At 45.2% G+C, this 288,358-nt stretch overlaps 6 protein-coding genes and 1 long non-coding RNA gene across 50 annotated transcripts in view; 2 read left to right on the plus strand and 5 right to left on the minus strand.

The window, feature by feature from the left end:
• Positions 1-207: 207 nt before the first annotated feature.
• On the minus strand, positions 208-39,790 carry LOC119453280 (uncharacterized). 4 transcript variants are annotated; one of them, XR_007467042.1, is made up of 10 exons: positions 39,504-39,790; positions 32,161-32,448; positions 31,799-31,953; positions 27,847-28,009; positions 25,600-25,684; positions 24,722-24,939; positions 13,096-13,217; positions 11,032-11,261; positions 6,871-7,607; positions 208-6,409 (listed from the first exon to the last, which is right to left on the minus strand). XR_007467042.1 is itself a non-coding variant. In XM_037715309.2 (9 exons), the coding sequence occupies exons 1-9, from the start codon at positions 39,610-39,612 to the stop codon at positions 7,605-7,607; spliced, it is 1,338 nt and encodes a 445-aa protein (XP_037571237.1). In that variant the 5' UTR covers positions 39,613-39,790; the 3' UTR covers positions 208-7,604. The 4 variants fall into 4 exon arrangements, 3 of the variants coding, with proteins under 3 accessions (XP_037571237.1, XP_037571236.1, XP_037571235.1); XM_037715309.2 differs by having other exon boundaries at positions 208-7,607; positions 11,067-11,261; XM_037715308.2 differs by having other exon boundaries at positions 208-7,607.
• Positions 39,791-44,681: 4,891 nt separating this feature from the next.
• Positions 44,682-46,184, minus strand: LOC125945339 (uncharacterized). Its single transcript, XM_049667103.1, has one exon. It carries the CDS (start codon positions 46,003-46,005, stop codon positions 44,707-44,709), a length of 1,299 nt encoding a protein of 432 aa, XP_049523060.1. The 5' UTR covers positions 46,006-46,184; the 3' UTR covers positions 44,682-44,706.
• Positions 46,185-71,732: 25,548 nt separating this feature from the next.
• LOC125945605 (uncharacterized) lies at positions 71,733-207,386 on the minus strand. 30 transcript variants are annotated; one of them, XR_007467046.1, is made up of 33 exons: positions 207,285-207,386; positions 202,514-202,642; positions 199,929-200,046; positions 198,334-198,444; positions 197,262-197,379; positions 196,009-196,138; positions 193,932-194,113; positions 191,716-191,777; positions 189,435-189,545; positions 169,510-169,637; positions 163,860-163,964; positions 162,684-162,801; positions 158,817-159,008; positions 156,512-156,667; positions 154,495-154,619; positions 152,540-152,661; positions 152,119-152,184; positions 150,980-151,041; positions 150,714-150,775; positions 149,497-149,558; positions 147,894-147,979; positions 146,572-146,706; positions 142,058-142,202; positions 109,898-110,018; positions 108,471-108,600; positions 106,281-106,445; positions 82,071-82,134; positions 79,520-79,586; positions 78,880-78,947; positions 77,082-77,186; positions 75,446-75,567; positions 73,993-74,108; positions 71,733-71,865 (listed from the first exon to the last, which is right to left on the minus strand). XR_007467046.1 is itself a non-coding variant. In XM_049667694.1 (15 exons), exons 9-15 carry the CDS (start codon positions 149,513-149,515, stop codon positions 83,005-83,007), a joined length of 618 nt encoding a protein of 205 aa, XP_049523651.1. In that variant the 5' UTR covers positions 149,516-149,558; positions 150,714-150,775; positions 150,980-151,041; positions 152,119-152,184; positions 152,540-152,661; positions 154,495-154,619; positions 156,512-156,667; positions 158,817-158,954; positions 161,195-161,319; the 3' UTR covers positions 82,925-83,004. The 30 variants fall into 30 exon arrangements, 4 of the variants coding, with proteins under 4 accessions (XP_049523651.1, XP_049523652.1, XP_049523653.1 ...); XR_007467048.1 differs by having other exon boundaries at positions 162,684-162,796; positions 193,932-194,118; XR_007467044.1 differs by lacking the exons at positions 142,058-142,202; positions 146,572-146,706 and adding exons at positions 111,612-111,756; positions 122,202-122,330 and having other exon boundaries at positions 193,932-194,118.
• A 1,577-nt stretch (positions 207,387-208,963) lies between these two features.
• LOC125945340 (uncharacterized) lies at positions 208,964-214,850 on the minus strand. The gene is made up of 4 exons (XR_007466829.1): positions 214,763-214,850; positions 211,899-212,025; positions 210,263-210,391; positions 208,964-209,083 (listed from the first exon to the last, which is right to left on the minus strand). It is a non-coding gene; the product is annotated as an uncharacterized LOC125945340 (long non-coding RNA).
• A 1,299-nt stretch (positions 214,851-216,149) lies between these two features.
• On the minus strand, positions 216,150-231,260 carry LOC125945606 (uncharacterized). 10 transcript variants are annotated; one of them, XR_007467071.1, is made up of 8 exons: positions 230,971-231,260; positions 227,816-227,869; positions 226,251-226,419; positions 224,835-224,991; positions 223,498-223,608; positions 221,278-221,407; positions 219,046-219,177; positions 216,150-216,270 (listed from the first exon to the last, which is right to left on the minus strand). XR_007467071.1 is itself a non-coding variant. In XM_049667702.1 (6 exons), exons 3-6 carry the CDS (start codon positions 224,882-224,884, stop codon positions 216,232-216,234), a joined length of 351 nt encoding a protein of 116 aa, XP_049523659.1. In that variant the 5' UTR covers positions 224,885-224,991; positions 227,816-227,869; positions 230,971-231,260; the 3' UTR covers positions 216,150-216,231. The 10 variants fall into 10 exon arrangements, 4 of the variants coding, with proteins under 4 accessions (XP_049523659.1, XP_049523656.1, XP_049523657.1 ...); XR_007467070.1 differs by lacking the exon at positions 227,816-227,869 and adding an exon at positions 229,368-229,421; XR_007467069.1 differs by lacking the exon at positions 227,816-227,869 and adding an exon at positions 229,368-229,536 and having other exon boundaries at positions 230,917-231,260.
• A 23,822-nt stretch (positions 231,261-255,082) lies between these two features.
• Positions 255,083-266,618, plus strand: LOC119452351 (uncharacterized). The gene is made up of 5 exons (XM_037714560.2): positions 255,083-255,211; positions 259,494-260,467; positions 261,771-262,716; positions 264,191-264,560; positions 266,506-266,618. The coding sequence occupies exons 2-5, from the start codon at positions 259,569-259,571 to the stop codon at positions 266,616-266,618; spliced, it is 2,328 nt and encodes a 775-aa protein (XP_037570488.2). The 5' UTR covers positions 255,083-255,211; positions 259,494-259,568.
• Positions 266,619-287,879: 21,261 nt separating this feature from the next.
• LOC119452352 (multiple inositol polyphosphate phosphatase 1) overlaps positions 287,880-288,358 on the plus strand; it is a 9,635-nt gene continuing 9,156 nt past the window's right edge. The window contains exon 1 of one of the 3 annotated variants that reach the window (XM_037714561.2): positions 287,880-287,947. The gene's annotated coding sequence lies outside the window, so the exon portion shown is untranslated. Of the gene's footprint in view, positions 287,948-287,978; positions 288,104-288,358 lie in introns of those variants that run through there. The other 2 variants (XM_049667105.1, XM_049667104.1) reach the window with 2 other exon arrangements.

Below are 288,358 nucleotides of genomic sequence, written 5' to 3' on the forward strand. Positions count from 1 at the left end.
TTCCAGAAGCACAATTTACTAATACAGGTTTCACAGAAAATTTTTTTCTAATGCCGGCCTTCTACTACTATGGAAATAGTAGGCAACTTAGCCACACCTATATCTGCGATGACGCATTGAGCAGGAGGTCTAAAATGTTCAAACATCCGTCTTCCTGAGGATGCTTACAAGTACTTCCAACTAAATCAAGGCGTCATTACAACAGTCTTATAGAGAAGTGGCCAAACATTTATTTACATCTCATAAAAGCAACAGGTTAGTGAAAAGTCAATACTATTCTCTTCAACAAAAATGTCTGCACTATAAGTGAACCACACAGTAGTCGTACGGTTACTGGAACCATAATGTAACATACAACACAAATATTCCATTCAAGATATTCCTACCCCTCTCAAAACATTTACACAAGCACAAACATGGAAGCAAAACCATCGCTTCCAGCAGGACGCACAAGTTGTGCAGTAGTAGGAACATGTAAGCTATGGTTTGTCATGGGCTGAGCATAACCACACCTGGCACCATGGTGCTTCAGAGGCAAGACAAAATGAGGTGCTCTAGATAAATAAAATACCACATGAACCAGTAAGTGTACCCCATCAGATGTGGTATCCTTGAAAAGGGTTGATAAGTGTTGCTGAAGGTGTTAGCAAGATCAGCGTGAAGTGAGTCAAATCTGTGAGTGATGTGTTTTACACACTCACAGCAGGAGTGGTCAGACTTAGAACGCAAACACTTTGGCTACTAGCTTAACTTATTCCCAATGTAGGGCAAGCACAGACAAAACTAAGCATAAATTTTGGGGGAGGGGCGTCCTTGCTTGGCACAGTATATATTGGCGAAAAAGCAAGAGATACATGGCAATTTTTGGTAAATATAACGCCCAAACTTCAGCCACAAAATTAATTCTTCACAGCAAGACATTTTTAATAAACACATACGCTACTTCGTGATTCGCATGCTCTAATATTACAATAGCCTAGAAACACGTTAACTATTAAACCAATTTGAAATCGCACTAAAAATTTTAAACTTGCATTGTACATATAGAGCACCGTATAGAGGGAAATAATATAAATGCATCACAATACAATTCATATATACAATGTCCTGCAATATGTGAAAGTTTCCCGCAATAGACAACATCCTTGAACAACAATGAAAGGCCATATATATAAAATTCAAATAGCAAGACAGGAGTACACACTTTAATATCACTGAAATTAAAGCAAAATAAATGCATAACACCACATAGTCTGTATATAAAATAGTGATACACAACATGGAAGATTGCATTAGAGATTTCACTTTGACATAAACACAGTCAGCGGCTGTGGTCAAATCTCTGCAGTGCACAAAGATTCAAGATTATCCTCAGCAGCTCTCAAACTACGATGAGCATGTGTAAATAAGTGCTGCTTGCATTGCTAGATGCTCTTTTTAAAAGACTCTGCCAGCAAAACAGTCAACAAAAAAGGAAGAGCGCAGAGGAATTATAACAATATGCTTTCGCACAACAGAAATAGATTCAAAAAGGTGTAACATTTCATCAGGTGTCTTTGGGAAGACTGTATTCATGCCTCGTGCCACATTTTAAATTACGTATGACTGGAAGTTCTGGGCACACACAATATACATAAAGCAACCACAACTACACTTCTATAGGTTCACAACTACATTGAGTAGGTTAAAACATCCAACTTGAAATACAGTAGGAAGGGGTGCTGACACAGCATGTAACAAGGCCATAGCCAGACATCCAAGTGCAAGAGAGCAAAAATATTATCCATGTTTTAAAAAGCAGTGCAGAAGATGCAGACAAAGAATCAGAAGACTATGTCGTCGTCTGAATATCTGTCAGCATCTTTTGTGCTGCTTCTTCAAAACACGGATGCACACCAGCGAACCTAGATTTCAGCATAGAAAACTTTTTTCTTTACAGTTGGACAAGGCACACTCTTCCAGGCATTGCATGTCAACAGACAGAAAAATCAGATCTGCTGCTATTACCTAAAGCGATGGAATGGGATATAACTAGCAATGCAACACAATTTCAACAAAAATTGTGCCCTGTAATATTTTATCTATTAGGAGCTCATTTTCACTTAATAAGGCCACACTCACACGAGTCGACATCAAGAGTCGGGTAGGCCTGATTTCAGGGATCATCATTTCAACTTAGCTAAGCGTGAAGCCACTGCACACTTCAAGGGACATGATGTCAAACTATAGGTCATCATAATCAATTTGATGCGACGCTAAATTTAAACAGTATTGCTTTTGAACTCAATTTTGTGTCACTCCAATTCTTTCCTGTAATTAAAGGTTAAGAATTTAATTCCATCACAGAACTCCACATACTTAGAATTAGGGGTGTAAAAATATTTGAAATTTCAAATACAAATTCAATAGTCTTTGCTGTTCGATTTGTATTAAATTCAATAATTCACTACCTGAAGTTGCTCATGTTCAAATATAAGGAATAACAGCAGTTATTGGAGACTACAGAGATAAACACAGATGCAAGTGGTGAATGTTCCAAATGATCCTATTGCAGGGCAACTATCATTTCAGCACAAATGCACTGGTTGCTGAGAGAACGCATGATTTAGCTGACTTCTCCTGAATTACTTCCAGTCATTCAATAAGGATGTCTTGTCTTAAGCAGCCCAGAAAATTTTCTCAATTTAGACAACAAAACTTCTAATTTTCAGAATCTTGTCATTCCTGTATTGCTTTAAAACAAAGCGAAGTGATATCGTATTACAATTTACTCTTTCAACGACCACAACACTCTACACGCCGGTGGTGACGGGCTGTTCCCTTGTTTCATACAGATATGATTGTCATTCAGTCGTTTTTCACTTAAATGTTGCTTAGCTGACTGCACGTCCAGTTCTGAGCAACTTTACATTTATCAAATGATGCAACAAATATTTTTTTTATCCCCAGATGGACTTCACACAATCTTTAAAGTTCACTTTATTTAGAAATGAAAATACCTTGAATTTGACATTCAAAAGTAATTCAATTCAATTAGGAAGTTTCCCTATTTGAACACCCCTATTTAAGATAGTTTTATCAGCAAGTAGACACTCAACACCGTGACACCTACGTGCCAACAAAATGCAACAATCACAAATGCGATAATCAAGTGTCCCAATTAATCTTCACACAAACTTCTGTGCGATGTATTTACAATGGATTGGCACAAACTAATCTCTACGGGAGACCTCATATTCAGCCTGCCACTATTCTGCACATAACTCTCGGCAGCCATAATACAAGTTTTTCAAAAGTCAATGATATGAGACACGCCACCCCACACACTAGAGGTATTTGCAAGGCCATTGATTGCAAGCAAAAGGCACACATTAATCGGGAAGTGAGCTCACAAACTTGATACAAGTTTGGAACAAACATCCTTTGACAGAAATGATACTAGCGTTGTGAACAACCAACCACACGCAAATTCCAAAAAAGCGTAATGCCAGCGAAGCACATACAATGGCTGCCCAGCCGACTGGCTTATTTTGATCACAGGTTCAGACTAGTGAGCTTAGCTTTGCTGCCTAAGTGGAGTAGCACAACAAAAACAGTGACGATCCACCCATAGCGACTATGGATTGCAAGTTTCCTGGAACTGAGTTCCACTTACCCAACAACCTCAAGGATGAAATCATGGCACTTTAAATGAGCACCAGCACCAACAGATGTACCTGCCCCTCCTCTAATTATTTATATAACCTGCTACATAAACAGCTACAGCAGGGAATACCAAAACACAATTTTGCAAGCTCGGTTACACATTACTCACCAAGGTTTTGATTACTTTATGAAGGCCATGAACAACCAACAACTTAAATGCATGCACAACACCCCATCCCAATCTCTTTTATTCCCTGCTGCAATGTTACCAGTTCAGTAGCGCAACCAGGATCTCTGCCAGTGGGGGGTTGACAATTTGCCAATACCATCAAAAAAGCACTAATTTCAATTTCTTCACAGGAAATTGTCAAAAAATGCGCTTTTTGCGAGTGTGCAGACGATTGCGCGTCTTGCATCTTAGTTGCAGTACTCAAATGCGCAATGAAAGAAAAGGGGTTAAACAAAAGAAGGGGGTTAGGTCGGCCTCAGGGGGGGGGGTTACAACCCCCGAACCCCCCCCCCCCGTCGGTGCGCCACTGTACCAGTTGCTACACGTCCACCATGCAACGATGCAGCAATGAATATGCTGCTTCCTTCTACAAACAGGCAGTCTATTCACTGTGCGAAAAAACAACAACAAAAATAACTACTGAAGCCACTTGGAAGCAGCAAACAACTTGACTTTGGTATAGAGCCTCACGGAGTTGCACATTGACTTTCGATTCAAACAAAAGCAGATTCATCCCTCACATTTGCATACATTAGCATACGTATTGTTTAGACTCTTACTTCCGTGCAGTGGAAATGTTTAACTGGTTGTGAATGCTTAATACAGTTCTTATTTTACGATATGTGCTGTTACATACTCCTTACTTCAGCTGTGGAAGGTATGCAAGACCCTCACAGTAGTATTCCCACTCTTTCAAAGGGTAGTGGGGTTTCTCGAGACTAAGGAGGCTTCCCTGCTGCATAGGTCCCTATACTCTTCCAGCACATCAATATCAACCACTGCAAAGTGTTACACATGCTCTGATCACAAATGTGGCACTCTGGGAAGTTGTCGGTACAAACAGCCCAGTCCTGACAGAGGTACCAATTGGATACAACCTCTAAATGCAGCTGCTCACAATGCATCCCAAGTAGCTGCGAAATGAACGTGTTTGCACGTTGCAATCAAACAGCCGGTAGCGAGTTCAGTTGAACCTCGTTATAGTGAATTTGTATCCAACAAGAAAATGGCTTCGTTATATCCACTATTCATTATAAAGATATATATGTTGCACTGTAACAGCGGTGACTTTCAACCACGGACCTAACGCACAATTAGCCGCAGACATCTGACTACTTCACCATCACGCAACCGACAAGGGGCACAACATCACCTACCAGTGGACCAGGTCACTCCGGAATTTCGGGAAATCACAGTGCGGATGACGCTGCCCGATCGGCCCACAATGGTGCCCCTATTATATCAATACCACTGTCGAGAACAGACGCAGCCACAAAGCTTCATTCCCTCACACGTGAGCTTACGCAGACTCTGTGGAACACCAGTGATTTCAGCAACGCACGCCCCCACAGATTGGATCCACGTCTGCAACTCCGTTTTCCACCATGGTTACCACAAGTGGAAGCAACACTTCTGTGCCGCCTGTGGCTCGGCGTGGCATTCATGAACGCCTATTCCTTCCGCATTGGAATGGCCGACAGCCCTGCTTTCGACAACTGTGGCTGCAAGGAGACAATCAAGCACCTCCTCTGTGACTGTCCCCTGCTACAATATGGCAAGAAAAGGGCTCGCCACTGCACTTGAAAAACTGGACAATCGCCCCTTCAATGAGGAAAAAGTTTTAGGACACTGGTCAAGACGGGCTTCGACACTCAAGGCCTTAAGGGCTCTGCTGAAGTTCTTAAGGGCTTGTGGATTGTGCGACCGGCTTTGAACGCTGTAGCGCATAGGATTGTGTTATTGCGCTAATTTTTCTTACTTCAATTTTTTTATTTTTTTATTTGTTTCTTCTATTACCTTTTATTCCCTTTACCCCTTCCCCAGTACAGGGTAGCCAGCTGGTATTTACACTGGCTAACCTCCTTGTCTTTCTTTCCCTTTCTTACTCTTTTGTTATATATGTGGTCGTTATATTGAGGTCTGACTGTGGATCCGAGGAACTGTTACTGATGAATCACATTGGCCAGCGACGACCGTAAAGTTACTGTCAGCAAGGGCTATGGTGTCAATAACAAAACACAAAATGTGACAAATATGTCTACTTCAAGAGTGTATTTTAGATGTTCCAAGGCACTTCAAATGGCAACTGCAGTGCTGGCTAGTTTAAAACAGGTGCTTCTAAAAAAAAAAGCAATTGCCAGGGGGCACAGCAACTATTTCAGCATACTACCAAGAGTTGTCGATGTCATACGCTGGATGTTCATTTCGTTACGTGAATGAAGCACCGATAACACAGAAGACAGTAGACTATGTAGTATTTACACAACGAATCGCAAAGCTGCCCAGTCTAGCTAACAGCTAGCACTGCGAGTCTTTTCTTCGTCAGTCATTGTCTTTGCCGGAATGACTGTGTTCCGACCTTCTTCAATCGACGTACGTATCAATATGAAATCATACAGCACCCGAAAAGAAATTTAACTGCCGTTTCGTTGCCCATCTTGGCAAGCCAATGTGATGGCTAAATGAATACAGCATTCTGCTGTTTAGCACGAGTTCAAGAGTTTGATTTTCAGCCACAGCAGCTACATTTTAACCCTTTAACTGCCACTACTGAGATAACTTGTGAAACCACCCACGCGCACCCCCTGCTACTCCCGAGTATACTCGTGCTGCTTTTTAAACTCACTCCCTGCCCCTCCCGAGACAACTCGTGCAAAAAAAAAAAAAATTGTGTTCATGTCCCTTCATCTATGGAGAGGTCACCTAAACACATAGAACTTGTAAATTAAATTTTAGACAACAGATAGAGCGCACGTGTTTACACCCGCGTCACTTTGTCTCGGCAGAGCACAGCAGCCATGGCGAGTCAGCGCGCCACATGCGTCCGCGCTTTGACGGACGAAGAAATTCAAGAACTGCTGATGAATATCTTTACATGTCCTGTGGAGTATCATGGTGCATTACTAGCATGAAATTTCCACTGAACCAACATGAAAAAAATACCCAGCAGGGGGTGAGGAGCAGTCAGAAAAAAACCCGGCAGTGAAAGGGTTAACAGGAGCAAAATACCAAAACACTCGTGCACCCAGTCTTGAATGCATGTTAAAGAACTCAGGTGGTCAAAATTAATCTGCAGCCCTCTACTGTGGTATCTCTCATAGCCTCTGTGTTGCTTTTAGACATTATTTCCTATCTATAAATTATTCTCATCTCACAGTATGCAGCCTTGCCAAACCATTCAAGGCACAGGCAGCACTTGTTCGAAGGTGCTTCAAAAAACACGGTAAATCTGATGCCGAAATATATACCTCAAGTAAGTGTACGAATACATTCGATTTTTCTATAAAACACTTCTTAATTTATAGCGCTGGGTTGAAATCTGCAAACATCAGGTAGATATCAGAAAGAGACAAGTCATAACATCGATTGTTTCTTTCCTTTTCAAACGTCACTTTTTGTTTCAGTGTCCTTATCACACTGGTGCACTGGCTACTAGATTAGTACATCCCTCATTATCAGGAGCAAGTTGAGCAGAGCGTAACAGTCACTATGCCCATCTGTGACTTAAGTTGTCCAGTACTTCCCCCAGATAACCTCCATGCACACTGCATGGACCGCACACTCCAGGACCCCTCAACAGGCCTGGATCCTGTCTCCTCTCCTTTCTCCGAGAGCTGCTCCGAACCCTCTTGACTCATTGGTCAGCACAGGCGCTATGGTGCTCTGTCGTTGGCCTGAGGCGACTCCTCCACGGGGCCTGATGCATGTAGAACTGTCGTGGATTGTTGGTTCACTGCATGGTAGAGCAAGAAAATAAAATGCCACAATGATGTTCGACTTAAAATATGTGTTCGCCACAAGGCCCACAGAAGATAGGCAGGCGTAGATGTGAGGATACCGTATTTTCGCGCGTATAACCCGCACCAAAAATTTTTAGAATGTTGGCCGTAAAGTTGGGGTGCGGGTTACACGCAAATTTTACTTCGAGGTGTGGCTTCACAGCAGCGCGGCGCGCGCTTCCGTGTAGCCACACCTCGAGGCAAAGTTCTCTGCCATTTAGTTTCGTTACCTCCTAGGGAATCCTACCCTCTACCCACCACGGCGTGTTGAAGATCCCTTCTCCCCTCCATCATGGTCGTCCATTCCCCTCCTTCTTACAGGTCGGCATTTTGCGTATAGCGAATAATGCACGCGGCGCCGGCGAACTCGTACGTCACCCGTTCCCGCGGCGCTCCCTCGGTTCAGGCGAAGCGCTTCGCAATACAGCTGATAGCTAAGTCGCTGTTGCCCACGCGACTGCTGTTCCGGCCGCACTGTCATCCTCTGTCACGTGAATGCTAGCTGCGCCTGCAAACTGATCCGATTTGCGTCAGATGTCACGTGACTGATTTGTCCGCGATGGCGTCTGTCGTGTGAAACGCGATTTATCAGCATCGCCGAAGCGGGACAGCCGCTGGCCGATGATACGATGTTGTGGACGAGTCGTGTATCCGTGAATGGACTGTTTTTGCAACTATTTGAGCGTTGTTTCATGCAGTTATTACCGCGGGTTATACGCGTAGATATTTTTTTTATTTCCCGGCTGTTTTAATTGGGGGTGCGGGTTATACGCGGTGGCGGGTTATATGCGGAAAAATACAGTAAGTGCCAAGTGTGCGTGTGTTCATGTGTGCATGCCAGTGTGTGCGGGTTTGAGAGCACAGAGAAAAACTTGTCTGTTTCATTTGCCAACACATTCTGAACTAGTTAAAATTATGGGGTTTTACATGCTAAAACCACGATCTGATAATGAGGCACGCCGCAGTGGGGGACTCCGGAATAATTTGAAACCCCTGGGGTTTTTTAACGTTCACCTAAATCTAAGTACATGGGTGTCTTCGCATTTCGCCTCCATCGAAATGCGGCCGCCGTGGCCGGGATTTGATCCCGCGACCTCGTGCATAGCAGACACCACAGCCACTAGGCAACCACGGTGGGTGTTTTGAACTAGTTAAGAATAAGCTGCACTTAGCTGATCATTTCACACGAGTTCATTTCGCACTACCGAGAACAACAGTATAGGCTTCCTGCAGGAGACACTAGGCTTCTGTGATAGCACAAAAATCATGCGACCTGCTTCGTGCAAAGAACAAGAAAGGGAACCAAGGGGCCCGATTTTTATTATCATATCATAAGAAGCCAACAACAAGCTTCGTGCAAAGACCAATGTAGATTCAGCAAGTGGACTGAGCAGGTATCATCATCATCATCAGCCTACATTTATGTCCACTGCAGGACGAAGGCGATCTCCAATTACCCCTGTCTTGTGCTAGCTGATTCCGACCTTGTGCCTGCAAATTTCCTAACTTCATCACCCCACCTAGTTTACTGCAGTCCTCGACTACGCTTCCATTTTCTTGGTATCCAATCTGTAACTCTAATGGTCCACCGGTTATCCATCCTACGCATTACATGGCCTGCCCAGCTCCATTTTTTCCTCTTAATGTCAACTAGATTATCAGCTATCCCCGTTTGCTCTCTGATCCACACCGCTCTCTTCCTGTCTCTTAACATTAGGCCTAACATGTTTCGTTCCGTCGCTCTTTGTCCTTAACGTCGCGGTCCTTAACTTGTTCTCGAGCTTCTTTATTAACCTCCAAGTTTCTGCCCCATATGTTAGCACCGGTAAAATGCAATGATTGTACACTTTTCTTTTCAACGACAGTGGTAAGCTCCCAGTCAGGATTTGGTAATGCCTGCCGTATGCACTCCAACCCAATTTTATTCTTCTGTAAATTTCTTTCTCATGATCAGGGTCCCCTGTGAGTAACTGACTTCGATAAATGTACTCCTTTACAGACTCTATAGGATGTCTGGCGATCCTGAACTCTTGTTCCCTTGCCAGGATACTGAACATTATCTTTGTCTTCTGCATATTAATCTTCAACCCCACTCTTACACATTCTCGGTTAAGGTCCTCAATCATTTGTTGTAATTCGTCCCCATAGCTGCTGAATAGGACGATGTCATCTGCTAGTATCAACTAGTATCAACTAAGGAGCTAAAGTTACAAGAATGCCCCACTTGAAGCATTCGTCACGTCACTTTTCCACCAGAGCTTTGTACACCCTATCCTGACATCCAGGTAACTACATAACCCTCGCAGGCTAACCCTCTCCCCCCTCCTCCATTCTTTTCAAGGGGTTGAGTAACCTGGGGCAGTAATCTTGGTCGTCCACTTCTCGGAATGCAATAACTTTTGTGAGATTTCACATGACTATCACCACAGGCATTGGCATTTATGGACAACAGCATTACTCATAGTGTGTTAAGACCTCCAGCGTGCTTGGCACTTCAATAAGGTAACAACTTGGGTCAGTTGGTGTAGCATAGTTCAGATTTTGTGGGACCAGCACTTAGATGAAGCACTATGAAAAGCACAAAGTAAAGGACAGTGCACAGTGTGTGCTGTTTCATCTACTGGCTGACAGGAGGCCCCCTTACTATCTTGCGCTCTGGGACCTCGTTCTATATATTAATTTATGTATTACACATTAATAATCCAGTAAAGCCGTGATTCTGATTCTGAAGCGCTGTTGCTACAAAATCTAACTGGGCTTGGCACCATGGCAGGAGAATGCTGTCACTCGTCAATACTGAAGCGTCCAATGATAGTAGTGCAAAATCTCACTAAAGTGACTGAATCCCAGAAAGTTAACTACCCTGAGTAACATCGCTGTATACGTCCCACTAAGGGTGACCACTGTGGCCTTGAGAGAGAAAAGCCCTTCTGTTGAAATGTTGGTGATGGGCCTCTTTGCTCTCATACCGCATTTATTTGATTATAAGGCGGTCACGATTATAAAGAAGAAGACCCAAGAAAAAAAAATATTGCCTTAGAGTGTGGCTTCACGGCATCGCCACGTGCACTGCCGTAAAGCCACACTATATAAGGCAAAAGTCACGCTGCCGTGAAGCCACAATACACGGCGAAATTCACGCATTTGGCGGGGGGTGACTATGAGGCTAAAGATTCTGGGGAAAAAAGAAAACTCGCCTTATATTCGAATAAATATGATTCCTTTCATACAAGTTTCTATCCCGAGATGGTGCCCAGCCACCCTGATGCTCCATTAACTGAAAGGCTGTCTGGATCTGCCATTCATCTGAGATCTCTCTCTCTCTCTCAATGGTCAGGCAAGCTCTGTCTCACCCACCATTCACCTGTACGCCTGTACCTGAGTCACGCGATAGTGCCGTAAGATCTCCTGACCAGATGCAGTTCCTCTCGGCTGGCAGCGACGGGGTGGCGAATGTTGGAAGCTGTCGGTGACACGTTAGACTCGGCCTCCGCGTCGTCGTCGGTGGCACCCAGTAGGGCTTGCAAAAGGGCGCTGCGGAGGCGGTCTGCAAATGTCTTCTCCACCAGGTCGTCCGTAGGTGGTTCGTTGAAATCGAAGTCGGCAACCTAGATGTAGACAACAGAAATATCGGAGGGGCAAATATGGAGCATCAAGATTTCTAAAGCAAGAACAAAAGCTGTAACTAAACGTTCTTTCAGAACTGGCTTAGTCATTGCTCAACGGCAGAAAAACAGATTTCATTAGCAGATGAAATCGCAGCTGAGAGGCTGAATTTTTCGGTCCCAGTGTGTCTACTTGCCAAACTCGCACCAATGGCATGACTGCTTGATATCCCATATTTGAAGCATACTTTCATATCCCTAACACATGCAAAGTGTATGCTATACATGTGAACTAAGCTGAACGTTTACATAGTCCCTTAATGTGAATAGTTTATTGTCATTTTTCCTTTTTAGCTCATTTCATTTCTATCTATGCTCCATTTATCACACTATCTCTCATCGCCTCTTCAACCTACTGGTTGCTGTTCGGGTAGCCAGCTTAATATCTACACAGTTTTCAGTGAGTGGCATCAAGCAGGCTGCTCCTTTTCTTATTCGTTTTGTAAACAAACCAGTTATTTACTACATGCTACAACTAGGACTACTATGTTCGTTACACGGGTTCATTTACAGCATTGAATGCCTACAAGAGTAATGACAAAGCAAACCATATATTCACACACAGCCAGCCTGCAAGTCCAGTCAGTTTCTTATACTGCCAGACCTACACCTCGTATGACGAAGCCCACAGGTAGACAATAACATGCCCCTGTGTGTTGAAGTACATACAAGTGTCTACTGTCTCTGCAGACAGTCACTGTGGTAGACTGATTTATCTTAAGTTGCAATGTTACTCAATTTCTAGTGACTAATGGCTTACTAGGCCCAGCCATATGCCAGTTTCCACATGGCCACAAGAACCTATGCCAGATGAACCTAGATATACCAAAACACCAACACAATACCAAATCAATACAGGATTCTAGGAGAAAACTGTTTAACAAACTCCTGGACTACTGTCTTTTTGTCTTTTTAATAGATGGTTTCTACAGAAAATTTTTGTCAGCTTTCGTGTGTTTGTAAGATTAGGTCAGCTTTCGTGTGTTTGTAAGATTAGGAACAAAAGCTTATGGGCCGAGAAGACAAAGTGCCCAGTCTTCTCACAAAATTGGGCACTTCAATGTGCTCCACTGCAATATGCTCCCTATCTTAGCTTCGGCACGTGGTTCACACAGATTCTTACAGTTCTTTTTCAGACCTTCTATTCCAGAAACATTTGTTGCCCCTACGAGGTGGCTCACACACAACATGATCACAATGCAAGAAGTCTTGGTATTATAGTGACATAGACAAGGCATTGCATGAATTAGGTTAATTTGGCATAAATGTCCGTTGACCGATGGAACATCATCCAACTTTTCGTTACACTGTCGCAATTGCAAATGTACTCCAAAATTTGCAGACAATGTAGTTCTGCTCAGACATAAGAACAAAGTGTGCCTTATACTTGAGGCATTTATTATCATTAACAGCGGTAACATGTGCGTACCGCTATACATCAGCCTTTGATTATCTTGCCCAAAGAGGAAGTGTCTTGCATAAACAGTTATCTTTCATGACACGTGTCAATGACTGACACATTGGCACTGCCTTCCCTTGAGCATGTGCAGCTAAGTTTTGTGCGTTCCTTCTTTTCCGCCACTGTGCAACCTTTCAGTTGATAGTCGGCGTTTGTGTTGCTCTTATCGTTCCTACTTGTGCATGTGTTTCCAGACCTGCCTTTCCGTATGAATCACTACGAAACTACCCAAATTTCTTTCCTTCTAAGCGATAGCAAAAGTTACTCCTAAGTCAGTGCTGTGCCATTTACAACAGTCGAAAAATTCTGCACACTCACCTCAATGCGCAGCTGGTTCCTTGTGTGCATGTGGTAGGCGATGCCCAAGGCCACGATGACCAGGGCAAACACAGAGCACACGATGGGCACCACAATGGTAGACAGCTGCTGCTGCTGGGACACTGCGTCGCATGCGCCCGGAAGATCAAGTCACGACGACTAAGCGCACAAGATGGCTCATACGTTGGATGCACTAAAAGTTGTCATTGCTGTAGACAAAGCCCAGAACATGATTGGAACTAAGCCCGACATAGTGCCGCAGGTCTTTCTGTTTCGTGCATCTGCTGTCAGAAAGTTATTAATCTACAAAGTGTACAGGATAGCAAAAAAAAGGCACTGCAGGTGTTAGCACGCCTGCAATAAATCTTTTTGATAAATAAGTCAAACTTTTAGATGTTTGCCCACATTCACAGCTGAGTAAGTGGCTCTTCATATGAAATCATATGCAACCACCTTGTCCACATTTCCTTCTCCCTTGCGTTTCCATTTTTCTAGTGTATTTATATGCTGTGGCACAGCACGTAAGAAATGTCAATTGACGGTCAGAACTTTGTCGTCGTGTTCTTGCTTTTTCCCGTTCTTTAACGCTGTTTTGGCTCTAATATGTACCATCAAGCCTCTATCATCGATCTCACTGCTATCAGAGTTAAGCTGTTGCACAAGTTGTACACACGACAGTATGCATCTCATACATACCAAGCATTGCAGTCTTTTCTAGAAACACCAGTCAGTCATATCTGAATGTCAAAGCACAGACAGTTTGCGGCATGTTCAGGAATTTGTGTGGTCATCACGAGTGCATATGGAAGAGTCGACAATGCATGCACAAAAAGCGGTCAGATGCAAGGGCCGCCGTTCAATTAAATAACCACTTACTGCCCTTGTTGCTGTTGTTGCTGCCGAGCTGTACTGTATCTTGGTTTCAAGGGCCCAAGTTTGCCCAAAGAATTGTTTACAGGTAAGTCCCAGTTTCTGCCTGCTTGACCGCTTCCCTGCCCTTCCGAGCACCGTCAAACCCACTTTAACTATAGTTTCATCACCCCACCCCCTCTTCTGATTGTGCAGGGTTGCAAGGAAGATCCCTAATCATAAGCAAATTATATGTCAGCAGTTGAGTACACATATTACTAGATATTTTTAAAGTGGCACCGCCAACTGCACCAAACAATGTGCCACCAGATGTTATCCAAGGTTTTTTGATGCGAAATCCTTCTTGAACAAGCTCCGCAAGCCAGGCTGGTACGAGGATTACTGAAATGCAGCACATATAGTGTCAAGGTATTTATTGACAGGATTGAGAGGTCGAACTAGGTGTGGCAGTCAGAACCCTGCAAGCAGTCAGGATAAGCCCCGTGCGTAAAAGCGCTGGTGATGCGCCTGACTGACCGGCACTACTTCTTCGTCGCCTTGCCGTCCAAGACCTTCACTGTGTCTGAATCAATGCTGAATAAATAAATAAATAAAAGGTCCATGACATCTTGGGAGCAGCTTAGAAGAAAGGCCGGGAGCTAAAGGTGGAACCCAAAGCCAAACCAATTAATCGGAAGGGAAGCTTGGGGTAACAGAGCCACCACGACAAAGCTTCTGTTGTCTGATCTACGGTGGTATGACAAAGGGCAAGTTGCCTGCATTCTTCAGCATGCTGCGCAGCTTGAGATACAGGAACACATTCCGATGAATCAGGCTGGTAGGGTAAAATGGTATCGATGGTGCAGCAAGGTTCACGGCCGTACAGTAAGAAAAACGGAGAAAAACCAGTGGTCGCTTGAGTGGCAGTATTATAGGCGAACGTGACGAACAGAAGCACAGTGTCTGGCTAACCGGCACTTCTTCTTCGTTACAATAGTACAAACAGAAAGACAATACAGTGGTAGTACAGCAGTAGTGCATTGGAACATCCGCCGAAGAGAGATGCAAGAAAATCGCAAAAGCAGCAAATAGAGAACCGACGGCGTCGGCTATATCCGTGGCTTCCAGGATGATGATGATGATGATGGTGTGTTTTAGATTTCAGTTTCAGTTTTACTGCTCGGGCAGTCTCAACAGAAGAAGGTTTTCATTATTATTCATTATTATTATTTCTTCAGGTAGCACAATTCTATGCAACAATTTTGTTTGCAGCAAGCTGGCGCAAAGGGCTTCTCTTGGCACAATTTCGCACAATGGGCTCGACTGTTACATGATTGTGACCACTTAAGACTGCGGTTGCAAAGACAACAGTGTCCAACTCCTAGAGGATTTGTATAGATGCGCTAGAAAATTACAAATTACGTCTGCTCACTTCCGTGACGTCACATGGAAGTGAGCTTCTTTCACTATCAGCATCCCTCAGAAACCTGGGTGTGGAGCTCCAAGGCCCGCAGTTCAGGGTGCGATTATGTAGCCGGAGCTTATACCGAATGTTTAGGTTGTCGCCTAGTATAGTAGGCGGGCTTTAAAGTTTAACACTTATGGCACCTCTGAAACATTCAGTACAGAACAAAGACAGTGCAAACAACTGTTCATCACCTAGGTATGCTTTATTGGCTGAGAATGCAAAACCGCTCTCCAGTAAGACTAGGCCTCTTAAATAATAAGGAACAACAAAGGCCCTGTGAGCAATGCTGGGAGATTATGCAAACATTCGAAAGGACAATGGGAACCGAAGAAAGGAATATATATTAGAAATGTAGGCACACGCACGCACACAGTACACTTTGTCGTCGAGATGATATCACATGCGCTCCTAAGAACACCCCCTGCGTAGGACTGCATCGAAACATTCGCACACAGTGTACCCTACTACAGTCTCATTTGCTGGTTCAGCTGATCGCTTCACTCGTTTCTAAAAAGCCCTTCCTTGCAAAGGCCTAGGAACATCACACAACTCATAATGGTCACACAGAAAGTCTAAAACAGGTTGTAGTCTCAAAGTTCATTTCAGCCCAACAAGTAGCAGGCCTCTCATAGTAATAGAGTGCGGGGCTTCAGGCTGAGGTCCGTGCACATTAAATGAAAGAACTTTAAGGTTAACTCCATTTAAGTAAAATCTTCCAGAGGGCTCCCAAGATCTTGTTATCATAAAACACGGTGGAGTAATCAATGCACTTAAAACACTGCTCTGAAAATGACAAGCATTCAACCTGTTGGAAATAACAAAGAAATCTGCGAGAACATTTGTTTTAACCATGTTACACAACCACACATGATGGCCTCAGTTCTGTGGCTATGCAGAGACAACAAAGCTTCCAATTTTCTGGCAAGTTGATCATCAGTGCTTAGATAGTAGAACAATGAAGAGTTTAACCTGTCTGTAAATGCAATACAGCAGCGCTAGAACACAAGACACACCGATAGCAGTAACAATGTTGCTAGTGCCATATTCTGACACTTTCTTCAACCACAATGCATTAGAAACGTGTTTGTGTTGCATCACTGTTTTTGCAGGAGGAGAAGGAAGAAAAATAAATCCACTATACACCAATGCGTGTTCCAGCCAACACCTTTTCCACCAGCAGATAGGTAGAACACGATCATTGCCATTATAGTTCAGTGTGCCCTAGTTGACATCAGCGTCACAAGAGGGCCCCACCAGCGCTGTTTTTGCAGACATGGGAAATATTGCAAGGTAAAGCAGAGAAAGCTAGAATGATCGCTTTCAATGTGGTAATACCTAAGTAGCTTTCACTGGCTAGGTGATTAGTTGTCGCCACCTACATTCAAAGGGGATGCCAGTAATGATCAGCATCATCACAAACATCTGAGTCTCCTGTTTCCAGTATTCCATAAATTGCAATATTACTGATTGAAGAAGGGGATAAGACATTTTTCTGACCTGTTCTGTTCAAAGTGATAACTATTGATCAAAGAAGGACATCTTTTCCAATGCACCTCGTATAAGACAGTTATTAGCAGCATACGGGTGTTATTATTTACCGTCAAAATTTTCATTAGCCAATTCTGAGCTCAGTAGCAACAACTGGCAAACGGTTAGCCTGTTTAACATGGATCACTGACCACAGATAGAGGAAATTGGTGTACACTGCTAAAAACTGCAAATGACGATGCAGAAATGTGCTGTTAATAATGCAGAGGTTCCTATTATCAACCAGGTACCTGACTATATGTGTCCCGCTTGGCAACCTTGTTCAAACCAGGCAGTGTTCTGGAACTGCGAAAATCGAGAAAACCACCTAAAGCCTTTCACGACCACACATTGCAAGTGTGGGAATGTGTTTCTAGACAGTGGCAAAAGAACAAGCATGAATGCACTGAAACCACATGATGCCATCTTCGCTTTCACTTGTGATGTTTCAAGCAAGACGCTCAGTACAGAGAGCTCTTTAAGCACGAAAAAAATTTTTGCACTGCATGAATTACGCAAACACCAATCTCGGGGCTATCATATTTCGGTAGTGCAGCCCTTCACCAGGTTGTTGCTTGCAGCCATCGAAGTTTTCAGCTATGAGGGCGATTCAGAAAGTAATGCCTTCAAGCCCACTACTTTGCCAATAGTACTGCTAACAGTTTGATCTCTTAATCATTAATGCACTGATGTTTAAGCTATAGAATGTCACTTGCCTCACCTTCCTATCTCTTCTTGTTCCAGAGCAATCGAGCAATTCATGGCATCCAGTGTTGAGGTCCGGTTGAAACAGCGGGCTGTAATTGAATTTCTGACTGCTGAAGGTTGTGCACCCATCAACATTCATCGCCGTCTGAGTGCAGTTTACAGGGATGCCTGCGTTGACGTCAGCATTGTGCAGAGGTGGACAAGGATTGTGAAAAGCCAAAATAAATGTTAATGGGCGCACAACCTTCCGTAGTCAGAAATTCAATTACAGCCCACTGTTTCAACCAGACGTCACCACTGGATGCCATAGACTGCTCGATTACTCTAGGAACGAGAAGAGATATGAAAGTGAGGCAAGTGACATTCTATTGCTTAAACACCAGTTCATTGATGATAAAGAGTTCAAATTGTTTGCAGTACTACGGGCAAAGTAGTGGGCTTGGAGGCATTACTTTCTGAATCACCCTCATAGTATAGACAGGTTCACGTGAAGCCGTAGACTGCATTTCCCAAGGTCATGTCAGTGACAAAAGCTTGAAAGTCAGCTTGAAAACGCAAGCAAGGTTTTTGTATAGCAGTGTTTTCCACTTTTAGCAGGCCTGTTCATTCCTCACTTATGTATGTGCCGCTGGCCAAAGAATTTAATATTGGAACCAGCCATCTTCACTAATGAGCACAAGACTGTCAACGCACTAAGTCTTGTGGCAACTTCATACTCCGTACGTCGATGTGAAATACAACCCCTTGCCAAGTTGTTTCTTCTGCACTGAAGTCCTACACTGCTTCCTAACAGTGATTTCTTAGATGCTTAATTCATGTTAAGTGCCACAGCACCTCCCAAGATATCATGCAGAAAATTATGCAAAAAAACAAAACGCACTGTCACCAGGTTGGGCTATCACACGAATGTGTACCATCACCAGAATGCATGAGCTAAAACGGAGCTTGGTAAATACGACGGGAGAGTGCAACACTCGGCAGTCAAACGGTGCCAGTGCTGTCACCAAATATATAGGTTGGTAGTGATGCGCTGTGACAAGTTTAAATGGTGCGGAGCATCAAGATGTTCAGCTGTGATGTCCGGCATAATTTCCAGGACTTTTCTCTCCTTTCGAAATCACTGCTCAAGCTGCCTCCAGAAGGTACTACCAGCACGCTAGTTGGAACAGAAGACCAGAGAGATTCCATAGCACTTGCGTACAGCACTGCCTTACCTGATGCGTCGCTATGGTACAAATGAAAGCAACGAGATTCCCTGGAATCACCACTGCTTCCAATCATCCTCCAAAAACAAGCGCGCTGTCACCAAATGTACTCGAAGACCGATGCACCACTACAGTGGAGACAGAAAGCGACAAGCTATAAAATTTCCAGCAATGGCTCCCACATCACGCTAGCACAATCACTGCAACCCTGTTTTGGACCTTCTATACCATTGCAGTCATCTTAGAGGATGTCAACTGTGCCCTACACAGTACACAGATTACACAAAATTTTAGTGAGCACATGCAAGAATCGTCACTCTCCATTACATACTGCATTACAAGAGACTGATTCCATGTGATCTCATCTGCGGGAACCTGCAGTGCTTGGGATCATCTATTTGGTAATAACACACGAACAGCTGAGTACCAAGCAACTTACACTTGATCAACAATGCCACGCTATACTGTTGGCACAACAATAAGGCTGAAGCTAGAACCAAGCATTTTCGCAGTCTGTAAGGTTAGCTGAAGTGAAAAGGCTGGAGTGGCAACTGTTTACAATCTATCATTCTCTTGGGTAAAGAAGGGTAAAAGGGTTCTCCAAAAATAAAGCTTACAAATAATGATACTGAATTGTCGCTTGAAATCCATTCCTTTAAAGGGTGCTTCGATAATAAACATAATTACTCCATACTGCCTGACAAGAAACAACAAGCCACGGAACTATTGTTTGCAGTCAGGAACTGCTTCTGTAATCAGCCCATGACGACGTACTACAAGACATCATCTTCCACACAAGGCCTGACAAACTGTAGGCACATTCTAAGCCCAAAACAAATTTAACTCGGCTTCTACTCACAGTGATTTGTAACTGATTAAACTTCTACAATCATTATTTAGTTACTGCCATCGCGTCGCCAATGGCACACCGAGATCAGGTATGTGAAATGAAGAACGCTTCTGGACTGTGACCTAGCAAGAGCCAGGTTTGTGACAGACGAGGTGGGTCTCTTATCAGATCCACATTGCATTTGGTTAATCTCAATATCTACTCCACGCTACTGCACCGCTTCTCCGCACTGAAGGCATCGGTGGTCTTTGAACTGCACAGCAAACCACGACAGACACAAAAGCTATAGCAACTGTCGTCAGTGGACAGCTGTGCTTCTACACTTTCGCTTCCTTAAGGCATTCGGTAATTCCAGAAAACCCTAACTTAGCAGCCGGTTACCAGCACTGACAGCACGAGGCTGTCCCTTTCCTCTCACAGCCAACGTGTAAAAACAAGTCACTAAAACTGCCCGCTGATGTCCACAAACACACCGACCATCCATCCATTTGTAGCAAGGAAACCTGCTGCCCACAGAGACAGCGGCAATACCGACACAACCGTCGCAAACACACTGCACTTGTCTTCTGCAGCTAAGCACCGCCGCACTCATTATCTCTCCACTCTGCCCGCCGTCCAATTGGAACTGTCCGCGACACTCTTCTCGGCGGACGTAGGGGGCGCCGCAGTGTCCGTTCCGTTGCTGGGACTTCTCGGCAGTGAGGTTTCGGGCGACTTCTTCCTGTCGTCGGCATAGCGGCGCTCGTTCTCGGACGTCGCCAGACTGTCTCTCTCGCCGGTGCTGTCGACGTCCCGGGGCTGCTTGCTCCAGGACGGGAATGCGTCCCTCCATGCGCCCAGCAGGTGCTCCCAGAAGGTTTTCTCGGTGAGTTCCAAGTCGGGCCGCTGAAAGTCAAAGTCGGCGACTTCTACATGTAGCCGGTTGCGCGTGTGGATGTGGTATGCTAAGCCCGTGACCAGGATGACGAACGCCAGGAGTGAGCACACGATTGGCAGGATGATGGTGGACAGCAGGCTGGTCCGAGGGACTGCGACAGTGCGAGAGAAAGGGCGAGAGGCGGACTGGGTCGAGCCAACCGATGGTTCTCTCCGCAGGCGCTTCCACCGCTGCGACTCCGCAACAGAGGGCAGACGGCGAGAAAGGAGCACGGAGAGCAAAAAAAAAAACGAGAGGCAAGTTGACGTGAAGAAGGCGTGAGGAAGTGTTGTAAGGAACCATCACCAATGCCGACCACTGCAAGTGGCGAGCAACAACGTTCACAGCCGACAGAAAGAGGCAGCAGACGACGTGAGGGGATGCAAGCATGCTCACAGGTTCTGTCATTATCAAGCCAAGACAGAAGCCAGTTTCAAAGTAGATAACCAGAGTGGATTGAAACTTACCCATGCGGCTCAGTAGATGCAGTAGACTGACAATGAACAAGCGCAATGATCAAGCAGAGCCAAGTTGCTACTTCTATCTTGTTCAAGCAGACAGAGAAGCCAGTTCCGGGCAAAAGAAAATGGCAAAATGAAGCCTATAGCATGGCTAATTGAATCAGCTGTTAAGTCAATTAGAACTCAAAGAGATGAAGGCGCTATTTTGGATAATCCAGGAGGCTGACAAGATAGAAGAAAGGACTTACCCAATATCCTTCAGGTAAGACATTGCACAGAGTGACTGGTCACCAATGAGTAATGAACTACTTCAATGCGGAGAAAGCAAGCACCAACACCAAACACTACAAACATTGAAAGGCAATCGCTCAGGATGGAAAGCAACAGCCACAAAGTACATTTACAAAGGGAAGAAATCAACAGTACCGAGCAAAGCCAGAACTGCTTCGGCCAAACCAGAACTGAACCAGAGAAACGAAAGCCACCAGCCACCAAACGGAGCAAAGCAGAACCAATCAAGAATGCTTCAACAAGCAGGCATGCATAGATGCAAAGTCAATATCAAAAGCCTGTGGTCAGCAGTGCTACGAGTATTACGATTCAGTAAGGCCAGCCCCTACGAAGCGTGTTCACTGGGAGGTCACAAAACCGTGCCGTTAATAAAAGCACACACAAACATTCGGGTTTCAAGCAAGGTCCAAAAGCCACAAGGCAGGTATATGTAGCAGCAGTTCACAAACTTAAAACCGGGTCAAGAGCAGACCTAAGCATACAAAATGTTACATGAAGGAACCAATCCCCTTTGATCTCTACTTACTGCATGCAATCTATGTTATGCCTACTTTGCTGTAATCAGATGAGACTTCTATCATTCACATCACTGCATATGCACACGTGTACACACAAATGAAACTGAAATGGGATGTGACAAATTTCTAGCAGGGATGTTCGCGTAGTGAAATTTCCTAATTGAATACAAATGTTTTGAGAAAAATTTGTGAATCAAACCTGAAATATTTTTTTTTTCCTTCCTAGAGAAAACGAAACAAAGTTTGTGTGGTGTGCTTCTGGCAAAAAAAATTGAACTCATTAACGTTACTTCATAAATGGATGCAATGACACTGCAACTGAACACCCAGTTGACTGAGAAGCTTGTAAATGAGGAACAGGTGCCATCAGTGATCATTGATTTAGTTACCATATGAAACGTAGGAAGAACATGTCACCACATACATGTAAGAGTGTTGCATTCATTGAAGGAGACAGGTGTGAAACCACAGCAGCACACACTGTTTAAAGAGATGAAAATATGGTGAAACTGGTTAAGTGATAAAAATGCTTTGCTGCAATAAAGACAACCAATTCGTATATAGACTGCTTAAAAGCGAGGAATTCTTACTTAATGACTGGACTCTTATTTAGAAAAAGCTTTCTGCCCCATGCGTTCCTCTCAGGAACTAGTGCCTCTCACAACCACCTCAGCTTTCCTGCAGCAAAATAATTCAGAACAGGCTTAACTTGCATTGAGCTCTTTCCCTGGAGTCTCCAATAAGTGTTGTCTTCCCTCGTGTTCAGACAGAAACGAATGTTCGAGAAATTCGAATAGTAAATTATTGAATCGAATACGAATCAAATACCAGAGATAACCGTATATACTCGCATAATGAACGCACTTTTTTTCCCAAAAAATCTAAGCAAAAATGGGGAGTGCATTTATAATGCGGGCTAAATTTTATGGGGACTTTTTCAAAACCACAAAAATTGCAACCTAAGATGGTAATTATTTGAGAAATGCATTAAATAACTTATCATTGCAGTAAAAATAGACGTAAGCTATTTGCAAACCGTAACAGAATTTTTTTTTTGCACTTCACCACGGATCGAAACCACGAGACCTGTCGTCCAGGTCGCTGGCCGCTTCATCCACATTGTGGTGTCTCAACAATTAGTCCTCACAGCCGCTTCCGGCCGTCTGCTGTTATCGCAAGCATCACATTGAAGCGCTGCTTTTTGGCAACTGTTTTGACAAGCACGCTGTGTGCATCTCTTTGCTCGACCGTACTGCTCATCGGCACGTCAAACTTTATTGGTATCTGATCGGCGTTTCCGTTTTGTGAGTAGATAAACTCCCTGTCCTACACCAGGCGTATATACCTCGACTTTGGACCCATCGCACACAGCGTAACCAAAGACAGGCAGAAAAGCCAGCAACAGACGACGCCGACCATGTGCCGGCCACCCCTCTTTCACTTGGACTCTCCCAAGCGCCACAACTAGCAGTGCAATGCATGCGCGCTCTCTCCTTTAAGTTAGAGTAGAGTCTGTAAATTGCATTAAGTACTGTTGCAGAGAGCCAGTTGCAGTTTTTCTTTCTTTCGAGCCTGTGCAATGCCTTTGCGGCGGCACTGGCGGCAAGCATGCGGTAAGAGCAGGCCGAACGTTATCATGGTCGCTGCTTCCGTCAGGTCCAAAGCGACGTATGCGCAGCCTGTTCTTACCGCATGCTTCCCGCCAGTGTTCCCTGCGAGAGTAAAAGATCCTAGTCTCTCCGAAAAACATAGCACGGCCATTCGATCGTGGGACCGCACAGTAGCAAAGTTGGGGGTGCATTCATTACGTAAGGGAAAAAAAAAACTGATTTCTCGCGACCAATTTGGGGGTGCATTCATTACGCGAGTAAATACGGTATATTCGCCTTGTATTTGTAATTTTGAATATTTGCGCATCCCTACTTTCTAGTTCCGTATGTCCCCAGCAAAGAAAATTTGGCACTGAAGCAGGTTGAAGCTGAAACCATTGTGATCTCAGCTGAGACAATGGCTACACACTTGCGGCAGCAAAATTAATTGCATTATTTCTTTTTCTTATGAGAGATGTTAGTGTTGAATGACAAAAAATAATTAAACATAAAGTTCTGCTACAATGAAGACCTCATACATCTCCATTGATCGCAACTTGTTGCTCCCCCCCTCCCCCACCTTTCCAATAACTTTCTTTCATGTAATTCCAGCAGACAATTGCAAATTACAATGTGTTACCAATCTCCAAGAGTGCTCCTTATCGTGGTTACTTCTAAGTTCTTCTAATTTTACTTCTACTTCTAAGTTACTTCTAAGTTATTTCTACATCGTTTTCTGATGCAGACAGCTCAGCACTTCATAATCTGCATCGGACGATACACTATGATATGTTGTCTGTCGTCCATTTTACAACTCAATCCTCGGTCAGGAGGCTCTCAGTAAGGCTCTTGGAATTGCACTAATCACCTGAGGATGACAAGTGGGTCCTGTTCCCGTTTCATTGTAACAGGGGCAATAAGTTTTACAAAGCTCTGGACACTATGCTGACAGAATCGTCTCTGAAGTTGCATGTCTGCATCCACCAAATCGTGCGTGACAAGTTTACAGAGGCTTCACTGCAGACATTGATAGCGACTCCCACTAACAATGTCGTTCAAAACTATTATAACTGTACTGACACAAGACGAGTGCTTTTCTTCGTGGGTGGCGTGTTGGGCAGTTGCACAAAGCCATGTTCAAGCTCAGCAACACTGAGGCTCGCTTTTGCTTTTAAGCCTTTGTAAAGTGGAATGAACAAAAAATTAAACGAGACAAACTGCAATTGCACAGCCCATGAGCTCACCGTCGTAGATGTGCACCTCGATGTTCTTGATGTACGGCTTCGCCTGGACAATGTTGCTCACGAGGATGGCGATGAAGTGCGAGCCATCCTGAGGGAAGTAGTGCACCAGCGGGAACTGGCACTGGTTGGTCGAAATCGGCTCATCGCAGGTCAGGTTTGCTGTCGAGTTGCTGGTCGCATTGCCCGGCAGGTACTTCCAGCAGTAGTTGTAGGGGGCACTGCCGAAAGATTTCCAAGGCTTTGAAGTTAGGCGGAGTCGCTAAAGCGTAGGTAATGGTACAAATATAGTGATGGAGGTTTTAAATGGTAAAGTTAAGGTTGAGATCACAGGCAAAAGGCAAGATAGCGATAGATGTAGTAAAACATGATTAAATCAACCAGGCTAGGTGGCTATTTGCCTTCATCCCCTTTCAAAGGGGATGCCAATAAACATCATCATCATCAAGGCAGTTGTGCAACATCATGGGATGTGCATAGCGTGTAGAATGGCAAAGAAACCATTGAACATACTTAGTTGAAATGCCATACAATTAATGCGGAGTTAAGTGCCATCTTAGCTAGCCTGTCCTAGCACTTATTTAACGACTCTGTTACTACAAACTCCTGATCCTAAGAAGAGTGAGACTCGGCAGAAAGATAAATATAACGAGCTTGGTAGCAGCCTCCACAACATTTCTTCACGGGCTGTTCTTGTAACGTTCATCAATCCACCCAATGGTCGCATGATGCTTGTGAGCCAATGTTTTGCAACTGGCTCAGATGTTTACGGTCCTGAGAAATGCAGTAGTTTCCCAAGCAAACAGAACGAGCACATTCGAAAGCAATGCAAAAAAAGCAACAAAAAAACTGAAGCACGGAGACAAGATTCAATCGCATACCTGCCGTTGCACGACACCTGGAGCGAGACGACATCACCACGGCGAAGCCAGACGTTCCCTTGGACGCTGACACCTGTTATGGGGTCTGGCCGGCAGAATGGGAACAGAAGGGAATCGGTTGCCTTCTCATTATCTGCTTCCACAGCAAATACAAGTCAAACACCCAATGCTTTCTTGAGCACAATTAACTTAAAACAAAGATTGCCTGATGGAGAATACTAGTACATTCCAACCTCATTATAACCAAGTCATATCCGACGCAAAAGTAGCTTCCTTACATCCAATATTCATTATAAGAATATACAGTTATACCTCAATATAACTATGTCAGTAGAATCGGCCCTTTGTTACATGAAAACTTCGTTAATGTGGAATTCGATATTTTATGAAAACAAGTGGAGTCGCTGCTGGATTTTTCTTACATGGAAGGGGTCACAGAAGTCTCCAAATTATCAGGCAATCAGAAAAAAAAGAAAAAAAAGACAAATTTCAATAGCAAACAAATTTCAATTTGTTGCATTTGAGAGTCGGCGACCAAAGATGTGGTTTTATGCCATGCTGACAGTACCTTAATATTGACGGGATGGAGCTAAGCCTACGAAGCTTTCGCATCAACTCCGCTGCTGTGACTGATAGTGTCGCCCACAGTCGGACGAGACTATCAGCGGACCACTTTCCACACAGCCTGTCCAATGCAGTGTCAAAACCAGTCGGACACGGCAAAGAAAGCTTCGCTCTAAAATTGCATGAAAGGGAGGCTACGGTTGACAACCAGTTATACGCGGCCGCCATGTTTGCTGTAAATTTGTGATTATTGCACATGTGTGTCCATGTCAGAGAAATCAAGAAAAATCCGGCAAGGCATACGGAATTTCGGTAGCCATAATGCGTTGTTCCTAGTATAGGTCCTACAAGGAAAAAAGTTGCATTTTCCCTCAAAAGGCGAAGCACTGATAGCAACAGCAAGGTAATAGACTACTACCTTTACTAGGTGTAATAACATACAGTAACTACCAGCTTTAAGCCTAAACTGCATGAGAGCGATTTTGTGCGCGACAGCAACAAGCGACGGCTTCGAGCGACGAAACGGGCCGTCGCGCGAACAGATAGCTCGTTTTTGTCGCTCAATTCCGGAAATCTAGAACTCGTCACTCGTCGCCCGGAAGTGCTATGAGCGACTAGCCAATAGCGCGAAGCCGGAGCTGGATGTACATCAGTCAAGTACGACCGATTGTCGTACGGAACAAGCAAACGACAAGATTTTGATATGTGCAAGGATAATAACGTAGTGCAAGACCTTTAGAAATGTTTATGCTGCTCTTTACACTAAAACACATCAATTTAAATTAATAAAGCACGTGTCACACCAGTTTCGGCGAGTATTTGCTGCCCTCATACCGACAAAACTGGGGAGATGTCGCTCAAGTCGTCGCTTGTCTCGTCGCTCGCATGCGGTACGACTTGTAGGTGACGAGCGAACGCGACAGCAATCTCCATCGCATCGCTGTCGCGTGGAAGATCGCGTGCAAGATCGCATGTATTCGGTTTATACTTTGCAAGGTGTAATAACATACAGTAAAACCACGTTCATATGTTTTGGAAAAATAGACACGAGAAGAAACGTACTAAGCGGGGAAACGTACGATCTGAAGTTACTAAAAAATATGGCAGACTCAATATCAGCTGAAATCTATGTAACGTGAAGCGCTGCATGAATCGTTACAGCATGAGATGCTGACACACGCCGAACCGCCGAGGCCCTAGCGGCCAGAGACACGCACTGTCATTTTTACAGCGTCCGCAAGCTAACGTTTGCGTTCCTCGAATTCGGCCTGGATCAGAAGCTCCTTCAGACGGGGCGGGTATTTTGGCAAGTTATGACGTGTCCATTCACCGAGAATCGTCCCAGCACGAGGCACATGTTGCAGCACTTAATTTTTCCGTTTAGTCAACAACAACAAAGGCTAGTCAGTCTCCTTTATAGTGCTATCGAATTAAAAAAATGCCGGCGAATGTGCTATTTCATTGCTATTGCATTTTAAAGATGCTGGTAAGTGTCTTGAATAATGCTATCACATCAAATTAAACTGCTGGTATATGCCCGTGCCGCCGCTCATTTACCATTTCTTTCTATTCTCGCTACTTGCATTGTGTGCAATCTAACAGATTCCATTCATGTTTATTCTCAACGACTTCTAATGCACATAAGCCAAGGCTCTGTCACAAAGGTGCATGGCAGAGGCCTACCTTTGGGAGCAATGTTACGTGAGAAGGAACCGAGCTTGACTTGCGGAGACGTGGAGTTTGGCCTGGTTACAAGGGCCACCATGATAAGGTTCACGGTATGAACGTTCGTGTCGGTGAAGTTTATGGTGTAGTACGGAGCGTAATGAGACAGGCCGTAGTCCAGCTGGAACAATGAATGAGAACTACGTGAAACAGGCGACAACATCAAGATGTGTTGTCAAGCAAGGAAACCATGGATTCAACTTATGCTACAACTTGTTGGCAACACTGACTTCTTTTTTTTTTCCAGTTTTTTTTTTCTTTTTTAACCAAAACTCGAACTGTACAAAATTAAGCACCGTTTTTCAGAACATCAACAGATATGCACAGGAAGGCCAGTACTGTACTCTGCCTTTCACGAAAACCAAGCATAAAATGCAAAGCCCACAAAGTTTTCAGGAAAAGAACTGTCTCTCTGCACTTGCCAAGTTTCTAGGGTGTCCTTCTACGGCTAATTGTGGTGGCAACACAAAACTTTCAGAACAATATTTTCCATGTGAGCTGTGTTTCAAGTACAGCGCTCCATGAATATCTTCTTTAGCCACCCTTGGATGCAGAGGCAACATTTTTCGGGGCAGCGCTTTATGAGTAAACAAAGTTTGGTTTATATCAAGTCCCCCTTGAATAATGCGACATTAAAACGCACTATGAACAAGGTCAGAATGACGCAATAAAAATTTTGAGATGTGTTTCAATAACTGCGCTTTAGCTGTACAAGTACAGTAAAACCTCGTTAATTCGAATTTCAAGGCACTGAGAAAAAACGTTAGAATTAACCGAACGTCGAATTATCGGGGGTACCAAGAGAACAATATACAAATGCTTAGTACATCAACGCTATTTTATTTACCGAATGAACAAGCAAATCCTGTTTCTACTTTGCACAAAAGCGGTTCGGAAGTCAAAAACGAAAACTGCTGTTTACCACATCCGCTGCGGACGAAACCGTAGTCGCTATCGACGAAACGATCACGAATGCTGACAACGCAGTTCCGAAGGCACGTAGCCAACGCGCTCTCAATCAAAACGAAACTACTGCTTGCCACAACCGCTGCGAACGAAACCACTGTCGCGCGATCACGGATGGTGACTACTCAGTTCTAAGGTTACGCGCCCAACGCGATGTCACGCGTTGCGGCATAGGCAAGAATAAGAGCTTTAAAGTCAAATAAACAAGAAACGTTCCGGCATTTCTATCGTTTTCCGCTGATCAACGACGATGTGGACTCTTCCGCTTGGTTTCAGTTTGACGCTAACGTAGCTTTTGCTCTTTTACGTCACGCATTTGCGGCGCTCCGATGTTTGTCCGAATTAACCGGCGTGTGGCCAAATACGTAAGAATTACCGAGAGTTTAAGGACATTAAACACTGCATATGCCTGCCGGGACCAGAGGAGGAGTCCGAGTTATACCATTTTACAATTTAACGGGGTCGAATTAACAAGGTTGTACTGTAGTACTATCACACACGACGTTTACAAAGGAATGCCTGATTTTAAACTATCAGATGTATATGGCTATCGGCTTACTTGTCGCATACAAAGCAGATTGCAAGGGTGTTAGTTTTTCTTTCTCCTTGCAATGAGCATGCACACAAAAGAAAGCGACGAATACTTAAGAGAACTGAAGCAGGGACATGCACCTCAATGGTTAGTGAATACAAATAACTTTAATACGTAGGAAATGAGACGATATTGAATCACTTTGATGGAAACAAGCACGCTTGTATCCCATAAACAAAGGAATAGTACATATTTAATTTGGCTCTGAAAGTGGTACAAAAATGTAATGTGGTGTCTCTTGACGGTGAAACCAGTAAACCAATTTGAGTGCCGCTATTTAGCCATAAAGCCGCCCAGAGAAAGTTATTTTGCTTGGATACATAATTGCATTACGTGAAATTGCATTTTACGTACTTCTGCAAACCTTTCTGCAAATTTTTCCTTGCATCAGTAAGTAATTTCTGTCTTATTTCCAGTTAGAGCATGTTGAAAGGTGGCACTGCCTACATACAGACAAATGGAGTAGTCCATTGATGAGTCCTTAAAGAGACACTAAAGCAAAGCAATAAATCAACTTAGACTGATAAAGTATTCTTCGAAAACTCTGCTGTCATTAATTACACTGCAATAGGTCAATTATAAAAGAGAAAATGAAGCTCAAAGTTTAATTTTCTTGAATTTCGCGCGGAAACCGCAATGTCAGGACTTCAGTGTGACGTCACCACTACTAAAGTAATTTTTCGTATTTGGCCCACATTGGCTCAGTAAAGGTTCACGAAACTTGCTGCATTCTGTCTTGGGCTCCTTTAGAATACAATGTAGTGAATCTTTACCACTAAAGAGTTAAGTGATACCTAGAAGACGCTGTCAAAATCCATGACGTCACGGTGAGCTGGTGTGGCAACTTCAAGGTGGCGTCACCACTCGCATGCTGTGTTTTTCGTTTTTTTCTGGCTTACCAAGCGGCTTCTAGCGGTAAGAGTGGTGTTTTTGGTATCGTGGAAGGGTAATCTACTGATACAGAAGAAATCATTTTTCCCTTTAAGTATGCCTTTTTGACATGGTGACGCACATCGGTGTGAGCAGCGTTTTTTTTTTCTTTTTTTCCGAATGTCCAAAAGGCATTGCACTTTTAAAAGGGGCCCTGACACACTTTTTATTGAAGTCAGAAAATGCATTTGAAGGTAAAATAGACTCAGAAATACTTTGCAGCAACAACTACTTCATTTTGTTAGGCACAAGTGCAGTTATTAGCAATCAAAGATTGCCTTTGATCCCCATCGCAGTGCACCTGCTCCTTCTTCCGTGCCCTGCATTGCGAAGGCTACAGCGCAGCGGGGTGTGTCCACAACGTTCCGTGTACTGAATGTCACCGTGGGGCACAGCTCAAATTTGGTTTTGGATGCTCACGTAGACACCACTACTTGAGATTTTGGCACCTAGGATGCGTCAAACTTGAAGGCTATCCCTGACCTTACGGTTGAGTACGGTGTCGCATTCCTTTGCTGTCCTACAGTTTACCAGACAGCCGCGTGCGCCTGTGTTTTCTTGCACTGGTTGGCATGAGTAGCACATTACCTTCCACACTTATCTCAACGGCAATCACAACAATTTCCGAGGGTCGAACGAAACGTCCTTACATTGACTCGTGCGAGCACGTCGACAGCGCCCAAATCGCATAAGCGATGAATTTACAGACACTCAATTGACTTCAGATAGATTGTGACCACCTGAGGTTCTTTAACATGACCTAAATTTAAAGGGACACTAAAGAGGAAATGACAAACTTGTATTACTAAATTACCCATCTCAACGCCAAAAAAAGCCACTCTCATCACGAGCAGAGTCTTGGTAAGCCAGAAAAGATGCAAAACACGAAAGATGAGCGGCAACACCGCCTTGAAGTTCCCGCACCAGCTTGCTGTGACATCCTTGATTTTTGACGGTTTCTGCCAGGGCCCAGATAATTGTTTATAAAACTGTAAAAATGGGCTATATTGTATTCTAAATGTGATAAAGATTGACCTTGGTGAATTTCACTAGCTTTTACTAAGCCGACGCCCCAATGCAACAAAATACTTTCAAATTCGTGGCATGACTTGAGTTCCAACGCGAAATTTTAGAAAACTGAACTTTGACCTTCATTTTCTTTTGCGATAATCTATTGTCGCGGAATTAACAAAAATAGAGTTTTCAAGGATTACTTTATTAGTCTCAACTGATTTACCGTTACTCTTTAGTGTTCCTTTAACTGCACGAGTGCTTTTTGCATTCTGGTTCCGCTTGAATTGGCTGCCGCAGTTGGGGAATCGAACCCACGACCTACAGCACTACCACTGATTAACTGCAAGGGTGTGAATCACCAGACTCAAATAGGTATCCGTCTTTTTCTGCCCCACAAGGGGTGCTCACCTTCCAAGACAAGCTGTTGGACGAGTTGGTGAAATAGCCACTGGGATCGTGCAGCTCGAACGTGAAGTTTGTCGTTCGGTTTGTGGACACGATGGTCTGGTCATCTGGCAGGACGTGGCCGTCCTGGGAGGCCACAATTTTGCCCACAATGTCCCCTACGACAGAAGGATTAAATGACCAAAGGGTTGGATCTGCCGACAGTCGTATGTCCCGATCCCAGGAAACTAATAGAAGACGCACAGAAGTTCATGTACCGCATGCATAGCTAAAAAAACACAAATTTTTTGCAAAACTGAACAGAAATAACATCAGGCAGCAGCAGCGCAATGCTGAGAAGACAAATGCCTCGCAGCTATACTCACGGGTAAGCAGGAACTTGCAGGACCCCTCAGCAATCTTGTGCTTCGAGAAGAAGTACTCCTTCAGCACAGAGACAGTCATGAGGTACTCCCCCGGCGGGTGCCTGTAGGCAAGGAAGGTAATCGGCAGCACAGCCTCCGTTCCGTTGGTAATCATCTCTGGCTCCTCTGCCGATGGCACGTTGTGGCGGAAGACATAGTAGAGAGTGGGGTACTCGCCGCCGACCAACTGCGCCCGGAAGGTGATCGTCGAGTCCAGGATGGCGGGTCCATCGTTGGTGACATTCACATCTGCAATGAAAACAGCAGCAGCGAGATCCATCTCACAACAGTGCACCAATGTGTGTGGGGGCTTGAAATGCACAGACGCTTTGATGAGCTTGCACCATAGCAGATACGACATCAATCTCCCAAATCGGGAGTTCTGGCGACTAGATTGCCAATGTGGTGTGAAATTTGCTATGTTACCCGACAAAACTAGCAAGGTCAGTGAAAAGTAGCAATACAATGCAGTCAGAGCTTGGCTAGAAATTGTAATGTGCCACCTATGTGCATTTTATGCTCAAAATTTATTTCCAAGCATCTTACTTTTTGCCAGAGGCCCACTGCGCACCACTGTAGTGACAGCACGTGTATGATTTGCACTGCATGATTTGCACTTTCTGCTCCCTACATTTTGTCTGTCGAACTTGTGTAATGCACATAGCTGAAGCCTATAAACTGCTTTAATTGCCCTTAAGGCAAAACAGTTATAGCATGGCTACATCCTTTAAATGCACACGCTTTATTCAGTGCACAACAGGGAAAAAGAAAGGAAGCATGGAACCAAATAAAGTCTCTCTGTCCCTTCTCAATGCTTCCATAGCACCTGCCAAGCAATTCAAGTAGCACTGTGAAATATAAACCAGAAAATGTAGGCCCCCATCACTTCATTTCTTGTTTTTCACTGATTGTAGTCATACTGAGAGTCGTAAGTTCTCCAACACTGCCATTAAAGGTAATCAACTTGCATGAGAACAGAAAGAGAAGCATGCAGAGTGGCCTAGCACAGGACAATGGCAAACAGCAGAGTTCATCTCGTTTGGTCACAAATTATGACCAAATGTCGTTAAGTCTTTTACAATAAATGTATGGTACTGGTCCACTCTTAGAGATATCAGCAAGCTGGTAATAAAGGCAACATAACTGAACCACTTGTACTTTACTGATAAAAAAAAAAGGCTGCTAGGAAGCACTGAGCCAACGTGTATGTATTAAAATATAGTCTGCATGCCTACGTGTCGTAATTCGGCTGTAATTGGTAGCCAAATACTTAATAGGTGCTCCCTTTAACAGTGGTCTGTATATGATACCACAGAAAGCATTCATACACACGTACACACAACAAGTAACTACTAATACTCCAGTCACACGAAGCACTTTCAAACACAATCGAGCTTGATCGAGATCAAGTTTCATGAGTAAGACTGACTTCCTTCTGCCACCTGTGCAATGAAGCCAATTGCGATCGAGGAATTCCATCTCATTTGGGATTGATAGTGATCAAATGTGCACCCCGCGACACTCATAACTACGCCCCATATTGCATTGTCATAGATTATTCCCTTTTTCATGATCCGAACGGAAACATTGGTTACAGGTATGTCAGTTAAGAGTTTTGAGGACCTCCTAATACAAGTAAAGAAGCTAATAAGCATTGATACAAAGCAACACTTTGAACTATCTGTCAAATGTGATAACGTCTCCTTGATGCCAAGAATGTTACCAAGAGTGCTTGGTAACTATCTGTGCAATAAAATGACACACAATATTGCTTTTTGGTAGCAAAGAATGACTCTTGCACTTAAAGCTGTCAGAGTTTTCGTCTTGTAACCACTGCCTGAAGCAAGCAAAAATGTGTAGACACCACGAATGAAGAGGTTATTGGCGCCTATACATTTAACGATGCTTCCACACAGGAGCATCACACACATACTTCCTCCTTACTAACAAAACATGAATAACTGAATGAAGCAACAGCTAGGCCTGTGAAACAGAGAGTGAGTTAGGTGAGAGGAATGGCTAAAGCGATTATGTGGAGTTGAATTCATCCTCTGCAGATGAACAGAGGCAATAACTACAATCACATTTACAAGATAACACAGCTTCACTAAGCATCACTACTTACGAAACACTGCTTCACCTAACACATTTTTGTTCAAATAGCAATCTTCAATTTTTCCACTTTCATCTGCACATCATCAACCGTGCCCTGGGTTGGTATAACAATTGCTTTCCAATTATAATATTTTCGGTGTCATCAACTCGCACCTTCTTCATGCTGCCGTCATCACAGGAATCAGCCATATAGTGTGACAAATGATACGAAATAAAACTGTACGTAGATAACCTGCATCATCTAAGTCCTGTTCTTTTCCTCGGACAAAGCAATTTCCTAGCAGCTTTGGCACTAAGCCTTGAAATTCTTCCACACAGTACAACAGAAGCAACACACACTTGGAGCATACTTAAACAAAGCATGAATGACTGTATTTGATAACAGCTAAGCAAACAAAGCGGAAAATGAAACTGCGAAAAAGAGCCTTAACCTTTTTACAAGCTGCCATTACTCACTGTAAACGTCATCCACGCTCTCTCCGTCATCGCCGTCTTGAGACAATGGGAAAAGAAGGCACGTACTCCCTTCCCCCCATTTTCTTTCCTTTGCTACTCGTGCCGCAGCAATATATCTTTTTGCTTGACATATTATTTCCAGCATTCTACGCCAAGGCTGCGATGAAGCTGAGTGGTGCCTTGCACAAAGGCAAAAGAAGAGAATGCCATGCGGAGGCAACGGCGGGCGTCTCCGCAAACAGCTGTCGCCCTCGGCCGACAGAACACAGGGGAGTTTTAGATTTCTTTAAGACTGGAGAAACTTGTAGTTCTATCTACCAAGCATTCATGGAAGCTAGGCGGAGGTGAAGCCACATGACCTGTGCTGAAGGCGAACGTGAAATCAAGTCATATATTCCAAGAGAAGAAAAAAATAAATTACCGGATGTGGTGATTAATCCTTTCTGGTCCTATGATTCCTGTAGGGATCACTTTGTTCTACAGAAAATATCTGACATTAAAAAATATACATTTTTTGGAGACGCGAGTGTCAGCAATGCCAAACACAAAATTTGTCGACATTGTGTGGCAGAAAAATATGGCTTTTCGTGAAATTTCACAAATGTCCATCTATCGCATCGTACGTAGGTTAAACCTCTGCCTAATTTTTGGAGCTTGCTGCCTAATTAACGTAACCTGCTTTGGGTGGCCACGAAAAAATGGTATCCAAGTAATCTGTGGCCATATTTCATGCCATTATGGCAAACCACATGCTGTGTACAACACATTCTAGTTTTTTGGAAGTTCTTGAGAAAAACACTCATTTCATGGCCAAAATTACAGCAGGAACTATTTCTTTATTTTCCCCTGACTTTTGTCATTCAGATGCATGTAATACAAAATTTTCACTTTATTTTAAGAAAATTCGTACCAGAATTTGTCAGAAGTGTCATTTATGTCACAAGGCAAGAAAGTGCAGACCACTAAGCAAAATTTTATCTGTAGGCTTTAACGTCCATAAAGTGCACAATTGGTTATGAGGGGCACCGTGGTGAAGGCATCCCTAATGGAGACGTATTGATGTTGACCATGAGAGGGACACTAAAGTAAAATATCAAGGCAAGTCAGATGAATATATGACTGGATATATGAGCCAATATATGACTGTAGTGCAGAAAACTGCTACCAAGCGTCCTGCTGTGGCTCCTCTATTTATATTGCCCGCACCAAAATGTACATGTTGACATAATCGCTACGTGACCTCCCTCTCTGTCACTCTTTGCGAGTGCTGATGTCACACGACAGGTACCATAATCCAAAATAGGCCGCGCCACATCGGTTGTCCACTTTTTCACTTGCAAAAGCTTTGCGCTCACTACGAATGACAAATTCGTTACCAGAAGCCAAACTTTTCTATCTAGCTCAACCTAACATTTTCTTTCAATCTCCCTTTAATGTGCAACCAACGCACAGCACACAAGCATTTTCGCATTCTGCCACTATCAGAATGATGCCGCCGTGGTCGGAAATTGAACGCTCGACGTCCTGCCCTACAACGCAACATCGCAGCCATTCCGCCACCGAGGCAGGTATGACTAAGCATTTGGCCACGCAGAAGTAACGGATGGCCACTTCAATGGGCACTTCCCACTTCAATGGGAGAAGAAAAGGACATCTTGAAGCATGTGCAGGACCATGGCAAAAATAGGAGACAGACATAGCTGTTACAGTGTAAAGAAAGCCATTGATTCAAGTGGGTGCTACCAGGCCTACAGGGCGATTCGGGCTCGCATGTCTGGTGCACGGCCCCACATTTCCTCATTGCCCCGCGGCTGCAACCATGATCCTAGCATAAAACCAGCATAGTTCCGAAGAAGCTTTCATAATATGTGTTGCTTCTTGAAGTTAACTGTAGTCAGTGAGAAGTCAAGAACGCAAGAGGGGCTCCTCTCCAACAAAAGCGTTGCCACTTACCTCTCCCTAGTGCGTAGCTGGTGCTGGTTATAAATCATGCTTCCTTTCCGTGGCTGTTGTTGCTTATATTATTTTGGTGGGCTTGCATTTGAAGTTTTTTTTTTTTCTTTGCTTCCAAAGTAAGGGTAAAGCTTAGAATCGAGGCCGGCCTAGATCAAGTAAATATGGTTGTGTGGTGCAGACAGGTTTAGCTTGATTAAGTTTCATGATAAGAGGAATGCCTAGAGTGATTATGCAGAGCTGAATACATTCTCTGCAGATGAACTAAGGTAATAGTGACACACTTACACAATCGCATTCTGTCCACTAAGGTGACACATATTCACACATTGCACACATATTCACATACTATATCCATGCCATTTGATCTGTTCCCATCACAGGGAAGGATAACTACCAATTCTCTTATAATTTCACTATTTTCATCATTTGGCACAGGCTCACACATCACATAAGACGCTGTTGTCAAACGGGTCGGACATGCGACACAATGGACAATAAAATCACAGGGAGAGAATTTGCATCATCAAGTACCCAGTCTCTTTTTCAGTCGAAGTGACTACTAAGCATTTATCACACTTCAATCGACTAATTCATCTGCCACTGAACTAGTGCCAGATGTATATAGCCCTTGCACAATATACTTTCCTAAGCATCAAAATGTAATCTATTTTTCCTTATACTGACGTGTGCCTATCCATCATCTATTACAGCTGCCGCAGCCAATGAGAAAATCTCTCAAGTTGGTTCTGACAATGACAGCCTTGGAGCTTTGGTCCAGAGACCTGGGCCTGGGAGTTTTGTGCAAAAAGCAGAAAACATTTTTATTTCTGAAAGACTGATAATGTGAAAATAACAATGTATCAACGACTGACTGATCACATTTCGGGTGTAAAGCTTCACATACTGAACGTCACATGCAATCTGCATTACGTACATGTGATGCTGAAGCAGTGAAATGAACAGATATGCTTACAAATATCTTGCAGAAGAGGTAGTGTTTGCAATGTTGACGACTAGCATGAATTGGCTACCCCCTTTGCAGCAAGGGGCTAGACACTACCATCCAAAACCTTAGGATTACTACTGCGCAGCCATTTGCAACTTGGCATGAAAAGTAAAGGTGGCAAAGTGCCAAGAAAATGCTGCAAACGCAGCAACCATTCCTAATTGCAACCAATATGCACAGCGCATTAAAAATTTAGCTGATTATAGGTCACAGAGAAAGCGCTTCATTTTCTAAAGCTGCCTCATTGGCCCGTCCTGCTTCATCCGCATTTGTTTTGACTGTTGCAGGTATCCAACACACAAACTAAACAGATAACTATCATGGTTCGTGTAACACCAATGCCTACCACAACTTTTCGCATCTCTTATCATATGAGCCACACAGATACCTATGTTTACAAAAGCACAAAAGCTAGTTCACAGAAGCTGTGACAAGCTGATAAAGAGCTTGCATTGAGCACGCAGTTTCAAAAAGGCAATCTTTGTTTTATCAGTCTTTTGTGTTTGACAAGTGATCTCAGCTGCACAAGTCAATACACGGATAAGAGTAAGAAGAGTCGGTAGTATGAAGCCCTGCTGAATGATGTGGTCAATTTGATGTGCCATGCTGTTCATAAATGGCAAGCTTTTCAGAAAAGCACGCCTTGCAGACAAAGATTTTCAATTTCGACATGATGAGGTTCATGCAGGCCAGCCCTGTATGTGGGCACATTCTCAAACCACAGTTACCACAGCAGCTGAAATGGCATGACAGCTAAACCAACATCGGTAGCTCAACATGAATATTTGCAGGAATTGAAGTGAAATTTGCAACTTGTAAAGGACAGTGACAACGGGACTGAGACTGTTCAGAGGGAACGGACAGGGGCTGGTGTCTTACGAAGGCAGGAAGTAATCTGGCAGTTGGCCCGCAACTCGAACTTCGCTTCACAGTTGCATGTCGAAACGCTGCTGAGACTCACAGGAGTCAACGCGGCAATTCATCTGGAAGCCCTCGCACGCTCCAATTTATCAGTATATCTTCTATGCCAGACAACCGTATCAGAGGACGATGCGCCTTTCTCTCGACTCAAATCAGCTAGACGCCTCCTAGTACGCCTGTTGTCAGCTGTCACGCAAGGTGCGTGCAAGTATGCTGCCCTGCTGCTTAGAAAGTGTGCGCCCGATGCCGTCGTAGTATCACGGAGACGCATTGCAAGCCCGAAAGCAATTTGCATTCCGCACTGCATGCATTCACTGCGCTGAGTCAACCGCTCAGCCGGTAGACCTCGAGAAACTTTTTATAGTAATATCGGCGGGCGAGAACCACGACACAAAACACAAAAATAGCGTGACGGGGGCTGGGAACAGTGCGTCGCTCGTGCTTACGTGCCCGAATCGCACAACACAATCGTGCTACATAACATCTGCTGGTTCCACTACAGCTCGCAGCTTGTTACCACAGGGGCACGAGCGTCATAAACAAAGCGAGCAGAAAACAAGCGGACGCTAGCTTGTCCGTCGAGCTTAGAGCTAAAAGGCAACGAGATGAAAGCCTACGAAGCGAACGTGACAAAGGTGAAAAGTCTAGCGCGAAGCACAGGGGGGAAACAATTCAGAAACAACCCGGGAGCACCCTGTTTACGTGGGTTGTTGACTCCTCTGACGGCATACATACACGTTGCGGAAAAGAACGGGATCGCGCGGCGCGCCCGAGCCACAGTGACGTCGGAGCGCATTCGGGCACTGCCGGGAGATGTAATTAAAGAAAGATGCAGGCGGAGTTGGCTCACCAAGTGCTTCCGCAGCCGCTGACAACACCCACAGAAAAGTCGCAGTTGACAACAGTAGCCGCCGCCGTTGGAGCAACGGCGGCCGCACAGACTCTCCGGAGTCGCTCATTTCACGGAGACACGCCAACCTGCACGCGTTCCGAGTTTGCCGCGCAGCTCGCCCAGCTTCCTTTGGCTAACATGGGCACTTTGTCGTTGTTAAACTACGCCGCGGTAGCATGTTTCGATAAATATCCGCACTTTCGTCCCCGAAGCAGTCATTCGTGTCGTGTCCACCTCTGCGTGCTTGCGCCCACTGTTAGTAGACTGCAGCGCGCGTTGCGGTTGCGGGCGGTTAGAAGCTTCGTACTTCCTTCTGAACATGGCTTCCGAGATTTCCGTCGCTGCGTTGTCTGCGATCTTCGGAGGCTGTGAGTTGAGCCGTTGAGTGAGTGAAGCCTCTGAGACTTCGCAGCAACAAGGAGACGGCGCTGGCATCGTGAGCGTGCAGCGGCGTTTGCGGGCCCTGCTTGAGCGTAGCCAAGGCCCGTGACTATTTCCCAATTACGATGAGCCCGCTAAGATTAAAAGTTTAAAAGTTAATTACTGGGTTTTTGTCAATTAGTGAATACTCACCAAGTATCACCCGTCACCCCCTAGTTGCCACTTCTGATGGCATGTCTCCCACGGAACCATCCTTTTATTTCAAAACGCCTATTTTTTAATATTACTAAAGGTCTTCTAGTACCACCTTGCATATATATAGGGTGCTCTTTTTTTCTTGTTTTTCCCCTTTTTTAGCTGCACGAACTTTTAAAAAATTGCCTGTGGCACATAGCGCAATTTTAAACCGGGAACTAAATTACTCGATTAGGTAATTACTTGCGCCATTACTGTACAAGAAATCAAGATGTCTAATTGAATAATTAACATAATACTCCGCTCTTCCCCGTGCCGTCAGGTTTTGGAGTTCTCTCCCGGATAGCATGGCATGCCTGTCCAACTATGATTCATTCCGTGACGCCTTGACCGATTATATGACTAATAAAATATTATTTATTTATTTATTTATTTATTTATTTAATTAAAAATACCTTACAGGCCTCAATTGAGGCATTGGGTAAGGGGGGCAGTACATAGAAAACACACAGAAAATACATGGAATAAAGGTCTTCGATAAACACTACCGACGATATGTGAGGTTTTACGCTTGTCGTACCATGCATTCTTGTATTTCCACCATGCTTCGCACTTTATTGTCAAGTTAGTACCGTTATGTCGCTATGTTTATTGTTATCTCGCTATGTCGCGTTAGAACCTCAATTGTGGTTCCGGTTATGTAAATGCTACTGTTTTATGTATGTCAGGCGAGGGAGGAAGGAGGTGGGGCGTTCTACTCCGGATGCTGCTGCTTACGGCGCGCCGCGCGGTCGCCGCCATCTTGAAAGCGACTGCGACGTGGACAAAGTGCGCGCCAGCGCGGGCCTCATCTTCAAAGTGAACTGCGAAGTTGGCAAAGTGCGCCGAGTGCCGGTAGCTTCGTATGCGCTGTACTTTCGACGTTTAGTTAGCGTTGAAGCGAGACAGCAGGAAGGTCAGTTCGCTCACTGCCGCCGCGCTTCCTCACTCCAGCCTTTTGACAGCGAGTTTCCGTGGTCATCGAGCGAGATGTGTTCATATTCACTTGTACGCGCGTGACAACGTGCTTGTTAATTTAGTTAGTAAGCGAATGTTTGCAACTTTATACGGCCGATAAAACTAATATCCGTACTTCGTAGAGCTGTCTACTAATTTGCTATCGCAATCGATGCTTCGCTTTTGGGCGAAACTGTGACATTTTTCTTATTCTTGCATGAGTAACGAGTGTGAGATTTTGGAGTAGCCTTGTGTAACGAAGGCTACATTCCCACTTTTTCTAAATCTAAAATAACAATAAAAAATAGAATGAACCAGGCTAGCAATTGTCTTCTGACAGGGACGTCACGCCCACCCGATCGAAGAGAGAGAAAGGAGGGAGAAATAAGAGTAAGGCACGTCGCAATAAATTACTCGCATTAATCCAATTTTAACGTTGTTCACGGAGCTCACGTCGCCCCACCCACAGATGAACGCCCAAGGTAAGGGGCCTATAGAACACTGGTTTGCATTTCGTTATTGCGAAACATCCACTTCTATGACCTAGCACTTGAACAGTAATGAGGTGTTGCCCCTAGCACGGGGAGACCGGCTATTTTTGAAGCGCGTGTAGGTGACTACATCGCCTACGGAGGCTCCTTGATGCTTGTGGCGTTTTGTTACTCCTGAGCACGTGACGGCGGGTTCGACTACCTAGCCGCGGAGGCCTTAGTTTGATTAGGGTGTGAAAAAAAAAAAGAAAAACCTGTGGTTCCCCCGCGCTGTGGCCATCGGTTCAAGCGAAGTTTTCAATGGTGTTTGAAGAACGGTGATCCATGCTTAGCGACCATTTGCGAGTAGAGAGTATACACGGCCCAGTTGGACACATTTTCACTGGGAACCGCCTCGGTCAACATAAACTTGTTGCGCTCGATCATGCACATGTCGTACGTGACGATGAAGGAAGGACGACGACGGAATGACGACCCCGGAATCGCTTAACAAAATGACGACGCCGGAACGACCACAAAGGCATGACGACGACTGCATGACGATGATGGAGTGGCGATGACGTTGTTACGACCGTGGCGGGACGACCACATGATTTCGGTGCGGGAATTACGTCAATGGTATGACGACGGCATGAAGAAGAGAATTACGGAGTTGAAATGACGTCGATGGCGACTGCGATGACGAAAATGGCATGATGACGACGGAATGATGACGACGATATGAGAACGAAGTGACAACGACATAGTGAAAATGGTGAAAGGATGACGATACCATCGACAACTAAGAAGTGATCACAATGGCACGACGGTGATGAAACGACGACGACGTTGGTTAGACAACGACGGCGTGTCGGAGATCACGTCCGCGCTTACACATATCACCTGCCGCTGCGGGCCACCTCAATTCGCCCTACATCCGGTGCTTGTTTGCGCTGTATGTCCGGTACTGGCCAATCATGCAAGGCTGTAACAAGGAATGATAGTGAATACGGACAGCAGGGACGGCTGTACTACGAGGGCCTGCGGCGATGGCCTAGAGAAAAACAAGGAAATAACTAGGTGCCATGGAGGAAGAAAAATATAGGAGGGAGCATTACGTCATGCAGCCAGCCTTGGCATGCGAACGATTCGTGTAGTCAGCAGTGGTGGCCCAACACGTGACCTCTTGCGTCGAGATCACGGAGAATCGAGATTTGCCGAGACGTTTGGTTACCGGTAGTTTTTATTCGGTACGCGCTCGGCCGGCAGCTGCTCACATGCAGGAAGGAAAAAGATTGTTGCTTGTTTTGTTTTTCCCCCTTGGTTTTGTTTTGTTTATTTCAAGAGTTTCAAATGGTTTCGAATGGGCATTGAAAAAAAAAAATCAACCGGGAGTACTAAAACATACCGCGCGCTCTGACGTATCCTCCGTGTTGTGACGTTTTTATCATGTGTTAGGCCACCACAATCGGCGACAATCGCGTTGCAGTATGCTCCCTCCTATATTTTCCTTTCTCAATGCTAGGTGCATTCTGCGGAAAGAAAAAGGGAGGTGTGGAGGGAGGATGTCAATGAGTGGAAGTTCGCAATGGCGGAATGAGAGAATCAGACAGTATGGTATACAAGAAAAATAATATAAGATTAAAAATAAGAAAATCACCAGCCCTTCCCCTGTCGAGAAAATGCGGTTAGCGAAGCTTGTGTGTGTACCTGACCTACTACTGTTCCGTCCCTTTCGTACTACTTTTCCTTCCCTTTCGTACTACTTGTCCTTCCCTTTCGTGCTACTTTTCCTTCCGTTGTGTTGTAAGATTTTCTGCTCGTCGCTGTTGTCGCTTGCGTTTGATGTCTCGAGTTTGCTCGGCGGCGTGGTTAGCAGCATTCGCCCGCCATTGCCGTATGCAATTCTTCGAAATTAAATTGCTTAAAAAAATAAATCTGTCCGTCAAGTAAGAAAATGAATGGCTCATACCCCCTTAAAAATGGCTCATACCCCGTAAACGCGGCCTTCCTATTACGACGACAGAAGAGAAGTGAAATTCTACGCTGTAATGATAAGCGGCAACGGAGCCAGCTGTGGAAGAAGACGACGACGAACGCGGGAGCAGTGGCACGAGCGCGTGCCAGGCGCGAGCACGAGCGCAACCCGAGAGGCGCCAACGAGCCAGCTGCGGAAGAAGACGACGATGCTCGAGCGAATGCTGATGATGATAGTTTTCCGCGTACACCGACCCGAAACAAGCGAGCCATTACAAGCTTCGCTTGAATAGCCATACATTATAGTTGCTCTGGGGGCAATTGGTTGGGGAAGCTGGAAATCGAAATGAAGTGTTCCATTTCAGAGCGCCCAGTAAGGCGACCGCGCAAAAGTACTCACGAATCAAAAGGTGCACAAGAATGTTTCGAGATTCACGAAAAGTGCCGAACAATATAACAAGGCAGAAACTGAGGCATGGCAGCAAGCGGCAGCAGGGAAAGCAATCTTCACAACCGCTTGCGTACAGGACAGTATACTTAGGATCTAATAACTTCTTCACAACCGCTTGCGTACAGGACAGTATACTGAGGATCTAATAACTTCTACCATGAAAGCGAGGTGCTGTAAGCTTCGCATACTCGCGTTCATACGATATTGTAGCTGACAGCAGGTGATTCACATAGACACGCACAATATATTTTATTGCACAGATATCAGACAATCGACCGTATCGGGCGTACGTGTTACTATCAGAATATGTTTCCTAGAGGTTTTCCATATACTTGCGGATGCAATAGAATTACGTCATCACCTGACATGGCGGTGTAAATCGTGAATGCAAAAACAAAAGTGCCTTCACAACATTCGTGGTACCTATAGACTCTCTTTACTTGCAGATTAAGAGGTGCAGTTATGCGAATGGGGTCTATAAGAAGATTAACAAGATGGACATTCGCGCTGAGACAACGCGTGCTGTGGACTGTGCCACAGAACGGGCAGAAAAGAGAATACCATGTAGTAACCGGGTTGCTATGACATCGCCACTGCACCTGACAAGTGCCAGCAGCTGGAGGACTAATTTACCTAGGTAAGACAGAAATATCAGCGTGGCTCAAAAACTGCGAACGCAAAATATATTTTTCTATTCAAGCACGGATCGCTCGTTCACTCGAAGCAGTAGCTTGTCCAGCTCGTCGTGTAGGTCGAGCAGCTCCGTCCAACGCTTCCACTCGCGTTCCGTGGCGAGTGCCACCTTGCGGTCGGCGTTTGCGAAGAGCGCATCGCACGAGACGCCGAACGGCAGGTCACACAGGACGACGGCGTCCCAGCAATAGCGCCTCAGCGTCGGCATGTCGGTCGTCGTCGCCACCAGAACCACCACCCATGCCAAGGCGACCTCGTCGGGCTCTTCGATGACCGTCACGGAGCCCTCCTCGCGAAGCCACTTATCCAGGTCGCGCATCGAGGACGCCGTGTTCGTCAGGGCTAGCGTTCTGCCCTGAACGTAGTTGAGGACGGCGTAGCCCTTGAGGGGCGTCAGGACCATCCGGCTCAGTCTCAGAAATTCTCGCAGCTCGCTTCTTGGCGTGACCGCGAACGTCTTGATGGCCTCGCCGTACGCCACGGAGATGCCCCACTCGTTCAGGGCCGTCCCGACGTCCCGGACTTCGGGATACTCCGAGCAGGTCACGACGTCCATGGCCCATTTCCAGTCGTCGTCGCCCGATTGCCAGTCAACCTCGAGGGGACACAGTTCTACCGCGACCTCCTTGGTGTAGGGCACCGCGGGAGTGCCGAGGTGACAGGTCAGCCTCAGTGGCGTCCTCAGGCACCGCAGATCCGATTCGAGACCTCCGAGACTGCCGACGTACAGACCGTCAGCGAGCGCTAGAAGTCGTGTCGAAGAGGCGGCCGCGGGCTGCTGGAAACGAGACAGGACTTTCCGGTAGGCGTGGTCCGCGTCTAGGTAGCGCTCGAAGTCTCTGAGAACCAGGGCGTCGACGTCGGATGACCCGAGGGCGCCGTCCTTCAGCAGAGTCCAGAGGACGTCGGGTTCCACGATGAGATAGGCGTCCCGGAAGTCCTCCCTGGACCAGGCCATGGCTGAAGACACCACGCGGACTTGGACAGGCAGGAAGAGTCGCAGGTAGTCGAGAAAGTCTCCGTCCTCGCAAATCTTCTCGCCGACGATGGCGGCGCGAGACGCCTTCAGGGACAAGAGGAAGGTGACGCAGAGCTGGCTTCGCATTTCCGGAGTGCCGAGCGCCACGACGCAGTCTTGGACGCAGACGCGACTCGCCAGGTCCACCTGACGTGGGCTGGGCTCGATGAGGTCGTTCTCGTCTAGCGTGGGCTGACGGCGTACCGGCTCGAGATATCTGAGGAGCTTCGGGAAGACGTCGGCCGCTGTCGCCTGGGGACTGTCGCCCATTCCGGTCATGTTTACAGGTCCCCCACCTCTTCGGCTGCGTTCACGTCGGAGAAAGGTGTTGATCGTTGAGGTAGAAAGGAATGCTATATTGTTTGCGCGACGCGTTCGATCGGCGCAAGCGCGTGGCGGGGAGAAAAAAATGTCTGCGCTGAACGCTCCACGAGCTGCGAGTGACACGTGGAACACGTGGAAAGGGTGGTGGCGTTGGGATTAATTGGTAATTAAAAAATAAAAAGGAAATTTACTCTACAACCTGCGAACCCAAATGCGCTATTCCTGTGAAATTTTTAACAGCACGTTATGAATTTATGAACTTTGCAATATATATTTGGCGTTTCCCGGTAATGGACAAGTGCCACATTTAGGTCCTACAATGAGCGGACTGTTGAGACTACAGACATGGTCTTTCTGTTTTTTACGCATTCGAGACATGTACTTCAGGCACCAGCTTTCAACTCGGATGTTGATGCAATTCATCTCGGCGATTAATTCCGAAAATAGTTACGGAAATGGTGAGCATAGGGTGAGCACTGCTACTGACGTAGATTGGGATTATTTTCTGCAGCGTAAATTATTACCGAAAGTTATAGTCGAACGTTCTAGTCCCAAGTAAGAAAGGACCTAATAAAGAAACGACAAAGCATGAAAACGTCAGACTCAAGAGATCAGATAGAATTCGCTGAACTGTCAAAACTGATCACGAAGAAAGTAACGGATATTCGAAATTAAAACGTGGAAAAGATTGAGGAAGCAGTAAAATATGGACGCAGCATGAAATCAGTGAGATGAAACCTTGGCATAGGACAAGGCAAGATGTATGCACTGAAAGATAAGCAGGGCAATATCATCAGCAATTTCGATGACATAATAAAAACAGCGGAAGAATTCTATACTGACCTGTACAGTTCCCAGAGCCGCCAAGCTACGTTCATTCGAAGTAGCGATGAACAGGATACAGAGGCTCCTTCAATAACTAGCGATGAAGTTAGAAGGGCCTTGAAAGACATGACCAGGGGAAAAGCTGCTGGAGAAGATGGAATAACAGTCGATTTAATCAAGGATGAACGAGATATCATACTTGAAAAGCTTGCGGCCCTTTGTACGCAATGCCTCACGACTTCAAGTGTACCAGATAGCTGGAAGAACGCCAACATTATACTCATCCATAAGAAGGGAGACGTTAAAGAATTGAAGAATTACAGACCAATTAGCTTGCTTTCAGTATGGTATAAAATATTCACCAAAATAATTTCCGATAGAATAAGAGAAACACTTGACTTCAGCCAACCAAGAGAACAGGCTGCCTTCAGGAAGGGATATTGTACGATGGATCCCATCCATGTCATGAATCAGGTAATCGAGAAATCTGCGGAGTACAATCAACGTCTCTATATGGCTTTCATAGATTATGAAAAGGCATTTGATTCAGTAGAGATTCCAGCAGTCATAGAGGCATTGCGTAATCAAGCAGTCCAGTAGGCATAGGTGAAAATCTTGGCAAATATCTACAAAGATTCCACAGTATATATACTGTGGAATCTTTGATGACCGTCACGGAGCCCTCCTCGCGAAGCCACTTATCCAGGTCGCGCATCGAGGACGCCGTGTTCGTCAGGGCTAGCGTTCTGCCCTGAACGTAGTTGAGGACGGCGTAGCCAAGGTATACCTTGGTTAGCCAAGGTATACCAAGGTATACCTTGGAACCAAGGTATATCTTGGTTCTCCACAAGAAAAGTAGAAAGTTACCAATCAAGCAAGGGGTCAGGCAAGGAGACAAAATCTCTCCAATGCTATTCACTGCATGCTTAGGAGAAGTATTCAAGCTCGTAGACTGGGAAGGCTTAGGAGTTAGGATCAACGGCGAATATCTCAGCAACCTTCGGTTTGCAGATGACTTTGTCTAATTCAGCAACAATGGGGACGAATTACAAGTAATTATTGAGGACCTTAACCGAGAAAGTGTAAGAGTGGGGTTGAAGATTAATATGCAGAAGACAAATATAATGTTCAATAGCCTGGCAAGAACAAGAATTCAGGATCGCCAGTCAGTGTATAGAGTCTGTAAAGGAGTACGTTTATCTAGGTCAATTACTCACAGGGGACCCGGATCATAAGAAGGAAATGTACAGAAGAATAAAATTGCGTTGGAGTGCATACGGCAGGCATTTCCAAATCCTGACTGGAAGCTCAAATGACCATGGGTAGGAAACTCCTTGGCAGACTCGGGTATCACGAGCTCCTAGAGAAACACAACCAAGCTAAACCTATTCGCACAAGAATCCTAAATAGCATCAAAGTGGCGCCCAAGCCCAGAAATATGGACCCGACTCTGCATGCAGGCAGAAGAGAAGCCAGAATTGCACACATTGAAAAAACGCATGGCGACAAACCAAACTCCCGCCTCGTGGATGTGGCAAGATACCCAGGCAGGCAGAAAAGAACGGCAGCTGCTGTCACTGACTACTTGGGCAGAGAAATCACTAGTGCCTCCACTCACAACACCACTATCGTGGAAGCAGAAGAAATCGCAATAGCTCTTGCTATCAAAGCGACGGAACCCAACCAACAACAAATAACCATCCTGTCGGACTCTCAAGCGGCATGCACAAGCTACCTCAGGGGACGAGTATGCACCGCAGCCTATAGGATTATACGAGATATAAAACGTCGAAACCGATTTCACCTTTTATGGGTACCCAGTCATGAGGGAATCAGGCGAAACAAAGAGGATGACAGTGTAGCTCGTGCGCATGCTACACACCACGGATGCTCACAGGACGCCTATGACGACCTGATCCCGACTGACCAGAACTACTCTGCAATTTCAAACTATCACAGAGAGAATAGAATGAAACTATCATCGTCACATAAGAGTATCGGTAAGGAAGAACAGGTTATATGGAGAGAGCTGCAAACCTATACATATAACAACCTGCACAACTCCATAAAATTCATCCCGAAAGATATACGGACACATGTCCATGGTGCGGGGCCACGCCAACCTAGAGCACATTTCAAGGGCATGCACGGCATATACACAAAATACAAACACAGAAGTTACGGAGCACACACAATGGGAGGCGGCGCGGTCCAGTTCACAGGAAGAGGTCCAAGGAGCCATTATCCGACAAGCAAGACGGCGCGCAGGAGCCAGTGAGGCCCTTTTCTAGGGGCTCCATCCAGTGAGCGCAGTAAAGTAAATTCATCAGTAAAGTTGTTGTTCTTCACACCTTCGATTATTTCCCCCCGTTTTTTGGCATATTACCACCCCGTTCGTGGCCTATCCCCCGCAGTGTGTAATTGTGTCACTAAATGAGGAATCATCGTCATCATCATCAAGTTTCTGTATGTCACCATTATGCTCTTTGGCTAATCCCTGTAGTGGGTAACCGTCAGAGCTTTGGAACAAGAAGATCACGTCTCCTGATCGCGGCAGAAGAAGAAGAAATCTGATTTATCACACGTCTCGGTCAGCGATCCTCCTTAACCCGACGACATCCAAGAGGGATCCTGACACTGGCAACGGTTCGCGTATCGGCGCTGAAACAACAATGGAACCTCGCAACATGGGTAAGCCCGCGTTTTTTCATGCCTGGTAAGTGTGCACGCGGGGAAAGGACAGCTTCAGCATGACCCTGCTGCCATCCTGGCAGCCTTGGAAAGAATGTGAAAGAAGTCACGCGGGTGTTCTGTCTCACACGCACACGTGCAATAATTGAGCTTTCTGTGGTGAAGTGACGCTGACTTCGAAGCCTGTAGATCGATAAGTGATAAGGAATTGCGGTTACTGGAGGGCGTGTGTACATAGTGCTTCACAAGAGCACCTTTGCTCTCTGGGTATCGTACCACGTGATTGCACAATTTCCGTTGTTCTTTTTACTGGGCTGTTCTTTTCACGCAACTGCCAAAATTAATGAAACGAACAAACATGTGGCGCACATGTTTGTCCGTTTCATTTATTTTGTCTTCTGTCTGAAAAGTACAGTGCAATTAACAGAACGATGTCAAACCAAGTAACCCCAGTCAAAGCATTATGGACAATTTCCATGCATATCATTAGCAGCCTTCATGAGCCTCGAGAATATTGTGTTTACATCGTGTCCTCTTTTGTTCAAGTTTTGAAAAGGCAGTGCATAAAATTGTACCCGGTTAGATGGGCCGAATACCATTGTGATCACAGCAATCTCAGTTGCGTAGCCTAATCGACTCGTTGAACAAACACACGCTTATTTTACCGTTTTGCGACCGTCGACGTGTTTGTACGGGTACCTAGCCTGGAACAGACCGTGTCATGAATCTCCCCCTAACTCAGGCAAAGGCGCAGCGAGCGCATTAAAGTTTTGCTTGATCGTCACTTCTTGCAATGCCTTTAGTTCATCCAAATCAGAATCTCGAACTTCTTCAGTAGGGCGTGACAGCGTTCTGGAGACGAAGTGAATCGGTGTACCAAAACAGCGGAAGGCCTAACAAATACGGTGGATGAAAACTTAACCACAGAAATAGCTGTCTCCCCAATTGCTCTGCCGAAGTGTCGACTAACCCTTGGTTGGGGCTGTAACTAACTTCTTGGTAAAGGCTCCGACGAAGCCCTCATATGTTCACTTTCAGGAAACTGACGCAATGGCATCTGCAAAATTCGTTTCTTTCTTTCATGCTTTCATAAACTATTAGTCGGTGCACGCGTTCCTTCACATGCTGTTCTGATGGAGTTCATCCCCATGTCACCATGGCAACTATATCGTAATTTTGAATTGAACTGCGAAGATTGATGGAAGTAAGGCGCCACGCAAAACCAGAAGAGCAATGCCCAACGATAAAGTGGAACGTATGGTGAAAAGGGAGAGGCCTTCGTCCTGCAGTGGACATAAAATATAGGCTGATGATGATGATGATGATGATGATGATGAAATTTACATAGCGTTAATTACCATCCCTCTGAATTTTAGTAAACCACACGCTAGACCTTATTGGTTAAATAAGATTCCCGTGGAGCTAGCGACTAACCATGGAAATCCCTGACAACCCAGACTGGTGTACGTTACAATAATGTGGTGGAACTATGATTTCAGCAAGATGGTAAAATGGGCTATAGTTGATTGACATTCATCTTGCGAACTTGTTTGAAGGGCAACGAAAATACAAAAGACAGAGAAACGATGTGGAGCGTTGCTCCACATGCGTGATCACTTTTTTTTGTATATTGTTTGTGAAGCCTGTTCAATAAATCTTTCAATTGCGAGTAAGCGACTTGTCCTGTCGTTTCGCTTCAAAAAGTTCTCAAGGATGAACTATGATTTCATCCTGACATAGAAGGACTGGCAAAGACTGTCTTGAAATGCGACAGAAATTTTGGTTCTGAAGCTGTAGTCCTTGCACGGCAACAGTTCCGGTAGTCACGACACCACTCTTATTTTTGTAAGGAAAATACAGTATAGATCTTGTTAGATTTTATGACAAAGGCAGCAATACAGAAGCTTTATCGTGACAAAATTTTCAAACGGCCCCTCCTCCCTAAGAAAATGTATGTATGTATGTATGTATGTATGTATGTATGTATGTATGTATGTATGTATGTATGTATGTATGTATGTATGTATGTATGTATGTATGTATGTATGTATGTACGTACGTACGTACGTATGTATGTATGTATGTATGTATGTATGTATGTATGTATGTATGTATGTATGTATGTATGTATGTATGTATGTATGTATGTATGTATGTATGTATGTATGTATGTATGTATGTATGTATGTATGTATGTATGTATTAAGACGTCCTCTGTTGGCACGGCGTTTATTCGGCCCGAGTACTCGGGAGCGAACCAGCAAAGGCACACACCCGATGATGATGATCACACATAACTGAAGATGAGGATCGAGCAACGTAGAATGATGATGATAATATACAGATGAAGAAGACGTGCATAATAAACGCCCACAGTATGTATGTATGTATGTATGTATGTATGTATGTATGTATGTATGTATGTATGTATGTATGTATGTATGTATGTATGTATGTATGTATGTATGTATGTATGTATGTATGTATGTATGTATGTATGTATGTATGTATGTATGTATGTATGTAATTAAAGCATTGGAGCGCGAACATCCACATACAGACAGGACAAGCGTTCGTCCTGCGTTGGTCTCTGTGTTCTGGTGTGCTTTTTCAATGCCTTGAATAAACACGGTAAACCTATTCATGGTAACGTCTCAACTTTCTTTTGCAGACGAGGAGTCAAGTTTAACTCGCCAAGGTAATTATGATCCTTCCTTTCTTAAAACGCTGAAGCACATCGTGCTTCATTCACATCATACACTCCCGTACCTCGAATTCTTTTGCTATTGAAATTTGAAACCTAATTCACGCATCTTTATTTTTTTAAAGGCGTAAACCACGGACGTGTAATATGCACTTATTCATATGCGAAAATGTCCGATGGACATTTTTATCCGAGGTATTTGCTCTTTCATATATATAGAGATAGGACGGCGACATTTGCATTTCTGTTGACCGTTTGTCGTAAATAAAGTTCTGGGTAGTTTTTCGATATTCGGGCACTGAAAAAAAAAAAGGCCTTCACAACAGCTTAACTCACTCATAAAAACAACATCACGATTCTGTAAACAGCACCTACGCGCATGTTGGGATGTATAAGACAGCCAAAAGCCGTATATGTATAACACATCGCCTCAAATGCACAGCTCATTTGTTACCATGGCCGGTATTTTGTAGCGATGCCTTTAATGTCATAATGCCTTTTCGCGCTTATCACGCTTGTCAGTGGTCAGAGCGACGGTCCGCTCGCATTATCAACGTTGATATCGTGAGCGGACCGTCGCTCTGACCACTGACAAAGCGCGATAAGCGCGAAAAGGCATTATTACTTTAAAGGCATCGCCACAAAATAGCGGCCCATGACTTTCGCAGGGCCCCCCAAAACAATTTATCGCTTCTGCGTAAGCTTTAGAAACTAATAATCTTAGTTTCAAGAACTGCCACATTAGTTTTTGGTGCATAGGTAGTTGATATACAGCGGTGCAGTTCGTTCATCAGTTTCTTTTCCTAATTTATTGGCTTCCACAATTCTTGTAAAACATTTGAGACTAAGAAGCTATATGCTGTCAACCGCAGGTTATACTTGCAACACTATGTACATTTCAGCTTTCCCAATTAAGAGGAACCATTATTTGGGGGCCAACTTAAGTGTTTCCTATTCACGTGCACTTAAAACGCAGAAGTGGTCTTTCATAGGCAACCACTCAATCGATTTGAATAGTTTGTTGCGTTTAAGAGACAAAATTAATTTCTACTAACCCTGACCAGCAAAACTTTATTTACGGTGTCGAACTTTACGAAAATTGTCAGAAATCAGTAATTTAACGAAAATTTAACCGCGAAGTTTACAAATTCATAACTCTGCGCCAAAGACAGATAGCGCAGTTACGTAAACTGCATCTGTTAGATTAACTGAAGTGGATAAATGTAATGCATCAGGTTACAATTTAGGTTACGATTATTTATTATTATTACATTATACATTAAGACATTATTACATTATTACAATGCTCACGGGGGTTTTTTAAAGTCATACTTGCACATTACACTGGTGGCCTTCAAGGTGGTGTGTATTACATCAATTTCGTCCGCTTTGAATTTATAAATAGTGAGAGTTTACAGAATCGTGACATTTGTCTTTATTGCTGTGTTATCGAGTTGTGAACTTGATATTTGAGAGTTGTGATTTTTTTGTAATTTTAGAAAAATTTTCTTAAAGCAATTCGATGGCCTCAAATAAAAATGTACTTGCCACAGTCGGTAGGCCTTAACATTTTCTCTTAAGTGCAATATATTTTATCAAATCTGGCGCACTGGAAGGCAGGCAAAACGTCTTCTGAAATTCCATGAATTTACATAGGAGCGTCTGAAGAAGACCTTCCTCTTAAATGCAGCAAATTTCGTTCAGATCGCTTCGACAGCTGTCGCGTTAGAGCACTTCTACCTTTCGCAGGTATTTTAATGAGGAATTCGAAATCGATGATTGAACCTTAAATTCATTCTAAAACAAATGCGGTAAAGTTTATTTTATATTCTGTACTCTATCCCTACAGAATCGCATCGTGGACCACCGGACGCTGACTGTAAGCTAGGGCTTACCACGGCTTCATTGTGACATTAGTTGGCGCTGCATTTCCTTAACTAATGCTTTTACTATTTTTTTTTTACAGTGGATAGACCCAGGCGGTAAGTAGGCATTGACATTTGCTTTCGAAAATAACATCAATGACTGCCTTTGTTACCTATAGGCTGTCTAGTAAGTGCACAATCTAAAAAAAAAGGAACTTATGCTGAAGCATGACAATTTCATTTGGAAACTTCACTAGCAAATCTAAACAAAATAATTGACTTCCACCAGCAAGCAGGCAGCTGATGGTGGATCGTGTACGTTTGGCTTAGGGGGCCAGGGTGACGTCATACACACTCATATAGAGCGATAGCGGCGCGTCTTCAAGAATACAATAGGCGTATCGATTAGTGCGGGAAACTCAACTCGATCTTCGAAACTTAGAACAACAAGACCGCGCATCAGCAGTTAAAAGAAAACAAAGCACGGGGTAAAGCAAAGAAATTGCGCTGCGCTATGAAAGCAGAGAAGCTAAAATAAGCGCCACAGGTGCAAACTAAAGCGTTTGGGTGGTATTCTAGGAAATGCGACAAGCAACTGGTTTGAAATACAAGCACGGGTTTCGAATCTGTGCTGGTGGATGGATGGATGGATGGATGGATGCTAGGAGCGTCCCCTTTGGAACGGAACGGAACGGTTGGTTGCGCTACCAAGCTTTGGAACGCCGCGGTGTGTTTGGTTCGCGGTAGGTTTTAATCGATGCGCGCTTGTTCGGGCGCTTTGTCATGATGCAGTCAAAGGCGCGGGCACCACCTGGTGTACTACACCGTCGTCGCTATGGTTCTCCTGTGCTGCATAGTACTCGCCTTGGCCCTATTCAACATAGGTAAGAAATTCGGAACGTTAGTATTCAGTGCCACGGAAGCTGTAAATGAACTAGGAGAGATAAATACGTCCCGCGGACAACCTTTGCAGGCCAAGTCCACGCGTGAAACCGTCGCCCTTCGCGTTCTTTCTCCGAATAGTAGGTGCAACACGTGACCTTCCGCTCAGCAGACTCGCCGCGGTGTGTTTGGTTCGCGGGAGGTTTTAATCGATGCGCACTTGTCCGGGCGCTTTGCTAACCACTCTGTGCACATTTTCTTGCGTGAAACTTGCGCACTTTCAGTATTTCTTTTTCAATGCACACACCGATTTTTCGTTACAACGTATACGAGTGTGGACAACTGCAAGTTGCTGTCTTACTCATTGCCTTTTTCTGAAGAGCGCGTGCTGAGATGGCCGAGCGGCGGAAAACGCTAAAACCTACCGTGACAAGATCGCGCGTAGGGCCGACTTTTCTTTTTTCTGACTTCAATTGCACCGACGTCCCGGTCCTTCCTAGCTTTTCATCCCTCTATTTTCTCCGCGCATAATGTCACGTGGTGCATTCCTTCCCCTTAACCAAAGCGTCTACAGATCAGGTAGCGGAAGCAATCGCTAAAATAGTGCAGAGAGACTTGCGCAAGTTGGTGTACATTCACACTCGACAAACAACAGCGCTAACGCCGACAAGGACGATGACATGAGGCAGGCTCGCAACACGGAAGCACTCGTGTTGTGGGCCTATATCTGATGTCTTCGTCCTTGTTTGTGTTTGCGCTGTCGTTTGTCGAATGGAAAGCAGTCACGTGACATCACTCATGGGCATCTGCTATAGAGCGTGACAGCTGCGCTGTTGTTGATCCTTTGCCAACACTACTGTGAAAAAGCACGAATGATTTGCGTATTCACGCGGAGAAACAATGACTGATCAGACTATTTTTTTTTCAGGTGGCAAGAAAATAGCCATGCCTAGACCAGATCGTCTCAGCACACCGCACGACGACCACCACACTATTGGATGCTGCGTGCGGCCGTCTGACCATGCACTGTCGTCCACAGACGCCGCAATAATGACGGATATAATGACGACGATGACGGCGACTACTACCGACTCAGAATCCAGAAGCTTTTAAACAAATCCCCACGAGTTTCAGGGTTCTTTAGTGCGCTCCAGCATGGCTTTGTGTGTTGAGGAAGTACGCGCGGTTTTCTATACTTCTCTTTAATAAAACAAGCATAAAATGTATATATTCTCTATAAAATTCATGTGGAATGTGTTGCCTCATTATACAGACCTTGTTTTGGTTATGTATTCTATGGAAAGGAGATTTGTAATTCACCTGACTGCAGCACGCACTAAGAAAACCGTAACGGGTTTTCAGGAAGGAAAGCCTTGCAGTTGAAGTGAACATTCGTGCAGGCATTGGACCCACGACCAACGCCTTTTAGAGGCGTTGTTCATGTGTTTTTACATCTGATCTAGCAACGAGGCTAGCATTTTGCAGAACAAGGCCGAAATCAACCACTCTAAGCACGGGCACACTGACCATGACAAATAAGTTTAAATGAGGTTTCTTTAAATGCGAGAAATTTTTAGAAGGCCGCATGGGCTTCCTGTGTAGCTTCCTGCTGCGGTCATGTGGATGTGAATTTTCCTTTCATTAACCTGCTTCTACCTTGCGAACTTCCGCAGTGCTGATGCAACGTCTACGCGTATAAGATGGGGACTCGCAAATGACATGCAAAGTTCATTTAATTCATTCGGTCTAATATAACCTGTGGACTTCCAAGCAGGTTGCGAGTAGGAAGTTCGTAGTCATTGATCGGTAAAACGTGCCAATTATTCGCTGATCGTGCTGTCAATCGACATTCTCTGAAGCTCATCGAAAAAATGAAGGCCCTCGGTCAATATACTACGCGGAGTGCCTAAATAAGTTTTGTGGAGAACCTTCCTTCCCGCCTATGGTTCTTCTGCGCATAAGGTCAAATAAGGTAGTGCTGGCAATGCAATTGATCTTCCACTACGTTTGGTGGATTGTTGACTAGTGAGAGAAAGAAATATGTACACATTTTTTATGGCATAACATATTTCTTCACCTTATTTCGAGCGAAGCTTTCTAAGCTGATGTTTGGGGAATTAAATAATTCTTTTTTATTTTGCGTATCAACTAAAAAAGCGACTGTGCCGACCCTTCAAGGTGGGTGGTAAAGCGTATTTTGTCTCTGCCCTTCTTCAGGTTTGATTCCGCTTCAGCATCTGATAAATTAAGGGATTTTTTCGTAGTTGTAGAGCGGCACGTCCCCACTGGTACATACCTAGTTATCAAAGTTGGCGTCAAATACGTTAATTGAACAGCAGCACACATCTAATGGCACATACCCGGTGACACAAATAGGCCTCACTGATGTTCACTAAAGGCCAGCACGGACTGAGTGGCCCATACCCAGTTCTCCAAGGCGGAGTTGAAAGAGTTTGGTCGAGCAGCGGTGCCTACGGAGTCCCGCAACTACGTGACGTCGACGTGGAAGAAGTTCGTTGAAGAGTGGCCCGTACGAACACTGGCACATAAGCAGTGGCCCAAGTTTGTCCGATGGTTGGTTTCGAGCCCTGGTTACCTCAGCACAGTATCCCGAAGCGCTAACCATTCGACAACGGGCTATCCAGCGCTTAGGTAGGCGAAAAAAAAAACGGTTAGGTACAAGCATAGACACAGACATGCACGTACAGATAGCCCCCGGAATGTACGTGAAGTATCGTAAGAATGCTAACGCATTTTTACGATACTTCACGATACTTACGATAAGGTTATGACGATGCTGAATTGATCAATTAGGAAATATCGTCATCATCATCACTAATGTATATTTAGGCTCACTTCTGGACGAAGGCCTCTCCCAGGGAATACCGATTACCCCTGTCTTGTGCTAGCTGATTCCAACTTGCGCATGGAAATTTTCTAATTTGGTCACACAACCATAATTTCCTGCCTTCCTCGACTGCGCTTCTCTTCCCTTGACACCCATTGCGTAACTCTAATGATCCACCAGTTATCAGCCTTGCGCATTACTTGCGCAAGGCTGATAAATCCCGCTTAATTTTTTTTCTCCTAATGTCAACTACAATATCGGCTCTCCACATTTGCTCTTTGACCCACACCACTCTCTTTCTGTCCCTTAACGTTACGCTTGACATTTTAGTTCCATCGCTCTTTGCGTGGTCTTTAACTTGTTCGCGAGCTTCGTTGTTAACCTCCAAGTTTCTTCCCCATATGTTAGCAGCGATAGCTCTCAGTCAGGATTCCTTCTCATGATCAGGGCCCCTGTGAGTTATTGAGATTGACAAACGTACTCCACCACAGACTCCAGATGCTGAATGAACCCCATGAATACTTGTTCCCTTGCCAGGCTATTCTATATTACCTTTGTCTTCTGCATGATAATATTCAACCTTACTCTTACACTTTCTCGGTTAAGGCCCCCAATCATTTGTTGCAGTTCATCTCCAGTGTTGATGAAGAGGACAATATGTCATCTACAAAATAACGGTTGCTGAGATATTCGCCGTTGATCTTCACTACTTAGCCGTCCCAGTTTAATAGCTTGAATACTTCTAATCATGTAATGAATAGCATTGGAGAGATTATGTCTCTTTGATTGACCCCTTTCTTGATGGGTAACTTTCTACTTATCTTGTGGAGAACCAATGTAGCTGTGGAAGCTTTGTAGATATTTCCCAAGATATTCACGTATGCCTTCTGTACTCCTTGATTACGCAATGCCTCTATGACTGCTGGTATCTCTACTGAATCAAATACCTTTTCATAATCTATGAAAGCCATATAGAGAGGTTTATTGTAATCCGTAGATTTCTCGATTGCCCGATTGATGATATGGAGGTGATCCATCGTAGAATATCCCCTCCTGAAGCCAGCTTGCTCTCTTGATTGATTGAAGTCGTGTTGTCCTGATTTTGTTTCAAACTATCTTGGTGAATATTTTATGCAGTACTGAAACCAAGCTAATGGGCCTATAATTTTTCAATCGTTTAGCGTTTCCGTTTTCCCGAATTAGTATAATATTGGCAGTCTTCCACCTCTCTGGCACATTTGAAGTCTTGAGGCATTGCCGCAACCTTTTCAAGCGTAATATCTCCTCCAACTCCGATTAATTCGACTGTTTTTCCACTTTCGGCCGCTTTTCCCTGGGACATGTCTTGCAAGGCCTTTTTGTTACTTTTCTGCTTCAATGCACAAAACGATGTTTTGTTAAGAAAGTAACTGGAACGTCAATGCGTTTCTGCGCAAATTTCGGGAATTAATCCGTCATCCTGAAAATTCGAAAACTTTAATGCTATTATGTGTCTGTTATTAACATTGCTCGACCATATTCTAGACACTGGATTTATCCCAGAAGAAATGAAAAAGGTCCTAGTGATACCGCTGTTCAAGGGAGCTGCACGAAACAAGCATGAAAATTACCGTCCTATCTCCATTTTACCTTGCATCTCTCAAATACTGGAAAAACATATCTTGCAAGCTATGTTCACGTACCTTGATGCTAATAACTTTATATCAAATGCGCAATATGGTTTTATACCAGGTAAAGGCACACAGGACCTCCTAGAGGATATTGCAGACCTTATAAATTCTGCTTTCGAAACCAACCAGGTTGTATGTGCTCTATTCGTGGATGTTAGCAAAGCTTTTGATAGTGTGTGTCATAGTTTATTATTAACAAAACTCTCATTGATCGGATTTCGTGGGCCTTTTTTAAAATTACTTGCTAATTTTTTAGACAATAGAACAAAGTATCCATAGGACAGTACCGCACCAATATAACCTCTATAAAAGCCGGAGTGCCCCAGGGATCAATATTAAGTCCACTTCTTTTCAACTTATATGTCAATGATCTCGCCGCGGCTGTATCTACTTGCATATTTCAATACGCTGACGACACTGTCAGTTTGTCTCGGCATTCCCGTTTCCCAGAAGCAGTTTTCCTTCTGCAAGATTCTACGATAAATTTGATGAACTGGTTCGCCAATAATGTGATTAATGTAAACGTCTCTAAAACACAGCTCATTTGTTTCCATAATCCACTAAAAAAAGTTAGTTTAAGCGTCCCATTGCTGGCTCACTGTTCATCTTGTTCTCCGTGTTCTTGTACACCTGTTCCATATGTTTCATCTGTTAAATATCTTGGTGTACTTCTTGACAGTGACTTCACCTGGAATTCTCACCTGGCATATGTTTGTTCAAGGCTCCGGGCAGTGTCTCGTACATTATACACTATCAGATACTATACGCCACTATCAGTTCGCAAAATGATACTGCAAGCCTTAGGTTATAGTGTTCTTCGGTATGGTTACGACGTTCGGTCACTGCGCGAATCGTTGGAAAAATAGAATAAACTCTATCCTTCTCTCTATTTTGAAAGTGATTAGTTATTATTTAAGACTGCCCTCAGGCACAGACCTTTTTAAATCATTACGATGCTCTAACTTTGATGCCCTTCTGACTGAGACGGCTGTCCTGAGGCATTTTTGGTCTAACAAGTATAAAGTTCCTTACGTCCCTACACGCTGCCTTCGACCTAAAAACCGTTTTCGGGTGATTCGCTGCTCCACCAGATATGGTCAGCGCACTCGTAGCTACTTTATACCGTCTTGCTTTAATCAACTACCCCCGAGTGTCTTTCGTGCAAAAACAAAATTCAAGCTGAAGCAACTGCTTCGTCGCATTCATCTCTAACTCTTCCGTGATATCTGTACTTTTCCTTCGTTAAATGCCGCTGCGGTATCAAAAACCTTAAGGTAACCATGTATTTCAGGCTGCGCATAGCTGTTGATGTATTAAAGGCATTGGAAATTTTTTCTTTTCCTCGAAAATATGATGGTGATCTATTATTGTATTTTTGCCATTGCATGTACGAATGGTCAACTCATGTAAGGCTGGGTGACGTTATATGTATTATCATCAGTTTTTTTTCTTCTTCATGCACTGCTGTACACGCGCGTCTAGTGTTTGCATGTATGCGCGAAAGGAAAAAAAATGTATCTGCACTAGAGTGGTCCTATATAAATGAATTCCTGTTGTCTGCTGTCTGTCGGCTCTGCCCTTCAAGCCCAATGAGGCTTTGGCAGGCCAATTTTGTATTTGTTTCTGTACCAAATGTCAATAAAGTATTATTATTATTATTATTATTATTATTATTATTATTATTATTATTATTATTATTATAAGTGGATCCGCCTTTCTAACTCCTCGGGTAGAATTTGTAAATGACAATATGAGACATAAGGTAATTAGCTAAAAACCTAATTAGTATATTTTATAATTAGTCGACTGTAGATTTCAATTTTTGTACAGGTAATGTCCACCTCTTCGAGTAGACCAGCTCATAAACTACAATTGTGCTTTCTGCCACAGGCAACCTTTAAAAAGTTTTGAAAGTGTTCGCTGAAACACCCTGTATATCTTCTATGTAGATTTATTACGACGATTGCTACCAGTCCATTATTGATTTAGAGTTCATTAATGTTGCCCGCTATGTCATTATGAATTGGAAGTCCTACCTCGTATTCACTCTTATCTGGAAGAGCTCTGTAGGAGACGACGTGGCTGTTAAAACAATATGTGTTTCACCACTTCTAATCTCACATGCCAATAATAAGCGGGCCAATGCCTAATAATTCCTCAAACAGCCCTACTAAGCTAGCCTCACTCGAGAGGGTTCGCGTGTGAAACCTTGCCAGGTTCTGTTTGAGTGGCTGCCTGTCCGGATGCAGAGATTCTTAGCACCCCCTGCCACGTCACAGGTCTGACCGCCACCTTGGTCAGGTGCTCTGAAGCGGATAGGAACTGAGGGCCACGGGTTAATTGCATGAGTCGTGAAGGAGGTAGCGGCTGAATACAGCACCAGCGAGGTCAATTCCTGTAGTGGTGAGGGAGTGTATTTGTCGCGCTTAGTGGGCCTCCATAACTTGGTTGCACCTGGATTAGCATAGCCCTACTGGCTTCCGGCCTTTTTTGTTTTTTGCTGCTGCCAGGCGCCACTCCAAGCCTGACAAATGTGGTGGACTAGACTAGAATTCAAACTTACGACCTTTACATTAGACGCGCGGTGTTCTGCATCTGCTTCACACCACCACGATAAATAGAATGAGTATCCGTAAGTAACGAAATACCTGGTAACGATGAAATTAACGTGGCAGTCTCTTTTTGTTTCACTTACAAAATTAAATATGGTATCACATACGTTCCTATTGCAGTGTCCTAGTGCCGACTGCCCCCAGAGACAGTATGACAGGAAGTGCAATGACTAATCCAAGTTTGCGAAGGGCACCTTCTAGAAGTCGTTTTCTGTGCACGTGGAACCTACGACACTCTATAAAGAAATGTTTCATAGTTTCATGTTCATTGCAGTAAAAACAATGATGGAAAGGTGCCAAAACCAGACCTATGGGAACAAAAATTAAGCATTAGTATTAAGCAGTGCCATTCGCGTAAATGAAACTTCAAATTTTCTTGTTGAACACCATCTGCTGTGCCAAGGAAATCTAAGGTGCTGAAGATCTGTCTTATTTAATACATATGATTTAGCATGTTCTTCTTGGACAGAAAAGTTTTTAAATCTTGCAGAAGTGATGGATGCCGAAGTTCTTAGGATCCTCAGTACCGGGCCTTTAAGAGATACCACTAATAGTGCGCGTCTGCTGACTCATTTAAAGTGAGTCCAATATGTCCTAAGCCGCACGCAGTGGAGGTCGATCATCGTAAGCGAGGTATTTCCAAAAGTGCTTCGAAGAAGCTTTGCTACGTTATTCGTTCTTTCTCTTTAAGTACTATATGTGCTAGCCCCACAGCTTATTTATCGTTTTTAAAATCTAAAAAAAATTCATACTTCAATACTTTTAAGTTTAAATTATAGTTCAAAAGAGATAGCGATGAAAGCGGGAAAAAGAGGCAGGGAGTTCGAATTTGTGACATACATTTTCCCACACGTCTTTGCTACCCGTTAATTTTTACACATTTCATGTTACTTCTTCGTTTGCAAGGCTCACTACTACATTACGCATTCCTTCATTTCACTCGATGATGGTTTATTCGTTTTCATTTATGTTGTTCTTCTCGAAATACTACCCTAACCTCTGCCTATCCCCCACAGTGGGTTTGTGCCATTTTCGGAGCAAATCATTGTCATCATCACCAGCATCAAGAACAAGCAAGGCAGCAACCAAAAACGCCTTCAAAACATTACACAGTGTTGGTCTCTGTCAGCCATCCTCCTCCTACACGACGACCCATCAAACAAGGATCCATCCGAACAGTGGCATGGATTAGCGTCTCGCCACAGAGCAGCCTCTCAACATGGGTAAGCCGGCTACATTGTGCATGATCAAAACATACATTTAGTGTCGTAGTTAACATAGGCTCATTCCGGTGTCAACGTTCCGCGTTCATGGTACGCTGTTCCAAAGTGCGTGCATTCATCGTGCATCTCACCATGCCAACAAAAGCAAGGTGTTAGTCGAAGTTTACGAAGAAATGTCGCATAAAACAAGGCACCATTGAAACCCAAACCAGTGGCAACTTCACTAAATTCGGCATAAATTAGCACTGCAATAAAATTACCGAGAAGACAAACAGCGGCTGTATTAAGATGGCGCTAAAGAGTAACAATAAATCAGTTTAGAGTGATAAGGTATTCCATCAAATATTACTTCCGTTATTATTGCGTTAATATGTAGCTTACCGGGAAAGATAAAAGAAAGGACAAAGTTTCACTTTTTTTTTAGTTCTGCACCGAGACCACAGAGCCGGTACGTCACTGACGTACGTCACAGCGAACTTATTAACGAACTATTACTGTATTTCAAAATATAGTTTTTTTTCGTATTTGGGTCACAGTGGCTCAGTAAAGGTTCTAGAAACCTGCTATGTTCAGTCTTTTAAAGTTTTAGAATACAATGTAGTCCGTCTTTACCGATAAGAAATTCACTAGGCTGGAGCAGATTGCTATCAAAATAAATGGCGTCATGGCGAGTTGGTACGGAACTTCAAGGTGGTGTCGCCCCCTGTATCTCGTTTTTTGCATCTTTTCTGGCTCATCATGCCTCGTTTCAGAGTAAGAGTGGCTTCATTGGTATTGCAGAAGGGTAATATGCTAATACAGCTAAGATAATGCTTCCCTTTAGTATATCTAGACAAGCGTCTCGATTGTGCAAGCAGCTATACAGCTGAGCACATATATGTATATAGTGCTGCGAAGACCGGCATTCGATACGACGACTTGGCGAAGCTCGCCAGGCAAGAAACTTTACAGAATTTTTCATATTTCAATCTCTCATCGACAACAAATTTTTGCTGTCGTATCGATGGAAACATCTCTCGTGAACCTGACTTGCTTTTGTTGGACTTGCTTTTGGCTCAAACTCCGAGACAATCTTTTATCGAGAGGCTCGGTTCGGACAGTGTTGAGGGCTCACCAATGGAGTGCTTTGCCACTTCCGCTCACTTCCGCTCTTGTGCATAAGTATGAAATAAACAGCAGCTGCGGATCTGTGTGATCAACTGCAGCCATCTTGGACATCAGACTTGATATTGCGCTTTAAATTAATTGTTTTCCGGTAATTTAATTTAGGCACACTTTCTTTGCAGCTAATCATTTATTTGTAAATTATGACGTCAATATTTTTGGCGACTTCTTTGCCCAGGGTAGTAGTCCGCGAAGGAACCTAGAAAAAGAAAGTCAATAATGAGTCAGTACAATGAAGAGTAGAACTAGTGTATGTGCTGTCCCTGAACTTACGACATTGTGTGTACTACTACCGCAAGCAATTACATAGGTTGTTCCCGTCCTTATGATAAGATTATAACATGCTATGAATAAACACTGCACTGTGTGGGCTCAGACCTAGCTGACTTGGAACATATGCTCTGGCGGTGCCCCGCGTTACGTGACGGCGTCACGTCATCCAAATGGGAGGCTGCCCTCAGCCCTTATCTTGAAGCACAGCTATGGGCTGTCCATCGGGCCCACGACGCAGCAGAGAGGCTCGGCCTTTCTGTACCGACGTGGGAGCGGCCCGCTACGTGCTGACGCGCGTTCCGAGGGACCGTAATAAAGTTTTATCATACCATACTGTGTGGGCTGCGCTGTGAAACGAACGAAGTTCAACCTTCAAGCCTGCCGCTTGACCCGCAAATGTGACGCAAAGTTGTGGCAGTGCGGTTGATCAGCTGGCGCCATGCCATTACCATCGGCCGTCAGCACACAACTTATACGTTGGCATCGTTGCAGTACGCGATGAAGGGTCCAAGCTTATTTCCTCAACATCCGGCTATGGAATGCGTGCTTGCTACGAACCTGTCGAGGAGCACAAGGTGGAAACATGGCGAAATAAACGAGTGGGAGGACTACACAAGCAGCAACTGGCAAGTGAAAGGTTCATTCTGTACTCGGCAAAATTCAGTGTGATAGAGACAGAGAGCACCCAAAAAAAACTCGAGGCAATCCAACAAACGACACAACTGACACAAACCAACAAACGCACAACAGTCGAAAACGGCGGCATTGCGAGACATTGCGTGGGCGCTCGAGCGATTGGACGGCGCGAGCGCTGAATAGGAAACTGAGGGGTTTATTTCGCATTTGGTAAAACATTCAGCGCTCGCGCCGTCCAATCGCTCGAGCGCCCACGTCCTTTGAACTGCAATTCAACTTTACTGAATGTCGTAACATTGTGAACATGTTTTGGCACAGAACACCACTCGGCAAATTCTCGAAATAGAGCTCACCTATCAACAATGGCAAGCACCCATAAACACGAATCCTGCTGATGCATAGGGGGCTTACTCTTATACAGGCGCGGATCCAGGGGGGATGTCCGGATGTCCTGACCCCCCCCCCCCCCCCCCTCAGATTTCTGCATCGCCCCCTCGCTGACAGGGGGATGGCCCTGTCGCAAAAAAAAAAAAAATATGGCCACCAGCATTCTTCATAAAATTTTTTTCGCGAGTACCAGTGGTATCATGCAGCCATGTAGAAGTAAAGCTAGCTCGCTCACAAGCTTAGTTGTATTCCGTAGGAGTGTGGTGTCGCGAGGTTGCCGTAGTTATTTTTTCTCATGAACACCTTGGACCTCCTGGCGCCTGCCATGCCTTACTCGTCCCGTCGGTGGCGTCGAATGAACGAGGGGACGTCCCTTTTGCCAAACACGCCGAGGTCTGCTCGAGCGCCTTCGCGCCTGATTAACTTAGTTTCCCCTTGGGGTGTCAACGGTTGCCTCATTGGCTGTCATCGGTTCTGCGACCAACCTGCTTAATGAAAGAGATCTCTTGCTGAAGTGTTCATATATAGATAATAACAACTAACATCTAAACTAAGAACTACGCATAGGCAACATTTTTTTAACTGTAGCACTCATTGTGATCACAGTTAGACGTTGACAATATCCAGTACGAGCACAGTACCGTTCGTACGCTACAAGTTTTTCTATGTAACTTCGCAGTTTTATTGTCGTACATTAAGCATAGGAGGCTCAAGCCCACCGGATCCGTTTATCTGAGTGGGCGTTCTCGCGGAGCGGGGCGAAGCCTCGAGCCGCGGCTGCGAAATGGGGGAGCGTGACGTCAGCGGCCAACGCCAGCGCGCGGGCCTAGGATGGCGTCGCGTGGTTAGAGAAACGGGAGCAGATGCGCGCCTTGTGTAAAAGGATGACGTCGCGTGGGAAACAAAACATGAAGACGCTGGCTCGCGCTCTCGCCTACTACGCCACATCGTTATTCTTGTAGGTGGCGTCGTGAGACTTCATACGCGGTGATTCGCATATCGTAAACAACCAGCGTAATGGTTGCTGCGTTGGAGCGGACCGTTACGCCCGTTTTCAAGAACGTTCCTCTAGTCAACACACCACCACGACTCAAGAGAGAAGATGGCACGGCCATCCCTCCACAGAAGTGGTCACTGAGCTTCATGATCATTGACGGGAATTCATGAGAACTGTCGCGTCTTTATTCTCGATTATTCTGCGCAGTACGACAATTGAAATTTGGAGTCTGATATCTCGGAGCACGGACACGCTAGAACAATTCTTCCGACTGATACTGTGTAGAAACTCGACTGTCTCTAAGTTTTCAATACAAACATACCCACTTACTGCAGTCAACAAAAAATAATTGTTCAATTTTAGTTAATTGGGCTGCTCACAGCGATAATTATCATCTCACTTTGTGCCCCCTTAGCCACATAACTTATTTTCACAGGTGGTCTTCGCATGCCTCCCAGTGCCTAACTTTAAGAAAACCATAAAGCTTAGTTTTTAACACCCTGTATTATCAGGCGCAGCCGCCAAGCACATGGCTGTATTGGGTAACGTCCTTTTCCTATAAGCTCGGAGAAACCGATACCTGACTTCGCTACAGGTCTTCTTCCTCTTTCTGGGGTTTTACGTGCCAAAACCAGTTCTGATTATGAGGCACGCCGTAGTGGAAGGCTCCGCATTAATTTTGACCACCTGGGGTTCTTTAACCTGCACTACAACGCAAGAACACGGGCGTTTTTGCATTTCGCCTCCATCGAAATGCGGCCGCCGCGGCCGGTATTTGATCAAGCGATCTCGTGCTCAACGCCTGAGCTGACTGAGCCACCACGGAGGGCTACAGGTGTTGCTTTAGCCGTATAAAACGCGGGTTTATCGTGAGGAAAAACGGTAAATTTCGGTAAACAAGAAAGGCTACCATCATCATCATCATCATCATCATTGACTGAAGCTGACTCCCCCCCCCCCCCTCCCCCCTCAGAAAAAACCTGGATCCGCCCCTGCTTATATCCGCACTGCCCTCACATGCTCTGGCAATGCACGGCGCTGCGCGATGGCGAGCCTCTCGGCGCAGAGGACGCCTGGAGGAACTCTCTGTGGAATTTGTTATCACTTGTTTTTGTTAGCCGTAAGCTTTGCTCAGGCTCATACAGGAAGTGGATACAGATAATGTTTGGGCAATGCAGGAAATGGCAATACACGGAGTTGCCGACGTGGGTACAATCTGTGGAGGCGTACGTTGCTGAATTCACTGTTGTTCCACAGAGAGTGCGTAAGAAGTGTCTGAAGCTATGTAGAACCTATGTGTGCGAACTATCTAGTTTGTCGTCAACGGTACGACGGATCGGCTCTCCGGCAACCGCATTTCGCAAAGCTTCATCCTAACTTCACAGTACAGTGGTTAGAAAACGTGCAGAGCTGCTAATCATACAGGCATACCTTCCCGTCAATAAATGTAGGCCGAACCCTGCACAAACAAGCGGGAGAACCTACGTCCTGCAGCTTACTTCGACGGCAGTCAGTGATGAAAGAGGCGTTTAGAAGTGGCTTTAGGCGTTAAATGGTGTTCTCGCTTGAGTACGCTCGAGAGCAGCCTCGTTTTGGACGTGCACATCAAGTACTCGCGAGTGCTGTTCCAACGGTGCAAGTTACCTCGGTGAATCGTTGTTGCCGCACCCTTTTCGTTGTTCGTGTCGCTGTGATGAACTGCCTTCGCAGGCTATGAAAGAAGAGACGTTGCGCAGTCCCAGGATGCTCGATCGGTAGTGACGACCTTGCCTCTTAGTAATTAGCGCCAGGGAAGCTCATTACTTAGTGACCTTCCCTTCAACGGTGTAAACAAAACTGCGTGGTGTGGCTTCACCTGGTCTGTCACCACTACAACGGCGCCGCCATCGGCACCAGACATCAGTGAACATAGAACGAGCAACCAAGAAATGGCGACTTCCGCTACGTAGCCGCTTCAAGCTCTTGCCATTGACAGCGAGAGGTTACGCCAGTAGGCGAGAGAAAGGGGGACATAACTTTTTTTTTAACAGCGGAGCTGTTCTAGGTCCAAGTCTAGGTCGAGGCTGCGCCGTCCATCCGTCCGCCGGTGTCACGCCGGGCCGGGGCAGGTTCCAGACCCACCGCTAGGGACGCTGCGTTCTATCAAAGGCTGAAGTCACTGGAACCTGGAAAGTACCGCAACCCTTTTCTCTTCGCCGCCGCACCGCCGATTGGTCAGTTGCAGTCAGGTGATCACTTTCCGCCATAGATGGTCCACGCCGCGCTGGAGCGGGCAAGCAGACAAAGGCATCGCTCCCACACGCCGTGCCGCGACGAGGTCGGATTTTGCATTTTGTAATTTAGGGCATATGCAACTTTCCTCTTTTCACGATACCAATTAAGCAGAAAGAGCAACAACAAGCGCCGTGCTATCTGGCTGCACCGAACAAAGCGCGATAAATTCAGTCCTACTAGGTGAACTTGATATCCCAAAGTTGAGAACCTTTGTGGTATCATCAAACTACCTAAATGGCATGATCGAGAAGCTTGTTCAATGCATTTGCTTTGAATATACGAGAAAACAATGCTGCTACGGGGAAACACAAACCCCTTTTCAAGCATTTCTACTATACATACAGCGGCGCGTAAGGGTAGGTTACTTGAATAAATACCACCCAGATGGCGCTCGCCTCCTCGGCAGCATAAAACGGCAGAGGCGAAATTGAAGAAAAAAGAAAGCTGCAGTTGCCGGGAAGACTGACAAGCATTCAGGGATCTTCGAATGCTATCGCGTTCCAGTCTTAAAGGTGAAGCTTAAGCGTCCTCTTCCATCTTCGATCCATCTTCGATGCATGTTCTTGCCACTGATTTACTCTAAAACACTTTTCTTCAAATTGTCCCAAACAAGTTCACCAACTTTTCTCATCAACTTTTCTGTGCCATTTTTACCCAGACGCGGTACGTTTTTTTAGTAATGCATAGATTTTCTCCAACGAATCACCCATTATGTCAGTTGCATCGAGGCTGCAGAGGCGTAGGCCTCGCTTTCTTTGCTTTCTTTAAAATTTAGAAGGCAATGATATATTTCCTGTGTATGGAGTGCGTAGTTCTTGCACTAGATAAATTTCCAACAATGCGTTGGCAGGCTAGTTGGTGCGAATCCATAATTACTTTGCTTAGCTGTGGCTCCTTGTCCTCTCGTCTATCTTGTGTCCGTTGTTTTGTGCTAAACAAAGTAATTATGATAAATTTCCCGTTGTCCCTCTCTTTTTTGTTGACAAGATATGCTTCCAAGCAAGGGTTCAGGATGCCCAATAGACGTCAAGTACGTGTCATGGGGTTTCCAAGTGAAGGAAGTGTTGTCGTCCTGGACAACATGGTAATTATGGTCCTGGTAATTATGACACATTTCCCGTTGTCCCTCTCTTTTTTGTTGACAAGATATGCTTCCAAGCAAGGGTTCAGGATGCCCAATATAGACGTCAAGGACGTGACATGGGGTTTCCAAGTGAAGGAAGTGTTGTCGTCCTGGACAACATTCCTGAATACTTCTGAAATTTCCCACAAAAAGTGACCACCTTCCCATTATTTAGGAGTGATCTTATTCTTAATTGAAATACATCCGCAGATTTGCCGATCCACTGAGATATCCCGCCCACGGCGGCCGCATTTCGATGGGGGCGAAATGCGAAAACACCCGTGTACTTAGATTTAGGTGCACGTTAAAGAACCCCAGGTGGTCCAATTTTCCGGAGTCCCCCACTACGGCGTGCCTCATAATCAGATCATGGTTTTGGCACGCAAAACCCCATAATTTTTTTCCAGCACTTGGGAGTCAAGGCTTTCCAATATCCGCATACTTGGCGAAAGCATGGATGTCTTGAGGCATGAGTTAATGCAGGCATATTACATCAGCAAAAATTGTATATTTTCCATCAGCGATACGTCGGCCGGGAGTTTGCAGTGATCATACTGTTGGCTTGAGAGTTCGTAGGTCCACTAGTAGGACGGCAAGACCTCTATGTAAAACTGTCGCAACATAATTCTCTGGTAAATTGACCTTGGTAAAGGGAAAATTGATCCCTTGAATACCACGATACGCAATAGTTTTGGAAGGCCAGAACATAATGCGTGGTAGCATCAGAATTCATGGTTTATTTGGTATTTGCCCGGGGTTCGTTAACGTGCACTACAACGCAAGCGCACGGGCGTTCTTGCATTTCGCCTCCATCGAAATGCGGCCGCCGCGGCCGGGATTCAATCTCGTGCTCAGCAGCACAACACCTCAGCTGACTGAGCAACCGCGGTTGGTAGTTTCTTCTCAAATCCAAACCGAACATTTTCTAGTAAGGGAGTAAGGGAAAAGCGCAGAGCGCGTTATAGGAGCTGCACATCCTTGGCGAAACCCAACAGTGAGTCCAGAATGGCCCTGTAGGAACCCGCTCATCTACTTGCCTGCTTAATCCACTCTCGCGGAGCAGCTAACTGCTCCGCGAAAAGGGTCAATACACACAGTGGCACGTAAGGGTAGGTTACTTGCATAAATACCATCCAGATGACACTCGCGCCACCCTCATGCGACGGTTCCGCTGCTTAGCGTAGCGCTGGAACTCCCAAAACAGATGGGACTCCCCAAACAGACGGCCGCGTGGCCACGCCGCAGTCGGGGTACCTGTGCGGCTCCTGGGGTGCTTCTTGGTCCTCGGAAGCATTTGAGGGGCCAGGTTGCTGCGGTGGAAGGGAGTCGGGAGACGGGAAAGGAAGGCTTCTCTCCCGGCCATTTGTATGTACCAGCTACCGGCCATTGTAACTTTTATGTTAATCACTAACAATTCCGTTCCAATTCCGTTTTTCTCAATGGGACCTCCTGTATATCTGAATCTGTAAAAGCGTTTTGTATAACAATAAAAACATTTATTGATTGATTGATTCTCCTCTATCGATATTCTTTGTTGAAGCCTGGTGTACTACGCCTTGAGGGTGGCCCGAAGACCTTGTTGGACTGACTGCTGCAGCGGCCTCCCCGTGCATCGGAGTCACGCCCTGGAAGTTGGTTGTCCTGCATCGTAGGCAAAAAACTAAGGATTATGCCTGCGTATACATCCTAAGAGATAATTCCGACTACGAGAAACGGTCGATAACATTCACACGCGAAATATTATACGCGATGTCCCGAATATCGTTCATATTTCTTGGGAAAAATAATCAAGGGAAAACGTTTATTCACCTCAGACTATGGTTCAAGAAAAAAAACCATACAGTTACCTTTCTCCTTTTAGTTTTGGATAATGTCATGAGCCCTTTTCAAGTGGTGCCTGTGCTATGTTTATCAAAATGAGTAATACCGATGCCCATTTTCACTTCTGAAATACCTGTCCCTCTTCTTGCGTACTTCGTACAAGTGTTCAGCTAAGTGTTCTACAAAGTGGAACGTATGTGCAAGGACGTTCCTCTCACTAATTATACAAGTGCGGAACGAATGTCCCTTAGCGTCGGGACTACCTTCGATGAATGTTCTTGCCACTGATTTACTCGAACACTTTTCTTCAAATTGTCCCAAACAAGTTCACCAAGTGCAACATCTCAGTAGAAATGTTGCACTTGTTGCGTGGAAAATTGCGTACAAGTTGCACTTGTTGCAAATGTTGCGTGGAAGTTGCACTTGTTGCAAATGTTGCGTGGAAGTTGCACTTGTTGCAAATGTTGCGTGGAAGTTGCACTTGTTGCAAATGTTGCGTGGAAGTTGCACTGTTGCAAATGTTGCGTGGAAGTTGCACTGTTTCAAATGTTGCATGGAAGTTGCATTGTTTCAAATGTTGCATGGAAGTTGCATTGTTTCAAATGTTGCGTAGAAGTTGCATTGTTGCAAATGTTGCGTAGAAGTTGCATTGTTGCAAATGTTGCGTGAAAATTGCACTTGTTGCAAATGTTGCATGGAAAGATCACAAGCATGCGCATATTTTCGGATTTTCCTGCGCTGCAGGTGCCGTATACACGAAGAACTTGCGACGTTGATTGTTCTTAAGTGACTTGCTGTTGGCCAAGAATAGCATCAGGATTGTCTAGAATGTGTTTTTTACGAAAGTATAGCGTAAGAAATTTTAAACGAGGCTTTCTTTGCGAACTCATGGTGGCTGTCACAATGCTGCTGCTAACTTGCCCAATACTGACACAATGATGAGTGCTACCATTTTACTATTTTCCAAACAACGCGGGCTTCGTTTTCTACAGAATTACTCATTCATAAAACAAATGACAGATTAAATAAAAAGTAACCTTTCTACCTTTGCTATGCTTAATTGCGTAACAATTAGGCCACAATCGCGCGTTTGCTTCTCTTGTGCCAACGTCAATGCATGCTTTGTTTCCAGTTACGCGGTGAAAGCCTACATGGCAGCTTGTGATTTTTGATTGTAGTTCATTTGCATACTGTCATTGCAGTCGGCCATTTGCAGCCTGCCATTTAGAGTTTTTGGAAAGCTAGCCATACAGTAGCCCTTCATTATTGGAATGCTTGTTTGACTCTGCGTGGCTATTCCATATGTGATTCGATACTTTCTATTCGTATTCGACTCGTATTTCGACAGGAAGAGATGCGTCTGCGCCCGCTTTCTTTGCGCCAAATACGCAGGAATGTAATAGAAAAATTTCTAGCATTTGCTTAACCGTTTAACGAAAGCTTCACTTCACACAGCTTCAAAGATGTGCGTTAGATTTAACAGTTTTTAAATTAATGTCCCAGATGTAGAAGTGCCACAGTTCGTGACGACATCGGCTCAGTCATTTCTGTGGAAACGTGCAGGGGTATTTCTTTTAAACTTACTTTCTTTCTTTCAGTTTCATGCTTCACAAAAAACCGTCAGTTCATCGTCACTGCACTGCCAGTCTAATGCCCGAAAGTGGTGAGGGGCATTTTAAATCTAAGACACTTATCTTCCAAATACGACACATTTCATGATTGGAACAGTTTGCGACGGAAGTCGCTCCTCATGGAATAAGAGGTGGAGATTCAAAATACATTAGGTTTAGGACATGTTTTTTTAAAGAATGGCCCAAATTGCCAGCCACTGATTCTGCAGGCATAGTTGTGAGCCTTCACGTTCGTACATTGTCGGCATATAACGTTACGTACAGTCTTAAGTGAACCAAGACAGCACTGCTCGGCGTATTATATACGTATACTCACCCATGAGGGCCTTTCGTGATGTTGTCGCTGATGAGGAGATGTCACGTTCATGTGGCATGTAGCACACCACCGATTGTCACAGCAGAATAAGTAAGACTCGACGACAACTGCACCATCTGCGCAAACACGGTAACATTGAGGTCACTGGCGCACAGAATACTGTAACATTTCACATACCATTAACACCACAGCTAAACTCCAGTTATATGGCTGCATTGGTGCGCCGAGGGTATACGGCTGTTCATTCAGCATCGTAATGATGAGCGCTGCAGGGATTTTTATAGATCTCTACCCAACCGGCATCAAAAGCCCGTGTGGATTCGTACGTTAACGTGACATATTATTGCGGTATACGTTAACGTGACGTACGTTATTGAAATTTTGTTGTACCGCAAAGTAAAGAAACACATGAAGGCCGATCCCCACATGCAGTGTTTTCACCAGCGTATTCTGGTGCGCTTCGTCAACCGGCGTCACTCGGCGCCGGTCGGCGTCGACGCTGAGGGAGGCGACATGTCGAAGCGCCGAGGTCTCGACAAGCCAGTAATATTACTCTGGACACTGTCAAACTCCACCATGTAGTTGAATCTTGTAATGGTGGCATTTTGAGCCACTCGGAGGCTGCCGTAAGCCTCCGACTTGACTCAAAATGCCGCCATTACCAATTTCGACAACATGTCGGAATTAGACAATGTCAAGAATAATGCTCCAGATCTCGGCGCCACCGCCGGAAGCGGCTCGATGAGCGGATACTAATCTAACCAGCTCGATTCCTTCCCGACCGCCCCATAAAATGAGCGCCAGTTCCAATCATCTTTAGCTGGTCCGCCCATGTGCAAACACTTATATAACACTTATATAAAACATTCGCAATGCATTGTATAGCACAAAACGGTCTTGATTTTCTGGCGGCTTAATCATAATTATGCCAACAAACACGACGCTGAAATGGATTGTTAGGCTTGGATTAAATGGCCAAGGCATGTGCGGTTCCCACTGAACACGCACCCTGCAAAACTTGCATAGCGTTTCTACGAAACGTCAAATAGAGCTGGTAAATGCGTTATGCAGGAGTAAACGTGCCATCTCCCTTTGGGCCACTATTCAGCTCGCAGGAGCAGATAGCGCGAGCTTTGAACTTTCATTGCTACGAGCCTCAGGAAGTTGTGCTGCCGACGCGCGGCAGAACACAGCCTACGATAGTTCATTAACAGTTTTAGTGAAGCAGACGGGCTCCTGTGCTTTTCCGTGGCACCCTCACCGTGCAAACGATTTTGGACACATACTTTACAGTATGTGTACTTTACAGTACAGTTAACAGTATCTTCAACAGTCATCTTTTGAAACTTTGAAGATGACAAAGCTAAAGCAAACTGTACGACCCTAAAGGCATAATTAGTGAAGTATGCGTTAGGCGTGCATGACTTAAACAACGTTCCCGCAATGTTCTCACAATGGGCATTGATCTCCTCGGTCGGTTTCTCTGGAGTCATCTCCGCCTTTGTCAATGCTTCTGTCGTCGGCTACAAGAAATGAAAGCGTCCATAGCGACGCTGGATGCCGCAGTAGGCCGCGCTGCGATGAAGAAACAGAGTGTAAACACTACAGCACTGACATCAACGTTCAAGCACTGCATTCCGCTGAACCTGTGAGAATGCTGGTACAGAGTACAGAGACTGCGTAGGAATATAATTTTTCACGCTATCTTACGGGCGTGTTTTCGTTCAGCGAATTTTGTAAAACTCTGCGAAGGTGTTCTCAGAACGCTCCTGTTGATGCAAAACTCAGTACATATTATATATATATGTATATATATATAACATGTGTATGTACATGTATATGTTATATGTTATAACATATATATATATATGTTATATATATATACATATATTATAGGTAACTTCAACAATGGACCATTTTCCTTGTAAAGTCTCCAGCGATGGATATAGTAGTATGCTTAGTGGCTGCATTAGGCGGTTGCCTGTATAGTCTGTGCGACAACACAGTGCCACAAACACGTGAGCGTTTGTGTGGACGACCTGTACACCACGCAAGAGAGGACGCGCACTATTCTGGCCATTGTGTCACCGCACTACGCTTTTCTTCTCACGCCATCGCCATACCCTCTCCTCCGCTTTCGTCTCATAGTTCAGCTGCACCTTCCTCTCCGCTTTCCTCCTCGCACCTTTCATCTCCCGTGGCTATCCTTGTTCGCTCTTTTTGTCCTTCGCTCATTCGCTTGTTTACGGCACGGAACAACGCCGGTGCTCTAAAACGAGGTTAGGATGGTGTAGCGATTGCTCTTATATTAGAACACAAACGAGCGACCTTTCCTTTCCTCTAGAGCGAAAAGAAAAGTATGAATGACGCACTAAGGACTCACTTTTTCGCGTTCCTGCTGACGCTTTTTTTAACACGTCCCTTACACATCGCCGGCAGAAACACCAAAGCCAATAAGAAGGCTGACAGGGGATGTCACCATGGCAGTCAATATGAAAGCACAAACCAACGCCGTAGCGATAACGAAGTTATCACCTTTGCTTCATGTTTTCACACCCAAAAGCGTGGTTGAAACTTAGGTGATTGCATCTAATTCGTAAAAGAAGCTAGTGCTAAATTTTATATGTCTAGACTCGCACAAACAGCGCTAAAAACAAACAACAGCGGTCACTCAGTGCGTGTACCTTTGCGCTGCAAGATGATAACTCGTATCATATTCTCGAGCAATAACCAGCCTTGTTTCGCGAACTGAACTGCCCTGATATGAACTTGATAAATGTGCCAACAGACATACTGCGCACATTCAGAAAATTTGTTTGTCGCAAACGTAAATAGAAACAGTTGAGTATGTAGTGCCATGCTGTGGCCCTACACATACTCAGCTTTACGTTTGCGGTAACGCTGTATTCTGCAAAACAACACAGTTACGGACTCCCCAAATAAGCACACTTCCTCGCCAACATTTGTGACGCCAGTTTTTTTCTTAACCTATTCCTCTTGTTCGCAGTGGCAACATTAGTAAGACTGTCAGCATGTAAGATCTGTGCGTCACAGTCGACATTCGTGTAACTCATGCAATATTTACTTACCAAAGGTGGCTGCAACGACGACTGCGACGCTGACGAATACATGACGGCGACACACGTGACTGACTCCCGCAGGGTATCCAAGTGCGCTTCCACTGGTGTTTTCACCTGCACAAATACGGCCAAGTATAATGAACGTTGATTAGCGCAGACTGTGCACAATATTAGGACTGTTTAATGCCAAGAATACTAGAGGGAAATTTGCAGCTGCTAGGCTGTTGTACTGCGAGAACTGGTTACATGTGCATCTAGTCACTTCCATGTGAACACCTCCAAATTACAAACCAAAATACGTGTACAGTAATTTCGAAAAAAAAATTTGCGACAGAACAATTTCACTAAGTAGGTATTCCTTTCTACGCCATGGAAGACGACAAATATATGTCAATGTTAAATAGTAACGAGATCTCCAGAAACATCAAGCTAAACTGTGACAGTCACTAAGCCACTGGAAACATCCAATTATGGGAAGTTTTCGATTACATTTCGAGCGCAGCGTTACATCAGAAGAATCTAAATGCTGTGCTGTCAACTTTATTATGCAGGATTGAACACTTCCAAGATAAGTACCTGGAAATTCCACGATCTAGAATATGCACTTGCTTCATAAATCAGGCTACATTTTCAATTGTGCCGCCTGACAAATTCTACAATTTAAGCTTTCCAATCGTAACGGTCTCTTTCACCTGCCACTGCTACGTTCAGGCTAATTAGGTTGGCATTGGTTCTTTTAACAATACAAAAGGTCAACTCCACCTGGACAGTAGATTAAAGTGGTTCATAAACAATATTCAATTACTAGCTTAAAGGCCTACTGCTGCGAAACCAGTCTTTGCAAAGCCGCAGCACTCTTAAATTTGTTTAAATCCTTTAACAGCACAAAAGCAGACGATGCGTACACCTGGTAGTGTTGCTCGGAAGTCAGCCAGGCTTCTTACACGGTCCCAAATTTTGTTGCACTTGACATTAGAGGTGAACAGGATGACAGAAAACAAGCTAACTTCGTTAGGATCGGTTCGTGCGAATTAGTGTGGTTAACATGCACTTGTAATGGAAGGTCAGTAGAATTGAATGTGGTGTAGTGCAAACAGTACAAAACGAGCTGTAACTTTTACAGAATAAAGTAGTGTATTTGCCATCTTAAAATAGTAGTATATAGCAAACACTAAGCCATTAGTTTAGCGGATTAATGTCTCTGTTATGCTCTCATTGCATACAAGTGTACCGCAAGTAGAACAAGAACACGACAGGAGTTATGTAAGGTTCATGGAATAATATGGTTCATACGCCATGTGCTACTAATACTAGTGTAGTGCAAACGCAATGACAAGAGATTGGTCCCGCGGAAAATAAACACGCCAGAAGAACAGCGTGAATATAAATTCGTTGTGAAGTAATAAAGGGTGTGGTTAAGTACATTAAGTAAAGACGCCAGAAGAACAGCGTGAATAGAGAGTCGTTATGAAGTAATAAAGGGTGTGGTTAAGTACATGGTTTCACTCTTTGTAGAGTCACTCTTGTGTGAATTCCAAGTGACGTCACAATGGGTAATCATTGTGGGTGTCGTTTACAGCTTCGCTGTCCAACCACCTTCACAGCGTGGATTGGAGCCACAGTTTTTTTAATAAACGCCAATACATTGGCAATTATGCCAGAGTTCCGACCAGAACAACATCTACGCGGTTCTAATTCCTCAGTTAAAATCCCCGTCGACACGCTAGACAGTGTCTGGATGAGAACTCCCCGTAAAATAGGGGTGTCGCAACGTGCAAATCGACGTACACTGTAGTAGACCACTAACCAGTGGTGACAGCAGGGAACCAGCGACGAGTGCGCGACCGCTAGGATCCAGCATGTCCACTTCGGGTGCTGTAGAGTCCACACAAACATGTCAGCGTTTATGTGGGTGAACTGGCTTAACGCAAACAGCAAACCGCTCGAAAATGTCAGACGAAGAGAGACGGGGTGATGCTTTTCGGATTAAGGTTGCACTGCCTTCCTTCCAATAGACACACCGTTGTGATTACTGATTATCTATCGATTTCACAGTCCCTGCGGCGTTTATTGAAGCTGACTATGGGTTTGCAGAACCGTTCATCATTCGACTAGTTCATTCGATTAGTTTCAAACTAGTACTAATACTATACCATACAAATAATATAACGCTAATAACCATACTAATAATACTAATAATCACACTAATAGCGAGGCATTTGTTACAGCCAAATTTTACCTTCGCTTGACTATAAGCAGGGGCTTCTAGTGAAAGTCTCCTGCAAATACGGTTGATGACACCTGAATAAGCACCACGTTGCTACTAAGAATTCTGGAGTTCGGGACTTGTGCTCCCTAATGAACATTATGATAAAGCAGCACGTCATTTGAATATGCAAACGACAGCGTAAGCCCAGGATGAAGAATGCCACACAGGGAGTTCTTACCACAGCTATGGCTACGTTGCCACGAAGGTGTCCCGAAGCTGCCACAAATCCTCCGCTGATGCATATTCTGCGCAAAAGATCAATACTAAGTTCAAGTCAGCGGCCTGTACTAAGTATTCAGCGAAAGTTTCACCTGCAAAACAGGGTAGCCTACCGGGCTCAGCCTGGTTAACCTCCCTGCCTTTCCCTTTTCACTCTCTCTCTCTACAGCAAAATACGCTTCTGGTTGCCTTTCTGCAGAAGCATGAAGCATGGCTTCTTATCAGCCACCACTTGGAAGGCTAATGTTTAATTATGATCACACTTACGGGCGTTCTTGTACTGGTCATTATTGGGAACTCCAGCATCTTTGACCTCGTCAAGCTAATGACATTCTCAGTATCCCGAGGCCTCCCTGTGAGACGTTGGATTCTAAAATTGTTCCGCCAATTAAAAAAAGTGCGAAAACAAAGTCGAAACCGAAAACATCTTGTGACGTCGCGAGCGGCACACCAGCGGGAAAGGCGCGCAAGGCATGCCACTCCTGCCAGCGCAGAGAACGAAAGCGGTGAAGAGCAGGCCCTCGACTCTTCGGGGCTGTCAAGCAGCGACAGATACGATTATGATAAATTAAATGGCCATGAATAGCCGTTCACATTCGACTGGCCATAACAAGAGCTAGCACACTGCGACATGATCAAAGGTAGCTCTCGTTTAGTTCGGAACAGAACGTGCACGTCATATACAAGACATAGTATGGTATGCGCACTGTGGGTGAGTGAGGGCAGCAGGGCTGAAAAATCTTGAACCAGGCTTCGTTAGGACAGGTTAGCGAATGAATGTGGTTCATACGCATTTATAGTGGAATGTTAGTAGAATGGAATGCAGTGTAGTGCAGACATTACCAGACGAGTTGTAACTTTTGCAGATTAAAGTAGTTCATGCGCCATCTTAGAATACTAGAATTTAGCGAACACACGCACGCGCCCACGCACGCGCACACACACACAAACGCACACGCGAGCCATCGCTGCTCGCTTTTAACAGCGAAGCTTCTCGCTTTTAACAGCGAAGCCGGTGGTTAGTCCGGGGATTGACAAAAATTATGGGGTTTTACGTGCCGAAACCACGATCTGATTATGTGGCACGCCGTAGTGGGGGACTCCGGAAATTTGGACCACCTATGGTTCTTTAACGTGCACCTAAATCTAAGTACACGGGTGTTTTCGCATTTCGCCCCCATCGAAATGCGGTCGCCGTGGCCGGGATTCGATCCCGCGACCTCGTGTTGTGCACAGGAAAACCTCGCCGAGCGATGACGTCACTGCGTCGCCTAGCAACGCCAAGCCTCGGAAACAGCTGCGTAGGTGGAGCTAAGCCGTAACGTCATCGCGCGCGCCATCGCTTTGCCATGACGTCATCACGCCGAGCTCCCGCGTAGCCGCGACGCCGCTGCGGCGACAGAATGCCCGACGTCTCCGCGCCGACTACATCGCCGTGAGAACGAGGCGACCGAAGAAGTCCGTTACTCCCGAAAACGAGGAAGCACGGCGCGAAAACCGTCGTGCCGCTACTCGAAAGCGGAAGAGACGACTTCAGACCAACCCCGACTATCGCGCCGGTGAAGCGGCGGCGAAACGTCGGCGACTGGCAGAATATTCGGAGTTACGAGCTTGCGTTATCGAGCAAAAGCGTGTGTGCGGACAGAAGCGTCGACAAAACGATCTGGGCCTGCTACTTAGCCGATCCGAGATAAAGCTACGTGGGATCAACAGCTTTGCTGTTAGCACACTCTTCGTAGTGTGATGCTGCCCCCATTTATTTTGTTTTGTGCACGGTACGAAATGATTACCAGTTCTTTTTCAAATACTGTATGGTCAAACCTGCACTATAAAAGCAATTTTCTTCATCTTAATGGCTTAATTATCTTAAGGAACGTCAGAGATCCGCTGGTTAGTAGACGCATTAACTCGGCAGCTGATCAGCCTAACGTCGGCTGAGCGTGTCTACATCGCCTCAAACTATGTGTGCGGGTGGCGAGGACTGAAATTCCTGTAGCCAACACAATTCCACGTGACATCCATCACTTGCCCGTACACAGAAACTGCTACTGCCAAACACTACCCCACGATCGCCGGCTCTTTAACGCTGTCATCTGCCATTCATTGCCAGCATGTGCTCTGCGTATGCAGTCTTTTACGTCATAACGTATAGTTATGAGAGAAAATAATGAGAGAATTAACAAAATTCATTAGGGAAAAAATATGAGCAACTCTGAAACCTGAAATTTTTTTGAAGAATACTAGAACACATAATAATAGAAGTATGTAGAGGAACGTTTGCAGCGATATTCATTGACATCCGCTGACATCGAAAAATCGCCGGAGTTTGCAGGCTTCTGCTTTTCACTGTAGTGCTTCTAGCTTAAAATGTTGCAATATAACCTTAATTTATTAATAAATTGGAATGAGAGACACGAGGTTCAACACAATGTACGTAGACGTGATCACTTTCCGCACGTGAATTCCATATCGGCGAAAGGAAAATTAACATCAAAAGGCTGCTGTCTTACCCTCAAAGTTCACGAATGGAACACGATGTTGTAGTTTTGACATCCAAAACCACACAGCGAATTCCTGCAAAGAAAGAGTTCTTTAGAATTCAGCGAGTACAGCCACATGACCTGCTTTAATCTCGGTATATCACAGGCGTTCACGCTGGAAATGCAATCTCACAGAAGTGTCCACACGTTTTTTGATGTTCGTTTAACATTTCTCCATCTAAACGGATGATGGTATACAATGAGCGGTATTCGCAGCTGAATAGCAAGGCATTTAGCCTTGTATACTGAAGTAGGCACCGATTAGTAATCATGGTTTTAGGGGACGTAAGGAAACACGGTCGTACACTGCAATGCGAAAGTTTAAATTCGGTTCGAAGCTGTATGCGCACTGCTATGTTGCTACACAGTCACGGTTAGGCTGGCTATTAAGTTTGTTGGCGGAAACAGCCACTGTGTTTAGCGGTATAGGACGTGCATCTGCAAGTTAATGGACCTAAAAACGATCAAACAGTTTGCCTCTCAAATGCAAACTGATGATTTTCTCCTAATGTTAAGAGGAAGCTTGAGCTCGGGGCCTCCAAGTTTCACGATATTTGTTGCATTCAAAAGAAAAAGCTAAAATCTAATGACTGTTGGTTGCGAATTTTCGATTTAGGTAATCAATTTTTTAATAAAAATTGGCGAAAATCAAATTACATGTATTTGACTAGGTGGCATCGCAGTTGGGCCCGAACTAAATAAAGCTTCTTCTCAAGCCTATAATTACACGTACTGTGCTCAGTGTGCTAACCTCAGCATCACCAGGGATGCGCCGTTGACTGCAACCTTCCAAGCAAATGACGGCGGAACTTCGCAGCGGGTGAACTGACTGCCACAGCGGGTGAACGCCGTCCGCTTGCACCGACGTATACAATCCGTACAAAGGCAGCAACGTCAGTGTCCCTCAGGTGCGCCGCCTGTGAACAAATAATTCAGCAAACAAAAGGGAAAGATTGGCATCCACCCCAAGTGTAGCATGAAGCTGCATGGTATTTACACTACAAAGCTTATCACAAAGAATGCCACAAAGTTTCACACCTTGAGCACTACTGAGAAATCGAGCACTGTGCAGCTGCCTTGCTAAGCCTAAAGTATGGCCGTTCAAAGCTGATCGAAAATATGAGCACTGCTAGTGTTTCCATAGACATTGTCCTTGCTTTTCGAAATTTCTTTGTACTGCAAGAACATTAATAAACGCATAGAAGCACTAGTGATTCATACGCATGAAAACACCTTACTACATGGGTGGTATGATCGTGGCATTAGAATTTTCCACATATTTGAGACGCGTATTGTGCGCTCAGCAGAACATGTAAAGGAGGAGGGGACGCAAAAAAAACGTTTTGAATAGCATAGAAAACTTTGGTTTTCTGACGATGCAATTAACTGACATAGTGCAAAGTAATGACATACATCAAATTCCATGCTATATTCACTTGACGTATTTTATCAAGGCATGGGACTTAATTCTCACGCACAAAACATTGCTAAAATTTACGTCCCGAAACCATGATCTGATGAGGCATCCGGAGTGGCGTACTCCGGAATAAAGTGGTCATCTTGGGGTTCTTTAACGTGCACCTAAATCTAAGTACACGGGTGTTTTCGCATTTCGCCCCCCTCAAAATGTGGCAGCCGTGGCCGGGATATGGCACCGGATTTCATTCTCGAGCGCAACACATGCCTAACGTTTTTGAAAAAAAAAAAAACTGCAATCGATAGGAGGAAGCGAGGCAGCTCTCCTGCACAGAGGTATTTCCAGTAGATTCAAAATCATAAGTTTTACCACTAGTCGCAATAAGACGCAATTTTTTTCACTGAATATCTGACCAGCAAAGAATGATGAGGCAGACTGCAAATGTGATTTTAAGGTTGTCCATAATTCAAGAGAGCCGTATTTTGCGAAAATGCAACGTCTTAATTTTTATTTACTTAGCGAGAAAGATTACTGGTGTAGCAAATCTAATTAAAGTTTCTTAACGAAATCACCACATTCGTCAGCCGCACTCAATTTTTATGTGAAGTCTCAAAATTTGTTTTTATTTTCAGATGATTACACAATTAAAAATGTCGGGAATTATACGTAAACCCGAGCGTTAGCTTCAATCTCGTGGTATTATTTGCACGAGCAGCTAGCACGGAAAGTTCACATTGGCATTTCTAAAATTCTGAAAAGTGATTTAACGATCAAGATTTCGATAAGTCAATTGCATTATCACGCTAAAGAACACATCACAACATGCTAATATTATTGCTTGCATAATAACTGTAGCCAAAATGACGTAGCCATGTCTGCGATTAGATCTATGAAGGCGATTCATTGATCGAATATACAGTCAGCTATAATCTTAGAAGGTCTGACAATACAGCTAGTGTAGCCAGCATATTCTCCAACTTCACCATTTCCTGTAATTTCATGCTTATTCGGCAAACAAGATACTGAGTGAACTTGTGGATACTTAAGCAAACGTAACTGATTCTACGCACATAATTCCTGTTTGCATGCAGCGTGTTTACGTGATTAGTATTCGTCACGTTAGAAAAACCGTCGGCCCTTAACAATACCGCCGCAGTGGTGGCCATTCCCTTCTTTTCGAATGACATAAGTGCGGCAACATCACAATCGATGCTCGACATTATACTCACTCCTGGACCGCGGAGAACGGGCCGATGCCTGCGGCGTCTTAGTGAGCAGAGAAGGCGACTCCGCGCACGACACTTATTGTCACTGCGGTTGTCACTGCGGACACACTTGGTCCTTCTCTGTCTGTGGAATGGTATGCGCAATACGGTAACTTGGAAATTCGAGAGAGCTCGCAGCAGCTCTTTTCGGGAATTATAGAGGTTTTCGAGGCCTTTTTTTCTACGAACAAACAAGAATGCAAGGTGCTCGCTAAGCCTTTTTTTTTACATAAACCATCCATGGTAAGTACAAACATGTTTCAATTTAGACCAACAATTTTATGAAACCTGAGCGAAACTATGCAACAGTATCATATGCAGCTCATAAATAGGCTCATGCACCGCCCCAAAGCATGGCAGCACCATGCAGCAGTACCTTACAGGTGAGATATAGATAGGTCTTACGATGACCGTTACCGGTACCCGCTGCCGCGACGTTGCATCCGCGGAGTTTACTGGGGTCCGGTAAAGTGTGCCAGAAAAGCTCCCGCATTATAGCGTGTCTGCATAACAAAATGGCAATAGCCGCCTTTACACGAATTCGACAGAATGCAACAGTAGCGCATCGCATTTCCTAGCACACCGGGTGTAATGCGATGCACCAGAGTTTACAAGTAGCACACTACCCCTGGTGCGATGGTGGCGGCATACGGTGTCGCACATGCAAGGAAAAGCAGTGCTTCCGGTGCTACACCGGCTCAAGCCAGTTCGCCGTTCGGCGAGCGCAGCAGATCCGCAGCAAATTCCGATCCCGTAATTCCTAATGCGATGCGAAGTCGACTTACTCCTCTCAATCCACTTCTGCCTGGTGCAATGTGACGTGCTTTTCTAGCGCATTTGCCCCGTATACATGGATGCGATGCGCTAGAAAGTTGATCTGATGCGATGTGCTGCGCCAGTTGTCGCATTCATGTAAACGCGGCAATTGTTCAAGCTGACGGCTGCAATCCTTATGCACAAGTGTTTTTTGTTCTCGGTCACCATCAAAAATAATGGCAAAATTAGTGATCGCTTATACTCTCATCTCACGCTTAGGAAAGATGCAAACACTGCTTGCCGTAATTTTAGATAGGTTGTTTGATTTAACGTTGCTAAGCCTAGAAAGACTGCATGCTAAGAGGCACAAAACTTGATTTTCACAGAAGAGTACATTAATTTGGGGCAGGTGGCGCGACATACTGCGAATTTAAATAAACGAGGACGCAAGAACACATCTATAAAACAAGCACATATATACAAACACACATACATACATCAACACATAGATACAGCGCTGGTCCTGTGTAGTATGTGTCTAGAGTCAGCAATTATTTTCGCTGGTTAAATTTGCATTGTAGTTCAGTAATGTGGAAAGTTCGGCGAGTTGGTGTAAGTCATCATACCGGATTAGTGAAGCAGCGCACCGACCTCGACGTAGTCGAGAGACAAGAATTCACGAGTATCGTCTATTCTTATGTCTCTCCACGTTGTCCTGGTCAGTGCACTGCTTGACCAATGCGGTATTGCAGTGTGTCCATTTTCACGTAAGAGACGGCACCCGCTTTATACCATGTTTGCCATGTTTCAGTGACCATGTTTCAGTGACCTTGAAAGTCTCATCACCTCACAAACGATGCTCCTCCGTTCAATGGTGGTGACAACCGGGATGCAGAAACCCCACTGAGTGACCACGTGACCACGGCGCACGCGAACCGATTGCCACAGCCGAGTGCTGTGTCCATCTCCGTAGGTGGATTAATCTGCGCAAAAAACGACGTGTAAGTGTGCGGCCTTTTCACACCATGCAGGTGTGTTTCATGCCGTGAAAATTACAGGTAGATTTGGAAGCTGTTCATTCATTTGGACGAATTGCGCGTATCAGTGTTCAGCCACTAGGGGAGTGATGGACGCTGCGCGAGTTTGTGTGAACTTGAATAAATACTAGCACATTCGCGTACACCAATGGCCTACACTATTGCAAGCTAGGGCATTCACATACACAAGCATGAGTTCACACAAGTACTAGAGAACTCGCCATTCCGTATGCTAGATCCGTAAATGAACATCAGCAGTTTTTAGCGGCAGCCGCCTCAAAGTTTGCCTTTTAATACAACGTAGTGCTACCGTTAAATGGGAAGTACTGCACCTTCATAAAGCTTTCCATGTTTAGAAGACACGGAGTTCGCTCTCTACATACATACATACACATCCACTCATATACAGCTAAGAATATCGGAACTCTTGAGCACCATGAAAGTGTTCTGTTCCTTTCTCAGCAAATGGCTGGGATGCAATCTAGAATAACCTGCTTGACATTGTGTGAAAGTGCATGTTCACGGAGCACTGAAATTATGATTTAGACTATTTGTAATGCTCGAAAAATTCTTATACCTCAAAACCTTAGAAAAAAAGATGACAAGCCTCAGAGCGCCATAAATAATTTAATAGAATAGCTTTTAAGAGCAAGTTTTCGTTTTGTTTCTCAGGAGATGACTACATCGTTGCCTAATGGCACACAACGTAGTCACGTGGGAGCAGTGAGTTCAACGTAAACATACGAAGCGAGCGGCGGAACCCGACCTTCGAGAACGGGAAGCCGCGTTGGTTCGTGAACGTCGAGCAGCAGAACCTGAGGTTCGGTACCATGAAGTTCAACGCAAACGTACGAGGCAAGCGGCGGAACCCGACCTTCCTGAACGTGAAGACGTGCCCATGGTCACTCATTCGTCTGCTATGCAGGCACATCTGGTGTCAACGAGCGACAGCATAGGAGGTATCTGAGCCAACTGGAATGAGTGCCAAGACGTCGAATAAACCGGTAACCTCACCACTTTCTGTGTTACTACGTCATTACAGAGTCATCTCGTTGGAATCAGAAACCAACGTTTTTTGCATAACAGCTAATATAATAAATCATTGCGCGTGCTTTGACGCGTGTCAGTACATTTTCTAGGGTTTAGAGGTACTGCACCTTCGTTATTCTGCCACAATCGTGTAAAGGCGGCTATTGCCATTTTGTTATGCAGACACGCTATAAAGCGGGAGCGTTTCTGGCAAACTTTACTGGCGCATTAAGAGTCACGTAAAACATGCATTCCTTGACTTTTTTTTTTTTGCAATCGCTGTCCGTCAGTATTGACCAAGAACAAGAAATGTCATGGCAGCATTCATTTAGGAAAAGTTTGGATACGACACAACGTTCTGCTAAAGTGACTCCGAAATTAAGTGAATCGCTGGTTGCCCACTCAGGACTTTACCTTGTTGTCGCAGTTTCACCTGAAAGGCGAAGCATCAATTGCGATAGCAAATTTGTAGAGAGCTATACGGAGTAATGATAATAGCTTTATCAGGTGCATAAACTTGGACATGCAGCAGCACTGGCAACACGCACAACTGTTGTCGACGCCGTCGGCGTTTTGCCCGCGTTCGCTCAAAATGCGTGCGGCGTTGGTGACTGTTGCCGGAGCCTCTGATATAAATAGGCACTTGGTGCCGCAGCTAAACGTCGCCTCCCTTCCCTCCTCCTCCCCCCTCCTCCCCCACGGCCTCTCGCGCGTCGAAGAAGGCGCGTTTGCTCTACATATATGGTGATTGTAAAGGAGGAAAGAGACGCCTACTTCTGCAGCCCTTAAGCGAGCACGGCGCAGAACTCCGCCGTGAGTTCACTCCCCGTGAAAGCGCGCGCCCCTCGCGCCTTTCACTCGCACATCCAGCGTTCGGCGCGCGGCGACGATTTCATCTTCATTGACGTCATACGAACCTCACGGCGACGCCGACGGCAGAAATCTGCTTTTGAGTGTCCATATAATTGCTATCGCAATAAAAAATGTCTCACAAACCCATCACTTTGTAGGTGAGATCATACGCACACATTGCAACACACGTTCAACGCATGCCTTGTCAGTGAAGCAACCCCGTTGTTTATTTACTCTTCCGGCCATACACACGTTTCAATACAAGTTTCATAACGCCACCGATGGAGCCATGACACCATTAGTACTTCTTCACCGGCTGCCTCAACATTAAGTTGAACTCAAGTACAGCGACAAAGTAGCGACAGCTATACCAGCGTCATAGCAATGACAGCGTCGATGCGCCGACACTTGGTGAGATTATTTTATTTCATTCATACCTTATGCCCTTTCTATGCTTGTACTGTTTTACGTACGTTATTTATATGCGGATGGATCAGGTTTATTCGCAGCGTAACGACCCGATAGTCTTATTCTCACAGTCGAAGCTTTCATGCTAACAGTTACTTCTGCATTAAAACACGTAAATCGTGACTCACGAGCAGCATACCAGGGAAGACATCTGTGCTCTCTAAAGGTATTCTAGTTAACGGTATAAAATACTTAAAGGGACATTAATGAAGTGGGCTAATAATTCATAACTAGCACTTAATAGCCTAATAATAAAACAGTAGCTGGGAATAGCTGTTTGCTATTCGCCGCAGAAAAACCAGCGCCAATACGTCAGCGTCATTCCACGACTTCCGAAGTATTTTACTGCACCTGGGCTTTTTTTGCGGCGCATTAAGAGTCACGTAAAACATACATTCCTTGACTTTTTTTTTAAATCGCTGCCGTCAGTATTGACCAATAAACAATTAACCGGACACTAGCAGACGCTGTCAAATTCACTGACGTCATGGCAAGTTGTGCGGAAACTTCAAGGGAGCGTCACCACCCCTGTTTCGTATTTTGCGACTTCCTTGTTTATCATGCTTTATCTTAAAGTAAGAGTGGCTCTTGTTTGTTTGCAGAAAGGTAATTCACTAATACAGCTGAACTTAGTACTTTTTTTAGTGTCCCTTTAACCTTTAACTAAACAAGGCTGGCCTCCAACCAACGTTTCTAGTCTGACACCAGCTCTTCTCAGCTACTTCATGATTGCCACATATTAACAATTTGTAAACTTGTATGAATCACTTAATGACCTCATACAATGCAACGTATTCAGTGGAGTTGAGCTTGTTAACAATAACACGAAAATATTTCCTTGATATTGTAATTCACTTTTACCTTTATTACGAATTAGTTATCGCAAACTTTTTTCAAGCATATCATGTTGGAATTATCTCCCGACTTAAACCGTCCTTGTCACTACCTATTTCTAAACCGGAAGTGTTCTAGTTTTTAATAGTTCTTTTTTAGATATAGCACATTGATTTTTTTCTCACCCAAAATATACCTGCTCGATTGCACATCGTGATATCGTACATCGCAGTAGTTACTCACATTTTTAAACTTTCTTGCCGAGTTTTTGTATTCTTTTTTCCTTCATCAAAATTATGTAGTACGATTCAGTATTAAATCTATTATTGTTTCCTATTTCTTGCGAGGTTTTCGAGGACTGTCACTTAAACTTCTTCAATCAATTCAGTTCAATTTGGTTTTTCCTACTACCTGACAGGAGGTAACCTTACAGCGTTGTGCTCTGGGCTCCCTTCTGTATCGTCATTTATGTATTACACTTGATAGCTCTATAAAACATGATAATGATTCTGATTAATGACGGGTAGAGCACCATGACTTATTATCAGGGCAGAGTTTCAGCCTGGAACGCTTCTGTGCGATTCGAAGACCATGCATAAAAACTACACTGTCAGCACGCAAAGATCGTCTCGAATCGAGAATAGACAATTTTTGAAAGACCAATGTTGAAATGTCACGATCCATGCTAAACGCAGCGATAGCCTACGCACCCCTCGTGACAGCAGGCAGGTTGTGACAACTGCGTTCCCGATGAGGGCGTGAACCTTGCTGCACGCGACTGATTGCCACTGCGGATGGACAGAGGCCGTCGCAACATTATGAGGTCAAAAACCTGTACACAGTATTTAGCGGAATATTGTGCAAAGCATATCGAAGCACAATCTAGCAAGTTGGCATACTACTAATTATTTAGTTGGACTAATTATTTAGTTGGACAATTAAGTAGCATACACTGTTGCTAGTTTGCACTCGGTGTTTTCTATATCGTCCCTGTTCCTTCGGGCCATTGTCTCTTGAGTATGGAATACGAAAACGCCCAACATTCAGTACTTGTTAATGTTGAGGCGAATTTGTAATTTCAGTCCTTGAAATGTTTAGAAATATTGTTGAAAACTGCATAGTGCTTAAAAAACGAAGCTGTCAAGTTTACAAATCTATATCTCGGCAATGAAAAACGATAGGGCAACTGACCTATCGCTTCGTAAGTAGACAAAGTTATTTATTAACGCGATAGCGTTCAGGGCTCCGTGTAGCAGAAAATTTGGCGTCGGGAACCGGCGTGCGATGCGTGGCGGAGAAAATCCCCAACCACCCTGACCGCGCAGGCCCTCCACCTGGTGCAAGGTTTTGCACCACCAGGTGGAGGTCCTACTGAACTAGTGCTCGAAAGAAAATTGAATTTCTCATAATTTAATCCGTGAGGAAAAAGGTAAAGTGCGACTTTACCATTCGGCGTCGGATTCGCCGTACCAATCGGCGTCGGATTGTCATTTGAATGTACGAGAAAACCTAATTCTGCTGCGAGGAAACTCAACACAAACCCCTTTTCCAGCATTTCTACCAGACCTACAGCCGCGCGTTGCGATGCGAACGGGTCCCCATAACGCTATAGCGTTTTTAATTTTATTTGCGTGGTGTATATGCGAGTTATATTGCCAGACCGTTCTATCACAGAAGTTGCTCATACCGTGTCTTACATTATTGACAAAGTTATGCCTCGGAATTTTGAGAGTGACAACCCCCAAACAAATTTTATGAAAAAAAAAAAAACGCCGACAGCGCGTGCATTTTATGTTAAATGTTTTCAGGATGAAATATTCAGGGAAACAATAACAGAAACCCGGAAAGGATGCAATTAATTTGGCGCGGTTTTGCACATCCTCCGGGATCGGCCCACGCAAGAGGCCGCGCGTTTCTACCAGAAAGCTCGCCTTCGTGCACAGCGCTCGCCGCCACTGTTTCCCGGTAAACATTACGGTTGTACAAGCTGCAGTTGCCGGGAAGCGTGAGAAGCAGTCAGGGATCTTTGAATGCTATCGCGTTCCACGCGACGCTTAAGCGTCCTCGAAATTTTATGCATCCATGTGAAATATATTACTAATTGGAGCATAACTCTAACAAACCGCTGTAAGCTGTAAATTATCAGAGCAAATTTGTCAGCTTTAGATGCTCTCACGGATCCAGTTTACGGAAAATCGAGATCTATTTTCTTCATACTTACCAATTTTCGGCAATATTAAAAAAAGTTCTAAATTCAAATTCCGCTTCCCGCAGTAGGTACCAAGATTTATCTAAGCTAAACGTTTCTCCATTTTACTTGCATTTGAATAGGTGACATTAGAGTTGCGTCCGAGCTAAAGCTTCACCTTAAGCCTATTATTTTTCTTTCCATTATCAATGTAGTAGATACTAACCGTCAGTGTCCCAAAGGATACAGCGATGGGAATGACCACCGCTGACGAGTCGGTAACGGCGCTGCACGCGACTGATTCCCACAATGGGTGGACACTGGGCGCTTCCACCGACATGCACGGCAACGAAGCAACGATGTGGGTCCATCTGTGCGCAGGATTCAGGCAAGGGAAAAATTTGTCAGTCAGCCAAGTGGAGCACGCAGCTATAAAGAAATTCGGACACCAAGGAAAATCAACACTACGGAAAAATGCAGCGCTATATTTGCCTTGGTAAGCCGAAATTGTATACGGCAGTTCAGCCAGCATCGGAAGAGCATTGTAAGAATTTCCGAAAAAATCATCCTTTGCATATTTTTTTCTAGCAATTTCGTCGTTCTGCGAAATAAACAGAAAAACACGATCCGATTATGAGGCTCGCCGTAGTGTGAGACTCCCGAATAATTCGGACCACCTGGGTTTCCTTAAAGCCGCACCTAACTCTAAGTACACGGGTTTTTTCGCATTTCGCCCCCTTCGAAATGCAGCCGCAGTGGCGGGGATTTGATCCCGCGACCAACACCGTAGCCACTATGCACCCACGGCGTGTATGTGAAATATATTCTACATAAATTCATGATAAACAAATTATAGAAGCATAGCCTGCTTGAATTCTTCGGAGGAGTTACCTGTAAAACACGTTTTACCACAAGTTTCAAGAATAAAAAAAAATCGGGCAAGCCTACTATTGACACCAAGGCAATTTAAAAAAATGAATACGGGTATGCATACGGCGCTGTGTTTGACAGTGAAGAATGATGCTATTGAACATTTTAACTTCAGCGCTTTTTATAAAAAAAATCCCGTTATACCGTAACGTTATGCTCACGTCCCTCAACTCCGACTTGCCCTTATTTTTCCTTCCCCTCTTTCACCCTCCTGCCCACGCACCACACAAGAAACAATGTTCCAGGTTCTAATCATGAAATGTCCCTTATCATGCCTAATGCAGAAGGGGCGATTGTATCTTATAATCTTAGGAATGTGCGTCAGCCATTCTTAGCAGTGAACAGTGCTACACTTCTGCTGCCCGACATTTATTGACATACGAATATTAAGATGCAGATAACTACCGGAAAGCTCCCAGCTGTGCTCGAAAACGTTGATAAAACCAGGACTCTTTTCTCACTGTTTCCAAAGAGCCCACAATTCTCCGAAAAGTTCCCTTTGGAGAGCGAAAATCAGCCTATACCAGTGACTATACACATGGCTACACATCAGAAAAAACCAACTATTAGACGCTCCGAGGTAGGCTCCACAGCAGAATAAATTTAATGCTTACACACATGAGTAAATATTCAGCCACTATAGAAAGAAATGCTAATGGAGGAGGCCATTTGCACTTAACGTAAGGGTAGCGTACAAAAGATCAAGATGACAGTGCCAAAATTGCACGAAGGAAGCAGCTGAACAATATGAAAGGTGAACCTAATGATATCAGTACCCCCCATTATTTTTTTCAGGCAGCAACCATCTTGTTGCTCTGGAAATTCATGACAGGAGGATCGAGCACTTCTAGTGACCGAAAATCTATTGAACCTTGTCTCCATAAAGGTTATATGTTCTCTACACTATAAGCTTTTGCATTAATTAATAGCTGCACTGTGTTTACCAATCATGCTTCCAGTATGCCGCCATAAAAATGCAATTATGATCGCATACTTCTCTTACAGAGCTTAGTACTACTGTATCAAAATTATCCACAGCATTTTGTCAATAAACATGTGCAGTATCTCATTTCCTAGTGGGGATGTGGTATTGAAGTAAACATAATTGTCATACCGCATTGGTGAATTGTCATTGTCCCTAAAAAATGCACTTGACACACGGTAATGCAAATAAAAAGTCACGCGCAATGCGTGACTAATGCTTTTGAAAAAAAAAAAACCAAGAGATGTAACAAGGCATCTCTCCTGCGCAGAGATGGATGACCAGCGAAGCTGTTTAGCACACGACACAGAGGTGACACTGAACTTTGAACAAAGGTACGAACATATTGTCCTATAAGTACGCATATTCGCGCATCACTTCTGTTATTAAATCTTCCCGTCACGTAGGACAGACATACCCCCTTAAGCAATGGATCATACCCCCGTAAACGTGGTCTCCCCTTACGACGACGAAATAAAACTTTTCTAATTCTAAGCTGGAATGATCAGTGGCAACGGAGCCAGCTGTGGAAGACGACGACGACGACGAGCTTGATCGCGCTGTTGCGCCAAGGGGCGCCATCAACCTTTCCCCTTGGTTTCCTTATCAGGTACACACTACGTCACTCACTACGTCATACATTCACAGACACACATCGTTTTAGACACAGGTGGTCTTTAAACCAAGCTCCGACGTGAGCGGCGATATGCGTTTGCTTTTGTTTTTGGCTCTTTCTCACGTTTTAGGAGAGAGTTTTCTTTTTCCGCGCGAACGCCATAAAATTCCGGATTCAAGCTATAGGCAGCTTTGCTGTAATAAAATTATTACGTGTTTGAGGTTATAAAGGCGCAAAGAAAGTAGAAGGCGGAAGAGGGGGAAATGACAAGGGTTCTTTATGAAAGCGACAAGCGAAGGGTCTTCAATCCATCCGACAGGTTGGAATAAGCTGCATACGTAGATTAGGACACGTAAGGTTACCCATCTGCTCGTAATGAAGATACGCCGATTAAGGCAAACTGTTGGGCACGCGACGGTGCATGAATTCGACTCGTGTAGCAGTTCAAGGTGTCCATAACCAAGCAACATGCCAGTGGTCGTATGCACGCTGGCAAAAGTATCTGCTTTGAAATAAAAGAGCCATATCTAGAGCAGGACACATAAATAACACCGTTCTGCAAGTAAAACACTATCGAGACACACCGTGAACACACACTCTGACAGTTCACTGGTGCAATGTCACAAATACCAGCACAAAGTAGTCGTTATTACCATAATCATCATCATCACGGCGTATTTACACATAATGCAGGACCATGGCATCTCACAGCAATTTCAGTTACCCTTCGCTTGTGCCAGCTGCCCTTACCTTACGGATGTTAATTTCCTAACTTCACCGCACCCCCTAGTTCACTGCAGTCTCAGACTACGCTTCTTTTCTCTTTACACCCTATCTCTCACTGTAATACATCACCGGTTATCCCATGTGAAATAGAGGATTTTTTTTCCGCAAGGATGCCACAAAATTCCAGATCCAAGCCATAGACAGCTTTGCTGTAATAAAATTATTACGTGATTGAGTGTTATAAAGGCGCGAAGACAGTAGGAGGGCGAAGAGTGGGAAATGACAAGGGCTATGGGCACGGTAGTCCATAGATGGTGCGATCATGCTGTTAGGATTTACCCCACATTTCAGACGCCTATTGTGCGCTCAGCAGAAAATGAACTGAAGGAGGGAAGCGAGGGATCGTTTGGGATAACAAAGAAAATAAGAGCTTAAGGACACGCAGGTGCAGTTGAAGATGCAATTAACTGACGCAGTGCAAGCTAATGAGAAACATCAAATGTCATGCTATATCTTAGCTTGACGTATGGTATTGTGACATGAGACTTCATTGTCGCGCGGAATGCATGACTAACGCTTTTGAAAAAAAAACTGAAGAGATGTAACAAGGCATCTCTCCTGCGCAGAGGTGTTTCCAGTACATACGAAATTTGAAGTTGCACCACCAGTGGCAATAATACGTGAGGTTCAAGCTCCCCCGGGATGTGGCCCGCCATAGAATGTCAACCTCATTTGCATGGGTAAATCGGGCTGCATCCGAGAGCTTGATATTTGCTCGTCGATCTTGCTCGCTGACACTTTATTGTTCATGATGTTTCAAATTCTTAATTAAATTTTCCCTGAATAACTGCCCAGCTAAGTCGAACGAGCCAGTGTGCGAATGTGATTTTATGATTATCGCCATTGCAAAAGAGCAGTTCTTTTGCGAAAGCACGAAGACCTAATTGTTATTTCCTTAGCAAGACATTAGTTACTGGTGTAGGAATGCATAATTAAAGTTGCTAGCACGGAAACTTCACAGTGGTCTATAGTTTCTATCATTCGTCAAGTCTTGTTTGTTGTGGTATAGTAATACAGGAATCGCTAAAATTCTTAAAACTTACCGATCACGATTACAATACATTTTAACTTATTTGCAGTACCACGCAAAAAAAAAGAAATCACAGCATAGTGACCACTTCCTGAAATTTGATGCGTATTCGGCAAACAAGGCATTGGCCAAGCGTCTCAACGCGCTCGCTTGCCCGCGAGAAGTAACTCGAAGGACCGCACAGCGGTGTTGGACATTAATGCTTTCGCATTCACAATTCACAACTCGTAAGTAGTGCTTAGGTGTCCTAAGCACTTCTTGCTTGAATAGTTAGATAAATATTAGGTATAGTTATATTTTGTTATATTAGTGAACATAAATTTAAACAATCATTTTGACCTACCTTTGCCTATCGGAATGCTTCGCAGCTGCGGCGGGGTACACTGCAAACTAAATTACACCCTTCGAGGTGCATTGGGGTGTAAATAAGTTCGGAGACGGGAAAAAAATTGACCCCTTGTACACCATTAAGGGTGTAATTTAGATAACAGTGTAGCGAACCGGCTCTAAAGCAGCAAAACGCCATAGCATAAACGAGTTGCTGCTGGTCAGCGCTCTAGGGAAGAAAAAATCTCAGTACAAATTTAAAAGTCTGTACTGGCATAGACAATGCGCTTATGGGTCGTAGATCACGTTTACTCGTCGAATGTGGGAGACGAACTCACCCATCCGACCTGAACACGCACTGAGCAGCGCTGAGAAAAAGCCATTCTTGCCCGATGCAGGGAAGATACCATCGATGTATCACGTACAGAACAGCATACAATCCCCGAGATGAACGGTTAGCAGCGGCCCTTGAGAAAAAAATGAAAACGACACTTTATTGTTCGGGATGTTTCAAATGGGACTGCTCAACAAGGATTGCAATATGGGCAATACATAGCTTACGTATATATATATATATATATATATATATATATATATATATATATATATAAGCATCCGAAAGGGTTGCGATCAATCAGAATAAGTGCGCTGAAATACCCAACCGCACTCGCTTATTATACTCTACATACTTGAGCCGTCACAGACAATACCGGGAGTTTCTGGCGCCAGTCGCCTTCGATTCAAACAAGCTTGTTATGAATACTACCTAACAGCACGCTGCGTATTTTGAATTTTAAGTGCGCCTCACTGACGTGATGAGGTGCTTACCGAAATGATTTCGATAAGCACACCAATGCGTGTGCCTACAAGATGAAAAGTACAAGATGAAAGGTTTCTAGTGTGTCGACAGAAACCCGCAATACACTGCGCTAGAAGAACGTGTCAAATCAGCCGCCGGATAAATAAATAACTCGGAAGGGTTCAAGTGCGAGCTAGTTGGCAAATAAATAACGTCTCGTTCTTCAGTTGGGATATTGGCGCGATATTGATGATTTTGCACGCCAGATCAATTCTTAGGCTCCAGTCAGAACACAGTTTCTGCTATGCATACTTTTTCAAGTGAGCAAGTCAGTGGTCAATTCAGCTTCTTGCATGCTAAGTTTACCAAGCCTGTCATGCTTTTTGGATGGACGCTATTATCATTTGACTAACAATTCCGTGATGCTTCCGAATTGGCGTGTGTCGACTGACTGACAAACCAGCCTACAATGCACGTGAGAGAAGATGCGAAATTATATTCTGGGGTGTTACATGCCAAAACAACTATATGTGATTATGAGGTACGCGGTAGTGGGGGGGGGTCTTGAACTGTGCATTCAAGGCACAGTACACGGGCCTTCTTGCACTTCACGCCCGCATCACAACCCGGCCGCCACAGCCGGATTTGATCCCATGCCTTTGAGATTAGCGGCACAATGCCTAAGCCACTACGCAACGACTTCTATATTAAGCCATAGACGTTAACGTTACTGCCATCACTAGGCAACGATGAGTTAAAATTCCGATACAAGCCATTTCATTTATCTCAGACAACAATGCCTTATACCCAGCAATCTATTTTTTAAATATTCCTTCTTCCGTCATTACTATCACTGAGTGTAAAAAGTTACTAACATCGTTGGGAAAAAAGGCGTAAGGAAAACGGCTTCCTCGATTATTTTTTTCTGTGGCAAATTTTTTTTTCTGCTTTCATGTCGTGTACCACCCTGCAATGATATCGCACTGATAGCGTAGTGTAAATAAAGTTTTCCGTAATAAATAAATAAAATACATATATATAAATGAACTTCATGTACATTTTTTTACCCTGAATAACCAATCAAGGGCATTACATAACCGAGATACGAGAGAATAAACTGCAACAGCACAAACACAATTGTGAAAATAATCAAGACAAGCAAGACAGTGAAAGTAAAAAAGAATTAAAAATAACAAAGTGGCCGCAGAACTCAAGGTAGAACTGAAAGGTTGGTTCACGTGAAAGTGCAACGGTAATGCAGCGGAATAATCGTCAACAATGATATTAATCGATTTTTTTTCTTAAAAAAGAAGGTTTCGTAAAACGTGAAGTAAGAAACTTGAGTGCTTCATACATCACTGCTTTCCTAATAGATTGTGCGTTGAATATTAAAAATTCTCATGTAAAATTTAACACAAGCTTTAGTTATTAGGCGAGCTTCTTAACACAGATGCAAACTGCTACGTAAGTTGCTACAATCTTTCCCTTCAAAACATTCGCATATTTCAAAGTGCTCACGTTAGAGTACACTGTTGCCACGTAAAAACACTGTCTCGTTAGGACTAGAACGTACTAGGAAACTGACAATGACAGTGTCCGGTCACAATCGATGCTAAGGTTCGTTACATACCACTGCATACAGCAGGAACCAAGGGCCCACACGACTGCGATGCACGCGACCGATTGCCACAGCCGGAGTACCAAGTCAATCTCCGTTAGGGGACAGCCTGCATAAAGACGTCGACTTTGGAGTATGCATCCTTTACATAACGTTCAAGAGTGCTTCTTGCACCTAACTGGATTAGCAGAGATAAACTCAGTGCTGACGACCTGCATGCATCGCCAGTATCTTTACCCAGCCGCCATGTAATTGACAGACATTGCATAAGTTCGTAAAAACAACTAGTTTCGAACATCTTCATTTTGGTGCTAACGTTCAGCTGGACCAAAGAGTCATCGTCATAAGGTTGTACGGAAAAGTTGTTACATTACGCATCTAAAGGCTGTGCCATTAGGAGAAAACCTGTTTCTAACACTTGTGAAATATTGGCGTTAAGCGATGCGCAATAGTGATGTACGACGAAAGAAAAATCTCAGAAAAAGCCCGAGTAGGCGATTACGGTACGCTTGCACATTAACAGCCCTCTACTTGTACATTGCTATTTGCCCCCACTTTCGTATACCACTAAGACAAACTAATTTTCATTACAAACCCAAAGCTGGGCAAACCCAACACGTGTAGGGAGCCTTAGGAATACCAATGCAAGAGCGACGCCCCACTTAACCCGCCACTGAGCACAAGAAATGCTTCGCCGCGGCAGCGGGGTACACTGCAATCTAAATTACACCCTTAGAGGTGCATTCGGGTGTAAGTAAGCTCGAGGACGTGAAAAAAAAACTATTTACCCCTTGTACACCGTTAAGGGTGTAATTTAGATAACAGTGTAGCGAACCGGCCCAAAAGCAGCAAAACGCAAACAAGGCTTTTATAAAAAACCATTTGAAAGCATGTTTTTTTTACTCGAACGATATTATGTTTGGTAAAAACAGTGTTCCACTGTTCAGCATAAAGAAATTGCTCTTCATAACGTTTGCGTGTTAACACATTGATTTCACATGCACACGGTGTTCTTATTTCCATAGGAATTTTGAGGCAGCTGCCTCAAAATCCTAGCTTTTAACGTTACGTAGGGGACAATATTGTGACGTAGATAGTAGTAAAAAATTATATTTACAAAATATATACAGAGAAGTCACAGCCATCTTGGCTGTAAAATGGTGTTTCTTAACAGATCACGCATGTTTTGCTCGCAGGGAGTCCTAGCTTCCGATTTCGACTTCGCGATTCCCGAACCAGACCTTTGCCGTTACTTGTAAGTAAAATATAACATTCGCCAGCATGACCGTATCGTCCCATCAGTTGTTTTTAATAGCGCGCTACCGTTCTATGTGAAGAACACCACGTTTGTAAAGCTTTGTGCACAGAGTACACATGGACCTTTCATACAGATACACATTCACATACAGCAAACAAAGTCTCAATTCTTGCATCGTACACGGGAATCCATAGTATTACTGCAATAGACACCATAAACATGTTCAGTCATGGCCAAGCAATGGACTGGCAGGGGCTCTCCAAGTACTTGTTAGTGAATGAGGCATGAAGGTGTGTGTTAACGGATTACTGACAATTATTTCGAGTATGCAATTCGCATAATTGTCGTAAACATCCTAACCTTAGAAAAAGGAAGGAGGTTGCGGTTTCATTTCTCATGAAGCCTTGTTCACTTTGAACAAGGCTTCATGGACGGCGAAACGTCTACTCCCAAACTAAGAATGAACTGAAAGAAGGAACTGAAATACCATACAAATAATAATAACGCTAATTAACAATACTAATAATACTAATAATCATACTAATAGCGAGGCATTCGTTACAGCCAAATTTTACCTTCGCTTGACTATAGCAGGGGCTTCTAGTGAATGTCTCCTGCAAATACGGTTGATGACACCTGAATAAGCACCACATTGCTACTGAGAATTCTGGAGTTCGGGACTTGTGCTCTCTAATGAACATTATGATAAAGCAGCACATCATTTGAATATGCAAACGACAGTGTAAGCCCAGGATGAAGAATGTCATACAGGGGGTTCTTGCCACAGCTATGGCTACGTTGCCACGAAGGTGCCCCGAAGCTGCCACAAATCCTCCGCTGATGCATATTCTGCGCAAAAGATCAATACTAAGTTCAGGTCAGCAGCCTGTACTAAGTATTCAGCGAAAGTTTCACCTGCAAAACACTAGAGCAAAATACGCTTCTGGTTGCCTTTCTGCAGAAGCATGGCTTATTATCAGCCACCACTCGGAAGGCTAATGTTTAATTATGATCACACTTACGGGCGTTCTTGTACTGGTCATTATTGGGAACTCCGGCATCTTTGACCTCGTCAAGCTCATGACAGGCCTCCCTGTGAGGCGTCGGATTCTAAAATTCTTCCGCCAATTCGAAAGTATTAAATAGACAAAAAAAGTGCGAAAACAAAACCGAAACAGAAAACATCTTGTGACGTCGCGAGCGGCACACCAGCGGGAAAGGCGCGCAAGGCATGCCACTCCTGCCAGCGCAGAGAACGAAAGCGGTGAAGCGCAGGCCCTCGGCTCTTCGGGGCTGTCAAGCAGTGACAGATACGATTATGATGAATTAAATGGCCATGAATAGCCGTTCGCATTCGACTGGCCATAACAAGAGCCAGCACGCTGTGACATGATCAAAGGTAGCTCTACGTTAGTTCGGAACAGAACGTGCGCGTCATATACAAGACATAGTATGGTACGCGCACTTTTGATGAGTGAGGGTCGGATTCTAAAATTCTTCCTTTTGCAACTTTTGCAGATTAAAGTAGTCCATGTGCCATCTTAGAATACTAGAATTTCGCGAACACACGCACGCGCCCATGCACGCACACAAATACACACGCGCGCACACGCGAGCCATCGCTTCTGGCTTTTAATAGCGAAGCTTCTCGCTTTTAACAGCGAAGCTTCTCGCTTTTAACAGCGAAGCTTCTCGCTTTTAACAGCGAAGCTTCTCGCTTTTAACAGCGAAGCTTCTCGCTTTTAACAGCGAAGCCGGTGGTTAGTCCGGGGATTTAAAAAAAATTATGGGGTTTTACGTGCCGAAACCACGATCTGATTATGTGTCACGCCGTAGTGGGGGACTCCTGAAATTTGGACCACCTGGGGTTCTTTAACGCGCACCTAAATCTAAGTACACAAGTGTTTTCGCATTTCGCCCCATCGAAATGCGGTCGCCGTGGCCGGGATTCGATCCCACGACCTCGTGTTGTGCGCAGGAAAACCTCGCCGAGCGATGACGTCACTCTGCGTCGCCTAGCAACGCCAAGCCTCGGAAACAGCTGCGTAGGTGGAGCTAAGCCGTGACGTCATTGCGCGCGCCATCGCTTTGCCATGACGTCATCACTCCGAGCTCCCGCGTAGCCGCGACGCCGCTGCGGCGACAGAATGCCCGACGTCTCCGCGCCGACTACATCGCCGTGAGAACGGGGCGACCGAAAAAGTCCGTTACTCCCGAAAACGAGGAAGCACAGCGAAAAAACCGTCGTGCCGCTACTCGAAAGCGGAAGAAACGACTTCGGACCAACCCCGACTATCGTGCCGGTGAAGCGGCGGCGAAACGTCGGCGACTGGCAGAATAGTCGGAGTTACGAGCTCGCGTTATCGAGCAAAAGCGTGTGTGTGGACAGAAGCGTCGACAAAACGATCTGGGCCTGCTACTTAGCCGATCCGAGATAAAGCTACGTGGGATCAACAGTTTCGCTGTTAGCACAGTCTTCGTAGAGTGATGCTGCCCCCATTTTTTTTTTGTGCACGGTACGAAATGATTACCAGTTCTTTTTCAAATCCGTATGGTCAAACCTGCACTATAAAAGCAATTTTCTCCATCTTAATGGCTTAATTATCTTAAGGAACGTCACCGAGATCCGCTGGTTAGTAGACGCATTAACTCGGCGGCTGATCAGCCTAACGTCGGCTGAGCGTGGTCTACATCGCCTCAAACTATGTCTGCGGGTGGCGAGGACTGAAATTCCTGTAGCCAACACAACACCACTTGACATCCATCACTTGCCCGTCCACACTCAACGTAACTTCTCGCGACAGAAACTGCTACTGCCAAACACTACCCCACGATCGCCGGCTCCTCAACGCTGTCATCTGCCATTCATTGCCAGCATGTGCTCTGCGTGTGCAGTCTTACGTCATAACGTATAGTTATTAGAGAAAATAATGAGAGAATTAACAAAATTCATTAGGGAAAAAATGTGAGCAACTCTGAAACCTGAATTTTTTTGAAGAAATGACTGACGTATGTAGAGGAACGTTTGCAGCGATATTCACTGACATCCGCTGACACCGAAAAATCGCCGGAGCTTGCAGGCTTCTGCTTTCACTGTAGTGCTTCTAGCTTAAAATGTTGCAATATAACCTAATTTATTCATAAATTGGAATGAGAGACACGAGGTTCAACACAATGTACGTAGACGTGATCACTTTCCGCACGTGAATTCTATATCGGCGAAAGGAAAATGAACATCAAAAGGCTGCTGTCGTACCCTCAAAGTTCACGAATGGAACACAAATGTTGTAGTTTCGACATCCAAAACCATACAGCGAATTCCTGCAAAGAAAGAGTTCTTTAGAATTCAGTGAGTACAGCCACATGACCTGCTTTAATCTCGGTATATCAGAGGCGTTCACGCTGGAAACGCAATCTCACAGAAGTGTCCACACGTTTTTTGATGTTCGTCTCCATCTAAACGGATGATGGTATACAATGAGCGGTATTCGCAGCTGAATTGCAAGGCATTTAGCCTTGTATACTGAAGTAGGCACCGATGAGCAACACATTATATAGCCCCAATTCCTAGTAATCATAGTTTTAGGGGACGTAAGGAAACACGGTCGTACACTGCAATGCGAAAGTTTATAAATTTAAATTCGGTTGAAGCTGTATGCGCACTGCTATGTTGCTACACAGTCATGGTTAGGCTGGCTATTACGTTTGTTGGCGGAAACAGCCACTGTGTTTAGCGGTATTCGCGACCCCAGCAATTCATGCGACACCTAGCGGCGAGCGCCGGAAACCTCACACGGAGGTCGGAGCGCTGGAGCAGACGCTCCGTCCGTAGCTTTCGTTCTGCGATCGGGTGCGCTTCTAATACGATACGATGGAGCCACCATCTACGAAACTCCGCACGGCCGTGGAATTATGCTGCGTTTTTTAGTTTTGCGGCGCCGAAGAGCCACATGGATTACGAATCTTATCATAAGCTGCAACAACGGCAATAGTTGTGTTCTGAACATCTTGCTCGAGAAAGTTTTCTTTTTTTCTTTTTTTTTTAGGCGAGGGTTGGTTTGTTGCTTGTGTGAAGAGAACGCGATCCTTTTACTGGTACTACGTTTGCAGTAAATCGTTACAGCGAACTTCAGGAAGTTTGCGTTGAGGTTGTTACTGCCATTGTGATAACGTTCAGCGTGTGCGTGCATCAACATGCAGTTTCATGTGATAGCCGGCGTGGTAATGCAGTTTATGATGCGAATGTCGCCGCGGTACTCAAGCTTTTTTTGATTAAAGCTTTTATATCGGATACAGCGGCGCACAATCGGTACATCGGAGTTTTAGGTACTCCCGGGTAACGTCAGTAAATCGTTCTATGTAAGCACAACATGTACGCGCCAGCGTGCAAAATAACTATGGGGTGGTATAGCGGTACACCTTCATTGCGACGTGGACATGCTACCCGTGTAACTAGTGCAAATTAGTACGCGCTTATCTGAAAGTGCGTAATTATCAAAGCAATTGTATCCCTTATCAGTGTATGAAGGAAACTGGCAGTTCAGAGGCGAACACAGTTTTTGCCACTTAAAGTGCAGGATACGTCAATTATAGAATAACGTGGAAAATTAGATTCATAATGCAGTAGCTTAGTTAACATTAATTTACACAGAAACATTTGTTTTATCTAATTAGTTTACACAGCAGCCATAAGCGACATGTTCATAGAAAGCGGGGATGAGTAATCATGGTCAGGCCATGCAGCACAAGCCATACCTGTACATGGTGTGCAAATGTGTTTTTATTGTAGTAAGCAGATCTTTCGGTTATTTATCACTTTGTTCTCTACGAGAGAAACAATGCGCCAACTACTGCAATAACTACAGCTAAGCGAAGCAGCAGTCACGTTGCGCAAATCTTGAATGTAAAATAGATAACAGGAACGCAAAAGTAGCGGAAAATGTTCGAGACAGATTCATAGTGCATGCTCGCGAGAAAAGTGCAAAGCTTGATTTTAGGTTCGCTTGCTCTCTGGACTGAAAAAAGCGTGCAGAGTTTGCGCCTTCGCCGAACGAACAACAATGAGAAAGTGCATGCGCGACGGCTGCGCATTTATCCGCATGTACAGCGGCAACAGCTGATCGATCTGCTGTGGGCCATGTTAAACGTGCCAACCTGAGCAGATTGTAAGATTTCGGCAATCCTGGCGAGGCCAGCGTGACGTATCAAACTTCGCCGGCCGCTGTCTCGCACGCTCAAAACGCCGGACTATCTATCCGCGCCTTCACAGTGAATCACAGCAGCAGAAACGTGCTTGTACTTTTCCGACAATCCGACAGTGCACGAGTACTTCGGTTCCACGACCAGTGGGTTCAAGAATACATCGGTGATTTTCATCAGAATCTCGTGCGGGTCCGCTGTCACGCCAGATGTTTTCACACACCGTGCGACCATTTCAGCCTCATTACCCACTGTGCCTCTCTCAGATCGGCTAAAATGATTTGGTCGGCGTAAGCTACTCGCTTGCATCACACTGCACGAAAATCATCTAACTACAGCGTACTGTACATCCAACAGTGGTTGCGGCGACGGGGGGACCTCCGTATAGCCGCCATGTTGCACAGTGTAGCCAGACGCGGCCAGTTTTCGCAGCGCCCCCTGCAGTTCATTTGAGTTGCGAATAGGACGTGCATCTGCAAGTTAATGGACCTGAAAACGATAAAACAGTTTGGCTCTCAAATGCAAGCCCATAATTTTCTCCTAATGTTAAGAGGAAGCTTGAGCTCGGGGCCTCCAAGTTTCACGATATTTGTTGCATTCAAAAGAAAAAGCTAAAATCTAATGACTGTTGGTTGCGAATTTTCGATTTAGGTAATCAATTTTTTTAAATAAAAATTGACGAAAATCAAAATTACATGTATTTGACTAGGCGGCATCGCAGTTGGGCCCGAACTAAATAAAGCTTCCTCTCAAGCCTATAATTACACGTATTGTGCTCAGTGTGCTAACCTCAGCGTCACCAGGGATGCGCCGTTGACTGCAACCTTCCAAGCAAATGACGGCGGAACTTCGCAGCACGCGACTGACTGCCACAGCGGGTGAACGCCGTCCGCTTGCACCGACGTATACAATCCGTACAAAGGCAGCAACGTCAGTGTCCCTCAGGTGCGCCGCCTGTGAACAAGTAATTCAGCAAACAAGAGGGAAAGATAGGCATCCACCCCAAGTGTAGCATGAAGCTGCATGGTATTTACACTACAAAGCTTATCACAAAGAATGCAACAAAGTTTCACACCTTGAGCACCACTGAGAAATCGGGCACTGTGCAGTTGCCTTGCTAAGCCTAAAGTATGGCCGTTCAAACCTGATCGAAAATATGAGCACTGCTAGTGTTTCTATAGACATTGTCCTTTCTTTTCGAAATTTCTTTGTACTGCAAGAACATTAATGAGCGCATAGAAACACCAGAAGCACTAGTGATTCATACGCATGAAAACACCTTACTACATGGGTGGTATGATCGTGGCATTAGAATTTTCCACACATTTGAGACGCGTATTGTGCGCTCAGCAGAACATGTAAAGGAGGAGGGGGCGCAAAAAAAACTTTTTAGATAGCATAGAAAACTTCGGTGTTCTGACGATGCAATTAACTGACGCAGCGCAAACTAATTACATACGTCAAATTCCATGCTATATTCGCTTGACGTATATTATCGAGGCATGGTGCACCTAAATCTAAGTACACGGGTGTTTTCGCCATGTTTTGCGTGTAAGAATTAAGTACCATGCCTCGATAATATAAGTCAGCATGGAATTTGACGTATGTCAGTTTGCGCTGCGTCAGTTAATTGCATCGTCACAACACCAAAGTTTTCTATGCTGTTCAAACGTTTTTAATGCCCCCATCGAAATGCGGCAGCCGTGGCCGGGATACGGCATCGGATTTCATTCTCGAGCGAAACACATGCCTAACGAGGCAGCTCTTCTGCGCAGATGTGTTTCCACTAGATTTAAAATCATAAGTTTACCACAAGTCGCAATAAGACGTATGTTTTTAACTGAATAACCACCCAGCAAATACTGACGAGGCAGTTTGCGAATGTGATTTTAAGGTTGTCCATAATTCAAGAAAGCTGTATTTTGCGAAAATGCAAGGTCTTAATTTTTATTTACTTAGTGAGAAAGATTACAGGTGTAGCAAATCTAATTAAATTTTTAATGAAATCTCCACATTCATCAGCCGCACTCATAATTTCATAATTCATCAGCCGCACTCACACCGGCTCAAGCCAGTTCGCCGTTCGGCGAGCGCAGCAGATCCGCAGCAAATTCCGTTCCCGTAATTCCTAATGCGATGCGAAGTCGACTTACTCCTCTCAATCCACTTCTGCCTGGTGCAATATTGTGACGTGCTTTGCTAACGCATTAGCCCCGTTTATATGGATGCGATGCGCTAGAAAGTTTATCGAATGCGATGCGCTGCGCCAGTTGTTGTATTCATGTAAACGCGGCAATTGCTCAAGCTGACGGCTGCAATCCTTATGCACAAGTGCTTCTTGTTCTTGGTCACCAGCAAAAAATAATGGCAAAATTAGTGATCGCTTACTCTCATCTCATGCTTAGGAAAGGTGCAAACACTGTTTGCCGCAATTTTAGATAGGTTGTTTGTTTTAACGCTGCTAAGCCTAGAAAGACTGCATGCTAAGCCTAGAAAGACGAAAAGAGGCACAAAACTTCATTTTCACAGAAGAGTATATTAATTTGGTTGGGGAAGCTGGGGCGACATACTGCGAATTTAAATAAACGAGGACGCAAGAATACATCTATAAAACAAGCACATACATACAAACACGCATACATACATCAACACATATATAAAGCACTGGTCCTGTGTCTTGAGTCAGCAATTAATTTCGCTGGTTAAATTTGCAGTGTAGTTCAGTAATGTGGAAAGTTCGGCGAGTTGGTGATAAGTCATCATACCGGATTGGTGAAGCAGCGCACCGACCTCGACGAAGTCGAGAGACAAGAATTCACGAGTATTGTCTATTCTTATGTCTCTCCACGTTGTCCTGGTCGGTGCGCTGCTTGACCAATACGGTATGATGATTTGCAATGTGTCCATTTTCACGTAAGAGACTGCGCCCGCTTTATACCGTGTCTGCCAGTCTGCCAGTGACCGTGAAAGTCTCGTCACCTCGCAAACGATGATCCGTTCAATGGTGGTGACAACCGGGATGCAGAAACCCCACTGACCACGTGACGGCGGCGCACGCGACCGATTGCCACAGCCGGAGTGCTGTGTCCATCTCCGTACGTGGATTAATCTGCGTAAAAACGACGATTTGTAAGTGTGTGGCCTTTTCACACCATGCAGGTGTGTTTCATGCCGTGAAAATTGCACGTAGATTTGGAGCTGTTCATTTGGACGAATTGCCCGTATCATTGTTCAGGCACAAGGGGAGTGATGGACGCTGCGTGAGTTTGTCTGAACTTGAATAAATACTAGCACATTCGCGTACACTAGTATGGCATACACTATTGCAAGCTAGGGCATTCACATACACAAGTATGAGTTCGCACAAGTACTAGAGAACTCGCCATTCTGTACACTAGATCCGTAAATGAACATCAGCAGTTTTTAGCGGCAGCCGCATCAAAGTTTGCCTTTTAATACAACGTAGTGCTACCGTGGTTCTTGTTTGTTTGCAGAAAGGTAATTCACTAATACAGCTGGGGGAACGTTGGTTGGAGGCTGGCCTCCAACCAACGTTTCTAGTCTGCCACCAGCTCTTCTCAGCTACTTCATGATGGCCACATATTAACAATTTGTAAACTTTTATTAATCACTTAATGACCTCATACCATGCAACGTATTCAGTGGAGTTGAGCTTGTTAACAATAACACGAAAATATTTCCTTGATATTGTAATTCGCTTTTACCTTTATTACGAATTAGTTATGGCAGACTTTTTTTTCAAGCATATCATGTTGGAATTATCTCTCGACTTAAACTGTCCTTGTCACTACATATTTCTAAACCGGAAGTGTTCTAGTTTTTAATAGTTCTTTTTTTAGTATAGCACATTGATTTTTTCTCACCCAAAATATACCTGCTCGATTGCACATCGTGATATCATACATCGCAGTAGTTACATTGTTTAAACTTTCTTGCTGAGTTTTTGTATTCTTTTTTTCTTCATAAAAATTATGTAGTACGATTCAGTATTAAATCTATTATTGTATCCTATTTCTTGCGACGTTTTCGAGGACTTTGTCACTTCAACTTCTTATTTTCAGTTCAATTTGGTTTTTCCTACTACCTGACAGGAGGCAAACCTTACAGCATTGTGCTCTGGGCTCCCTTCTGTATCGTCATTTATGTATTACACTTGATAGCTCTATAAAACATGATAATGATTGATTAATGACGGGTAGAGCACCATGATTTATTATCAGGGCAGAGTTTCAGCCTGGAAAGCTTCTGTGCGATTCGAAGCCCACGCGTAATTACTACACTGTCAGCGCGCAAAGATCGTCTCGATGAAGCGAGAATGGACAATTTTTGAAACATCAACGTTGAAATGTCCTGATCCGTGCTAAACGCAGCGACAGCCTACGCACCCCTCGTGACAGCAGGCAGGCCGTGATGACTGCGTTCACAGATGAGGGCGTGAACCTTGCTGCACGCGACTGATTGCCACTGCGGATGGACAGAGGCCGTCGCAACATCGAGGTCGGCAACCTGTACACAGTATTTAGCGGAATATTGTGCTAAGCACATCGAAGCACAATCTAGCAAGTTGGCATACTATTAATTATTTAGTTGGACAAGTAGCATACACTGTTGCTAGTTTTCACTCGGTGTTTTCTATATCGTCCCTGTTCCTTCAGGCCATTGTTTCTTGAGTATGGAATACGAAAACGCCCAACATTCAGTACTTCTTGTTAATGTTGAGGCGAATTTGTAATTTCAGTCCTTAAAATGTTTTGAAAACTGCATAGTGCTTAAAAAACGAAGCTGTCAAGTTTACAAATCTATATCTCGGCAATGAAAAACGATAAGGCAACTGACCTATCTCTTCTAAAGTAGACGAAGTTCATTTATTAAGGCGATAGCGTTAAGAGCTCCGTGTAGCAGAAAATTTGGCGTCGGGAACCGGCGTGCGATGCGTGGCGGAGAAAATCCCCAACCACCCTGACCGCGCAGGCCCTCCACCTGGTGCAAGGTTTTGCACCACCAGGTGGAGGTCCTACTGAACTAGTGCTCGAAAGAAAATTGAATTTCTCATATAGTTTAATCCGTGAGGAAAAAGGTAAAGTGCGACTTTATCATTCGGCGTCGGATTCGCCGTACCAATCGGCGTCGGATTGTCATTTGAATGTACGAGAAAACCTAATTCTGCTGCGAGGAAACTCAACACAAACCCCTTTTCCAGCATTTCTACCAGACCTACAGCCGCGCGTTGCGATGCGAACGGGTCCCCATAACGCTATAGCGTTTTTAATTTTATTTGCGTGGTGTATATGCGAGTTATATTGCCAGACCGTTCTATCACAGAAGTTGCTCATACCTTGTCTTACATTATTGACAAAGTTATGCCTCGGAATTTTGAGAGTGACAGCCCCCAAACAAATTTCATGAAAAAAAAAACACCGACAGCGCATGCATGTTATGTTTAATATTTTCAGGATGAAATATTCCGGGAAACAATAACAAAAACCTGTAGAGGATGTAATTTGGCGCGGCTTTGCACATCCTCCGGGATCGACCCACGCAAGAGGCCGCGCGTTTCTACCAGAAAGCTCGCCTTCGTGCACAGCGCTCGCCGCCACTGTTTCCCGGTAAACAATAACGGTTATACAAGCTGCAGTTGCCGGGAAGCGTGAGAAGCAGTCAGGGATCTTTTAATGCTATCGCGTTCCACGCGACGCTTAAGCGTCCTCGAAATTTTATGTATCCATGTGAAATATATTACTAATTGGAGCATAACTAACAAACCGCTGTAAGCTGTAAATTATCAGAGCAAATTTGTGAGCTTTAGATGCTCTCACGGATCCAGTTTACGGAAAAGCGAGATCTATTTTCTTCATACTTACCAATTTTCGGCAATATTAAAAAAAAGTTCTAAATTCAAATTCCGCTTCCGCAGTAGGTACCAGGATTTATCTAAGCTAAACGTTTCTCCATTTTACATGCATTTGAATAGGTGACATTAGAGTTGCCCGAGACAGAGAGATGACATTAGACAGAGAGGCGACATTATAGGCGCCCGAGCTAAAGCTTCACCTTAAGCCTATTATTTTTCTTTCCATTATCATTGCAGTAGATACTAACCGTCAGTGTCCTAAAGGATATAGCGATGGGAATGACCACCGCTGACGAGTCGGTAACGGCGCTGCACGCGACTGACTGCCACAACGGGTGGACACCGGGCGCTTCCACTGACATACATGGCAACGAGGCAACGATGTGGATCCTTCTGTGCACAGGATTCAGGCAAGGGAAAAATTTGTCAGTCAGCCAAGTGGAGCACGCAGCTATAAAGAAATTCGGACACCACGGAAAATCAAGAACACTACGGAAAAATGCAGCGCTATAGTTGCCTTGGTAAGCCGAAATTGTATACGGCAGTTCAGCCAGCATCGGAAGAGCATTGTAAGTATTTCCGTAAAAGTCATCCTGCGCATATTTTTTTCTAGCAATTTCGTCGTTCTGCGAAATAAACAGAAAAACACGATCCGATTATGAGGCGCGCCGTAGTGTGAGACTCCCGAATAATTCGGACCACCTGGGTTTCCTTAAAGCGCACCTAACTCTAAGTACACGGGTTTTTTCGCATTTCGCCCCCTTCGAAATGCGGCCGCAGTGGCGGGGATTTGATCCCGCGACCAACACCGTAGCCCCTATGCACCCACGGCGTGTATGTGAAATATATTCTACATAAATTCATGATAAACAAATTATAGAAGCATAGCCTGCTTCAATTCTTCGGAGGAGTTACCTGTAAAGCACGTATTACCATAAGTTTCATGAATAAAAAAAAAATCGGGCAAGCCTACTACTGACACCAAGGCAATTAAAAAAAATTGAATAAGGGTATGCATACGGCGCTGTGTTTGACAGTGAAGAATGATGCTATCGAACATTTTCACTTCAGCGCTTTTTATAAAAAAATCCCGTTATACCGTATCATTATGCTCACGTCCCTCAACTCCGACTTGTCTGTATTTTTCCTTCCCCTCTTTCACCCTCCTCCCAACGCACCACACAAGAAACAATGTTCCAGGTTCTAATCATGAAATGTCCCTTCTCATGCCTAATGCAGAAGGGGCGTTTGTATCTTATAATTTTAGGAAGGTGAATCAGCCATTCTTAGCAGTGAACAATGCTACACTTCTGCTGCGCGACATTTATTGACATACGAATATTAAGGTGCTGATAACTACCGGAAAGCTCCCAGCTGTGCTCGAAAAAGTATAAAACCAGGACTCTTCTCACTGTTTCCAAAGAGCCCACAATTCTCGGAAAAGTTCCCTCTGGAGAGCGAAAATCAGCCTATACCAGTGACTGTATACACATGGCTACACATCAGAAAAAACAAACTATTAGACGCTCCGAGGTAAGCTCCACAGCAGAATTTAATGCTTACTCACATGAGTAAATATTCAGCCACTATAGAAAGAAATGCTAATGGAGGAGGCCATTTGCACTTAATGTAAGGGTAGCGTACAAAAGATCAAGATGACAGTGCCAAAATTGCACGAAGGAAGCAGCTGAACAATGTGAAAGGTGAATCTAATGATATCAGTACCCCCCATTATTTTTTCAGGGAGCAACCATCTTGTTGCTCTGGAAATTCATGACAAGAGGATCGAGCACTTCTAGTGACCAAAATCTATTGAACCTTGTCTCCCTAAAGGTTATATGTTCTCTACACTATAAGCTTTTGCATTAATTAATAGCTGCACTGTGTTTACGAATCATGCTTTCAGTACGCCAGCATAAAAATGCAATTATGATCGCATACTGCTCTTTCAGAGCTTAGTAATATTGTATCAAAATTATCCACAGAATTTTGTCAATAAACATGTGCAGTATCTCATTTCTTAGTGGGGATGTGGTATTGAAGTAAATATAATTGTCATACCGCATTGTTGAATTGTCATTGTCCCTAAAAAATGCACTTGACACACAGTAATGCAAATAAAAAGTCACGCGCAATGCGTGACTAATGCTTTTGAAAAAAAAAACTCAAGAGATGTAACAAGGCATCTCTCCTGCGCAGAGATGGATGACCAGCGAAGCTGTTTAGCACACGACACAGAGGTGACACTGAACTTTGAACAAAGTACGAACATATTGTCCTATAAGTACGCATATTCGCGTATCACTTCTGTTATTAAATCGTCCCGTCACGTAGGACATACCCCCTTAAGCAATGGATCATACCCGCTTAAGGATCCCTTAAGGATCATACCCCCTTAAGGACATACCCCCTTAAGCAATGGATCATACCCCCGTAAACGTGGTCTCCCCTTACGACGACGAAATAAAACTGAAATTCTAAGCTGGAATGATCAGTGGCAACGGAGCCAGCTGTGGAAGACGACGACACGAACGCGGGAGCAGTGGCACGAGCACGATCGCGCTGTTGCGCCAAGGGACGCCATCAACCTTTCCCCTTGGTTGCCTTATCAGGTACACACTACGTCACGCACTACGTCATACATTCAGAGAGACACATCGTTTTAGACACAGGTGGCCTTTAAAGCGAGCTCCAACGCGAGCGGCGATATGCGTTAGCTTTTGTTTTTGGCTCTTTCTCAGTTTTAGGAGAGAGTTTTTTTTTTCTGCGCGGAGGCCATAAAATTCCGGATTCAAGCTATAGACAGCTTTGCTGTAATAAAATTATTACGTGTGAGGTTATAAAGGCGCAAAGAAAGTAGAAGGCGGAAGAGGGGGAAATGACAAGGGCTTCTTTATGAAAGCGACAAGCGAAGGGTTTCAATCCATCCGACTGGTTGGGATAAGCTGCATACATAGACTAGGACACGTAAGGTTACCCATCTGCTGGTAATGAAGATACGCCGATTAAGTCAAACTGTTGGGCACGCGACGGTGCATAATTCCGATTCGTGTAGCAGTTCAAGGTGTCTATAACCAAGCAACATGCCAGCGGTCGTATCCACGCTGGCAAAAGTATCTGCTTTGAAATAAAAGAGCCATATCTAGAGCAGGGCACATAAATAACACTGTTCTGCAAGTAAAACACTATCGAGACTCACCGTGAACACACACTCTGACAGTTCACTGGTGCAATGTCACATATACCAGCACAGAGTCGTCATTATTACCATAATCATCATCATCACAGTGTATTTACACATAATGCAGGACCAAGGCATCTCACAGCAATCTCAGTTACCCTTGGCTTGTGCCAGCTGACCCTACCTTACGCATGTCAATTTCCTAGCTTCACCGCACCCCCTAGTTCACTGCAGTCTCAGACTACGCTTCCTTTCTCTTTACACCTCATCTCTCACTGTAATACATCACCGGTTATCAAGCGGTGATGCATCCATGTGAAGTAGGGGATTTTTTTCCGCGCGGACGCCACAAAATTCTGGATCCAAGCCATAGACAGCTTTTCTGTAATAAAATAATTACGTGATTGAGGTTATAAAAGCGCAAAGAAAATAGGAGGGCAAAGAGTGGGAAATTACAAGGGCTATGGGCACGGTAGTCCATAGATGGTGCGATCATGCCGTTAGGATTTACCCCACATTTCAGACGCCTATTGTGCGCTCAGCAGAAAATGAACTGAAGGAGCGGAGCGAGAGATCGTTTGGGATAACAAAGAAAATAAGAGCTTAAGGACACGCAGGTGCAATTGACGATGCAATTAACTGACGCAGTGCAAGCTAATGAGAAACATCAAATGTCATGCTATATCTTAGCTTGACGTATGGTATTATGACATGAGACTTCATTCTCGCGCGGAATGCATGACTAACGCTTTTGAAAACAAAAATGGAAGAGATGTAACAAGGCATCTCTCCTGCGCAGAGGTGTTTCCAGTACATACGAAATTTGAAGTTGCACCACCAGTGGCAATCAAGACGTAATTTTTCCCTGAATAACTGCCCAGCTAAGTAGAACGAGCCAGAGTGCGAATGTGATTTTATGATTATCGCCATTGCAAGAGAGCAGTTCTTTTGCGAAAACACGAAGACCTAATTGTTATTTCCTTAGCAAGACATTTAGTTACTGGTGTAGGAATGCATAATTAAAGTGGCAAGCATGAAAACTTCACAGTGGTCTATAGTTTCTATCGTTCGTCAAGTCTTGTTTGTTGTGGTATAGTAATACAGGAATCGCTAAAATTCTTAAAACTTACCGATCACGATTACAATACATTTTAAGTTATTTGCAGTACCACGCAAAAAAAAAAGAAATCACAGCATAGTGACCACTTCCTGAAATTTGATGCGTATTCGGCAAACAAGGCATTGGCCAAGCGTCTCAACGCGCTCGCTTGCCCGCGAGAAGTAACTCGAAGGACCGCACAGCGGTGTTGGACATTAATGCTTTCGCATTCACAATTCACAACTCGTAAGTAGTGCTTAGGTGTCCTAAGCACTTCTTGCTTGAATAGTTAGATAAATATTAGGTATAGTTATATTGCCGCCAGCATACTGAGAACGAAAAGACGCCCGCCGCATCATAGCTGTGTCTCAAAAGAACCGCCACAACATAAGCGTCAGGCAGGGCACCGCAAGGCAACGCTGCGCCGCACGTACCCACACCACGTGCTGACCGACCGGTGGCTCGTGCTCGAGGTTCGGATGAATGGCACGCGACAGGAGGTGAAAAAGAAGAGAACAACGTTCGAAGGAGTGAAGAACAAGGGACGCTTTTGTTTTGAGTCTACAACCTTTAGTTGACGGGCACAAGTTCGCCCAGAATAAATTAGTTTTTGTAGAAACGGCTGTCGTAACTGTTGGTTACATATCTGGTGGAGGTGCTGGGTATGATTCCAAGCCCCACACGCGCCAGGGAAGGTAACCCGGATCCCCGAAGTTTGGAGCCAGCGGAATTAACGCCTGTCCACCAACGGACAAGTCGCCGCATACGAGGTGAGGCCCCCGAGTTTGGTCCTCTCGTCGATTCAGCAAGGGCAGCGGCAGCAGTCAGCCTAGGAGCCAGTGCGATGGCTACTCAAGAGATCCCTCCTCACATCGTCGTTGACTCACCCCTGACGCCAGAATCCTTTCACGGAGACACATTCGAGGATGCCGAGGACTGGCTCGAAAAGTTTGAGCGTGTCGCCAGATGTAACGGTTGGGACGAAACAAAGAAACTCCGGTATGTGTACTTCGCGCTGGAGGAATCTGCACGCATATGGTTTCAAAACCACGAAGCGTCGTTATCATCGTGGAACGACTTCCGACGAGAGCTGCTTGCAACGTACCCGAGCACGGACCGCAGAGAGAGGGCAGAAGCCGCTCTTCAGGCGAGGAACCAGCGGAACAATGAAAGTGTGACCATGTACATTGAAGACATGTCCCACCTCTTCCGCCGAGCCGACCCAAACATGGCTGAGGACAAGAAATTACGGCACCTAATGCGCGGTGTTAAACAGGAGCTGTTTGCAGGCCTGGTACGTAATCCGCCCCGCACTGTAGCCGAATTCCGATCAGAAGCGACGACGATGGAGAAGACGCTGCAGCAGCGTGCAAGACAGTACAATAGAGACGCAAGCGTCGCATTATTTGAAGTTGGGACAGGAGCCCTCCCCAGCAACATCGACGCCCTACGTGAAATGGTGAGGTCTATCGTTAGGGAAGAGCTGCAGAAATTGAAGCTGGTTCAAAGCCCTCCTACGGTGTCATCACTCGCTGATGTCGTACGTGAAGAAGTACGACAAGTAATTTGTGAACCAGAGCCTCAGGTACGGCCCCTAGCACAACCGGAGCGTCAGCCGCGGATATCATACGCCCAAGCTTTACGGCAGGACATTGGACGCGCTGACTCTGCCCGAACTACCGCGACACCCCAGATGCTTCCTCGCAGTATGCCGCCCATGCCGGAAGGAAGACAACGTAAAAGCGATGTATGGCGTACTCCAGACCGGCGTCCCCTCTGCTACCACTGTGGCGAGGCTGGTCACCTGTATCGGGAATGCCAGTATCGCCGAGTGGGACTTCGTGGCTTCTCCGTGAATGCGCCTTGCCCTCGAAACGGTGAGCGCCCTTACGAGATAGAAGCATTTTTATCTACACGCCGAAACATTCCGTACCCCCAGCAACATGAGCCTCGATCGGCAGCGCCTATGCGTTATTGGTCGCCGAGTCCGCGTCCATCCTCCATGTCACCGAGGCGTCGCTCACTAAGTCCTCGACGGGAAAACTAGAGCCAGCGACCTGTGGAGGCAAGGCCGCTGACGCCCAGGAAACCGAAGGCCCTCCATCGCTAACCCGACGATACGACGGCAGTGACACCGCGACGAACAAATGCAGTGATGGCGACGCAACTTCTGAGTTGCGTGTCATCATCGACGACTTCGAAGTGACTGCGTTGATAGACACTGGTGCTGACTATTCAGTCATTAGTAGTGTACTCGCCAGAAAATTGAAAAAGGTATTGACCCATTGGACCGGATCTCCTATACGTACAGCCGGGGGACACTTAGTCGAGCCTGTAGGAATGTGCACAGCAAGGATCGGAATTAGTGGCTTTATGTACGTCAGCAGCTTTATTGTTCTACCCGAGTGTTCCCGTGATCTGATCCTGGGCATGGACTTTTTGCAAGCAAACGGCGCAATAATCGACTTGCAAGAATCTCGTGTGTTGTTTACTACGGAAAATGCTGTCACCTTTTCTGATGTGGAACAGCCACATGTTGCCTCTCTGCGTATTGTGGATGAACACGTGACGGTGCCGGCAAGGTGTAGTGTGACTGTCATTGTAAGGAGCGACGCATTTCGAGACTATGAGGGACTTGTAGACGGAAATATTGGGCTGCTACTGGAAAAGCAAATATGTGTGGCAAGGGGCCTTGTTCACCTGCGTAACGGATGTGCGGCTGTCCTCTTGACTAACTTTGGCAATGAGGCACAACACGTGGCGAAGGGAACAGCCATAGCATCTCTTCATGGCTATGAACAAGTTACGGATATATCGACTCTCGATACAGCATCACCAGCATCTGGGACTTTAGACAGTGTGCTCGCATCTATCGATATTGACCAAGAGCTGTCATCACCACAAAGACATACGATTGTGAGCTTGGTCAAAGAGTTCGCCGAATGCTTTTCTACTTCATCGAAAGTCCATCGCACTCCCGTTGCAAAGCACCGCATTATAGTCGAAGAACCCGTAAGACCAGTGCACCAACACCCGTACCGAGTGGCTCCAAAAGAAAGGGAAGCGATAAGAAGTCAAGTACAGGAAATGCTCAAGGACGACGTCATACAGCCATCCAATAGCCCGTGGGCATCTCCGGTAGTTCTGGTCAAAAAGAAGGATAACACCCTACGTTTTTGTGTAGACTACAGGAAACTCAACCTCGTCACGAAGCGGGATGTTTATCCACTCCCACGCATCGACGACACCTTGGACAAACTACGCGATGCTCACTTCTTCTCTTCTTTGGATCTTAAAAGCGGGTACTGGCAAATAGAAGTGGACGAGCGAGATCGCGAAAAAACGGCATTTGTGACACCGGATGGTTTATATGAGTTTAAGGTGCTTCCATTTGGTCTGTGTTCTGCGCCCGCCACTTTCCAGCGGATGATGGACACTGTTCGTTCCGGACTGAAATGGCAGTCCTGCCTCGTTTACCTTGATGATGTGGTGGTCTTCTCCACTACATTCGAGCAGCACGTGCAGCGGCTGAGGGCAGTTCTGGATGCCATTCGCACGGCGGGATTGACCATAAAACCTGAAAAATGTCACTTCCGTTTTCGCGAACTCCGCTTTCTCGGACACATTGTCAGTGCTCAAGGCGTCCGCCCTGATCCTGAGAAGATCACGGCAGTAGAAAAGTTTCCGAAGCCAAGAGATAAGAAAGCTATCAGGCGTTTCCTGGGACTGTGTGCCTACTACAGGCGTTTCGTAGAAAACTTTTCTAAAATTGCCGAACCACTCACGCGGCTTACAAAAGAAGATGTCCCTTTCATGTGGCAGAAAGAACAAGAAGACGCCTTCTCTGAGCTACGACGACGTCTGCAGAGTCCTCCCATACTTGCCCATTTTGATGAAGATGCCGAAACAGACATCCACACCGACGCGAGTAACGTTGGTCTCGGCGCCATACTTATTCAGTGGCAGAATGGAGAAGAAAAAGTCATTGCGTACGCAAGCCGTACTCTATCGAAAGCTGAAACAAATTACTCAGCTACAGAAAAGGAATGCCTGGCGGTTATATGGGCCATCAGCAAGTTCCGGCCATACTTGTACGGCAGACCGTTCCGAGCCATCAGCGACCACCATTCATTGTGCTGGCTGGCGAACCTCAAGGACCCTTCTGGAAGACTCGCTAGGTGGAGCTTGCGTTTACAGGAATATGACATCACGGTTGTTTACAAGTCCGGTCTCAAGCACAATGATGCTGATTGCTTATCACGTGCACCGATCGAATCTACTGCTGCTGAATACGAGCAAGATTTCCCGTTTCTTGGGGCTGTGAACACGTCGGAAATGGCTCATCATCAGCGTTCTGACCCGGAATTACTCCTGCTCATCCAGCACCTGGAGGGTCGGCAAGTAAAAGTTCCACGAGTTTTTGTCCGCGGATTGTGTTCGTATGTCCTCAAGAACAACGTCCTCTACAAAAGAAACTTCGAGCCCAGTGGCGAGACGTTTCTACTTCTCGTACCATCATCGCTACGACCTGAGATCTTAGAAGCTTGCCATGATGACCCTTCAGCTGGTCACTTGGGCGTTAGTAGGACTGTGGCAAGAATCCGCCAAAAATATTACTGGCCGAATTTGATGAATTCAGTGCAGCACTATGTAAAATCGTGCCGAGATTGTCAAAGGCGCAAAACACCGCCACTCAAACCAGCAGGCCTTCTGCAACCAATACAGCCACCAGCAGTACCATTTGAACAGATCGGAGTAGATTTACTTGGGCCATTTCCCGTTTCGTCCTCAGGAAAGCGATGGATTGTGGTAGCGACCGATTACCTCACCCGGTATGCCGAGACTTCTTCTATCACAACAGCAACCGCCATTGAAGTGGCTCAGTTTTTCGTCACACACATCGTATTGCGACACGGCGCGCCTAAGGTTGTCATAACAGACAAGGGAACAGCTTTTATGGCCCGTTTGATGCAGTCTGTTATGAAACTAACGCATACTGATCATAGGAAAACCACAGCATACCATCCGCAAACAAATGGCCTGACTGAACGGCTCAATAGAACGCTCGCTGACATGATCTCGATGTACGTGGACATAGAGCATCGAACATGGGACAGTATTCTACCATACGCTACCTTTGCGTATAATACTGCAGTACAAGAGACGACACAGTTTACGCCATTTGAACTTGTTTACGGCCGGACCGTAACAACGACACTGGACGCGATGTTACCTGTGAATAACAGCAGCGAAGACGACCCTGACGTTAGTCAATACATAGAAAGGGCTGAAGAGGCACGACAGTTGGCGAGGCACCGCATCGTCCAACAGCAGCACGTCGACGCAAACCGATACAACCTAAGGCGAAGAGAGGTGCAGTACTACCCTGGAGACAAAGTGTGGGTATGGACGCCTATACGTACACCCGGTCTTTCGGAAAAGTTACTGCGCCGTTATTTTGGCCCCTATAAAGTACTTCGCCGGCTAAGTCCCTTAAACTACGAGGTAACTCCCGAAGGTCAAGTGCGCTCCACACGACGCAGGACTCGTCCAGAGGTCGTACACGTAGTACGAATGAAGCCTTACTACGAAAGGCATTGAATAACAGAATTTGCAGATGTGCCCAAGAATACCACCGGCCGTCCCTCAGCTTTGTTCTTTTAAAACTGTCGGCCTGTCTAGGCCTTTTCTACGCATCGGGACGATGCTTCTTCGGAGGGGGACTAATGCCGCCAGCATACTGAGAACGAAAAGACGCCCGCCGCATCATAGCTGTGTCTCAAAAGAACCGCCACAACATAAGCGTCAGGCAGGGCACCGCAAGGCAACGCTGCGCCGCACGTACCCACACCACGTGCTGACCGACCGGTGGCTCGTGCTCAAAAAATTAAATTATGGGGTTTTACGTGCCAAAACCAGTTCTGATTATGAGGCACGCCGTAGTGGGGGACTCCGGAAATTTAGACCACCTGGGGTTCTTTAACGCGGTGGCTCGTGCTCGAGGTTCGGCTCGAGGTTCGGATGAATGGCACGCGACAGGAGGTGAAAAAGAAGAGAACAACGTTCGAAGGAGTGAAGAACAAGGGACGCTTTTGTTTTGAGTCTACAACCTTTAGTTGACGGGCACAAGTTCGCCCAGAATAAATTAGTTTTTGTAGAAACGGCTGTCGTAACTGTTGGTTACAATATTTTGTTATATTAGTGAACATAAATTTAAACAATCATTTTGACCTACCTTTGCCTATCGGAATGCTTCGCAGCTGCGGCGGGGTACACTGCAAACTAAATTACACCCTTCGAGGTGCATTGGGGTGTAATTAAGTTCGGAGACGGGAAAAAAATTGACCCCTTGTACACCATTAAGGGTGTAATTTAGATAACAGTGGAGCGAACCGGCTCTAAAGCAGCAAAATGTCATAGCAGTTGCTGCTGGTCAGCGCTCTAGGGAAGAAAAAATCTCAGGACAAATTTAAAAGTCTGTACTGGCATAGACAATGCGCTTATGGGTCGTAGATCACGTTTACTCGTCGAATGTGGGAGACGTTTTTGTGAACTCACCCATCCGGCCTGAACACGCACTGAGCAGCGCCGAGAAAAAGCCATTCTTTCCCGATGCAGGGAAGATACCATCGATGTATCACGTACAGAACAGCGTACAATCCCCGAGATGAACGGTTAGCAGCGGCCCTTGAGAAAAAAATGAAAACGACACTTTATTGTTCGGGATGTTTCAAATGGGACTGCTCAACAAGGATTGCAATATGGGCAATACATAGCTTACGTGTATATATATATAAGCATCCGAAAGGGTTGCTATCAATCAGAATAAGTGCGCTGAAATACCCAACCGCACTCGCTTATTATACTCTACATACTTGAGCCGTCACAGACAATACCGGGAGTTTCTGGAGCCAGTCGCCTTCGATCAAACAAGCTTTGTTATGAATACTACCTAACAGCACGCTGCGTATTTTGAATTTTAAGTGCGCCTCATTGACGTGATGAGGTGCTTACCGAAATGATTTCGATAAGCACACCAATGCGTGTGCCTACAAGATGAAAAGTACCAGGTTTCTAGTGTGTCGACAGAAACCCGCAATACACTGCGCTAGAAGAACGTGTCAAATCAGCCGCCGAATAAATAAATAACTCGGAAGGGTTCAGGTGCGAGCTAGTTGGCAAATAAATAACGTCTCGTTCCTCAGTTGGGATATTGGCGCGATATTGATGGTTTTGCACGCCAGATCAATTCTTAGGCTCCAGTCAGAACATAGTTTCTGCTACGCACACTTTTTCAAGTGAGCAAGTCAGTGGTCAATTCAGCTTCTTGCATGCTAAGTTTCCCAAGCCTGTCATGCTTTTTGGATGGACGCTATTATCATTTGACTAACAATTCCGTGATGCTTCCGAATTGGCGTGTGTCGACTGACTGACAAACCTGCCTACAATGCACGTGAGAGAAGATGCGAAATTATATTCTGGGGTGTTACATGCCCAAACAACTATATGATTATGAGGTACGCGGTAGTGGGGGGGTTCTTGAACTGTGCATTCAAGGCACAGTACACGGGCCTTCTTGCACTTCACGCCCCCATCGGCCGCCACAGCCGGATTTGATCCCATGCCTTTGAGATTAGCGGCACAATGCCTAAGCCACTACGCAACGACTTCTATATTAAGCCATAGACGTTAACGTTACTGCCATCACTAGGCAACGATGAGTTAAAATTCCGATAGAAGCCATTTCATTTATCTCAGACAACAATGCCTTATACCCAGCAATCTATTTTTTAAATATTCCTTCTTCCGTCATTACTATCACTTTACTAACATCGTTGGGAAAAAAGGCGTAAGGAAAATGGCTTCCTCGATTATTTTTTTCTGTGGCAAATTTTTTTTTGCTTTCATGTCGTGTACCACCCTGCAATGATATCGCACTGATAGCGTAGTGTAAATAAAGTTTTCCGTAATAAATAAATAAAATACATATATATAAATGAACTTCATGTACATTTTTTTACCCTGAATAACCAATAAAGGGCATTACATAACCGAGATACGAGAGAATAAACTGCAACAGCACAAACACAATTGTGAAAATAATCAAGACACGCAAGACAGTGAAAGCAAAAAAGAATTAAAAATAACAAAGTGGCCGCAGAACTCAAGGTAGAACTGAAAGGTTGGTTCACGTGAAAGTGCAACGGTAATGCAGCGGAATAATCGTCGACAATGATATTAATCGAATTTTTTTCTTAAAAAAGAAGGTTTCGTAAAACGTGAAGTAAGAAACTTGAGTGCTTCATACATCACTGCTTTCCTAATAGATTGTGCGTTGAATATTAAAAATTCTCATGTAAAATTTAACACAAGCTTTAGTTATTAGGCGAGCTTCTTAACACAGATGCAAACTGCTACGTAAGTTGCTACAATCTTTCCCTTCAAAACATTCGCATATTTCAAAGTTCTCACGTTAGAGTACACTGTTGCCACGTAAAAACACTGTCTCGTTAGGACTAGAACGTACTAGGAAACTGACAATGACAGTGTCCGGTCACAATCGATGCTAAGGTTCATTACATACCACTGCATACAGCAGGAACCAAGGGCCCACACGACTGCGATGCACGCGACCGATTGCCACAGCCGGAGTACCAAGTCAATCACCGTTAGGGGACAGCCTGCATAAAGACGTCGACTTTGGAGTATGCATCCTTTACATAACGTTCAAAAGTGCTTCTTGCACCTAACTGGATTAGCAGAGATAAACTCAGTGCTGACGACCTGCATGCATCGCCAGTATCTTTACCCAGCCGCCATGTAATTGACAGACGTTGCATTCGCAAAAACAACTAGTTTCGAACGATCTTCATTTTGGTGCTAACGTTCAGCTGGACCAAAGAGTCATCGTCATAAGGTTGTACGGAAAAGTTGTTACATTACGCATCTAAAGGCTGTGCCATTAGGAGAAAACCTGTTTCTAACACTTGTGCATATTCAGTGCTACTAGAAATATTGGCGTTAAGCGATGCGCAATAGTGATGTACGACGAAAGAAAAATCTCAGAAAAAGCCCGAGTAGGCGATTACGGTACGCTTGCACATAAACAGCCCTCTACTTGTACATTGCTATTTGCCCCCACTTTCGTATACCACTAAGACAAACCAATTTTCATTACAAAGCCAAAGCTGGGCAAACCCAACACGTGTAGGGAGCCTTAGGAATACCAATGCAAGAGCGACGCCCCACTTAACCCGCCACTGAGCACAAGAAATGCTTCGCCGCGGCCATGCGGGGTACACTGCAATCTAAATTACACCCTTAGAGGTGCATTCGGGTGTAAGTAAGCTCGAGGACGTGAAAAAAAAAACTATTTACCCCTTGTACACCGTTAAGGGTGTAATTTAGATAACGGTGTAGCGAACCGGCCCAAAAGCAGCAAAACGCAAACAAGGCTTTTATAAAAAACCACTTGAAAGCATGTTTTTTTTACTCGAACGATATTATGTTTGGTAAAAACAGTGTTCCACTGTTCAGCATAAAGAAATTGCTCTTCATAACGTTTGCGTGTTAACACATTGATTTCACATGCACACGGTGTTCTTATTTCCATAGGAATTTTGAGGCAGCTGCCTCAAAATCCTAGCTTTTAACGTTACGTAGGGGACAATATTGTGACGTAGATAGTAGTAAAAAATTATATATACAAAATATATACAGAGAAGTCACAGCCATCTTGGCTGTAAGATTGTCTTAACAGATCACGCATGTTTTGCTCGTAGGGAATCCTAGCTTCCGATTTCAGCTTCGCGATTCCCGAACCAGACCTGTGCCGTTCCTTGTTAGTAAAATATAACATTCGCCAGCATGACTGTATCGTCCTATCGGTTGTTTTTAATCGCACGCTACCGTTCTATGTGAAGAACACCACGTTTGTAAAGCTTTGTGCACAGAGTACACATGGACCTTTCATACAGATACACATTCACATACAGCAAACAAAGTCTCAATTCTTGCATCGTACACGGGAATCCATAGTATTACTGCAATAGACACCATAAACATGTTCAGTCATGGCCAAGCAATGGACTGGCAGGGGCTCTCCAAGTACTTGTTAGTGAATGAGGCATGAAGGTGTGTGTTAACGGATTACTGACAATTATTTCGAGTATGCAATTCGCATAATTGTCGTAAACATCCTAACCTTAGAAAAAGGAAGGAGGTTGCGGTTTCATTTCTCATGAAGCCTTGTTCACTTTGAACAAGGCTTCATGGACGGCGAAACGTCTACTCCCAAACTAAGAATGAACTGAAAGAAGGAACTCAAATACCATACAAATAATAATAACGCTAATTAACAATACTAATAATACTAATAATCATACTAATAGCGAGGCATTTGTTACAGCCAAATTTTACCTTCGCTTGACTATAGCAGGGGCTTCTAGTGAATGTCTCCTGCAAATACGGTTGATGACACCTGAATAAGCACCACGTTGCTACTGAGAATTCTGGAGTTCGGGACTTGTGCTCTCTAATGAACATTATGACAAAGCAGCACATCATTTGAATATGCAAACGACAGTGTAAGCCCAGGATGAAGAATGTCATACAGGGGGTTCTTGCCACAGCTATGGCTACGTTGCCACGAAGGTGCCCCGAAGCTGCCACAAATCCTCCGCTGATGCATATTCTGCGCAAAAGATCAATACTAAGTTCAGGTCAGCAGCCTGTACTAAGTATTCAGCGAAAGTTTCACCTGCAAAACACTAGAGCAAAATACGCTTCTGGTTGCCTTTCTGCAGAAGCATGGCTTATTATCAGCCACCACTTGGAAGGCTAATGTTTAATTATGATCACACTTACGGGCATTCTTGTACTGGTCATTATTGGGAACTCCGGCATCTTTGACCTCGTCAAGCTCATGACAGGCCTCCATGTGAGGCGTCGGATTCTAAAATTCTTCCGCCAATTCGAAAGTATTAAATAGACAAAAAAAGTGCGAAAACAAAACCGAAACAGAAAACATCTTGTGACGTCGCGAGCGGCACACCAGCGGGAAAGGCGCGCAAGGCATGCCACTCCTGCCAGCGCAGAGAACGAAAGCGGTGAAGCGCAGGCCCTCGGCTCTTCGGGGCTGTCAAGCAGTGACAGATACGATTATGATGAATTAAATGGCCATGAATAGCCGTTCGCATTCGACTGGCCATAACAAGAGCCAGCACGCTGTGACATGATCAAAGGTAGCTCTACGTTAGTTCGGAACAGAACGTGCGCGTCATATACAAGACATAGTATGGTACGCACACTTTTGATGAGTGAGGGTCGGATTCTAAAATTCTTCCTTTTGCAACTTTTGCAGATTAAAGTAGTCCATGTGCCATCTTAGAATACTAGAATTTCGCGAACACACGCACGCGCCCATGCACGCACACAAATACACACGCGCGCACACGTGAGCCATCGCTTCTGGCTTTTAATAGCGAAGCTTCTCGCTTTTAACAGCGAAGCTTCTCGCTTTTAACAGCGAAGCTTCTCGCTTTTAACAGCGAAGCCGGTGGTTAGTCCGGGGATTTCAAAAAATTATGGGGTTTTACGTGCCGAAACCACGATCTGATTATGTGGCACGCCGTAGTGGGGGACTCCTGAAATTTGGACCACCTGGGGTTCTTTAACGCGCACCTAAATCTAAGTACACGGGTGTTTTCGCATTTCGCCCCATCGAAATGCGGTCGCCGTGGCCGGTATTCGATCCCACGACCTCGTGTTGTGCGCAGGAAAACCTCGCCGAGCGATGACGTCACTCTGCGTCGCCTAGCAACGCCAAGCCTCGGAAACAGCTGCGTAGGTGGAGCTAAGCCGTGACGTCATTGCGCGCGCCATCGCTTTGCCATGACGTCATCACGCCGAGCTCCCGCGTAGCCGCGACGCCGCTGCGGCGACAGAATGCCCGACGTCTCCGCGCCGACTACATCGCCGTGAGAACGGGGCGACCGAAAAAGTCCGTTACTCCCGAAAACGAGGAAGCACAGCGAAAAAACCGTCGTGCCGCTACTCGAAAGCGGAAGAAACGACTTCGGACCAACCCCGACTATCGTGCCGGTGAAGCGGCGGCGAAACGTCGGCGACTGGCAGAATAGTCGGAGTTACGAGCTCGCGTTATCGAGCAAAAGCGTGTGTGCGGACAGAAGCGTCGACAAAACGATCTGGGCCTGCTACTTAGCCGATCCGAGATAAAGCTACGTGGGATCAACAGTTTCGCTGTTAGCACAGTCTTCGTAGTGTGATGCTGCCCCCATTTTTTTTTTTTTTGTGCACGGTACGAAATGATTACCAGTTCTTTTTCAAATCCGTATGGTCAAACCTGCACTATAAAAGCAATTTTCTCCATCTTAATGGCTTAATTATCTTAAGGAACGTCACCGAGATCCGCTGGTTAGTAGACGCATTAACTCGGCGGCTGATCAGCCTAACGTCGGCTGAGCGTGGTCTACATCGCCTCAAACTATGTCTGCGGGTGGCGAGGACTGAAATTCCTGTAGCCAACACAACACAGCTTGACATCCATCACTTGCCCGTCCACACTCAACGTAACTTCTCGCGACAGAAACTGCTACTGCCAAACACTACCCCACGATCGCCGGCTCCTCAACGCTGTCATCTGCCATTCATTGCCAGCATGTGCTCTGCGTGTGCAGTCTTACGTCATAACGTATAGTTATGAGAGAAAATAATGAGAGAATTAACAAAATTCATTAGGGAAAAAATGTGAGCAACTCTGAAACCTGAATTTTTTTGAAGAAATGACTGACGTATGTAGAGGAACGTTTGCAGCGATATTCACTGACATCCGCTGACACCGAAAAATCGCCGGAGCTTGCAGGCTTCTGCTTTCACTGTAGTGCTTCTAGCTTAAAATGTTGCAATATAACCTAATTTATTCATAAATTGGAATGAGAGACACGAGGTTCAACACAATGTACGTAGACGTGATCACTTTCCGCACGTGAATTCTATATCGGCGAAAGGAAAATGAACATCAAAAGGCTGCTGTCGTACCCTCAAAGTTCACGAATGGAACACGAATGTTGTAGTTTTGACATCCAAAACCATACAGCGAATTCCTGCAAAGAAAGAGTTCTTTAGAATTCAGTGAGTACAGCCACATGACCTGCTTTAATCTCGGTATATCAGAGGCGTTCACGCTGGAAACGCAATCTCACAGAAGTGTCCACACGCTTTTTGATGTTCGTCTGATGGTATACAATGAGCGGTATTCGCAGCTGAATTGCAAGGCATTTAGCCTTGTATACTGAAGTAGGCACCGATGAGCAACACATTATATAGCCCCAATTCCTAGTAATCATAGTTTTAGGGGACGTAAGGAAACACGGTCGTACACTGCAATGCGAAAGTTTATAAATTTAAATTCGGTTGAAGCTGTATGCGCACTGCTATGTTGCTACACAGTCATGGTTAGGCTGGCTATTACGTTTGTTGGCGGAAACAGCCACTGTGTTTAGCGGTATTCGCGACTCCAGCAATTCATGCGACACCTAGCGGCGAGCGCCGGAAACCTCACACGGAGGTCGGAGCGCTGGAGCAGACGCTCCGTCCGTAGCTTTCGTTCTGCGATCGGGTGCGCTTCTAATACGATACGATGGAGCCACCATCTACGAAACTCCGCACGGCCGTGGAATTATGCTGCGTTTTTTAGTTTTGCGGCGCCGAAGAGCCACATGGATTACGAATCTTATCATAAGCTGCAACAACGGCAATAGTTGTGTTCTCAACATCTTGCTCGAGAAAGTTTTCTTTTTTTCTTTTTTTTTAGGCGAGGGTTGGTTTGTTGCTTGTGTGAAGAGAACGCGATCCTTTTACTGGTACTACGTTTGCAGTAAATCGTTACAGCGAACTTCAGGAAGTTTGCGTTGAGGTTGTTACTGCCATTGTGATAACGTTCAGCGTGTGCGTGCTTCAACATGCAGTTTCATGTGATAGCCGGCGTGGTAAAGCAGTTTATGATGCGAATGTCGCCGCGGTACTCAAGCTTTTTTTGATTAAAGCTTTTATATCGGATACAGCGGCGCACAATCGGTACATCGGAGTTTTAGGTACTCCCGGGTAACGTCAGTAAATCGTTCTATGTAAGCACAACATGTACGCGCCAGCGTGCAAAATAACTATGGGGTGGTATAGCGGTACACCTTCATTGCGACGTGGACATGCTACCCGTGTAACTAGTGCAAATTAGTACGTGCTTATCTGAAAGTGCGTAATTATCAAAGCAATTGTATCCCTTATCAGTGTATGAAGGAAACTGGCAGTTCAGAGGCGAACACAGTTTTGCCACTTAAAGTGCAGGATACGTCAATTATAGAATAACGTGGAAAATTAGATTCATAATGCAGTAGCTTAGTTAACATTAATTTACACAGAAACATTTGTTTTATCTAATTAGTTTACACAGCAGCCATAAGCGACATGTTCATAGAAAGCGGGGATGAGTAATCATTCATGGTCAGGCCATGCAGCACAAGCCATACCTGTACATGGTGTGCAAATGTTTTTGTTGTAGTAAGCAGATCTTTCGGTTATTTATCACTTTGTTCTCTACGAGAGAAACAATGCGCCAACTACTGCAATAACTACAGCTAAGCGAAGCAGCAGTCACGTTGCGCAAATCTTGAATGTAAAATAGATAACAGGAACGCAAAAGTAGCGGAAAATGTTCGAGACAGATTCATAGTGCATGCTCGCGAGAAAGTGCAAAGCTTGATTTTAGGTTCGCTTGCTCTCTGGACTGAAAAAAGCGTGCAGAGTTTGCGCCTTCGCCGAACGAACAACAATGAGAAAGTGCATGCGCGACGGCTGCGCATTTATCCGCATGTACAGCGGCAACAGCTGATCGAGCTGCTGTGGGCCATGTTAAACGTGCCAACCTGAGCAGATTGCAAGATTTCGGCAATCCTGGCGAGGCCAGCGTGACGTATCAAACTTCGCCGGCCGCTGTCTCGCACGCTCAAAACGCCGGACTATCTATCCGCGCCTTCACAGTGAATCACAGCAGCAGAAACGTGCTTGTACTTTTCCGACAATCCGACAGTGCACGAGTACTTCGGTTCCACGACCAGTGGGTTCAAGAATACATCGGTGATTTTCATCAGAATCTCGTGCGGGTCCGCTGTCACGCCAGATGTTTTCACACACCGTGCGACCATTTCAGCCTCATTACCCACTGTGCCTCTCTCAGATCGGCTAAAATGATTTGGTCGGCGTAAGCTACTCGCTTGCATCACACTGCACGAAAATCATCTAACTACAGCGTACTGTACATCCAACAGTGGTTGCGGCGACGGGGGGACCTCCGTATAGCCGCCATGTTGCACAGTGTAGCCAGACGCGGCCAGTTTTCGCAGCGCCCCCTGCAGTTCATTTGAGTTGCGAATAGGACGTGCATCTGCAAGTTAATGGACCTAAAAACGATAAAACAGTATGGCTCTCAAATGCAAACCGATGATTTTCTCCTAATGTTAAGAGGAAGCTTGAGCTCGGGGCCTCCAAGTTTCACGATATTTGTTGCATTCAAAAGAAAAAGCTAAAATCTAATGACTGTTGGTTGCGAACTTTCGATTTAGGTAATCAATTTTTTAAATAAAAATTGGCGAAAATCAAATTACATGTATTTGACTAGGCGACATCGCAGTTGGGCCCGAACTAAATAAAGCTTCTTCTCAAGCCTATAATTACACGTATTGTGCTCAGTGTGCTAACCTCAGCGTCACCAGGGAGGCGCCGTTGACTGCAACCTTCCAAGCAAATGACGGCGGAACTTCGCAGCACGCAACTGACTGCCACAGCGGGTGAACGCCATCCGCTTGCACCGACGTATACAATCCGTACAACGGCAGCAACGTCAGTGTCCCTCAGGTGCGCCGCCTGTGAACAAATAATTCAGCAAACAAAAGGGAAAGATTGGCATCCACCCCAAGTGTAGCATGAAGCTGCATGGTATTTACACTACAAAGCTTATCACAAAGAATGCATCAAAGTTTCACACCTTGAGCACTACTCAGAAATCGGGCACTGTGCAGTTAGTTGCCTTGCTAAGCCTAAAAGTATGGCCGTTCAAACCTGATCGAAAATATGAGCACTGCTAGTGTTTCCATAGACATTGTCCTTGCTTTTCGAAATTTCTTTGTACTATAAGAAGGCATATAGAAACACCAGAAGCACTAGTGATTCATACGCATGAAAACACCTTACTACATGGGTGGTATGATTGTGGCATTAGAATTTTCCACATATTTGAGACGTGTATTGTGCACTCAGCAGAACATGTAAAGGAGGAGGGGACGCAAAAAAAAAAAACGTTTTGAATAGCATAGAAAACTGAGGTTTTCTGACGATGCAATTAACTGACACAGTGCAAAGTAATGACATACATCAAATTCCATGCTATATTCACTTGACGTATTTTATAAAGGCATGGGACTTAATTCTCACGCGCAAAACATTGCTAAAATTTACGTCCCGAAACCATGATCTGATGAGGCATCCGGAGTAGCGTACTCCGGAATAAAGTGGTCATCTTGGGGTTCTTTAACGTGCACCTAAATCTAAGTACACGGGTGTTTTCGCATTTCGCCCCCATCAAAATGTGGCAGCCGTGGCCGGGATACTGCATCGGATTTCATTCTCGAGCGCAACACATGCCTAACGTTTTTGAAAAAAAAAAAAAAACTGCAATCGAGAGGAGGAAGCGAGGCAGCTCTCCTGCACAGAGGTATTTTCAGTAGATTCAAAATCATAAGTTGTACCACTAGTCGCAACAAGACGCAATTTTTTTCACTGAATATCTGCCCAGCAAAGAATGACGAGGCAGACTGCAAATGTGATTTTAAGGTTGTCCATAATTCAAGAGAGCCGTATTTTGCGAAAATGCAACGTCTTAATTTTTATTTACTTAGCGAGAAAGATTACTGGTGTAGCAAATCTAATTAAAGTTTCTTAACGAAATCACCACATTCGTCAGCCGCACTCATAATTTTTATGTGAAGTCTCAAAATTTGTTTTTATTTTCAGATGATTACACAATTAAAAATGTCGGGAATTATACGTAAACCCGAGCGTTAGCTTCAATCTCGTGGTATTATTTGCACGAGCAGCTAGCACGGAAAGTTCACATTGGCATTTCTAAAATTCTGAAAAGTGATTTAACGATCAAGATTTCGATAAGTCAATTGCATTATCACGCTAAAGAACACATCACAACATGCTAATATTATTGCTTGCATAATAACTGTAGCCAAAATGACGTAGCCATGTCTGCGATTAGATCTATGAAGGCGATTCATTGATCGAATATACAGTCAGCTATAATCTTAGAAGGTCTGATAATACAGCTAGTGTAGCCAGCATATTCTCCAACTTCACCATTTCCTGTAATTTCATGCTTATTCGGCAAACAAGATACTGAGTGAACTTGTGGATACTTAAGCAAACGTAACTGATTCTAGGCACATAATTCCTGTTTGCATGCAGCGTGTTTACGTGATTAGTATTCGTCACGTTAGAAAAACCGTCGGCCCTTAACAATACCGCCGCAGTGGAGGCCATTCCCTTCTTTTCGAATGACATAAGTGCGGCAACATCACAATCGATGCTCGACATTATACTCACTCCTGGACCGCGGAGAACGGGCCGATGCCTGCGGCGTCACTAATGAGCAGAGAAGGCGACTCCGCGCACGACACTTATTGTCACTGCGGTTGTCACTGCGGACACACTTGGTCCTTCTCTGTCTGTGGAATGGTATGCGCAATACGGTAACTTGGAAATTCGAGAGAGCTCGCAGCAGCTCTTTTCGGGAATTATAGAGGTTTTCGAGGCCTTTTTTTCTACGAACAAAGAAGAATACAAGGTGCTCGCTAAGCCTTTTTTTTACATAAACCATCCATGGTAAGTACAAACATGTTTCAATTTAGACCAACAATTTTATGAAACCTGAGCGAAACTATGCAACAGTATCATATGCAGCTCATAAATAGGCTGATGCACCGCCCCAAAGCATGGCAGCACCATGCAGCAGTACCTTACAGGTGAGATATAGATAGGTCTTACGATGACCGTTACCGGTACCCGCTGCCGCGACGTTGCATCCGCGGAGTTTACTGGGGTCCGGTAAAGTGTGCCAGAAAAGCTCCCGCATTATAGCGTGTCTGCATAACAAAATGGCAATAGCCGCCTTTACACGAATTCGACAGAATGCAACAGTAGCGCATCGCATTTCCTAGCACACCGGGTGTAATGCGATGCACCAGAGTTTACAAGTAGCGCACTACCCCTGGTGCGATGGTGGCGGCATACGGTGTCGCACATGCAAGGAAAAGCAGTGCTTCCGGTGCTACACCGGCTCAAGCCAGTTCGCCGTTCGGCGAGCGCAGCAGATCCGCAGCAAATTCCGATCCCGTAATTCCTAATGCGATGCGAAGTCGACTTACTCCTCTCAATCCACTTCTGCCTGGTGCAATGTGACGTGCTTTTCTAGCGCATTTGCCCCGTATACATGGATGCGATGCGCTAGAAAGTTGATCTGATGCGATGTGCTGCGCCAGTTGTCGCATTCATGTAAACGCGGCAATTGCTCAAGCTGACGGCTGCAATCCTTATGCACAAGTGTTTTTTGTTCTCGGTCACCATCAAAAAATAATGGCAAAATTAGTGATCGCTTATACTCTCATCTCACGCTTAGGAAAGATGCAAACACTGCTTGCCGTAATTTTAGATAGGTTGTTTGATTTAACGTTGCTAAGTCTACAAAGACTGCATGCTAAGAGGCACAAAACTTGATTTTCACAGAAGAGTACATTAATTTGGGGCAGGTGGCGCGACATACTGCGAATTTAAATAAACGAGGACGCAAGAACACATCTATAAAACAAGCACATATATACAAACACACATACATACATCAACACATAGATACAGCGCTGGTCCTGTGTAGTATGTGTCTAGAGTCAGCAATTATTTTCGCTGGTTAAATTTGCATTGTAGTTCAGTAATGTGGAAAGTTCGGCGAGTTGGTTTAAGTCATCATACCGGATTAGTGAAGCAGCGCACCGACCTCGACGTAGTCGAGAGACAAGAATTCACGAGTATCGTCTATTCTTATGTCTCTCCACGTTGTCCTGGTCAGTGCACTGCTTGACCAATGTGGTATGATGTTTTGCAGTGTGTCCATTTTCACGTAAGAGACGGCACCCGCTTTATACCATGTTTGCCATGTTTCAGTGACCATGTTTCAGTGACCTTGAAAGTCTCGTCACCTCACAAACGATGCTCCTCCGTTCAATGGTGGTGACAACCGGGATGCAGAAACCCCACTGAGTGACCACGTGACCACGGCGCACGCAACCGATTGCCACAGCCGGAGTGCTGTGTCCATCTCCGTAGGTGGATTAATCTGCGCAAAAACAACGACGTGTAAGTGTGCGGCCTTTTCACACCATGCAGGTGTGTTTCATGCCGTGAAAATTACAGGTAGATTTGAAGCTGTTCATTCATTTGGACGAATTGCGCGTATCAGTGTTCAGCCACTAGGGGAGTGATGGACGCTGCGGGAGTTTGTGTGAACTTGAATAAATACTAGCACATTCGCGTACACTAGTATGGCCTACACTATTGCAAGCTAGGGCATTCACATACACAAGCATGAGTTCACACAAGTACTAGAGAACTCGCCATTCCGTATGCTAGATCCGTAAATGAACATCAGCAGTTTTTAGCGGCAGCCGCATCAAAGTTTGCCTTTTAATACAACGTAGTGCTACCGTTAAATGGGAAGTACTGCACCTTCATAAAGCTTTCCATGTTTAGAAGACACGGAGTTCGCTCTCTACATACATGCACATCCACTTCTATACAGCTAAGAATATCGGAACTCTTGAGCACCATGAAAGTGTTCTGTTCCTTTCTCAGCAAATGGCTGGGATGCAATCTAGAATAACCTGCTTGACATTGCGTGAAAGTGCGTGTTCACGGAGCACTGAAATTATGATTTAGACTATTTGTAATGCTCGAAAAATTCTTATACCTCAAACCCTTAGAAAAAAGATGACAAGCCTCTGATCGCCATAGATAATTTAATAGAATAGCTTTTAAGAGCAAGTTTTCGTTTTGTTTCTCAGGAGATGACTACATCGTTGCCTAATGGCACACAACGTAGTCACGTGGGAGCAGTGAGTTCAACGTAAACATACGAAGCGAGCGGCGGAACCCGACCTTCGAGAACGGGAAGCCGCGTTGGTTCGTGAACGTCGAGCAGCAGAACCTGAGGTTCGGTACCATGAAGTTCAACGCAAACGTACGAGGCAAGCGGCGGAACCCGACCTTCCTGAACGTGAAGACGTGCCCATGGTCACTCATTCGTCTGCTATGCAGGCACATCTATCAGGTGTCAACGAGCGACAGCATAGGAGGTATCTGAGCCAACTGGAATGAGTGCCAAGACGTCGAATAAACCGGTAACCTCACCACTTTCTGTGTTACTACGTCATTACAGAGTCATCTCGTTGGAATCAGAAACCAACGTTTTTTGCATAACACCTAATATAATAAATCATTGCGCGTGCTTTGACGCGTGTCAGTACATTTTCTAGGGTTTAGAGGTACTGCACCTTCGTTATTCTGCCACAATCGTGTAAAGGCGGCTATTGCCATTTTGTTATGCAGACACGCTATAAAGCGGGAGCGTTTCTGGCAAACTTTACTGGCGCATTAAGAGTCACGTAAAACATGCATTCCTTGACTTTTTTTTTTTGCAATCGCTGCCGTCAGTATTGACCAAGAACAAGAAATGTCATGGCAGCATTCATTTAGGAAAAGTTTGGATACGACACAACGTTCTGCTAAAGTGACTCCGAAATTAAGTGAATCGCTGGTTGCCCACTCAGGACTTTACCTTGTTGTCGCAGTTTCACCTGAAAGGCGAAGCATCAATTGCGATAGCAAATTTGTAGAGAGCTATACGGAGTAATGATAATAGCTTTATCAGGTGTATAAACTTGGACATGCAGCAGCACTGGCAACACGCACAACTGTTGTCGACGCCGTCGGCGTTTTGCCCGCGTTCGCTCAAAATGCGTGCGGCGTTGGTGACTGTTGCCGGAGCCTCTGATATAAATAGGCACTTGGTGCCGCAGCTAAACGTCGCCTCCCTTCCCTCCTCCTCCCCCCTCCTCCCCCACGGCCTCTCGCGCGTCGAAGAAGGCGCGTTTGCTCTACATATATGGTGATTGTAAAGGAGGAAAGAGACGCCTACTTCTGCAGCCCTTAAGCGAGCACGGCGCAGAACGCGCGTTTGTTCTCCGCCGTGAGTGGTTGATCCCTCTTATATAGGAATCGGTATAGAACACGAATCGGTATAAAACATGTGGTTGATCCCTCTTATATAGGAATCGGTATAGAACACGAAAGTGAAACGTGTCTTCACAGAAGTAGTGTAATGTTTATTGCACATTGATATATAATGTCTATTGGTGTTTTGTGGCTAAAGCGCCCTTAGGCGTTGATGCACCCACGCTGACGCCTGGTGGCACGTCTCCTCCATCACGACTACCAACGTCGATGACCATGAGCAACCGTCGTGCATATGGAAGCTGCACTACGCTGCACACGCTAGCACAACGCGAAAGACGAAGCACGTAACTGACACACTAATACAACGCGCAAGACAAAGCACGTAACTGAATCGTCACCGAGTCAAATCAGCGCGTACAGCGCGTCGTAATTGCAGCCTCCGCGATCAACTTCAGAAACATTTTCAGAGCTAATTGCGGAGGCCACGCTCCGCTGTGCTGAGTACGGTGAACGCCACCTAGGTGGCGTTGGTAGTGCTTCTTGATACCAGCGTCCCTTCGAATGCTGGCATCGAGGCGTCGTAGTGCTGAGACCACCGAAGCGTTCACTGTCGGTGCGCGTTAGTGTCATAATGCAGTACTTCTCTTTTCTGCTCGTAGGCGGCGGCACCGCCCCGAGCAAGAGCGCGGGTACACGGAGGAGTGTTAAGCCCAGATCACACGTACGCTTGCTGACGCGCGTAAGCTCGCGTCTACGCGCCTTGCGGTTGCCGCGCCTAGCGAGGAATGGCGGTTTGCATCCACAAATACGCGCGATAGCGCGCGCTCACTGGCCTCACTTGTTTACACCTTGGCAGACGCCACTTCGTATTTCGTTGTTGGCAGTGCTTCAAAATGCTTCGATATCTATAAACGTAATTGCGTAATTGCGCGCGCGCTTGCGTACGTGCGTGCGTGTATATACGTACATACATACATTTATACAGGATTTTTATGTGACTAGAACCGATGATGTTATTGACAGCGGGCAGCCACAACTCAATGAAACCAATGACATATGTGTTGCTGTCATGTGACGCTCCTTATGTTAAGTTTTATGTTGCGCCTAATTAGTTAATCAATAAGGATTAATTGCGGAAAATGTTTATTATTCACTTTAGGGCCACGTTTCGTTTTGTTCTTGAGGGCATTTTAAAACGACCCATCTTTTTTTTTTTCACTCCCCGTGAAAGCGCGCGCCCCTCGCGCCTTTCACTCGCACATACAGCGTTCGGCGCGCGGCGACGATTTCATCTTCATTGACGTCATACGGAACCTCACGGCGACGCCGACGGCAGAAATCTGCTTTTGAGTGTCCATATAATTGCTATCGCAATAAAAAATGTCTCACAAACCCATCACTTTGTAGGTGAGATCATACGCACACATTGCAACACACGTTCAACGCATGCCTTGTCAGTGAAGCAACCCCGTTGTTTATTTACTCTTCCGGCCATACACACGTTTCAATAAAAGTTTCATAACGCCACCGTTGGAGCCATGACACCATTAGTACTTCTGCACCGGCTGCCTCCACATTAAGTTGAACTCAAGTACAGCGACAAAGTAGCGACAGCTATACCAGCGTCATAGCAATGACAGCGTCGATACGCCGGCACCTGGTGAGATTATTTTATTTCATTCATACCTTATGCCCTTTCTATGCTTGTACTGTTTTACGTACGTTATTTATATGCGGATGAATCAGGTTTATTCGCAGCATAACGACCCGATAGTCAAACTTATTCTCACAGTCGAAGCTTTCATGCTAACAGTTACTTCTGCATTAAAACACGTAAATCGTGACTCACGAGCAGCATACCAGGGAAGACATCTGTGCTCTCTAAAGGTATTCTAGTTAACGGTATAAAATACTTAAAGGGACATTAATGAAGTGGGCTAATAATTCATAACTAGGCACTTAATAGCCTAATAATAAAACAGTAGCTGGGAATAGCTGTTTGCTATTCGCCGCAGAAAAACCAGCGCCAATACGTCAGCGTCATTCCACGACTTCCGAAGTATTTTACTGCACCTGGGCTTTCTTGCGGCGCATTAAGAGTAACATAAAACATGCATTCCTTGACTTTTTTTTTAAATCGCTGCCGTCAGTATTGACCAATAAACAATTAACCGGACACTAGCAGACGCTGTCAAATTCACTGACGTCATGGCAAGTTGTGCGGAAACTTCAAGGCAGCGTCACCACCCCTGTTTCGTATTTTGCGACTTCCTTGTTTATCATGCTTTATCTTAAAGTAAGAGTGGCTCTTGTTTGTTTGCAGAAAGGTAATTCACTAATACAGCTGAACTTAGTACTTTTTTTAGTGTGCCTTTAACCCTTTAACTAAACAAGGCTGGCCTCCAACCAACGTTTCTAGTCTGACACCAGCTCTTCTCAGCTACTTCACGATTGCCACATACTAACAATTTGTAAAATTGTATGAATCACTTAATGACCTCATACCATGCAACGTATTCAGTGGAGTTGAGCTTGTTAACAATAACACGAAAATATTTCCTTGATATTGTAATTCGCTTTTACCTTTATTACGAATTAGTTATGGCAGACTTTTTTTTTCAAGCATATCATGTTGGAATTATCTCCCGACTTAACCGTCTTTGTCACTACCTATTTCTAAACCGGAAGTGTTCTAGTTTTTAATAGTTCTTTTTTTCGTATAGCACATTGATTTTTTCTCACCCAAAATATACCTGCTCGATTGCACATCGTGATATCGTACATCGCAGTAGTTACTCACATTTTTAACTTTCTTGCCGAGTTTTTGTATTCTTTTTCCTTCATAAAAATTATGTATTACGATTCAGTATTAAATCTATTAGTGTTTCCTATTTCTTGCGAGGTTTTCAGTAATAAATCTATTAGTGTTTCCTATTTCTTGCGAGGTTTTCGAGGACTTTGTCACTTCAACTTCTTCAATTCAGTTCAATTTGGTTTTTCCTACTACCTGACAGGAGGCAAACCTTACAGCGTTGTGCTCTGGGCTCCCTTCTGTATCGTCATTTATGTATTACACTTGATAGCTCCATAAAACATGATAATGATTCTCATTAATATTAGACGGGTAGAGCACCATGACTTATTATCAGGGCAGAGTTTCAGCCTGGAAAGCTTCTGTGCGATTCGAAGCCCACGCGTAATTACTACACTGTCAGCGTGCAAAGATCGTCTCGATGAAGCGAGAATGGACAATTTTTGAAACATCAACGTTGAAATGTCACGATCCGTGCTAAACGCAGCGACAGCCTACGCACCCCTCGTGACAGCAGGCAGGCCGTGACGACTGCGTTCACAGATGAGGGCGTGAACCTTGCTGCACGCGACTGATTGCCACTGCGGATGGACAGAGGCCGTCGCAACATTATGAGGTCGAAAACCTGTACACAGTATTTAGCGGAATATTGTGCAAAGCATATCGAAGCACAATCTAGCAAGTTGGCATACTACTAATTATTTAGTTGGACTAATTATTTAGTTGGACAATTAAGTAGCATACACTGTTGCTAGTTTGCACTCGGTGTTTTCTATATCGTCCCTGTTCCTTCGGGCCATTGTCTCTTGAGTATGGAATACGAAAACGCCCAACATTCAGTACTTGTTAATGTTGAGGCGAATTTGTAATTTGTCCTTGAAATGTTTAGAAATATTGTTGAAAACTGCATAGTGCTTAAAAAAACGAAGCTGTCAAGTTTACAAATCTATATCTCGGCAATGAAAAACGATAGGGCAACTGACCTATCGCTTCGTAAGTAGACAAAGTTTATTTATTAACGCGATAGCGTTCAGGGCTCCGTGTAGCAGAAAATTTGGCGTCGGGAACCGGCGTGCGATGCGTGGCGGAGAAAATCCCCAACCACCCTGACCGCGCAGGCCCTCCACCTGGTGCAAGGTTTTGCACCACCAGGTGGAGGTCCTACTGAACTAGTGCTCGAAAGAAAATTGAATTTCTCATATTTTAATCCGTGAGGAAAAAGGTAAAGTGCGAATTTATCATTCGGCGTCGGATTCGCCGTACCAATCGGCGTCGGATTGTCCATTTGAATGTACGAGAAAACCTAATTCTGCTGCGAGGAAACTCAACACAAAGCCCTTTTCCAGCATTTCTACCAGACCTACAGCCGCGCGTTGCGATGCGAACGGGTCCCCATAACGCTATAGCGTTTTTAATTTTATTTGCGTGGTGTATATGCGAGTTATATTGCCAGACCGTTCTATGACAGAAGTTGCTCATACCTTGTCTTACATTATTGACAAAGTTATGCCTCGGAATTTTGAGAGTGACAGCCCCCAAACAAATTTCATGAGAAAAAAAAACACCGACAGCGCATGCATGTTATGTTTAATATTTTCAGGATGAAATATTCAGGGAAACAATAACAGAAACTTGGAAAGGATGTAATTTGGCGCGGCTTTGCACATCCTCCGGGATCGGCCCACGCAAGAGGCCGCGCGTTTCTACCAGAAAGCTCGCCTTCGTGCACAGCGCTCGCCGCCACTGTTTCCCGGTAAACATTACGGTTGTACAAGCTGCAGTTGCCGGGAAGCGTGAGAAGCAGTCAGGGATCTTTGAATGCTATCGCGTTCCACGCGACGCTTAAGCGTGCTCGAAATTTTATGTATCCATGTGAAATATATTACTAATTAGAGCATAACTCTAACAAACCGCTGTAAGCTGTAAATTATCAGAGCAAGTTTGTCCGCTTTAGATGCTCTCACGGATCCAGTTTACGGAAAAGCGAGATCTATTTCTTCATACTTACCAATTTTCGGCAATATTAAAAAAAAGTTCTAAATTCAAATTCCGCTTCCCGCAGTAGGTACCAGGATTTATCTAAGCTAAACGTTTCTCCATTTTACATGCATTTGAATAGGTGACATTAGAGTTGCCCGAGACAGAGAGATGACATTAGACAGAGGTGACAGAGGCGCCCGAGCTAAAGCTTCACCTTAAGCCTATTATTTTTCTTTCCATTATCATTGCAGTAGATACTAACCGTCAGTGTCCTAAAGGATACAGCGATGGGAATGACCACCGCTGACGAGTCGGTAACGGCGCTGCACGCGACTGACTGCCACAACAGGTGGACACCGGGCGCTTCCACTGACATACATGGCAACGAGGCAACGATGTGGATCCTTCTGTGCACAGGATTCAGGCAAGGGAAAAATTTGTCAGACAGCCAAGTGGAGCACGCAGCTATAAAGAAATTCGGACACCACGGTAAATCAAGAACACTACGGAAAAATGCAGCGCTATAGTTGCCTTGGTAAGCCGAAATTGTATCAGGCAGTTCAGCTAGCATCGGAAGAGCATTGTAAGAATTTCCGTAGAAGTCATCCTTCCCATATTTTTTTTCTAGCAATTTCGTCGTTCTGCGAAATAAACAGAAAAACACGATCCGATTATGAGGCGCGCCGTAGTGTGAGACTCCCGAATAATTCGGACCACCTGGGTTTCCTTAAAGCGCACATAACTCTAAGTACACGGTTTTTTTCGCATTTCGCCCCCTTCGAAATGCGGCCGCAGTGGCGGGGATTTGATCCCGCGACTAACACCGTAGCCCCTATGCACCCACGGCGTGTATGTGAAATATATTCTACATAAATTCATGATAAACAAATTATAGAAGCATAGCCTGCTTGAATTCTTCGGAGGAGTTGCCTGTAAAGCACGTATTACCACAAGTTTCATGAAAAAAAAATCAGGCAAGCCTACTACTGACACCAAGGCAATTAAAAAAAATTGAATAAGGGTATGCATACGGCGCTGTGTTTGACAGTGAAGAATGATGCTATCGAACATTTTCACTTCAGCGCTTTTTATTAAAAAATCCCATTATACCGTAACGTTATGCTTACGTCCCTCAACTGCGACTTGCCCGTATTTTTCCTTCCCCTCTTTCACCCTCCTCCCAACGCACCACACAAGAAACAATGTTCCAGGTTCTAATCATGAAATGTCCCTTCTCACGCCTAATGCAGAAGGGGCGTTTGTAATTTTAGGAAGGTGAATCAGCCATTCTTAGCAGTGAACAATGCTACACTTCTGCTGCGCGACATTTATTGACATACGAATATTAAGGTGCTGATAACTACCGGAAAGCTCCCAGCTGTGCTTGAAAAAGTATAAAACCAGGACTCTTCTCACTGTTTCCAAAGAGCCCACAATTCTCGGAAAAGTTCCCTCTGGAGAGCGAAAATCAGCCTATACCAGTGACTGTATACACATGGCTACACATCAGAAAAAACAAACTATTAGACGCTCCGAGGTAAGCTCCACAGCAGAATTTAATGCTTACTCACATGAGTAAATATTCAGCCACTATAGAAAGAAATGCTAATGGAGGAGGCCATTTGCACTTAATGTAAGGGTAGCGTACAAAAGATCAAGATGACAGTGCCAAAATTGCACGAAGGAAGCAGCTGAACAATGTGAAAGGTGAATCTAATGATATCAGTACCCCCCATAATTTTTTCAGGGAGCAACCATCTTGTTGCTCTGGAAATTCATGACAGGAGGATCGAGCACTTCTAGTGACCAAAAATCTATTGAACCTTGTCTCCCTAAAGGTTATATGTTCTCTACACTATAAGCTTTTGCATTAATTAATAGCTGCACTGTGTTTACGAATCATGCTTTCAGTACGCCAGCATAAAAATGCAATTATGATCGCATACTGCTCTTTCAGAGCTTAGTAATATTGTATCAAAATTATCCACAGAATTTTGTCAATAAACATGTGCAGTATCTCATTTCTTAGTGGGGATGTGGTATTGAAGTAAACATAATTGTCATACCGCATTGGTGAATTGTCATTGTCCCTAAAAAATGCACTTGACACACAGTAATGCAAATAAAAAGTCACGCGCAATGCGTGACTAATGCTTTTGAAAAAAAAAACTCAAGAGATGTAACAAGGCATCTCTCCTGCGCAGAGATGGATGACCAGCGAAGCTGTTTAGCACACGACACAGAGGTGACACTGAACTTTGAACAAAAGTACGAACATATTGTCCTATAAGTACGTATATTCGCGTATCACTTCTGTTATTAAATCGTCCCGTCACGTAGGACATACCCCCTTAAGCAATGGATCATACCCGCTTAAGGATCCCTTAAGGATCATACCCCCTTAAGGACATACCCCCTTAAGCAATGGATCATACCCCCGTAAACGTGGTCTCCCCTTACGACGACGAAATAAAACTGAAATTCTAAGCTGGAATGATCAGTGGCAACGGAGCCAGCTGTGGAAGACGACGACACGAACGCGGGAGCAGTGGCACGAGCACGATCGCGCTGTTGCGCCAAGGGACGCCATCAACCTTTCCCCTTGGTTGCCTTATCAGGTACACACTACGTCACGCACTACGTCATACATTCAGAGAGACACATCGTTTTAGACACAGGTGGCCTTTAAAGCGAGCTCCAACGCGAGCGGCGATATGCGTTAGCTTTTGTTTTTGGCTCTTTCTCAGTTTTAGGAGAGAGTTTTTTTTTTCTGCGCGGAGGCCATAAAATTCCGGATTCAAGCTATAGACAGCTTTGCTGTAATAAAATTATTACGTGTGACGTTATGAAGGCGCAAAGAAAGTAGAAGGCGGAAGAGGGGGAAATGACAAGGGCTCTTTATGAAAGCGACAAGCGAAGGGTTTTCAATCCATCCGACTGGTTGGATAAGCTGCATACATAGACTAGGACACGTAAGGTTACCCATCTGCTGGTAATGAAGATACGCCGATTAAGTCAAACTGTTGGGCACGCGACGGTGCATAAATTCCGACTCGTGTAGCAGTTCAAGGTGTCTATAACCAAGCAACAAAAGTATCTGCTTTGAAATAAAAGAGCCATATCTAGAGCAGGGCACATAAATAACACTGTTCTGCAAGTAAAACACTATCGAGACTCACCGTGAACACACACTCTGACAGTTCACTGGTGCAATGTCACATATACCAGCACAGAGTCGTCATTATTACCATAATCATCATCATCACAGTGTATTTACACATAATGCAGGACCAAGGCATCTCACAGCAATCTCAGTTACCCTTGGCTTGTGCCCGCTGACCCTACCTTACGCATGTTAATTTCCTAGCTTCACCGCACCCCCTAGTTCACTGCAGTCTCAGACTACGCTTCCTTTCTCTTTACACCTCATCTCTCACTGTAATACATCACCGGTTATCAAGCGGTGATGCATCCATGTGAAGTAGGGGATTTTTTTCCGCGCGGACGCCACAAAATTCTGGATCCAAGCCATAGACAGCTTTTCTGTAATAAAATTATTACGTGATTGAGGTTATAAAAGCGCAAAGAAAATAGGAGGGCAAAGAGTGGGAAATTACAAGGGCTATGGGCACGGTAGTCCATAGATGGTGCGATCATGCCGTTAGGATTTACCCCACATTTCAGACGCCTATTGTGCGCTCAGCAGAAAATGAACTGAAGGAGCGGAGCGAGAGATCGTTTGGGATAACAAAGAAAATAAGAGCTTAAGGACACGCAGGTGCAATTGACGATGCAATTAACTGACGCAGTGCAAGCTAATGAGAAACATCAAATGTCATGCTATATCTTAGCTTGACGTATGGTATTATGACATGAGACTTCATTCTCGCGCGGAATGCATGACTAACGCTTTTGAAAACAAAAATGGAAGAGATGTAACAAGGCATCTCTCCTGCGCAGAGGTGTTTCCAGTACATACGAAATTTGAAGTTGCACCACCAGTGGCAATCAAGACGTAATTTTTCCCTGAATAACTGCCCAGCTAAGTCGAACGAGCCAGAGTGCGAATGTGATTTTATGATTATCGCCATTGCAAGAGAGCAGTTCTTTTGCGAAAACACGAAGACCTAATTGTTATTTCCTTAGCAAGACATTAGTTACTGGCGTAGGAATGCATAATTAAATTGGCTAGCACGGAAACTTCACAGTGGTCTGTAGTTTCTTCTATCGTTTGTCAAGTCTTGTTGTGGTATAGTAATACAGGAATCGCTGAAATTCTTAAAATTTACCGATCACGATTACAATACATTTTAAGTTATTTGCAGTACCACGCAAAAAAAAAGAAATCGCAGCATAGTGACCACTTCCTGAAATTTGATGCGTATTCGGCAAACAAGGCATTGGCCAAGCGTCTTAACGCGCTCGCTTGCCCGCGAGAAGTAACTCGAAGGACCGCACAGCGGTGTTCAATTGGACACTAATGCTTTCGCATTCACAACTCGTAAGAAGTGATTAGGTGTCCTAAGCACTTCTTGGTTGAATAGTTAGATAAATATTAGGTATAGTTATATTCTGTTATATTAGTGAACATAAATTTAAACGACCATTTTGACCTACCTTTAGACCATTTTGACCTACCTTAGAGCGCTGGTCAGCGCTCTAGGGCAGAAAAATAGGACAGACAAATTTAGAAGTCTGTACTGGCCTAGACAATGCGCTTATGGGTCGTAGATCACGTTTACTCGTCGAATGTGGGAGACGTTTTCGTGAACTCACCCATCCGGCCTGAGCACGCACTGAGCAGCGCTGAGAAAAAGCCATTCTTGCCCGATGCAGGGAAGATACCATCGACGTATCACGCACAGATACAGAACAGCGTACAATCCCCGAGATGAACGGTTAGCAGCGGCCCTTGAGAAAAAAAAAATGAAAACGACACTTTAATGCAGTGGCGCACGGACGGACGGGGGGGGGGGGGGGGATTCTGGGGTTGTACCCCCCCCCCTGAGGGGACTAACCTCCCCCCCCCCCTTTTGTTTAAAACCCCTTTTCTTTCCTTACGCATTTTAGTACTACAACTAAGATGTAAGATGCGCAATCGTCTGCACACTCGCAAAAAGCGCATTTTTTTTACAATTTCCCGTGAAGAAATCGAAATTAGTGCTGTTTAGATGGTATTGGCAAACTGTCAACCAACGTTGCCATCACTAGGCAACGATGAGTTAAAATTCCGATAGAAGCCATTTCATTTATCTCAGACAACAATGCCTTATACCCAGCAATCTATTTTTAAAATATTCCTTCTTCGTCATTACTATCACTGAGTGTAAAAAGTTACTAACATCGTTGTGAAAAAAGGCTTAAGGGAAACGGCTTCCTCATTATTTTTTCTGTGGCAAATTTTTTTCTGCTTTCATGTCGTGTACCACCCTGCAATGATATCACACTGGTAGCGTAGTGTAAATAAAGTTTTCCGTAATAAATAAATAAAATAAATATATATAAATAAACATCATGTACATTTATTTACCCTGAATAACCAATCAAGGGCATTACATAACCGAGATACGAGAGAATAAACTGCAACAGCGCAAGTACAATTGTGAAAATAATCAAGACAAGCCAGACAGCGAAAGTAAAAAATAATTGAAAATAGCAAAGTGGCTGCAGAACTCAAGGTAGAACTGAAAGGTCGGTTCACGTGAAAGTGCAACGGTAATGCAGTGGAATAATCGTCGACAATGATATTAATCGAATGTTTTTTCTTAAAAAAGAAGGTTTCGTAAAACATCAAGTAAGAAACTTCACTGCTTCATACATCACTGCTTTCCTAATGGATTGTGCGTTGAATATTAGAAATTCTCATGTATTTTTTAACACAAGCTTTAGTTATTAGGCGAGCTTCTTAACACAGATGCAAACTGCTACGTAAGTTGCTACGATTGCAGACAATTTTTCCCTTCAAAACATTCACATATTTCTAAGTGCTCACGTTAGAGTACACTGTTGCCACGTAAGAACACTGTCTCGTTAGGACTAGAATGTACTCTGAAACTGACAGTGTCCGGTCACAATCGATGCTAAGGTTCGTTACATACCACTGCATACAGCAGGAACCAAGGGCCCACACGACTGCGACGCACGCGACCGATTGCCATAGCCGGAGTCTCCGTTAGGGGACAGCCTGCATAAAGACGTCGACGTTGGAGTATATACATAACGTTCAGAAGTGCTTCTTGCAACTAACTGGATTAGCAGAGTTAAATTCAGTGCTGACGACCTGCATGCATCGCCAGTATCCTTACCCAGCCGCCATGCAATTGATGGACATTGCATAAGTTCGCAAAAATAACTAGTTTCGAACGATCTTCATTTTGGTGCTAACGTTCAGCTGGGCCAAAGAGTCATCGTCATAAGGTTGTACACAAAAGTTGTTACATTACGCATCTAAAGGCTGTGCCATTAGGAGAAAGCCTGTTTCTAACACTTGTGCATCCCTCTACTTGTACACTGCTATTTGCCCCCACTTTCGTATACCACTAAGGCAAACATGTTCATTACAAAGCCAAAGCTAGGCAAACCCAACACATGTAGGGAGCCTTAGGAATACCAATGCAAGAACTACGCCCCACTTAACCCGCCACTGAAGAGTAGCATTTTTTATCAGAAACCACTTGAAAGCATGTTTTTTTTACTCTATTATGTTTGGTAAAATCTTAGGTTTTAACGCTACGTAGGGGACAATATTGTGACGTAGGTAAAAAATTATATATACAAAATATATACAGAGAAGTCACAGCCATCTTGGCTGTAAGATTGTCTTTCTTAACAGATCACGCATGTTTTGCTCGTAGGGAATCCTAGCTTCCGATTTCAGCTTCGCGATTCCCGAACCAGACCTGTGCCGTTCCTTGTTAGTAAAATATAACATTCGCCAGCATGACCGTATCGTCCCATCAGTTGTTTTTAATCGCACGCTACCGTTCTATGTGAAGAACACCACGTTTGTAAAGCTTTATGCACAGAGTACACATGGACCTTTCATACAGATACACATTCGCATACAGCAAACAAAGTCTCAATTCTTGCATCGTACACGGGAATCCATATTGTTTCTGCAATAGACACCATAAACATGTTCAGTCATGGCCAAGCAATGGACTGGCAGGGGCTCTTGCCAGTACTTGCTAGTGAATGAGGCATGAAGGTGTGTGTTAACGATCACTGACAATTATTTCGAGTATGCAATTCGCGTAATTGTCGTAACATCCTAACCTTAGAAAAAGGAAGGAGGTTGCGGTTTCATTTCTCATGAAGCCTTGTTCACTCTGAACAACGCTTCATGGACGGCGAAACGTCTACTCCCGAACTAAGAATGAACTACACCATCAGCAACGCGTCTAACAATAACGCTACTATTCCCTGTATATTCACGCGAATCGAAGACACTTAAACAACAGTGTTAAACAACTATTAGACTACTGACAGGCATTTGGCGATGAGGCAACGCATTACACGTACTTAAAGTACTTCGTCATAAAATGTCCTGCGCATTCGAATTCGCAGCTGCTGCTACAAATGTTGAGTTAGGTTGGTTTTTGTTTACTTAACCCAAGATTCTTTAATGTTTTCCTTTTACATTAAGAGTTCACTAAGTGCACATTGCATGAGTGAAGAAGGAAGTATGAACCCCACACTCACACAAAGCATTTTGGCGCATCCTCTACGCTCCTGAGGCCATGCACACGTTGTTTGCACGTCGCCTGCGCAAAATGAGAGAAACAGTGAGGGCGCTGGATACTTCTCTGCCTGTCTACATGACAAAGCACAAACCAGCGCCACCTTGACAAAGAAAATAAAATAAGAACGTTTATCTCCATCGCAGTATGCCTTAAATGTTACGCATCTGCTAGTCGTTCCGTCACTAATCATAGTTCACGAGGTACTATTTGACGAGTAATACCAACGAGACGTCACCAGATCGACAATATACGATGAGCAAAAAAAGTGTTTTCAGGTTTCGAAGCAAACCACCATAGTGACCAATGGTGCCGTTAACTCTATGTACGCAATTGCCTTGGTGTACTCATGCACTAGGTAACCCTGCAGAAAACATGAAACTTCCACATCAATCACCATTTGTGCATTCCATGCTGCACATATACCCACCATACTTTTTAGTTGCCCATATACAGTGATTCAAGCTCATGCTCATACAGGTACATGCTCATTTGTCAAGTGTTACATTGAACGACGCGAATTCAAAATCCATGTTTATTCCCACCGTTACAATGCGAAATAATGGCACGCTAAATCGTGACAAGGCTACTGTGTAATTTGCGTTGCAATCCCGGAAGCCGGGTAAGTGTGAACTTATTTTCTAGGTGAAACAGTAAAGACCTTTATGCGCGAATATATTTAGCATGATGTGCGATGTCATTAGAGCCCCCTTACTTCCCACGACCTCTCGCACACGCCGAGCCTTTTGTCGGGTTCGTCAACCCGAGGCGAGCACGTGGCTGGCACAACGGTCTCGCGAACCTCGTTTCCTCCTCATCTCATCACGTCCAAGACAGTGTCGTCGACACACTGTAAGGCTTCCGAACTAAACTATCGCACACATGCGAGGACACATGAAAGTATTACTGCTCTCTATTACCCTGATATCAATTTCACGTTTTTTTGCATGCAAGTAGCACTACAGAGCGCTGTTCAACATCTGGCACTACAGATTATGGGCAGCAAATCAAAAATACGTCACCGACAGCCAGCTGGTGTTTTCCCTCCCGGTAAATGGCGTATTGATAACGAAGTGGAGGCCAATCCGCGCGGTTGCATTTTTTTTCCTTTTACATTAGAAGTTCACTACTAAGTGCACATCACATGAGTGAAGAAGGAAGTATGAACCCCACACTCACAGAAAGCATTTTGGCGCATCCTCTATGCTCCTGAGGCCATGCACACGTTGTTTGCACATCGCCTGCGCGAAATACGAGAAACAGTGAGAGCGCTGTCTTACGCTTCCTTTTCCTAACAATATATCAAATATAAGGCTACAGATATTACCTATGGAGCTACATACTAAGATCAAAATTAAACAGTTTTCGCGATTAACCCTTATATTCACGCATATACGAGCTACATCGCATGAGCGAAGAGGTAAGTATAGGTACCCCAAACTCACTGAAAGCATTTTGGCGCATCCTCTACGCTCCTGCTGTCATACACACGTCACTTGCACGTCGGCTGCACGAAATACAAGAGCCCGTGAGAACACTTGATGAACACATGAATACATGAATACAAGAGCCCGTGAGAACACTTGATGAACACATGAAAAGCATTAACGAACGCCATCTTCACAATTATCTTTGTCGCTAGATATCTTGACAACCAAAGCTTCCGTGAAGCTAGTCAAATGCTTGCATCAAATTTGTATAAAGATCCAAGTATGAAAACTATTGCGGCAGTTTTGCAGTGCACATCACATACCTATAACGCGCCCACAGCGAGAGTGACTGCAGCGTCACAGCGACGAAGACAGCGCTCACTCTCACTGGCTGCACCTTACCACTGCAAGATCTCAAAATCGCAACTGCTGCCACATTCTCGGGTAACAACCAGCCCAGCTTCACGAACTAATTGCTGGCTAAAATAGCAATCTGACAAAATCGCCTGACACAAAAGTGACACAAATTCATTGTAGAAAAGAAATCATGAATTTCAGAAAATGTGCAAATGGGCATGTTCTACATAAACAAGGAGCTTATGTGGCGCTTAATATTTAACTTGGAAACAGAATCCAAAATAATGGGCCTACAGCAGTGCACGCGTTCATACTCCTTGATAGATGAGGCTTAATCTTCTATTCTGGTACCCTCTGTTTCAGTGTTTGCAATTTGCTCAGTGTGTTTACTAGATTGACATTTACAGATGACAAACTGCTGTCTTTATGTCGCTTTCCTTCTCGTTAATGTTCCAATAATCCAATAATTCCCTCTTACATGTGCTCCGAGCCACTGATTCAATTCTTTTGATGGAAAGACATAACACGACAGGTTGTGTCTTAATTGTGAACACTCACTAGAACATGCCTCGGAATAAAATTATGCAACTTAAACGCGCTTATAGATTATTTCAATTTATGGCTAAAGAGAGCACCACCCAGCCGACAAGAACTTCCACTGATACCTAAATAACTCCACCAGCCCCAAAAACGTAGAGAGTGCAGCCATCTAATCTGCACTGAGTATTTTTCATTACTGCACTGTTATTTGGGATCTTTACAATGGAACAAAGAAATGACTACTTGGTATACCTTACCTACGAAGTTCACGATGTAGAATACGATGCCGAAACTCCCGACATCCACAACAGCACGGCATATTTCTGAAAGAACGAGGTATATTGCTGTGACTGCACGCTGAGTATAACCACAATTTCAAGTACAATCACGCAAATCACCTAGGAGTATTTAGCATTTGTGTTCAGGGGTGCTTTCAAAAAATTGTGTTGCGGTTTGCTCAGAAAGAAGCAATGTTGCGTTTGATAGTTAATTTTTAAAGGCTGGTTTGAAGCAACCAATTTTTCAGCATGTTACCATCTCCAACGTTTAGTCAAAATGTCTCTATGGTCGTGAGAACACAACTGCTATAGTGAGAGCGAAATACGTGTCTCGTTCGTGACTTTCTTTAACATCAAAGAACCCGTGCACACGCAGAGAACGCTCATGCACAGTTCTCACCAACGGCATTGGCCTCAGCAGTGACGAATGCCACGAGCTCCTTTGCTCAAAGTCGACTCGCTTTCATGGGAGCATCCAGGTCCACTCGCCTTCCTTGGAGATGGATGCCACAGTAGGCCGCCCTGCGACTAGAAGGTGTACATGAACGTAAAAACATTAAATCGCACTAGAGCTCACTTCACCTTGGTTCCAGCTGCGAGTCGAAACATTCTGCAAATATTTTTCGCTTATAAACAGAAGTGAAACTATTCCACAGAACATTGCAATATATATCAGAAACATCGCTATATGTTTATCACACACGCCATTTCACATATGTTGGGATCTTATGGCGAACGCCCTTTCATTTAAGTAAAAGCAATATATTTATAAACATTCTTTAGGAGCTGCCACAAATGAAAAGAGATTAAGAGTATCAGCGCTGAAGTACACCACTACCATGATCAGGCAATTTTATGGTTTGAGCTTCGTACTAACAGGACAAGTAGGCAAATGGAATGTCGGATATTCGTGGTGCCTACCTCACCCATGAACTAAGAGCAATTTATAGCTGCTGATTACAAACTCAGAGCCGTTGACTGCTTAGCGACCAAAAAGTCCAGCTTAAAAAAAATGTCAGGAAAGACATTTTCAGCTCAAACAGCTGAAACAGCTCTGCTGTGTAGGGGCTCTTGACACTGACGTCGTGAGCGTCACACTGGTGCCTAATGTCTTTACTTGCATCTCTAACGCTTGGGCCTTTATGATCGCGTAAGGCAGCAATTGCATCAAAATGTTCAGCCCTGTGTTAAAAAGAGCTAAGTGTGATGCTATTACTAATATTTGCCTAAAGAAAAGCTCGTAAAACATACGCAGACGCAAAAATAAATTCCTTTCAAGCTGATATTGACACGGAAAAACGGAAAAGACCTTAGAGATTTGTACAACAGGTATCCGTCTATCCCAGGGGTCTCAAAAGCTCAGCCCGCGGGCATTGCTGCTGAGCCATGCTGAGTGCAGGGCTCAGCAGGGACCGACGGCTGAAAGGTTAGCTAGTTTGAAACAATAAATGATGTGCCCTCACTTGACGGTGAAACGAACCTTACTGAGACCTCAAATCTTGCGAGCAGCGATAGAGCATTTCTAGATGCAAAAAAGTGCTTAACATTGTATTTCTAACTTTTATTTCCCGCGGAGTATTTTTTATAATTTCTGGTTAGCGTCTGTTGAACAGTGGCGCCACCTTCGTGCACGCACATGAAGTCGTGACTTTCGCCCAGACATTTTGTGTGTGGTTTTACGTGCCAAAACCACGATCTGATTATGAGGCACGCCGTAGTGGGAGACTCGGGAAATTTGGACCACATGGGCTTCTTTAACGTGCACCTAAATCTAAGTACACAGGTGTTTTTGAAGAATCGTATAGTCCTTAAGCATTATCTAGAACCGGTCGCTTTTTGAATACTTTGTGTGAATTGGCTGTAGTTCCTTCTGCTACCAACAATCGTTTCTCACAAACAGGCACCTGCCTGAAGCAGTTAGGGACATCATGGTCCTTGTAGTTTTAGCGAGCTACTTTGCGTGGAACCACAAAAAAAGTGCAAGTACAGTACCAAAAACAGAAAATGTTTTTCGAGGGTGGCGTTTTTTCAGATTATTTTCATCCCAGGCATTGTTCTTACCATAAAAACCAGAAAGCGTCAAATCTACACAACACAGGCAATGCAGCCCCGTGTAGTGCAAAACGAAAATATAAAAAAATTAAACGGTGCCAGCACATCCTGTCAAGTCATAGGCGATTGTGTAGCAGTGACAAACATGTCTATTTTAAACTCGTAAATTTCTATCAATACTACTGCGTTTGCCTCAACGTCACTGGTCTCAGGAGCTTAACTTGGGGCTGCACTTTAAGCATTCTGCGACATTTTCCCCGGCAAATAGAACGTGGCCCCTTCCGTCAAGCACACACTTCTTACCAATTCTGCTGGCCAGTGCCGTTAAGACCCAAACTGCAAGGTGCTTTGCTCCACACCGACTCGGTTTCTTCAATTCTGGTCCGACCACATTCAATCCGCGGAGGTTGATGCCACAGTATCCCGCGCTGCAATGAAAGGAAAGTTAAAAAAAAAACACCGGTCGCCGAATTTAGAAAACGTACAGAACGAGTGAAAGTTAAGCAAAGTTGGTAAAGATTCGTGGTAATGAAAGGCAGGTGCGAAAAGACGATCTTAATTATGGCTAAAATTGCACGATAGGCGTGTTTAAATAAAATATTGAAGATATTACATAATGGCATACATGACAAAATTAAGCATAAAACTTTTTTTTTTCATTGTTCTATACGTTTCCGTGCTTTCGCGCCGACATCTCAGTGTGTCAGGAATCGCGAAGCCTTATTTGGCAAGTGCCTCTCTCACGGACAGCCGCCTTCGTAAATGTATCAAGTACAATAGAAAGTTATCGCTGCTGGATATGTCTGCAATTTCCACAATTTGTTTCCTACCAGCGCTCGTATTCATAAATGCATATTATCTTGAACCCCATACTTGACTTTATATAAATGACGGGTGGCGTGAACGTGCCTAGGGCGCTCATTGTGTTTCCTTCGGCGCGTTCACAACAGGCAGTCATTTACATCAAGCCAAGCATGGCCTTGAAGTTAAGATGCTCTTCTGAATACGGGGGTCAGTGATTCATACCTGACGCCCTGGTCATACGGTAGCTTAGGGCTTCTAGATAAGCTGTGCTGCTCGACCATGCTGTCAGATTTCCCATCCGCAGCTGTACAGAATTATATCTACTCAGAATTCTACTCAGCCGAGCTCACTTAGACTCTCGGTTCGGTCCGAGTCTTAGTTACATTTTCAGCTCAAACAACTCTGCTGTGTAGGGGCTCTTGAGATTGACATCGTGAGGGTCACGCTGGTGCCTAATTTCCTTACTTGCATCTCTAACGCTTGGGTCTTCATGATCGTGTAAGGAGCAATTGCATCAAAATGTTCAGCCCTGTGTTAAAAAGAGCTAAGTGTGATGCTATTACTAATACTTGCCTAAAGAAAAGCTCGTAAACCATACGCACACGCAAAAATAAATTCCTTTCAAGCTGATATTGACAAGGAAAAACGGAAAAGAGCTTGTCAGTAGACTCACGAGTCTACTGACCATCAGTCAGTACCCTCATGAGTCAGTACCCTGTCTTACCCTAAGCTATACCGGTACCGGCTTCCACAACTGCTCATGCACAGTATATACCGGGCTTCGATAAAATATACCGAGGACGTTCACGCTGTATACCGTATTTGCATAAATACATGCCACTGCCCAAGCTGCCCGCTTCTATCCTAATTCGCCCGTGTTACTTCCTCCCCGTCACTACAAAGTGACGTGAGATTACGCTGAGGACAAAGTGTAAAGGCTGTTTTGTCGCATCTAAAATCGGCTGTTTCGGCGCCTCTGTGCTGAGAGGGACAGCATCAAGGCAGGAAAGTTTGTCGATTTACATGGAACAGATGGTGCCTCACGACTCTGCTGTGTGTAGGGCAGATGACACGCTTAACGCTGTGTCATCTTCGGTTAGATGGAAATCGAGACGCTTTAGCGCATTGGTACTGCCCTCATAAGCCTGGCAGCGTCAAAAAACATTTAACCTTGGCCAGCTTTTTCATCACGATTCTTCCTTAGCATTGCGTTAATTCAGACTCGATTTCAACACACAACCATTGAGGATTTGCTAAGATGAGGAGCAAAGAGGTTCTTCGATGGAAGCACCTATTAAGCTCACTGGCTGCATTTGTTGCTATCTGCAATGTCCGCATGGTGGAGCCACGACCTCCATGTCTGTGCATTTGTATGAATGCATTGAGCCAATCAGGTGTGATCACGCCACCTGTCAATGCGATCACACCACTGTTGTATCAACCAATGGAATGATGCCATCCGTCTGTGAAATAATATATAAACTGAATAAACGCCACGTTGGCCAGACCCTCTCACCAGGAAGAAGCGTCTCCGCCAGGGCTCACTGTGTCGTCCTCCTGAACGCTAGGCCTCGCTGTCGACCGGCTCGCAGGCCACACGGCCTTACGAAGGTTCCAGGTCTTGGCATAGCATTTGGCTGGCAAAGTCTCTCCAGGCATACTGCTATATAGCCTGTTGACAAAGAATGAAGGCACGGAAACTCGCTGTGAAAACAAAGGAGCGACAAAGCGCGCCAGCGGTAGCGCGCAAAAATTTGACCTTCGCGCTGTCTCTCGTCTCTCTTCAACGCGAACTAAACGTGGAAAGCACAGCGCATACGAAGCTACCGGCACTCGGTGCATGCACTTTGTCCACATCGCAAATCGCTTTGAAGATGAGGCGCACGCGGGCGCGCTCTTCGCCTGCATCACAGATCGCCTAAACATACAGTGCCCGCGCAGCCGCGCTTTGAGCAGCATCCGACGGGGCAGAACGCACCTCACCCCTCCCTTTCCCTGCCAATCTTGTGCCGGATGATTTCCTAATTTAGCCATGCCACCTGGCTCTGCAGTCCCCGTCTACATGTTTGTCATGCTAACCTTCCCAACTAATAGACCATCGGTTATCTGTCCTACGCATTACATATCCTGCCCGATATTATTTATTGTTATGCTCAACTACAATATCGCTAATCCCCGCTTTCTAATCCCCACCGCTGTCTTCGTGTCTGTAAAGGTTATGCCTATCATTTTTTGTGTGCCATGCTCTATACATTACATACTAACCATCCCTTCCAGTAAGGTTGCAGCGATAGCTAGCCGCAGCTGTCACTGTGAACCCATTACGGCGCATTTCCGCAACACGCGACTTATTTCCACATCGGGTGGACACCGTCCACTTCAACCGACGTACCCGGTCTGCAGTTGAGGTCTGTCGTGCGTAGTCATTGTGCAGAATTCGGCAAAGTTTCACATTAAGAACATAACGGACAACTGTCATGCTAGTAGTCTGAAGCATTGATATGGTCCTTTAGCCTGCATCAAAATGAGCAGCTGCGCAGGTACTTCTCAACACATCGTCTCTTATCGCAGTTTCGTCGTACCACAAAACTTTATATAAAGAAACACTAGAAGCAGAAGTAATTCGTATGCTTGAGAAGAATACTACTCCACAAGTGGTCTGAATGTGAGATTACAATGTGGGATGACAACCTGGTGTGAAGTTGAACGCACGACCAGTCCAAGCGGTCATCATTTGCTGGAAAAAAAAATGTTTGCACCACTCGCACAGCGGCCATTTCCCATGTGGCGTGGCAATGCACCTATTAGGTGGGGCCACCCTCGGGTTGGGAACAGCAACCATTTCCAAAGGTCCTCATAGGCTGAGTCCTCATAATGGCCGGGAGTGCAGTTGTACCTTTCTACCTTGGGGACCCGGCAGCATTCTCCCACGGCCACGGCGGATGCTCTTCAACAAGGAAGTCTGTGGTGGGACAATGGGCACTCGTAGATCACGCACATAATTCCTATAGGCCCCCTTTCGCGATGCGAATCCCCTCAAGTAACCTAGCACCAGGCCGGACATCTCAACTACCAGTAACGGAAACCAGTACTTCCTGCACACGAGAAAGATGCTCTAACACAAGACCATCGCTGCCGTCCAGTGCTGCCAACTTCCCACCAGGCACCGGAAGGCACCTGGCAGCAGTCAAATTGGGCTCCCACAGCAGTGGGGATGATACTGCTTTACTAAAACTGTGGGGGATTCACGTGGCACTCGGGGTTCTTCCAAAATCTTTATAGACGGTTTTTATGCTTGCGAAAAATTCCAGTTAAACTCTGGAACAACACTAGTACAATAGCCTGTACGTGAGCCGCACACAATTGGTCCATTTGAACCGTGACGATCAAATTGACCAATCGTGTGCGGCTCGATGGAACGGACCGCCTCCGTTCCATTTTGGAACGCGTACAAGATCGCACCCCAGTTTTGCTGTAGAGTTGGTGTTCTACAAGAGAATTTTATTGTTAAGTACAAGAAAAAAAAGTCGATACATGAGCTCGACACATGGCGCACGTTCTTTATTCCTGAATGCAAATAAGCAAGAATATGTGCCTACAGTATACTACGAAAAAAAATACTTTTTTCTTGGCTAACTTGACCATCAAAAATGCAGGACAGGTAGGGTCCAGAACAAACCGCCGCCACAAAGCGGATAAAAGGGTCTATAAGCCTCCCTTTCTACATGAAAACCCACATAAACAACAGAGCCGTACCGGGTCGTGGCCCATCTCTACCTATTAGCTGTAGTATATGTATATAATGACTACTACATACTCACTTTTAGGGGACTGCTGGGAGCGACGATAACGGCTGCCTTTGGTGACGCTCTCGCTAACGAATGGTAACGTCTTCCTCGTGTGGCACGTGACTGATTGGAACAGCGCATTTAAGAAGTATGGCTCGACAACAGCCCCATCTGCACGAACACGGTGACGATGGAACTGAGGTGTGTGACTTGAGCCCCAGAATCCTGCAAAATTTTATACACAGAGAAATTTTATACTACAGAAAAATGTGTTGCTATGGTTGCCTTGGCGCACCGAGAAGATTTCTATAGATCTCAACCCTAGGGGAATCAAAATTTCACTTGAGTCTATGGTAACGTGGCTTGTGCCAATGTTCAGTCCCAATTTCGTTGTAGCGTATAAAAAAGAAGACCACACAAGAATATAGGAGCGCTACCGTTTCATACAGATAAGAAAATATTCCTTAACTGCTCCGGATGTGCCTTTGCAATTCAGCGCAATTTGAGTCATGCATTACACTTGAAGGAGGATTCATGTAAAGGTCCAAGCACAGAAAGGGTGAGAAAAAAAGGGTTCGAAAAAATGGGTAAAAGCAAGATATTTATAAAAATTCTTGCACAGCTGCCACATATGAAAAAGATTAGGAGTATCAACGCTGAGGTACAGCACTACCGTGATCAGGCAATATGATACGGTCACAGAGCGGTATTTTCGTACAAGCCTCACATGTTCAGCAACGTAGCTCCCTACACCTAAAAGGACCACGAGGTTGCTAGCTACTTCAGGCAGGGCCGAGGTGGACGCCCTAACCACTAGACCACGGTGCGGGAGGCTGTGGGTTTGATTCCCACCCCCACCGGGCACCCACTGGTTCAAAAGGGTACAAGCGTACCCCGGCCTGGCGTTCGGCTTCCTTCAGGGGTGATACGCTTGGGAAAGGAGCCTGCGCCCTGAATTCCCGTCGAAACCAACGTGAGCACCTCGGCTCGTTTCGCATTTGGCTCGATTGGTAATATACATTCTTAGGGAATACTTACGCTTTCTACTTCGTGCCGTTTAAGTTGCGAAAAGCTGCGGACATGTCTAGTTACAATTGATAACGTAACCTGATTTCTCCAAGCAACATCCCTGCGGAATACTCGCGGTTGTTATAGGCATCGAATTAACGCAAGCATAATGCTTCAATGACAGAGCGCTTGAACCAACGCTTAGGTACGACATTCATTTGAGCTAAGTGATAGTTCCCGTTGGTGAAGAAATGACTGCAATATTCGCCACAGAATACAATTTTGCAGCTATTGATAATGAACGTATATTCTGTTTTCTGGGGAACTCAAGAATTCAAGAACTCAAGAACTCAAGAATTTTATGTTTTCAGCTTGATAACTCACAGGACAAGCAGGCAGCTCGGATGTCTTTACAAAGACATTCGCTGGGCCTGCTCGACTCGCCATGACCTAAAAGCCATTTCTAGCGGCTTATTACAAACTCTGAGCCGTTGACTCCTTACCAACCAAATAAGTGATCAGGAAAAATATTTTCAGATCAAACATACTTTAAACCCGTAGCCAACTAGCCCTGCCAGTAGGAAGCACAGCGGGAGTAGCTCAGTCCATCCTAAAAACGTTAGAATTTGCATACGCTTTCCTTAACACCTCACCGCATGAGTGCAAAGAGGTTATCGGCAATGTAGTGCGTAAGGATAGCAAAGGCTCTGCTGTGTAGCGACTCGCGACATTGACGTAACGGTCACGCTGCTACCCAATTTCTTTACTTGTATCGCTAACGCTTGGGAGCAATTGTATCAAAACGTTCAGCCCTGTGATAAAATGAACTAAGTGTGATGCTCTCACTAATCACGAAAACACAAGTGCACAGACAAATACCTTTGAAGCTGCTATCGAAAAGGAAAGACTGAAAACAGCTTCGAAATTTGTGCAACAGTTGTGAGTCTACATGAAGTGTCACAAACGTGCAGCCCTCTGGCCCTGCTGCTAAGCCCTGCTCAGCTCAGCAGGGTTTGGAATCGGCGCTTGGGAAGCAGCAACACTTCCAGAAAACAGCGCAGAGAATCTACGACAGAATCAGAGCAAGTTTGAATGAATAAATGACGTGCAGTCACTTGATGGTGAAAGAGAAAGAAACGTCGAACCTTCACGAGACCTCAAAACCTGCACCGGCAGAGCTGTTTTCCTTAGACAGCAATATATATATATATATATATATATATATATATATATATATATATATTGTTGTCCAAGGAAAACAGCTCTGCCGGTGCAGGTTTTGAGGTCTCGTGAAGGTTCGACGTTTCTTTTACTCTTTCACCGTCAAGTGACTGCACGTAATTTATTCATTCAAACTTGCTTTATCATATATATATATATATATATATATATATTCTGGTTACCGGCTGTTGAAAAATGGCACCACCTTCGTGCACACAGCTGGAGTGAGTGCATCAAGTTTGTCCTTGACCGGTTGTGCTGAACTGGTTAACCTCCCTGCCTTTCCTTCTCCACTCTTTCCTTCCTTCCTTCCTTGACAAGGTGACTAAGTACGAGGAACATGTAAGCAAAAATTTTCCGTTTAGTAGGAGTCACGAGTAAATGTCCTGGGAACACTACAAACTATATAAGAAATAAATTTAACATAACCGTAGGTATCCTGTGAAAATGTCGATGCACAAGCTTATGTTATATATCACTCCTCTCATCTGTGTTACTGTCATCTAGTCTGCTACTGGTACTAAGAAATCGTTGTGCAACTTGCATCAAATTGCAAAAAATGCCTTGCATTGCAGGTTTGTCGTAGAAAGCCACACGTACAAATTACTTGCCACATTTGACGTTACAACCGTCTACGAATATCACCTTTTGACAGATTTTCCGAATTAGTCAGAATTAGTAAAAAAGGCAGCCAAATTCGCACTTTAGCAAATTTAACTCTTAATTCCTCCTGCCGCTGTTTTAATAAGAAATACCAAACATTCGTATATCCCCCGGCCGCGAACTAATGCTATTTTAACTATATATCATGAATGTTTTTGTACTTTGAAATGTGAAAATTGTTTTGAATTGTTCTGTATGAGCTGTTCTGTATATTGTGCAAAAAGAAAAGTCCACTTGCCGAAACGTTGGCTCCTGCTCCGACCTTGTTATCGTGTTGCTCATCGTCTTGAATTTCTATCTCCCGCATTCCCCGTGTTATCCCTAGATTTATATGAGCTTGGGAGATAATTGCTTTGAATAGTTCTGTGTGAGCTTCTTCCATTGCTGCCTTTGTAAGCAGGAGGTGGCGGGGCTTGTGAAGCTGGTAAAATACAGTTTCTTTCCTAGTATCACCATTTTTGTAATGTACTGCACAGGGACATTTTTATGATGTACTGATGCGAAAATATGGTGAAATAAAGAAACCTCAATAGTAATCTCAAAGTTGTATGGATAGGTATTAGGTGGATACATATTTAATTTAGTAGATCTAAGGCTTATAGTTGGAAGTTTATTATTCCAATATAAATTAGGCGTCGATCGGCTATATGCTATTAAGTCCGGTGTCAGGATTGCTGCAACTTTTTTACTAACGATTCTAGTGCTGGAGCTCTTAATTACGGGACGCCGCAACGGAAGCTCTGTTCCTCGCGACGTCACACGCTCACCACCACAGTTGCTACGGCGACATTTATTTTATATCTTCTCCTCGGTGTCGCACTTCCCAAACACCACCGCTAACGCATGATCTACGCACTGTAACAGTAACGCCCCAACCGTGCGAGCGGCGCTTTTCACCTTCTCACCTTCTCGTGTTACTCATCGTCCTAAATTTCCATCTCCAGCCTTCCCCGTGTTTTCCATTTATGTAATAGGTCACTTGCAATGATAGGTCAACTCAAAGGTTACCGAGCCAAGAGTGTAGAGTGTCCACAGAAACTTGCGATGCGTCTGCAGGATGGTGCCACGAAGTTGCCGAGTCCTGGCTCAGAATAGCTTTGGCCGACGGCACTCCGAATACACTGCGCTAGAACGTGTTGTCAAATCAGCCGTGGAGAAATAAAACGCCTCGCTCTTCAATCAGGATATTGGCGTGATATTGCCGATTTTGCGGGGCAGATAATATTCAAGCTCCATTAGGAACATATGTTCTGCTACGCACGCTTTCAAGTCATTAATTTATAGCTTTTATATGCCGTACAGGTGAACCTTGTCGCGATCGCCAGACTACGAAGAGTTAAAATCCCGATAGAAGTCATTTGATTTCTCTCAGACAATTATTCCATAGACCCAAACAATTGATTTTTCACATTGTTTCTTCGTCTATGACAGAATGGTAAAACATTACCATCGTTGTGCGAAAAAAAAAACTTAAAGGAAAACGACTTTCTCTATTTTTTTTCTGTGGCATATTTTTTTCAGCTTTCATGTCTTGTACCACCCTGCAATGGTATCGCATTGATACCGCAGTATAAATAAATATTTAAGCATAACATAAACAAATAGCAAATAAATTTTCATTTAATTACCCATAGAATAAACCAATGAATGGCATTACAGAATAAGTATATCACGCGAGAATATTCGGAACAAGCCAGACAGTGAAAGTAACAAAAACAAATTAAGAAAATAAAAAGACAATAAGAAAAAGGCTACTTAACTCGCAATTGCAGTAAACAAAACAAGCGAGATACTCAGTCTGATCACATGAAAGTGCCCCGGCACTGCCGTGGAATAGTCGTCGGCAATGATATTAATAGGATTTAAGAATGTTTCTTTAGACGTTAAGCTAGAAACCTCAAAGAACACATGGCTGCTTTCCTAATGAATTGTACGTTGAATATTAAAAATTCTAATGTAAAATTGAACACACAAGCTATATATACGGCAGGACTTTTTAACATAGATTCCAACCGCTCCGTAAATGATATTGCAGGTAGAATCTTTCCCTCCAACCCATTCGCATAGTGCTAAGTGCTCACGTTAGTACTCTGTCGGCACGTAAGGACACTATCTCACTGGGTCAAGAGCACACTCATTAAGTGACAGTGTCCCATCAAAATCGATGCTATGTTCGGTACATACCACTGGAAACAATAGAGGCGCAGAAGTGGCCACTATGGGCCCACACGGCGCACGCGACAGGTTGACACAGCTGGAGTGCCAAGTCAATCCCCGTAAGTGGACAGTCTGCATAAACACGTCGACGTCGAAGTGTGCGGTCTTCAAACAACGTTCAAAAGCCTTTCTTCAAACTAACTAGATAAGCATGAGTGCTGACAATCTGCATGCATCGCCAGTTCTGTTACTCTGGCTCAAAAAGTCATCGCCATACGGTTGTACATAAGACAAGTTACGTTACTACCTGTTTTTAACATTTGTGCGTACTGAGTGTCACTAGAAATATTGGTGCTATGCGAAGTTTAGCAGTGCTATGCAAAGTTTAGCAGTGCTATGCAAAGTTTAGCAGTGCTATGCAAAGTTTAGCAGTGCTATGCAAAGTTTAGCAGTGCTATGCAAAGTTTAGCAGTGCTATGCAAAGCTTAGCAGTGACGCTCTCTACTAGTACACTGCTATTTTCTCTTAATTCCTTATTGATACCCTTTGCGCAAAAATTTTCATTACATAGCCAAAGCTGGGCAAATCCAATATATGTAGGGAACCTTAGGAACACCAATGCAAGTGCAACGCCCAACTTCACCATTCACTGAAGAGAGGCAGCTTGTAGCAGAAGGCACTTGAATGTATAATTTTTGCTCTTAACACATGGTGAAAACATGGTGTTACACTGTTCACCAGAAAGAATGTCCTCTTCGATAAATGTTCGCCTGTTAAATCACACGAATTCACACTGCACACGGGGTTCCCATTTCCAAAGGCACACAACCATGTGAATACCTGCGCACTCGCCACTTTGTATTTATTAGACCTGCCCCTGATTTGAGGCCGCCGCCTCAAATCGCGGCTTTTAGTGCCACGTCGGCTGACAAGCTTTAGCGTGTCTGGTATTCCGGTAAACAAAAGCGGCATTTTACCGGATGAACGGAGGTGCAAACGTGACCGTCGCATATAGAGTAGCCGCCTCACTTCGCTGCTTGTGTAAATTTGCAGCACGGCGCGCGCTCTGGTATGCGATAGCAACACAGCAATGCGAAGGTAGCGGCTTTGGTAACAATATGAATTGTAGTAAACATGAGCTGATTAAGTAAGACGTAAGTAGACCGACATGAAGATAGACTCGATGACCACGAGAAGGCGCGTGTGAACGGGTGTTGATTTTAGTGGAATCCGGGCAGAACAGAAAATGTGCGCTATTAAACGTGACAAGCGTGGTGTGAGCGCGCACAAACAAACATGAAGAGCAATGGTGCAGCCACGTGGTGGCGCAAAGCTCAGACAAACACAGAGCTAATATTGCAGTGACCAAGTATATTCTACTTCGCTGCTTGTGTAAATTTGCAGCAGCGGTGTAATAGTGTTGCTGGCAAAAATTTACACCAGCAGCAAAGCTAAATACACTTTGTTACTGCAATATTAGCTGTGTTTGAGCTCTGCACTACCAGGTGTCTGAACCATGCAGGCCATGTTTGCGCGCCCCCTCATCCGGTAAAATGCCCCTTCTGCTTGCGTTTATCGAATACCGGTCACAGGCCTGCGCGGCACACGCGGCACAGTCGCAGCGTAAGCTGGTGGAGTGGCTCAAGAGTTGCTCCAATTTGGGCACCAAGCACAACCGGGTCTTCACGGCAGCCTATTCGCCTCGTTTTCACGAGAACGATCTGAACTGTCTGCCTGGCGTCGACGGCGAGCTGTGGCTTGTAATGCTCTCTGCACAGCAGTCTGCTGAGCCCGATCAAGCCTCTGCATGTCTGGCACGCCGCGTTTGCAGTCACATTAACTAGATGGCGCCACCATACTGGCGGTGACTCGGCAGCTCGGGAGCGCGTTGATTGCGCGTCTGCGCCTGCGCGCGCTGCGTTTGCAGGCACCTTACCTAGATGGCGCCACCATACTGGCGGCGGCTCGGGTAGTCTGCCCTTGCACGCTTGCCTTATAGGGCATTTCCGCTGGCCGATAGCAAGCGCTTGCGATGGCTCAGTGGTGCGTGGGCTCAGTGGTAGAGTATTATCTGGCTCCCACGCAGCGGGCGTGGGTTTGATCCCGGCGGGAAGACTTCTCGTACTTTTTCGCATTTCCGGCGATAGCGGTGACGCGCGGCATATGCCGTCGCCGCCAACGGTGGCATCATCGCGAACCGAACCGAAACGGCTGTTCGAATGAGCCCATAACAGCTTACGCTGTAAAACTCTCTAATATGGTACTAACGTTCCGTGTGAAGAACACGTAAAAAATGAGCTCGGCAGGAAATCTGGCGGCCGCCCATGGCCAGGTAAAGAGACGAAGGCTCGACCTCGGCCTTCTGGGTCGGGACGGGCTCTGTTAATTGTTGCACGTGGCCAATCTGTTTGCCGACCACCTGCCGGTGGTCGGCAGTCGGCATCGGGCCGACGTCAGGGCCACCGGTTACTTCATTGTGGCCGGGCTTGGATGCCGTACGGGCCAACGACTTCTGCACGTCGGTCACAACTTTAGATGCGAAGCATCTTATAGCGGCGGCCTGCCGCGCGGCGTCGGCGTCCGTCGGCACCTCTGCTCATTCTCTCCACGCCAGCTATGTGATAACGCCTCTCTCCCCCTCCCCACGCCATCTGTTCGATAACGCGCTTCTCCCTCCGTGTCTTCATCCGCCACCTGCGCGATAGCGCGCGCATGCGCGCCTCTCTCTCTCCTCTCCGCGCCAGCTGCTTATATAAACCCGGTGCATGCGCCGCTGCCTCAGTTGCTGCTTCGGTTTAGTCACGCTGCGCCGTCCGATGCGCTGAATGGACGCCAACGAATCTGTCAACGAACTGTCTGGCACATCTTCAAACAGCAGCAGCCCGTTCATTAACAGAACCGCGAGCACCTCTGAAGACAAGGCTGCGCAGAGAAGAGCTCGCGACGCAGAACGTAAACGTCGGCGACGCGCAGCGGATCCAGATTCAGTTCGCCAACGCGAAGCCGCTTCGAAACGTCAGCGTCGAGCAGCGGATTCCACACTTCGAGAACGCGAAGCCGCTTTGAAACGTCAACGTCGAGCAGCGGATCCTGAGCTTCGAGAACGGGAAGCCGCGTTGGTTCATGAACGTCGAGCAGCAGAACCTGAGGTTCGGGACCGTGAAGTTCAACGTAAACGTACGAAGCGAGCGGCGGAACCCGACCTTCGAGAACGGGAAGCCGCGTTGGTTGTGAACGTCGAGCAGCAGAACCTGAGGTTCGGACCGTGAAGTTCAACGTAAACGTACGAAGCGAGCGGCGGAACCCGACCTTCAAGAAAGTCAAGTCGCATTTGTTCGTGAACGTCGAGCAGCGAATCCTGAGCTTCGGCAATGTGAAGCAGCGTCGGTGGGAGAATGTTGGGCAGCAGCACTGCGTTCACGCGATGTGATGGTGACCAACGCAAGTTAACACGTAATAAAAACGTAATAACACCAAGTTTACAACGTTAATAACACTGTAATAAATAACAACGTAATTAACGCCGTTATAACGACCGCGATGCTCCGCATCAGCCCATGGTTCCCCTCGGTAAGATGGTGTAATCATGCACCGAGTGCTTTTTTTCCCTCTATTGCCAAATTTTTAAGGCCCCTGGCGCAGATACCAAATATTCAGCTTCAAGAAGCTGAATATTGTTGGTGTTGTATTGTTAAGAGCGAAAATTATACATTCAAGTGCCTTCTGCTACAAGCTGCCACTCTTCAGTGAACCTTAAATGCAAACATTACATTCTGGATAAGTTACAAGTGCAGCAGCATTTAATTGAAAGTCGTGCTAATTACATTTTTAATTATTCGCTTTAGGGCACATGTAATGGTGGAATTAGAGGCCACAGCGCGCAAGACATTCAGTCGGAACCAGTTGTGTAACTATAGCACTAATTTCGAGATATACGAAGTTAAAAGTCCGCAAAATGAGCTGGTGTCATGAATACTACCCTCGAGCATTACATATATTCGCAGAGCAGCAAGAAGTACAGATGACACCAAGGGATTCTTGGCCCATACTTTGACGTATATATTGAAGCTGGTTCTATTTACAAAACTGGTTAACTGAATAGGCCCTGTATGTTAATATGTTCATTTCCACCATAGCAGCATGTGCACTAATGTTAATAATTTAAAAAATTGGCCCGATTTTGTCAATTAGCAACTTATGCACTACTCCTTTAGAAAGTAATGTCCACCTATTAAATGCAGCCCAGACGAAGAAACGAATTGCTGGTATCTGCAACAAGAATTTAAAACAAATATATATGTATACAGTTTGAGATAAGAGAGCACACCCTATATACACGCAAAATTGCCGCGCGACTTTGCTCGAGGTACTTTGCGTGTATTCGGGGGCTTCTTTCACACTTGGAAAAACGCTTTGATGTACGTATTGGGCAACAGAAACCTGTATCGGGAGTTTCTCATGTTGCTCTACAATTTTCTCATTGACACTTTTCATCTAATTATAATATTTGAGTATTTTATAATTAAGACTAATGCGATTAGGCAGAATTCAAAGAAATATCAATATCTTTAAGCGACGGCAAAAAAAATTACCTGGTTCTGTCAAACTACGTGGCATTCGCATATTTTCAAATCTTGGTGCCTGATAGCTGGGACCGCCTGTATAGTACGCATCGGGCACTGCATGCACACATCGGTGCTCCATGCATATCACGACGCACCCACAGTCTCATAATGCGCTTTCAAGACAAGCTGCGGTCTCTGGCCAGCCAAAACTTTCGTGCTCGGCATTATGCAGCCCTACGCATCCGGGCCAGCATCCGTGGCCAAGCTAACGCCGATGGGGTCGGCAACATAAGTCGGCCTTTTTACGGCCCCAGCTCTTCAAGCAGACATGATCGGCTCCCAGCGACCTGCCGAGTGCCGCCAGATGGTCGGCCCTCGGCCAATTTTGCTTGGGGTACCCTCATAAAGCGTTATGTATTAAAGGGAAGAGATTTTAGAATTCGAAGATTTACGGTGGTTTGGCAGGCTGACAGTCCTGCAGTTATTCTCGATTATGCGCGTAGCAGCGCCGCAATCGCGGTTTGTTGAAACTCCGCCCCCTTCGCGCGGCAAGACCTTCGTAGCAAGACCTTCGGCAAGACCTTCGCGGCTCCCTTCGTAGCAGCGCAAGACCGGGCGCGAGGATGACGTCAATATACAGGGGTCACGTGAGAGCTCTCGCCGATGCCTATAATGACGTCACGATTTGCTTTGTCATCAGAGCCCGTTAAATGACCCGCGGCGTCTGCCGCAGACGCTGCAGCTTGTTTTTGCTCAAAAAAAAGCAACTAGTGGTGACTTCTGACCTCTTATATGATTTTTCGTGTTCAGGGGGTGAAAAACTAATATATCGTTGAAAGCTCACTTTCCTTGAAGTTATTCAGCGGCCCTTAACACATGGATTTCTCATACAGATACATACACAAACGGCAAACGCGGTCTGAATTCTTTCACCCTCCAGGAAAATCCACATTGGGCCTGCAATAGACACTATAGAGAAGCTCGGTCGGGGCCCAGCAATAGGCTGGCAAGGGCTTTGTGAGTACTTGATAGTATTGGTGGATGATGAGTGCACGTGTGCGAACGGAGCACTGACAATTTTTTGTTCCATGCGCCATGCTGTACATACTAACCATTTTCGCCAAGGTTGCAGCGATAGCCGCAATCCGTCGGTGACGAAGCGCATAACGGCGCATCTCCGCAGCCCGCGAGCGACTTCCACGCCGGATGAACGCCGGCCGCTTTAATCGGCGCACGCGGTCTGTACAAATAGAGAAAAGTTAGGTCACCGATGTGCGCAGCCTGTGTGCAGAATCCGGCAAATTTCAGAACAAGAACATTATGGAGAACTGTCATGCTAGTTGCCTTGGTGAGCCAGAAATATGGGTAGGGTCATTACCCCGCATCAAAATGATCGGAACACGTCATCCTTTCCGTTTCTTTTTCTCGCTATTTCGTCGTGCCACCAAAATGAACACAAAGCCACCATCTACGCGCCATCTACTTCTATTCGGGTGCTGACTAGTCGGCGGGCGGGGGCATCCTATATGAACACACAGAAGCAAAAGTAATTCTTACGCGTGAGAAAATTCTACATTCGGACCACTTACTTCATAAGTGTTCCGAATGTCGGATTACAATTTGGCGCGTACAGTGCGTGTAAGAGGAAAAACAAGGAAGCAGGGGCGCAAGAGAATGTTTGAAATGACAAAAAGAAGATACGGTTTAGTGTTCTCGGATACCTTACAGATTTAGATACTACCGATGATACAACTGACGCAACCGCAAAATGATACCTCTGTTATGCCATACTAGTTAGGGCGTCTGCCCCGACTGCGGAAAGTGGTTTGAAACCTATCGCCAGACACCCTCTGGAATTCAAGTCGGCACCCTCTGGGTTGGCGCCAGGCTCTTTTCAGGGGTGCTCGCTTGGGCAAAGCTCCACTAACCCCGCTGTGCCATTCGGGGGATTGGTATTTAACAACCTCGCAGGCCATGACGAAGTGGTATAGTTATGAATGCGGCTCAAATGACGCTCTTGCACCGTCGCACACAGACAAACTGGTCATGTCGAACGCACGACCAGTCCAAGCGCTCATCGCAGCCTTGGGACGCTAAACATGTTTGCCGACCAAAAGCATCATTTTCCATGAAATTTCTTCCATGTGGAATTGCAATGCACCTATTAGGTGGGGCCGCTCCAAGGTTGGGGCCAAAGAACCATTTCCAAACGTTGAGTTGTCATAATGGCCGGGAGTGCATTTGTACCTAATCTAGCGGTGGGTACCCGGCGGCAGTTCTAGTCTGTCTCCCACAGTCACGGCGGATGCTCTTCCACAGGGAAACCTGGTTAGACAATGGGAGGAAATATGGGTGTGGCATTTTAGCCTGCCTCAACATGATCAGCTTCCGAAGGCAACTCCGAACACGTCGTTCTTTCCTTTATCTCCGAATTTCACCATACCCCAAAAATTAACACAAAGGACTTGTGCGCCTGAATTCTGCAAAATTTTATATACCAAGACCACTAAAGAAAAAAACAAAGCGGGTGCTTTCGTTGCCTTGGTGCGCAGACAGTATATTTATAGATGTCAACCCTATGGACATGAAAAGATCAGGTGAATCGATCAGGTGTTAACGTGGCTTAATTATGCCCATGCTTAGACTCAATTTCGTTGCAGCGCAAAAAAGAACACACTAGTGTATAAGAGCGCTGCCGCATCGTACAGATAATATTTTTTTTAAATGTTCCGGATGTACCTTTGGACTTCAGCCCAGTTCAGTCACGTATTATGCGTGCCGGATAGTTACCCAATAAAACAACAAACGCTACATGAACATCCTCATTATTTGTAAGAAATGTTTGCCCTGAGCCACACTGTTCTTTAAATGAAGCGAAGCAGCCTTCCATAAGCCTTGTGGTTTTTACCGTGATATTTATTGTTCATAGTGCCTGAAATTTTTCAAACTACATTTCGTAGTCTTTCCAATTGTTCATGCCACTTTTGTTGATAAATCTTGCCAGATAACCTAACCCTACACAATACCCCCCCCCCCCCCCCCCCTGACTGAATCGGACGTGCCACCTTCGTGGCCCCACAAGCAGCTAGGGCGAAAAATGAGAATTGGCTGTAATTGCCTCTTAACAACAGTCTCTTCTCGCTTGTGTACATCCATTTCTCGCTTGTAGATATCCGCATTTAGCGCACGATAAGTTCTTTCACGAAAAAAAATTCAGTACCAAAGCACCACAAGTAATTTACCAATCGAGTTTATTTCACACTGCGTTATTAGCTGCATTGGAAACTAATGACTGCAAGAGATTACAAGCACGTCAAAGATGTTCTCTCATGTACGTTACTTTCTTTACATCCCTATATTCATCAGCGTAGTTCTTCAAATGTCTTTCAGCTGCCTTGGTGTTTTGTAATCGTTTTTTTTTTTGCTTTTTTGGCTTCTATCTCCGAAAAGATGGCTGTCATTAGGTTCCTTGTTCTAATCAGTTCTTGTAGACAAGGATTGTAAGAGGTCTTCTTGGGCGCGGTCCGTTGAGGTGCAAGGACGCTTCCAACGAGCTCCCCGAAAGAGTTCGCATCAGATGCACTGGGAGACTAGGTCACAGAAAGTGCTGCTACGAAAGCAGCAAATTCAGTTGTGGAAGTATTTTTCATGTACTCAACGCCAACAAAAGACAACTAGGAAATTGTCTACGGATTCATTGAGGGCCTCCATCTCTTCGACGTAGAAGAATGAGCGATTACCTCTAGTACGTTACAATAGTGTGTACAAGTGAAACCACAGTGCGTGTAATATCCTTGTATATGACTTATTTGCTCTCTGTATTAGCAAATATGAAATTGATTAATTGCTACCTTACCCTTTAAGTTCACAAAGTGGAATGCGAAGCCGCAAGGATGATCTACACTATTTAAATGGCATAACCTCAATATGCGCTTCCATCTCGGCGTATGAGGACAGCACTTTTTCACAAAGAAAACAACTTTCACGACGCCCACGATTATTTCAGCACCAATAAAGTGAGAATTAGCTGTAACTGTTTCCCTTAGCAAGAGTATTTTCTCCCGTGTATACACCCAGTTCCCGCTTGTAGATATCAACTGAAATTTTGCGCGGAGGTACCATATTGCATCAAGGATAGCTTATTACCACGTTCGTGGGCATTACCGGTTTCGTCCACGATAAATACACAGCGGGTGTCGTCTTTTTCTTCTGTGTGTTAATTTGACAGAGTGTGCTAGCTAATGTTGTAGATCACTTTCACTCCTTGCGGGGCCGATAAGCTTACGTGAGCAGTGCACCGCCGAGAAAAAACCAGCATAGCCGGATGCAAGGAAGATACAATCCAGGCACCACATCCACAGAACAGTGCACACTCCCCAGGACCGACGGTATTGGCCTGAAAAGAAACGCGAGTACAAAGGTTAACTGCCCGTTACATCGAAAACAAATCTAGCCAGTCCCAAAGAACAAGGAGACGCAGCAGTGCAATTATAAAGTACGGTTATGATTTCATTAGATTGTGCTACCTCATCTGGTGTGAACTAGTGCCTGTGATGAACCAAGTATACTGAGGAAGAGCAGACTCTAGGGACACTTTGACCAAATACAAACCAAGACTAAGTTCCTCCGTCAGGAACGCGCCTAAAAGCAATTACACTGCTATTCACAATATATGCACGCGAATCAAAAATAATTTAACAGTGTTCAACGACTATTACTTGGAGGCCCTGCACATTCAAATTCGCAGCTTCTGCTACGAAGATTTGGAGTTAGCTTGTTTTTTTTTTTTTGGCTTGACCTAAGGTTCTTTGATTTTCCTCATTTTGACGCATCTGTGTTCCTGACAGCATGCACACGTCGTTTGAACGTCGCCTGCACAAAATACCAGAGAGAGTAAAAATTTTAATTATGGGGTTTTACGTGCCAAAACCACGATCTGATTATGAGGAACGCCGTAGTGGGGGACTCCAGAATTTGGACCACCCGGGGTCCTTTAGCGTGCACCCGAGTCTAAGTGTATGGATTTGACGTATCTTTACTCACATTCAAGATAATGTGTATTGTACTAAACGGTATTTTATGCATAAGTATTAACCATAAGGGTAAAATTGCCTTTTTGTCGCAATCATGGCCAAGTTTACACAAGTCAGAGGCTAATGGACGTTCTTTTTACCCCGATGTCCCTATTTCTTAGCACCTTGCTGCATCCCGGCGAAGCTCTCATTTCTACCACATATATTGTCATTAAATTCTACCACATATATTGTCATTAAAAACAAAATAATGCAAGATGTTTTTAAATGTTCTTTTTCCAGTGTCTGTTGACAGCTGTTTACGAAATTTTGAGAAAAATTAACGATGGTCTTTTTTATTTTGATTTTTAAATAGTGTTCATTTTCGTCAAAACTTCACATATGAGGCAAACTGTAAAAATGGAAATTGGTGCTACAGAAACAATATTCAGCACAATCGTTTAACAGGTTAAGGTCTCATAGCCGACCAAAATTAAAAGGACTACATGCATTAGTTTAGTAGATAAAAATTCGTAAATATAGCAAAAAATAAATATAGTATGTAGTAAATAGTAAATATAGTAAATATAGAGCGCCGCATGCGAGTGAAGAGGAATTCATGAATCCCACACTCACTGAAAGCATTTTGGTGCATCCTCTATGCTCCTGAGGCGATATATTTCGAAAAGTGTAGCAAATTTTCTAAAACACTTCCGTTTTCCACAGAAGCCTCAAGCAACGCTTGCTGACTCTTCTTTAAGTTTACGTTTTACAGAAGAAAATGTATTCTTCGTAGTCATATTATTTTGTATTTCACATTGTTGTGAATTTTCAAGAATGCCCGGTGCATGAAAATGGCGCCTGCAACCTGAATATTTTTTTTCTCCTAAAGTATCCATTTGTCAAAGAAGGCAAGTTCACTTTCGTACTACCGAGTGATATGCGCACAAAATATAAAATATTGAATGAAATCTAAAATATGAATTTTTGGACCCGCGTTGATCTCTCGTGGAATCGCCCTTCCCCGTCTTCTCATGAGGTACAAGGAAGTGCTGTCTACGCACTGTAAAGCTCCAAAACTAAACAATCGCACTGAGCGAGGACACACACACAAAATATAAAGAGAGCAGTATTACTGCTCTCTACCTCGATAACAATTTCATGTTAGTAGCTTAAAAAAAATGTTAGTAGCTTAAAAAAAGCTACATGAAAGTAGCTTAAAGGATCAATTCAACGTGTGACACTATTGTGCCTGAGCATTTAGACAGGCCCACGCGCCCACGAGTGAGATAAACGAGAGCTGGTAGACCACCTACTGTAGTTTTAAACGGTGTACCCTGCAACCTGCACCCCTACCTTTAACCTTCACATGTAAATAGTTGTATATATGTTTTTGTATTCCGCTTCCTTTACCAAACAATATATCATGTATATATATATTGATCTTACCTGGGGAGTTTAATACAAAATTCAAAATGAATAGTGTTATTGATTGCTTTTATGTTCGAACACAAATACGAGCGCCCTCTAACATCACTAAGTGCGCAGCACGCGAGTGAAGAGGAATTTATGAATCCCACACTCACTGAAAGCATTTTGGCGCATCCTCTACGCTCCTGATGTGATGCACACGTCTCTTGCACGTCAACTGCACAAAATACAAGAGACGGTATACAAGAGACGGTGAGCGCACTGGATGTTTCCATGCCTTTCTCATGTAAGCACAAGCCAACGCCATCATGGCAACAATCTCCATGTTTCGACAGCCAAAAGCTTCATTAAAACTAGGCAAATGCTTGCGTCGATTTTGTATGAAACGCCACGGCAGTTTTGCAGCGCATATCCCATGGCTATAACGCGCAAACAGCGCTAAACCCTGCAGCGTCACAGCGACGCTTGCCAAGTGGTGGTAAGGAAAAGGTCTTGAATATTGAGCTACGGGTAAATTGAACCCCCTGCGTACTCAACATTGAGTCTCCTCACTTTAATGTGCAGAGCATTGCTACACACGATGACATTGCTGAAGGCACCATTCTGTTTGACACACCTTGTTTCATGGCGTGTCTTGCTTTCGACGCTATGTTCCGTGAGAATGACAAAAGAACAATTTCGCCTTTCCTTTTCGTAATGTTTATATCCAATCATCACCTATTAAATGTGTTCCGAGCCACTGATTCAATTCTTTTGATGGAAATACGTAACGTGACAGGTTCTGCGGCAATAGATTCATGTTTAAATAATTCCTATTTATGTGCAAACAGTATAACATGTGCAATGTATCATTTTGCACCTACAATTTGCTTCAACGAAGTCCGCAGCGCCTCGGAATAAAGAGAACACACACCACCCAACCAACTAGAACCGCAGATGACGGTAAACACCTCAAGCGCGCAACTGATTGGCACAGCGGAATCTCTAAGCGGAATCGCCTCTACAACTGCACCACCTGCGCAAACACGGTGACGTTGACGTCACCGAAATGTGCGACCTGTGCATAGAATGCTGCAAAGCTTCATATACCAATAGCAGCAGAGAAAAATCCGGTCCTTTATTTGCCTTCATGTGCCGAAAGCATGATTGCTCAGTCAGCATCGAACTCGTACACTTCATGACTTCTTGTAGATCTCATTTTAGCGTCAAATGTATTCTTTCCCATAAATTATGCATCGAATAGTATGGAAACATGTATAACTAGATTTAGTTTCATGTGTGGTCGGTCGAGCATTTCTGCCATTTTGTCATACTGTCAATGCACAGACGGCCCAATGTTTTCCTTTAGCCGTGTCCCTTAAGACAGTATTGATTATTCTTATTTATTTAAATAAAGTCAGAAAGGAAAGATCGTTTTGATTTCTAGATTATATAGCATTACTTCTGCTCGTACATCATAGCAATTTATTCGTACCAATCAAAGGAACATACGAACACCATATGCATGTTACTAATCCCTTGCTTGCTTTATTTGCTTTGAATTTGTCGTTTTAATTGGGCCCAGTTTGAAGCAGGTATTACACTTGAAGATGGACGATGAGCAACACGAGAACAAGGTGAACAAAGGAGCAAATGGCTTCATTTAGTATGTAGTTACGCTATAAAACATTTTCTTCACATTTACAATCCTCGTCGATGGTTTTGGCAGAATTTCTCTCATCACGTTGCGAACTATTTCTCCAAGTTGCCGCTGCTTTCATTTGTGAAGATAGTTATTCCCGAGAAGCTCTACAGTTCTTCCAACATTATCAAAGGCTCGGTAGCTTTATGAATACTTTTGTTTGTGTGAATTTGTGTGTGCGTGTGTGTGTTTGTGTGTGTTTGCTCACCTACCAACAATCCTTTCTCACATGCAGGTTTACTCAGTTCGTTGGGCACAAAATCACCGCAGTGAAGAAAAATTATTCTTATTGCTGTGGTTTCTAGGGCCGCGTGTTTTCCAATTATTTTCCTCCAAGGCATCGTTCCAACAATTATTGCCGTCAAGCGTCAAATAGATTCAACACAGGCAGCGTGGCACTATCTATAGTCTAACAACACACAAGACGAAAAAAAAAAATGAAACGCCCCTGACATCATTCTGTCCCATCATAGGTGATTCTGTAGCCGTGACAGCCATGTTTCTTTTTAAACTAAAAAAAATTCTATCGAGAGCAATGCTGTCGTCTCAATGTCATTTGGTCTCATTTTCCCTCAATGAGTGCATCCAATGTACTCAATGACATTGTAATGAGTAAAATTCTGGGATGCACTTGAAACAAGCCTGCGACATTTTCTGCGATCTCTTCAACAAGAAAGTTACGGCAAAAAGTACGTGCCCACTTACGACAAGTAAAAATTTCTTACCCATTCTGCCGGTAAGTGCCGCTGTCACAAAGACTGCAAGCTGCTTTGCTCAACATCCACTCGGTTTCACGGGAGCAAGCAGCTCCACTCGCCTTCTAGAAACTGCTTTGCTCAACGCCGACTCGGTTCCTCCAATTCCGGCATGGCTGCATTTAGTCCGCGGAGGTGGATGCCACAGTAACCTGTGCTGCGAAAAAAGCAAAGCTTAAAAGTAAGAAACACCGAGCGCAGAGTTTAGAAAACTTGTTGAACAAGTGAAAGTAGAGCAATGAAATGAGAAATTGTTTTTTTATTCTATATGTGTCCGTGTTTTCATGCCGACTTGTCCGCGTGCCAGGAATCGCAAAGCCTTATTTGGCAAGTGCCTATCTCATGGGCAGCCTTAAATGATGTTAAAACGTTATCGCTTTTGTATCAAGTACAATAGAAAGTTATCACTCCTGCATGTATCTGCAATTTCCACAATTATTTCCTACCAGCATCCGTATTCATAAATGCATCTTATCTCGAAGCCCATACTTGAGTTTATCTAAGTGACGCCTGGCGTGAACGTGCCCAGGGCACTCATTGTGTTTCCTTCGGTGCGTTCACAACAGTCATATATATCAAGTCAAGGATGAGCTTCAAGTTCAGATGCATGAATATATGGGGCTAGTGATTCATAACCGACGCCCTGGTCAGCTGTACAGCTTTCCCATCCGCAGCTGTGCAGAATTTTACTGAAGAGAACACAAAGCCGGCACCATTTTTGCGATGTGAAAGAAGTTCTCTATTCGAGCGAGGTACACGTAAGGTGTCCCAAGTTTTACTATGATGGATAATGACGTTTCCAAGCGAAACGTCGGGACTTCAACGCTGGTTACATTGCTGGCTGTTCTGCGATAGACATTCAATACATACCTCAACGCCACACCTTCACCTCTGCATAACAGCCGTTGCAAAAATCTCGTAATAAGCTTGGCTGTGAAACACGTGCAGCTCTATTACTCATTGTAATGAGAGAATCATGTTCTGGAATGCATGCCAGATCACACTATAAGCGCCGCTTATTAAGCGCAGTCTGCAGCGCACACATTTACAAGTAAAGCACTCTGTTGCCCATTTTCGTTCCTTTAACTTTAAGTTCTGCCATGCATTTATGCATTTTGCATGGACGCTTCATCCTTGCACTCGTACAATCACATAGCATTTGGAATCTGCACGTATTAACCAGACCTACTCGGTGGCTATTACTGAAAACGTTTAAGTTAAGCGCTGCTCGTATAAAGCACATTGGCAATAGGAGACGCCCAAGTAGGGCGCACTGGAATAATTTTCATCAGCTGTTTTTAACTTTTGACTGAATGATTGGGACTAGTTAGTGCATTTTTATAATTGCTTGTGCTGCGCGTGCAGCGCGGCAAGGAAAATGGTTGACAGAAATAAATGTATAATTCTTTCGTATGTTTTTTTTTAATTCCTTTTTTTATGCCTACTTGCCCATCGCAAGCCCACGCCCCCAGAGAAACATAGGATTTTTGTAGCTTTCTGGTAGAAACACGGCCTCGTGCGTGAGCAAATCTTATTGTTTCGCACGAGGCCGCGTTTTTACCAGAAAGCTCGCCTTCATTCATGGCACTCGCCGCCAGCCTCTCCTTGTAAACGTTGTTCGTTTGTTACATAGGGCAATTCTCGCTCACGGTGCGAGAACACCGGTTACGGCACCGACGCCGATACCGGATTTTCTCTGACACGAGGCCCTTAACACTGTCGCGTTAAAGCCACAATATGATTCTCAAGGCACGCCCACATGTGGAACCATGGGTAATTTTCAACAGCCGCAGCTCTTGCACATAACGCGGCCTGTAAGGGCAATTAGCTCTTTATTAGCAACATCTACGAATGCATGCAAGTACGTGCTTTTACAAGTGTGTCTGGAAAAGTATTAACGAGTTGCTGGTCAGCGCTCCATGACAAGAAAGACTTGGGAAGATACAATTTTTAACGGGTGTGACGTCCGAGACAATGCGCTTATTATGGGTAGGCGTTTTATATAGATCTCGTTTACTCATCGAATGTGGGAGAGACTTGTGAACTCACCCATCCGGACCGAACACGCACTGAGCACCACAGAGAAAACGCCATGGCAGCGCGATGCAGTGAAGGCGCCATCGACGCACCAAGTACAGAACAGCGCACAGTCCCCGGGATGAACGGGTGGCCACTGCCCTTGAGAAAAAAAAAAAGAAAACGACACTTGCACATCTTTAGTAAAAGTCGTTGAACGCCGGTAACTACGAGTACAAAAGGCAGATTGATAAGCTGCCAACGTTAAATGTGTTTTTTTTTCTTGATTATCAACGCCACAATTTCTGAAGCGCAAGCAGTTCTACAATAGCGCAGAAAAAAAAGTATTTCAATTCAATGTAAAGAGATCTACACATGTACCTTTCGAGATATCTTTGAAAGCGAAATTAGGAGAGTATCACCTGTGATTGTTCTTATAAATTGTGGAAACTCAATTTTATGAGGCTTTCATGGCATCACAAGCAACTATCATCATTTAGGCTTCTCTCAGTCTTGCCTCTTTCCTGGCTAACGAGAACACCACTCTTGGTAACCCTGGCATTTCTAGCAGCACGAAAGTAAGTTACCTACCTGAGGAATATCAGCACAAGAGAGACTCTTGCTGCTTGAAAATAAACCTGATTTGATGATGCGATTTGCTGCTTGGGAAATAAATATTTACGTAAACCACGAGATTTGATGTTTGATTATGTACGTATGCACGCATCCGAAGGTCCTATTATTAAATAAAGGGTTGCGATGACTCGTAATACCTAAGCTGAAATAACCGAAGGCTTTTGCTTATATCCTACATACTTGAGCCGTCACAGAAAATGCTGGGAGTTAGTTACTGGCACCAGTCACCTTCGATCTATCAATTTACGACCTAACAGCATGTAGCGTAAAGTTATGATTAGGTTTATATATGATGAGGGTTTAAATGACGACTTGTAACGCTTTTTGTAGGTTACAATCTCAAGGTTACAAGATATTTGGCGTTACAGTAACCTTGAACACACACACACGTACTTCGGCGCGTGTAACCTTTAGGTGCGACAGAAATTAACAAAAAACAAATATCAACCTAGTCTAGTAGCAGAGTAACCTTTTCGTTGAAGACGATGAGGAACACGAGAACAAGGTGAAAGCAGGAGCTCTCACCTTCTCGTGTTGCTCATCGATTTCCATCTCCCGCCTTCCCCGTTTTCCACTTATGTAATAGGTCGCTTGCAATGATAGGTCAACTCAAAGGTTACCGAGCCAAGAGTGTAGAGTGTCCACAGAAACTTACGATGCGTCTGCAGGATGGCGCCACGAAGTTGCCGAGTCCTGGCTGAGAATAGCTTTGGCCGACGGCACTCCGAATACACTGCGCTAGAACGTGTTGTCAAATCAGCCGCGGAAAACAAAACGCCTCGCTCTTCAATCAGGATATTGGCGTGATATTGCCGATTTTGCGGGGCAGATAATATTTAAGCTCCATTAGGAACATATGTTCTGCCACGCACGCTTTCAAGTCATTAATTTATAGCTTTTATATGCCGTACAGGTGAACCTTGTCGCGATCGCCAGACTACGAAGAGTTAAAATCCCGATAGAAGTCATTTGATTTCTCTCAGACAATTATTCCATAGACCCAAACAATTGATTTTTCACATTGTTTCTTCGTCATAACTATGACAGAATGGTAAAACATTACCATCGTTGTGCGAAAAAAAAACTTAAAGGAAAACGACTTTCTCTATTTTTTTTCTGTGGGATATTTTTTTCAGCTTTCATGTCTTGTACCACCCTGCAATGGTATCGCATTGATACCGCAGTATAAATAAATATTTAAGCATTACATAAACAAATAGCATATAAATTTTCATTTAATTACCCATAGAATAAACCAATGAATGGCATTACAGAATAAGTATATCACGCGAGAATATTCGGAACAAGCCAGACAGTGAAAGTAACAAAAACAAATTAAGAAAATAAAAAGACAATAAGAAAAAGGCTACTTAACTCGCAATTGCAGTAAGCAAAACAAGCGAGATACTCAAGTCTGATCACATGAAAGTGCCCCGGCACTGCCGTGGAATAGTCGTCGGCAATGATATTAATAGGATTTAAGAATGTTTCTTTAGACGTTAAGCTAGAAACCTCAAAGAACACATGGCTGCTTTCCTAATGAATTGTACGTTGAATATTAAAAATTCTAATGTAAAATTGAACACACAAGCTATACGGCAAGACTTTTTAACATAGAAGCCAACCGCTCCGTAAATGATATTGCAGGCAGAATTTTTCCCTCCAACCCATTCGCATAGTTCGAAGTGCTCACGTTAGTACACTGTCGGCACGTAAGGACACTATCTCACTGGGTCAAGAGCACACTCATGAAGCGACAGTGTCCCATCAAAATCGAAGCTATGTTCGGTACATACCACTGGAAACAATAGAGGCGCAGAAGTGGCCACCATGGGCCCACAAAGACAACGGCGCACACGACAGGTTGCGTGCCAAGTCAATCCCCGTGTGGACAGTCTGCATAAACACGTCGACGTCGAAGTGTGCGGTCTTCAAACAACGTTCAAAAGCCTTTCTTCAAACTAACTAGATTAGCATGAGTGCTGACAATCTGCATGCATCGCCAGTTCTGTTACTCTGGCTCAAAAAGTCATCGCCATACAGTTGTACATAAGACAAGTTACGTTACTACCTGTTTTTAACATTTGTGCGTACTGAGTGTCACTAGAATTATTGGCGCTATGCGAAGTTTAGCAGTGCTATGCAAAGTTTAGCAGTGCTATGCAAGGTTTAGCAGTGCTATGCAAGGTTTAGCAGTGCTATGCAAAGTTTAGCAGTGCTATGCAAAGTTTAGCAGCGATGCTCTCTACTAGTACAGTGCTATTTTCCCTTAATTCCTTATTGATACCCTTTGCGCAAATATTTTCATTACATAGCCAAAGCTGAGCAAATCCAATATATGTAGGGAACCTTAGGAACACCAATGCAAGTGCAACGCCCAACTTCACCATTCAATGAAGAGAGGCAGCTTGTAGCAGAAGGCACTTGAATGTATAATTTTTGCTCTTAACACATGGTGAAAACATGGTGTTACACTGTTTACCAGAAAGAATGTCCTCTTCGATAAATGTTCGCCTGATAAATCACATGAATTCACACTGCACACGGGGTTCCCACTTCCAAAGATACGAAGTCAAAGGCAGCAAAATGAGCTGGTGTCATGAATACTCGACACTTTGTATTTATTAGACCTGTCCCTGATTTGAGGCAGCCGCCTCAAATCGCGGCTTGTAGTGCTACGTCGGGTGACAAGCTTTAGCGTGTCTGGTATTCCGGTAAACAAAAGCGGCATTTTACCGGATGAACGGAGGTGCAAACGTGACCGTCGCAGACGGTGCAGCCAAGTGGTGGCGCAAAGCTCAGACAAACACAGAGCTAATATTGCAGTGACCAAGTATATTCTTCGCTGCTTGTGTAAATTTGCAGCAGTGGTGTAATCGTGTTGCTGGCAAAAAATTTACACCAGCAGCAAAGCTAAATACATTTTTACTGAAATATTAGCTGTGTTTGAGCTCTGCACTACCAGGTGTCTGAACCATGCAGGCCATGTTTGCAGGCCCCCTCATCCGGTAAAACGCCCCTTCTGCTTGCACAGTCGGGGCCCAGCAATGGGCTGGCAAGGGCTCTGCGAGTACTTGCTAGTACTGGTGGATGACGAGTGCACGTGTGCGAACGGAGCCCTGACAATTTTTTGTTCCATGCGCCATGCTGTACATACTAACCATTTTCGCCAAGGTTGCAGCGATAGCCGCAACCGTCAGTGACGAAGCCGGTCAGTGACGTCAGTATCGAATACCGGTCACAGGCCTGCGCGGCACACGCGGCACAGTCGCAGCGTAAGCTGGTGGAGTGGCTCAAGAGTTGCTCCAATTTGGGCACCAAGCACAACCGGGTCTTTACGGCAGCCTATTCGCCTCGTTTTCACGAGAACGATTTGAACTGTCCGCCTGGCGTCGACGGCGAGCTCTGACTTGTAATGCTCTCTGCACAGCAGTCTGCTGAGCCCAATCAAGCCTCTGCATGTCTGGCACGCCGCGTTTGCAGTCACATTAACTAGATGGCGCCACCATACTGGCGGTGGCTCGGCAGCTCGGGAGCGCGTTGATTGCGCGTCTGCGCCTGCGCGCGCTGCGTTTGCAGGCACCTTACCTATATGGCGCCACCATACTGGCGGAGGCTCGGGTAGTCTGCCCTTGCGCGCTTGCCTCATAGGGCATTTCCGCTGACCGATAGCAAGCGCTTGCGTGGCTCAGTGGTGCGTGGGCTCAGTGGTAGATTATCGGGCTCCCACGCAGCGGGCGTGGGTTTGATCCGGGCGGGAAACGCGTACTTTTTCCGCATTTCCGGCGATAGCGGTTATGCGCGGCATACGCCGCCGCCGCCAACGGTGGCATCAACGCGAACCGAAACGGCTATTGGAATGAGCCCATAACAGCTTACGCTGTAAAACTCTCTAATATGGTACTAACGTTCCGTGTGAAGAACACGTAAAAAATGAGCTCGGCAGGAAATTTGGCGGCCGCCCATGGCCAGGTAAAGAGACGAAGGCTCGACCTCGGCCTTCTGGGTCGGGCCGGGCTTGGTTGTTGCATGTGGCCAATCTGTTTGCCGACCACCTACCGGTGGTCGGCAGGCAGTCTGGATCAGGCCGACGTCAGGGCCACCGGTTACTTCATTGTGGCCGGGCTTGGCTGCCGTACGGGCCAACGACTTCCGCACGTCGGTCATAACTTTTTTTTTAATCATGTACCGAGTGCTTTTTTTTTCTTATGCCAAATTTTTAAGGCCCCTCGCGCAGATACCAAATATTCAGCTTCTTCAAGAAGCTGAATATTGTTGGTGTTGTTGTATTGTTGTTAAGAGCAAAAATTATACATTCAAGTGCCTTCTGCTACAAGCTGCCACTCTTCAGTGAACCTTAAATGCAAACATTACATTCTGTATAAGTTACAAGTCCAGCAGCATTTAATTGAAAATCGTGCTAATTATATTTTTAATTCGCTTTAGGGTACATGTAATGGTGGAATTAGAGGCCGCAGCGCGCAAGACATTCAGTCGGAACCAGTTGTGTAACTATAGCACCAATTTCAAGATATACGAAGTCAAAGGCAGCAAAATGAGCTGGTGTCATGAATACTACCCTCAAGCATTACATATATTCGCAGAGCAGCAAGAAAGTACAGATGACACCAAGGGATTCTTGGCCCATACTTTGACGTATATATTGAAGCTGGTTCTATTTATAAAACTGGTTAACTGAATAGGCCCTGTATGTTAATATGTTCATTTCCACCATAGCAGCATGTGCACTAATGTTAATAATTTAAAAAAATGGCCCGATTTTGTCAATTAGCAACTTATGCACTACTCCTTTAGAAAGTAATGTCCACCTATTAAATGCAGCCCAGACGAAGAAACGAATTGCTGGTATCTGCAACAAGAATTTAAAACAAATATATATGTATACAGTTCGAGATAAGAAAGGACACCCTGTATACACGCAAAATTGCCGCGAGACTCTCTGCTCGAGGTACTTTGCGTGTATTCGGGGGCTTCTTTCACACTTGGAAAAACGCTTTGATGTACGTATTGGGCAACAGAAACCTGTATCGGGAGTTTCTCATGTTGCTCTACAATTTTCTCATTGACACTTTTCATCTAATTATAATAAATTATTTACGACTAATGTGATTAGGCAGAATTCAAAAAAATATCAGTATCTTTAAGCGACGGCAAAAAAACTACCTTGGTTCTGTCAAACTACGTGGCATTCGCATATTTTCAAATCTTTGTGCCAGATAGCTGGGACCGCCTGTATAGTACGCTACGGGCACTGCATGCAGACATCGGTGCTCCATGCATATCACGACGCACCCACAGTCTCATAATGCGCTTTCAAGACAAGCTGCCGTGTCTGGCCAGCCAAAACTTTCGTGCTCGGCATTATGCAGCCCTACGCATCCGGGCCAGCATCCGTGGCCAAGCCAGCGCCGACGGGGTTGGCAACATAAGTCGGCCTTTTTACGGCCCCAGCTCTTCAAGCCGACATGATCGGCTCCCAGCGACCTGCCGAGTGCCGCCCGATGGTCGGCCCTCGGCCAATTGTGCTTGGGGTACCCTCCTAAAGCGTTATGTATTAAAGGGAAGAGATTTTAGAATTTGAATATTTACGAGGGTTTGGCAGGCTGACACAGTTTCTCGATTATGCGCGTAGCAGCGCCGCAATCGCGGTTTAAATTTTCGTTGAAACTCCGCCCCCTCCGCGCGGCGAGCGTAGCAGTGCAAGACCGGGCGCGAGGATGACGTCAATACAGGGGTCAAGAGAGATCTCGCCTATAATGACGTCACGATTTGCTTTGCCATCGGAGCACGTTAAAAGACCCGCGGCATCTGCCGCAGACGCTGCAGCTTGTTTTTGCTCAAAAAAAAGCAACTAGTGGTGACTTCTGAGCGCTTATAAACTATGATTTTTCGTATTCAGGGGGTGAAAAACTAATATTCCGTTGAAAGCTCACTTTCCTTGAAGTCATTCAGCGGCCCTTAACACATGGATTTCTCATACAGATACATACACAAACGGCGAACGCGGTCTGAATTCTTTCACCCTCCAGGAAAATCCACATTGGGCCTGCAATAGACACTATAGAGAAGCTCGGTCGGGGCCCAGCAATAGGCTGGCAAGGGCTTTGCGAGTACTTGATAGTATTGGTGGATGATGAGTGCACAAGTGCGAACGGAGCACTGAATTTTTTGTTCCATGCGCCATGCTGTACATACTAACCATTTTCGCCAAGGTTGCAGCGATAGCCACAATCCGTCGGTGACGAAGCGCATAACGGCGCATCTCCGCAGCCCGCGAGCGACTTCCACGCCGGATGAACGCCGGCCGCTTTAATCGGCGCACGCGGTCTGTACAAATAGAGAAAAGTTAGGTCACCGATGTGCGCAGCCTGTGTGCAGAATCCGGCAAATTTCAGAACAAGAACATTATGGAGAACTGTCATGCTAGTTGCCTTGGTGAGCCGGAAATATGGGTATGGTCATTAGCCCGCATCAAAATTTGGTCGTGCCACCAAAATGAACACAAAGCCACCATCTACGCGCCATCTACTTCTATTCGGGAGCTGACTAGTCGGCGGGCGGGGGCATCCTATATGAACACACAGAAGCAAAATAATTCTTACGCATGAGACATAAGTGTTCAGAAAGTGGGATTACAATTTGGCGCGTACAGTGCGTGTAAGAGGAAAAACAAGGAAGCAGGGGCGCAAGAGAATGCTTGAAATGACAAAAAGATACGGTTTAGTGTTCTCCGATACTTTACAGATTTAGATACTACCGGTGATACAACTGACACAACCGCAAAATGATACCTCTGCTATGCCATACTAGTTAGGGCGTCTGCCCCGACTGCGGAAGGTGGTTTGAAACCTATCGCCAGACACCCCCTGGAATACAAGTCTGCGCCCTCTGGGTTGGCACCAGGCTCTTTTCAGGGGTGCTCGCTTGGGCAAAGCTCCACTAACCCCGCTGTGCCATTCGGGGGATTGGTATTTAACAACCTCGCAGGCCATGACGAAGTGGTATAGTTATGAATGCAGCTCAAATGACGCTCTTGCACCGGTGCACACTGACAAACTGGTCATGTCGAACGCACGATCAGTCCAAGCTCTCATCGCAGCCTTCGGATGCTAAACATGTTTGCCGACCAAAAGCATCGTTCACTCAAAAAAAAAAAGTTTCCCATGAAATTTTTCCATGTGGAATTGCAATGCACCTATTAGGTGGGGCCGCCCCAAGGTTGGTGCCAAAGAACCATTTCCAAACGTTCAGTAGTCACATAATGGCCGGGAGTGCATTTGTACCTGATCTAGCGGTGGGTACCCGGCGGTAGTTCTATAGTCTGTCTCCCACACACACGGCGGATGCTCCTCAACAGGGAAACCTGGTTGGACAATGGGCGGAAATATGGGTATGGCATTTTAGCCTGCCTCAACATGATCAGCTCCGAAGGCAATTCCGAACATGTCGTTCTTTCCTTTTTCTCGGAATTTCACCGTACCACAAAAATGAACACAAGGGACGTGTGCGCCAGAATTCTGCAAAATTTTATATACCAAGACCACTAAAGAAAAAAACAAAGCGGGTGCTTTCGTTGCCTTGGTGCGCAGACAGTATATTTGATGTCAACAGTTTGATGTCAACCCTATGGACATCAAACGATCACGTGAATCTGTATGTTAACGTGGCTTATACCCATGTTTAGTCTCAATTTCGTTGCAGCGTAAAAAAGAACACACTAGTGTATATGAGCGCTGCCGCATCGTACAGATAATGAAATGTTTTTTAAATGTTCTGGATGTACCTTTGGACTGCATCCCAGTTAGAGTCACGTATTACACGTGCCTGATAGTTATTTATAGGCGAAAACAAACTGGTGAGAGAAATCCAATTTCGTTGTAGTGTAAAAAAGCACACTAGTGTATAAGAGCGCTGCCGCATCGTACAGATAAGAAAATTTTTTAAATGTTCCGGATGTGCCTCTGAACCATTTCCTATCCAATTACACAATAAAAGAACAAACGCTACATAAACATCCTCATTATTTGTAACAAATGTTTGCCCTGAGCCGCACTGTTCTTTAAATGAAGCGAGCAGCCTTCTAGAAGCCTTTTTTTTTACCGTGATATTTATTGCTCATAGTTTCTGCAATTTTTCAAACCACATTTCGTAGTATTTCCAATTGTTCGTGCCCCTTTTGTTTATAAATCTCGCCAGACAACCTAACCCTACACAATCCCCCCTGACTAAATCGGACGTGCCGTCTTCGTGGCCCCACAAGCAGGTAGGGCGAAAAATGAGAATTGGCTGTAATTGCCTCTTAACAACAGTCTTTTCTCGCTTGTGTACATCCATTTCTCGCTTGTAGATATCCGCATTTAGCGCACAATAAGTTCTTTCGCGAAAAAAAAATTCAAAAGAAAAGCACCGAAAGTAATTTACCAATCGAGTTTATTTCACACTGCGTTATTAGCTGCATTAGACGAAAGAAGAAACTAATGACTGCGAGAGATTACGAAGACGTCAAAGATGTTCTCTCGTGTACGTTACTTTCTTTACATCCCTATATCCATCACCATAGTTCATCAAACGTTTGTCAGCTGCCTTGGTGTTTTGCGATCTTTTTTTTTTTTTTTTGCTTTTTTTGGCTCTGAAAAGACGGCTGTCATTAGGTTCTTTATTCTAATCGGTTCTTGTAGACAAGGATTTTAAGTGATCTTGGTTACGCTCCGTTGAGGTGCAGGGACGCTTCCAACGAGCTCCCCGAAAGAGTTCGCATCAGATGCACTGGGAGACTAGGTCACAGGAAGTGCTGCTACGAAAACAGCAAATTCAGTTGTGGAAGTACTTTTCATGTACTCAACACCAACAAAAGACAACTAGGAAATTGTCTACGGATTCATTGAGGGCCTCCATCTCTTCGACGTGGAAGAATGAGCGATTACCTCTAGTACGTTACAATAGTGTGTCCAAGTGAAACCACAGTGTGTGTAATATCCTTGTAATACGACTTATTTGCTCTCTGTATTATCAAACATGAAATGGATTAATTGCTACGTTACCCTTTAAGTTCACAAAGTAGAATGCGAAGCCGCAAGGATGATCTACGCTATTTAAATGGCATAACCTCAATATATGCTTCATCTCGGCGTATAAAGACAGCACTTTTTCACAAAGAAAACTACTTTCACGATGCCCACGATTATTTCAGCACCAATAAAGTGAGAATTAGCTGTAACTGTCTCCCTTAGCAAGAGTATTTTCGCCCATGTATACACCCAGTTCCCGCTTGTAGATATCAACTGAAATTTTGCGCGGAGGTACCATATTGCATCAAGGATAGCTTATTAGCATGTTCGTGGGCATTATACCGGTTTCGTCCATGATAAATACACAGGAGATGTCTTTTTCTACTATGCGTTAATTTGACAGAGTGTACCTTCAGAGGCTATGTGCTTGCTAATGTTGTAGATCACTTTCACTCCTTGCGGTGCCGATAAGCTTACGTGAGCAGTGCACCGCCGAGAAAAAACCAGCGTAGCCGGATGCAAGGAAGATACAATCCAGGCACCACATCCACAGAACAGTGCACACTCCCCAAGACCGACGGTATTGGCCTGAAAAGAAACGCGAGTACAAAGGTTAACTGCCCGTTACGTTGAAAACAAATCTAGCCAGTCCCAAAGAACAAGGAGACGCAGCAGTGAGATTATAAAGTACGGTTATGATTTCATTAGATTGTGCTACCTCATCTGGTGTGAATTAGTGCCTGTGATGAACCAAATATACTGAGGAAGAGCAGACTCTAGGGACACTTTGACCAAATACAAACCAAGACTAAGTTCCTCCATCAGGAACGCGCCTAAAAGCAATTACGCTGCTATTCACCATATATGCACGCGAATCAAAAACAACTTAACAGTGTTCAACGACTATTACTTAACTTGGAGGCCCTGCACATTCAAATTCGCAGCTTCTGCTACGAAGATTTGGCGCTAGCTTTTTTTTTTTTTTGCTTGACCTAAGGTTCTTTGATTTTCCTCATTTTGAGGCATCTGTGTTCCTGACAACATGCACACATCGTTTGCGCGTCGCCTGCACAAAATACCAGAGAGAGTAAAAATTTTAATTATGGGGTTTTACGTGCCAAAACCACGATCTGATTATGAGGAACGCCGTAGTGGGGGACTCCAGAATTTGGACCACCCGGGGTTCTTTAGCGTGCACCCGAGTCTAAGTATGGATTTGGCGTATCTTTACTCACATTCAAGACAATGTGTATTGTACTAAACGGTATTTTATGCATAAGTATTAACCATAAGGGTAAAATGACCCTTTTGTCGCAATCATGGCCAAGTTTACACAAGTCAGAGGCTAATGGACGTTCTTTTTACCCCGATGTCCCTATTAGCACCTTGCTGCATCCCGGCCACGGACCGTGATCCCGGCAAAGCTCTCATTTCTACCACATATATTGTCATTAAAAACAATAATGCAAGATGTTTTTAAATGTTCTTTTTCCAGTGTCTGTTGACAGCTGTTTACAAAATTTTGAGAAAAATTTACGATGGGGTTTTTTTTATTTTGATTTTTAAATAGTGTTCATTTTCGTCAAAACTTCACATATGAGGCAAACTGTAAAAATGGAAATTGGTGCTACAGAAACAATATTCAGCACAATCGTTTAACAGGTTAAGGTCTCATAGCCGACCAAAATTAAAAGGACTACATGCATTAGTTTAGTAGATAAAAATTCGTAAATATAGCAAAAAATAAATATAGTACGTAGTAAATAGTAAATATAGTAAATATAGAGTGCAGCATGCGAGTGAAGAGGAATTCATGAATCCCACACTCACTGAAAGCATTTTGGCGCATCCTCTATGCTCCTGATGCGATATATTTCGAAAAGTGTAGCAAATTTTCTAAAACACTTCCGTTTTCCACAGAAGCCTCAAGCAACGCTTGCTGACTCTACATACTACATACTACATAAGTATACGTCTTACAGAAGAAAATGTATTCTTCGTAGCCATAATATTTTGTATTTCACATTGTTGTGAATTTTCAAGAATGCCCGGTGCATGAAAATGGCGCCTGCAACCTGAATATTTTTTTTTCTCCTAAAGTAGCCATTTGTCAAAGAAGGCAAGTTCACTTTCGTACTACCGAGTGATATGCGCACAAAATATAAAATATTGAATGAAATCTAAAATATGAATTTTTGGACCCGTGTTGATCTCTCGTGGAATCGCCCTTCCCCGTCTTCTCATGAGGTACAAGGCAGTGCTGTTTACGCAGTGTAAAGCTCCAAAACTAAACAATCGCACTGAGCGAGGACACACACACAAAATATAAAGAGAGCAGTATTACTGCTCTCTACCTCGATAACAATTTCATGTTTAACATGAAAGTAGCTTAAAGGATCAATTCAACGTGTGACACTATTGTGCCTGAGCATTTCGACAGGCCCACGCACCCACGAGTGAGATAAACGAGAGCTGGTAGACCACCTACTGTAGTTTTAAACGGTGTACCCTGCAACCTGCACCCCTACCATTAACCTTCACATGTAAATAGTTGTATATATGTTTTTGTATTCCGCTTCCTTTACCTAACAATATATCATGTATATATATATTGATCTTACCTGGGGAGTTTAATACAAAATTCAAAATGAATAGTGTTATTGATTGCTTTTATGTTCGAACACAAATACGAGCGCCCTCTAACATCACTAAGTGCGCAGCACGCGAGTGAAGAGGAATTTATGAATCCCACACTCACTGAAAGCATTTTGGCGCATCCTCTACGCTCCTGATGTGATGCACACGTCACTTGCACGTCGACTGCACAAAATACAAGAGACGGTGAGCGCACTGGATGTTTCCATGCCATTTCTCATGTAAGCACAAGCCAACGCCATCATGGCAACAATCTCCATCGCTAGATGTTTCGACAGCCAAAAGCTTCATTAAAACTAGGCAAATGCTTGCGTCGATTTTGTATGAAACGCCACGGCAGTTTTGCAGCGCATATCCCATGGCTATAACGCGCAAACAGCGCTAAACCCTGCAGCGTCACAGCGACGCTTGCCAAGTGGTGGTAAGGAAAAGGTCTTGAATATTGAGCTACGGGTAAATTGAACCCCCTGCGTACTCAACATTGATGAGTCTCCTTACTTTAATTTGCAGAGAATTGCTACACACGATGACGTCGCTGAAGGCACAATTCTGTTTGGCACGCCTTGTTCCATGGCGTGTCTTATTTTCGACGCTATGTTCCCTGAGAATGACAAAAGAACAATTTCGCCTTCCTTTTCGTAATGTTTAAATCCAATCATTACCTAGTAAATGTGTTCCGAGCTAGTGATTCAATTCTTTCGATGGAAATACGTAACACGACAGGTTGTGCGGCAATAAATTCATGTTCAAATAATCCTTATTTATGAGCAAACAGTATAACATGTGCAATGTATCTTTATAAAACCTACACTTTGCTTCAACGAAGTCCGCAGCACACACCACCCAACCAACTAGAACCACAGATGACGGTAAACACCTCAAGCACACGACTGATTGGCACAGAGGAATCTTAAGCGGGAACTCTACAACTGCACCACCTGCGCAAACACTATGACATTGACATCACCAAGATGTGCGATCTGTGCACAGAATGCTGCAAAGCTTCATATACCAATAGCAGTAGAGAAAAATCCGGTCCTATATTTGCCTTCGTGTGCCGAAAGCATGATTGCTCAGTCAGCATCGAACTCATACACTCCATGACTTCTTGTAGATCTCATTTTAGCGTCAAATGTATTCTTTCCCATAAATTATGCATCGAATAGTATGGAAACATGTATAACTAGATTTAGTTTCATGCGTGGTCGGCAGAGTATTTCTGCCATTTTGTCATACTGTCACTGCACAGATGACCCGGCCCAATCAGGCCAATGTTTTCCTTTAGCCGTGTCCCTTAAGACAGTATTGATTATTCTTATTTATTTAAATAAAGTCAGAAAGGAAAGATTGTTTCGATTTTTAGATTATATAGCATTACTTCTGCCCGTACGTCATAGCCATTTAATCGTACCAATAAAAGGAACCTACGAACACCATATGCATGTTACTAATCCCTTGCTTGCTTTATTTGCTTTGAATGTGCCGTTTCAATTGTGCCCAGTTTGAAGCACGTATTACACTTGAAGATGGACGATGAGCAACACGAGAACAAGGTGAACACAGGAGAAAATGGCTTCATTCAATGTGAAGTTACGCTATAAAACATTTTCTTCACATTTACAATCCTCGTCGATGGTTTCGGCAGAATTTCTCTCATCACGTTTCGAACTATTTCTCCAAGTTGCCGCTGCTTTCGTTTGTGAAGATAGTTATTCCCGAGAAGCTCTACAGTTCTTTCAACATTATCAAAGGCTCGGTAGCTTTATGAATACTTTTGTTTGTGTGAATTTGTTGTGTTTGCTCACCTACCAACAATCCTTTCTCACATGCAGGTTTACTCAGTTCGTTGGGCACAAAATCACCGCAGTGAAGAAAAATTATTCTTATTTCTGTGGTTTCTAGGGCCGCGTTTTTTCCAATTATTTTCCTCCAAGGCATCGTTCCAACAATTATTGCCGTCAAGCGTCAAATAGATTCAACACAGGCAGCGTGGCACCATCTATAGTCTAACAACGCACAAGACGAAAAAAAAATGAAACGTCACCTACATCATTCTGTCCCATCATAGGAGATTCTGTAGCCGTGACAGCCATGTTTCTTTTTAAACAAAAAAACTTCTATCGAGAGCAATGCTGTCGCCTCAATGTCATTTGGTCTCATTTTCTCTCAATGAGTGCATCCAATGTACTCAATGACATTGTAATGAGTAAAATTCTGGGATGCACTTGAAACAAGCCTGCGACATTTTCTGCGATCTCTTCAACAAGAAAGTTACGGCAAAAAGTACGTGCCCACTTACGACAAGTAAAAATTTCTTACCCATTCTGCCGGTAAGTGCCGCTGTCACAAAGACTGCAAGCTGCTTTGCTCAACATCCACTCGGTTTCACGGGAGCAAGCAGCTCCACTCGCCTTCTAGAAACTGCTTTGCTCAACGCCGACTCGGTTCCTCCAATTCCGGCATGGCTGCATTTAGTCCGCGGAGGTGGATGCCACAGTAACCTGTGCTGCGAAAAAAGCAAAGCTTAAAAGTAAGAAACACCGAGCGCAGAGTTTAGAAAACTTGTTGAACAAGTGAAAGTAGAGCAATGAAATGAGAAATTGTTTTTTTTATTCTATATGTGTCCGTGTTTTCATGCCGACTTGTCCACGTGCCAGGAATCGCAAAGCCTTATTTGGCAAGTGCCTATCTCATGGGCAGCCTTAAATGATGTTACCGTTATCGCTTTTGTATCAAGTACAATAGAAAGTTATCACTCCTGCATGTATCTGCAATTTCCACAATTATTTCCTACCAGCATCCGTATTAATAAATGCATCTTATCTCGAAGCCCATACTTGAGTTTATCTAAGTGACGCCTGGCGTGAACGTGCCCAGGGCACTCATTGTGTTTCCTTCGGTGCGTTCACAACAGTCATATATATCAAGTCAAGGATGAGCTTCAAGTTCAGATGCATGAATATATGGGGCTAGTGATTCATAACCGACGCCCTGGTCATCTGTACAGCTTTCCCATCCGCAGCTGTGCAGAATTTTACTGAAGAGAACACAAAAGCCGGCACCATTTTTGCGATGTGAAAGAAGTTCTCTATTCGAGCGAGGTACACGTAAGGTGTCCCAAGTTTTACTATGATGGATAATGACGTTTCCAAGCGAAACGTCGGGACTTCAACGCTGGTTACATTGCTGGCTGTTCTGCGATAGACATTCAATACATACCTCAACGCCACACCTTCACCTCTGCATAACAGCCAGTTGCAAAAATCTCGTAATAAGCTTGGCTGTGAAACACGTGCAGCTCTATTACTCATTGTAATGAGAGAATCAGTGTTCTGGAATGCATGCCAGATCACACTATAAGCGCCGCTTATTAAGCGCAGTCTGCAGCGCACACATTTACAAGTAAAGCACTCTGTTGCCCATTTTCGTTCCTTTAACTTTAAGTTCTGCCATGCATTTATGCATTTTGCATGGACGCTTCATCCTTGCACTCGTACAATCACATAGCATTTGGAATCTGCACGTATTAACCAGACTACTCGGTGGCTATTACTGAAAACGTTCAAGTTAAGCGCTGCTCGTATAAAGCACATTGGCAATAGGAGACGCCCAAGTAGGGCGCACTGGAATAATTTTCATCAGCTGTTTTTAACTTTTGACTGAATGATTGGGACTAGTTAGTGCATTTTTATAATTGCTTGTGCTGCGCGTGCAGCGCGGCAAGGAAAATGGTTGACAGAAATAAATGTATAATTCTTTCGTATGTTTTTTTTAATTCCTTTTTTATGCCTACTTGCCCATCGCAAGCCCACGCCCCCAGAGAAACATAGGATTTTTGTAGCTTTCTGGTAGAGACGCTGGCCTCGTGCGTGAGCAAATCTGTATTGTTTCGCACGAGGCCGCGTTTCTACCAGAAAGCTCGCCTTCGTTCATGGCACTCGCCGCCAGCCTCTCCCTGTAAACATTTTTCGTTTGTTACATAGGGCAATTCTCGCTCACGGTGCGCGAACACCGGTTACGGCACCGACGCCGATACCGGATTTTCTCTGACACGAGGCCCTTAACACTGTCGCGTTAAAGCCACAATATGATTCTCAAGGCACGCCCACATGTGGAACCATGGGTAATTTTCAACAGCCGCAGCTCTTGCACATAACGCGGCCTGTAAGGGCAATTAGCTCTTTATTAGCAACATCTACGAATGCATGCAAGTACGTGTTTTTACAAGTGTGTCTGGAAAAGTATTAACGAGTTGCTGGTCAGCGCTCCATGACAAGAAAGACTTGGGAAGATCAAATTTTTAACGGGTGTGACGTCCGAGACAATGCGCTTATTATGGGTAGGCGTCATTAGATCTCGTTTACTCATCGAATGTGGGAGAGACTTGTGAACTCACCCATCCGGACCGAACACGCACTGAGCACCACAGAGAAAACGCCATGGCAGCGCGATGCAGCGAAGGTGCATCGACGCATCAAGTACAGAACAGCGCACAGTCCCCGGGGGATGAACGGGTGGCCACTGCCCTTAAGAAAAAAAGAAAACGACACTTGAATATTGTTCGATATCAACAAGGATTGCAATATGGGCTTGTTGGCACATCTTACGTCGACGTCGTAAGTCGTTGAACGCCGGTAACTACGAGCACAAAAGGCAGATTGATAAGCTGCCAACGTTAAATGTGTTTTTTTTTCTTGATTATCAACGCCACAATTTCGGAAGCGCAAGCAGTTGTACAATAGCACAGAAAAAAAGTATTTCAATTCAATGTAGAGAGATCTACACATGTACATATCTATCAAAGCGAAATTAGGAGAGTATCGCCTGTGATTGTTCTTATAAATTGTGGAAACTCAATTTTATGAGACTTTCATGGCGTCACAAGCAACTATCATCATTTAGGCTTCTCTCAGTCTTGCGTCTTTCCTGGCTAACGAGAACACCACTCTTTCTAGCAGCACGAAAGTAAGTTACCTACCTGAGGAATATCAGCACAAGAGAAACTCTTGCTGCTTGAAAATAAACCTGATTTGATGATGCGATTTGCTGCTTGGGAAATAAATATTTACGTAAACCACGAGATTTGATGTTTGATTATGTACGTATGCACGCATCCGAAGGTCCTATTATTAAATAAAGGGTTGCGATGACTCGTAATACCTAAGCTGAAATAGCCGAAGGCTTTTGCTTATATCCTACATACTTGAGCCGTCACAGAAAATGCTGGGAGTTAGTTACTGGCACCAGTCACCTTCGATCTATTAATTTACGACCTAACAGCATGTAGCGTAAAGTTATGATTAGGTTTATATATGATGAGGGTTTAAATGACGACTTGTAACGCTTTTTGTAGGTTACAATCTCAAGGTTACAAGATATTTGGCGTTACAGTAACCTTGAACACACACACACGTACTTCGGCGCGTGTAACCTTTAGGTGGGACAGAAATTAACGAAAAAACAAATATCAACGTAGTCTAGTAGCAGAGTAACCTTTTCGTTGAAGACGATGAGCAACACGAGAACAAGGTGAAAGCAGGAGCTCTCACCTTCTCGTGTTGCTCATCGTCTTAAATTTCCATCTCCCGCCTTTCCCGTTTTCCATTATGTAATAGGTCGCTTGCAGTGATAGGTTAACTCAAAGGTTACCGAGCCAAGAGTGTAGAGTGTCCACAGAAACTTGCGATGCGTCTGCAGGATGGCGCCACGAAGTTGCCGAGTCCTGGCTCAGAATAGCTTTGGCCGACGGCACTCCGAATACACTGCGCTAGAACGTGTTGTCAAATCAGCCGCGGAAAAAAAAACGCCTCGCTCTTCAATCAGGATATTGGTGTGATATTGCTGATTTTGCGAGGCAGATAATATTTAAGCTCCATTTGGAACATATGTTCTGCTAGGTATGTTTTTGAGTTGTGGAAGTCAGTCATCAATTTATAGCTTCTTCCATACTAAGGTCTTCAAGCCTGCCATGTTTTGGATGCACGCTATTACCATTTGACTAACAATTTTGTGATTAAACTAATTAAACTGTGGCGTTTTACGTGCCAACACCACCATTTGATTATGAGGGACGCGGTGGTGGGGAACTCTGGAATAATTTGGACCACTTTGGTTTCTTTAACGTTCACAATCTAAATGCACGAGTGTTTTTGTATTTCGCCTCCATCTAAATGTCGCCCCCGTGGCCGGGATTTGATCCCGCGACCTCTTGCTTAGCAGCCCAACACCAAAGATACGAAATTATATTCTGGGGCGTTACGTGTCGAAACTATACGATTACGAGGCAGCCTCAGGATTAATTTCGACCACCATGGGTTCTTGAACTGTGCACCCAAGGCGTGGTACATGACCCTTTTTGCACTGCAGTGGAATAATCGTCGGCAATGATATTACGATTTATTTCTTATAAGAATGTTTTTTAGATGTGAAGCTAGATACCTCAAAAACACATGGCCGCTTTCCTAATGGATTGTAGGTGGAATATTAAACATTCTCGTGCAAAACTGAACACATAAGCTAAACGGCAGGGCTTTTTAACATAGATGCCAACCGCTCCGTAAATGATATTGCAGGCAGAATCTTTCCCTCCAACCCATTCGCATAGTTCGAAGTGCTCACGTTAGTACACTGTCGGCACGTAAGGACACTATCTCGCTGGGTCAAGAGCACACTCATGAAGTGACAGTGTCCCATCAAAATCGATGCTATGTTCGTTACATACCACTGGCAACAATAGAGGCGCAGAAGTGGCCACCATGGGCCCACACGACGGCGGCGCACGCGAGAGGTTGCTACAGCTGGAGTGCCAAGTCAATCCCCGTAAGTGGACAGTCTGCATAAACACGTCGACGTCGTAAGTGTGTGGCCTTCAACAACGTTCAAAAGCGTTTCTTCCAACCAACTGGATTAGCATGAGTAAATTAATTGCCGACAACCTGCATGCATTGCCGCTTCAGTCACTCTGGCCCAAAGAGTCATCGCCATTCGGTTGTACATATAACTAGTTCCGTTACTACCCGTTTTTAACATTTGTGCGTACTGAGTGTCACTAGAAATATTGGCGCTATGCGACGTACAAAAGTTCAGCAGTGATACTTGCAGATAAAAAGGGACCTCTACTTGTACAATGCTATTTGCGCCCAATTCTTTATTGATACGATGTTTATTACATAGCCAAAGCTGGGCAAATCCAATATATGCAGGGAACCTTAGGAATACCGATGCAAGTGCAACGCCCAACTTCGCCGTTCGCTGAAGAGTGGCAGCTTCTAGCAGAAGGCGCTTGAAATGTATACCCTGGCATTTCTAGCAGCACGAAAGTAAGTTACCACCATGAGGAATATCAGCACAAGAGAAACTCTTGCTGCTTGAAAAATAGCAAATATTTGCGTAAACCTGATTTGATGACGCGATTTGCTGCTTAGAAAATAACAAATATTTACGTAAACCACGAGATTTGATGTTTGCTTATATACGTATGCACGCATCCGAAGGTCCTATTATTAAATAAAGGGTTGCGATGACTCATAATACACAAGCTGAAATAGCCGAAGGCATTTGCTTATATCCTACATACTTGAGCCGTCACAGAAAATACTGGGAGTTAGTTACTGGCACCAGTCGCCTTCGATCTATTTATTTACGACCAAACAGCATGTTGCGTAAAGTTATTAGGTTTATATATGATGAGGGTTTAAATGACGACTTGTAACGCTTTTTGTAGGTTACAATCGCAAGGTTACAAGATATTTGGCGTTACAGTAACCTTGAACACACATACTTCGACGCGTGTAACGTTTAGGTGCGGCAGAAATTAGCGAAAAAACAAAGATCAAAGCAGTCTAGTAACAGAGTAACTTTTTCGTTGAAGACGATGAGCAACAAGAGAATAAGGTGAAAGCAGGAGCTCTCACCTTCTCGTGTTGCGGCATCTCCCGCAGAAGCTGCAGCTTGTTTTTGCTCAAAAAAAGCAACTAGTGGTGACTTCTGACCTCTTAAACTGATTTTTCGTATTCCGGGGGTGAAAAACTAATATTTCGTTCACAGCTCGCTTTCACTTATTCAGCTGCCCTTTAGGACATGGATTTCTCATACAGATACATACACAAACAGCAAACGCGGTCTGAATCCTTGCACCCTTCAGGAAAATCCACATTGGGCCTGAAATAAGACACCATAGAGAAGCTCGGTCGGGGCCCAGCAATGGGCTGGCAAGGGCTCTGCGAGTACTTGCTAGTACTGGTGGATGACGAGTGCACGTGTGCGAACGGAGCCCTGACAATTTTTTGTTCCATGCGCCATGCTGAACATACTAACCATTTTTGCCAAGGTTGCAGTGAACCATCGGTGACGATCACATAACGGCGCATCTCCACAGCCCGCGAGCGACTTCCACGCCGGGTGAACGCCGTCGGCTTCAACCAGCACACACAGCCTGCGCAAATAGAGAAAAGTTAGGTCACCGATGTGCGCAGCCTGTGTGCAAATCCGGAAAATTTCAGAACAAGAACATTATGGAGAACTGTCATGCTAGTTGGCTTGGTGAGCCGGAAATATGGGTATGGTCATTAGCCCGCATCAAAATGATCAGCTCCGCAGGTACTTCTGAACACGTCGCCTTTTCCGTTTCTTTTTCTCACTATTTCGTCGTGCCACCAAAATGAACACACACCAAATGAACACAGAAGCAAAAGTAATTCTTATGCATGAGAAAATTCTACATTCGGACCACTTACTTCATAAGTGTTCAGAAAGTGGGATTACAATTTGTCACATATTTGAGGCTCGTACAGTGCGTGTGGGAGGAAAAAAAAAGAAGCGATGATACAACTGCCTCAACCGCAATCTAATACCTCTGCTATGCCATACTATAGTTAGGGCGTCCGCTCCGACTGCGGAAGGTGGTTTGAAACCTATCGCCAGACACCCTCTGGAATACAAGTCGGGCACAAGCACCCTCTGGGTTGGCGCCAGGCTCTTTTCAGGTGTGCTCGCTTGGGCGAAGCTCCCCTAACCCCGCTGTGCCATTCGGGGGATTGGTATTTAACAACCTCGCAGGCCATGACGAAGTGGCATAGTTATGAATGCGGCTCAAATGGCGCTCTTGCACCGGCTGCACACTGACAAACTGGTCATGTCGAACGCACGACCAGTCCAAGCGCTCATCGCAGCCTTGGGACACTAAACATGTTGGCCGACCACAAGCAGCGTTCGCTCAAAAAAAAAAGTTTCCCACGACTTTCCATGTGGCATTATTAGCCACCTATTAGGTGGGGCCGCCCCAAGGTTGGGGCCAAAGAACCATCTCCAAAAGTTGAGTTGTCATAATGGCCGGGAGTTCTAGTCTGTCTCCCACAGCCACGGCGGATGCTCTTCAACAGAGAAATCTGGTTGGACAATGGGCGGAAATATGGGTATGGCATTTTAACCTGCCTCAACATGATCAGCTCTGAAGGCAATTCCGAACACGTCATCCCCCAAGGTTGGGGCCAAAGAACCATCTCCAAAAGTTGAGTTGTCATAATGGCCGGGAGTTCTAGTCTGTTTCCCACAGACACGGCGGATGCTCTTCAACGGAGAAATCTGGTTGGACAATGGGCGGAAATATGGGTATGGCATTTTAACCTGCCTCAACATGATCAGCTCTGAAGGCAATTCCGAACACGTCATCCTTTTCTTTTTCTCGCAATTTCGCCATACCACAAAAATGAACACAAAGGAGCACAAAAGACCCGTGCTCCAGAATGCTGCAAAATTTTATATACCAAGACCACTACAGAAAAAATCGGGTGCTTTCGTGGTGCACTACACTACAGAAAAAATCGGGTGTCTTGGTGCGCCGAGAGTATTTTTGAACATCTCAACCATATGGACATCAAAAGATCACGTTAATCTGTATGTTAACTGTGGCTTATGCCGATGTTTAGTCCCAATTTCGTTGTAGCGTAAAAAAAGACCACACTAGTGTATAAGAGCACTGCCGCATCGTACAGATAATAAAATGCTTTTTAAATGTTCAGGATGTGTCTTTAGACTTCAGCCCAGTTCGAGTCACGTAATACGCGTGCCAGAGGTGTTATTTATAGGCGAAAACGAAGGACGGGTGAGAAAAATTCAATTTCGTTGTAGCGTAAAAAAGACCACACTAATGTATAAGAGCGCTGCCGCATCGTACAGATAAGAAAATGTTTTTAAATGTTCCGGATGTGGTTTTGAACTGTCTCCTATCAAATTACGCAATAAAACAACAAACGTTACAGATTAATGGTAACAGATATTCGCCCTGAACCGCATCGTTCTTTAAATAACGCGAGCAGCCTTCCAGAAGCCTTATATGCTTTTGTTACGCTGACATTTATGGCTCATAGTTTCTGCAATTTTTCAAACCACATTTCGTAGTTTTTACAATTGTTCGTGCCACTTTTGTTTATGAAACTTGCCAGACAACCTAACCTTACACAATCACCCTCCCCCCCCCCCCCCCTCTTCGGCTAAATCGGACATGCCGACTTCGTGGCCCCACTAGCAGCTAGGCCGAAAAGCTAGGCCGAATAATTTAGCGCATTTAGCGAACAATAATTTCTTTCGCGAATTGAAATGTGTAATTTAGTTAACAGTGTAGCGAACTCGCTACTTCAGCAGCAAAACGTCATAGCTCAGGCCACAACTCGGCCTGTAAGAGCAATCTGCTCTTTATTAGGTAATATCTGCAAATGCATGCAAGTATGTGTTTTCGCAAGTGTCTGGCAAATATTAACAAAATGCTGGTTAGCGCTCCATGGCGGGAAAAAAATCGGATGATAAAATTGTTAACAGGTGTACGGTCCGAGACAATGTGTTTATCGGTTGGCGTCGTATATAGATCTCGATCGAATGTGGGAGAGATGTTTCTGTGAACTCACCCATCGGGACAGAATACGCACTGTGCACCGCTGAGAAAAAGCCATTGTAGCCGAATGCAGGAAAGATACCATCATAGCATCAAGCACAGAACAGTAGACAGTCCCCGGGATGAACGGTTGGCCACTGCCCTAGAAGAAAAAAAGGCACTTGGTTATTCTACGCGATGTTTGAAATGGGACTGCTTAACAAGGAATGCAATGTGGTCTTCTTGGCACCGATCAGCTGCCAAAATGACAAGTCAATTTTTGAAGCTCAAGCAGGTAATTAACTTACGGGGATTTTACGCGCCAAAACCACGGCTTATTATGAGGCACGCCGTAGTGGCGAACTCCGGAAAATTTTGACCACCTGGGGTTCTTTAACGTGCACCTAAATATAAGTACACGGGTGTTTTCGCATTTCGCCCCCATCGAAATGCGGCCACCATGTCCGGGATTCGATCCCGCGACCTCGTTCTTTGCAGCCCAACACCATAGCCACTAAGCAACCACGGTGGGTGAAGCTCAAGCAGTTCTAAAACAGTGCAGAAAAAAAATCAATTCACTGTAAAGAAATCAACACGTCTACCTTTCGAGATGTCCACGAAAGCAAATCGCTGTGATTGAGCCTGTGATTGAGCTAGCAACTGTAGACTTCTCTGAGTGTGGAATCTTTTCTGGCTAACGAGAAAACCACTCTTGGCAACCCTGGCGTTTCTAGGAGCACGATATTGTTAGTTTTGCATGCCAAAACCAGCCATGATTATGGGGCACGCCACACTGGGGGACTCCGGATTAATTTTGACCACCTGGCAAGAGCAGCCCGTTGTGTGGCCCGCCATGTAACGTCAACCTCATTGCATGGGCAAATTGGGCTGCGTCCGAAAGCTTGATATTTGCTCGTCGATCTTGCTCAATGACTTGGTGTGACTGACGTATTCAAAAAAAAAGAGCTGCCAATTTGTAGGCCACTTTAATTCCTGTTGAATATATCGGCAAACCACAAGATTTAATGTTGTGAACCTTACGTATGCACGCGTCCAAAAGTCCTATTATCAAAATAAAAGGTTGCGGCCAATCAGAATAAGTCGGCTGAAATAGCCAAAGGCATTTGCTCATACTCTACATACTTAAGCCGTCACCGACAACACCGGGTTTTTCTGGCGCCAGTCGCCTTCGATCAAACAGGGATTATTAAGGCGAATTATGTCTCATGGCAAGGTCTCAGTTTCAAGGCTGTTTCAAAACAGCGTCGTCGACATGAAATTGTCCTCTTAAGATAAGAGGCTATAAGGTGCACAAAACCGCAATTAATGCGGACGAATGATTAAGCAAGCGAACCGAAGTGATAATGGGCATTAAGAGTGATTTGATGATGAATTCAGATTTAATTGATGGTGAAATAAAGTGGTTTAGTTGGGTGATTGTAGTCAAACGAAAGGTAATGATGGGTTAGAGTGAGCTAAGGTAATGAGTAAATGAGAGTGAAGTGAATCAAGTGGTGCTAGGGTGAATCAAAAGTGATGAAAATTGGAAATTTGTAGTAATAGAGCACATCAAGTGTTATGGAAGTAAAACAGATTATAGAGTGAATGAATGTGAACCAAGCAGTGATAAAGTGAATCAGAGTGGTGAATCAAGAGTGCATATGAGGTATAAGAGTGAATCAAACGATTGTGGTGTGGGGGAGTGAATCGAAAAAAAATATGCGAGATTTGAGGGCCCAAGTGAGAGTGACTCAGCAAAAAAGCGTGCAGAGTCACGGTTCGAGTTTCGTGAATAGAAACCGAACCGGCGTTCGGTTTTTCACCTTGAAAGTCGTCTTGGTTGTAGCATAAGGGTATAATTTTTAATAAGTGCGGCTCATTGAGGGTTTATATGATGAGGTGTCTAGGCATGTCGATATGCAGACCACTGTGTGTGCCTACAAGATGAAGAGCACTATGAGGGCTTCTAGCATGTTCACAAACTGTCAATACGATGTGCTAGAACGTGTGAAATGAGCCGCGGACGCAGAATTAACGCCTCGTTCTTCAGTAGGGATATTGGCAAGACTGTTTTGCGAGCCGATATTCTTAGGCTCCATTCGAAACATTTTCTGCTACGAGACGCTTTTTCAAATGAGGAAGGCAGTTGTCAATTTAGCGTCTTACAAGCTAAGTTCTTCAAGCCTGAGATTCTTTTTGGATGAAAGCTTTTACCATTTGACTAACAATTTCGGTATGCTTTTGAATTGGCCCGTGTCGACCTGCAGAAAAACATGCACACAATGCACGTGAGGAGGGAAGATGCGAGATTATATTCTGGGGTGTTACCTGCCAAAACCACTATATGATTATGAGGCACGCTGCATTGGGGAACTCCGGATTAATTTCTACCACCTGGGCTTCTTTTACGTACACCCAAGGCACAGTACAAGGCCGTATTTGCAAAGCAAAGTGAAACGCGTAATGAGTAGAGGCAGTGATGCATACATTAAGTTTGTCGAAGAGCGCGTAAAATGAGATTCCAAACGTTTCTGTACCTATGTAAAAGATAGCAGTTCTGAGCGGGCCAAAATTTGTCATAAATCGTCCTTCTCGTGGCATTCTTAGAAACTGACAATATCGCCAATGCATTCGCTGAACATTTTCCCTCTGTTTTCTTGAATACAGCGCATGTTCCTAGCTCTGGTGACAGGCAGTACAGCTTCGATGACCATTTTAACATTTCATGTTTTTCAGAACATGACATCACGACGGCCGTAAGTTGAAACCAAAGCATTCCCTTGCTTACGACCGAATACCAAGTTTTTTTGTGAACTGGACTGGACTGGAAAAAATTTATTTAGGACGCGCTTAGTCAAAGGCTGTTTTATTTTTGTTCGTCTCCTTACGCACATTTTTAATCTTGCTTTGCGTACGAGTGAGTTTCCTTTTTGTTCGAAGAATGCAATAGTTGTGCCAATTCATAAAAGTAGCAGCGTGAGCGATATAAAAAAATTATCGCCCCGTGTCCCTCTTGTCTCAATTTGCAAAAGTGTTTGAAATAGCTATGTTTACACATCTGTCGTTTTTCTTTTAAGCATAAGATTAGTATATGCCAAGATAGCTTTGTTCAAGGCAGGTCTGTGGAAAGAAACCTTGTTTCTTTTCTTGATGCTGCGGAACCCGCTATACTTCGACCTGTCAAAAGCATTTGGTATTGTTTCTCATGACCTTATCCATTAACTCTTCAGTTACAGCGTTAGTAACAGCCTGTACACGCTGATTAAAGACTACCTGTCTTTAATTAAATTATGTTCGCATTGGTGCTAAATACATTTTGCCTTATGAATCAACTTCTGGTGTTCCGCAAGGGTCCATTTAGGCCCACTATTTTTCAATATGTTTGTTAATAATTTTGAATGTTTGCGTCAATAGTGTCTCCTTTTGTACGCTGATATTAAGCTTTACTGTGAAATAGAGTCGGCACAGGATTGTGTATTGTTCCAGGAAGATGTGAATTCTGTCGCGAAGTGGTGTGCTAACTTTTTGCGTGAACTGACCAATGTGGCTAAAACTGAATGTGTTGAGCTGACGTTTCATTCGTATACTGTACGACTGATTTCTAGGACGCCGTGTATTTTATGCCTATGAGCGTGTACTGCGCATGTTTATTATTAAACCCTTAGAAGGCGAAAATATCGCGATTACTTATTCTTGTATAAACCGATTCATAACCACTTTTCCTGTCCGCTGTTACTGTCGGCTGTAACGTTCTGCGTGCCTCGCCCAAACTTGCGTAATCCCAGCATTTTCTACGCAAACTCCTCTTGCACCTCTAACGCTATAACACGTCTTCGCAACAAAATACTTACCTTTTGATTTTGATATTTTCAGCTCTTGTATTTGCTCATTATCTGACTTCTTTCTCAGGTTTTCTGTTTTCTTTTTTGTTGTTTTTGTAACACAAGTGCACCAATATTAAGGCGTATAGCTGCTCTTGGGCACTTTAAGAAGTAAATGAACTGAAATAAAATATTAAGCCGTAGACGTAAACGTTATCGTGATCGCCAGACAACAATGAGTTAAAATTACGATAAAAGCAATTTCATTTCTCTGACAATTATGACATATACCGAAACAATCGATTGTTTAAATATTCTTTCTTCGCCAAACTATCACTGAATGGAAAGCATTACTAACATCGTTGTGAGAAGAAAAAACTCCACGAAAAAAACTTTACTTTTTCCGTTCCCCTTCCCACTTGCATGTCTTGCACCACCAATGAGAGGCATTGCATAATAGAGATTGGAGAGAATAAAAGGTAACGACGCAACTACAATAGTGAAAATAATCAAGAGAAGCCAGACAATGAAAGTAACAATAAAAGAAAAGAAAAGGGCAGCAGAACTCAAGGTATAATGACAGTAAGCAAAACAAGTGACATATTCAAACTGAAAAAAAAGTCAGATCACAAGAAATTTCCACCGTAATGCTACGGATAATCCTCGGTAATGATATTATTCGGATTTCTGTTCCCTTAAAAGAAAGGGTATTTTTAAACTTTAAGCTAGAAACCTAAAAGAATACAACGCTGCATTCCTAGTGGATTTTACGTTGAATATAAAAAATCTCATGTAAAATTTCATAAGTTATTAGGCAGGGCTTCTTAAAATATATATGAACTGCTATGTATGTGATAATGCTAACAGAATCTTTCCCTCCAGAACATTCGTATAGTACTTCGCAAGGGCACTATCTCGCTGGTAGAACAGACTCGTAAAGTGACAGTGCCCCATCACAATCGATGAATTATGTTCGGTACATACCACTGGCGACAATAGAGGCGCAGAAGTGGCCAACAAGGGACCATATGACAGCGGCGCACGCGACTGGTTGCCACAGTTGGACAAGTCAATCTCCGTCAGTGGACAGTCTGCATAAAGACAGCGACGTTGGAGTGAGCGGCCATTACGTTTAAAAGGGCTTCTTGCAACTAACCAGATTAGTAGCAAAGGTAAACTCCATGACGACCTGCATGCATCGCAAATATCGTTACTCCGCCGCCATGTGAGTGTCGGACGTTGCATAAGTTTGCATAACTTGGTTATATACTAGTGTGGAACTATATTGAGGATTTTGGTGCTAATGTTTCTCTGGCCCAATGAGTCATCGTCATTTGTTACATCACGCATCTATAGTCTGTGCCATTAGGAGAACTCTCCACAGCTGTCTTCCTGTCTTTGAAAATCCCCGTTTGCTCGCCGATCCACACCCCTCTCTTCCTGTCTCTTTCCCGTTACGCCCAACATTTTTCGTTCCATCGCTCTTTGTGCGGTCCTTAACTTGTTCTCGAGCTTCTTTGTTAACCTCCAAGTTTCTGCCCCATATGTTAGCACCGGTAGATTGCAATGATTGTACACTTTTCTTTTCAACGACAGTGGTAAGCTCCCGGTCAGGATTTGGCAATGCCTGCCGTATGCACTCCAACCCAATTTTATTCTTCTGTAAATATCCTTCTCGTGATCAGGGTCCCCCGTGAGTAATTGACTTAGATAAACGTACTCCTTTAGACTCTAGAGGCTGACTGGCGATCCTGAGTTCTTGTTCCCTTGCCAAGCTATTTAACATTATCTTTGTCTTCTGCATATTAATCTTCAACCCCACTCTCGTAAAATCTGGTTTCGTTAAATCGAGATTTAACTCGATTTAAGTTTGTGCTCAAGCATCGCCTTGACCTGCATCGTAACGAGTTGACAGTTAAGCTTCAAATCGCAGTCAAATCTTTCATGCTACAGCTATTCTGCGATAAAACTGAGACATATCGCGATCATCTCGAGGACAGCGTCTGTTTTCCTAAAGAATTTTGGCTGGATGTATTCAGTGGTAGTGGGTTAATTATTAGGAAAGAAGGTCACAGATTAATCATTTCCAATCCGCGCCGGAAACGCAGCGATGGTACTACGTCAATGCGACGTCATGTACTTTGTTCGTGACGTCGTTTCGTTGTGCTTAAGCTATTTTGGTTCCATCAACATTCTATAAAACTTGCTATGCCCATAGTCCTTGGCCCCTTTATGAGCCGATTATGTTTGCCTATAAACAATTACCAGGACTCGAACACACTGCCAAAATCCCTGGCAGCATCGCTGATTGGTGCGGAGACTTCAAGGCAGCGTCACAACCCATTTTTTTCTTATTGGGGCTTTCTTGCTTATCAAGGATAATCTTGAGGTAGAAGGGGATTTGTTTCTGGCTTTTGCAGAAAGGTAATTTGCTAATACAGCTAAACTCATTTCTCAGTGTGACACCAAGGCTGGTTTCCTAATGACGTGTAACGCAACACGACGAATTTTGACGGCGGAGTTTCTGCCTGCATAAATTCCGTACGATTCAGAGTTGCCACGGAATTACTATGCCGTCAGCACTGAATATTTCCTAGATAGGGGAATAATAATAACACCGAAATGTCAAGATTCGTGCTAAACGTAGCATATAGACTACTCGCCCTTCGTGACAGCAGGTAGGCAGCCATGACTGCGTCACTGAGGAGCACATCACTCCACCACGGCACGCGACTTCGTCGCGTTGCGGTTGTTTTGAACCCGGTTATGTTGAGCTCCTTCACCTGCATACAGTATTCAGCAAAATTATATGCCAAGAGCGCTAGAGTGAAATCCAGGTAGCGGGTACACTATTGTGTAGACAAGTAGAAAATGCTTGAACAGCGTGAAGGAATACAGAAACGGAGTGCTAAACTTCATCTAATAACAAAGTATCGCTGAGTGCTGCGCATGTGTCATTGGAATCACTCGTTAAATCATTACATTGTGCGTGCAGATGATATATCCATCCTCTAACTGAATGCAGTTCGGGGACATATTAACTTTTCCAATTCTTATTACTGTCTTATAATACGAACGTCAAAACCAAATTGCCAATGTTAGGTGAAAAAAGCACCTCAAAATATGTGGTAAAAGTAGCCATCTCGTCTTGATATTCAATTATTTGCTTCGCTTAAACAATTACACAAAGGGGGCAACATCGTATGTATGTAGGTCGAGAAGAAACAACGGTTTATATAGAATTGGCGTCGTTTTTCTCGAATGCTCGTGGTACCTGGGTTCAATCACGAACGCAGTTCAGCATGTTCCATATATCATAACTTAAGTATGTTACGTAATCGCTTGGTACCTATATAATGTGCAAGTTGACGCTACGTCCTTGATTGTCATGTAATTTCGTGGTATTTCAAACATTTCTTGGTGGATTTTCGTGGACCGAGAAGAAACAACGGTTTATATAGAATTGGCGTCGATTTTCTCGAATGCTCGTGGTACCTGGGTTCAATCACTAACACAGTTCAGCATGTTCCATATGTTCCGTAATCACTTGGTACCTAATTTTTAATCGGACAATGTTACGTGCTATATAATGTGCAACAGTCTCAGGATAGCATAAAGGTGCAAAAATCACAAGGGCTCTGTTCTTCGTGGGTTTACGAACCAGACGGTACGCTGCGAAGTGGTCTACGATCATCCCACAAAATCCAATAAGCGCCTTTGCTTCAAAAGCCACATTTACAATAGAACACGTGAAGATACTGGTCTGCTTTACTAAAGATTTAACCCCTTTTGCCCTCTGTACACATAATGGCACGTTAGTGGTCGTACACGTCTCAGAAGAAATATCTGCATTTATAAAATAAAGGTTCTTCACAACTTGATTTTTACTCCCCACAGCTGTCTTCCTTTCTTTGAAAATTACGTCTATGTTTCGTTTCATGCTCAATGTAGCGTATACTAACCATCAGTGTCACCAGGGACGCAGCGATGGCGGCAACCGTCGCGGACGAGTCTATAACGGCATATCACCGGAGCACGCGACTGATTGCCACACTGGGTGAGCAGCGTCCACTTGCACAGACCTACGTGGTCTGCATAAATACAACAACGCCTACGTCACTGAGAGGCGCGGCCTGTGCTCAGAATCAAGCCAACAAAACTCAAGAATGGTCATTGGCAATCAACGAAATATTGAGCACTGCAGGCATTTCTATAGACCTCGTCCTCCTAACTTAATTTTTCGTATAGTTCCTCGTACGTCAAAAAACGGTGGAGCACACAGAAATACAAGCAAAACTATTATTATACGCATGATAAAACATAACTAAGTGGTCATGTGCAGTTAGAACATGCTACACGTTCGAGGCATGTGCGCGCAGAACAAAAAACAGCGAAGCCGGCGTGTGAGAGAAGGTTTGAAATGACAAATAATTAGTCCGCTGTTCTTCAAGAGCTCACGGAATGATGATCCAATTGACGCAGTGCAAACAGACGAAAACCTTCCAATTCTACGTTGTCTTCGCTTGACGTCGGAAGCAGTGAAGAAAGATACTGTGTTCGTACAGATCCTGAAGCTGTTCTTTCCCTCTATAACAGTAAATTCCCCGTGAGAATGACTGCATTACCTTAATACTGACGCTTCTATACCAACGAAACTACTTTACGAACCTAGCTTACCATTATAGACCCTTTTTATGTTTTCAATTTTACGAACCTATCTTACCATATAGACCCTTTCTAATTTACAAACAGATTAAGGGTGTGAAATGAGAAACGGCTCTGTTCACTATAGAATCGCACTGCACAGTTACAATAAGCTATAAATATAGAGAACTCAGCAGTGGCACCAGGCTTTCTGTACAGTCACTGATGTTTGAAAGTCAATCTTACTGCTAAGATTGCTAAGATGAACACGAAAGCCGTATAGATTGAGCTCGACGCATAGGGCCTGTTCCCTATATATGAACACATCAAGCACATGTGCCTATAGTATACTGTGCGACAAAATACTTCGTTACCTTTGGCTATCTTGACTGGCCGGAAGCTTTCTAAGGTCATGAATATTTTGCTGCCACAGTGTGTATTCTTGGTTCTGGGGTTTTACGTGAGAAAATCAGTTCCGATTATGAGGCACGTCGTAGTGGAGAGCTCCGGATTTATTTTGACCACCTGGGGTTTTTTAACGTGCGCTACAGCGCAAGCACACGGGCGTTTTTGCATTTTGCCTCCATCGGAATGGAGCTGCCGCGGCCGGGATTCGATTGCATGATCTCGTGCTCAGCAGCGCAACGCCTTAGCTGACTGAGCAACCGCGGCGAGTCCACAGGTGTGGATAAAAGCGTCTATACGGCATTTGCAGCAAAGAGAAGTAAATCATGATTGCAACTGAAAACAGGGCCTCTGACGTCCTGTCTTAGGCAATTCTTTAGCAGTCAAGCATCTCTCCCAATGTTTTAAAATCCATAGCGAAAACAATGCTGTCATCTAAACATCAACATAATTGGTCACGAGGGAGATTTTGGGCCCCGCTTGAAAATGTTTTTATAGTGTGCCCACTTTCACCATTTTATAAATCGAACATTTGCGAGCACTTCTTACCCACGGCGTGGCCCATCGCCGCCATGACCGTAATGGAACTGCTTTGCTGAACGCCGCTTCGACCTCAGTCCAGGCAGCTCCATGGAGCACGCCCTCTTCGCGGAAGTGGATGCCACAGTAGACCACGCTGCGATGAAAACATGCCCTATTAAAAAGCGCGTGGGGTAGAATTCACAAAGCGTAGGAGGAGTGAAACTTGTGTAGTATGCCCCATGCCCCATCTGATGTACGCAAGGAATGACTGCCAACTTTCTTCCCGTTTCGATCAGCTCCTGGGGTGGTTCTCCCTTTTTTTATTTCTTTTGCAAGCCCTTCAGACTGATACAACCATAGATTTTGGATTTTTGAAATTCAATTCTTGGATTTACTGTTAACATTTACAGCACAACATTTGTTGGCAATATAGCCCCAGAACAAGCAAATTAATTTTAAATTACGCGTCGGCACGCTCCGAACTAGTGAAAAGAGGCATTGCTACGACAGGTTTAGGATCCGCCACCTCACTAATACCAACTTTTCGCAACAGGTAAATCGTCTGGAGAAGGCCGGCTTTCCAAAATCTATTTTTGTATCAGTCTGTTACAAGAACATTAATGTTACCAACTCGCCTAGCTTGTGGTATTTCTATAAATGTTTAAGGCTATAATTCATCCGAATTTTCTTATCCATTTTAGTGCACCATCTTATTCCGTAATAATTAACACCAGCACCATTTTATTCCGTAGTAATTAACGTCAGCATCATTTTATTCCGTAATATGTAACGCCATACAGGGTTTCTCCGAAAAGTAATGTCAATGATTACGCCATACAGGGTTTCTCCGAAAAGTAATGTCAATGATTATATTGTGAAGCGACTATACGTCGCAACGTGCTAGGACCGGTAGGGAATGTGATGATTTCGCAAATTATGTTGTTATAGAATTAATAGAGTTGTGTTCTAGAGTTAGAGTTATAAGTAATGCGTTTAAAGTAAGATAACGTGGGAGGGGGAAGTTAGTTTATGCAAGCGCGGTTGCTTTATCGTCTGTTACCATCTGGAGAGCCAGGACAGGCTTTTCCGTGAAACTCGTTTTCATTTCCCGTGCAAGCCGCAATGCAGCGCTCGTTGGAATAAAGAATTGCCTTCAAGATTTGTGTGAAACTAGCAAGTCCGCAGTGGAAATATTTCCTATGATAAAGACGGCCTTTGGTGATAACTGTTTGCCAGAACGTCAAGTCTACCAGTGGCTGCTTGAAAACTCCCATGAAAGGGCATCATTTCGGTACAGTTTACAAAGTCAAAGAGGCTGGCACCAAAGCACTAAAGGACATTCCGGAAGAGGCCTACCGCGACGCCTTCGATGCGTGAAAATCGAAGCTGGAAGCGATGTATCGACGCAGGAGGAGCCTTACTTGAAACCTTTTACTGCGTTGTACTGATCTGATCAATAACTTTTATTCGACTCACTGACATTACTTTTCGGACATACCCTGTATACATTGCGAATTGTTGCAAATAAACACTTTTCCGATACCGTGCAGAATGTATTCGTTAAATATTGGTACCAGAATGAAATGATGTTCTGGATTCTAAATGCCAATATACGAAAGCGAACAAGGACGGTTCACACCTGCTGTTCTCAGGCAAAACAGACGGACACAGTCATTGCGGAATTAGCTCAAGTTTAACCACGATGGCATGTAGAGCCAGTCAATGAGGCAGCAGTTTTTTGAGCGAGAGAGTTCAGTAGATGGCGAATGTGAAAATCGAAGCTGGAAAATCATATTCAGGACAATATTCGCACCCTAGGCCACTCATTTGGATGGATAGGATGAGAACGGAATGTTTAGCATAGATCTCGTATGCCCTGTCCATTTCGAGGACTATGGAAGACCAAGTGGTCGAGGTAATGCGTTTAGAGTAATTTTACTACTTGTAACCTTAGAATAGCCTCCTTGCTTGCTGCACTCCTCCTAGCCTCCTCACTCACCCCCATCCCCCTGCCAATAGGGTTAAGAAAGTTTACGGCATAGTAACACTCAACCAAAGCCAAAGACTCTGCTACGTCGCAAACCTTACCAACGCCAAGGCGTTCACTATAGGCAACATCTTGGGAATACTGATCAGCGGCTATAGTCTTCAGGCAGCCATCTCAAGAGACACGACTCTTTAGTGTGACATAAGATAACGTGGGGCTACCATGCATACCATGCACCCCGTGTAAGGACAAAGCTTTACATCGCGGCCAATTAGATGTTCCCCATTACACATTTTGTGAAAGTCAACCATTGGGAATTGCAGAACCGATTTGAGTAATATTTGCTGCGTATAAGAGGCAACTGAATTCTCACTATGCTGCGGTGGACAAAATTTCGATTAGGGTCTCGGAAATCCGGTTAGGATTAAACAAGTTCTGTCAGTTCCATTCATTAAAACATTGACGCCGACACAGTTCATAGACGATTGTAAAATTTTAAATGAAGTTGGTGTAATGTGTAGTAATACATATATATATATATATATATATATATATATATACATTTCACCAATGCATATATAGTGAAATGCATATATATGCATTGGTTAAGAGCATCGCACGCGTAATGCGAGGACGTGGGTTCGTGCCCCGACTCTGCGGCCAATTGTTTTTTTCAATAATTTTCGTTTCCATTACTTTATCATTTATTTCAAATAATTTGTACAATTTCCCCTATGCTGTCCTTGTTGGCTGATATATACATTTTGTCCTCTCAATGTCGAGTTACAGTCGTAAACATGACGCTTCCATTATTTGAAGCATTTTTGATACATTTGGTCGAAGCTCATTTAAATGGGTGCAGTAGATGGCGAGCGCAACGATTTCGCCGTTCACATGGGCTTACGTGGTAAGAGCACGCAGGATCACAGACTCGGACGGACCGCTGACGGCGTCTCTTGGCGTCTCTTGCTGTACTTAAGCTTGTCTGTCTGCATTAGAGGACACCCGCGTGGTCAGAGTATGAGCAAGACGTCATGAAGCCTCGACTATACAAGCCAACTCTCTCAATCAGTTCCATTAATTCGCTCTAAAAAAAGGATGGCCTTACGCGTGATTACGGTGAATTATAGCGAACGTCGGCACAAGGGCACTAAACGACGAAGCCAAGCGTTTTCTGTTTTGACCCGGTGGGCGCTGTAATTCACAGTAACATGGAACGCCAGCTAGCTCTAACCTAACCTATCCTAACTTAAGTGTGCCTTGATACATCGCAACAAATATAATTAGGAATTTGTAGGACACTTATTTATACGGTATGGTTCGGAGAATGGAATGTACATGCCGATGTCACATTTAGTGCACCGTGTGCGCACCATGCTGTTGCAATTGTCACCAGCGCGCGTGCGCCTTTTGCCGTTAAGTACGGCTCCAACAAAGTGGGCCACTTTGTCATATCGTGCGCTTCAAGAAGAAACGTCACGGGGCTTTGGCGTTCTTCGACGACCAGGTCCTTTCGGCTTGTGTAGTCCCTACTTGTGAGGTAGCTTTGGGCTAATTGTCTCCGGAATTCAAGTTGAGTGATGTTGGATCCTGTGCTGCAAATAAGCGCCCAACCGTTCCTTAGGACCACATCACCAAGCCAATTTATTATTGGCCACCGCCATTTCTTTCCAAGAAATGCAATCCGGTAGGCCCCTATGTCTGCATCCATCTGGTCTGTGCCTCCCATAAAGCATACTTGGAACCAGCATCTGGACGAGGCACTTTCAAGCACTTTCTGCAGCTGACATGGGTCCTACACCGTGTAGTGAAATCTCGATATAACGAACTTCAGCGGACCGCGGTAAATGATTCGTTATTCTAAAAAGTCTTCATAGTGAAAGCCCCGAAATAACCATTCCACCCATTAACCCATCAGTTCATAAGTTGTCACCATTTGAGCTATCCGCAAGACGTCGCTGTTGGCTCTCGAACAGTGCTGTTGCTATTCGCCACAGATTCCGGCCACACAAACCACCAAAGGACGTTGTAATAAGAGGGACGCGCTCAAAACAGACGCTGACGCCGAGAAAACTACTGACAAAACGAAAAGCTCCATGTCTCCTCCAAAGCCCAATTGTTTTTCGCATTCCTTGCCGTGGACACCGCAATTTAACTGTCTCGCTCGAGACGGACAAAGTGTGACCACGTGGCAACCCCGCGAGTACGGAGGTTACATTTCTCCTCAGAAAGAAGCGCGAAAGAGTCGCACGGGAAAAAGGGCGAAAAAAGGAAGAGACGTGCCTGCGTTGCTAGGCGACACTTGCCTGGAAGGAGCATGCGCTCGCTTTGCTCAACGCCGACTCGTCCCCTTCATTTCCGGGCTGACCGCATTCAGTCCGCGGAGGTGGATGCCATGCGCAGTACCCCACGCTGCGATAAAAGCAGAGCTTAAAAAATTGTGGCGCAGGATTTAGAAAACGAATAGAACGAGCGAAAGATGAGCAAGTTGTAAAAGATTAGTGGTAATGAAAGGCAGGAGCGAAAACAAGATCTTAAATATGACAAGTTTCACGTTGCGCCTGTTTGTACACCATACTGAAGGTATACTACATAATCACATAAGTATTTTTTTATTCTATATGTGTCCGTATTTACCACCAACATCTCAATGTGTCAGGAATCGCAAAGTCTTATTTGGCAGAAGTCTCTCATGGGCAGCCGCTCACTGCGTTTCCTCCGGTGCGTTCACGATAGGAGTCATTTATATCAAGCAAGCATGGGCTTCAAGTTAAGGTCCATTTCTGAATACAGGGGTAAGTGATTAATCACCGATGCCCTGGTCATACGGTCGCTTCAGGGCTTCTACGTAAGCTGCATTGCTCGACCATTCTGTCAGGTTTCCCATCCGAAGCTGTACAGAATTGTACCTGACCTACAACACAAAGCCGGCAACACGTTTGCGATGTGACGGACACCAATTATTGAAGAAAAACGTGAAGTTTTCTATTCATACGAGGTACACGTAAGATGGCCTAAGCTTTACTATGATGGATAATGATGCTTCAAAGCGAAAATTCGCGACTCCAGCGCCGGTTACGGTGTTTGCTGTGTTTCGATTGACATTCGAGACCGGCCTCAACGCCACACGTTCACCGCTGCGTAAGAACCATTGAAAAATGTCCAATAGAAGCTTGGCTGTGAAACGCCTGCAGCTCGACTGCTCATTGTATAATGCAAGATCCGAATGTTCTCATATGCGTGCCGGATCACACCATATGCACCGCTTATTGAGCGCAGTCTGCAGCGTATATCGTTGCAAGTAAAGCACTCGGTTGCCCATTATTCCTTCCTACCAGTTCTGGCATGCATTTTTGCAGGGAAGTTTCGCCCTTTCACTTGTGCAATCACATTGCATTGGGAATCTGCACGTATTGACCACACTACTCCGTGGTTTTTACTGACAGTGTTTAAGGTAAGCGCTGCTTTTATAAAGTAACACATTTCAGCATTAGGAGACGGCGCAGTGAGGTGCACTGGATTAATTTTCGTCACCTGTTCTTAGGGTGTGACTGAATAATGGGGCTAATTAGGGCTCTTTTTAACTTGTACCTAACTCACACCTACACGAGTGGTTTTTGCATTTCGCACACAACGAAATGGAGCCATGCACCGCGGCGAGAATCTAACCTGGGGTGCAGCGAAACGCCGTTGCCACTTGGCTACAAAACTGCATTTATTATATTACTGGACATAAATTTAAACGATCGTTTTTGCCTTCCGCTGCCTATCGAAATGCTGCGCCGCCGCGGCGCGCTACACTGCAAGCTAAATTACACCCTTAAGGGTGCATTGGGGTGTAAATTATTCCAGAACACACGCCATGACACTCATAAGTGCGAGTGCGTGAGTTAGAGACCAGGGGCGCTATAACGTAAATTATTCCGAACTGTTTTGATTCCAATTTCTGCAATCAGCCTCCACGATTGGTCAAAACATTTTCGGGCCACTCCCAACTTCGCCTTTCTGTCACGCGACGTCACGAAAACCGCGATAGCTCCCCATCTGATATAACGTGTACACACTGATTATGCATTATTAAACCGCACAAAAGAAAAATTCATTCCTGATTCGATGCCTTTTCACCGATAGCCCTCTGCTAGTGGTCCAATGTTTTCTGGCTATGCCCACTTCGCCTGTCACGCGACCTTGCAAAACCGCAAAAACTCACGACGTCAAAGTGACGTGTACGCGAAAAAAAATGCATTAATATGCCGAACAAAACTGAAAATTTTTCTCAATAGCCACAGACCGCCTCGTTCCGAAAGGAAAAGAAGATGGCCTGCCCGCCGATCGCTCAGGCCCTCGCTACATGCGCACCTGCCGGTGAGCATGTATTTATTGGCGCATAAGCCTTTTTGCGTGGCAGTAAAACGTTATCGAGCCCTTTCGGCATGCATACGACATCGATCTGCCAACTCTTCCTTGCTGAGGATCCGTTTTAGCGGCATTATCCTTCCGTTGCACGCCGCCGCGATTTTCGACCAGCCACTGCAAGCTATGTACGGCGAAGCGGACCAACCGGAGAAGCCGGCACCATCCTCTTCATGCGGTTATCTATTTTCACTGTGCTGGCTCGGCCCCATCGAAATCCTCTCCCCTAGAGCGTGCTCCTCGCCTCTTGTCAGCCAATTAGATAAGAAAAACCGCTGAGTGTAGACAATGTTATTGGTTTTGAAAGCGAACAAAGGTGACCTCCTGTAAACGACGAGAGAAATTGGGTTGTTCAGACAACGCTGCGGGTCACCGCCCGATGCTTGCGTCGGTGGTTACGTAAATTTGAAGTCAGGAGTTTGGAATCGAAACAGTTTGGAGTCATTTTACGTTATAGCGCCCCAATTCACACCATTGAGCACCCTTAAGGGTGTTATTTAGTTAACAGTGTATCGAACACGTTACAAGCACCAAAACTGGCAGCTCTGGCAGCTCTCGCCAGATCGCGGCATGTAATGACAATTCGCTCTTTGTTAGTAACGTATGTGCGAATGTATGTATGTGTGTATACACGTTTGTCTTGTAATTTACTAACGAGTTTTGCTCGGTAAAATTGCTAAAAAAGGTGCACCACCCGAGAGAATGCCCTTAAGGAATTTGGCGTCGTAGATCCCGTTTACTCGTAGCATATGGAAGACGTTTTTGTGAACTCACCCATCCGGACCGAACACGCGCTGAGCACCGCTGAGAAAAAGCCATTGTATCCCGATGCAGGGAAGATACCATCGGGATGCATGAAGTACAGCACAGCACACAGTCCCCGGGATGGATGGGCGGCAAGTATGCCTGAGAAAAAGAAAAGAAAAACGACACATTTATATTGTTCGGAATGTTTCGAATGGGACTGCTCAAAAAAGGATTGCAATGGGGGCTTTACCATTTCGCGATGATTTTGAATTGACCCGTGTCGACCGGCTGACAAAAGATGCGAAACTGATGAGACACGTATACTGACCTCCAACACAAAGCCGGCAACATGTTTGCGATGTGACGAACTAAAATTACTGCTTACTGGAACAAAAAAAAAAACGCAAAGAAGTTCTTTATTCGAGCGAGGCGCACGTAAGTGTGACCCAATCTTTATTATGCTGGATAATTACGTTTCAGTGCAAAAATTACGTTGCTAGCTGTTTTTCGATTGGCGTTTGATACCGAGCTCAACGCCACACCTTAATCGCCGCACAAGAAGAATTGCAAAAATCGCGTTAGAAGGTTGGCTGTGAAACGTCTGCAGCTCTATTGCTCATTGTAATGAAAGAAGCAAATGTTCTCGAATGCGTGCCAGATCACACCATATGCACCGTATACCGTTGAAGTAAAGCACTCGGTTGGCAATTTTTGTTGCTTAAACTATCAGTTCTGTCATGCATTTTGCACGTATACGCTTCACCCGTTCGCATGTACAATCGTATTGCATTTGAAATCCGCACGTATCGACCACACTACTCAGTGTTGGTTACTGAAAGGTCGTGAGGTAGGACGCTACTTATATAACGCAACACAATAGTATTAGGAGATGCCGCAGTGGGGCACACCGGAATAATTTTCGTGATCTGTTTTTAACGCGTGACTAAGTTGATTGGGCTAGTTAGGGCACTTTCATAATTGTCTGTGCTTTGCGCACAAGGCGGTAAAAATGACGCCGATGACAGGAATTCAAGCATAATTCTGCTTTCGTACGTTTGGTTTCCTTTTTTATATGCGTATTGCATCACAGGCCCACCGAACCCTGAGAAGAGTGTAGGACTTTTGAGATTGCGTGCGCAAAACCGACAATATGGTTGTCGTGGCACGCGGAAATGGGGGACCCAGGAATAATCTTTGGAGTCATTTTACGTTATAGCACCCCAATTCTCACCATTGAGCACCCTTAAGGGTGTGATTTAGTTAACAGTGCATCGAACACGCTACGAGCCCCAAAACTGGCAGCTCTGGCCAGATCGCGGCGTGTAATGACAACTCGCTCTTTGTTAGCGACATATGTGCGAATGTATGTATGTGTGTATACAAGTGGGCCTAACGAGTTGCTCGGTAAAATTGCTAAAAAGGTGCACCATCCGAGCTCTTGTAACTTGCACCTAACCCACACGAGTGGTTTTCGCATTTCGCCCCTAATGAAAATGAATCTATACGCGAATGCCCTCTAGATAAATTTCTTACTGCTATTTCACACTTGTAACGTATAGGCAAAATTCATTGTTCTTTCCCTACTTCTGCTATAGCCAAATGTTTGGCTGCAGTATGTACAAACGTATGTCGCGGGCAGAATTTAACCTTTGACCTGGGGCTCTGCAGCGCAACGTCGTAGCCACTAAGCTACTGGGGCAAAAGAACTACGAGCACACCCGAACCCGAAGTTCGTTTGTTATATTACTGAACCTTAAATTTGACGAATCGTTTTTGAATTCATCTGCCTATCGACATGCTGCGCCACCGCCGCGGGGTACACTGCAAACTAAATTACACCCTCAAAGGTGCATTGGGGTGTAAATTAGTGTAGAACTAACCGCATTACACTTTTTATAACGGCTAGGGCACGAGTTAAGAGATCAATTTACACCCTCGTGCACCCTTAAGCGTGTAATTTAGTTACCACTGCAACGAACCCGCTATTTAAGCAGCAATAGGCCGTATGTATGGTCAGAACGCGGAGTGTAATCCCAATTCTCTCTTTATTGGCACCATGCGTGAATGCATGTAAGTGTGCGGGTTTACAAGTGTGTCTCTGGTAACGTATAAACGAGTTAGTGGTTAGCGCTGTAGGGCAGAAAAAAAAGTCGGAAGGTAAACTTAAATGACTGTACCGGACTAGACAATGCGCTTATGGGCTGGTGCCGTAGGTCTCGTTTACACGTCGAATGTGGGAGACTTTTTTTGTGAACTCACCCCTCCGGACCCGAACAGGCACTGTGCACCGCTGAGAAAAAGCCATTGTAGCCGAATGCAGGAAAGATACCATCGAAGCATCAAATACAGAACAGTGCACAAGCCCCGGGATGAACGGTTGGCCGCTGCCCTAGAAGAGAAAAGGCACTTGTTTATTGTACGCCATGTTTGAAAAGGGACTGCTCAACAAGGAATGCAATGTGGGCTTGTTGGCACGTCTTTACTAAAAGTCGTTGATCACAGGGAACCAGGAGCATAAAGGAAGGCACATTGATCAGCCGCCAACATTACCAGTGTTCTTTTTCTTAATTATCAACGCAACAATTTCTGAAGCGCAAGCAGTTTTAAAACAGCGCAGAAAAAAATGGCAATTCAATGTAAGGAAGTCTACACGTGTATCTCTGGAGATATCCAAGCACGCGAAATTAGGATGACGCCTACGATACTCAAGTTTACGTCAATTTAGGGGCGTCACAAGCAGCTTGCAAATGTAGGCTTCTTTCAGTCTTTCATCTTTTCTTTCATCTTTTCTGGACGAGAACACCACGCTTGGTAATCCTGGCGTCTCAAGCAGTCCGAAAGTCATTTACCGACCTCAGCAATATCAGCTCAAGAGATCACACTCAGCGGGATGGCCCGCCATAGAATGTCAAGCTTATTAATTGCATGGGCAAATTGGACTAGAGTCCGAGAGCTTGATATTTGCTCTTAGATCTTGCTCGCGGACGTGGTGTAAATGACGTTTTCAAAAAACTGCCGATTTGCAGGTCGCTTTGATTCTTGTTGCATATCTGGATAAACCACGAGATTTAATTTTTTGAAACTGACGTATGCAAGCATCCGAAAGTCCTATTGTTAATATAAAGGGTTGCAATCAGAATTCAGCTGAAATAGCCAAAGGCATTTAGTTTTACTATACATACTTGAGCCGTCACAGACAATAAAGTAGAGTTTCTGGCGCCAGTCGCCTTCGATCAAACAAGCTTTGTTAGAAATACGACCTAACAGCACGCTGTGTATTCTGAATTTTGCTTAAGTGCGCCTTATTTATGGTTTATATGATGAGGCTTCTCATCGAGATAAGTACACCAATACGTGCGCCTACAGGATGAAGAGCACCAGTGGGGTTTCTCGCGTGCCTCATAATCAAATGGTGATGAGGCACGCCGTAATGGGGGCCCTCCGGAATAATTCTGACCATCATGAGTTCTTGAATTGTGCACCCAAGGCACAGTACACGGGTCTTTTTGCACTCCGCCCCATCAAAACCGGGCCGCCACAGCCAGAATGGGAACCACTACAGCGTGCAAAAAGACGCGAAACAACGACTTCTATATTAAGCGGTAAGCCAGACAACGACGAGTGAAAATTGCGATAGAGGCCATTTCATTTCTGTTAGACAATAATGCCACATACCAAACAATCGATTTTAAAAATGATTATTCGCAATAACTATCACTGAATGGAAAAACATTACTAACACCGTTGTGAGAAAACGCTAATTGACAACGACTTGCTCTTCATATTTATTGACGGTTATTTTTTTCTGATTTCATGTCTTACCACCCTGCAATGGTCTCGCACAGATACCGCAGTGTAAATAAATTTTAAGTAATAAATAAATAATAGTTAAATTTTCGTTTATTTACCCTGAGAAACCAATGAGGGGAGGGGCTTTACATAATCGAGATACAAGAGAATAAACGGCCACAACCCAAGTACACTTGTGGCAATAACCAAGAAAGTAAGAAAAGGACAGCAGAACTCAAAGTATAAATGATAGTGCGCAATGAAGTGAGATTCAAGCTAAAAAACAGCTCAGTCGGATCACAGTGAAAAATGCCATGGTAATGCAGGGGAATAATAGTCGGCAATGGTATTATCAGGATTTTTTTTCTTAAAAGAAAGAATGTTTCGTAGAACGATAAGCTAGAAACTTTTTGAACACATTACTCTTTCCTAATGAATTGTATCTTGAATATGTAAAATTATCATGTAAAATTGAACACATGCTTAAGTTATTAGGCAGGCCTTCTTTTAACATTGATGCAAACCGTTCCGTAAACGATATTGCAGGTATAGAATCTTTCCCTCCGAAGCATTCGCATGGTTCCAAGTGCTTACGTTAGTACACTGTCGCCGTAAAAAACAGTTTCGCTAGGACTAGAACACACTCAAAGTGAGTGTCCCATCACAATCGATGCTATGTTCGTTACATACCACTGGCCACAATAGAGGCGCAGAAGTGGCCACCATGGGACTGCACGACGGCGGAGCACGCGACTGGTTGCCACAGGCAGAGTACCAAGTCAATCTCAGTCAGTGGACAGTCTGCATAAAGACGGCGACGTTAATTGTGCGGCCTTCACATAACGTTCAGAGGTGCTTCTTGCAACTACCTCGATTAGCAAAGGTAAATTCATTGCTGACGAGCTGCATGCATCGCCAGCATCGTTACTCAGCCGCCATGTGACGGACGGACGTTGGATGAGTTTGTAAAAACGCAGTTCTATACTAGTTTCGAAGGATATTCATCCAAAGAATTATTTATCATTCGGTTGTACGCAAACCTAGTTAAATTACGCGTCTTAAGTTTCTGCCATTAGGAGAAAGCCTGTTTTATTGTGATAATCATATGGACACTCCAAGCGCTTTTCTGCCGTCGTCGTCGTCGTCGGCGTGAGGTCCGTATAAAGTCCAACGGCGATAAAGTAGTCGCCGCGCGCCGTATACTGCTCAGTCGAGAACACCAACATTTCGGGCACTTTTGCCCGAAAGGCGAAGCATCAATTGCGATAGCAAATTTAGCAGTAGAGAGCAATACGGAGTAAGAACAGTAGTTTTATCGGCTGCGTAAACTTGGACACATTCGCTTAGGAACTGAATTAACAAGCATGGTGTCAGCGCGCACAAGCAAACATGAATAGATCACCGCAGACAACCACTCAAAACGCTGGCGTGAGCAAGCGTTGCGGCAGCAGTGACTGAAAGTTCGTGCAGTCCATCGCTTCAATGGAAACTCAGTGGCGAAACCACAGCTCATACAAAAGGTAAGAGTCGTGTTGATTATGAGGGGGAAAATGTCGCAGATCATTTCAATTACGCGCCGAAAACTCAGCACTGGTACGTCAGTGCGACGTCATGAAATTTGTTCATGACGCACTTAAGCTATTTTTAGTACAATCATAACATTCTCTGGAGTTAATATGCCTATAGACCTTTGCGCCTTTATGGGCCAATGCGGTCTGTATTTGCCGACAAACAATTACCAAGACACGAGCACTGTCAATATCCCTGACAGCATGGCGGATTGGTGCGGGCAGCGTCCAGCCAGTCTATTGTGGCTTTCTCGTTTATTATGCCTAATCTTGAGGTTGGAGGGTTGCTTTTGTAGAAAGGTAAGCAGTGTTTTTGCCGGTGTAAATTTCGCACGATTCAGAGTTAACACGCAATTACTACACCGTCAGCACGTATACATTTACTAGATGGGGGTAAGAATACGTCTTTTTCGAAAGATTCAACATTCATGCTAAACGTAGCATATATAGACTACTCACCCCTTGAGACAGCAGGCAGGCAGCGTTGACTGCGTCACCGAGGAGCACATGAATCCACCGCGGCACGCGATTGATTGCCACTTCGGTTGACCAATGACCACCCCTCCATCGTCTTGCAGTTAGTTATGTTGAACCCGGTGGTGTCGAGGTCGGCCAACTGCATACAGTATTCGGCAAAATTATATGCCAATAGCACTACATGTAAACTCTGGGTAGCTGGCTCACTATCGTATAGATAGTTGGACAAGTAAGACATACTTGGACAGCACGAAGGAATGCAGAAAAACGGAGTGCTGAAGTTCTGCACAAGTGCTGCCAATGTGCCATTGGAATTTACCACTCTGTCTGCGACGAAACAACGATTTATATCAAATTGGCGTCGATTTTCTGGAAGACTCGTGGTACGAGCATTCAATCACTAACGCAGTTCGGCATATACCACATCTGATAACTTGGGTAAGTATGTTACGTAATCATTACTACAGGTCTAGTTACAAGTATTGTTACAAGTGTCGAAATTCGGTTGGACTTCTGACACCCATTTCACTATAAGGCAATAAAAACATGAATACATGCCTAAAAATTAAACAATGTCGCTCAAAGGACCAGCAAAACCATAAAACAATTGTGACGACAGGGCTTCTATCAGCAACACAAACAATTCTGTTGCTGCGACAGTTAAGTCCTGACGTGTACACAAGTGACACATTCCGAAAAGTACGACAAAGTAGAAACAGATCCACACACGTCCTACGGTATCGAGTAACAAACCTGGTGAACAGAACAATACGATATGAGAATAGAAAATAATGTACACAAACGAGACAATTGCCTCAGGGGTTACAGGGAAAAAAAAACAAGAACATAAGAGGCATGTAGAGGAATGATGATTCTCGAAAAAGTGATGTCGCTATCCCTTTTAACAGCGGAGCTGTTTATGCCAAGCGTAATCTGTCTGTTGTAACAGAAAATGTGGGCCGATCCTGGCGGCAATGAAGAAAGGGTCCAAGCGCAATGGCACATACCCCTGTGAACTAGCGAAGCTGAGCCTCGCTTAGTCTAGGTAGCTTGAGCATGGTGGGGCTACATAAGCTTATTCAGTCATCGATAGCCAATCAATAGCTAATCGATCAATAAATTCCGGAAAATGCTGGTGATCGAAAATCGAGTGCACGCGGTTGCGCCAGCGCTAACTATTAAGCGGTTGCGCCAGCGCTAACTATCAAGCGGCTCCGGCCAAGTCGCGGGTGCATCTCTTCCTCATGAAATTTCAGTGCTAGCTGCTGCGGAAAGGACACGAAAATTCCTTCCCTCTTGAAAAAGGGCGCACCGACAACCGCCAGAAGAAAAAAAATGTACGGCCGCCTTCAAGGTCAAGCAAGCGACGTATATAAGACGACAACTCACCGTGTACACCATGATAACCATGACCCAGAATCTCGTGACGCTCTCGGTTCCCGTCGCGACGACCTGGCTGGCAGATCGGAGCTGCGTCTGTTGCCGGTCCCCTTTCTCAGAACGCGAAGTTGTTCGAGGCGGTCAGTAGTCAGAACTCCATACCCTCCTCGGATACGTTGCCTGCAACCTGGAACAACCCACGCCGCCAGCGTGAGTGCTTGAGCAGCTGCGGACACGTCCGTGCTCGTTCGATGGCCACGTCAGAAGAACGCTGGCTGATCGGGGCGCTCGAGGCGAGCCCGAGCGCGAGCCAGAAGCCACGAGCCCCGCTGACCGTTGGCGCCGTATGATTGGCGCTGTCGTGTTATCTATGCGCATGCGCGGACCCGCGCGTGGAGGGTTCTCCAGAGACTTGCAGTGCACAGCGCAAAAAAAAAAAAAAAAAAAAGATGCAAGTAGTCAAGTCGCAAGTTAAGACGCCGGGCTCGTCTGAGTGTCGCGAGGCCTATAGGCCAATCACGTGAGGCCAAACTGGACGCGTCAGTAGTCAGAACTCCATACCCTCCTCTCGGATATGTTGCCTGCAACCTGGAACAACCCACGCCACCAGCGCGAGTGCTTGAGCAGCTGCGGACACGTCCGTGCTCGTTCGATGGCCACGTCAGAAGAACGCTGGCTGGTCGGGACGCTCGAGGCGAGCCCGAGCACGAGCCAGAAGCCACGAGCCCCGCTGACCGTTGGCGCCATATGATTGGCGCTGTCGTGTATATCTATGCGCATGCGCGGACCTGCGCGTGGAGGGTTTCCAGAGACGTGCAGTGCACAGTGCAAAAAAAAAAAAAAGAGGCAAGTAGTCAAGTCGCAAGTTAAGACGCCGGGCTCGTCTGACAGTGTCGCGAGGCCTAGGCCAATCACGTGAGGCCAAACTGGACGCGTCAGTAGTCAGAACTCCCTACCCTCCTCGGATATGTTGCCTGCAACCTGGAACAACCCACGCCACCAGCGTGAGTGCTTGAGCAGCTGCGGACACGTCCGTGCTCGTTCGATGGCCACGTCAGAAGAACGCTGGCTGGTCGGGACGCTCGAGGCGAGCGCGAGCCAGAAGCCACGAGCCGCGCTGACCGTTGGCGCCATATGATTGGTGCTGTCGTGTTATCCATGCGCATGCGCGGACCCGCGCGTGGAGGTTTCTCCAGAGACGTGCAGTGTGCAGTGCAAAAAAAAAAAGAAGCAAGTAGTCAACTTGCAAGTTAAGACGCCGGGCGCGTCTGCCGGCGTCGCGAGGCCTAGGCCAATCGCGTGAGACCAAACTGGACGCAAACTGAAAGCGCGTTTCTAAGAACGATCTCTGATCGGGCCCCAGCTGATTGCGCACCATAACGTGGTGCATGCGTTGGCGGAACTATCAAGCGGCTCCGGCCAAGTCGCGGGTACATCTCTTCCTCATGAAATTGCAGTCCTAGATGCTGCGGAAAGGACGTGAAAATTCCTTCCCTCTTGGAAAAGGGCGCACCGACAACAGCCGGAAAATGTGCGGCCGCCTTCAAGGTCAAGCAAGCGAGGTATATAAGAAGACAACTCACCGTGTACACCATGACCCGGCATCTCGTGACGATCTCGGTTCCCTTCGCGACGACCTGGCTGGGAGATCGGAGCTGCGTCTCTTGCCGGTCCCCGTTCTCAGAACGCCAAGTTGTTCCAGGCGGTCAGTAGTCAGAATACCATACCCTACTCGGATATGTTGCCTGCAACCTGGAACAACCCACGCCACCAGTGTGAGTGCTTGAGCAGCTGCGGACACGTCCGTGCTCGTTCGATGGCCACGTCAGAAGAACGCTGGCTGGTCGGGACGCTCGAGAGAGCCCGAGCGCGAGCCAGAAGCCACGAGCCCCGCTGACCGTTGGCGCCATATGATTGGCGCTGTCGTGTATATCTATGCGCATGCGCGGACCCGCGCGTTGAGGGTTTCCAGAGACGTGCAGTGCACAGTGCAAAAAAAAAAAGAGGCAAGTAGTCAAGTCGCAAGTTAAGACGCCGGGCTCGTCTGACAGTGTCGCGAGGCCTATAAGCCAATCGCGTGAGGCCAAACTGGACGCGTCAGTAGTCAGAACTCCATACCCTCCTCTCGGATATGTTGCCTGCAACCTGGAACAACCCACGCCACCAGCGCGAGTGCTTGAGCAGCTGCGGACACGTCCGTGCTCGTTCGATGGCCACGTCAGAAGAACGCTGGCTGGTCGGGACGCTCGAGGCGAGCCCGAGCACGAGCCAGAAGCCACGAGCCCCGCTGACCGTTGGCGCCATATGATTGGCGCTGTCGTGTATATCTATGCGCATGCGCGGACCCGCGCGTGGAGGGTTTCCAGAGACGTGCAGTGCACAGTGCAAAAAAAAAAAAAAAGAGGCAAGTAGTCAAGTCGCAAGACGCCGGGCTCGTCTCACAGTGTCGCGAGGCCTATAGGACAATCGCGTGAGGCCAAATTGGACGCGTCAGTAGTCAGAACTCCATACCCTCATCTCGGATATGTTGCCTGCAACCTGGAACAACCCGTGCACGCCACCAGCGTGAGTGCTTGAGCAGCTGCGGACACGTCCGTGCTCGTTCGATGGCCACGTCAGAAGAACGCTGGCTGGTCGGGACGCTCGAGGCGAGCGCGAGCGCGAGCCAGAAGCCACGAGCCCCGCTCACCGTTGGCGCCATATGATTGGTGCTGTCGTGTTATCCATGCGCATGCGCGGACCCGCGCGTGGAGGTTTCTCCAGAGACGTGCAGAAGAACCAAGTAGTCAACTTGCAATTTAAGACGCCGGGTGCGTCTGCCGGCGTCGCGAGGCCTAGCTAGGCCAATCGCGTGAGACCAAACTGGACGCAAACTGAAAGCGCGTTTCTAAGAACGATCTCCGATCGGGCCCCAGCTGATTGCGCACCATAACGTGGTGCATGCGTTGGCGGAACTATCAAGCGGCTCCGGCCAAGTCGCGGGTACATCTCTTCCTCATGAAATTGCAGTCCTAGATGCTGCGGAAAGGACGTGAAAATTCCTTCCCTCTTGGAAAAGGGCGCACCGACAACAGCCGGAAAATGTGCGGCCGCCTTCAAGGTCAAGCAAGCGAGGTATATAAGAAGACAACTCACCGTGTACACCATGACCCGGCATCTCGTGACGATCTCGGTTCCCTTCGCGACGACCTGGCTGGGAGATCGGAGCTGCGTCTCTTGCCGGTCCCCGTTCTCAGAACGCCAAGTTGTTCCAGGCGGTCAGTAGTCAGAACTCCATACCCTCCTCGGATATGTTGCCTGCAACCTGGAACAACCCACGCCATCAGTGTGAGTGCTTGAGCAGCTGCGGACACGTCCGTGCTCGTTCGATGGCCACGTCAGAAGAACGCTGGCTGGTCGGGACGCTCGAGAGAGCCCGAGCGCGAGCCAGAAGCCACGAGCCCCGCTGACCGTTGGCGCCATATGATTGGCGCTGTCGTGTATATCTATGCGCATGCGCGGACCCGCGCGTTGAGGGTTTCCAGAGACGTGCAGTGCACAGTGCAAAAAAAAAGAGGCAAGTAGTCAAGTCGCAAGTTAAGACGCCGGGCTCGTCTGACAGTGTCGCGAGGCCTATAAGCCAATCGCGTGAGGCCAAACTGGACGCGTCAGTAGTCAGAACTCCATACCCTCCTCTCGGATATGTTGCCTGCAACCTGGAACAACCCACGCCACCAGCGCGAGTGCTTGAGCAGCTGCGGACACGTCCGTGCTCGTTCGATGGCCACGTCAGAAGAACGCTGGCTGGTCGGGACGCTCGAGGCGAGCCCGAGCACGAGCCAGAAGCCACGAGCCCCGCTGACCGTTGGCGCCATATGATTGGCGCTGTCGTGTATATCTATGCGCATGCGCGGACCCGCGCGTGGAGGGTTTCCAGAGACGTGCAGTGCACAGTGCAAAAAAAAAAAAAAGAGGCAAGTAGTCAAGTCGCAAGACGCCGGGCTCGTCTCACAGTGTCGCGAGGCCTATAGGACAATCGCGTGAGGCCAAATTGGACGCGTCAGTAGTCAGAACTCCATACCCTCATCTCGGATATGTTGCCTGCAACCTGGAACAACCCGTGCACGCCACCAGCGTGAGTGCTTGAGCAGCTGCGGACACGTCCGTGCTCGTTCGATGGCCACGTCAGAAGAACGCTGGCTGGTCGGGACGCTCGAGGCGAGCGCGAGCGCGAGCCAGAAGCCACGAGCCCCGCTCACCGTTGGCGCCATATGATTGGTGCTGTCGTGTTATCCATGCGCATGCGCGGACCCGCGCGTGGAGGTTTCTCCAGAGACGTGCAGAAGAACCAAGTAGTCAACTTGCAATTTAAGACGCCGGGCGCGTCTGCCGGCGTCGCGAGGCCTAGCTAGGCCAATCGCGTGAGACCAAACTGGACGCAAACTGAAAGCGCGTTTCTAAGAACGATCTCCGATCGGGCCCCAGCTGATTGCGCACCATAACGTGGTGCATGCGTTGGCGGAACTATCAAGCGGCTCCGGCCAAGTCGCGAGTACATCTCTTCCTCATGAAATTGCAGTCCTAGATGCTGCGGAAAGGACGCGAAAATTCCTTCCCTCTTGGAAAAGGGCGCACCGACAACAGCCGGAAAATGTGCGGCCGCCTTCAAGGTCAAGCAAGCGAGGTATATAAGAAGACAACTCACCGTGTACACCATGACCCGGCATCTCGTGACGCTCTCGGTTCCCGTCGCGACGACCTGGCTGGGAGATCGGAGCTGCGTCTCTTGCCGGTCCCCGTTCTCAGAACGCGAAGTTGTTCCAGGCGGTCAGTAGTCAGAACTCCATACCCTCCTCGGATACGTTGCCTGCAACCTGGAACAACCCACGCCACCAGCGTGAGTGCTTGAGCAGCTGCGGACACGTCCGTGCTCGTTCGATGGCCACGTCAGAAGAACGCTGGCTGGTCGGGACGCTCGAGGCGAGCGCGAGCGCGAGCCAGAAGCCACGAGCCCCGCTGACCGTTGGCGCCATATGATTGGTGCTGTCGTGTTATCCATGCGCATGCGCGGACCAGCGCGTGCTGGGTGATGATGATGATGATGATGATGATGACCTTATCTTTGGCGCATACCCAATCACGGGGATCGGCCAAGAGTCGGGCAGATTTTATATATATGCTAAGTGAATAAATTTAGCAATTGTCTAATTTTGGTGAATATACTAAGCGAATAAGTTCTAAGACGGTTCAGTGGACAATAAATATATAAGAAGTAAGCATACTAGTAAGAGAGGCAACAAGGTAATGAAAAAGGAATAATATGCTTAATGAAATCAGTTTGATTCAAAAATGAATTTCTCCATGGCGATGCATACATTCCTGTGTGAGTGTCCAAGCCTAGAAGCTCCGAAAGACAGCAGTTCCGGAGTGTTCAATGGCAGGCTGAGGTGTCGCATTGTAGTTGGCAATTTCCTATTTCTTAGGGCGGAGAAACGCCGGCAGTCCACTAAGTAATGGTTGATCATTTCTAATGCGTTACAGAAATGGCACAAAGGGGAAATAGCCAGACCAGATCGGCGCATGTAGAAACTTAAGCGGGGGACTCGACATCGCAGTCTTGTTAATGCCACTTTTGCTTGTCTGGATTTGCAAAAGTTCCTGCTCCAAGGGAATTGTAAGTGGTGCAGTTCGGTGGATGATGCTAGATCTGATTTTGATGCCATAAGGGTGTATCTTCTAAACCTGGCATACGTTATGAAACCCGTCGTGGGAAGAAGGGAAGATACAGGGCCTGTAATAGAAGCCTTTGCCAGGCTATCTGCCGCTTCATTCATAAATATGCCTTTCTGACCAGGTATCCATACTAATCGCAAATTCCGCAAATGACTTGGAACCAATGAGTGCAATTTTTTTACTATATGCGACTCGCCAGGAGCAGTAAGAGCTCCTGGCGAGATGTACAAGGATAAAGAGTCTGTTAATACTACCGCGGTTGTTGTGGGAGGCTGTAGCTTACGCAAAGCTAAGACAACAGCTAGGAATTCCGCTAGGAATATTGGAGTGTAGTCGGGGAGCCGAACTGAAAAAGACCAATCTAATGCCGATGAAAAAATTTAAACCCCGGCCTTTTCCTGACTCTGCGAAGCATCTGTTGCTATAATTACGTTTGCTTGGAGCTTGTCCAGGTGATCTTGGAGTAAGCCGTTAAGATATGCCAGGGAAGTTGCTTCGCATGGTTGGGGTATGTGTTATCATAAGTAATAACCAATGAATTTTGGATACTGCTTACCGTGATTATATCATTTAAACGTACATTTACCGGACTTAATAATGATTATGTTTTATTCACCGGTGACGTGTGAAACCGAGGCCACGAGACTGCAAAAAATAAAGCTGGTTGACTGATAAATATCGACTGGGATCTTCTTATTGGAGATTCATAGAGCCTTATGAATGTTTGAACAGTGAGTGTTTTAAATCTCATTTCTAGGGAAGGAAGTCGTAATTTCTTGTAGAGCACGGCGTTTACTACAAGCTTTGGCAGCCCTAGACATGAGCGAAGTGCTTCTCTTTCAAGCAAAAGTAGTGGACGTAGTTTACAAGCAGGGGAGCCAGAGAATAACACAGCCGAACTCTAGTATTGGCCGGATATACATGCGGTAAATCATTACAAGTGCGTCTTTGCGCATGCCCCATCGATTATTGCTAATCCTTTTCAGTATCCCCATTGCACGGGAAGCTTTTGAAGTTATATTTTCAATATGTTCACACCAGTTAAGGTTTCCATCATAATTAATTCCTAGGTATGTGACTTTTTCCACTTGTGGAATTATGGAATGGCGGTACGAAAGGGATATCGTAATATGTCTTGGACCGAAAAGGCAAGAACAGCGCTCTTATTTACATTACGGGACAAGTGGATACTATCCAGCCAAGCTTGCAACTCGCATAAGTATTCCTGTAAGTACTGGTACAGTGACTGAATATCATTTGCCGAAGCATAAAACGCTATGTCATCAGCGTAAACGAACGTGCATACATTCTTACGACAAGGAATGGAGCTTAGCAAGATATTAAACAAAAGCGGCGATAACACTGAGCCTTGTGGAACCCCGCGTGTTTGTCTGAATTTTCCTGATGCGATTCCACTTTGCGCACAGTAAAACTCCCGGCCCTGCAAGAACTCAGCAGTCCGCGTTACGAAGTAATCAGGTAATCTAATTTCCTGCATCGATCCTTTCTGTTAAAATAGGGTATTCCACAATATCGTATGCTTTTGAAATGTCTAATGTAACTAGAGCTGCACATTGGTTGTGGTAGCGAGCCAATTGAATTCTGCTTTCTAGGTCGACGTGTGCGCACCAGATAGACGTCCCTGGCCGAAATCCAAATTGACAGGGGCTCAATAATTCTCTTGTGGTCACAAATTCAATCATGCGGGTGTATATTAATCTTTCTATTAATTTTACAAAATTTGATGCTAGAGAGATCGGCCGAATATTGTCTAGTACATAGCCTTTGTTTTGGTAGTGGAATCACTTTCGCCATTCTCCACGCAGGAAGGATTCAATCATATTGCATTGAGTGATTTACAGTATCTAACAAAACGTTAGGAGCGACGTCAAACAGAAGTTAAAGCATCTTAGTAGTGAGTCCATCAGGACCTGGGGCTGCAGCTGGTAAACATGAAACAGCCTCCGACAATTATGACAAAGAAAGCTCTTCGAAATCTTCAAATGTGCCCTGCCTCTGAGGAGAGGAGGGAAGACAGGTCGAGAATCGGATCTCCAAACCTCTCGCAATTACCTCTACAGATTCTGCTTTATCACTCTTGGTTAAAACTGTTGACTCCAAGTTCCAGGGACGCGGAATAATTTTTTTGTGATTTTAAAAACCGAAACAGTGCACGCTTATTATTTGACTTTGAAAGAAATTCAAAATGTCCGACATTGTAATCATCTTTTCCCTTAGAGACCGTTCTTTTTAAGGTTCCAGCCATAAATTTATAGTTATTCCAGTTTCTCGGAGACTGGTTCTGCACGAGTTGTTTCCACGCAGCTTTCCGTCGCCTGTAATCCCGCGAGCATGTTATCATTCCACCAACTTGTAGAAGTAGTGTTATTGCTAGCTTTTAACTGGAATTCTGATCTTTTGCGCGAAGTCTCTAAGATTGAGCAAATATCGTCAGCGTTCAATGCATGATTTTCAATTGTTGATTTCAAAGTGGTCTGCAAACATTTTTTTTAAATCTATGGTAATCCACAAATGAGTGGATTCGAGCCTCCACGATGGACTGCGGACCTATAACTTCAAACTTAATTAGAACGTGATCACTATTTGTCCCAACATCCACTGTTTCCCATGAGGATATGGATCGAAAGACCTGGACCCGAAAATGTAAGATCCAGCACAGATCTAAACTGCCCGCGAAGAAATGTAACTGATCCCGAATTTTGACATAGAAAATTATTACTTGTTGACCAGTTCCACAGACGCTTACCACACTGGTCTGATCTTGGCTCCCCAGGATATGTGATGCGAGTTGAAGCCTCCAGCCAGTACCATTTCTTTGCCGCGTTTTGCCAGAACTAAGTAGTGGGCGTGTATCCTGCCCACCCGAAGGAAAATATACATTAGCCACCGAGAAAGGCCTACTGCCAAGGAGAGTAATTTCTACCGCTAAAATTTCACATTCTGGAGACATCAGCTGGAATGATATATTTGCCCTGTGGCAAAACTTGCTTGATACCATAATTAACAAGCCCCCTCCTTTAGACGGACGATCTAGGCGAAGCGATCTAAAATCACGTAAACAAAAAATTTTTCAGGAGATAACCAAGTTTCTTGCAGTAGAACTATATCTGGACAAAGTTGATAAGATAGAACGTTTAAATCGGTAGAAGCAGCGAATATTGACCTGCAGTTCCACTGTAGTACCCTCATCTACCTTCCGGTGATGAGAGCACCGCAGAGGCAACTGTCTCCTCCAAAATAATTGGATTTTGAGTTGACTTCAGAGAGGATTTTCTTAGATTTACAAATTGAGCGTAAAGTGGAATTCTCCAGGGGAGAAAACCTCCTTTTCTGTGCCCTCACATCAATTTCCATGTTTGAGGTATCCTGTGAATCAGAATTGACTGAGCTAGTAGTGTCTTTGCTTTAGGAACCTGGAATAGGCCTAACTTGTTTTATGTGAGATGTCGCAATAACATCTTCCTGAGCGTGAGGTGCAGTAGCAATAATTTCAGAGTGCATTGGTTGAGCAGTAGCAGTCGGTAATAATTGCTCTAGTTGTGAGGATACAAGTCCATTAAAGCATTCCGTGACACTTTCTGCAAAACGCTCCATGATTTTGGCCATAGACTTTTCAATCGCTTGTTCGATTACCTCTGACAGGGTGCCATCAACGACAGCCTGGTGTCGTGCTGTCACACTCGCATATCCATGAGCTCTTTCCTTTACCGCCACAATGGCATCTCGGCGTGAACAACGTATTTGTCCATAACTTCCAGGATTTGGATTTCTTGATTTGAAGCAGGGCAGTTAGAATAATCAGCCTTGTGGGCTCCATCGCAAAGGCAGCACATGTCCGATTGAGCCAAGCAGTCACTAGCGGAATGGCTCTCCCCGCATGCACAACAGCAAGGCTATAGATTTACAACCGCCTATGCTATGTCCAAAGCGCCAACAATTGCGGCATTGTAAAGGGCGCGAGGCAAGCGGATCCACTCTGAAGATCAGAGGCCAGACCTTTGTCAGTGGAGCAAGATGTACCCGCAAACGTGGCAATTACCGATTCTGTGGGTACACGTGCATTGTCCACCAGTCTGTTGCGCCGGTAAACAGCAATTGCCCCAGCCGCGGAGAGCTTTTCCAGGGTCTCTGCCGGAATTAAATTCGAGCCCACACCACGAACTATTCCCATGGTACAGGCCAGATGCGGAGGGATGAAGGCACTTACTTGCAATGATCCAAATGATCAGCACTTATAAGTAGATCATACACGCACGCCTGGTCTGGCGATCGGCAAACAATCCCACCCCTGCCAAACTGTTGTACATCGGTAATGTGCAAGTAGTAATGCGTAGCCACCTGAAGCTGCGCCTGCCCTGCCTTCGGGTTGTTTAGCCGGATGGTTCCTCCATACAAAGGCACCAGCGCCACAGGAATGCTGCTCACCCTACTACGGAAGAAAGCTTCAAGAGGCATTTGATCAGGTGGTATGGAGGCCGACCAAGGCGGAGATCGCCCCGGGCCATCCCCTGGAGAATTTGTCGACATCTTTGGCACTATCTCACTAATTAACAATTAAATTACTCTCAAAACGATACTTAGCACCAACAATCAGGGAAATAAATCCGCCCGACACTTAGCCGAAACCCCAAGAGCTCACAGTTCGTAGAACCAGGCCAGGAACGTTCCACACGAGCGAACGACGAACGCAGGCCGTCGGCTGACCTCGAATAATGTCAGAGTCATGATCGTGGAGCGTTCTCCAGAGACGCGCAGTGCGCAGTGCAAAAAAAAAAAAGAAAACAAAAGAAGCAAGCAGTCAAGTTGCAAGTTAAGACGCCGGGCGCATCTGACAGCGTCGCGCGGCCTAGGCCAATCGCGTGAGGCCTAACGGGACGCAAACTGAAAGCGCGTTTCGAACAACGATCTCCGATTGGGTCCCAGCTGATTGCGCACCACAACGTGGTGCATGCGTTGGCGGAACGGTCAAGAGGGATAAAACTAAACCTACATAACCCTTTCTTTGGCCGCTGACAAAGACGCCGACGGTTTTCCTCCAGGAGGTTCTGAAAAAATTCTGGAGTGGCAGCTCCACAAATTCTTAAAGGTGAGGTCAGCGGTTGCCCCCTACTGCATCCTTTAAAACATGCCGAATTAGATGGGTAGGATTTGCAGTTCCACTGCTCTTGCTCTGTAACAATAACTTCTAGACTGAAGGACAAAATAAAGCCTTGTTTCGGGCTAAAAAAATTATTGCCATGTGCTGAGTAGTAAGTATACATATATAGTGACCTCCCGTAGGAGTAAATCCGGCATGTTCAAGTTTCATCCTAAAAACCAGCGATGAACAGACACATTGAGAACCATCTGTACCGCGTCATAGCCGCTGGAAGTTACAGGAAAACGCTTCCTCTTCTCCGCCACATGCTGACATTAATCTATTCCGAAGATAGTCCCTCTCTCTTCTGTAGCAGAACTTACCAGCCGTTTTATGGGTCCGCTAGTCCAAACTTTGCCACCCCCTTCTATACTCCGTTCCATACATAGCAGTCAACGCTGTGGAGGCTAGACAGACTTATTGCAGTTCGATGATTTTTGACCGCAATTGCGTGCAGCCGTTTTAGATATGCTCAGTATTGAATGAAACGAGTTTCTTTACAAACAAACACGCTGTGCTATATATGGCTGCTAATGCGCTGTTTTAGATCGTTTTCAATGTTTGTTTTTTTTCGAAAGCTTGCCCTTAGGTATAATACAAAGTATATCAAAAATACACGAACAGACATGACTCATGCAAAAAATCTAGAAGTGAACGATGATACGGTCCACGAATCCAACGTTCAAGGTCGGGTGGGCGGCCAGGCCGAAGGCCTGTTGCCCGTATAGGTGGCGGAGACGGCTTAGGTGAAGTCCTGGGCACGTCCATAATAGGTGTGTAACTGTGACATTTTGAATCGTAGTGTCACAAAATGGGCACGATGTATTATTATAGGGACCGTGGTACTGTTGTGCCCAGAGAGCGGTCACAGACGGGGTGAGTGCGACCCCGACACGCAGCCTCCGTAACATAACCTCCTCTCGGCGGGTTAACCCACCAGGGAGGTCTGACCCACACGGAGGTATGAGAAATTTTGTTGTTCTTTTCTGGTTTTATTGCGATATCAATTATATGGGCACTCCAAAGCGGATTTCTGCCGTCGCCGTCACCGTGAGGTTCCGTATGACGTCAACGGCGATGAAATCGTCGCCGCGCTCCGGACGCTGTATGTGCGAGTGAAAGGGAGCGAGGGACGCGCGCTTTCACGGGGAGCGAACGCACGTCGGAGAGCAAACGCGAGTTCTGCGCCATGCTCCCTGAAGGGCTGCAAAATTAAGCGTCTCTTTCCTCCTTTACGATCACCATATATGGAGAGCAAACGCGACTTCTTCCGTCGCGCGATAGGCCGTGGGGGGACGGGAGGGAGGGAGTTGAGGCGACGTTTAGCTGCGGCACCAAATGCGTATTTATATAAAAACGTTGCGAGGCGAGAAGGTGGGTAAGATTTCCGACGCTGCTTGACGAGTGTCCCATTCTGACCTCCGAGCCGCCCCCAGAGGCACCGGCAACAGTCACCAACGCCGCGCGCGTTCGGTGCGAACGCGGGCAAAATGCCGACGGCGTCGACAACAGTTCTGCGCGTTGCGGGTGCTGCTGCATGTCCAAGTTTATACAGCTGATAAAACTACTATCCTTACTCCGTATAGCTCTCTACTAATTTGCTATCGCAATCGGTGCTTCGCCTTTCGGGTGAAACTGCGACAATTTTTTTGTAGACAGGACGACTGACTGCGCGTCGCTCGCGTCTATGAGAAATGCGAAATCCACGTATTTATACGCAGTGCCCCACTGCGTGATACTAAGCGTATTGCGGACCATAACCGACGCACCGCTCAAACTGTAGTAGAGGTTTAGGTTGGGAAAAGATGCGTATTTCTGCAGCCCTTATAGGGAGCACCAACGTCCTCGACGAAGTCACCTGCTCTAGCGGCACACACACACACACACACACACACACACACACACACACACACACACACACACACACACACACACACACACACACACACACACACCAAGCAGAACATCCTTTCTCTTGAAATCCACGGCGGCAGGTTTCGCGTAGAGGACATAGCTATAGAGGACAAATGAACACGTGAAGAGACATACTTGCGCTTGTGTTTGTCTCTGCGCGCGTTTTCGTCCCCTAGTATGTGGGGATCTTGAGGAGGAAGTGACGCTTACACGTCCGAAAAACCTGCCATCATCGATTGGACAGGCACACGCCAGTATATAGCTTAGCGGTCGGCGGGGAAAGCACCAGATGCAAGGAGGGATGCTCACCGTGTGCGTAATGACGTGTCAAACTCCTGAAGCTGGCAGCCACGTCGCGAAGACGTGATCGTTGAGTGATCTGAACGGCTCCACTTGCCGGCCCTCATTTCCAGAAGTGTAGCTGTAGCCGGTCAGCCAGCAAAGACCCCTGTGTCCTCGATCCTGTGCTTCTGGTCCGTGCCCCATTTTGCGTGGTTCTTAGGCTTGTCTTGAGTGGATTGCACCCTGAGACATGGAACGGCTGCCGTCACCAGCGTGAGGAACACAGGAGTGCAGACGCGCCCTGGTCGTTCGACGGCCACGTCAGAGGAACGCTGGTTGGTCGGGCGCTCGAGACGAGCGCGAGCCAGCCTCCTTGGTTCGAGCCACCATGACGATGGTGATACCCAACATAGGCATACACCCTCATCGGGTAGAGATTATACATGCCAGGACTTTAAAAAGATCGTTGCATTTTGACTGCCTATCGATAAATAGTAGTACTATAAGGTCTAATACCGTAGGTCTTTATAATTTTATGTTGTTGTTGTTGTTGCCTCAAAACATGGCTCGTGTACCCACGAGGGGGAATGGCGATTTTATCCTGCACCACTTTTTTTTTTAAATCTCAGTTCTTTATTTCTTCGAATAGCTTCGCTAACGTTAGCTGGGGCACACGGCTGTACGAGCACATTCACTCGTGAGATATTGGCCTATCCCCCTCAGTGGGTACGAGCCATGATAGAGATTCATCGTCATCATACCTATTCTATCTTACGATTAATGCAAGTCCCCTTCGTAATTCACTACCACCGTTTACATGGTTATAATGAGCTAATTAATGCGGTGCCATGCAATGAGCCACTTGTCACATTCGTGCAAAACGCCGCTACTTCCGCGACCCAACTGTCTTTTCTTGAGAAGGCAGCTGTGTCGACTTCTCGCCCATTGTGCGCCACTGATCTTTCCGTGGAGAAACCAATAAGTGGGCGTCGCGCGGACGGCGATCAATAGCAGAAAAAAATGCAGTGGTCTTTCGTCGAATTATCTATATTCGGCTTGGTTAATGCTTTCGGATCCTAAGGGCGCGTACGTTGTCCGCGTCATCATTAAGGTGCGTGAAATCTTGCCTTCTCGCCTTCTCCTCGTGTAGGGAGGATACCTTCTTTGAAGCAAAGCTTTACTATGGGGGGGGGGGGGGGGGGGGGGGGACTTGCTGACTCGGCTGGTTTGGCTCCGCGGTCCCCCACGCCGCTTACGCACTCTGACAATGCACTCGGAAGGAGAAGCGGCCGCTTGGCCGGTCTTTTTTTTTTTAGAAAAGTGGCTTGGCTGCTGCGCAAACCATTATAGAAATTGTTAAGCTGTACCATTTTAGGAGAGATCCCGAGAGAACTACAATGGATTGGGGAAATTTATCGCCACAAGTAGCAGCCCACCAAGTCATCGTCCATATGCAGTGTCTGAATGGCAACATTGCTTTTCATTCAAGAGCTTTACTTTGCGATATAGTCTGAATATATGTAGTTATATTGAGTAAGTATTACCATACTAAAAAACTTCAGTTAATGTAATCTGTCGCGATCTGTAAACGTACCGCGCGAAGCCAGTTGTATACACCTCGAAATGGTTTCATTTTTTTTAGTCGTGCTATTCGCACAGGCTGCTCGCGGATGAATTGTAGACTCACCACGTATACGTTTTCTGTTGTTTACTGAAGCCCACAAAATTCTTTAAAACTATGAAGCCACCGGTTATTGTGCCGATGTCGTTATTTTAATAAGGCGAGCTAGACGCGCAACTTCGCGGTTTCAAACAGCCGAGCAGGCTCACTTCGAGGCGAGCCGGGTTGAGCGTCGCCGAGCTGACGTATGGAAAAATCTGCAACCCAATGCTGAGCCACGTGCGTTTCATCAAGCGGCCGTGGCTGTGCGCGGTGTCAACGCACGTGGTAGCAAAACATGTTAAGGAGCGAGCCTAGCGAACGACTAAAGTGGATTGACCTTGTACTATTTTATATGTTCATAGTTCTTACAAAGATATTCTGTCATTTATCGACATTGTAGTCCTAGACGTTGTCTTATTTGACGTTGGAATGCAACGTTTCTTTAGAATAAGGCATTGGCACAGCCGCTGTAATGCTTTCAAGCTTGATTATTTACCCAATGAGTGCGTGGCGAGGACGGAGGATAGAAGCTGCATAAACCGCTTGACTAGCCCCCCCCCCCCAGCCTCTATTACACAGGGAGCAGTCACCAGTATATTCGCATAACAACATAAAATCATAGCAAAACAAAGACCTCTTCGAGAAATGTTGTATCAAAAACACACCGAGAAAGAGAGGTAGAGAGAAAGAGAGAGAGAGAGAAAGAAAAGCAATCGACATCGTCACATTTCAATTGGTAAGGAAAATTGTGAGCCTTTTTATCGAGCGGCCAGGGCAAGTTTGAAGGGGTGTACTGACATGATAGAGATAGTGGGCACTCGGGCGAGTGTAACTGGCCTTGGTAACCTATCCCCAGAAATTCTTGCCGAAAAGGTTAGAAGATGGTGTGCTTCTTTTTTTAAGCACTTTCCTATCTCGGTCACCCGCGTTGTCGTTTGACTGTCGATTACCGAATTACCGAAGCGCGGCCGCCGATTGCCTCCGCGACTAAAGAAATAGTCCCATTGTGCTTCTAAAGCGCGCATTTCTCAGTGTAAATAACACTTTCGCATCTTGATGACTGGTTTGTTAGAGCTCTCGGGATGGGAATGCTACAGCACTGGCGCATGTTCAGCTTCTTGACCTTGAGACCTGTGACGGAGCTTGATCCATTCGTAGCTACTTTAGTGACTGCAGGGCCATTTGATTTCCATGTATTTTTTCCCCTCCCGAAAATGGTGGTGTCACTTTCCTGTCATGTTGACCGATAATAAATGGCGAAGACGGAGAAAGAAAACCACGAAAGGGTCAATATGACATGCAGTAAACACCACTAGGCCAAACTCAAGTTCTTCTGAAGGTGGTTTCAGGAGCTTCTTCGGGCGCGCCGCAAAGGCAATCGCGGACGCTGAAGACACGCGAGCTTGTATTCCACGTAACAACGAGAACTGGCTGTGCCGTCATTGTGCATAAATCATTCGCAGTGCGGGAAAGCTTCGTTGAAATGCTCGCTCGGGGAGGGAAGCGTCGGTATTTACCGAAATGAAGGGGCTTTGTGCGCAAATGGTCACGCGCTAATTCTAATTTTTTCCTGTGAAAACCTGTCAGGGAACGCTGACGTGAATGAGTGTGCATTTCAATAAGAAACACAAATGTGGCCATTTGAATTTTTGGCAGCATCTGGCAGGTAATGCGGTAGCATCGGGCAACGTGTTTAGCCCTAACCGCATGAGAGCGATTTTGTGCGCGACGGCGACGAGCGACGGCTTCGAGCGACGAAACGGGCCGTCGCGCGAACAGATCGCTCGGTCTTTTCGCTCAATCGCTCGGTTCCAAAAATCTAGAATTCGTCGCTCGTCGCCCAGAAGTGCTATGAGCGACTATCCAATAGCGCGAAGCCGGAACTGGATATACATCAGTCAAGCACTACTGATTGTCGCATGGAACGAGCAAACAACTAGATTTTGATACGTGCAAGGATAATAACGTAGTGCAAGACCTTTAGAAATATTTATGCTGCTCTTTAAGGCCCAACCGCATGCACGCGATATTCAAGCGACAAGCGACGCGACAGGCACACCCTGTCGCGCTGTCATGTCGCGGAGTGGAGCAACCACATGAACGCGACATCGCGAAAAAGAGTAGCGACGGATTTACATTGTTGTACGAATAAATGTTATCTTGCGCGCGTAAAGAAATCTCAATTTTATCAAAAGGTCAATGTTTTATCTAGACCTAGCTAAAATATGCTATCATCCCCAGAGAAAATCCGTCCCATGCATCCCCAGTGGAACTCCGTCCCATGCCGCCAGCGTAAGGTGCCGTGGCGCCATCTGTTGAGTAAAACTTAAAACACTTTCTCGGCTCTTGGTGGCGTCTCAGGCCTAACAGCGTCAAAACAAAACAACCGATCTCAATAATAACGACAAGAGAGCGCCGATACTTAGTCTTCAGCTAGCGATGAGGTGAAGCGATGACTGATTGTACTATTTATTTTTCGCTGTCACAGCAGAGAGCAAGTTGCAAGAGCGAATTCAGATCGAAGCGGGCAGACTGATTGCGACCATGTTGTTGTGCAATCGCTGTCTCCAGCGGATGTCGTCGCGCTGACTTCCGGACGACAAGCGATATTTTCTGGCTGGCCAGAAACCGGCAACACGACCAGCGACAGCGACGGATAGCCCTCCGCGACGGCAAAACCTGTCGCTCGTCGCTTGTCGCTGTCGCTCGAAAATCGCGTGGATGCGGTTGCGCCTTTACACTAACACACATCAACCTAAATTATTAAAGCAAGCGTCACGCCAGTTTCGGCGAGTATTTGCTGCCCTCATACCGGCAACATCGGGGAGACGTCGCTCAATGTCTTCGCTCGCAGTGGCTTCGACTTGTAGGCGACGAGCGACCGCGACAGTCATCTCCATCGCGTCGCTGTCGCGCGCAAGATCGCGTGCATGCGGCTTATACTTTTAACCTGACTACCCACCACTGCAGGTAAGCACACCAAAATCTATGTTAATCTCTCGAACTGTAATTGCTTTCGCGCTTACGATTCTTGAGTAGTCACTGCACTCACTACAGTCAAATGTTACTGCCCTCGTGTCATTGAACTCTGCTGCAATCAGCGAAGGCTAGGCCTCGTGCGTGTCAGTCAGTTTTCTAAAGGGAGACTAAAGGCAAATACTAAGTCAAGCTAAAGGGATGTATTAGTGCACGAGTATCCCTAAAGCGTCAATATTATCGTGAGCAGAGCCTTAGTAATAGAGAAATTAAGGTAAATGCAGGACACGATTAGCGACTCCCCCGGGACATTCAAGTACTCGCCCGATGACGAAGGCAGTCCTAATTTAAATTCTGTCACTAGAACTGAACCACTCATTATAAATACATCATTGTACTGTATTATAAGAAGAAAGAAAATACAACTTCACCAGTTCTATTACACTTTTACAAAAAAGAACTAACTGACATTACACCGTTGACAACGACTCGGGCGGTGAAAAGGTTTCGTGTTCGCTCGACTCTGCGCCGCCCGCACTTTTGCGTTTCAGTTTTTCTGTTATCGTGTAGTGTTGCGCTTGTTTTTCTGGCTCGCGAACCTCGCACTAACTGCAAGTAGCAGAGAATTCCACTTCCATGCGACGTCGCGGAATGCCCGAACGGTCTACGCCACTTCACCAAAATCAGCTGCAGCGCGCACCGTACCGCCATCTGTCGGGCGCCGTTACACTCACCAACCGCAGAAAATGGCGTATGCAACGTCACCACTCCTCGGTTGGCGGGCGGGTGATTTGAATTGCAATAAAGGTATTTGGACCCTTCAGATCCGATTTTCTCGTAAACTAAGTCGTTTCTTTGCACGAGACAAGCGTTTTCAAGTTTCTGGAAAGGTATTTAAACAGTCCACGTCGACTTAGTATTTATTTGCCTTTAGTGTCCCTTTAAATGCGAAGCATTTCTTGACGAACATTTGCCACTTTGACAGTATCTATCTGTCTAGCCGGCTACGTCTTGGTGCTCTCAAGATCGTATTATTAACTTGGGATTTACCAAAATTGGCATACTATAGCAAGAGTGTATGACGAACATAAATAATAAGTCAAGACATGAACATCATCACATATGTGTCATGTAGGTCGTGAAACAGCTGCCTACGTCTTGGTGCTCTCATGATCGTTTCGTTAACTTGGTAGGTATCAAAATGTCGCACTTTCGCCCGAAAGGCGAAGCATCAATTGCGCTGGCAAATTAGTAGAGAGCTATTCGGAGTAGGGATAGTAGTTTTATCGGCAGCATAAACATGGACACATTCGCTTACTAACTGAATTAACAAGCGTGGTGTCAGCGCGCACAAGCAAACATGAATAGATCACACTGAATGACCACAGACAACGACTGTCAAAACGCTAGCAGCAAGCGCAGCCGTCGCAGCGGGCGAAGGTTCGTGCGGTCTGTAGCTTCAACGGAAACTGAGCGGCGAATGCACAGCGCATACAAAGGTCAGAACCGTGTGGAGATAAGAGACGGTGCGGGCGACCGCCACAGCCGGGCAAAGTACAAGCTAGTTGTTGGCAGAGTAAAAGCTGCCCCCCCCACTCCCTCCCGCGCTGCCTTCCCGCTTTCTTGCTTTCGCGTGGGAGATGCGCCCGGTTGCAAGATACGCATTTGTTGCCGCAACACAGCGTCGCCCCGCCTGCCTCCCTCCCATACACCCACGGCCTTTCGCGCGACGGTCGCGTTTGCTTTCCTCCGTGCGTTCGCTCTCCGTGATAGCACGCGTCCCCCGCGCGCTTTCACTCGCACATACGGCGCGCGGCGACGATTTTATCGCACTTGGACTTTATACGGAACCTCACGGCGACGGCGGCGCCTTGGCAGAAATCCGGTTGAAGTGTCCATCTAATTTCTATCGCAATAAAATTGGCAGAGATATGACAACAGTGCGTGACGAACATAAATGATAGGTCATGGCATGACATGCGTGTCATGTAGATCATCAAACAGCCGCCTAAAATGACAATGACCCAGCGAAAAAAAAAAACATTAACACTCAAAAACCACTGAAATGTGTTCGGACATGGGTACTAAGTGAAGGCAACACTAAATGATGATGCTAGAAGTCATAGTCATGAGCATGACTCAGCAAAAATGACAATGACTCAGCAAAAAAAGGTTAACACTCAAAAACCACTCAAATAGGTTCTGACACGGGTACTAAGTGGAGGAAACGCTGAAAGATGACGGTAGAAGTCATAACCATGGGTATGACTCAGCAAAAATTACAATGACTCGTTTGCGTCTCGTTTGCATCGCGACATCTCGTTTGCGAGACTGTGGACGCGTGTTGCGTGTAATAATGCCAGTCGCAGTGATCAGGCGCCGATGGCACTTCGGGACGCATCATTTTTGAACAGGCGAGAATGAATGAGACACGATGGCTAATGAGCGCATGCATCTCGGTGCCATCAGCGCTGTGTGCAGAAAAATAGCAAAAAAAAAACCCCCGTTTGAGCTTAATCTATCAACTGAAAGGTATGACTATAAATGAGCTCCCAGCATGTTTTGAGCACGGGAAATGCACAAAAGGCACGTCACCTAAATTATCGCGTTGTAACGCAGATGTCGTGGGTCATAAATAAGTACAGCCAACTTTTTTTGTCACCATTGTTATACTTACCTTTACGGCACGAACTTCATGCTGTGATGATGCTCATGAAAACATGCAAAACTCGGGTCTTATAAAATTGAGGGCAGCATAGGGAGGCAGCAGACACAGCGAAGTTACCACGTGACAGATTATGCATTTATGTGCGCTTTTGCTTTGTCTGTTCACGTGACCATGACTAACTTATAAAATTACGCTGTTTGACAGCTCTAAGTGGCACAGCGGCTCATTATGGGGCACACAGTAAGGAAAGACTCTCGATCAATTTTGACCGCCTGGGGTTTCTTACTGTGCTCCTAAAGCTATAGGTTAGAAGCGTTCTTGCATTTATTCCTCATCTGAATTTAGGCCCCGCCACTGGTTACGGCTCCACCGAGCCGCCGTGATATGTATGGCTGATATCTGTAGACAAAATTCATGTTGTATATCGTTTAACACTGCAGTGTAAATGAAGCGCAAATTAATTAGTCCGAAGGCCAGTCATTTAAGGGAAGCATCATTTCGGTGCTGTCAAAATATGCATCGTCTGCGACATAATGTGCGTTTTCAAACAGTAATAATTTTCACGGCTGTTTTATCTACGGAAGAGACACATTCTTACGAAATAATTACATGCTGAATTAACGGAACCATGCTCTCCGCAACATCGTTACGTTGTTGTGCCGGTAAAATGGGGACGAATATACTTTGTAAGCGCAGTTCGTATGCATGCTGTCACTTCAACAAATACCAATATGTCGGAATAACGATCGCGGTAATTGATATACAAGCAGTACTCTTATCTATTCCACGAATGTAAACGCGTGTAAATAACGTAGCGTAAAACAAAATATGCCAATTAAGGAAAAGAAATAAAAAACGTATCGTTTTATGCCTTTCTGCAGTACATATCTGGTTCCTGCTCATGTAAGCACAGATAACGTTGCTGGGTCAATGCAAGCGTCAGCGCAATGCTTCGTTGGATGCAGACGATTATGGGAAAATGTGCTGTGCCAGTGCGTAGCCGCGGTCGCAATGGCCAGTCGCCTTGACACCGCCGATCTTGCCATCTTCAGCGAGCGCGCCATCTGGACAACCGCAACTGCGATTACAAACAGTACGTAAAAGAAACTGCATGCTTCACGCCGTCACGTTGTAGTGACGGTGAAGAATGACACAGGGTCAGAACTGTGAATTACAAATTTAATTCTTTATTGGAGAAACTTCTGCCCAGCAAAACACGTAACATTCGAGCACGACGATAGCGGCGAGCAAAGTCGGCGACAGTCAGAAGTCTCATCAGCGGGTCAAGCTAAACGACACCGAGATCGCACAAGGCCTGTTCACTCCCATCCATGACGTCACGCTACCTGACCCAAAATTTTTGTTGTCAAGCCTGGCGTGATGAAAGTGGTGACGTCTAAAGCATCGCCGCTGCTTACTCGCGAAAATCTCGAATAGATTCTATATATATGGCAGTCGATTCTATGGCTTTTATGCACGACTCGTCGGAGGTTCGAGTGTAATCGCTGGTGCCCGCGTGGCTTTCAGAATATACTGCAGAATACTAGTCGCGCATACAAACACATTACAAAAGTTTTGGTGACAACAGCCAACGGATATGACTGTCGATGACATTCGAGAAACTTCTGATACATGCAGGCGCGTTCTGCGCCGAGCGATAACGTTTGCTAGCCGGTGAAAAGTGGTGACCGGAAAGAGATAGAGAAGTATGCGTGTCAATATAATCGATGACATGCAGGGTGGTTATTCTCGGTTTGCTGCTGCGGGTGTATTCGCTTTGACGAGATTTCACGCCTAGCACTGGACACGTCAGCGTGTGCGGGCGTGGGTCCAGCTGGCGCTGTGTCTGAGCGGTGGGGGGGGGGCGTGCAACTTCGAGTATGCAGACACTATCGGTTGTTGTAGCATCAGACACGTCATGGTGTTTTATATGGTTGACAGCCTTCCTTTCACTGAACGAAAGGAAAGTGCCAGGAATTCGGCTGCCCGTTGACGGCCACGCGTGTCCTAGTCAATCAATCAATCAAAGCTTTATTTCAATTTGCACTGCAGTGTGCAGTAGAAACAGGAGTTTAGAGGTAAAAAGCAGTCTACACGACCGCTTGACAGGGCTCTCGAACCCATTTAACACATTGACAGTTGCGACAGGAGGAAGAAAGGGAAAAAAAAAAAGTGGAGCAATAATAGGTACAACATGTGTATTGCAACGAAGCCTCTCGGACATTGTTAGTACAAGAGTTACGCAGATCATTATACAGTGATACATGGAACTTCAAATGCAATCAAAACATGTTGTGAGTACTCGCATATTAAATACACAGTACGAAAAATATTTGAGTTGACGTCAAACAGGGCAAAATTATATTTATAAAAGAAAAGGCGAATGCTCTAGATCGTCGAGAGCGGAGGCGAGGGCGCCTAACAAGACCTTCTATATGACAACCGTGAAGCACTGAGAGGCGACGCTACTGAGAGGGGAGAATGGAGGCGGGGCCGTCTAACAATACCTTCGATGACAACCGCGAAGACGCTACCGAGAAGCAAGCGTGAGCTGAGGGGGGCCTCTAACGACACACTCGCTACATGCAAACGGCGTCGCATCGCCTTTCCCAAATGCGCTTGGAAATGCGATGCGCCACTGTCGCATTCATGGAAACGGGGCATCGCAAGGAAGGAGAGGAGGGGGACAGAGTAGGACACTTGACAGGGCACCTGTTCTTGACAGACCAATGAGGGGGGGGGGGGGGGGGGGGGAGGACGAGATGTTTTGGTGTTGGTGACCTAGAGAGGGGGGGGTCCTTTCTCTCCTTCGTCGCGTCTGCAAGGCCATGACCATACAAAGAAGGAAGGATACCCTTCACGCGTTTTATATTACCCGCCGTATTCTGAATGTGCCATGACTCCAGTAGTTGCCATTTTCGCCAGTTTGTCTCTGTTTGAAGGATCCTTCTAACAGTCATTAAAGAAGAGATCATTTTTTGCTATCGTATTTTTTTGTAAAAACAGGCAAACCTATATTCTAACAATTTATTTACACCAACATTTTTATATTTCAGGCGTAGGGGAGTGTTGGGGCATCATACGAGGTATCAGCAATTATCCGGAGCATTTTTTTCTGAAGTACAAATAATTTTTGAATATTCGAAACAGTGTTATTACCCCAGACTAAAAAACAGGAATTTAGGTGCGAGTAAAAGAAAGCGTACTATAATCTTAGCTTACTCTTGACGGGCACACTATGCCTGTTGCGTGGAAAAATTTAAAGAAATCTGGTAAGAGAATGCAAGCTTTATTTATGCGAGCATCCCATGTCAATGAAGTAGTAAAAACTACACCAAGAGAAGTAAATTCATTGACATAATCAAATTTCAGAGTGTCGGAACGGAACGAAAAAAAAACACGATATTTTTGACCGAAACGATAACGTAACCGTAACGTTATTTATTATTTCGTTCCGGAGCAAAAACGAAATATTTTTTATCGTTTTTCGGTTCACGGGAAAACTTTGCGATCCGGAACAGTCGAGGTCATGCAACGCGAGCAATAATGCATAACTCAGGGTTCAACGTCATCCCGCATCTCGGGCAGGTGTTTCAAAGGAAAGATCAGCACCGAAAACTTGAAGTGTATTCCTGGCGAGTATTTGGTCCTGTTCGAGTAGCCAACTACGCAGCAGTTGTTTCTCGACGCCGCTGAAGGCTTACACAATCGTAAAACTGCGATAGAAAAACGCAACTATCACAGAAACTACAGTAGTCGCCTAGACGCTCACCGGAACACTGCGAGTCGCCCGAGCCCACTTACGCTTCCAAGCCGTGGCGACAGGCGGCGTCGTCGGCTCTTTGCACAGCGCCTAAGGTTTCGTTTTCTGCTGGTGCAACGTTTCCTCACCGAGGCTTACAGCTAGTTCCGATGGGACGCGACAGAAAAACCGCGCTCGACGGCATTTCAAGTATGACAGTGTCTCAAACAAATCGATATGTCAGATTGAGAACTGCCAGCACGTTGTGTCGGGCGACCACAGTGGAAGCCTGGAGCGGCATTTGCAGCGGCGCCACAAAGAAGTGTACGACAGCATTCTGGCCGACAAAGCCAGCTCTACAAAGCGTGTTGTGTCGGACGAGGTGGAGGGCTGTCCGGCGGCAAAGCTCAGGCAAGTGGATATACAGAGCATGTTTCAACCCACATCGTCGAAGTGTGTTTTGCCGGAAATAACAGAATATGAATAGTTGCGTTGAGCTAGTCACGAGAAATGGTCGGCCATTTCGGCTAATTGATGACTCCGGCTTTCGCAAAATAATTGATCCTGTCCTAAAAGCGCTCAGTGCTAAGCGAGCCATCACTGCAGAGACTGTTAAGGACAAGGTCCAGGAACAAGCCAAATGCAAGAGAGAAGAAATTTCGCAGACGCTGAGAAAACGGATGTTTTCTTTGAAAATCGACTGCGCGTCGCGACTTGACAGGGCTCTGCTTGGCATCAACGTACAGTATGCCGAAAATGGAACGCCAGTTCTTCAACCGCTGCCCATGAAGGAGCTTTTCGATAGAGACACTGCTGAGCATCTCACATCACAGGTGAAAAGCACTATGTCACGCTACGACCTCAGTGTCGCCCCAGTGTACGGTGTCACAACTGACAACGGTGCAAATATGCTAAAGGCTGCTCGTCTTCTTGGTGAAACGGACCATGAAACCGACGCATCTAGTTCAGACGAGGAAGCCGACACTGGCTACCCGGAATTTGAACATTGCGGCTCTCTGCTAGACAATGCAGAAGATGCGGAGAGCCTTGGTCTTGATGGGGCAGAGTTCAAGTTAGGCGTCAGGTGTGCTGCACACACTCTGCAACTGGCTGTTAGTGACGCTTTGAAGGACTCGGGTTCCAACACTCTCGTTGCACAATGTCGTGCACTTGCGAAGAAACTCCGCGCACAAAGTGCAATGGGTTTGATAAGGAAGCTAGGGCTAAGGAAGCCTAATATTAATTGCCCGACACGTTGGATGTCGACATTGGTCATGTTGACCAGGTTGGTCGAATTGAAGGACTTTGCTAAAGACTTTCTCTCCCACAACGAGACCGCCAGTTGGACTGAGAGCATATGGGCAAAAGTAGAAATGCTCACAGAATCCCTTCAGCCGGCACAAGAAGCCACGAAAATGCAAACAATCGGAGATTTCTACGGTGCATGGCTGACGTGTTCCATGAAGACAGCAACGATATCATCGCCACTGGCACAGGCCCTCGTTCAGTCAATGACGAAACGAGAGGGAAATCTCTGCAGTACGGATATCTTTTGTGCTGCACTGTACATGGACCACCGCTATCGCCTTCTTCTGACGCCTGATCAAAAATATCGAGCGAGAATGCATCTGTGAAAAACCTGGAAGCGTATTACAGGCCTTCAGCAGAACCAGTCTAGCAGCTGCATTCCAGAGAGCGCCGCTGCGCCGTCTTCAGAGGAACCAGAAGATGCCCTTGAGGCGTTTCTGAAAACCAAGGAAGCAGAGGCAGCGCCTAATCGCATTTGACAAGTGAGCCAGGATCAACGGACGTCGCCCTCTTACTGGAAATGCTGGACAAGGAGCCGCACCTTCCAAGAAGCACGAATGTGTTGAAATTTTGGGACGAGCACAAAGAGCGGCAACCGGAGCTGTACATGTTAGCACAAGTGGCCCTTGGTGTGCCAGCCACACAAGTCAGCGTTGAGAGGGCATTTTCGGCACTCAAGTTTGTTTTGTCAGAGCAGCGGTCTCGCTTATCGGCGAGTACACCTGATGACCTGCTGCTTCTGAAATCGTGTGCCCCCCCTTGACGAAAATTCGGGATTCAAACTTGTGGAAAAAAAGTTTTGAGTCACACCGTGGCTCACATCGTCACATCGTGGCTTTGGGACGTAAAACCCCAACAATTATTATTGCATTTTTATGTATTATTTCAGTATTTTTTGCTTTTGAAAAGATACTTTTAATATTAAGTATTTTTTTTTCGTTTTTCTCATTGAAAAAAAAAAACGTTATGAACCGTTACGAAACGTTTTTCTTTTCTTTTTTTTTTTTGTTCCGGAACGAACACGGAACGGAACTTTTTTCTGTGGAACGAAACGAAAACCGAACAAAAAACATCTCGTTCCGACACCCTGATTTATTATAATAGATTTTTAAGACTAGAGGCGGTAGATTTGATATGTACTTGTTCTTCGGGGGAAACATCATCGACTTTATTTTACTTTCGTTAATGTTTAGTGAATTGTAAAGTGACCATTTCGCCAATGAAGAAAGAACCAGATTGGCAGTGTCAGTTATTTGCAGAGTGTTATCGGACGAAAAAAAAAAAAAAAAAAACAGGCATGTATCGTTCTCAAGCTTGTTCCACACCATTTCAGACAAGACAAAAATCGGACAAGTTCGCGTGAGGACGACAGAAAAAGAAAATCGGCCACCTTGGACCGTAAGCATTTTTATGGTGCTATTACTTAAACAGTGTTCCGATAGCAGAACGCATGTGCAGCCTTCTTTCACAAGCAATGAGACGCCACCGCCACGCGGCCAATCGCAATTAAGATAAGATGAGCTGTATCCCGGGATTGGCATGACGTCACAATCGTGAAGATACCACGTTTCTGATAGCAAAACTATGTCAAAAGGGGTGTGGAAGCTAGATAAAAGCGAAGTGATTTGTTCAGCTGTATACAAAGCACATTGCATGTATAAATGTATAATTTGAAAACAACTATCTTTGCCTGGAAACGCTTTGTTGAAATGAGTAGGAGTAAAGAGAGCAGTTCCTTTCATCGTTTGAAAAGAAATATGCATGTAACTGCGTACCACGACGAGGTCTACGTCATCTTAGAAAGGTAGACTTCTCTGTGGATACGAACAACTCATGAATCGTCGGTTTTGCGAGCAAGGATAACGCCGTTCATTGTATAAACGTATTGCCAGCACACAACCTTCTTTTTGGCGCAAGCTGCACCTAGAAGCCGTTTGTTCTCGGGCATTAAATGCTCATTTACATATACTTGAGCTGTGCTCTCGACACCCATGCCTTTGTTAGTTAGCTGTAGCTTCTTTGCTTTCTTGAGTGCCGCGTCTAGCTTTATACGGGACTTGAATCGCACAATTACGTTGCTTTTATCTGATGCTTTGGGTTCGGACGTACTGCCGCAATTATAAATCTCAATAACGACTTCCGCAATTCGAAATCTCGGCAGTTGTATTTCCGAGAGGGGACAACCGAGAACACCGACTTTGTATTCCATTGTAATATCCCTTACGCCGGACTTCCAATTGCGCAGTTTGGCGGTTCGTTCGTCGTTTATTCAAAAAATAAAGTACTTGCTTCAATAGGAGTATTTGATGCGCTCCTTCGTCATGCAAAATATTGTATCGCTTTCCATTCGACATTATTGCAGTACAGTGCGCAAGTTTGCACGTTCATTTGGATAGCGCATGGCTAAGAGCAAGATGAGAGGAGGCCGACTAACTCTTCCAGCTATTCGTTTCTTGAGTGTCATTCATCAGTTTGTATCACTATTTGCGTTTGCTTTTGTATAAAATCATTCATCTCCGATTTACCTTGGCGCAATTTCACTGATAGTATTCATCCACCGAGCGGGCTCTCGTGACAAATAAAAAAGAAAAAAAAAATGCTCATGCATTGAACGCTTTGGTAGAGTCGATACTGAAACCGTGATCAAAACGTTGGGTCCATCCACGTAGCTTTGTCTTGCTTTGGCTGTACTCCAGCTGGGCTGCCACAGAAGGTTGACCACTATAGCTGCACCACATTCTAGGGCGAAAATACGTTGTCGTAGCAGGCATTCATGCGTCGAGGTGAGGTTTGTCGATAATTTGTACCCAGAACTGTTGTTGTCGCCGAAGAAGGGGGATTGTACTTGTTTCCTGCTTCCACCGGGGAAATTGGCAAATGCTTTCTTACTCTGTCGGGAACATGATCGTCGCACACAGGCTATTTCCCCTCCTGTTGAGTGAATGAGAGGTTCAGCAAAATGTTAAGGATAAAGAAAAAAAGACGACGAAACGAGGGAGAGGGGGTGGAGCCAGGCGAGCTCACCAGGCTGGCGCTGAGCCGTGCTCCCTCAAGGGCTGCAGAAGCAGCGCAGTGCCGTAAAAGCACATGTTTCAACGCAGCAAAGCACGTCGCCAAATTCCAAATGGCCAAATCGCGCGAGCCATCGGGAGATAAACAAAACCTGTTTACGTGGCGCCTCCTCGCGGCTGCCAAGCGCGCTACGTGAAGGGAGACGCGACGGCGCTGAGAGCGTGAATTTCCGGGCACTGCCCGGAAATTCTGCCAGCGCCAAACTGGTTGGCGCTGGCAGAAGACAGCGCCAACCTTTCCCTTTCAACCAAGCCACTTAGTCATCAGACCTTCTCGCTGGCAGGGTTGAAGAATAGAGTGCAGCTTGGATCAAGGACTTCCTCCTCTGACTCAGCGTGTCGCTTGACTTTGACGAAGGGCGCGACCAATTTTGACAGCGGACAAGTCCGCAGAGTGATTTGACTGGCGCATCAGTCGTCAACACGTAACCGCACCACGTGCAGGCATTACGAGACCACGTTTCTAAGTATCAAGCCTACGTAAGGTGAGTGAAGAAATTGTGTTTTTTTTTTTTTGGTCTGTGAATTAGAACGAAAATTACGACAAAATTCTTGACCACTCTAAAATTAGCATTGACGAAAGGGCGATGATGACGACGCTAGGTGCACTTTACATTACAGTAGTGCACCAAGTTGGGCTAGTTTGTTGAAGTTGGCACGTTTTTGTGCACGTGTAATGAATAAAATTGACAGGTCACCTAGCAATAGCCCTTTTGTTTGCCATATTGATCCGAAAAAGTCAAAGTACGTCCTCAGCGATCGCGCTGGAGTATATGAATTTCGTTTCACTTGTGGGTGCGTGTATGTTGGACAAACGAGCCGCTGCATTAATATTCGTTTAAAGGAGCATTCTACGAACTGTTCATCTGATGGCTATTCCCACGTGGCGAAGTACTGCAGTGACTGTGAAAAGAGACAAACAAGGCATGCCAACCGCTACTGAAAAGAATTAAGATTTGATATCGCCATAAGGACCGCATCACGCCGGAGCTCTACGAGGCTTATGCAAAAAAAAAAAAAAAAAGACCACGTGGATGCATCAGTGATCCGTCGGTAGTTCTTGTAGATTGTGAAGTGCAATATCTGGGTGCGAGACTGTGATTGAATTGTACATGTGACCATGTCTTGCCAATCAGATCATGTTGTTTTATTATCCTCACTATATATATATATATGTGTCAACTTTCACCCATTAAAATTTAGTTGTGTTAAGAAACTGCGCACGTGGTGTTTTTTGTCCGCCTTTGTCCCCGTTTCTAGTACAGTTAAAATCTTTCCAATATGTACTTTTTATATTCATAGATTGCCATACTTGTAAGAACAAACAGTGTGCAAAGTTTTCTTTCTTTACCCTTATTTTGTTTTCTTTGAGGTTGTACAGGCAGAGCAGCCAAAACCTTCGCTTACCCGACGAGTGTTTTTTGTTCTTTAATCTAGTAGGTGAAATTTTTTATCCGAGCTAAAACAACGACGCCGTTGCGCATGAACAATTTTCTGTCTCACAAGCAAGTGTGTCAGTACTTGTGTTTCATAGCGGATTCAGAATGGTTGTCAGAATAGATCCGCGCACACCTCGAGGCGTCAAATGTTAAGCTAGACAAAACCTGTCTTATAATGCGGCTATTGACGTAGTACAAGCGTGGAAATAATAAAATTTGAGATAACAACCATCTTGCGTGTTAAGGACGGGAACCGCGAAAAAGGCGCGCCCAGTTATGACAGTAGCGATTCACTGACGGCTTAATGTTCGCAGCTAAGCCGCAATGTCCACTTGTTGTACACTATAGGTACGACAGTATGAAAAACTCAGTTGCCCGACTGTCACAAAACCGCAGCTGCAAACATTAAAGACGAAAATTGTAGGTTGAAAGAACAAAGTGTTCAGCGTTTCGTTTCCCCACTTGGCTGCCAAAAAAGTTTACTATCGACCAAAAAAGTTTACGGACCACGGCATCTCAAAAAAACGCTAAATATCCGAGCAGCCTTTAAGTGTAGCCAGTAAAACCATACATCACAATGTTGTTCGCATATACCAGTAGAGGCTGGAAGTGGGAATACTAGGCTGCGTTTTGAGGTTGCGGAAATATTCAGATTTTTGTCAGATCCCTTGGTCCGTAAACTTTTTTTGGTCGATAGTACATATGAATCAGGCGCAAGCTGGAATCAGCTAGCGCAAGACAGGAGTAATTGGAGATCACAGGGAGAGGCCTTCATCCTGCAGTGGACATAAATATAGGCTGATGATGACATATGAATCAGGTGAAAATTTGCGCGAAGAAATATAAAGACTCGGGAGACATGTACATTTTCGCGTTACCTCCGGACATGCATGCACTTACATCGTCACTCAAATTTGCGTTGCACGACGTGAACCAGTAGCGCACCCAGGATCTCTGCCAGGGGTCTCTGCGTTGACAGTTTGCCAATACCATCTAAACAGCCCTAATTTCGATTTCTTCACGGGAAATTGTCAAACAAATGCGCTTTTTGCGAGTGTGCAGACGATTGCGCATCTTACATCTTAGTTGCAGCACTCAAATGCGTAAGGAAAGAAAAGGGGTTAAACAAAAAGGGGGGGGGGGTTAAGTCGGCCTCAGGGGGGGGGGTTACAACCCCCGAATCCGCCCCCCCCCCCCCCCCCCCCGTCGGTGCGCCACTGACGTGAACCGTCTTACGTCAAAGTGACGGTACTCAGCGCCCCACGTGAACGGCTGTATCTTATCAGGTATCTTATCCGGATTATTTTATCTCAGTTCCCTACCTTTCTTGTCATTAACCGTGCCCAAAGGGCGATGTTCTTGCTGCTTCATTAAGTGTAAAATATGAGAATTTCGGGGTCGGCTATCCGAAAATTATTAGCAGTAAAGATGACAGTTAAAAAAAATACAAAGCACTATTAGAGCAAGTTCTGTTAATAATGCAGGCGGAGCGCAGTTCTCGCGCGAAAATACATATAATTGGAACAGAATCATTACATTATCCATGCCCAAGTTGCGCTTGTGATTGTCCTTCTGTTGCAATGTAAATTACGGCAATCGCCGGTAACATCGTTGCCCCCTTTTTCTACAAGATTCAGTGTTTAGGAAATCCTATAACATTACCTTGTGTATGAATAATTTCGCGTCACAGTATTTTCCATAGGCCCCCAATTCTGTGCGAAAGGAACATTGTCCTAGACCAACTTCGTACAACTAACCAATATTGCAATACTACTAATCAGAGCAGCGCTTTCGTAAACGATCACCGAACCATACCGTGAAGGTGACCTTGACGCCAGTGCCCTGTCCTTTTCGACGATGTCATGCAAGAAAAACGAGAGGCGAGCGGTATACACTACCCTCAGCTTACTTTCTGTGTGAACAAACAAGCTTGACCCGCGGCCAGAAAACTGACGTGAGTCACGGCGCTTTCAATGTGCCGGAGTAGCAAACTAAAGAAGCACAGTCCCCATCAAGACTTTGCCAGTGGACGAGCCCTTGTAGCTATCTTCTGAAGTTGGTTGATTCGACGCATATGTTTTTTTTTTTTTTTTTTGCTGCACGACAGTTCCTAATCGCCCTGCGCGTGACGCTGACAATAGATTAGTTTGGGGGAAGGGCGGTCTTGTAAAATACGGAAGGCAACGACCAGAACGACAGCACAAACGTTGAAGTTAAACCTTGTTTGTAAGACATACCTAGGTCTGTGCCTAGGCAGCGCTTGTTTGGGTGTCGACTCATTCGGCCTCCTTGTCAATGCGCACTTAACCAGTCATAAGTATGACAACATAAACGCTTGTTTTGTACTAGCACTTTCATATCATGATTGCACTACCAACTTGCTCAGCTCTCTCATTTTAGGACTTAATGGCAGCATCACGGTAGGAATTGTAGCGCACAGCCGGGTCTCACTGAGCTAAACAATGAAAACTGTCTCCCTAGTGCTTTTCGTCTTTCATACACAGGGTGATCAGTTTTAAGTTTTACGGAAGTTTTGAATATCGCCTGACGCAGATAGCATAATTCTTGTCGTTGAGCTGCATTATCGAAGGAGGCGGACAATAATGGCACGACAAATTGAAACACATGTACAACTGATTAACAAAAACAAACTAATTAACTTAATAATTAATTACTTTACGGCACATATTGCAATTTATGAAGCGTAGCCGGTGACGTTGGAAGACGCATCCGCTTGAAAGGAATTTCCAGGATCAAACCGGCTTCGAGAGATAATTTCCCAATTTCTGGGACGAAATACATAAGCGTCCTAGTTATTTTTCGTTTTAATGCATAAAAGAGTGTTTTGTTAAACGCTGCATTTTTACGGCGATTTCGATGACGCATATCTCTAAACTGGTGTCATTCTGGAAATTCATTCCAAGTGGATATGCCTGACAAGCTCGCCGGCTACAATTCGTAAATTGCATTATGTTGCGTAAAGTAACTATTTTGAAAGGTAATCACTCATTTTTGGCAATTAGTTCCATATGTGTCGATTTTTTGGCGAGTAATGTCCGCCTCTCCGCACAATCCAGCTCAAGGACTAGAATTATGCTATCTGCAGCAGGCGATATCTAGAAATTCCATAAAACGTAAAAATATTCACCCCGCATATGACCGAGAGTAGACGTGATTTTATTCTTTAGTCGAAAACACAGGCCTCACAACAGAAAGGAAAGGCCTTGTAGAAAGTGCGTTGACAGTTTATTTTATTTTATTATTTTTTTTTACTGAGAAGACTATTTATTCTCTAACGCTGTTGTGCACTGTTTCTTTCTATGTGCAGGTAGCACGCCTGACGACCGACGGATATAGTTCACGCGGCAGCACTGTGTTTGGCTACTCAGCGGACTGGTGAATCATGTCTTATGAGTCGCGCGTAAACGATGCCATCAACACCGAACGTGCACCCGACGCAGGCAGCACGGAAGGGCACGCCCAGAACATCCCCTGCACAAAGGCGGGAGGGGCAAGCTGTCGTTTACTGAAGCACCGCCGTGGCTTAAACGAGATCCTTCTACACGCTTGCCTAGAGCTTCGGGAAGACTGGCGAGGAAAGAGCAGGGGCGATGCCCTTATCGCGGTCGTCGAGGCAAGCACTTGCGGGCACGCCTTGTACGGCTCAGAGGAAGATTCGTGCAAATCGAAGGCACTGCATCTTGTTGAACGTCTAGTAGCTGAGCACCGCTGCATCACAGCGATTGAATTCAACGGCTGCTCGACGTATCACCCTTCGTTACTGTCAGCAGTAAAACGCCATGGCTCTTTGAAAAGCGTTGCTGTCTGCGGGAAATTCCTTGCATCTGGCGACGCAGCTTTCATGTGCGAGGTGATCAAGTCCCTCCCGCAACTCGAGAGACTCGCCTTCAAGGTTCACGATTTCGAGAAGGACTGGGGAATTAAGATAGGTTTGTGCGGGAGCTCATTCGAGCTGGGCATGCATTACCTGACGACTCTCGACGTGGCAGTACTTTCAATGTCCCCTAGCGAGGCGAGGCGGCTCATTCATGCTCTCATAGATAACCAGACTGTCACTGACATCGCCGTCGGACAATGCGTGTTCGGCTACCGCGACGAAGCCTCCAATGCACTCTTCGCCAGCTACCTCGCCAAAGAAGGCTCAACGCTGAAGATAGTGACGCTCAAATCGAACGCTTTTTCCGACAGGGAGTCGCTCTTGAGAGAACTCATCGATGCGTTCTGCAAGATGAATACTTTGGAGGAACTGAATGCGGATATCGTCGTGATGAACGCAGAATTGTAAGTATATCTTACATTGTATTACGGACCGACGCTAACATGGAGACACTTCACAACACTTCTCTAACGACTTTCGTTGCCATAACATTGTAATCTCCAACGTGTAATACCTTTACGCTACTGCGAGTTTGATACCTCAAATTCTGATTTTATCGTGGAATACTTTAACCCTTAGCCTTTGGTAGACTGTGTGTTACGCTGCAGTCAGCTTTTAGTTGTAATGGTATCACTGAAAAATTTTTGTTTTTGTTTTTGGATGACAATGTATTCCTTAGCGCGCTACCTCTTTTGCAGGCCCATCCCAAAACTAATACAGTCTAAATATAGGTGCCACTGGGAATGCGATGGCTATGATGACGATAATGGCAAAATGATGACGATAATGGCAAAATGATGACTGCGATAGTGATAATGACGGCGGAAATGATGATAAAAACTGTTGACAAAAGCTTGGAAGGTGATGCCACTTCTAGTTGACGTCGATCGAACGTTGGCGCTCCAGCGCGGCTGTCAAAACGAAACTGGAGAAATTGATCTAGCTTGGTGTTGGGCTGCTGAGGACAAGGTCGCGGGATCGAATCCCGGCCACAGCGGCCGCATTTCGATGGGGGCGAAATGCGAAAACACCCATGTACTTAGATTTAGGTGCACGTTAAAGAACCCCAGGTGGTCCAAATTTCCGCAGTCCCCCACTACGGCGTGTCTGATAATCAGATCGTGGTTTTGGCACGTAAAACCCCATAATTACAAAAAATTGATCTAGCTTTTTTTTTATCTGGAACAGTCTTTGCGCAGTCCACGGTTAATAACGCGCCATGCCTCACAGTGATTTGTTCTGTCGCTTTCATAGACTTTGGATTGCTAGTTATTATGTGCCGTTTGTCTCGTTACAAGTTTCTTTATTGTGACTCAAACCGGGGAGAGTGCTACACGGGTCATTCGTTATAATTGCACTCTACACCGTAAAACATCACGCTGTCTTCATTCCCATGGTCATCACGCTGTCGCCCTACCATCGGCATCGTTTCAGAAGCGTAGGGCAGGGCTTGTATGGTCAGTCGTCACTGTTAATCAGCGCTTACTGTGACACGTGATTTCGCGAACCTAAAGCATGGTGGTTGCCTTGAACATCCTTAGCGGATGACGTTGGATGGAACTTTTGTACACGTTAAGGAAGGTCGATTTGAGTATGCAATGTGAATGTATAGAGTAGTCTGTCCGTTTATTGTTTTTCTCGTTTTCTCTTCCCCCTCGAGTTCAACTGTTTTTCAACTAATACCTGCTGTCTATATGTGTTTGGCAGCGTGGGCGCGGTCGCCCTATTCGCCAAAGTGGCCTCCCAGAGCACGACACTCCGCAGCCTGAGGCTCCCTTCGACGTTCTGCGAATGCCGTGCTTCATTCTGGTGCCCCAGCGCCCAGCTTCCAGATCTCAAAGCCGCGCAATGCATGGATCCCTGGCTCACAGCCCTGCGGCGACAGGACTCACTGCTCAACAAGCTCTGCATCGACTTGCGAGGCTTCGGCGAAGCGGAGTGCCATGCCTTCTTCGGCGCAGTTGCGGACACCGACGCTCTGAGGTCGGTGGTCGTCCTCTCGTTGCCCGGAATCGACAGGATCGACAGGGTCTGCAGAACCATCCAGGAGCGAGGACTGAACGATCGAGTGGTCATCCATGGGCATTACATGCACAGCAACACGCAGCGGCTGCAGCAATGCCCGCGAATCAGCAGCGCAACAATCAGAGCGAGCCATTTTCTTTGCAGCGAAGGTGTCGGTTTGCAGCCGGTTATCTCAGCTCTAGAAGTGGTCGGTGGCTGCGCTCACATAACGTCACTTCGGGTTAACTGCGATCGCTTCGATCGCAAAGCGTTCTCCGCCTTGGCGGCATGTGTAAGGGCCCCGTCCACGCTTACCGATGTAAACATAGACTTCGGTTACGTTTGTACCCTTCTAACAGAGCAGGATCGTCGGGATGTGCAGGGGGAACTGGTGAGAGCCCTGGCCTCCAACCTCAAACTAGTCCGACTCAACATCAAGGGAGTGCTGCTGTCCAACGACGACTTCAAGTGGCTCGCGGACAGTGCTAGCAAGAGTCTCAGCCTCATGGAGTTCACCTTGACTCCCGCCTGTGTCTTCAGTGCCAGGCATGGCCAAATGTATGGAGAAGTGCGCAGCTGTTCGTTGCACAAGGCCGAGGCGTTGACGGGAGCATCCAATGAGAAGGACATCGCACTGGCCGACATCATGGTAAGACTTAGGGCTAACTGTTGTTGAATCGAGCACTGTAGTTGGATCGTTCCCGATCACAGGGGAAGTGATAAGCTACTGAAGGCAGGGCAAGCGTAGTGCGTACCATAAAGCGTTTCCTGAGAAACTTGCTAGAGAGAACTCTGAGGCTTGCGTCTACTGGTGCTCCGAATGTGGCGGCTCCGACAGCGTGGAAATGATTGACAGTACACGGATATGGCCTAAGCTTCATCCGTCTGGCTTCGGACGGTCTTGTGATTTCGTAACTTGACCACGTTTAAGAACGCATTGTGCCATAATTCCTACAAATTTTAATTATTACGCATATCTGCAGAGACGAATTGCTTTTCTGGGTTGCAAAACTCTGAGCGCTGAGAAACTTGGAAAATAGCGTCACACATATGGATTCGCAAGCATGGTTGAAGCCACAAGTAAATAAAAATAGACAAAGTCGTGTAATTACCATCATTCCCATGGTAGCTAAACGATCGCAGCGCCTTAGTTTTCTCTAGTAATCTTCGTAGAAACCAGTATGTAACTTAGCTAATTTATATCTTAAGCATACTAATCGGGTCTTCGCTCGGTCGTTGGCCCATAACTTTATACATGCTCGTGTTTTGTGCCCGCCTTTCCAGCCAGTAAAACGTAGAATCGAGTTCCTCATTTAAATACGGCATTTTGTTAGGCATTAGCCAATTTGCTTGTCGTACGTTCGTGTGACGATTATTTTTGAAGTTTCTTAGCCGTGTATGAGTGCAAAGAAAAGAATGATTTTAGAGTGCAATGTAGAGATAAATTCTAGTCACTTTTTTGTTGTCCGTTCAGTGTTAAAGTGTTCGGAACGAGTGCCCGATTTGTTCAAAGCAAGACCCCCGCTTTCAGGGATTGGTTGAGGTTGTGCAGGTTGATGCACGCTATTTTTTTGTTTCTATTGCACTATCAAGCTACCGGGCCGGCAGATGCTGTCTATCGTGGCCCTTTGCATTTACAAGGCATATCGGAGTCGCTGTGGCCTTCGAGATCTGGTAGCGCACATGTGAATCGTGACACCTGTGCCTTCCGCCCAACCACAAGAAAAACAAAATTGCGAACTTATTTTTTTTTTCGTGCTCATTAGTCTAAATTTTTTAGCCAATATTCTTGCGCATCCAACAACAGTGGTCGCTTGTGATGTTTGCTTAACCGATTGTTCTATTCAAAATCTTATGGTTGCACTCAATGGCGCGTTACATCAGAACGCTTATCACGCGTTGCTGAAATTTCCTATTGACATATTTCGAGATCCCGCTGTGAACCGGGTGCTACGTCACCCGTTGGGAAGCCAAGCTAATTCAGATTTCCTTATATTTTCGCACACGTTCTCCTCTGCCATTCACGAGCACAATATAAAGCGCTTCGAGCTTCTGACCTTTTGCAGGCTCATCAACGTCCCTTCGGATTTAAACCTCAATGGCTCGTTTTTTTCTACACGCAGGAAGCGACCAGAAAGAATGCCTCCGCCGTCTCGGCTGCAGCTCGGTTCGTGTTAGGCGAGGAAGATGGCATCGAAGGCGCTCGTTCTATCGAGCTGATGCACAACCATCCTCGTCTCCTCGAGATGGTGAGAGAAAGTGCTGACGTCACTAAGGCCGACGCCAAGAAGATCATCAGCAGCGCTCTGCTTCGTCTTCGCCACTGTAGCCTTCACGAGTATATGAGAATGGTCGGCGTCGTCAAGGAGACGGTGGAATGCCTTGCAGTCCCTGGTACCAGTTTTCAGCTCTCCGACATTAACCCCTACTGCTGGCTGCACATTCGCAGTTTCCTGAAGATAGCGGATGTTCTGCAGCCTCGAGCCGGTCTACGTAAGTGAAAACAGAATGAGGGTCTTTTCGTCAACTTTATTCGGGTGGGGGATGCTCGTTTGTTGCATTAGGAGGAATGTGAATATCAATATCTCTGAGCAAAACATCATGGATTGCAAAAAGGGCCTTCGGCAGCAACTTGAACAGTAGGAAAAATAGCTGTAAATTTCCTTAGGTATTGCTGGCAGCTTCCGAATGGCTAGCGGTTTATGAGCATCAGATTGATTTTGCTATGTACCGTATTTTTATTTCACAAGACATTGAAGGCTACGGTGAGGCCCAAGGTGTACTGCACGCGCCCAACAAACATGACAACGTTCATACATCGTAAATCGTCGATACTACCTTGGAGTCTTTCAGTCGCACCGGGGATAACAAAGGAAACATGTCTATTTATAATTGCAAAAAAAAAACAAGAAAGAGAAAGAGCTTAATAAAAGACAAAGATGCTAGCCCTGTTATGCACGACTTCCAATTTCAGTTGGGACGATTGAAACGATATGAAAGGAAAAATTCACGTAGAATCTCCTGTGGGAGTTATCTGAAAGATGCGTAAGCATGTCGTAGTAACGACGTGGTGTTCAGTGGCCGTATGCTGGTGTATTTCGTTTAATTGCGAGAATGACCAGGAAATAATCGTGAAACAGAGAAGCGCGATTGCAACGCCTAACTGTTAAGTGAGACCTGCACGAGATGACGTAGAAGAGGCGAGTAGAAGCAATGTTCACTCGTGTTATAGATAACCCGCAGAGGATGTGGACGTGCACGGTGAAATGACGAGGGAGATAGATGTAGGAAGGCAATGAAATGTATGCAATTTTTCTTTATGCGCACTGTCTCTTGTTCGTTGTACTGCAGGCGGTGGCGCCAGGTGCGCTGATGACGTTCCGATCATTATAAGCCGTTATCGCTCGTTAGCGTATTGTCCACCCGCGTCGAACCATTAATTATGAACCGTGATCAACCCTGCTCCGGTGGCGGATACTTCTGGCGCGGGCCTTATTTTGAAAGCAATGCCGACAGAGAGTCCCGACTGCTGATAGCTTGGCGCGCTGTGCTATCGCCGCTCACTTAGCGTTCAATAGAGACGCGCGTGTCCGTATCTTGAAAGCAATCTGCGAAACGGGCACAGTGCGGCATGTGCCGACAGCTCCGTGAGCGCTGTATTCTCGTCGCCTCGTTCGCGTCGAAGCGACAGGCAGCGCAAAGGTACAGTCATTCTCTGCTGCGGGCTCTATCTTGAAAGCGATTGTCTCATGGTAAGGACGGACAGGCACTCGGATAGTTTTCTCGTTGGGTCAGCATAGAAATGCTTACGCATTTAATAAAAATGGAAATAGGCGAGAAAACTGAGGTGTCAAACTTGACGCTTGATACTTGTGTGGCCTTTACAAATAGTGTTTTTGTGTGTGTGGTGTGTGTGTGTGGGAGCAGAGGAAAACTCCCGTGACAATTTGTACTTTCCACCTTTAATGTTTAACAAAAGGCATTGATCTGAATGATATAACGCATACTGGCAAGCTCCAGGGCGCCCCGAGTATGTTACGTACTATGGTAGGATTTGTACGATTAAGTTTGGGTTTCGATCCCCGCGAGATATGTATAACATGACGTCACGTCGAAGAAGGTGCGCGGTCACATGGGTTGAGAATATTGTGGCGTTTTGAGAAAGTTGTGCCATGGATTTTAAACATAGCGCTCGCAAGAGTCTGTGCATAAATAACTAAATAAATAATTGACTAGTTAATGCATAGCTACGTAGAAATTAACTGGGTAATGAGTTACTGCAAATGAGTAAAATAAATTATTTAATGCTGACGATATAGCCGATCGTTCTACTTTGAACAATATATATAGAGCACAAGTAACCAGTTTGCATAAATGTTGCTCCAGCACATGTCTTGGTAATGCTCCCTCCATACATTTTCTAAATATTTGCTTGCAGGCCGGCAGTCACCACCAGCAGAGCTTTCAAGTATTGGCATAGAAGAAGACACGGGAGGTCCTTATGGCATCGACGTTCGGCTGAATCCAGAAGTCAATAAATCAATCTTGTGACGGTGGCACAAGTGAATCAATAATTCACGTGCGTTTCCGCAATGCAGATAATCCACTCGTGTATGTACTGGAGACACCAAACTGGATGCTTTAATTGCGCAGAAATCTTTATGATATATCACAATATTGACCCTTTTCGCGGCGATCCCGTGGGCGCTGCCATGTTTGATCACGTGGTGACGCGTCCATTGCTTGCCTCAACTTCCTCCGTTGCCTCCTTGTTTACAATGGAAGTGTATGACGCCGGCGCGGCTTAGAAAGCATCTGTTTTGGGAGATATCGTAGACGGTAGCTGGGTGAACAACACGAAGCTTTGATCACAGCTTCAGCGAGCATGTAAAAGCACTTTCGAAGCTCATTAAGCTTTGTCCTAACGGCGCGAGAAACGTATGAGGTGCTTGTTCTAAAAGCGGGGTTAAATATGTATTCCAATCTATCCAAACATTCCGCTCATGAATTGAATCAGGATTAGCGTGTTTTGCTCTTTGCTCTTTATTTGGGCAATATATTGAAGCAGCGGCTTGTCAGTTTCTGACTAAGTGAAGTTCCTCGGTGCAGCCACTATCTGATTATTTTCTGCCTAATCGCTCGCGGGTGTGCTCAGTGCCGATAGAGTTATCCTTGCATGCGCGCAAGGCTTGGAGCTTCGCTGTTTTGTACATTGTAATCCCTCGTAGCAAATATATATTACCGCTAGTAACTCGCTTACTCTTGTGAACCGTCACGAAACATTCAGCTTCGACCATTTGTGGGCCATCGGTGTAGTCCGTAATTCATTGTGCGTATATAGTGCGCATATATTCATTAAAATTAAATTAAATTATGGGGTTTTACGTGCCAAAACCACGATCTGATTATGAGGCACGCCGTAGTGGGGGACTCCGGAAATTTGGACCACCTGGGGTTCTTTAACGTGCACGTAAATCTAAGTACACAGGTGTTTTCGCATTTCTCCCCCATCGAAATGCGGCCGCCGTGGCCGGGATTCGATCCCGCGACGCATATATTCAAGCGTGCGCGTATTCACTTATTCTTGATACGTCATCGATAGAGTGGGTGTAAGTTTTCCTGCCATTTGGGATAGATGCGTATAAATAACGTGCGCGAAGCTTACTATGACAGGAAGCGGCGCTACTCCCTCTTTCACTGTTTAACGAGTGGTATATGGTACTCACTCGTGCCGACGTTCGGTTGCTGAAGCCCTTTCTTTGAAGGTTAGCGATACAATGCTGGCGGATGAGCATATTTCTGTATTCTCGCGGAAAGCCGGACATCTCGAAGTGCTGGTAACACGTTCCGACAGTTGCAGCAGCGGTCCGCGAACTTGGCCACACAGATTCATTCAATTCCTTAACAAGCCAGTCACTACTTTTGCAGCCAACTACAGCACACGTCTTCAATCCACATGAGTTAATCTAGCATGATTAGAGCACAGTTCGTTAGCGAAAACTCAGCTGCATTTCCGACAGCTGATCGCACGGAAGCAAGGTAGAAGCGATAGTGGTTTCGTATTCGTGCGCGGTCGCTGAGGAGACGTATGGCGCGCCGCCGTAAGCGCCATCTCGTTTCTCTAAAGCAAACTGCTCCGCGAAAAGGGTCAATAGACAAACGAAGTATCGACTGCACACGCAATAAGCGAGTGTACTGGGATACTTGAGCGTCAATAAAACCCTTTTTTTTTTTTTTTGGGGGGGGGGGGGGGGGGGGGAGTGGGGGCAACCCTATAAACTAGTATCTGGAAGCGTAAATTTTATAAACTATAGGGCTCTATCTGCTAAAACCACAATCTGATTATGAAGCATGCCTTTGTATGGGACTCCGGGTGAATTTTGACCACCGGATTCTTTAGCGACCACTTAAATATAAATATAAAATCGTTTTTTTTTTTCGTTTTTTTTTTTTGCGTTACACCCTCCGTCAATTGCAGCCGCCGCCAAGGAGGGGGCGTTCGCTTCTCCCCCACAAATGTCGCCATCGCGGTACGAACAAATTGGCGAGTAAAAGAGAATAGGAGGTGCACAAATGCATCTGGGGACCGAGAGAAAAATTTAAGGGAAAGGTCTGTGAAGTAAGGTAAGCCCCAATCTGGGCAGACAAACCATTCCTGACGCCGGCGACGGAGGGACACTGGCTTGAATTGCTAGCGCATATCAAATGATCTTCTCGCATCGCCACCGCCTTTATTGAGTTTGTGTTTCTCGGCATGGATGGCATCCTGTTCAGTAGCCATGCTAGTAGCGCTTTGCTAAGTGCTTCCGTCACACAGGCCTTCTAAAAAAGCAAGGTGCCGAGCTTGTATCATGACAGCGTCACGGTCTCACCCAATGTGCGCCTCTCCCGCATTCGCAGGCGCCCGCTGTAGCTCACGAGACTGCCAATTGACGTAACTTCGTTACGTGAATAATTGGGGGGCATCGTTGCTCTCTGCATAGCCGTCTTCGCTATCTGCAGCAACAGAAGCTTAGTATTTCTGAAACTTGTAGGGGTCGTCGACCCCGCGACCATGCACGGTCATTGACTCGTTTACAAGCTACGAGTACATTCCTCCCCTGTGTGCTCTTTTCCGCCGCCCCCCTGCAGTGAGGAAGCGCAATCAGAAAACCTCTCCGAACGTTCAATGTCGTCATTGTTTTTTTTTCCCACATGACCACTAAAAGAGGAATATATATTGCCGACATTCAGTAGACTTAATTATGCCGTCTAACACTAAAGGCAAAGCCTTGCCCGCAGGGGTAGGAGGTGCGCAGTTAGGCACCGTCTTTGTAGGAAAATAGTTCTCTCGAGCATGCGCACAATATATTTCAAATGGGTCATAGATGCCTCAACACAGAAAAGACAAAGAAGAAGGTAATTCTTGCTGCTGGTGAGCCCGGTCTGGCAATTTCCCCTTTGTGCGATTTCTGCAGCGCATTTGAAACAGTTAGACATTACTTACAGGACTGATGGTGTTCCTCCCCCCTGAGAAAAAGGACATTTGAAATTACAAATGCGGCCTCTCGGTCCGCCATTAAACTCCCCGGTGCTGCTGTCGTTCGGAGCTTCTGTGATTGGTAACTCACACAGGGAGGATGGATGCACCGCCATGGAGAAATTCATCGCTGAATCAAAGCCATTTCATTGTTAATCGTATTATTCATTTTATTCTTCCCTTATTGCCTCATTGATAAATGTATATGCATATTTTCTTTCTTTTGCTGTGTTCTATTAGAACGACTATGTTTACTGAATCGTCATCATGGATGTCACTCGCTTTAATTTATTCATCAAAAATTATGAATTTCTAAATTTATTCACTTAGCACATATGTAAAATCTGTCTGACTCTTGGGCAATCAGCTCAACTCTGGGCCGTCCAGCGAGCCGAGGAAGCCGCTTCGAGACAAGGTCTGGGGAACCGCGTCCGAGGCGGTGCCCAGATCTACTAAAAGGACGCCGGACTCGAATCTGATTGATTTGAAAATAAAGTTTACGTTCTTCTTCTTGGCCAATCCTCGTGAGTAGGTATGTGCCAGATACTTTAAGGTCATCATCATCAGCCTAACAAAACACCTGGGCACTCTTCGGAGCGGCAAATATGCAGTCCATATGAGAGGGCGTCAAAACACGGAACACTTCTACATCACTCGGGGCTGCTAGCGAAGCACTTTTTTGGCAGACTAGTTGACTCACACTCAATGTTATAGTGTCCTCTATTGCAATTCCAACTATAATTAAGGCGAACGTGACGACGATGTCCGATGTCGTAATTTTGACAAAGGCGTTGTCTAGCAAACAAAGTAGCCCTGCTTGGAATAGCCGGTCTCATGGCAACAAAGCCATGATCTCGAGCTCCATTCAAACATCTCTAGGGTGAGGAAGGCTGCCAAGTCGATCAGCGGCCCACCGGAAGTGAGTGAAACTTGCATCGCATCGGAATTCTGGCGCAGGCTTCATTAGAGTATTCTAAATCTACAGCGATAGCATGTGCACAACGGAGGAAGCGCGGATGACTTATTACGGAGTACAAACGAACGGAGCTAATATAAGTGCATCAAGCCGTAAACAAAATTCCATCGTCTCCCTTATCTTATTTTTACGAATAAATAATTCTTGCTCCTTTTCTCTCCGCCCCCCCCCCCCTCCCACACAAACATACAATAAAAAGGACGGCGACTACGTCTGTCTCATTTGCCGAATAATAATGTTTTTCGCTTTCTCCTGGCCCTTTAAAGAAAAAGTTGTCTGGCATCGCCACTACAAAAATAATGATTACCTCCCTGCATGCTGTGACGTCACGACGAAACAGCGCCGGCTACTGCTGCTGCTGTCATGAACGCTGCGTCGGGAGGGGGAGGGGGGGGGGGGGTAGGAGGGGTTCAGGGCATGTATATACATGACAGGAGCGTGGCAGATAACTACGAAAGGCGACGCGAGAAACTCGTTTGTGCCTTTCCATCGCGTCGCAGGGGCACAATGTCCCCTCTAGCGGCCTGGGCGTCGCCACATTAGGATCTTGACAGCTGTAATTGCCCGTGACCCCAAGCAACAGCATCGCAGAAATTGCTGCGCTTAACGTGCAAGTCCACAGGGGAGGTAGATAGAATCGTTGAGGGGACGTAGGAAGAAGAGGCATAGTATGGGCAGAAACAGGTGAATGACAACCTTGCCACTCTTCGCTCGCAGTTCCAAGAAACGGAGCGGCGGGGGGGGGGGGGGGGGGTGGAAAGGGTTACGTGAGAAGGCAAGACAAAATCGGGTCCGGGAAAACTGAAGATGTGGTACGGTATGTTTCTGCTATTTCTGCAACATAAACACCATGCAAATTTGCCAAGCGGAAAATTGACGCAGGGCGTGCGGACGCAAGGCCACATTAAAGAACCGTAGGCTAAGCGGTCACACGTCACATCAAAACTTCGGTGCCCGCCGCGGTAGCTTTGAGGCAATGGCATTACTCGAGATCGCGGGTTCAATCCCGACCGCGGCAGCCTCAATTCGACGGGAGCGAAATAGTGAAATGCTAGTGCACTTAGATTTAGGTGCACGTTAAAGAAGACCAGAGTGTCAAAATTAATGCCCTGATTGCGACGCTGCGACAGCTGATCCGCTGATGTTGGGGGGAAATGCCCCCTCCCCCCCTTCTTTTCAGGACAACTCGTGCCTGGAACCTTTGTTTTGTTGCTGCGCGTGGTAGCCTTGTCCCCGCTGATAATTTCAACAATGGCTCGGTTGAATCTTTCTCTATGTAAAATGGTCAGTGCTGATGAGGGTAGCTATTAGTGGTTCGTCACTGCCGCTTCTGACGTGGCTGTCACGTGAGTGCGGGCCGCTGTTTCGAAAGCCGTCTTGGCAGATGGCCTGCAGACCATTGCGAGTGACGTTGTGTTCTGTTTCTTTCTTTTCCTAGTGTCTAATTTTTTTTGTTGCGTTCTGCAAAGTATTGGCCCACTAAACGAAGGTTCTAGGCTTGAAATGGTCACTATTGCGTTGTGCCTATAAACAGATAAGTAAAGGAAATGGAAGGAAATTACTACGGACAGCAGCAACTGTCTAGCGCAGTCTGCTGACACCTGAACAGCGATCAGCAGTGGAGGAGAGGTGACGGTAAAAGAGTAGGGGTAAATGTTAGTACAGCATTTTCAACAGAGCGACTAAGAAAAAAAAAGAACCGTTTGTGGAGTGATTTCCTCGAGAAAGTTTGTCACCGGCCCTGCACACCGGCACTGTTAGGTCGCGTGAAACAGCCGGGTGTCGAGGCCCGACCGTTCAAAGTAGCAGTGCTTTTGTAAGCTACCCCGGTCTACGTGCGTAGAAATTAGAGTTGTGGGCTCGGCTGACACCAGTTTTGTTTCGACCGCATGTGCCGCGGGACCCGATGCCTCTTTCCCGACGTTCTGAAGCCCCCAGCAAGCACGTTTCCATTATTACTGTGCTAACCATACACAGAGCTCCTATACACACCGCTTTTGGCGCCTTGCAGAGCGCCAAAAACCGCGTTCTTTTACATAAATGCGCGACGGAAAGGCTTTGCGTGTAGCCAACTATTAGCCTCATGTATCTCAAAACAAATGTCTTTTTTTTTTTTCGCGCTGTTTGCAAACTGCATGAAGATGAATGGGGATTAGGCTGGCGAACAAATGTTCCTAGACCGTCGGCCATGTTTTGGTGCCAGAGCGGCGGTTTCTGCAATTGCAGAAGCTATGCAGCGTTGATATGAACTTAGTGCATCAGAGGGAGACCACTTCCGGGAACGTCGCGGGTTCAACGGCGCACCCACTGGTGAGGCCGCTCAGCCCGCACGAATAGTTTTGGAGATCGCGTCATTGAGTTTCAGAGCCGCGGTACAGTGGAATGGCAAATGAAGCGGTTGACCAGAGCGTTTGCTTTAGGAAATCCGCAGGCGCTCACCGCTGGTATCGCTCATCGCGCCAGCGTTATGAATACGATGGCCATCGCAAGCACTCGCACCCACAGCCTTGCGCGCAGCACTCAGAAGTTGCCCAAGTTTCGCCGACAGCAGTTTTCGTGACACAGGCATCTAATACCAAGTCCTCACATTAGCCTACGGAATGTGATCTACACAAGCAGGGACTACGTAAAAAGATTATTTGCTAAAAGTACTTTGTATAATAGTCATCAGTCTATATAGTGTAAATTGTGCACGTGTTGTCTGCCTTTCTCGCGCTGTCTATACCTTCCTTTCTTTCTCTTTTTTTTTTCTGCTGAATTCGAAGATCTTCGAGTTCATGTGTCACTGTGTTATGTTGTGCACACTGTTGTGCATGCAATGGCGGAAAATCTTCGCAGAAAGAAATGGCCGGAAACTCTGCTCGATCGGCAGCCACGCACTGCAACAAGCAAACGGCGGTTACTGCAGTGATTTTCGAGGGTACGATGATCACTCGAAAAAGAAAGAGGACAATGTGGGGGTGCGACCATTATGCGAGTGCGATGATTACGCGGGTAAATACGATATCTTTCATCGAGAAAAGCACCCACTGGAAATCACGAGTTTCAAAACTTCTCTGGGCGTCGGAACACGTGGTATTTGGCTATTTGCGCGCGATTTGGAATGCTGCAGGTCATGCAGCCATCAGCACTTTTCACTGCAGTCTGCAAGGCTCGCTCATTGTTTTCTGCTAACCCTATCGTATGTTCAAGCGGCGTCACGCAGAATCGTCAAACACAGTGCCCTGCCCCACACGTCGCACCTCGCCGCGCGGGGAAAGCAAGTTTCCAGGTATCGTCGTACGAGCCTGCAAAATAGAGGAGGCGACGGCAATTTCAAATTCTCCTTGGCACAATAGCCTAACCTGCTGGCTAGCTGACATGCACTCATGATGTACTGTGCACGGCGATTGATTTCTTTCTTTCTTTCTTTCTTTCTTTCTTTCTTATCTTTCTCCCCGCAGCCACAAGTTACTAAGCTCCTGTACTAGGGTGGCTACCTGTACGACGACATTGAAGGCGTGGTTGCAGACACGTGTGCTTGAAGGAATGTGGTGTAGGCGCAGTGATTAGACTGAGCTAGGGTGGCTAGAATTGGGCTGAGCTAGGGTGGCCCAATTCTAGCCACCCTAACTGAGCCAAACACTCAAACCTGGAGAAAAAACTCCCTCCCCGTTTTGCCCGCTTTGTAATGTTCAGTGGCGCCACATTTGACAAACGTTGGAACTGACGTGAAACAGCTTAATATCTTTTTTCACAGATGGCGCACCACCAAATATCACCTGTGAGATTTATTATTTATTGTAAATCCTGTGTTCCAAGCACTGCTTAGTAAAACTCGTGAGTGCTAGTAGTTACATGACACTGTATAGTTATAGTAATGTGCAACAATTGTTGTGAATTAGCGTGTACACTAAAAAAAAAATGTCAATTTGCACGGACCTGGTAAGCAGATAAATTAGCTAAGTTCACTATTCCCCTGTAGATTCCCTAATTAACATAAGCCAATTTTCTCTTCATACAGTCCGAGATAACGGCTTGCTGCTTGATTATTGAAAATTTCAGAGTTTCAGCTGGAACAGTTTTGTCCCGTCGTCGACAATGCGTGACCAAGTATAGTCATAAATTGCCGATTTGAAGTAATAATAACGCACGAACGTTCATCAGAATATAAAACAACTTCGCAGAGATGATAAGTACACTGTAGCCTAGAAAAGCACTAAATATTGTTGTCCTGAGTTTAAAAGAAAAAAAAAGATATTAATTCATAAACTTTTGTTGTTTTGCTCATTTTTATTGGCGCCAATATAAATTTCTAATTGCTTTACAGGCAATTTCTCTTCATAGAAACCTTGTATAATATTTCATTTAAAGACAGCAAATTTCATTTTGTCGTGTTGAACAGTTTAGTCGGAAGCGCAATACAACGGAGGCTAGTACAGCAAAAACGCCGTTTTTTGCTCCCACTGTTTTGACTGCCGTCAGGTAACGCTTCAGGCTAGGTGATAAAACTAGGTGTCATTGGAAAGTGCACAAAGTAAGCTTTCTAACGCTATAAAGTTCACATTTGTCCAATGCGCGCAGGAAGCACAGTGCGTCCGCAAACAATGACTAAAATGCCAAGCGCGTGCCGCCGGAGTGGGACCGCCACCTTAGCAGACTCTAGTTTCTCTCCAGGTTCGTAAATGGTAACATTGTTCTCAATGCGGGTGATTTCTTCATTGGCGACGCTGCAGGTAGCGTCAATATGTGCATACTTTACATTGCATTTGCATATTATTACCCAAGATGGCACGCCATGTAACAGATGCACATGTAGTTGTACAAGGTAGAAGGTTTGAGGAAGAACAAGAAGTTTAAAGATATGCATAAAAATACTAGAAAACATGTATATTGTGTACCTGATCTAAACGAGCGCTAACGCCATCCAATGACGAATCCGAATGTATAGCGTACGCTACAATGAGGTATGCAAAACTTGTCAAGCCCATGTTGCAAGATCTTGTTGCGAATGGATCTAAATAACACGTTTACGACCGAACGCAAACATCCTGGCTTCTAGCAAGCCCTCCGTAACCTAAAAAGCCGACAGATCCCACGCCCTGTGGTGGTGAAAAGCGTTTATTGGGCTACATATACGGAGAGGTGCTCGGGTAGAGGCCCCTAGTGGGTCTCGCTCCTCGCAATACTGGGCGGAGTCCCTCATTCCGGGACCCCGTTGGTCTTGACCGCTGCGCAGGTCCGCCGAACTAGGGCTTGTTGGCCCGATAGTACCTGGCAGCCGAGCAGGGCCGCTTCCCAGTCCTCTCGGGTAGGGGACGGAGTGATGGAGGAGAGAAGAATTTTGCCTGCATGCCCAAGCCATGTGGAAGGTGTCGGCCACGTCCCCTCAGAATGAGCATCGGCCGTCAAAAGAAGAATAAAAGTGTTTGAGAACCGCCGCACACAGCAGGGTGTTTGTAAATAGCCTAAGCAGAGTTCGTTCGCCAGCTTTACCCAATCCCTTCATAGGTACCGGGTAATGCCAGGGTTCGCACGATGCTCAGTAATCTCTTCAAAAGAAAGAAGAGAGCTGTGATCTGGCTCAAGGTCCTCCCAAGCGACACCTGGTGCCCGGTAAGTGCACGGGCTGCCTCATGGGCGGCTTCGTTACGTGGAATGCCTTGGTGGCCGGACACCCATATGAATGAGCGATGAGTTGGATCGCAGTCGCGAATACTGCGGCGAATAATTTTGTCAGCGGGAGGAGTGACACATCCGAATTGAAAGTTACGACAGGCTCCGCGGGAGTCTGTGAGAATAAATTTAAAGTTGGGATGGGAGGCTGCGAGGGTGATCGCCACCTCATCCGCTGCGCTGAGCTGGGGTGCTCTGAACGAGAGGCCGTCCACTAGTCTTTCCTCGTGTATGATAGCAGCGGCGTGCCCCCCCCCCCCCCTCTTTGAGTGGGAGGGGCCTGCAATATCGACGTAAAATACGTGTTTCTTAGAGCCGTAGTGGCGGTGCAGGGCATCCGTCCGCGCCTGGCACCGGCCATTATGGTCCTCCTTGTTCATCTTAGTTGGAAGGGGTCGAACGTAGAGAGCGCGTCTCCACAGTTCGGGCACTGAAACCCTTTCCCTCGTATGGTGGTCATGTTTGTTATGTAACCGGTCCAAGAGGTGGCGACCGGACACGGTCTGGGCGAGATGCGTGCATTCGTTAACGAGATGCGCCTCGCGAAGTTCCCGATACGTGTTCACCACCCCCAACGCGAGAAGACGCGCGTTGGAAGTGGAGATCGGGAGGTCGAGGGCTCTCTTGAGAATTTTGCGGTGTACAACTCCCAAGCAATCTTTGTCATGTTTGCGTAAGCGGAGGTAGGGAACTGTGCGCCCTGTGGGAATCGATGTTATGCGAAGAAGTGTGCGGGGAGCCTACCAAGTTAACGAAACGACCATGACAGCACCAAGACGTAGGCGGTTGTTTCGTGACATACATGACATACATGACCCGCATGTCATGACATTCATGTCACGAGTCCTCAGGCATCGCTTTAGCTACGCCTAAGAGACCCTAAGGCGTATAGTTCTGCTCATGACTATGACTGGGACCATCAACCTTTAGTGTTTCCTTCGCTTAGTACCCACATCCGAACCCAATTCAGTGGTGTTTGAGTGTTAACGTCTTTTCGCTTGGTCATTGTCATTTTAGGCGGCTGTTTCCTGAACTACATGACTCACATGTGATGACATTCATGTCACGCTCTATCATTAATGTTTTTCATACCCTCTTCTCATACTATGCCAATTTTGGAACACACCAAGATAACGATATGACCATGAGATCAACAAGACGTAGGCGGCTAGATAGATAGATAGATAGATAGATAGATAGATAGATAGATAGATAGATAGATAGATAGATAGATAGATAGATAGATAGATAGATACTGTCAAAGTGGCAATTGTTCGCCAAGAAATGCTTCGCATTTAATAGTCCGCGCTGCCTTTTAATAGGTGAATTCGCGGCGCGTATCAGCTATGACGCACGAAGGCTGGTAGAGGGCACGAATGATCGCTGTTCCGAATGTTCTGCGTTACGATGTTATAAGCTACAGTGCCACCTATGTGCTAGCCTTTGTGTGTGCTTGCCAATCATCTAAACACGTGCAAAGGCTAAGTGATGGGCACTGGTGCTATTGTCTCTCGTGCCTCAAAGTCGACAGAAATACGCGCTGCCGATCATCGAGTCGGGACTCTGCCTACATAAAAAATGAAATCAGGGCCCGAAATCACAAAACCTGCCTACGCTAAAATTGTTCGTAAGAGATAGGTGCAGCCAATCCTGATGCTGGACATGTTGTTAGCGAAGGCGGTTGGCCAATGGCGGAGAGTACTTACGAGAGAAACACTTATTGAATCCGGCCCCAGTTCTTTTAGCGTTTGTTCGCGAAGCGGGCACGAGGTCACAGCGCTGCACTCAGGCTCAAATAAGAGCATAGTCAGCTTATGTTGAATAACATATTTTTGGTCTTTCGGGTTAGTGACTGATCACGAGTAACATTTCATCGTGCCTTAACTCGTCCGTTCACGAAGTGACGCGGTTGTCGCGAACCGAGTTGCACCATCAATAATTTAGAGGTGCATGCATTGAGATTGAGGACGGTTGCGCTCGCTCCAAGATAGCATTCACAAGATATGACATTAGTGTAGTTACGGCCGAGAAGAAAACGACTAAAGTGAGTGAAAGACTAAACAAGCGACGACTAAATGAGCCAGCGAACGAGCGGGCGACCGCACGTTTTCTTTGCGAGTGCTCCACGGCCGCACCTAAACATTCACACACTTTAAAGCTCACGCGACTTAGCACGTATGTCTCAAAGACCTATGATGCTGTCGTTCGGCGAAGAACGCGCCCCCTAACTCTGTTTTGGGAGAGCACGCACGCTCTTCATCGATGCCTTTGTATCGCAAATCCACCGGCCGACCGCCAACGACGAACACGAACGAAAGAGTTAAACAAAGCTATTAGCTCTAAAGAAGGCTAGTAAGTAAGCACAAAAGGCAGAGTTGCTTTCCTTAGATGAGTTTCCATGCTGGAGCCTCGAGTTTTGTTAAAAGGACTGCGCTGAATCCTAAAAGTTTCGTAATGAAGTTCTCGCACGCAGCCTCTCCTGCCCGCGAATTCAAGCCGGTTGGTGTATACACAACGACTAAGCGCACAAAATACAACGACGTAGTGCTTATATAAACAAAGTACACGTCGCGTACGAATGTTGCTAAAACTGAGCAGATAGATGGCAGCATGCTCAATGAACTGTGTCATATCTACAAGGTTGTGGCCCACAGCAAATTATGCAAGCCCCGACACATACTGTACTATGAGACTCGCAACTGACTTCGCATAGTCGTATGAAGAATGTCGGTTCCAATGTCTCCTCAATTCATGGAACCCATGTCTTTCTTCTTAACCGAACGCGCCTAGCAGGTGGTATCACTAAGAGCTTCTTGCCTTCGCTGAATATATTTCTCGACATCCGAAGGAGCAGCAGCTCAATGTGATGGAAAACGAGGGCCAAGTGACGTCGTAGTTGCCATAACACTTAGTTCAGGGCGTTCGCAAACAACAAAAACAATGCATATGGAAGGGCAACGGCGCAAACATGCGCTCCTTGCCAGTCGGCCGACGCTTCTGAAGCATAAGTGGCGGTGGAGCACGACTGAAAAAAAAAAAAAAAAAAAGCAAACGAAGCCGGCGCAAGGTCCCACGTGACACCAGTAGGCCAATAGCGACGCGGCGTCAAAGCGTGTCGCTACTTTACGAAGTTTTGGGGTTTTATGATGATGATGATGATGATGATGTTGATGATGATTTAATGGCATTCCCCTTTCAAACGGAGCGGTGATAAATAGTCACTTAGCCTGCTTGATTTATTCAGGTATGCAATACATGTTTTTTATCTAGCATTTTTGTATACATTTCATTGATCTTTTTTCCCCTCAATATTTACCTTGTACCGCTACCTATAACTGTAAGAGATCTAATCAGGCCAGCGGATGCGCGGTGGTGAGCGGCATCTGGTGGTGCTTGAAGGAATCCAGAGGCCCACGCAGCGCGCGCCTCCCGTTGAATGGCTGTGACCACGTGACTTTTTGTAGCATCTCCGGCCACGCCGCCGGATCTTCCGCTTCCAGAGCCATGTAATGTTAATGCAGTCAAATCGCTCGCAAAATTTACTGGCACACGCTCAGCGATAAATATTCAGCGGCCATCATTGCCACCTGTACATATGCGAAGTGTAGATTTCGCACATGTGGAAAAAAAAAATTGGTGAACGCAGAAAAGGTCCGATGCGAACGAAAATGTTCTTGCCGGCAGTCTCTTAAGAAGCGTCGCGATATTGCAACGTTTCCTTCGTATACCACTGGAATAATGCAAAGTCATGGAGTATGAACATTAATTATTTTTTCAGAAACTCAGTCTGCAAACAATGATTATGTGTGAGTTACGCTATAAAAAAGTACGTATTGCATGGTCGCAAAGGAGGATTGTCTTACGTTCGCCAACAGACGCATGGAAATTCCTCATGTACTAGTACAGGACAATACACTCCCACTTCATGAACTCTAAAGCCATCGTATAGCGTCTATTTGTGCCTGCAGCTCTCGAAATGCTATCAATTTGCGAATGCTTACATGCAATGTTCTTTTCCGTGCAATATTTAAAGTACAATAGCCTAAACAGTCCAGACCAAGATTTCAAAAATTATCTCCAATCCGGAAAGTGAATACTAAAATGAGCATTCAATGGCGAGACACGCAAGCAAAACCATGCTTGAAAAAGAAGAGGAAGCTCAAATACGTAAGATTTCTTTATTATTGATTATTCAGCATTGTCTGAAGAAGAATATAAGGTAGTGTCTCTGCACGCTGCGGCACTAGTTCTTGTGTGTCCGAAATCTATGGCGAAGATTCACACGTGGAGCATCTTGGTCATTTTGACCGTATTGGCCGTTCTGTCCACACCACAACAAGGAGTCGATGCAGTTAAGCTTCAACGATCACAGAGGGTATCGGGTGGAAGGAGACTTACCATGCAGCGGCACAAAACTCCTCGAACTACTACTCCTAGATGGGGAAGGCGTACGTATTTCTTGTGCTCATAGTTATATATTATATATATTATAATATATATGTATTTGCGAAACACGCTGCTCAAAGCTTGACATGGAAACTTGTTTCATAAAGTCAAAACAATCATTTCTTTATTGCAAATCAACGAGCTCGCCAAATGGTCATCGTTTATTTCACGTAAGGCGGATTGAGGAGGTTATCCGTCTGCCAGCATGCGCCGGAACGCCGATTTGTGTTGATGCTTCTAGCTGAAGCAGTCACCTGCATTTATTTTTCTCTTGTAAGTTTTAACAAAAATAAAGCTTTGAAGCTACTGCTGTTGGAGTGTAAAATTTCGTGGCTTTTTGCGAAGCAATATACCAGGTGTTTCAGCGAACACATTCAGAAATTTTTAAAGGTTGCCGGTGGCAGATAGCACATTTCTAGTTCATGAGCTGGTCTACTCGAAGAGGCGGATATTACTTGTACAAAAAATTGAAATGCATCATTGAGTGATTAACAAAATTCACTAATTATGTTTTTAACTAACTACCTTATGGCCTATATTGCAAATTACAAATTCTAGCCGTGGAGTTCGCAAGGCGGATCCACTTGGAACTAATTTTCAGGATGACACCAGTTTCGCCATATTAATTCCCGAACTTTGTGGAGAAATGCATTGACGCAGTTCCAGTTAAGTTTGTGCTTCAATGCATAAAACGACGTTTTGTTCAGAAAGTAACTGAAACGCCAATGCATTTCTTAGAAGAGCACTTAGTTTCATTTCAAATGCTTTGAGTGAATCTGCGGTATTTAGGGACACAGATAATGAACAGATGTTTTTTTCTATTGATGAACCTTAAATCAACGTCCTACAATTAATATAATGGGCAACAAGTAAAGCCAATTAAGTTGTTGCTGATCTCTTAGCTCCTTGTTTGTTCAAAAATTAAATCAAGGTATTGCACCTGCGCTACTTCCCAAGGTATGAATACTGTTAAGGTTTCCGTTATCTACAATGGCGGTAAAAATAATCGCATTTCTTTTATTCCTCTATGGTAAAAACCTTTCGAAAAATTGTAATGACGAGAGCACTTAGCTTTTTTGATAACCTTTGATAACTTTTATAACCAAATCCTAGTTCGGGTTTCGCAAAAAGATATGAACTGAGTCTGCCTTGCTGATACAAAAACAAACTATTTTACGTAATATTGAGATGAAAAAAATTAACACTTGGAATAGTTCTGGATTTTACAAATGCGTTCGATCTTTTTAATTATGAGATTCTAATTTATAAGTTGGAAAATATAGCATACGTGACTCTTGACTTTCCATACGTTGGCATACGTTGACTCTTGTCTTGACATTTTCCGCTCCTACTTAAGTCATTGTAACAAAGCAGTACGTCACTGTTGATGGTGAATTATTGGCATTGCAATAAATTAAACGCGGCGTTCCCCAAGGTAGTCTTCTCGGCCATTTTCTTTTAATGGTTATAATAATGATATAATTACTATTTCTATCGACACACAATTCATTCTTTATGCCAAAGATGCGAGCATATTTTTGAGCTGCTACACCCCCGACAAAGCTTATAGGTAAAGGATATATGCTTGAATCATTGAGTGAGTGGTCAATGGTAAATGAACTGCACATGAACACTAAAAAAACAAAAACAAAGCTGTTTTCTTTCGACCTGTCAAGTGTGTGACCTCTAGACCTCTAGAAATCACCTTGTGCTTTACAATAATCGAATAGATATAACAGAAAGTTTCAAATCACTTGGAGTTGCTTTTGATTCCCCAATGAGGTGAAGAAATCAAATAGCTCATATTGAAAAAAAGTGTCAGTCGGTTGGTTTTCCTTCTACATGTCGATTTAATTTCCCTACGCGAGTAAAGGTAGCAATCTATCACGTTGTCTTTCAATCTAGCGTTGATTACTGTCATTTGGTCTGGGGCACGAGATCAAAAACTAACCTTAACAGACTACTGGTATGGCAAAAGAAAGCCGTGAGGCATGTGGCTGGTATTAGTTATAGAGTACACACTAGAGATTTCTTGTTCGGTATAATACTGTAACGGCGCGTTTGTACACACGAAGAGGAAGGGAATGATCGGTGGAATAGAAGGAAGGCGAGGACTTTGCTTTTTGGTCTGGCGGCCTCGCCCCATCCAATGCTTTCTCCCTCCAGTCTTCTAAATAAACGCCTCCCGCCTTGTAACATTTTTGGTGGAGGCGCGGGGCACCACTTTCGACTACAAAACCCCTCCCTCCAAGTCCGCGTCTTCTTTCTCTTCCACCACTCCATTATTCGCATTACCACTACTTATGAATATCGGCTACTCCATTACGTTAGATTTTGCCTACCGGCAGTTTCTGGCATATCTTCCTCTCACAACCTGAAAGTAATAAAGTTGTTCCTAATAGAAACGCTGAAAAGTGGACTCTTCCGGGAACCAGAGCGAACTATGTCAATCAAACTTTGCAAGTAAAAACAAACAAAAACTTGCGTCATATTCCAGAAAAACTTTGACTGCTCGCTTATCATAAAATAGTCTCAAAGTGGTATAAAAATATTAGTTATCTCAGTCAATGCTTAGTTTTATTTTGTATGCGTGCTCGGAGCATCCGATGTCTCTATGTGCAAAAATCTCGGAGCAATACAGATAACTATGTGCTCTTTTTCCGCAGCATGGGGCCGCAAATAACACATGGACACGGACGACAACGCTAGCAAGAATTCAACGAAAATCCCCGTGCAGAGAAATCCAACTCGAGCTGAAGAACATCAGAGCTGCATTAACCCGCTACAGATTATATGAATAATGGTTGACACGTCTCGGCACCCACTCTAGGGAAAACTGCGCATAAGTGCTCACCTAATGTACTGCCTAGTTATGAGTTGCTGCGTGCAAGTCCAGTTTGTTTAGCTATTGTTGTATAAAATATAAGTATTTGCTCAATATTTCCAGGGATTTTACAAGCTACGACTGTTTAATTAGAGAAAGCGTTATTACACAATGTGCGATTGCCATCCATGGCAACTTCCGCTTGCAAAGAATTTTTCTTTCCGTTTTGTTCATGGAAATGTAATAAATCTATGAACTCCCACGGGGAGTAGTGAATATCTGAGTGTTATCCAAAACAGAATCAGCACGAAAATATTTTGTTTTTATTGTTGCTGGTGTCGTTGGGCATACGTGGAACCTCTATATGCCAATAAATTGTTTATGGTGGACACGTATCTGTTGCCATTGTTGCAAGCAGGAACGTCATCAGCACTTTCGTGGCGCGTAACGCGCCGGTGGTGCTTTGCTATGGGCCAAGAATGTGCCACAGTTCCAAGCTCGAGCACCGTTGCATGTGCAGTGCCGTCTTCAAAGACTGTAGCGGCTGCAGTCGCACAAGCATGATGCAGGTCTTCAGGGGCGTTACATTCAAAGCACATTGGCCAGTCCGGCAGTTGAATCTTGCGATTCAAGTTATTCGTGCAGGACACGTTGAGTCTGTTGCAGTGTAGGCATGTTTGGTCTTGTCTATTGAGGCCTCGCGGCATGCAAAGGTCACACGATGGATCAATTTTGTATAGGGGTCCGTACTGATTGCTTGCATCTGTCCAGAGGGATCGGTGGAAACGCCAAGCGTAGGCAGATACCAGTGTCGCCGTGCCTTTCTCGGCATAGAAATGCTTTGATAATTTGCCGGGAACAAACTCAGCACCACAAGACCGCTGTCTGAAGCAAGCCGATGGCCCGGCACTCTGGCAGCAAACCGCATATGCACTGGAAGAAACTCCTGCTGCAGAAGAACTGGAACCAATAGGTGCTTGCTTTCTGCAAGGGTTCCTACACTTGATGTGTTTTTAGGTATAGGCTGAGCGCCACCCTCAGACCTTTTGTTTGCGTACCAGTGAGTGCCTTTATGTTGGTTTGGGAAATGCGTTGTAGCATAGGAAGACTGTATCGTAGGAGACCTTCACAGAGATCCGAATACATGCGTAGCAGAGCATTTACGGATAGCCCCGTGTTGCTTGATAGTATACGGCAGATGCTCGCGTATGGCAAATGTTTTCTTTGAATATTCAGAGATGGGGTGTCCACGTCATTAGACTGTCGATTGTCACGCCCAGAAACGTGACACGTAGCGAATTGGAGAGTGCACTACCTTTAACGTGTAGCGCGAGACGTCACACCTAGTAAAAGCAATGGCGGCACACTTTTCTGCCGACATCGTTAGACCTGGTGTGAATAGAAATTGTTTGATAGAATTGATAGCTTTCTGCAATCTTGCTCGTAGAGACACGTCTGTTGCGACCACAGCTCCGCATACAAATGTCATCTTCGTATACAGAGATTTGAAGCGATGTGGGAATGTACTTGTCCAGTCCATTTGTTAAATAAGAACGGACTTAACACACCGCCCTGGAAATCATCTCTCCGTTTGCTTGATCTGTCCCTTCGTCGTAAAATTTCCCGTCTCGGCCTTTTCTATTAAATTTATCATTTAAACCCTGTCCTACGTGACTCGCTTTTTTTACCACCCGTATATATCTCCCAACGCATCGACCAGCATTACAAAGTTGGTGTACCTCATTGCCGCAACAATTTCTACTCCAACTCATTTGTTCCCGCCAAATGCTACGACTGGAACCACATTCCCTCCGCTATCGCTTCAATCACCGATACAAATGCCTTCAAAACTGCCATTACTGGAATCATTGTGCAATTGTATTTTCCTGATGTATTTTGTTTCTTTTGTATGTTTTACCCACTCGTCTCTGTAATGTCTCGACATTGAGAGTAAATAAACGAATAAATTGCCTTGAGGTCACCCCGAAACAGATTTCAAAACGCCCCTAAGTGGTAAAGCTACGTCCACTGAATAAAAATGCGAACGGCTTTATTAGTTTTATTTTTTTTAAATCCAGCGTTCGTTCTAGAGCTGGTGATTCGTCGGAACAACTGATCTGAGAACAAAAACGCTCAACTGCAGTGCGTGCTCCTAGGGCCACATAACGGCTCAAACCTCGCATTCTTCTGAGCCCTGTCTATTAAAACATTTTGATGTTGATAAGAAATTTGGTGTGCATTTAGACGCACCATTCAGCAGTACGTTGGTACGTTCAGAACTTTCCTTGCCACCGAATGAGCGCTAAAATGTGGAAAATAATTTAATACGTCTGTGAAGTTGGAACAATTTTGAAATTTCAAAAACTAGCGGATAGAGCTAACAGCTCATTGCTCGTCATTCCGTAGTGCAGTGTTAGGGGGGGGGGGGGGGGGTGTTAGCGGACGACGTGCTTTCGTTTGTCGCGTGGCCGACTTGACGCAAGAAACGCCATCTGTGGGTGGCAGCAAGGACGACGTATCAAAAAGAAGCAGAGGTTGCGCTTCTAGTCACAGGATTAAGGTTCAGAAGGAAGATATAAGGTAGTAAGTCTCCTTCAGTCTCCGTTCGGTCTCCTTAATTCGGATAACAGCAGTTTCATTACCGTGAGCAGTCTGAAGAACGAGAAATAGATCTGCGTGCGGCAATCCATCTGTTATGTCTGAATGCTTAACAGAGTACCTGCGATGCATTTGGTGATATGCGGAGTAACTGACAAATGACCAACAGGCAGCCGTCATCATGAAAAGAAATGCTGCGGTGGTGGGAAAACTGACCAAGTATCATCATCATCAGACTATTTTTATGTCCCCTGCATGACGAAGGCCTCTGCCTGTGATCTCCAATTGCCCCTGTATTGCGCTAGCTGATTCCAACTTGCGCCTGCAAATTTCCTCACTTCATCACCCCACCCCTAGTTTTCTGCCGTCCTCGACTGCGCTTCCCTTCTCTTGGTACCCATTCTGTAACTCTAATGGTCCACCAGTTATCCATCCTACGCATTAAATCATCTGCCCAGCTCCTTTTTTTTCCTCTTAATGTCCGTTAGAATATCGGCTTTCCCCAGTTCTTTGATCCACACCGCTCTCTTCCTGTCCCTTAATATTGGGCCTAACATTTTCCGTTTCATCGCTCTTTGTGCAGCCCTTAACTTAACGTAATGTGACCAAGTATAGTAACCGGTGAATTGAACAATATGGCTGAAGTTAGAAGTGTCCACAATTGTACTCCGGGTAAGCGATATCCTCCGCTAACGCCACACCAGGTGTGACGTTAGGCCAAACTCAGCTAACACGATGAATAGACAATAAATCTTGAAATAAAGCGTTCATCGAAAGAAGTTAGGGGCAGGAAACAAACCTGGGACAAGAAAAAGAAGCAAGGAACGATTGTTTGATCTCTCTCTTTTTTAATTATTCTGATGTACAATTTATATGTCCTGTATTGATCTGGCACGTATACTCCCCGGATAGCTATAATTACTGAACAAGTCCGAGTTGTTGCGCTTGCAGGCACATCTGTAAGTGTCGTATGCTTTGCGCTGTGAACGTTGCATAACAGAGAAGTGGGTAATTTTCGCGATTTTCATTTGTGGTGCTTTTCAACAGTACAAAGCTGTCTTGAAAAATGTATTTATCATTAGAGGGAATGGCAAAATCTCACGCAGAACACACGTACAGCACTCGATAACAGCCTAGCAGGAACGAAAGGCGCAGGTTAAAGATTTGCCGAACGGAACAACGAGATCATCCAGAGGGCTCCGAATAGGGAACTTTACTGCATAGAGGAAGAAATTTAGGCGGCTACAATGAAGGCAGTGTTGAAAGATATTGCTGAAGTCGCAAAAACTTTATCTCCCTCTTATCGCATGGAGATTAGGAAGGGAATTGTATAAGAAAATTTAATTAATAATGATGTAGGCCCCAAAACACTCGAGCTCACGTCGTAGAGAATATCGTGACGACATGGCGCGAATCAGCTACCCTTTTTGCTGACGCCATGTAGGAATAACACGCACACACACACAGGCGCGCGCGCACACACACACGCGTGTACACACGCGGAGAGTCACTGCTTCGAGACGTCATTATGCTTCCATTTCCTGTGTGCCTAAACCAAAATTGGTTCGTAGAAGAATCCATTGCAGTAAAGTATAGGGCTCTGTGACACTTGGAAATATTGTTCTTGGGTTTAGAGAATTTTGACCTTGGTAATAAAAAAAAAGTGACAAGTTGAGCATGTCATGTCCGTACGTCTGAAAGCTCGACAATCCGTTTAACCGGATCGTTCAAAGGGCATCGTAAACACTTCACTTTCTTGAGCACCCGTCATCTTCTCATACGTATACACTAGCTGCCAAGGCGAGCAATGCATTTATTCCAAGCAACCTCAACGGCAAGAGTAGGCTCAGGTGATTCGCCTGGTAAGTGTTATCTGCAAAGATGGGCCAACATTTACGGTGTGACGACGTGATTCCTCGATGGCGACTTAGCTCAGCGTGCGTACGCACTACAGTAATGCGCCAAAGGTCGACCGGCCGCAACGAGTCCTTGGTGCGTAGGGCAGTGGGAGACAACGCGTGTTGTGCCATTCCTATTCATGTCACATTCCCACTTGCTGTTCAGGGTTTGAAAGTGAACTCCAGCGATGTTTTTGTATATTGTTTCTTTTTTTGGCAATGGCGAACAAAGCGGGGCGCCACCCGGGCATCTAATACTTTTTTAAAAAATTCGCTGACGAGTATAATACTGCCTAATGCGAAATTTGAGCGCAGCTCTATACGTATTTTTATTTCGCACGATTTTGGCTGGCGCGGACAATCTGTCACGTGCGG

Source organism: Dermacentor silvarum, chromosome 5 (genome assembly GCF_013339745.2).
Source record: "Dermacentor silvarum isolate Dsil-2018 chromosome 5, BIME_Dsil_1.4, whole genome shotgun sequence".
Taxonomy (NCBI): domain Eukaryota; kingdom Metazoa; phylum Arthropoda; class Arachnida; order Ixodida; family Ixodidae; genus Dermacentor; species Dermacentor silvarum.

Bases quoted from the DNA above. Each gene is read 5' to 3' on its own strand.
- LOC119453280 (XM_037715307.2), bottom strand. From the start codon at position 39,612: ATGAGCGACTCCGGAGAGTCTGTGCGGCCGCCGTTGCTCCAACGGCGG. The intron at 28,010-31,798 runs GTGAGCACCCCT...TCATTGTTCCAG, and splicing joins CCAACAGCTTGTCTTGGAAG to CTGGACTACGGCCTGTCTCA. The intron at 24,940-25,599 runs GTATGCGATTGA...ATCTTTCGGCAG, and splicing joins CAGGTGTCGTGCAACGGCAG to TGCCCCCTACAACTACTGCT.
- LOC125945339 (XM_049667103.1), bottom strand. From the start codon at position 46,005: ATGACCGGAATGGGCGACAGTCCCCAGGCGACAGCGGCCGACGTCTTC.
- LOC125945605 (XM_049667695.1), bottom strand. The intron at 97,085-99,046 runs GTATGTAACGAA...TTTTTTCTCAAG, and splicing joins GGTTCCTGCTGTATGCAGTG to GGCCGCTGCTAACCGTTCAT. The intron at 90,547-92,172 runs GTTAGTATCTAC...GTCCATCCGCAG, and splicing joins TATCCTTTGGGACACTGACG to TGGCAATCAGTCGCGTGCAG.
- LOC125945606 (XM_049667699.1), bottom strand. From the start codon at position 223,533: ATGGTGGCCACTTCTGCGCCTCTATTGTGGCCAGTG. The intron at 221,408-223,497 runs GTATGTAACGAA...TTTCTCTTCTAG, and splicing joins CGCCTCTATTGTGGCCAGTG to GGCAGCGGCCAACCGTTCAT. The intron at 216,271-219,045 runs GTGAGTTCACAA...CTTTTATCGCAG, and splicing joins CGCGTGTTCGGTCCGGATGG to CGTGGGGTACTGCGCATGGC.
- LOC119452351 (XM_037714560.2), top strand. From the start codon at position 259,569: ATGTCTTATGAGTCGCGCGTAAACGATGCCATCAACACCGAACGTGCA. The intron at 260,468-261,770 runs GTAAGTATATCT...TGTGTTTGGCAG, and splicing joins GTCGTGATGAACGCAGAATT to CGTGGGCGCGGTCGCCCTAT. The intron at 262,717-264,190 runs GTAAGACTTAGG...TTCTACACGCAG, and splicing joins TCGCACTGGCCGACATCATG to GAAGCGACCAGAAAGAATGC.